The 288,358-nt window shown below is 37.4% G+C and overlaps 1 protein-coding gene across 1 annotated transcript; it reads right to left on the reverse strand.

Moving 5' to 3' along the window:
* Positions 1-17,961: 17,961 nt before the first annotated feature.
* On the reverse strand, positions 17,962-218,904 carry ANGPT1 (angiopoietin 1). Its single transcript, XM_032183404.1, has 9 exons — positions 218,215-218,904; positions 120,059-120,214; positions 116,164-116,285; positions 105,081-105,313; positions 86,174-86,301; positions 80,615-80,716; positions 64,355-64,521; positions 30,276-30,406; positions 17,962-18,355 (listed from the first exon to the last, which is right to left on the reverse strand). Exons 1-9 carry the CDS (start codon positions 218,509-218,511, stop codon positions 18,195-18,197), a joined length of 1,497 nt encoding a protein of 498 aa, XP_032039295.1. The 5' UTR covers positions 218,512-218,904; the 3' UTR covers positions 17,962-18,194.
* Positions 218,905-288,358: the final 69,454 nt, after the last annotated feature.

Raw genomic sequence — 288,358 nt, forward strand, 5'->3', positions numbered from 1 at the left:
AAAAGATTAAAATATGTACTAACAACCCTAGCAAAGATTATTAAGATGTCAAGGGATGATATTGTTGACAAGGCATCAGGCCAAGCAATATTTGTCCAAAGCCGATAAGGATAGAGGGGTTAGAAATTGGAGAAGCTTAAGCTGATATATTTTAGATTTTTGATTAGTACAAGCAAGATCTCCAAGGACTGGGCCATGGTTAGCACAACCCCATTATCAAAAAAGCAGGCCAGGGATTTACTTAGAAATTATATATCAGTGGATTTAGCCTCATACGGGACAAAACTGTTTCAACAGATCAAATAGAGATACCCTTGGAAAAATCGACAGCCTGAGAACAGCCACATGTTCTCAGGAAGTGGAGATCATGCCTTAGCTGTTTGGAATTCTTGGTGGATATTATTACTGCAGAGGTGCAGGGCGATTTGCTAGAGTAGAAAAAATAAATAAAGAATTTTCACTGTGGTTATTCAGGTATTTTGATCATATAAACATTTTGGATTTTTAAATCAATTTGGAAGACTTATTTTCTTCAAGAAAAGGCAAAACCACTAAATTAAATTAGAAGTGTTTCTTAGATTCTTAGGATTTCTAAATCACTACCAGGCTTAAGCCCTGCATTTAGGATTCATAGAATTGTGGAGGACTGAACACTGTGAAAAATAAATAAATAAATGAAATAAAAATAAATAAAATAAAATAAAAGTGAAGAAGATTGTGAAGAATTTTTTTTTTTTTTTTTTTTTTTTTTTTTTTTTTGCCTTGCAGTATTAAAACAAAGAACATTGCAAAAGTAACAGGAAGCAAAAAGAAAAAGTACTTTAAAACATTTTAGAGTTTCTCTAAACTGTGTCCTGTCACCTGCAAGATCAAGCAGAGCAGTAGGAGGATAGTACAGTTCAGCTGAGTAAATGGAGGAGCATTAGTTTGGTTAACTTATTTTGTGAACCTGAACAATGTTAAGTACAAGCTAAGAAATGCTTACCAATGCTTTTGGGTAAGTAGGTTGGACATTAGAATCACCTGGAGATTAATGGTTTTGTTTTGGTTTTAGCGCATCCCCTGCTGGGATCAAGTGATTTCTTGCTTCAAATCAAGCAAGATCAAATCACTGGGATCAAGTGATTTCTTACTTCCTTGTTAACTGCTGGTGGTGAAATATTCAGGTATTTTCTTGGAGAAGTGAGTTATTCTCATTACACAGGGAGGAGCTGTTGTAAGAGAGTAGTGAGGTTATGGCTTCAAGAATAACTTCTTCAGTAATAGTAAGCCTTGCAACTTGGATGATGGTTGAGATTTCATTATCACTACAAAATAGGTTAGACAGAAGAGTTAGCAAAGTGAAAAAATTTTATATGAAAACTTTTCAATAAAACTTAAGAGCTTTAACCATCTAATCAGATCAAATCATTTTATGAGTGACATAGCATCACAATAAATTGAAGTAATAACAGGATCCCCAAATGAACATATTCCAAATTACCCTAAAAAGTTCAAAAGGTCTTCAGGGAGGGAAAATGCTGGAGGTTATCATTCAAGGAGTGACAAATACATGTAACAGGAAGGTTTTAACCTGCAAATTCTGCTATTTCAGATATGAAATGGAAAAATTTAAAAAGCAATATTATCTTCTATATTTATGTTATACTTTCACAGTGAAGTGTTTACTTATGACAGAAAATTAGAGTGGATATTTTCAGTTAAAGAAAATGGAATCTCACTTTTCCTTTAAATATATATGTAAAATTGTGCTATAAAACACAAGAGAAGGGAAGATTTAAGAGGACAAATAATTTTACTTGTTTAACTGCAATAAGGAGATCTACTTCTTGATTAATCCCTTCCCTCTCTCCCAGTTTTTTTCAGGTTTCTTTGAATAAGTGTCTCTTACACATCTCTTGTCCAAATGGATACTGGTCAATCATGAAAAATCAAGGGACTGAGAGGTGAGGATCATTGAGGATCATTTCTTCTCTCTTCTTTATGGCACAGACTGTGTTCAGTGTATGCCAGTTATAGCAAACTTGAACAGCATGTTTTTGGCAAAGGCATTGGCTAAATGCAACAACTGTTGTTGAAGTTTTCCTGCTCAGCATTGTGTTTAATTTCCATCACTGTGAAATCTTAGCAAGGTCCACTGTCTCTAGAGAAGCCACAACATCTAGGGGTGCACTCATATGTTCAAGAGCTATTTTGCTAAGTTTTAGAGCTGAAATTATGACTGCTAATGATTCTTATTTTTGTGATTGAGTCATTGAAATGTTCCCCAGATTTTTGATTTAACACTAAACGTCTTTTTTTTGGCCTTGGATATATTGAAACAGTTAAGCTTGTGGATGTTAGTCCAGATGGAATTGAAACCAGATTTCTGAGGCAAGGAGTCTAAAGTAACAAATTATTGACATATTTAATTACTTCCACCACAGTCTAAAATATTGGACAAATAAGTAATATAAATTCACAGCTTAGATAGCTTTTGGAACAAAGGGAGGCCATGAATGCTTCATGGTCAAACATGATATCTAATCATTCAACTAACAGTACTTTGCTTAAAACTGCAGATGTAGTGGTTTTTTTTTTTTGTTTGTTTGTTTGTTTGTTTGTTAGATTAAATTTTATATTACAGTGTTAGTTGTTTTGTGTTTTGTTTTGTTTTGTTTTTAATATTATTTTTCTTTTGATGATCAAAATTTGGATGATTTCTTTTGTTATATGAATTATCTCTTATTACAGTCTGACATCTATTGTTATGGGGTGGAAATCTACAGAAAACTTGGCTTAAGTTATACTGCTGTAATGGCTTAATTGTTATTTAGAACAGAAAATGGCAATGTTGATAGATCAAAGTCTTCTCAAAACTAAAATGAATTCCTCGGATACTCCAGAGGTTTGTATCCACATTGGATCATATTATCTACAATTCTTACAATAATCATTTTATGTCTGTCTATAAACATAGAGCAGATGCAGGTTTCCCCTTTTCTTAATGCCCTTATGTATCCAACATCAGGAGGGGTTGGCTTAGTCAGTTTGCATAACTTTCTGCATCTAGCAGATAGCATACTGCTTTTTTTAACCCATTCAAGAGCTGGTCTTTTGTTTGGTGAAAGCTGGTGAGAAATTCAGTGCATTGTCCAGACAATACAGAACACCAGAACTTTGTTCTGCAGAGTGGTTCTCCTTTTTCCTTTGAATTAAGGGACAGTATGTTATGGCATAACTCTTTCCCTAGTTATAACAAATTTCATTTCCATGTGGGCTGCTCAATTAAAGGTGTGTTTGGAATCAGGTTTAGAGGCAACAGCCAAAGGGGATGTGCAGCGAGAAAGGCTTGTTGCACCAGCTAGAACTGGGAGAGGATTCCTGCTACTTTTTTTTTTTTTTTTTTTTAATTTTATTTTTTCCAGGCTATCTTCTTGAGTGCTGCAGGATGCAAAATAGGAAATTGACTGCATTTTTGTTGTAATTGCTCTCAAATCATGCATTATTTTTGAAGAGGCTCAAGGAAAACAGTGTTTCTCCTTTGTGTGTTAATGAAGAAGAAACACAACCAAAAACATTTTTACATAAAATTCTGTATTTGGCACTTGATCACAGTAAGGAATATTTCCTCTGCTTGGTTTATCACCTGTAGCTTTATGTGACTATGTCTCCAGCAGATTTGTCTCAGTTATGCATGAGCTACAGAGGTACAGAAATAAGAATGCACTTGAAAGTCTTTATCATGCCTTTATGTTAGTTAACCTATAGAGGGAAGAGGCAGGAAATGCAATTTTTCCCACATTTTTCTTCAGAAAGCCAATAATTATTGTCTCCCATTTGTATTTAATTGTTGATTTCCTTAGTGGAATTGGAGGTGGAAACTCAATAAAAAGAAGTTTTCAACCATAACACCAAAATATGTGAATCTTTTGTTGGAAACCCAAATACTTAATTCTGAGGTTTTAAGTGAAACCACAAATAGTTCTAAAAAGAAATCCCCCTGCCCTGAATATTTCTGCTTAATGGCAAATCTTCATTGGAAATCCTTGTTCAGTAGAAATAAAATAGCATTTAGTTTTTTTGGTTGTTCCGTTTTCTAGTTTATTTATTTATTTATTTATTTTGGTTGTTCCATTTTCTGAAGCAACTCTTTTAATCACATAATTTACTTTTTTCTTTTTTAAACAAACAAACAAACTTGGGAACTTTATGAACAAAATCTAGAATATGTGTCAGATATTTATACAAAATAATTTATATGGTAGTATGTTTAATGATATCATAGAAATTTCATAGGCAGTTGGTCAAACCCTGTGCAGTATGAAAATATATATTGCCGCAAAATAAATACTTTTTAGAAAGCTAATCAGTGAAATTTATTGACATTCCAAATATTAAACACCATTAAAACTAAACAAAAATTCAGGTACCATAACTCAGAATAAAGGATGAGAAGGAATATTCTTAAAAACTTGGTACAAAGCTACATTTGTACACACACACAAAAAAATCTGGGTTCTGCACCATACTCTTCTTCTTCACGTAAATTAATTACTACAGTGACAAATTACTAAAAATGGGAAAAAAAAAAAAAGGCATATAATAAAATACAGCCATAGAAAATGAAACAGAATTCTGCAGATACGAGTTCTGACACTCAGGAATCAAAAGAAACTAATTGTTTCATTTTATTTGAGAGATTTTATTTATTTATTTATTTATTAAGGATTCAAGACAAAAATTACATTTATTCAGCCAGGGGATGAACAGCTAGGGGAAGCTGTTAAAAATAATTGCAACTAGAATTATTTTGCACTGTCTCCTGAGAGATAGCTTAGATATACTGCCACATATATTTTCTGTACACAGAGACATGCATGGGAAATACGTTTGCATGTATGAGACTGCTGCCTGAATATGGTATTAGTTATTGTAGGCCACCCACTACAACACCACATTGAAGTAACTCTTCACCACCAGCAATGATTCAGTTAACCTTTGATTAAACATAGGAATTTAAACTATGAAAAGGTCTGAAACCTGACACAGTCCTTTGACACCATGGTGTCTGTCATTAAAGATAACCCTGCATTAGGTACTGATTTCTGAAAATAGAATTAAACTACCTTGGTTTTCAGTCTTAACCCTTCCATATTACCAATGTAACCCTGCTGTGTTAGGAGTCTTCCTGAATTACTGGTTCTCCTTTTAAACCTGTGTGGGAAGCACAGAGGCCAGTGAGCACAAACCGGGAAACCAGTCACCAGCAAATGAAATGACTGCCTGGGTCAAAGTGATCAGTGGACCACAGAAGAAGGAAAAATAATAACAAAAAAAAAAAAAAAAAAAAAAAAAAAGGACATCAAAATAGACAAGCAGACATTACTTTGCTTTTTTTTTTTTTTTTTTTTTTTTTCCTCCCTCATCAGATCATCACCAACAGACAGCACCACCTCTGCCTAATCTTCTCACTGTGCAGATTGTGTTCTGTCTTGTGTTCCTGGTAGGTAAGGCCTCTTTGTGAGCTGTGTTCTTGGGTATGTTTTTATTCCATTTTAACCACTACATCTTGTTCCCTTCTTTCTCTACGCTGTTTATCCAAGTTGCTAACAAAACCTCAGTGGGAGTCTCCTGATATTTCCTCAACCTGCTGTTCTTTTCCTCTGTGCTTTGTTTTAAACACTGGCAAGCAGTGACATGGTTTCATTTTGCAGTGGTTATATCTCACCTGGATATACAAAAGAAAATAAAGATGTCAGAGAAGCAAAACTCAGCAGCAGGTTTCCATTGGAAAGTAATGTGGGGGGGATCCAAAGTTCATTGCCTATGAAATAAGAGAAAGTCTTTGGATTTACACCATTTTTGAGAAATTGCCCATTATTTTTTTGAGTAGGTCATTTGCTACAACTGAGCTGGAATAAACTGGATCCTGGCTGGGAATAGCCCAGCGACTGAATGTGCTGCAGAGACAGCTTTCACACCCCTAATCACCAGCAACACCGTCGAGGAGCATCACCCCATGAGGAAACTGATTTTGGAAGTACAGTAATCATTTGGTCTGAGCAAAGCAAAAACTGGCCGATTGCAGATGAGTTCTCTAAGCATGAGAACCGACCAGACTCTACAGGGGACAACACCCTCCCAAGCTCTCTCCAAGTCATGCCTATGAACCTGGATGCTGGAATTCCCACCAGCCTTCCAGCCTTTCCAAGCCATTGGCAAATAGTTACTAACTTTTAGAAAGCAAGATCTTCTTTTACTCCAGCAGAAGGCCATTGTCAGCCTATACCTTTTTGACAGTGCACACAGGAGTTTCATATCCTTCAACTACTCATAATAAACAAAAAAAAAAAAATTTTTTTTTTTTTTTTTTTTTGTCTCCATGATGTATGGGCACAGGCCCCATAATAGACAGCTTGGTCTTTGAAAAGTCTTCAAGTGGCACCTACTTCACTTTGTTCCAAGTGGCTGTAATGCAGCTGCAGTTTCCTCAAACTAAAGCCCATCTTGCATGTCTCTCTCTAGCTGAATTTCTAGTTCTTCTTTGCAAGTATCGTGTGAAGAAACAGCCCAAAATTAGCAGAATGATTAGTTTCAATGGGACTGTTGAAAGTTTCTTTCTGAAGGGAGCTGTTTCTGGATCATGCCCACATTAGCTTTTACACATGCATTTACAATAGGAAAAAAAAGTAATAATAAATAAAAAAAAGACAATCTAAAGAAGCTTCAGTTTAAAGCTGAATGTAACAAGGAAAGACGGCAGGGGTTGACATGACTCCCTCAGGGATATGGCCTTTATGGAAGGAGGAAGGTGCAATCTTACCCTTGTCAGTGAAGCTTATTTCACAGGACTGAAAAGGGCATTGCATTTTGGCAGGGTCTTGCTGGCTGAGTATTAGTGATGTTTATTGTGTAATCATCGTTTCTGATAACAATGTGCAGAGCACTAAATGGAGATAAATACTTTGGGATGCATTGAGTAACCTGATATTTCCTTGTGGAATACCAAGTTTATCCCATCAATGACACTAATCTCATAATTCACTTACTGAGCACTAAAGATTTCTTTTACAAATTAGATCTGTTAGATAATCCACTCAACGTTTTGACATACTTAGTATGTTGTTGTTCATACTCCTTCCTGGATAGCGGTTTAATATGGTGATTTGTAGATGCCAGCAGGGGAGTCAGAAGGACAGATACTTGAACTGAGTTTTCCCATGTCAGTTGACGATGCAGGAACCTGGTGAACATCAAAAGCCTAGTTTTCCTTGCCTTGCAATTTTTTGTAAAACCCTCATTGAGTGTTATTTCTGACAAACAGAGTGCAGAAAGAAATAATACCAATTAGCCTTTCTTGACTATATTTTAGTGGAAAAAAAAAAAAAAAAACACATTTATTTTAATTACATTATGTTCTGGGTTAAAAACCCCAAATTCAGAATCCATTTTGACAGACACTGAACCTGAACCAAAGTGCTAGGAGCTAAGGACATCAAGAGACACAGTGTTAAAACCTGTGTTTTAAGCATATGGCCTTAGTATGGATAGGGTATGAATACTTTAGTCTCTGTTGAAGTAGCTTCTTGACTGTCAATGCAGCCACAAATGTTAGTTCCCTAAAACGGGTTTACATTGACTTCATTACCTAAATTCCCCTGTCCACGGTAGGAATTTAGACACTAATCCCACAATTATAGATCTCCAGCTAACTTCTGCCTGAACTGCACCCAAAGTTTTCATTCTGTGAATGGCCCAGAGAGTAGGCTTGTTGTACATTAGGCCATTCATCTTCTCTTATTCATTAGGTGTGACATGCACTGAAAGTGCTGGTTCCCAGATACACTCTTAAAAGGGTAGACAGCTGGCAAATATCCCATTTAAGAAATCTGTAGCAGTTTTGGTCTCTCTACACCAATGTAGTATTAGGATTTTTTATAAGGCAACAAACTGACACGTAGAACTATGTCCTCAAAACATTTCACTGTCTAACTTGTCTAAAGGGGAAATGTCTAAACAGACAAAAGCATGTAAAATCATTCTGCTGATTTGGACCCCTTTAGATATATATTAGTGATCCTGAAAACGTGAAAACTGTTGTTTGAGTTAGTGCGGGATGTGGAGGCTGAGCTCCTTCATGGCAAGAGATTCTTCTGACCAGAAGATGAAAAGTGGAAAGAAGGACAGTAGTCTCATTTTCACCCTGGGGCCCCAAGCTTCCAGATTGCATGCAGAGCTGACAAGAAGTCCCATGGCCCAGCTACTGGGAAAAATGGTTCTTCAGCCATAAAGCCTCCATTCAAAACAACACTCCTTTTGGCACATGCTTCATAAGCCTATTTTAGAGACAAGATGCTCAGACTGAAATCTGCACTGTGCATGTAACAGCACCGGGTCCTCCCTGCTGTACAGCAGGCACTGTGCAAACCTGGATGTGGAGCTGGAGCAGCTCCTGAGCAGCCATGAGCACATTGGTTTTCATACGTGATGCTTGTGGCCTGCTGATGAAGAAGTGGCTTCCAGTTTTGTTTCATCTGTGCTCTTTTTGTCCTTTCAGAGCTGCAAAATTCACGCTTTTGAAACTCAAAGTGGACAAAAGGGTGCAAACAACTGGATTTCTCCGGCTTTCTAACTATTAATTTACTTCTGGTTTCTGTAAAAAAATGACATGGAGTCCTAATATCTAAGGTTATCTGTGGCCTTCTGACCTGTGAATGGTAACCTCAGTGCGACTCTGGTTCGAACACGAGAAAGTGAAAGGTCAGAGAAACAAGATAGCTTATGTAGGGTAACAGGATTAGCAGTTTGGGCTGCTCTGGAGAAATTAATTTGAACCATCTTATGGCAAATATTACTCAGGTGCACTTAACAGAAAAAAAGGATTGTTGAACTCTTGAAAAGACAGTGGTCTTGTATCGCTAAGTATGATTCCAGAGTAAATAAAAGTACCAAATGAACTGATGATTTGGGGAGTTAAAATATAATATCATAAGGATATATTTTAATTTCCTGATGACTGCCCATCAAAAGTCAAAAGCCCTATTGCCATGTGATTTTTGTACCATACAATAAAACCAGTGTGCGAAAGAGTAATTAAAGACCTTAAGAGTAAAACATTATGCATAAGTTGGAAAAATTTAGGCTGGAAGAACAAACTGAATTCTTGCATTTAAAACTGCTTTTTGTCTTGAAGACCATTTTAATATGGTTATGAAATATTATTTAGTTCCATTCTTGAAGTATGGCTTTCATTTTCTTTTTCAGTTTCTTTAGGCTTCCTGATGTGTGCTCCATATACTTATATATGGTAGAGTCAGATTTTGGTAAACACAAGACTTTTTACAATGGTTTTGTATGATCCTCCTTTTTCCATCACCATTTTTGCTCTGTAAATATCACTACTTTCTTTAGGGAACTTTTGTGCTGCTACAAAAACAATGTACTTTTAACCCATTTGGGATAAACTGAAAGCAGTGGGAGTTCAGTACTTTTAAAACCAAAAGCATATACCTGAATATATACTTAACTTTAAACATCCATGCTGGATGTCCTAACCATTTTTGTTACTATTTTTTTTCTTTTTCAGATCTTTCATTACATGTTTACTTGATTCTAACAATGAAATGAACTTTGGAAAACCTTCCTTCTGAACCATAGATGGCAGCAGACAGCAGAAACTTCAGAAATAAGGGCTCCTCTGCATTTATGAGTAAACTGTGCTGGCAAGATAGCTTGCTTTGTTGTAGGATGGGTTCTCTATCACTCCCTCCCCACACTCCAAGGCTATTTTAAGTATATCTTTTAACATTTAGGTTATACTTCATTGTATTGAGAATAAAAGCTTTTATTTATTTTATTTTATTTTTTTTTTAATTTTCTTTGTGCTTACATGTGCAAAATATTAACCTGAATATGTTAGCATTTCCATATAACTCTCCTTTGATTTCCTGCCCTGACCATTGACTTGCAGCAGTATCATTTAATCTACTTTAGGCAGTTTTGCTGATCTGGGCTGTGGGCTGTGGGGATTCTCAAAGTATCCTGAAAGGAAATCTGGGAAATGCTGGTGTTGTGGATTTCCACAAGTCTCACAATGGAAAAGATACAATGACAAGCTCCTGACTAAGCTTCTGTTAATAAACCTATAGACCCAGTCACAGAGATAAATTTTCCATCTTTTCATTTGCAGGGGAAGCAGGCGATCAGGCCCAGTCAGCATGGCTTTATGAAAGGCAGGTCATGCCTGACGAACCTGATCTCCTTCTATGACAGAGTGACATGCTGGGTGGATGAGGGAAAGGCTGTGGATGTGGTCTACCTTAACTTCAGCAAGGCTTTTGACACCGTCTCCCACAGCATTCTCCTCAAGAAACTGGCTGCTCTTGGCTTGGACTGGCGCACGCTTCGTTGGGTTAGAAACTGGCTGGATAGCCGGGCCCAAAGAGTCGTGGTGAATGGAGCCAAGTCCAGTTGGAGGCCAGTCACTAGTGGCGTCCCCCAGGGCTCGGTGCTGGGGCCAATCCTCTTTAATATCTTCATCGATGATCTGGACGAGGGCATCGAGTGCACCCTCAGTAAGTTCGCAGATGACACCAAGTTAGGTGCGTGTGTCGATCTGCTTGAGGGTAGGAAGGCTCTGCAGGAGGATCTGGATAGGCTGCACCGATGGGCTGAGGTCAACTGCATGAAGTTCAACAAGGCCAAGTGCCGGGTCCTGCACCTGGGGCGCAATAACCCCAAGCAGAGCTACAGGCTGGGAGAGGAATGGTTGGAGAGCTGCCAGGCAGAGAAGGACCTGGGAGTGATGGTGGATAGTCGGCTGAATATGAGCCAGCAGTGTGCTCAGGTGGCCAAGAAGGCCAACGGCATCCTGGCTTGTATCAGGAACGGTGTGACCAGCAGGGCTAGGGAGGTGATCGTCCCCCGTACTCAGCTCTGGTGAGGCCGCACCTCGAGTACTGTGTTCAGTTTTGGGCCCCTCGCTACAAGAAGGACATCGAGGTGCTTGAGCGGGTGCAGAGAAGGGCGACAAAGCTGGTGAGGGGCCTGGAGAACAAGTCCTACGAGGAGCGGCTGAGGGAGCTGGGCTTGTTCAGCCTGGAGAAGAGGAGGCTCAGGGGCGACCTTATCACTCTTTATAGGTACCTCAAGGGAGGCTGTAGCGAGGTGGGGGTTGGCCTGTTCTCCCACGTGCCTGGTGACAGGACGAGGGGGAATGGGCTTAAGTTGAGCCAGGGGAGTTTTAGGTTAGATGTTAGGAAGAACTTCTTCACTGAAAGGGTTGTGAGGCACTGGAACAGGCTGCCCAGGGAAGTGGTGGAGTCACCATCCCTGGAGGTCTTTAAAAGACGTTTAGATGTAGAGCTTAGGGAAATGGTTTAGTGGGGACTGTTAGCGTTAGATCAGAGGTTGGACTCGATGACCTTGAGGTCTCTTCCAACCTAGAAAATTCTGTGATTCTGTGATTCTGTGATTTTATCCTGTTGGGAACTCAAAAATACTTGTACTTTCAAGGCTATTTTTACTACACAAAGTCCAACGTATTTGTTATTGTCTTTTCCCATGGCCTTTAAGACTTCAAACGAACTCCAGAGCTTTAGTAACACACTTCAAGCGAGTGAGCGTATTGGTCTTCTGCAAGTGAAACTAGACATCTACGTGCTTATGTGTCTATCTCCTCTTTTGGAAAATCCAGCATTTAGTGGAATAGCCTTTGGATAATCAGGCTGTACTTAAAAAATCGTGACATTTACCTTGTATCATCTTTGGCTTGTGACCTGGCAGTCTAAAAGGCAGCACCTCCACTCCACAGGGGCTGCTTTACTGCACAGCCTGGGGTTGTGCAGAGGCAGCACCTTGTGGAAAAGTGCTGCCACTGGGCCATACTCTTCTCCAGTCTTGGGACAGGAACCGTTTCTAGGTGAAGTGGGTAAGAGGAAAACTGAGGGGCTGGAGGACTCCCCACTGGAGATACAGATAGCTCTGATGTGCCTTCCAGACAGAAAAAATTGGGCAGCTGCTAGTCATTGGGCAGTGGTTGGAAAGGATTTACAGGACTAAGGATCTATGCCCAGATGGGTCCAAGGAGTTCATTGATATTGATATTGATATTTGTCTATGTCTATGTTTATTTATTTTTATTTTTATTTATCTATTTATTTTTCACTAGAGAGACAGATTCCCTGAAAGGACTGAAAGAAACCATTCAGAAAGGACAGCAAAGGTGACTTGCTGTGTGAAACTTGCTATGCATGAAGGCAGAGCAGAAGACTGGAGACAAGAACTACTGCATGAGTCCAGATGAAGAATTTTGTTCTTTTTTTTCAGAACAAAAGCATGAAATGAAACTTTCAAAGAGAGTTTAAGTAATCATATGTGGTGGATAAAAGATGAACTCTAAAGCAGAAGCTTTGAAATGAATAAACAAATAAATAAATAAATACAAATTAAAGGTTTGCTTCAAAAGAACAACAAGTAAAACATATATCCAGGAGTTCAGTTCCATTATTCAAAAGAAAATAAACCAGTGGTTTAACACTGTAGCTGAATGAGATCAGGTCTGAGTCTTAGTTTCCTTGAGAGCAGACAATGATTCTAAACATAAGCATGAGAGGGCTGCAAAAGGATGAAGATCCACATCTTTTAGTGGAAGAATAAATATTATCCAAACCTGATTTATCTACTGGTGGATTCTTGTCTCATGCTAAAAGCATGAGCTGTTTCTCAGACAGCATATTAGCAAAAATTCCTGCTAGAATGCATTGCTTTTTAAGTCTTGCTTTAGACTTTACCACATGTCAATATATCTCCATTGCACTGTAAATATTAAATAAAAACAATAAATTAAATTGCCACATTGTTCCTTTTAGGCTTTGGAAAATTAATTGGATATTAATTCTCCTCTAATAATTTATTTATTTATTCATTTATTTTTTTTTTTTCTAGCTCCCAGAGGCAGAGACACCCTATAGTTTTGTCAGGTGTCATATACATTGACATTATTATTCATGATTTTTCAACCAGAGAAAAATGCATGTGACAATGTTTGGGAAGTTATTCTGCATGAAAATACATTTTTTTGTCATCACATGTAGTACTATTTTTTAATGCTATTGTACTTTTACTATAATACTCATGATATAGGGTATGTCTGTTTTTCTTTTCTTTCCTGCTTTTTTTTTTTTTTTTTTTTTTTTTATCCTGCAGTACCTTTCCATCCTTTTTATTTTTTTTTTCCTTGAACTACCTAGAATAAAATATTACACTCATTAATTTATTTCATGTTTGCTTGACATTCATCTTCCTACAGATTCCCCTTTCTAATTTTACCTCATTTTCCTCCTTTTCCTGTGCATTCATCTTTGTTATTTCTCCATGTTCTTTCTGTCAAACTGACTTCCTTCTTTTGCTGGCCTTGCACTCAGCTTCCTAATTCCCTTTGTATTCTTTGCTGTATAACCACTTTAATAACCACTTTCTCACTCTTCAGTTCTTTCTTACCTGTCTTTGCACCAAGAGTCTCCAATTTCCTTTTTCTTGCTTCAGAGTGTCTTCCTTCCTTTTCCTACCAGGCTGAATGAAGCAGATGCCCATGAGTTATTTTCTCTTCTGGGAACTTATTTGGGCTTCTAGAGGTGTGACCTGGCAAAGCATCCACTTTCTGTTTCAGTAGAAAGAATCATAGAATCATAGAATCATAGTGTTCTCTCCCTGTCTGGGAGAGACCAAGGTGCACTTATATTAGTTTCCTCTGTTTTCATGTGTGTTTATTTTCCCCTCCACAGTCTTGCAGAGAAAATGAGTGTCAAGAAGAGCTTCTCTTCCATGGGTTTGGCAGGGACTGACCTTGTGAACCCCATAGTTCATGTTCTGGTTGTGACTCAGTGCATTCACAGGTCCTTTGTTTTTGGCTGAATGTGGCACTTCCATTCCTGTGACTAAAATGAGGCATAGGGACACTACCAAAACACAGGACTAGGTCTTCATGTGGCTTTTTTTTTTTTTTTTTTTTTGTCATATTTACAGTGCATATCCATTGAAGACACTGATTTGAAAAAAAAATCACAGGCTATTTTTATAGTAATAACATTGGTTCCTGACAGAAATTTTAGACAGTGGAAGAATAAAGGCTCTCATTTCACTAGAATTTAGACACAGGTGTTATTACCTTATCAGTCCTTAAAAGTCACACAAAAGAAAACAGTGTTTTTCTAAAGAAAACTTTCCACTTCTAAAGGATTTGCTATGGAGCTATCTTGACATAAACATAAGCAGCAAATAAAGCAGCATAACCCTCCCAAAGTTTCACATTGATTTGTTCCCTGTGCAAAAATGTAAAAAGCACACACAAACAAACAAACATACAAAACAAACAAACAAACAAACAAACAAAAATACAGCAAAGAATGCAGAAACAAATGAGACCCATAGATTCTGGTCTTTATGGGGAACCAGCAAAATCAGGTTTTGGATGCTCCAGAGGAGAAGGGACTCTTTACACTGTGTCACCAGTGTGGCAGGAGCCAGAGGAAATGCAGAGCTGCTATGTCCCATGGTTAATACCTTCCCTTCCAACTCTTCTTTGTATTTCCCCTCTGTTCAGAACAGTACCGTATCCCACTCTTTTTGGTTCTTACTCCCATATACTCCATGTGCTCTCTCTTTATCTCGCCTTACTCTCTTTATTTTGCCTATCTAGAACATTAAGCTATTGCTGTGATTGCTGCTTCAGGTTTGTTCTTCCCAAAGTAGAAGAGTGCTGTGGCAATCCCAAGTGAGGTTGTTGATGGCATGGTCAGAGGGTGGTTTGAGATACTGGTCTACAGAGAAATGATGCTGTTATAATAGCTGGAAGTTTTTTTTAAGGAACTGTGTCTTGTGAACCTTTTGTACAGATGACTATAAATGTGCACGATTTGCTTACTTAATAGGCAAGTACTGGATGCTAAGGAGCTTGGAAAACTGCATTTAAACTACATCTCCAGCCTTAGAGGATATTAAAAACTAAGGATCTATATATGATGGAAAACACACACTGATTTGTTAAAATTGTGTGTATTCCTTTTTTTTTAAAAAAAAGAAGAAATTTAACTGTGAAGGGTAAACAGTGAAATTAACTTTACTATTGGCTGTTGACTAATCTTTCAGTCTCTTCCAAGGCAAGTCCCATTTTATATGATGAAATTCAGAAAGACCTTTTTTTTTTTTTTTTTTTTAATGATTGTAACTCTTCAATTCATGCAGTTCATGCATGTTCAACTCAAGGAGCAAAATGTGTTTTAAGAAAGTATTTCCTCAGGTTTTCAGATAGGTTAGTCTGAATGAATGCAATAAACAAGTCCATTTATTAAAAAGTACCTGTGAAAATGGGGAAAAACTCACTACAAAGAGACATTAAAACTGAACCTCTGTAGTTTTAAAAGGCATACAAAAGGAGGAGGAAGTATTTGTAGTGAAGAAAACAATGGAAATTTGTCACTGTCATGCAACATGATTGAAAAGATGATGAAAGAATATGTCAAAAGGTAAGAGAAATAGGCATACAGTTCCATTTGTATCTTTGCTAATGGAATGCAAGAAACATTTTCTTTTATAGACTGTTGAATAGTTGTATGACATGCACTTAAGATGAGAAATACAGTCCCTTTATTTTAATCAAAGAATTTGAATAAAAAAGACTGAAATACATATTTGAAAGGTTAGAAATACTGATTTCTGCACAAACTCTAATATGACTCCCTCCTTAGGCCTTAACTATATTAATATCTCTTAGAGGGAGAGATAGTGGCTGGTAAAATGTTGTCATCCTTTTACAGAAAGGCATTCTCAGAGGAAATCAAATCACAGAGTCTGCAATTTTAAAAAATGTTTTATTATAAAGGACAGGAAACCAAATCCACATTTTTTTTTTTCCTTCAAACACAGATAAATAAACAGTAAATATGCTTTTGATTTTAAATGTGCGTTGCCTTTTGCAATAGGATTTGCAAAATGGCATTCCTAACTTGGAGACTTGCAAAAAATATAACTTTTGAGAACACAGTAGAAGACGGACCACAGTTTTTGCACATAAATGAAGAGCATTTCAAAAAAACTGCTGGAAAAGAAGACAAAACAGCTCTGTGAAGAAATTGCTGAGCAAGGAGTAGTTTGGTAACATATTCAGCAGAAAACAAAAAATTAACCCTTATGCAGGATTATTTCAAATATATATATAAATATGTACAAATACACACAGACACAAAAAAAAAAAACAAAGATCTTCCCAACAAACATCAAGTTGTAAAAAAACAGAGAGCCCTGTGGGCTTTGTGATTTTTAAGGAGGGATGCTTAAAAAATCCAAACAGTATTTTAAATCTATTTCTTAAAAATGAAAATTAAAAATAAAATAATAATAATAATAAAAAAAGGGACATAAAGCAGTTACTTTGTTAATCTGTTAAAATCTTCTTTTAAAAAAAGATTCAGATCTTCATCATGCCTTATTTCAGGAACAGTTTAATGAATAAAATAAACCAACAAGCAGATAAACAACAAAATTACTACATTCAGGTTTTACATGTGATCTTTGTCCCAGTTTTATCAATGACAATGTTACTTTTAATTTCAGTGGGAGCAGGGCAAGGCATTTCCTTTTATGTATTAGCAGAAGTAGAATGACAGCTAGATACTTTCCTTAATGTACTTTATTAATACGATTAATCATGAGGGACTATAATTGAAAAAGAGTTCTCTCTATAACTTCATTTCATGGGCCAACCAACTACTTTGTTGGTTGTTTTCATAGGAACTTTATCCTTACCAACAGCCGCATTGTGCATCTTGCTACACATTTCTGCAATATTTTAATATATCAGAATTATTTGTTATGACAGTGGAAACCTGTAAGCAGTCTTTTAAAGTTCCTTTAATATTTATACCCTTTTGTGGCTTAGAACCCTTTGAGTAGGGTCAGGGCTACACGTACAAATTAAAGAACCATTACAGGAAATATAAACATACTATTTACAGTTCACAATTCTTTATTGTCTATACAGTTCTGCTGAGTATTTTTAATAGTTGTAGCCTAAGCACTGTGTAGACCTGGCATGCTTCTGATATTCACAAAAATGTAATAACAGAGTGAAGAAACAAAAAATTAATAAAAAGTAAAATAATGAATGATAAATTGCGCACATGCAATGATACTGTAAAATGAATTAATTGATTTAAGCTATGCATTTATGTCATTTTTATATACCCTAACAGTTTGCCTTTCTGTGTTCTTTTGGTGGAAATATTCCATGCAAAATCCCATATTTTCTTTAGGATAATATTTCACATTCTTTAAACCTTCCATCAATTTTCTTATGTGACATTCAGACTGCCTTTAATGAAAAAAAGGAAAAAGCTCAAAACACATCTAAGTTTGTTATCACACTATAAATCCTAGCTCAGGGATTATGCCAATTACCTCATTTACTTCTACAGAGCAACTGAAGAATTTATGTTTTTTACACTCACCATTCTTCATAATTTGACTCAGTTTATTTTTGAGAAATATGTCCTTCCAATATTTAATAAAAATAATTATTAACACAAATTATTTGATTCTGGGATATAAAATCATCATAACATAAATCCATCTGCCCATTCAAATTCAGTTCATTTAAGAAAAACAGTAATTGGAGTGGTCATCTTCAGTGCTTTAAAATGAGTTTTAAAAAAGGTGTCTTTATAATCCTTTTTTAATGTGTATAATGATGGTATTTCACTGCTGAAAAACTTTTCCTCAATGTACCATGGATGATATGTTTCCTATATTGGAATTCTGATGGTGTTGTAGAATAACCTGGTATATTTTCTATTTTTTAATAAAACATAAAAAAAAAATAAAATAAAATAAAATAAAAAAAAAAAAAAAATAAAAAAAAAAAAAACAATAATCCACTGAGAAACACCAGATTTGGTCAGAATAACTGGATCCAGTTGTTCCTCTCTGGAAAATCATTGCAGCCACCTTCTTTGAAACCAAGCCTCTCCATGTCATCAAGACATGGGGTGACTGGTGGGGAGTTTTTGCAGGCTACGAAGTGATAATGAAGTGACTTTGCATCATCCCTACATGTTGTTTCCAAGAAGCCCTTCACCTTTTACCTTCAGACTGTGATACCAGTGCTGTCAAGAACAGTGGCATTCTGATTTTTTTCTTGGATCCACCACTGAATGCCTTTAAAAGTCCAAGGGTCGAATCATCATGGTGGTGGAACGCAAGGAGTAGCTGGGGCCTTTGAAGTAGTGCCACTTGATGCCATTGAGCTTTCCATGGTTTTGCCCAGCCGTATAGAACATCCCATTGAGATTGGAGGGGCCACAGGCATCAAACCACCAGCCTGAAACCATTAAGGATAAACAATTAAACTGCAAATGCACTTAACATTTTTATTTTGTTTTATAAGTTTAGCTGATTAGTAACTTCTGACATTCAGAAGCTCATAAACACTTCTGGAATGTGGTGATGATGAATATTGCTTTCCTATTTCTATTATTTATTTATTTATTATTCTGTATTCAGCTGTGCTGGAGAATACACTGATTATTGACAGATCTGGAAAAGTATTTAACTCCTTCAGTTTGTATACACTGCATGTGAAGCAAGAATAGGAACAATAAAGGCAAATAAACTGCTTTGTGTGCTTAGACAATATTATAGATCACCCAGTTCATGTAAACATATCATAATAAGACTATAACTCATAAGTAATTTGCATAATTTCTGCTTGTTTGGTTATTTAGAACAAAAGTATGATTTGATTTAATTTCATTTACCAGTATTTTTTCTGTTGCTTTAACTGTGACTGTTCTGCTGATCAGACAGTTTACTTTTGCTTTTAGGTTAGATATTCTTAGGAAGCATAAGCTGCAAGTACATTTGTGCTATGCTCTTACAGTAATTACAATATTACAGTAAAGCATCATCAGTATTCAGAGTGGTGTACAAGGAGATAGACTTTGTCTTTAAAACACAGATAAGACATTTTTAAGACTAAGATAAATTTTAAAACCAGACTCTGCAAATGAATGAAAGGACTAAATGCTGAAGACAAAGACAATACCATAGGACATCGATCTTCAGTCAGAATACCTATGCGCATGAGTAGATGGTTTAAATGTTTACATGAGTGTGTATGTATTTAGGTGACAGTATAGCCAACTTCAATCAAGGTAAATTCACTGCATGTACACTTTGGGTCAGAAAAGTCACACTCAATCCCAAATCTTCCTACCATCTTGAATGTGAAAACCTATATTCAATCTTGAGCTTCCTAAACCATATTTTGAAATGTGCTAAACAGAAACACTAAGAAAAAATATTACAAATATTATTGATTGGTGTTTTAGGTAAGCTTAGAAAGTGCTGTCTTTTCCAGACACCCTACTCTGCCTGTTTTTTTTCCCAGTCAGAGGTGCTTCCTACTCAATGACCCTTGATATCCAGGTTCAGCCTCGTATATTTTATTCTACTGCAAAGACAGGACTAGAAATATCTTCCCCAGATGCTTTTTCTTCTAGACTGTTGTTCCTTCAGCTGCACTGTGAGACTCTTCTGAAAAGTGAAATGATGCAGATTTAGGGAAAACAAACAAACAAACAAACTAACTAACTAACTAAAAACTTTATTTTTGAGGACAAACCATCAATCTGGTTTACAGAATGCCTCCATGAACTGTTGTGTTAGCATAACTGAAGGTGAGAAGCTTTATCCCAACTGAGGAGTTGGGATAAAAAAGAAATGCAACAGCACAGGAACTTTTAAATTGGAGATTTCTGTCAAAGAAAATGCATGTAGAACCATACTCTACCTATGTGAGTGCTCTATTAGCATAATATTGAAAATAATCCAGAAATCAAATACTTGTGAATATTACTAACAATTACAGAGGTTTTGCTACCATTTGTTATGACTGTATACAGTGAATTCAAACTTGCTATAAGCACACCTTTGGTGTACAGCTGTGGTTGCAAATTGTATGCAAAAAAAATCATCTTGGCTTTAGACTTCTATAGTAGATGTATTTATGTCTTTAACTCATGGAGAAAATGGAACCAGTGGTGAAAACAGTGTGATTCTTCATATCTATTTTAACTATTTGCTTTAAGATGAGATTAATCAGTAACCCTTCTTGATTACATCCCCAAGATCTCCAATAATAAAAATAAAAAAAATAAACTAGTTAACTGTGATGAAGACACTTACAGGTAGTGAGCAAATTCCACTCAAACCACTTGTGCACGTTAGAATAGAAGAGCCCTGGGCTCTGCTTGCAGCATCTTTGTAGTATGATTTTAATCTCAGGCCTCCAAGAGTTACAGAGGTTATCAAACACAACAAAACAAAAACAACAACAAAATAACATAAAAATAAGGCAACTTTTCTTTCAGTTTCTGTTTCTTTTTTGTTTGTTTGTTTGTTTTTTCTGTTTTGTTTTGGTTTTGCTTTCAGTATGAAAAGCTGAAACATTTTCATGTAAAGGTGAATTTTAGATTGTAATAGGAGTTTGAATATTAAGGAAAACCCCAATCAGTTTGAAACTTGGCAACATTGAGATTACAGAACACAATCTGACAAAGATAAACTAGGTGATGTGCTGACTCCATTGAAGTTAGTGGGAGTTTTGGTGTATATCTTGATGGGAAAAGAATTTTTCTCTTCCAGACCTTACAGGGTATCTATTTAATATAATGTAAAGATGCTTAGTTCAGATTGAGAGAGGCAGAATGAATCCCCAGACTGCAAAGAGCTAATATTCCCAATGACAAGAATATATTAACCTTGACGATGAGAAGCTCTATTTGTCAGAAAGATTTCTGCAGTTCTTTCTTTACAGTAAGACCTATAGTCTTTGTGAATCTTCAGCATAGGTCTTATGTATCCTTCCATGTAATACTGTTTTACCTTTTTATGCACAGCTGTACACCAAAGGTGTGCTTATAGCAAGTTTGAATTCACTGTATACAGTCATAAAAAGGTAAAACATTTGCCTTTATGTTTTAAGGCAAATAAGGTCATAAAGATTACATAGTGGCTGTTACTTTTAGTGGTTAAATGTTACTTTCTTTTAAAAAGTAATTACAGACTGCGTATCATAGCATTGTAATCTGTCCAGGACCCCCTTTTCAGGCACCACCAGTAAAGGCAAACAATGGCTGTCTAACAAGTGGCTACTAAACTCTGCAGGTGTCACTGTGGACTGAAATGTATAATTGTAATTTTCAGTGCAGTTCCCCCTCTAACTTTTGAAAATGGAATTAACATGTTAGAAGCTCCTTTTAGACAATGTGCATTGGCATAGTGAATCCTCCGATTTCCTCATATCCAGCCTTTTATCTATCTATAATGAAGACATTGTATTTTAAGCTATACCCCACTACTATTGATATGATATTGACAGTGATTAGCCTATAAATTCAGTGCTTTTACTCTGTCCTTTGCATTCAAATCCATGTAATTTATATTTCTAGCCTTGTAAAGTAATTTCTTAGATTTTGGATAATACTTTTTAAAGTATTAAATAAAATGTCTTCTTTTTTCAGAACTAACACTTCATAATGAAATCTTGAGGGAAGGATCTATGCCAGATATATTCTGGCAAACTTCTATTTTGATACAATTGACCTCTATTTGATTACATTGATATACCTAAGGGGGTAATAAGCAAAGAAAGAGAAAGCTGTACAGCTGATGTTTTACTGTAACCAGAGTACAATCTTGTAGAAACTTAAGACAAATTTAAACAGAGAAAATCTAATCCTTATTTTTCAAAGCTGGAACACAGATGCAGCTGGGTTCTGTTTATGATGCTGGGATGAAGACATGGCAAGCTGTGCTAGTTACCATTTCATTCATCTTAAAGGAATAGCAACAGACACATAAATGGACATTTAGGTAAAAGGTATCCAGTGGTGCCCTAAAAAATCTATGTTAAACAATGGAATGAGTTGAAGATGCACAATATTTAAAAATTGTTCTGTGAGGACCTACTCAAATCTCTTTTAAATAATTACTTTTTTTTTTTTTTTTTTCCAAAATATTTTTAATGAGCGTCTTTTTTTTTGGCCTACTATACTGTTCTTGTTAATGAGACTGTACAATTTTTAAAGAAGAAATTTCCTAATACTACTTTATGATGTTGGGTTTACTTTCTCCTATCTTTCAGCTTTTTCACATTTTTGTGTTAATTTTTTTTCTCTTACTTTTCTCTCTGGATAGCTGGGCCCAAAGAGTCATGGTGAATGGAGTCAAATCCAGTTGGAGGCCAGTCACTAGTGGCGTCCCCCAGGACTCGGTACTGGGGCCAATCCTCTTTAATATCTTTGTCGATGATCTGGATGAGGGCATCGAGTGCACCCTCAGTAAGTTTGCAGACGACACCAAGTTAGGTGCGTGTGTCAATCTGCTTGAGGGTAGGAAGGCTCTGCAGGAGGATCTGGATAGGCTGGACCAATGGGCTGAGGTCAACTGTATGAAGTTCAACAAGGCCAAGTGTCAGGTCCTGCACCTGGGGCACAACAACCCCTAGCAGTGTTACAGGATGGGAGGTGAGTGGTTAGAAAGCAGCCTGGCAGAGAACAACCTGGGAGTATTGGTTGATAGTCAGATGAATATAAGGCAGCAGTGTGCTCAGGTGACCAAGAAGGCCAACAGCATCCTGGCTTGTATAAGAAGCAGTGTGGCCAACAGGTCTAGGGAAGTGATTGTCCCCCTGTACTCAGCTCTGGTGAGGCCGCACCTTGAGTACTGTGTTCAGTTTTGGGCCCCTCACTACAAGAAGGACATGGAGGTGCTCAAGTGAGTCCACAGAAGGGCAACAAAGCTGGTGAGGGGTCTGGAGAACAAGTCCTACGAGGAGCAGCCAAGGGAGTTGGGATTGTTCAACCTGGAGGCTCAGGGGTGACCTTATCACTCTCTGTAGGTACATTAAAGGAGGCTGTAGCGAGGTGGGGATTGGTCTATTCTCCCACATGCCTGGTGACAGGATGAGGGGGAATGGGCTAAAGTTGCACCAGGGGAGGTTTAGGTTGGATATTAGGAAGAACTTTACTGAACGTGTTAGACATTGGAATCAGTTGCCCAGGGAAGTGGTTGAGTCACCATCCCTGGAGGTGTTTAAAAGATGTTTAGACGTTGAGCTTAGTGATATGGTTTAGTGAAGGACTTGCTAGTGCTAGGTCAGAAGTTGGGGTTGGTAATTTTGGAGGTGTCTTCCAACCTAGACAATTCCGTGATTCTGTGATACTTTGTGTGTTTGTGTGTGTGTGTGTGTGTCTGTAACCATATACATGTATATAGTTACTTTTCTCCTTCCTCTCATGTAGTGCTCTAAAAGCTATTCATTCCCCATGAGGCCTCAGATTATCATAAAACATCCTTGTCTCAAAACCAAATCAAAATGTTTGGATACATGTAAAGGAATTGTTTTTCCACAAGCATGACTTTCAGATATTTGTATGAATTAAAGGAAAGAGGAAAAGAACCAGCACCTTTCTTGGTAGCTATGATGTAACATAAAACTGAAGTACCTGAAAGAGATACCTGCAATATTGGACACTGTATAAAACACGAAACAAAGCAGTTCCAGGGCTGTAAGACAGTCTGACCCAAGGAACACTCTCAATAAGTAAATATTTTCTGAAGTTCAGGAGATTTCCTCCCATGAAAAATCTTGTTTATTTTTTTCACTATAAGGTAATGGCTTTCCCAAGTAGACATCAAGAACCCTCTGAATAGCAGTAAGATTTTAACCTCAGATATAACTTTTGGCAATAATTCCTGTGGGATCATGCATGTGAATCATGAAGGGTCGATATTGTGAGAAATATAGGAGAAAGTTTTTAAAGTGACTAATGCAGAGATAAAGAAGAGGCTTTCATGAAGTGATTAAGAGAGTTTGTACTCAGAAACACAGGTAGTTTCTTCAAGTCATCACCATCTGGCCTTCAGTTGCTTATTTGAACTGAGGAGAGCCTTACAGTCTTTTGAGGTTAGCCCACTTCTAATAATTTGTTTGTATAGTACAGGCAATGCTATCATCTCTGTTTGCAATAAAAATCCTTAGGTCATAAAATATATTGTCTAAACAGAAAGTAATTTAGATAATGCATTGCTTGTTTGAAAGTTCAGCTATACAAATAAACATGAATCACCCTTGTAGACAGTTGATCTTCTGGAACAGTTAAAACACACTGACACTTTGTGGAATCCTATGCTTTGCTCTTTAATTATAATTACTCTTGCTATTACCACTGAGAAGTTATTAAAATTCATGTCAGCTCTTTCCATTAAATAAATTTATTTTGAATAGTTCATTTTAAACAAGCTATCACCAGAGCAGCCTCACAGGCCTGCTGTTACTGTATCTTTGGTTGAATATGAAAGTATTGAGATCATTTCCACAAATTCTTGCAAAAAAAAAAAACCCTACCTAATAAATGTGCATTGCTCAAATGAGTGATGTTATTACTAGAAAAATATAATGGAAATCTTTTGGAAAGGTTTTATGAAGTTACAAATATAATCTTCACATGGCAGAATCTTCATTGTTGAAAGTACCAATGTAAAAAGGGTTTTAGTATGCCAATGCTAACAGCTTTTGGCTTTGGCTTGTTGTATAAATTGCAGTTAAACATGTATGCATGTAAAATTATTTTTTAGTAACCTAGTGCTCATCAGTCAAAAATGCACTGTAAATCTTGCTTGAATTGCAAGCTTACTAGTGATCACTTAGCTTTGATGACAGGATATTAGTTGTCTTTACATGTTAAAGGAATAGGTGACCAGTTGATGACAGACCCTTTCTTTACACATTGGTCTCTCCTCTCCCTCATGATTACAATGAATGTTTCCAAATACAGTAAGATCCAAACACAGTCTGTTCAATCATATCCAAAGTTTGAATTGTACATTTGTATGCCTTTATGGGACAAATGCATTCTAAGAAAAGCCAATATCTGTCTCTAGGCCTTTGGGTTTGTTCATAAAATTTAGTGCATTTGGCAATAAAGCTAATAAGAAATGCAAAAATATTTAATATTTAAAATAAATATTTAAAAATATTTAATATTTAAAAATATTTAATGCAAAAATATTTGAACGGTGTTCACTGATTGAAAGACAATTTATTTTATGAAAGTTTTCAATGTTTCTGAGCTTCTAATTCCTTTAGAGGAATTAGATGGTAATGCTTAGGCTATGTCTGAAAACTTCTTGGCTAGAAAATTGGGTCCTGTTTTATATGACACCTTAAGTTCTACATGGAGCAACTTGACCGGGATCAAAAGAGTGAATGTAAAAGTAAAGATTTAGGTTTGTTTAATCCAGAATACAAAAGACAGAAAGGAAATGCTAACAATCTCAAATCCATAAGAAGTCTGCTTGAAAAAAAAAAAAAAAAAAAAAAAAAAAAAAAAAAAAAAAGCATTTATTCTAAAGAATGAAAAGCTATGGTTTATTCTTTCCAGTAATGTAGGACAGGACAAGACCAAGACAGAACAAACTTAAGTTGTCACAGATTTAGTTAAGACATCAAGAAAAGCTTTTTTATACTAAGGGTAGACAAACTCAGTAACGTATTGCAAGAATGAATCTCTATCATTAGAAATAATGAGTAGAGTAGAGTAGAGTAGAATAGAATAGAATAGAATAGAATAGAATAGAATAGAATAGAATAGAATAGAATAGAATAGAATAGAATAGAATAGAATAGTTAATAATAGAATTAGAATAGAATAGCTAGAGAAGATTCTATCTCTTGGAGAGGAACTAAAAGAACTCTGGAGTTTTTTTCCGGGCCTGTTTTTTATTGTTTGATAGAGTTATTGTTTATTGTTTGATTGGTTAGCCTAAGATTTAGCAGCACGTAATCTCTGAGGATTAAATAAGATTTTAACTGTCAGGACATAGGATGTTAAGTCACTAGCTTTTCACATCACATAGACAATATAGTCCTTTTATAATTCTAATAAATCACAAGCTAAAAATAACATGAAACTTACAGACTGGTAAGCATGCTCTGATCTTCTAAATGTATAGACTAATATTTAAGTCAGTCACTGGTTTGTCATCTCCTTTATTACTATTGTCCATACTTAACCTTTATAAACAGCATAATACAGTGATGATTTTCTTAAAAGTGCTCAGTAGCATTTCATTATCTAATGAAATACATCTAACATTTTTAGCATAAATCAATCCAATTCCAGTCACTTATTATCTACATGGTGGCGATATTTTTCTATCTACAAACTGTTAGGTAATATAAATTATACTCTGTGAAAGTTGTTGGAACATCTTCATGAAAACAACAATATACAAAACCTAAAAATTGGTGCTTTTCTTTGTAAGTGGGCATGATTTCTGGGGTTCAGGTCAAAAACTTTCAAGTGTACTGAGGTACTACTTTCAAAGTTTTTGTTTCAAACAAAATGTAACAGAAATGGTGGGTTTTTCTGATTAGACTATATATGGATAGACTACTACATTTAGCCAAGAACTTCCCTACAAGACAGGAGAAGAATCCTCTATATTGCTCTTGACGGAGGTTCAAAAAATTTGCCACTTGGAGAAAAAAAATGCAGTGAAACAACAAGCAATAAATGCATCACTGTTTGGGACTTTCATTGAACATCGTTTTACCAAACAGAGGAGAAATCCACTGAGGATTGCTAAATACATGGGAAATGTGTCTGACTCAGGAAGCCTCTGATATGCAAAATGTTGAGACTGGGAAAATATTCAGGGGAAGTATCATCTATTTGTATTGTTCTTACGCCCATCCTGAGGCATCTGCTGTTGACTGCTGTCAGAGAAAGGAGACTGCAGACAAATGGACCTCTGTTCCCAGTCAATTCAAAAAAATAAATAAATAAATAAAAATCTTTCAGTCATTCTATGCTGTTTCAATCTTAGCTAGGCATCTAGAAAGTCTCCCCAGCACTTTGGCAAGCTATTTTATTTCAGGCATCATGAGTTTAGCAATGTTGTCACATAACCATCAAAAGCAATGTTAATGCCTGTGTAAATGTCTCTCAAATGCAAAACAAAGCAAATTGCATTAAGACTTTTACTATGGGCCAAGTTACTGTAAGTCATTTTGTGGTGCCTGTAGATGATAGCACAAACAATTTCTGGGACTCAGTTGACAGGTGGTATCCTGGCAGGATGCTCTGACATGGCCTGCTGCCCGCAGATCTTATCCAGAGATGCTAAGTGCTCTTCTATTGGCAATCTGTCTGAAGTACCTTGGACATCTAATCAGTGCTTCATTCTGATTAGAGTTTGTTACATTTTAACTGATGTATCTTGCAAAACGTAGTATGTATGCTCATTGGGGTACTCTTCTATTCATAACATTTGATATTATATGGAAATAAAAGCTTTTGTTCAGTTTACAGGCTTGAGATGTTACACCAGTCCCTGATGGTTATTTTCACAAAAGAAAAAGTGACACTATTTAACAAACTTTAGGTTTAAATGAAGAAATTATGTGAATAAATATGCCTTGTCTCCACTTAAATTAAACCGAGGTTGCTGAGTTGAAATTTTCCATGTTTTCCACAAAAACTAACTAAAATATTTAACTACCACAAAAAGGTCACAGGATATAAAAATCCAGCTCAGGCATATACATTTGGAAACTATTCCCTAAAATCAACATTAAGATAGAGTCAGCTAGCAGAATATGGTGCTCAAAAGGACAAGGAGCTCACACACAAAATTCTGTTGATGCTACTCTTCCACTATTTAATTTTTTATTCTGAGGGAGAGGAAGGAGGGAAAGGAGGAGTGAGAGAATATTTTTGATACAGAACAAATAAAACTGACAACTAGTAAGATCACAGAGAGAAATGTGTGTTTTCCTTACATTTTTATTTTCAGCCTTGACTATAACCATATCACAGTCTCGAGCTTCAGCTTATCTCAGCCTTTTTTCCTGACATAAATATATTCAGTTCACCTCATAGAGATAACGGGATCATCGGAACTGTCAAGATAGCAAGGAACCTGCCTTTAGATTTCATATCATTCATCATTCAAGTGCTGTCTGTGATGCTGCCAAAACTAACAGAGAGTCTGATATCTTCTGGAAAAAAAAAAAAAAAAAAGAGAGAGAAAAAAAAAGAGAGGTTTCCCAAAAACCTCTTTTGGATTGCTACTTTTCTTAATCAGTCTTTTTCTGTGGCACAAAACTGACATCTATTTGTTAAACAAATGTTTTGGTATTTAATTCAATTTCTGCTACTTCTCAAGGAATGAAAAGGTCTATTTCATGAAGCAATGCAAAAGGTGTTTTTGAGGAGAAATCTAGCAGGGAGATCAATTTACATTTTTTTATGGCAATTTGCATGATTGAGGTATTTCTCAAAGTACTACAACTTAGTGTAACACAGCTGCTTCAGTCACCTTTCTCTGAAGCCTAGCTGCATCTCCTTTTACAGATCAATGATGTGTTCTATTTGTGATTTCCTCACCCTTTGGTAATTCCCCCCCCTCCACCTTATTCCTTTCATTTGCTACCAGTACATTCCAATATGTGGTTTTCCTGTTGATTTACAGGACTACTGCAGCAAAATATATGTGAAACTTGTGAAATGGTTGTTTAACAGCTGACTGACCTTAGCAGGGCAATGACCTGCCACAGAAGTCAGGGTAAGAAAATAAACAAAACCCTCAGCTCCCAGAATTAGATGTCTGGGAGTGGAGGTGTTTCCAGGCAGCTCAGAAACATGAATGAGTCTGCACTTCACCACAGACACAACTCACATTTAGGAGATTTTCACTGGACTGTGACCCGCTCTGGAAGTGAAATACATTACTTTAGCATGATCTTTGAGGGGAAAGATCATCAGTTGTTAATTAAAATAAACTCTTAATTCCCATTATTTGCCCCAGAACTGGTCAGATACCTTTGTTATACAAATAGGAAGGTATCATCTGATCGCCTGTCTTCTAGAAAGTTTCCCACAGAAACTTTCATTAAATTGAAGTTTTCCATTTAATAAGATTTTAGTAGAGGAAGTTAGGAAAGTTTGAGAAGCAGGCTCCTTAAGGATTCTCCCAGCTGGGCAACTTCCAATTAGCAAAAGGAATGAGGAGGTAGGCTGTGTGTTTGATGCAAATTTCCACTGACAGAAACACATCTTCTGTCAGCAGATAATAGCCTTAAGAGGCTCATATATGCCTGAATGTGGCCTGAGCTGGATGCAGTCATAGTGCCAGTAACCACAAATAATATCAGTTTAAAAGTCTGATCCAAAACACTGAATAACTTTTATGCTATAGGGTTGTTTTTTTTTTTTTTTTTTTTTTCCCCAGGCATGTTAGAAATCACTGAGGGAGATTCTTAGAAGATCAGATGTGAAGATAAGGGCCTTTCTTGGTCATACATTCTAAAAACCAAAGAATCCTAATACAAGCTTTCTGCTCTAGTGTGACATGATAGAGATAAAAATGAGCTTGCCTCTTCATGGACTCAGAATAAGCAACATTTGCAAAAGTTCTCACTCTTGTGCAGACCTTTAGGTATCTGTCTGGGGAGATAATGGATATTCCCCCTCCACAATGGAGGGAAATGATATTAATCATATTCACTACACTTGCTTGAAGTTAGTTTGATTTTATACTTAAACCCATCCTAGTGTAACTTCTCTGTGCTGTTTTAAAAGTTCTAGAACAGCAAGGTGTCACAATTTAAACAGGGGGCTGTAGGTCTACTCTTTCACGGGTGAGTGAATTAGCCATTACATTAACTAATTAAATAGCTTGTATAAGACAAACAGAAAGCTTAATCACTGTAATTATTTAAATAATAGCATCACCCCCTAAGTGAACTTAGGGAACTTTTAAACTTTACCTTCTAATAACCTATTTACATGTCCTTTCTTCTTTTTCTGGGTGAGTCCTTTCCCAGTTCTCATAAGGATCTTCCCCTTTTCTTCATCTCTTAGTTTATTCTCTCTTACTTGACCTTTCTTGACTCAACAATAACACTAACCTTTCCCTCTTGAAATTGCTGCAACAGTTTCGGTGCAGAAGTATACTGACTGCATCTCTGAATAAACCCTTCCCTGCTGATAGGAACCTGGGGGTGTTGGCACTACCACAACATACATAAAGAAAAGAGTAGGAGTAATAATAATAAAAGGAATTTTCACACAGTACTTACACATCCATGAATTCAACTTCATCCATGATTGCTTAAGGAAAACAGAGCAGATTCCTAACAATATACCACATGTTTTCAGAGTTGTACTCACCTCCAGTTAACATGAGAGCACATTTACACATGCAGTTGTCATTGTCAGCATCTTTTGTACTGAATTCAGCACCATGTAGTATCAGGCTACTCTGTTTTCCAGCTGTTCCACTGTGACCTTTTAAATAAAGCCTGAAACAGCAAGAAAAAACAATCAGTGTCACCAAAAGGAACAATAAAAGATCGAGATCTCTTTCCACATGAGGTTTGCCTTGTATTAAGTACATTCAGAAACTTCAGAAATGTCTTGTGTTTTGGCTCAATCTCTTTGTTGTTTCAGGTGTAAAATGAGGAAATTTAGGGTTTTTCAATGCGTCTGTAGTAGGACATAGTCCCTGAGCTGGAGCAGAACTGAGTAATCCACACTGGAAAATGCAAGAAAGTGTAAGGAGTGAGAGACACAAAAGAGAATGAGAGGTGCCCAGAGATGTGGAACACATTGACATAATAATTGAGTATTTGAATAGCTGGTCCCTTTACTTTGTCACAAAACAGCACTTAACAGTTAATGGCAGCCACGTTATTAATCCCTGGTCTTGAAAGAGGATTTCATCACTTTCAGAATCTTTAATTCAACCAGTTACAGGACAAGCCAGCAACCCAGTTCTGCCAAAGCTGTCTCTGAGTGATGAATGGAGAATAACTTAGAGTCCAAGCCACAGAAGTCTTCATGATTTGCAATGCTAAATATTCCTTTCTGTAAGGGGTCTTGTCAACTAGCTGAAACCACAACCACGAGTTAGGAACCTAATCCCAGCTCCAGGAAGTAACAAGAGAATTTGTGTTGTTCAGTGCTTTTCAGTCCAAAGTCAAATGTGCCAGCTGCAGGGATGTTGAGTGGAGCACCTCTGTCTCACCAGAGGAACAATGGGGGACCTGGGCCTGTCTGACCTTAGTGCACAGTTGCAGGGACGTACACAAGGAAATGCTGAAGAGAGAAATACGAGGTTGCATACAGTGGTTTTCCATGCCTCTGCAAAACCATGTCTGGGAGTCAGACATCCCCAGGAGACTGACACTTGCAGCAAAAACTAATTTATGCACCTAGCTACCTAAATTAGACATCTGACCACTGTATTCCTATTTTTTCACAAAATAGTTCTGAAAGAGAAGGGCATTTTTTGTCATAATAGCTTCACATGCAGGAAGGAGGACACAGGATCTCAGTGTCTACTGGAGAAATAGGAAGCCATAATGCCTACATCCCAGGAACAAGCCCTAGTCATTGGGTCAAGAGAGGAGGGGAATAAGCATCCCACACCTATCTCACTGAAAATTTACAGGCAAGAATACGTCTGCCACAAGGGAAACTAAAAACATGATTTGATATCTAGTGGAATAGACCACTCCACTGAAAAGAAGGTGAGAAACATCTGTTCTGCTTCTTCTAGGGTTATGGAAGAGGTGTGAGTATATATCTTGAATATCTGATGTAAAATACAAAAGGATCCATGGGAGAATAAGTAGGGCTTAAGAATGTGAAATAGGAGAGATGCCTCTTTCTTTCTGGGATTTAGAACTGGGAGTGCTGTCCTATAAAATGCCTTCCCAGCTTCTCCATCAAACTCAGTGAAAAACAGTTGTGAGTCAGTGATTTTCGTGGCTGCCTCTTAGATTGTTCTTCAACTTAATCCAATGACTTTGGATGTATAAAAAAGAGCAAATATCTTTACCAGAGTGCCATTCTTCCATTTGTTTAGATGGAAGATAAATAATTTGCTGCAAAGTGGTCACATTGTCAACAGCAGAGGTAGGGAGCATCTCTAACCCACTCTCTTACACATGAGTAGTTAAGATAAGGGCAGCTTTCTGAGATGGGGAGGATAGTATGTTCCCTAGACTGATTTATATAAAACCCAGTCCTCCCACAGAACTTTGGGTATGGAGCGCTCCTTCTGAAAGAGAGGAGAAGGGGCATACAGCTACCATATGGAAGCATTCCTTAATCAAGTGCATAGATACTGATTTTGTTGTCTTGCACACATCTGCGGATGCTAGATACAAATACAGCCAATGTTATTAAACTTGCCATGGAGCCTTGTTACAGAAAAGCCTCTTCTCAGTACCTCAGTGATGTTGTGTAGGAGATAGATGCTGAGTTACTGATCCATTTCAAGATGTGAAAGTGCAGAACTAGTTTTTGGGGCTCTAGAAAGTCTAAAATTCACACTTTCAAACTGATTTAAACTTCATCTAATTTTCAATTAAATTCTTCCTATGAATCCTTCTCGATCTTTAAAAATAGAAACAATAGCAGCTCCACATGCTATTCATGAATATATTAAAATAAAAATGTATTAAGAGAACCATGAGAGCTATCCTTCCAAAGTAGTTATACCAGTTACCTCCATTTGATTTTAAATGGTACTTGTCACCTGATCTGAGCCTGATGATCACATAACTTTGGATTTAATCCTTAAAGTCAATTTTGTATGTAGATAAGTAAATACATGCATATACATATAAAAATCTTGGATTATATATAAAAGCTTTTGATAGCCAAATACTTTTGGATAGCACAGAAATGGATAAGGCAAGATGTAAGCCACAATAAAACATCATGAAGTCTGTCAGAAGCTTAACAAGGAACGACCAAGGAGCAGAAATCCAGCAAGATCATTGCATTATTCTATTGTCCAATCACAGTGTCAATTACCATAATTACCATGTTACTCTATCAAAGGATGCTTGCTTTAGACAAGATTACACTAAATCTGGCTCTGATCATTGTCCTTTCTTTGTTCCACACAAAGTAAAGGCTGGAATTAATCACTGGAGTTTTGCCTTGTTTTGCAAGCTGTGCCTAATTTTTTGCAGAACAAAAAAAACTTCCCTGAGGTTGTGTTGATAGAAAAATTACTTTGTCACATGATATCTACAATCTGATTTTGAACTGCCATACATCCTCACTATATCAGCAACACCAAAGCTCACAGAAGTGTCATAAAGTCAATACAGAAAGCAATAGCTGTTTACTTAAATCAGAAAGACAATGCTAGCCAGACCTTATTTTATTAACAATCAACACTATAAAACCCACTTAGTCTAATAAAAAATATTCTTATACTGTAAGAAAACAATAAAGAAATGAGCAATGTGTGATGGTGTGCAATGTTTTCCCCAAAGGGGTAGGGCATTAGGATTATTTACAAGCTCATACTCTTGCAACGATATTTTACAAACATTCCACTCAGCACAGATTTAGATCTTTCCAGTAATGTTTGACTTTCCCTCAACACCACTTGTCTGGTAGGTCTCCAGTGACTTTACAAGGATAGAGCTTAGGTTAGCTCTAAACCTGAAACAAGCAACTGTAGTAGGCTTACCATACTGCAGCAGTGAAGAAGTGAGCCATATTTTAAAGCAGGAATTCTCTTGCTAGGGCAGGTCTCCCTGAACAGGCATTGCCAAAAGTTAGGAAATAAATAAATAAATACTGTAAAGTTGGCACTACTTTGGGCCAAAATCAGGCCTGAAGTAAAAAATAAAACTGAGACTGAAGCAGTCAGTTCTTTTCTTTCTGAACTTCTATTTAAGCCAGATGGATCAGAACCAACCTGATGTGAGATATCAAGTCTGCACACCACTGTCCTGCACTACTGACTGATGAACCTTGTAGCTCTTGGCAGCAGTAGCTAACCTTAATATTTAGGCTTAGGTAAGTTTTTATTATTCTCAGAACAAAATTGGTAGGATTGGACCTTCAAAATAAACTCTGAATAAGGACAGAATTGCCCTGCCTTAGAAAAGACAGAAATTCATGGTGGAGTTCTTCTTGGTTGCTCCTGAAGAAATGGGAAAGGAAGTTAAAAACAAACAAACAAACAAAACAAAACAAAACAAACAAACAAACAAGAAAATAATTCCAGACAAAAGCCAAGGAGCTACATTTCCATCATTCCCACTTGCTAACAGCTGGGAAGTTCTGAGGATCTGGGACAGCAGTAGAAATGCTACTCAGATTTACAGTTTTGGTGGGAAAAACAAATTCATGCTCAAATAAACTCAAAGTCTACCTTATCTGTGTACAGTGGAATTGAAATGGCAACAAATAAGCATTAGCAAATAAATCATGAGTTAACAGAAGTAAGAGAAATATTGCATGTGTATATTAAGTTTTGAGGCCATCTGATGATGTCATTATGAAACGCTAAGATCACTATGAGGAACGCAGAAGCTAATAGCATTAATTTAGAGAACTTTCTTAGTTGATGTACTACAGGAAAGACAGCATATTAAAAAAAAAAAAAAAGGCAACTGTTACCTCTTATCTAACATGAGTGTTAGAAATTCCCTCTGCATTTTTTCCATGTGATTATTGTTGCAATGACAGCTAGGATCTATATAAACAGATGGTGAGGAAGAACTCTCAAGCATATTTTGCTTTTTGCTTTTCACCATTCCTACTGTGTGACACAACTCCACTATCTGTTAGTCCCTTAAAACCAAGGCAAAGTATATTGTGTGGAAAGAATAGTTCTAAAAATGTCACACAAAAATCTGTAGGGAAGCCTGAAAAGACAATTCAAATTTGCATTTTGAGTAAATTTCCCTTTTGATCACCTTGATAATCTGGAATTCTTCTTTCAAACATAACAAGCTTAGCTGTGTTCACACCATGTTTGATGAGTTTAACAGATGAACCTGGAATAAGTCCAAAAAAAGTTCAAAAACAGTTCTATATTTCTGGAACCTGCAATCATAAAGATTGCATCATAGATAACGAGACATTAGAAGAACTAAAAAACAAGTGCAATCAAAAAATCTTGTGAAAAATTAGTGTGCTAAATTTTAATTAAAAGTAAAGGAGATGGTTTCTTCTTTTGTATTGTATTTGCTTATAGAGCACCTAACATCAGATTTTTATTTATTTATTTTTTATTGGAACTAGTGAGAGCTTCCAGTCTAGGACTCCGAGAATTTAGGTATGATCTATTTCTTTCTGTAATGTCTGTGTCTTTAGATATCACTCAGTCCTTCATTTAAAGCAGTCTCTCAATGACGGAGTTAAGATGTCTGCAAGTCTCTTCCAGCTTTTTTGGTGATTAATGCATACTTTGGAAATCAACAAAAAATACATTAGCTCACTGCAAACATTAGTAGTCATCATTAGGAGATGCGGAATACCACCTCAACTACCCCAGTGTTCATGGTCATTTTTATGAGTTAACATAAGCTCCAAATTCATAACTGCCATTTCCATTGTCATAGCAATAAAGATTTGGGCACAAATCATTATTGCAGTTTACAAACACCAGTAATGGCCTATGTTTCTTAACATAGAAAAATAGAGAAAAACAAGATTCTCGAAGTAGGGTTTAAAAGATACAATATGATGAATGAGAAGGACATATCAAAAGCTTGCCTTTGGGAAATCTGCAGAGAGATGCCTCTGAATTCCCACAACCCTTTTGTCTCTCATTTAGCCTCAACAGGTTAAAATGTCTCTCTCTGTCACCTGCTCATTCCACATGACTGGCAGGAAGGAATCCTGAATAACAATCCCTCCTCAAGGGAGGTGTTGTTAATTTTGATGGTAAGTGTCTTTGAACAGAATGAATATATGGGGATTGGAATCCTAAACCCGTTTCCTGTTCTGAGCCTTCTCCTTACTGGATTTTTTTTTTTTCACCCAGTTTCAATAGGAGCAGAAGGTACCTAAATCTCAGCCCTGCCCATAAACTATTGGTTACTCCTGGAGTGTGGGAATATGTCTACACATGTTAATGTAAAAGTTCACATTGTCTGTACTCTGTATTAGCTGTGTGAAAGGCATGTTTGTTTTTACAACGCAAAAGACTATCATTATTTTGTCCTCTAGGTTTGAAGTGCCTGAGGCTGAAGCATTATTTTACTAATAACTAACTTGCATGTGATTCACACTTGCTTAGGTATAAAAATAAAGGTAATTAAGAAGCAAGATAGATGGCTTAAATCTGCATCCAGTAACAAGCTCATTTTGAGGTTCAACAACTCATTCTGTCAAGTAGTGGGCTTTGATATATAATTAATATAGAGCAAGATTATTTCCTAAAAATGCTTATTTTCTTACACTAGTTAACTAGTTTCTTACACTAGTTAACTTAGGCCAGAATGGTCAGTGTGAAGTAGACATCTAAAATTTAGATAGCTTCAGTCTGATGAAGTGAAACCCATTACTAAAGACCCTTACTTAGATTAGGTAGAGTTTTATGAATTGCTATATTAGTCAACTGAACTCCATTTGTGATATGTAGGCAATAAAGTCCCTTTATGAACCAAAGCCCATTGGCCTGCAAACATTTAGGAGGACCCATTAAGAGATTATTCTCAGGTCACTCTTTTATTTCTAGACGTTAACAGTAATAATATTAAGTAAAAATAAATAAATAAATAAATACATCAGAAACAGAGAGCAGCTTTCTTTTAAGTTCATATTTCTGCTCAAAAATGCTTTGATTATTAGGAATCATGTATAATTTATCTATTAAATAAAACATAACAACTACTAAAGTTATATTAATTATTGTTGGCTCTTCGTAAATTTTCTCAATAAGCCTTTTCCTGAATACGTTAGAAAACTGCATGAACCCTCAGTAACAGTTGCCCCTGAATAGGAAAAGTACCTTTATAATAAAGACGTATTCCAAATATTTAATGATAGATAATATACAGTAAAGAGGAGACAAAATCTAAATAATCATTCCAAAGAAAACCTGCTGTGGCTGAGAATCCTGTTAAAGATGAAGCTAAAACTAACATGTTAACTATCTGGGAGGCTTAATTCTGGTATTCAACTTTTTCAATATTGAATTCTCTCACTAAAGGATAAAGAGAAACATCCCTTTGCACACATTTCTCAATTCAGTGGAAACATGGGCTCCTTGTTGGAGATGGAGCATGAATCACTTGTGGTTATTGGGTAGTGTCCTGAGAGACTGAATTGGGTTGCAAAGTGCAAGGCATTATTGTCAGTGCTTCTGCCCTTCAGATTACAGTTAGATTGCCTGGGTACCTATATGAATGCTTATAAGGGAAGAAGAAAATAAACTTTATTCCTAAGTATAGCCTACATTTTCAGGGAAAAATATATATAACAAGTTTTGTTAGGGCAGTGACTACTCTCTTTATGAAAGCAAAACTAACACAAAACCTAATGTTTCATCATATATTTAAATTGTTTAACTATCAAGAACATAACAGCAGATGAGATCATTAGATGATCATTAGAATTAAATTAAAAGCCACTCTCAACAAAAGAAAATTACATTGGAGAAATTAAAACAACAAGATAGGGTTCATTCACCACTACTCTCACAATCTTTTGAGGTGTTTCTAACCCATTTATATGAGTTGATAACTTTATTGATGCCCATTCCAGAATGACTGATATAAAAGTATCAACAATATGAAGAACAGAAATGTCACAGCTGATGTCTGTCTGCAGAAAAACATCACTATTAACTGTAAAAGCACAGCAATTCTAAAGTCTTCCTACTCCTAAATTTAGACCAAACTGAGCAACAGTGCATGTAGTAAATTCATAATTTATTTAACTTTATTGCACTCCTAATAGAATTTGTAACTCTGCAAACAGTTGACACAGTGGTTCTGCAAACTGTCAAAAACCTGAATAATGGAGTAAGTAGCTCTGACAACTTGAACAGATTTTTAATTTGGCACTGAATATTCTTGCTGCCAGCACATGAAAATAATTTCCTCCCACAATTCCTTAAGAAAAGTGTAAAACAAGATGACCTCTGTATTCCTCCTCTGCTGCTCTGTAGCAATGACTCAATGTTTTAATTATTAAGTTTGACATTACTGCAACTCCTTGCCCATTCCCCTGTTGAGACAAGTGAAATGTGCCAGCCCTTCATAACATAAAAAATATTAATTCAATATATCCGGAGTAAGAACATATATCTTCCAGTTTTAAAGATAAAATGGTGAAATAAAATACAGAAGTAAATGTATTTGAACAGTTTTCCTTTATAATTGCCTCAGTATAGCCTATGGGACATCAAACACCATGTGGTAAGTAGACTCTTCTTGGGATGGCGCACTATTAACAGAAATCCTTGCTTTCTCTCTGAAGAGCTTGTGCTAATTTTAGGTTGTGTTTGAGCCACGCACACCTGACAGGTCAAAGGAGAAAAACCTGATAAAGAGGAGGCTTCTGATGATGCAGGCTGACATGTGTCAGCTAATAACTGAGCCATGAGAAAAACAGAGCTACACATTACACCAAACTAAGTTGGTGTAACATTACTAAGAGCCTAGTAACCTTCCGTGATGTACTGGATGTGAATTTATAGAAATAACATAACAAATTTGTCTTTCCTATATTAAATTTCTTTAGTAACTGACTCAAGTACTATATTCCCTGGGACCAGGTACAGTAAGCAGGGATAAAAAGATATCCAAAAAGATATCCAGACTTACTGCTAGACAATTTTTTCCTACCACAAGGCGAGCGGCCTGCCATACTGCTTTATGCAGACAAATGGTGCTTTGTCACAGCTTACAAAAAATGTCTAAAAATATGTTTATTCTGGATAGTGAACAAGCAAACATATGCTTCTACTACTTGAAATACTTGCTACAGAAGCCACAGAAACAGTCTCTGCAGCAGTGTGAGCTAAGTTTGCAGCTGATGTCAGTAACATGGTGGTGATGGAGAGGAAACATACGGCAACACTCATTTTTGCTGCTAACAGGGACAGAAACATATTTAAAGGCTACCATGACAATGATGTGTTGAACAGAACTAATTCCCTCTACTCTAATCTCTCACCAAACACAGTGCAGAGGAGAGACTTTAAAACAATACTACCATTTTCTGTTAAAACTGTTTTTCATCACAATACTTGTTAAAACAAAATCATCCACCATATTTCTTTTTTCCACAGAAATCTGAAACTAAACTTTCCAGTTATTAGATTTGTTACCTCCTTACTAATGAAAAGTTTAAATCTTGCTACTGTACCACCACCTAATTAAATGCTAAGATTTTCTGCTGCTACAGAAACTACCACTTTCATCACGATTCATCACTTTATAATGTATACTGTGTTCATGTAGAAAGTATAGGGACAATTTTCATTTTTAAACTTGAAGTAACTCAATGTGATCAATGTTTCAGACATACATGTAAACAGTAAACGTATTAGTATATGTTTACTATACTAATTTGTTATATATTACTATATATATATATTACTATACAATTTGTTATATATATATACAAATTGTTATGCTAGCATTATAGATAGATGAACTTCTTAAAAAATAAAATTCAAAGATAGAGGTTCTAACTGAACATTTGCCGAGGACTCAAGCATAGCCAAGTTTAGAGAAATTTGGTTAACTTAAAATGTAAAAATATTTTTCATCGAATTTAACTATACTCCCTGGGTTTGGCTGAAGCCAACAGCAAAAATGCCAAAACTGATTCTCAAGGGGATTTTTCAGCACAGAAATAAAGGGACCCTCCACAGAAACTCATATTTAAAAAGTTTTTAAGGTTTAGATAAGTAATCAGACATTCTGCTGCTTACCTTTACTGAATTGCTGAAACTTGCAATGTTTGTTTATTTTTATTTTAATATTTACCATCCATTGAAGCTTTGGGCTCATTGGAAATTGTAAAGCTTTGGTATAACTGAGCATTAGTTTGAAATTTTATTTAGCTCTGAACTGATTAATCCTGCTTGAAAATGCATTTACAAAGACCCACAAAACTCTAGGAAAATTTAAATTTAATAATTCCTCCAAAACATGCTTGGAGTTCTAAACATCTCCTAAATATAGTCTGTTGAAATTCATGTGGGTATTTAATAATAGTGGATTTCATAAATCTATGCTTTCCTTGTACTGAGGGTGATGTTAATTACCCAATGCCATCCACATGGGTTGTATATTATCCTAATTAGCTGTTTTAGATAAAATATAATGGAAAACTTCATGTATCAGCATGCTCTAAGTGCTAAATTTACTCTGATGACTACTGTAGAGATACTAGCATCTTGTTACCCTGAAGTGTCATTGAAAAATATCATTTACAGACCACAATAAAATACTTATCACATTGTTTACTTAATTGAAAAAAAAATTAATCATAAGTCACTACAAAAGTTACAAATTTCGTAGATAGACTTATCTCAAAGAATTAAATAAATCTTAATGAGATAGGTTGATGCTCAACAATTAATGTGTGCAAGTAGTATATAATAAATGCAGTTTTGTTTCTGTTGGCTGTTATTTGTTTTTTACTTTGTAAAGAGTGTGCTGAAAATTACAAAACTATGGTTTTGATATAAGAAGGTTAAGTACCACAAGTCCATCTCTACAACTGAATTATTCTAATTCAATCTTTTCTATGTTTCATGCCATTCATGCCAATTAGGACAGAAAAACTGTGTCAATGACATTTAAATGTGGCATTTTTTCTCCATTTACAGTGAAGCAAAAGAAAACATAGCTACGTACTTTCTTTTTCTCCTCAGTATTTGCCTGAAGCTACGATATCAGTAAAACCTATTTAAGAATGCTTGCTTATTAATTTATGAATTAATCTATTAATTCATAAATATCCTTTTACAAAATACAGTTTAAAGTCCTAAAGGCCTAACTGTTTAAAAGAAAAAAAAAAAAGAAAAAAGAAAAAAAAAAAAAAAAAGTCATTATAGCATTATCTGTGTACTCAGCAATTACACATTCTCTTTATATACTGGAATAACAACCTACTGTGCTTATTACAAGAAAACTCAGGCTTATTCAGATGAAAGCCTTTTGTGATTAGAAAGTCATTGTCACTGTATTAGATGAGTTTTATATAATGTCTAATTCTCAAGGTTCCAAAATTGTATATACATATTTATATGCATTTATGTATATATGCATATACTACTATATATAACATGTACAAACTAACAAAAAATAAAAGTAACTTCCTAAATGTAGACAGTTCTTTATTTTACTACACTCTCACTTTTTCTTTAACTGTGGAGGTTCAATCAAATGTTTGTACAGCTTTGCCTGCCTTAGTCTGCCTGAAACAAGTAACTGTCCTAAGGGTCTGGACTATTTTTCAGAACAGAAATTGATATTTTAAATAATAATGTCCCTTTTCTTAAATATTAGTCTATCTCTTTCAAGTTCCACATTTGTGATAACATCGCAGGTCACAAATCAAGCATTGAGATAACTAATTAACATTTATGTGGGCCTGCCCTGCAGGAGAAACAGAGATCAGGAGTAGTATACAGTATGAACTATTTTGTTTGCAATGAAAGCAAGTGGTAAGAATAAGATAGAAGAGAATAGAATATGAAAAATAAAAGAGAAAACAAAGACTAATACTGAGACAATGTATTCAGAATCCAGAGACTTTACATAAAACAAAATAGGTCAATATCCTTGAAATAACTTATGCTAAAAAATGCCATTGATTTGATCTATCTCCTATAAGGAGACCACCTCCTGTGATTCACCTCATGGAAACATTTACACTTTTACACAGTGAAAATAAAATGCTGTCACTCTGATCAAGAATCATGCCTGATATTCCTTCAAGTCGTGCATATGGGCTAAGGCTGCTGGCTAAAAAAACAATGAGAGGAACACTACCTCATATAATTACTGAGCTGAAATATCAAAACTGAAATTTTGTTTTTCTCAAAAAGTTTCTTTTTTTTTTTTTTTTTCATAAATTGTATGTTGAATAAGGTGTAATCTCTAATCACCTTAAGAAATTATTTAAATACTGAATAGGAAATATCATCTAGGTTGAATAAACTTTTTCCACACATTTCACAAAATCTCAGAATCACCTCGGTTGGAAGAGACCCCTAAGATCACCGAGTCCAACTTCTGACCTAACACTAACAACTAAACCGTATCACTAAGCTCTACATCTAAATGTCTTTTAAACACCTCCAGGGATGGTGACTCTACCACTTTCCTGGGCAGCCCATTCCAGTGCCTAACAACACTTTCAGTAAAGAAGTTCTTCCTAATATCCAACCTAAACCTCCCCTGGTGCAACTTTAGCCCATTCCCCCTCATCCTGTCACCAGGCATGTGGGAGAATAGACCAATCCCCACCTCGCTACAGCCTCCTTTAATGTACCTACAGAGAGTGATAAGGTCACCCCTGAGCCTCCAGGTTGAACAATCCCAACTCCCTTGGCTGCTCCTCGTAGGACTTGTTCTCCAGACCCCTCACCAGCTTTGTTGCCCTTCTGTGGACTCACTTGAGCACCTCCATGTCCTTCTTGTAGTGAGGGGCCCAAAACTGAACACAGTACTCAAGGTGCGGCCTCACCAGAGCTGAGTACAGGGGGACAATCACTTCCCTAGACCTGTTGGCCACACTGCTTCTTATACAAGCCAGGATGCTGTTGGCCTTCTTGGTCACCTGAGCACACTGCTGCCTTATATTCAGCCGACTATCAACCAATACTCCCAGGTTGTTCTCTGCCAGGCTGCTTTCTAACCACTCACCTCCCATCCTGTAACACTGCTAGGGGTTGTTGTGCCCCAGGTGCAGGACCTGACACTTGGCCTTGTTGAACTTCATACAGTTGACCTCAGCCCATTGGTCCAGCCTATCCAGATCCTCCTGCAGAGCCTTCCTACCCTCAAGCAGATCGACACACGCACCTAACTTGGTGTCGTCTGCAAACTTACTGAGGGTGCACTCGATGCCCTCATCCAGATCATCGACAAAGATATTAAAGAGGACTGGCCCCAGTACCGAGTCCTGGGGAACGCCACTAGTGACTGGCCTCCAACTGGATTTGACTCCATTTACCACGACTCTTTGGGCCTGGCTATCCAGCCAGTTTTTAACCCAACGAATCGTACACCAGTCAAAGCCATGAGCAGACAGTTTCTTCAGAAGAATGCTGTGGGAAATGGTGTCAAAAGCCTTACTGAAGTCAAGGTAGACCACAACCACAGCCTTTCCCTCATCCACCCAGCATGTCACTTTGTCATAGAAGGAGATCGGGTTTGTCAAGCAGGATCTGCCTTTCAAAAACCCATGCTGACTGGGCCTGATCGCCTGTTTGCCCTGCAAGTGCCACATGATGACACTCAAGATAATCTGCTCCATGAGCTTCCCTGGCACTGAGGTCAAACGAACAGGCTTATAGTTTCCCGGGTCTACCTTCTGGCCCTTCTTGAAGATGGGCGTCACGTTTGCTAGCCGCCAGCTGACTGGGACCTCCCCCGATAGCCAGAACTGCTGATAAATGATGGAAAGTGGCTTGGCCAGCTCTTCCACCAGTTCTCTCAGTACCCTTGGGTGGATCTCATTGACTTGCATACATCTAAGTGCTGTAGTAGGTCGCCAACCATTTCCTTGTGGATTGGGAGGGCCACATTCTGCTCCTTATCCCCTTCCACCAGATCAGGGTACATTACCACAGGCACAATAGCTAATTGAAATTGTGGGAGGCATCTTTAAAATACTTACACTATATTTTTTCTTTGTGAAGAGCTTTACTGTACAGAAAATAATCATTATTGACAGAAATGGTAATAGTCTACAATTAATTTTTCATCAATTTTGTTCGGATTATTTATACTTTGAAATTATTCTGTGCTAGCAGTGCAATCTTACATTTGTGCTCCTTTGGGCATTTACAGATTTTGTTTTTGAAATTTTTCCAGTGTTAATGACCCTCTCAAATCATACTGCAGCATTGCTATAATGTGTCTGGAAAGGAATGAGTTTGTAGCTGCCAACAGACTAAAATTTAAAGAAATAAGGAATAACACATTAAAATAAATATTTTGGGTTCTGCATGAGATTTTCAAGATTTATGATGGGATTCATGTCAAGGGATATGTCCTTCCCACTGGGTGAATCTCAGAGGAAAATACAAATCTGTTTTTCTGGAACGTTATGTTCAGATAAATTGTTCATTAAGATTTCTATTCACTTACCTATGTTTGTTCAGTCCTGATGGAGAAGCCAGTTGACAGTTTATGAATTTCTACTAATTAGATTAATGGGGTTAATTTGGTAGCTGAGGAAAATGACATTAGCAAATAGTAAAGGATACTGAAGAATTGCTTTGTGGAAATGACAGGAAATGTAATTATTTCCAAGTATGGAAATAATAAAAAGTTGTATTGAGGACAACATAATTGTCATGATCTCCTTCTTATCATAGTATATATTTTTATTTATTTATTTATTTTTGCATGCACACTAAAGAGTGTGCAACAGTAATGAAGCAAGAATGATTTGACCTTCAGTGACAAGTGACAGCTCTGGTGGCCCAGACTCAGCAAAGTACTTAGTATATGCTTAAAAAAAAAAAAAAAAGTGTTTAAGTGCATCGCTGAATCAGGGCCTCAGTCCACTTTGGAAAAAAAAAATAATAATAATAAAATAATAATAAAAAAGAGGAGGGAAAAGAGAAGAAAAAGGGCAAAGAGGAAGAAAGGCCTCCCTTACTCATATAGGGTTATTTACATTGCAAGTATGACACTAAGTTTTGTTGTTTGTTTGTTTGTTTTTTTAATTTAAAGATTATGACATTGAAAACAGGATGTAGAATGAAAATACATACAGAAACATGTCCCTCCCCCAGACTGAATAGTTTGCAACAGCTCTTGCTTGATCTGTTTACTCTTTATTGGCTCTGCCCTACAACATGCTATGCTCATTCTCTGGCTTTCTCCATTATCATACAAAGGTTGTACTTTCATTTTGATTGTAAGTACCTAAGAAAAGGTAACATTTTAAAAGTGACTGACACAGAGTGTCTCTGTGCAATGTTTATAGTTATTTGAAAAATAAATATTAGCTTCACTGTTTGCTTGGTTTTCTGAATGCAAAATTTAGTTTAAAAAATGCCAAAATGAGTTATGTGGCACTAAGACCTCTGTAGAAAAATATAAACAGACTGTTAAAACATATTTCAACTCCCTTGGCGTCATTTGTGGCTGATAAACAGTCATATATGAGTGAAAGGTTCACTGACTGTCACCCATTTATGATCCAAGTTTTTTGCTGGTGCCACACTGACCAGGCTAACAGTGATCAGCATGTCTTACATTTTTTTTTGTTGGTTTTGTTTTTTCCCTAAAAACACAGGTCATGACCTCCTAAGAGCTGAGATTCAGAATAATGTTTCTCTCATTCAGATGTCATTGAGGTAGGTACATAGGGTTTTACTTCAATGCAACCAAATTACAACACTTTTTTTTTTTTTTTTCCTAGTTAGACTTCCAATGTTATTGAGTACCTTTTTCCTTTGAGATTATGAAGAAAATTTATTTTAACTTTGCAGACCAATCAACCAACAACAACCACAACAAAAAAAGCACAGTGCTTCAGATACCAGAATAGTTCTGTACTCAGATGTTCAAATGTGATCTATTTGTAGGTTTATGTGAAGTTGTAGCTCTGTAGACATGGTGTATGCCTTCAGTTTTTGCTCTAACTCATCAACTGCACTGCTGCTGTGGAACAAATACTGTATAATAAAACTTTTTATTACTTTCACTTCAGAGGGAGACACAGCAAAATCAGCTATGATTTTATTCAGTAGGAAAAACAAAGTAAAACAAAACAACAAACTCTTTACGACTGTTTTAGCTACTGACTCCGGAAAAAGCTGGGATGATCCCGTTCTCTAATTCTCTTCAAGCCTCATAGATACACTCTGCTTTTTAACTCCTGAAAAAAACAAATTCACAGAAAATAACGCACTGTTTTGCTGGCACTATCCTGAAAATACAATAAATCAGGGCAGAAAGTTCACAGATTCAGGGTTGATAATGATAGTAAAAAAAAAAAAAAAAAAAAAAAAAAGAACCTAGAGTTGGTAGGCTGTGCAGTTGCTAACATACATTGGAGAATTTAACAATGAACATACTAGATTAAATAAGGGTCACTATAAGAATTCCTACATGTTTTTTTGCAGGCAGATGAAAGCTTAGTCTGTTGGGTCTCTGAGCAGACATGAGCTCATTCTGCCCACACTCCATCCTGGCTGGAAGCTCTAGTGTCGTAATAAGCACGACACTGAGCCCACTCAAGGGCAGGATATATTAGCTTGGGCTTGGTGCCACATAGACAGGTCTGTCCAGCTTCTGTTTAGCTCAGAGAGTGGGCAGAGAGAACCAACCTCTATGCAGGCACAGAAAATGAACATCACTCTGTTAGAATCTCTACAGAGATTTTCTCCAGTCCATGCCATTCTTTGCTTCCACATTGTGGAGATTTTAAGTTTGAACTTTCAGCTAATGAAAGGTGAAATTAATCTCATGCCTGTCAGGGTGGGGTCCCATTTAGTAAACCAGAAAAATGTGGATGTTTCAGAAAACTTTCTGAATTATTACTTTTTTTATCTGCAGATATTGTCAATAAAGCTAAATAAATTATTCATAATCTTGTCAACACTTCGGAGTCAAGTTCACTTTTATAGAAAACCTGGTCATCCACAGGAAGATACTTGTCTAACTGAAATCCTTTAAAGACACATCTCATTGGATGTATCCACATTCCTTTTTTTTTTTTTTTTTTTTTGGCCTAGCATTTGGAAAAGTCAGTTTCTTCAGGTTTAACTAGATTTACGACAAGAACAATGTACAGGTTAAATTGTTTGACCTGGACCTGTATCTGCATCTTGAAAATGCTTTCCATGCCATTATGTAATACTAGGAAGAGTGATACAGTCATGGAATCTGCATTAAAGAAACCTAAATTTTACTGAGATACTTTTCTCATCACAGAATATCAGAATCACAGAATCATCTAGGTTTGAAGAGACCTCCAAGATCACCAAGTCCAACTTCTGACCTAGCACTAGCAAGTCCTCCACTAAACCATATCACTAAGCTCTACATCTAAACGTCTTTTAAAGACCTTCAGGGATGGTGACTCAACCACTTCCCTGGGCAGCCTATTCCAATGCCTAACAACCCTTTCAGTAAAGAAGTTCTTCCAGATGTCATTTTACTTCTGAATTTTACTTCTTTTACAGTCATTTAATGTTTGTGCCCTTGAACTCAAAGATTCATTATGTTGTAATGTTAAATCATCAGTGTACCAGTGATTTGCAACCAGTAATGAAAAAGTCTAAATGCTAACAATGCTAACATGTCCTTCTTACACTTGGTGCACAAATTTTTACTATGGTAATCAACATTTTGATGGTTACTATAAATATTATAGAATTTTAACACTTCTGGCATTATACAAGACCTAAGTAAATTTACAGAAGGAAAAAGTGGCAACAAGAATTCTAAAGTGCTGATTAAGAAAACTATTGTAACATTTAAAATTTTTGTGCTATTTAATTTATTATTAGAAACAGAAACAATTGAAGACATTACTTATGTCCCTGTGATGGACAGCCTGAATTTAAATGCCATCTAATCTTGAAGATATCTGGATATCCTACACAGCCTACTTTTGATATAAAAAAATCCCTCATAGGAACAAATATAGTGACAAATATGCAGAAATATCTCAGCTTCATAAGGTTCTTTTATTCAGGAACTGTTTCACGTCAAAGCCCGACTGAGAAAAAGAAATTACTTTGACTTGATGTTTCTAGTTTCTACAATACGCTAAATTCTACTCTAATACAAATATTCATAGGTTGAAGATCTTTGTAAATGTTTCATCAGAAGAGGATTAAAGAAACACAGAGCCCCTTTTGCCATTGTTATTGGATAAGTGGGAGCTGTTACCTTGATGATAATGAAGTCCATTGGCACTAGGCTTTTATAAACATTGCTAAAATACTTGTTTTACACTCATGCTTAATACAAACATATATGGATGGCATAAAGAAACAGAGGCTTAGAAGGGAGAAACACTGTACAAAAAATAATTATTACTCATCAAGATAATCCTATCAAAATGACAATATTTTACATTGGAAAACAGAAAAAAAAAAAAAAGCCATTAGCTTATAAAAACCCATTCAGCTTTCTCCTCAGTGCCCCTCTTCATGCTTTGCCTGTCCCTGATAGCTGGTGAAATCCCCACTGAATTACAATATGTAAGTTGAACAAGTAAGATCACTACTGAGTTTACATATGTGTTTTTCTGCAAACATTTACATACATTAAAGACTTCTCACAGATTTGTGTGCATATGTGGCAGCCCTCAGTGTGGTTTCACTACAGTGTTCTTGCTTTCCATTATATTACTTTCACAAACAAGTCTAATATTTTTTTAATATATATATATATTTCTGTACAGATAAATACCAGTAGTAGAGCCACCAGTAGTCCTTCTGCTCAACCTTTCATATAACAATTTACTGTTCCAAGTTGATACTCCACACATAACAGTTGTGGTTTCTATTCACTCAGCAAGAGAAGGGTTTTAAACCACAAAGATTCCCTCACAACGGTGATGTAACCAGCAACGTGTCCTACTGCAAAAAAAAAAAAAAAATAAAATTGTTCAAGATTTGCTGAGTCTTGGAGTGCAAGTATAAGCAGAGTTGTTTATACAGTGTCCAGAGTTTAGGGATACTCCTCTCTGTTTAATACCATATTTGCATCATTTATCAAAGACTAGTAATTCAAAGTACAACTTAGCCTGTGTAGCAGGGAGCACAATCTTGTATTTCCCTTTCCCACCTCATTGACAAGTGGTATCTCACCAAGTACCTACCATCTGCTGAGCAGTGAATTCCTTCCTGTGTACTATCAGAGATTCAATGAAGAGCCTTTCCCCTTCAGTACGTATTGCTGCATTCTCTTAGGAAACAGTAACTGTGCTCTGGATTCTCTCTAGTGAATGAAGGGCTTAGCCCATTTTTTTTAATTATTATTATTATTTTTTTTTTTTTTTCTGAGTAAGACAGGACATTGTCTGCTACTTTCAGGCCATGGGCTGTGAATCATCAGTGGATATAAATGACTTTCATTTTTTCAGAATTTACTAATGGTTACTCTAGGCAGTTCTCTGCTCCACATGTTGCCTGATTTGGCTTTCAGTCTAAGGAGCTTATCTCTTCCTAGGCATGCAAAGAGAATTGAGTGTCCCAGTTAGGGTCCTGCAGTCTGTTTGTAGAGCCCAACAACTTTAATATTAGATATAGATATATAGATATTAGAAATAAAGATTTCATCTCATCCACCTGTAAGAAACCATGTCTCATTTGTGTATAAGTACTTAAATTCACTAAATCCAGGATGATGTTTAAGTCTAGTAAATTGTTACAAACTCTTTCTTTTTTTCTTGCCTTAAGTAATCAGTAGCTTGAATTGATGTGCTTATTTTATTGTAGATAAGCTTTTTGGGAAAATAAGATACTTTTGTTCTTACTCGTGTTATTTTCTTTTCTTTTCTTTAAAAAAAAAAAATGCGTGTAGGAGCCTGGAGGAAGAGATAATGACATTCCCACTATGTTCCACAGTGATAGCTCTGGTGGAACATATTGGAAAACAAGCTTCTGTCCAGCGATGAAGTTGAAATACCCTAAAACACCAAAGGGAAGAAACTTTTCTAAAAATATAAGAACACAATCAAATGTAATTATTGAAAACTTCTTATTAATAACCTACCCCCAAAAAAAAAGGAAAAAAAAAAAAAAAGAAAAAGGAAGATAGCTACAAGAAAATATAGATATATGAAAATATGTATGAATATATGAAGAAGAGTTAATTCACTTTTGGTGAAATAAGTATATCAATCTGAAGAAGATAATTGGAAATTAACCAGTTGAGAAAAACAAAACAAACAAACAAACAAAAAAACACAAAAAACAAGACTGACGACAGCAGCAATTTAGAGGCAGCTTGAAAGTTCTAATAATGAAAATTGACTAATAAATATTTATGTTCTGTTGATGGATAAGTGGATACACAGAAATGTTTTGGTCAGTTATGTTACATATACTCTGGGTAACTCACACTGAAGGCTTTAGTTTTGTCCGGAAAAGCAGGCTTGTTGTCAAAAAGTATATATCTTGTAAAACAAGTGAAATACTTTCCTAAAGTCTCAAGGAAAGAATTTCTCAGAGTTTATGGGATACCTTTTCTGTCTTTATGACATATCCTAGATATTGACACATTATAAAGTTCTAGAGCCATCTGTGACCAAAACAAGGCATGGAATGAAATATTAGGGGCTTTTAATGGTGTATTTTTACAGATACAGTCTGTAAAATACAAACTTGCATTTTCAGAATTGTATACAGAACTGTATATAATTGTATATATAATTTAATTTCTGTATGAAAATTGTACTATTTTCAGGCTGACCTTACATATATGAATGCTCGTTTGGTGTTCCTAAAAAAAAAAAAAGGAGTATTTTGCAATTTTCTGAAATGCAAAAAAAGAAAAAATATTGTGATTTATTGATTGATTTTGAAAGTTGAGGAAGTCTGTGCTCTTCAAATTATATTACTGTAACTGAGTGTACAGATACTCTTTATCAAAAGGGCCTGAAGACTAATACCAGCCTTCATTTGACTTGGGATTAGAATCATACAATCATTCAGGTTGGAAAAAAACTCTAAGATTATCTAGTCCAAGGCCCTGCTATAATTTTCCCAGAGAGTTGTGGTCAATGGCTCCATGTCCAGTTGGAGGCTGGTGATGAGTGATGTCCCTCAGGGGTCACTCTATCAGAGGAAATAACACATGTTCTGTGCATGAAAATTTTTTTTCCTATGATAACTATCATGTACCACATTCCTTAATACAAATTTAATTCAATTTTTTTTTTTTTTTTTAATTTCTCACTTTTCAGGATAACTAAGTTGTAGTTAGAGAAAAGTAAACATCACTGCCTTTCTGTCATGTGAAAATGAACTATGTTAGTACAATAATTAGTACAATTGGTAGTTCTGTAACAATTTGTAGTTCTTGGAAAATCAACTATTATACTTCATATAGACAGATACAGTTTGAATATCTGTTATCCCAGAATCATAGAATGGCTTGGGTTGGAAGGAACCTTGAAGATCATCCAGTTCTAACCCCCCTGTCATATGCAAGGATGCTACCCACTAGATCAGGTTGCCCAGGACCTTGTCCAACCTGGCCTTGAGCACCTCCAGGGATGGGGCATGCACAGGTTCTCTGGGCAACATGTTCCAATGCCTCGCCATCCTCTGAGTGCAGAATTTCCTCCTAACATCTATTCTAACTCTCCCATCTTTTAGTTTAAAACCATTCCCCCTGTCCTATCATTATCTGCCCATGTAAAAAGTTGCTCTCTATCATTTTTATGAGCTCCCTTTAAGTATTGAAAGACTGCAATGAGACTCCCCAGAGACTTGTCTTCTTCAGGCTGAACATGGCCCACTCTCTCAGCCTTTCTTCATAGGAGAGGTATTCGAGCCCTCTGATCATCTTCATGGCCCTTATCTGGACCTGTTCTAACAGCCACATCCTTCTGGTGCTGGAGGACCCAGACCTGGATGCAGCACTCCAGGTGAAGCCTAACAAGGGCAGAGTAGAGGAGGACAATCACTTCCCTCCACCTGCTGGCCACTCCTCATCACTGGGGATGTAGCCCTTTTGGGCTGCATGCATGCACTGATGGCTTGTGTCAAACTTTTTGTCCACCAGAACCCTCAAGTCCTTCTCTGCGGGGCTGCTCTCAGTGAATTCTCCCAGTCTGTCCTCATGTCTGGGATTGCCCCAACCCAGGTGCAGCACCTTGCATTTAGCCTTGTTGAACCTCATTAGGCTTACCTGAGCCCAATACTTAAGCTTGCCCAGGTCCCTTTGGATGGCATCCATTTCTTCTGTTGTATCAGCTGCACCACTCAGTGTCATCTGCAGACTTGCTGAGGGTGCACTCGATCCCACTGTCTTTGTCACTGTAAAGATACGAAACAGCACTGGTCCCAAGACAGACCCCTGAGGGATACCACTCATCATCGGCCTACACCTTAACATAGAAGCATTGACCACATCTCTCTGCCTTCAAGCCAATTATGGCAGGGTCATGGCTTCATGGCTGCAGCCCATGCTTTATCTTCTCTCAAACACAGCAGATAGGCACTAAATTGTGCAGATCTGCCTGTTACATAGTTTCAGGGTGATAATAAAGAACAATGCACCACTTCACAGAGGGCCTATTTTGCTAAAATGAATCTGTCTTCTTTGTTCTTGGAGAGAATACAGGGGGCAAAATTCTTTGGTGATGGCAAATGCCCCCTCCTCCCCACCTAGTAACCCACCAAAATGAGTGTGGGGCACGGGGGGAAGAAGTACACTACTGCCTTACCTACCATTCAACAGAGCCTTCTTCGCTTGCCCTCAGGAGCTTCATCCCCCTTCTTTATTTTCTTCATTCTTTCTTACTATTCAATTGCCCTTCACTATTCAATCATTCACTGTACATGCATTCTCACTATATTCCTCCTTAACACAGAAGACCTCTCTCCATTCCTGTCCCAGGATAGTCAGGGCTATGGCACAGTGAACTACAAATGAGCTTTATAAAGTTAGAGGTGGGAAATGATTGACTGTGGATAGATTGCATACATGGAGATTTATGAGGATGAAGTTACATTTTATTATTCACAAAATCCTCAAGAATATTTGCATCAACTTTCAGTTAGTCAAAGAAAATATATCCTTTCTGCTTACATTTGGAGATAGTGCATAGACTGTCAGTGAGTTTTAGTCACTGATATCATATAGCAATGATATGACACTGGCCTGTTTCCAGAAAGACTGATGGTTAATGGGCATCAGATTGAATCTCCACATTTGCAGTATTTCAACCTCACAGAATATCATTGGACTGAGAGTGTTCTTAAATAGAAAAAAGATATTTCAGCCAGATATTTATATATAGAGATATTAAATCTTTGTTCCATATTATCTATTTTATACCATGGCTTGGTGAAAAAAAATGTTAAATATATTTTAAAATTATGTAAAGTATGTATACCACAGATATCATTCTGACTGTTGATAGAATTTTTGCATGGGTATTTCCTCTGAAGCAAACTTGAAAATTGAATTTTAAGCTTCCAGAGAAGCATGAATTACTATGGGTTCAAATTTTTATACCATGTCTATTTTTTTGAGTAGATTTCTTATTTTCATATCAGGCTGGGGTCTGGGCACAGAATTTGTGTTTATTTTCTTGCTTTGCTACAGATTTCATGTGTCTTCCACTGTACTTTTTCTTCTCTAACTGAGAATGGGGCCTTTGAAGGTTTACTGTGATACTAGCAAAGAAGCTAAGAAGATGGCTCAGAAAAACTTCCAAGACAGGCTGATCCCCTGTTTTACTTAAATTACTAGAATTGCTTAAATTACAAAAGAAGAAAATTTTGCTTATGCTAAATGAATCACTGAAAAACACGGGTAATAGCAAAAAACAACAATATTTAAAAGTGAAGTTTTGTACACTGAGGAGAGTAACTCTAGCTTGTTAATATCCTGCTTGTGAGACAGCAATAGATTGCAGAATGTTTTTTAGAATAAATAAACATAAAACCAGGTGTTGCCATTAAAATTATGCTTTAAAAATAATATCTCCTTTTACCTATTGTAGCATTTTAATTGGTAGAATTTAAAAGGCTGTGCAAAAAAAAAAAATGTTTTTTTCTCCACTTTACTAAGAGAAAAGTGTGATATATATATATATTTTTGGTTCCAAGTTCCAGCATTTGTTCAAAAATGGTGATTAAATAAATCATTAAGTTCCATCTTAAACAAACAAACAAAATCAATATTCAAAAACTAACAATACATCAAGGCCTCTGGCTCCAGGCTACCTACCTAGGTTGCTTAAGAAATCAGACAGATGTTATACTATTGCTGAAACTAAGTATACAAACTCTTTAAAAAAGCAAGAGCTAAAAAGTCCACTAAAAACTCTCTGCTACCAGCTCCCATAAAGTTTAAAGATCACTAGTTTACATTGAACACCTGATCTGGTTTCCCAAATCAAAAACTGGAGAGAGACAGTATTTTGTGGAGTTTGGAAACTTTGCTACATAAATAAGTATGAAGCACAAGACCACATCAGTGGTTTGAAATGATTTGAAATCCAGTTTGCAACAAATTCTACCAACTGCTTGCCTCTGAGGACCCCGTAGATCTACATCTTCCCTACATAACTGATATTCCCGTCAACTTGTCTCTTGCTTATTATTGACACCTTAAGTCAATGGTCTCTGTTCATCCTGAGTTCTCACTCCTGTCTTTACCAATCTCAAAGTCCTGTCCACCTAGCAGCACTGACTTTTCATTTAATCATATTCCTCCACGAATAAGACCAGATGTAGTCAGTCTTTGCAGTGATGGAACCTTTTTTAAATAACAGAATAACTAAATACTAGAATACATTGTCATAGGGTATATTGGAAGGGTATATTTAATCTCTTTAAGGATTCTGAGGTACAAACAGTCTGGCCAATTTAATGTTTGAAGACTCCCAGTCTTCATACCATGCCTTGTTCCCCCATGCTGCTCCTGCAACATGAGTAGCAAAACCAGATGTGCCTGCAGCCTGATTTTCAGAATCACAGAATCACAGAACTGTAGGAGTTGTAAGGGACCTCGAAAGATCATCGGGTCCAACCCCCCTGCCAAAGCACGTTCCTCAGAGCAGGCTGCCCAGGTAGGTGTCCAGACAGGCCTTGAATATCTCCAGAGAAGGAGACTCCACGACCTCCCTAGGCAGCCTGTTCCAGTGCTCCGTCACCCTCACCGTGAAGAAGTTCTTTCACATGTCAGTGCTGAACTTCCTGTGCTTTAACTTGCAGCCATTGCCCCTTGTCCTATCCCCACAAACCACTGAGAAGAGGTTGGCTACATCCTTCTGTCCCCCACCCCTCAGATATTTATATACACTGAGGAGATCCCCTCTCAGTCTTCTCTTCTCCAGGCTGAACAGACCCAGGTTTCTCAGCCTTTCCTCATAAGGAAGATGCTCCAGGCCCCGTATCATCTTTGTGGCCCTCCGCTGGACTCCTTCCAGGAGATCCCTGTCTTTCTTGTACCGGGGAGCCCAGAACTGGACACAGTACTCCAGGTGAGGCCTGACCAGGGCAGAATAGAGGGGGAGGATCACCTCCTTTGACCTGCTGGCCACGCTCCTTTTAATGCACGCCAGGATCCCATTGGCCCTCTTGGCCACAAGGGCACAGTGGTGGCTCATGGTCAACCTGTCATCCACCAGGACCCCCAGGTCCTTCTCCTCAGAGCTCCTCTCCAGCAGGTCGTCCCCCAGCCTGTACTGATATTTTGGGTTGATCCTTCCCAGGTGCCGGATTCTACACTTGCTCTTATTAAATCTCATTTGGTTTCTTCCTGCCCACCTCTCCAGCCGGTCCAGGCCTCACTGAATGGCAGCACAGCCTTCTGGAAAGTCAGCCACTCCTCTCAGCTTTGTGTCATCGGCATACTTGCTGAGGGCAGACACTATTCCCTCATCAAGGTCATCGATGAAGATGTTGAACAAGACCGGAACCAGTACCGACCCCTGGGGAACACTGCTAGTCAGAGGCCTCCAGCCAATCACCACCCTCTGAGCTTGGCCAGTCAGCCAGTTCTCAACCTACCTTGCCGTCCACTCATCTATCCCACACTTTCTCAGCTTTGCTAGTAGGATCTCATGGGAGACAGTATCGAAAGCCTTGCTAAAGTCAAGGTAGATGAAATCCACCGCTCTCCCCCCATCTACCCAGCTGGTGATGCCATCATAGAAGGCAACGAGGTTGGTCGAGCACAACTTCCCCTTGGTGAATCCATGCTGACTACTCCTCATAACCTTCTCTTCCAATTGCTTGGTTATCGCATCCAGAAAAAGCTGCTTCAATACCTTTCCAGGGACAGAGGTGAGACTGACTGGCCTGTAGTTTCCCGGATCCTCCTTCCTGCCCTTCTTGAAGACCGGAGTGACATTGGCTATCCTCCAGTCTTCAGGCACCTCACCCGTTCTCCAGGACCTTTCAAAGATGATAGAGAGCAGTTCAGCAATCACATCTGCCAGCTCCCTTAGCACACGTGGATGCATCCCATCGGGACCCATGGATTTGTGTGCATTGAGCCCACTCAGACGCTCCCGAACCACTCTCACATCCACCGGGGGGAGCCCTCCATTTCCCAGACTCTTTGTCCTATTGCCAGGGGTGAGGAGTCCGGTGGGAGCATCCTTGAAGCAAGGACTGAAGCAAAGAAAGCATTCAGTATCTCTGTCTTCTCAGCATCTCCTGTGACCAGGACACCCCCCTCATTCAGCAAGGGACCCACATTATCCCTAGTCTTTTTCTTGCTGTTTATATACTAGAAAAAACCCTTCTTATTATCCTTTATCTCTTTTGCAAACCTCATCTCTAGGTGGGCTTTAGCCTTTCTCGTCGTTTCCCTGCAGGCCCTGACAACACATCTATACTCCTCCCAAGAGGACAGGCCCTTTTTCCACATTTCATAGACCTTCCTCTTCCTTTTGTTCTTATTGATGAGCTCCTTGCTCATCCACACGGGTTTCCTGCCCCCCTTCCCTGATTTCCTATTCTTTGGGATGCACCAATCCTGAGCATGGAAGAAGTGCTGCTTAAATGTAGCCCAGCTCTCACAAGTACCCTTGCCTTCTAGCAACCTATCCCATGAGATACTCCCAAGCAGGTCCCAGAAGAGGTCAAAGTTGGCTCTTCGAAAGTCCAGGGTAGCAATCCTGCTTTTAGCCTTACTTCCTTTGCCTAGTTCCATCTGAAATTCCACCATCTCATGGTCACTGCATCCCAAGATGCCCCCAACCTTCACATCTCTAACAAGGCCATCCCTGTTGGTAAGAATGAGGTCCAGGAGCACCCCCCGCCTCGTCAGCTCCTCCACCACCTACGTCAGAAAATTGTCCTCAACGCATTGTAGGAACCATTTGGACTGCTCGTGCCTGGCTGAGTTGCTTACCCAGCAGGGGTCTGAGTAATTGAAGTCCCCCATGAGGACCAGTGCTCTTGATCGTGAGGCTACTAGCAGCTGCTCGTAGAAGGCCTCATCGACTTCCTCCTCCTGATCTGGAGACTTATAGTAGGCCCCTACCACTGTGTCTCCCATACCAGCCCACCCCTTAATTCTTTCTTACCCACAAGCTCTCCACTTGTCCTTCACCCTCCCCCAGCTGGAGCTGGGTACACTCTAATTGCTCCCTCACATAAAGGGCAACCCCACCCCCTCGCTTCCCCAGCCTGTCTTTCCTAAAGAGGACATAGCCCTCCATGACTGCGTTCCAGTCATGCGAGCTGTCCTACCACATCTCAGTGATCACGAGATCGTGGCCCCGTGACTGAACACAGATCTTGAGCTCATCCTGTTTATTTCCCATGCTCTGTGCATTGGTGTACAGGCACTTTAGGGAAGCAGCAGGTGCAGTTACCCCTGGGGGAGTACAAGAAGAAGATACTGGACAGGGGATCGGGAATGCTACCTTCTCTGAGGAGCCCTCAGTCAATCCTATGGGAGAGCTCACAAGTTTTTCCCTGTCTTCAACAGTGACAGTAGTGATGACTTCCCACAGCCCTTCTCTGTCACCTTTAGTTCCCCTCCCTTCCCCCATCAAACCTAGTTTAAAGCCCTGGTAATCAGCCCCGAGAGCTTGCTCCCCAACACACTTGCGCCCCACTTGCTCAGCTGGGGTCTGTCCATAGCCCACATACCTGGCTGCTCAAAGGATGGCCCAAGATCAAAATACCCAAATCCCTGGTCCAGACACCACCCCCCTCAGCCAGTCATTTACCTGTCCTGTTCTGCTCCTTCTATCTGCATCCCACTCACCCAGCAGGAGGACAGAGGAGAACACTACCTGCACCCCAGTCCCCTCAACAACCTCCCCAGGGATGCAAAGTCCTTTTTAATATTCTTCATTTTTCTAATAGCAGCTTCCTGGGATCCAACCTGAATGACTACGAGAGGATAGTAGTCCTCCGGTTTAACGAGTCATGGCAGAGCCTTCCTAACATCTCTGACACGTGCCCCAGGAAGACAGCACTCTTCTCTGGATAGGTTATTTGGGTGGCAGATAGGAGCCTCAGTGCCCCTCAGTAAGGAGTCCCCAATCAACAGGACTCTCCGCTTTTTTTTTTTTTTTTTTTTTTTTTTTTTTTGTGGCACAGGTTACAATGCGGTGCTCCATCCGTTCCTGATCCTTATGTTTTGCACTTTCTCCAATCTTGACTCTCTTCTCGGGGTTGCTTCCCGGGTTCGGACTACTGTCCAGATCCTCAGCCTCCCTGAGAGCCTCAAATCTATTTCCCAGGGACACCATGGGGGTAGGTGGCACCGTAGGTGTCGGGGGCAGACGTCTCTTTCTGCTCTGAGTTGAGACAAGGGTCCAGCCCCTTGTCTCTTGCGGACAGTCTAGCCCTCTGTTCTGCATGTGTTCAATGGGGGCAGCCTCTACCACTAGTCGGGACATAGGAGAGGGCTGCCGAGCAACAGCAGGGGCAGGGAGAACCCTCCTATCTGTCACCCTCAGAGACTCCCTCAGGCTGCCGATTTCTCACTGCAGCCCAGCCACCTGCTCGAGGAGTCCCTGAAGCAGGGCACACCTGCACCCGTGACAGTGCTCTCTTCCCTCATGGCCCAGATGGGCCTCCGGATTCCAGAGTTTCCCGCAGTCATCTGTCTGGACTGCCACCTCCCCCCTCAGGGGATCCACCTGGGTGCCCACGTGAGCCCAGAGGGGCAGCATCTCCTCCGTTTAGGTTGCCACCTCGGACCGACCGCTGCAATGGGTGCCCACCATGGTGGGGTCTAGGTTCTCCTCCCTGTCCCACTTGAACTGCCCCGTGCAAACTGCCTGAACTAACTGCCAAGCCGGTCCTGTTAGCGTGTCCTGTTTGTGGCGCTACAAAACCCAACATCAAACATGCTGTTCAAAACCCAACATCAGCAAATCTTCTTTCATTGACTAATGTGTAGGATTATGAAGTGTGGTGCCCAAAATTCCAGCACATTCTTACTTTCCCTGGTTAATTTTGGAGCGTCTGAGGACACAGGTCAGCATATAGCTCCTAAAAGCAGCTAACAACATTGATAGAGTATCAAGAGTGCACAATTTAGGTTCTACATAGGAAAAGAGGAGAAGCTATGTGGATTCTGGAAATCTCTTCTAACTTAATTTTTTATAGTTCCATGAATACATCTTTTGACTTAAATTAAGAAACACTGTACTAAATGAGAGCTTGTAAGACTGGACTCATCTTACTCTATGGAGATTTTACCTGACACAGGACAAGACTTACAGAGATGTTCAGAGAGAGTTTTCACCTTGTTTACAGACTGCCCTGTAAATCTTTTTGTGTAAATAAGAAGCCTAAGGATGTTCTAAAGGAAATCAATCACTTTGATACTTCCAGGCTATTGAAGCTTTCATGTGAGGTGCAACATTGGTTTTCCTGTTTCAGTTATTTATCATCATGCATTTGCTATTCCAGTGTACACATTCTTATCTCAACTTTCTTCTTTGCAGTCATCATCTGGGATAAATAGGTTTTATTCTGCAATCCCAGAAACCCTTTTGGAGCTGTGTCATTTTGAAAAAGAAACAAGTATATTTTTAATATACATGTGTTCAGCATTACTTTTTTTAATCATAGATTCTTTAGGCTAATAAAAAGTAGTAAAGAGAATACAAACAGCCTGGAGAAAAAACAGAACCCTCTGAAATCACCAATTGGGAGTAATCCAGAATGAATCGAACTTTGCAAAACATTGGGATTGGATTTTGGAAAAACAGCATGAAAATAATTATTCATATTTTCTTAGACATCTTTTAGCAGTTTTTTTTTTTTTTTTTTTTTTTTTTCTTTCCCAATCATTTTCTAACTTACTCTATTCAGATGCTAGAACTAGAAACTTTATAATATTTTTTTGTGTCTTCCAAATGTATAGGTACTGCTATAGCATGCACAAAAGATGTTCAACTTTTTGAGCTTTTCCTTTCTTTTCAATAACTTTCCTCTGTTTCAGATTTCCTTGATCTACTGCCCAGACCAGATTGGAAATTTGTCTCTTTACTGGTTATTACTTCGTTACCTTGTATTATTTGAAACTAATATAGAGTGCAGCTGGTCTACAACTACTTACTTTTGCAAACAGTGTTGAAGAAGCAACATTTAATGTGGGTCACAAGCAGAAAATCCTAATAGCTTCCAAAATAAAAGAGCATCTAATTTGTTTGGAAGAATAATTCCGAATTATCAGTCAGTGAAGTTTTGAAAAGGTATGCTGTTCTGTGTTTGAGGTATTGAAAGCAAACATGGCAAACGCCTGACTACTGACAACTGTGAAAGAAAGGCACTGCATGCAGAAGGTTGTGAACTGTGCTTTACAACTTCAGAGGGATTATTTAAATTCATAATGGCAGCTCCTCTGATAAAGGGAAAACAGTATCCTCTGAAGAGTGGCCAGCTGTTGAGGGCTCAATAATCAGGCTTTTATTTGGCTTCCCTTCTGGAGTTGCTTTTATCAAAGATAGTGATGCTGGCAAACAAAATAAAGTGCTGTTATGTCATAGATACATTTTTGTAATAATTTCTGGAAGAGCCCAATTTAACTTTGTTTTGCAAAATGTCTGTTAGACGTATATCTGTCTGGGTATAGGTCCTAGTACATTTGTCAAGCATAAAAATTAATTTAGATTTGCATGTGTCTTCCAAATCTTTATTTCCAGAACTGTCAGCCTGTTTCTTGTTTGTTTTCTTCAAATATTCAGATATGTATGAGTAAAAAGTATCAATGATTTCATCTGAAACTGCAAGGGCCAACAGAGATGGACAGAGCCTTTTGACATCTTCATGTTTCCCTCTCTGTTTATTCCAGAATAACGTGAATGGAATTGATTCCCTGTTCCCTGGACTGAGGATCTTCATTACTACCTTAAGGAGGCCATGCAGCCAGCTTGAGCCAAGTACATTCTGGCCTTTAATTGGATTATGAAGCAGAACAGGAACCAGAACTGCAGTCACTGTTCTCAAGATAAATTCCTACTGAATTTTGTGTATATGTGACTTGAACAGGAGTAGCAGAATTCAGCCTTGTTTCCTAATCTTATATTTCGTTTGAGGCTTGCACACACATTCTGATTTAATTTCTGCACTTTTGAAATACACCCCTTTTGTTTTTTCTTGTTTAGGAAGAAGAAATTTTGTGGATCAGTTTTCACAATTGTTTCCACATTCAGAAAATACGGTTTATACTACCAAAAGATGTCCCTTTCTTCTAATGAAGGAGGGTTTACTTTCCTTTCTTGAATACCTCCCTGTTCCTATAGACATATTGGAGACCTACAGTTATTCAGGATGATTTTCCAGGGCTATGCTGATGTCCATCAACATGTTAAATCTAATCTATTTAAGAAATCTCCAAGAGTCTGTCTCAACAGCCATAATGGAGAAACAAATTCTATGCCCAAGTCCTTTAAGGGCCTTTTAGCCCTTAAGGTATAGATGACAAAGGACATATGAAGAAAGGACATATGAAGAACCTATTGGGCTAAGGCTTGCTATTTGGCCTTGAAATTAACTGGCTCACAATATCCTTGTCCGTATGGTTTGGCTTACCGAAAAACCTAACATGGACTTGCTCACAGTGTATATTGAGAAAGTCACTGCCCCCTGGGGTCCCCTAGTTGTGTTTAGTAATTGCCTGGATATGTACTGTTTAGATCAGGCTAAAACTATTCCAGGAAAAGGACAAGTGATTAAATATACATAGGCATATAAATATACATAGTACATCCTTTCTTAAGCCCATGTCCTGGTCCTGGTTTGTTGTTAGCACCTGAGGCAGACTCAGGTCACAGTACACAGCAGAGTTCCCAGGCTGTTGGAGGGAAAACAACACAGCTCCTCTCCAAAACTTCTTGCCTTTTCTTCTACTCGAGGCACTTCACATGTACTTATGATAGGCAGACATCCCTTAGGCATTTCCAAGTTGGTCTACTGTATTACCAGAAGTGCAGCACAGAATTTTAAAAGAAAAGAAATACATTGCCATGAATAAACCCAGATGAGTCATGAATAGAAGAAATACTCTCTTAACATATGTGTAAACATAAGTTAAATTTTCTATACCGTTCTGATCCCTAAATCATCCATGTAGGCCCTGTTTAGTCCAGAATAAATGTGAGAAAAAAATATGCTATTTTTTTAATGAATTCAACCATTTTAATTTACAGTCCTGGCAACTTCTCTGATTTTCACCATATTTTTTAAAGCTATGTGTAATTCTGTCCTTTGACACTTTTCCTTACTTGACAAGTGTTTCTCCCTCCTTTTCCTCTTATTTTTGAACATCTTCTTCAAACGTATAAGACACACATAATCCAGTTTTATACTGTTTACACTTCTTTATAGCCTTTGTTTTGAGAGATGTCCTATACTTGTTTTTACTCTTTGCTTAAGAGTATGTGAGAATGATTGTTCCTCCTCCACTTTCCTGAATCAGCAGAACCACTGAATCCTTCCTGAAACCTTAATCATTGCTACCAGCAGCCTGTGTGCCTTCAATACTGCAGAAGCTCTTCAGAGGTTCTTGGTGTTTGAAGAGAGTGTCTTCAGGGTTCACAGCGCACACCACTGCACAGAGTCAGCTCTGAGCACCCATGTTCTTTAAGTCAGGGGGTAAGCAGGGAGTTGACAGGATATGTCTTATTCCAAAGAACCCAAAAAACATCAAAAATGAGCCAGATAAATCGCATCCTTAAAGTTCCCATTTCTCACCATGGAATTCAAAATTCAAGATGACTAGATCAGATGCAATTTTGTTTAAATAGCTTTAGATGCATCTCTAACTGAACCTGTTGTCTCATATGCTTCACTTGAATAGATTTGAGGCTCAGAATTCCAGTTTGTCTCCAGTAGTGCTTCTGCTTGACACACACTACCCAGAATATTTACATTTGTACTCTCTCAGAAGCAAACTCATACCACTTCTCATATTTTCTTCTTAGAGTACCATACAGTTCATACAACCCTGAGCCATGTATTATGCAGTTCCAATTACAGAACAGTCCTTTGTGTGCCACGGGATAGCCTTTGCATTACATGGGAGCAAAGTTCATACAAGCTGCTTCTAAACATAGCCTATGCTCTTATACGCCATGCAGTAATATTGTATGACAAACTCAATAGGACAGAGATTCTATTTTGTGTCCCACCTGGGTAGATTCTTGTCAGCAGAAAGAGCCAATTGCTCTCACTTCCTTTTCCGGAGGCTGTGCAAGGAGTGTGCAATAAGCATTTCTGAGAATGTTACTTGAATTTAAAAATCTGAGTATCAACCCAATTTCACACGTTGTGACTTGAATGTTTAGTTTTACAACGTATAGGTTTCTCTCTTATTATAACTAAATGTGCTGCAATAATTTAAGATGGTTTCTTTTTGTGTTTCATTTTTCTTCTCCAAGGTCATATTTTTGTTCACAGGAAGTGGTGATAGAAAAAAATAACCACTTAGGCCATCCATATCAATTTTTTCACTGTGTTTTTTTTTTTTTTTTTTTTTTTTTTAATAATAATCAGACTCTGTTTCCTACTTTTTTCACCCTACTTTTCTTTTTCCTTAAAAAATGTTCTAAGAAAAAACGTATTATTAGAAGAAATTTTAACTTCATATGACATTTTCAAACTATAATAAATGTTATGCTGTTACTAAGTCAAGACATTTGGTTCTGTGTTTTGTCTCCTCTAAGTAAAATCCAGCATTCTGTTTTTATTTTTCTTTTGCACTAAATTTTGGGTTGGAAATATCAGATATTCTAACAGCATTTTTTGGTATGTTTTTTTCCTATCTCCATTGTTTCACTCAACATTTCTGAGACAGAAATCTTTCAAGTTGTAATGGAGAATCCTTTTTTTTTTTCTAGTTAGTAAGTTACCTGGTAATCTCAGAATGTTTTAAAAGTTATACATTTTTTCAGCAGTTCTTCCAGTTGGTGTAATTAATTGTTCTCAAATGTGCCAGTTTAGTCTAACCTTCCAGCTCTGAAAAATCAGATTTCAATTTTTTTTTTTTTTAGCATCTTTTCCACTTTAGATGAAAACTATATTATGATCCTTTTATCAGGCAAACAATGAACAAGATTTATCACTCAGTAGAGTCAAAAGAATTTCAGGAGATACTTACCTGTAATTCTGCTTTTCATTTCCTATGTGAAATCTGTCATACTGTGAATATGCCCGGTTTCCTTCCCAGTCCATTAATTCAATTCTTAGAGAATATTGCCTCTGACTCGTCATTGCAAAGATAAATTCATTCCCTAGCCAATGTTCACCTGATGGGCTACCAAAACCCTATAAAAAAATGGCAAAATAAATAGATATAATTAGTGCAATTGGTAGAATCTTTATATAATAATAAAATCATTATTGCATTTTTACCTTTGCGTTCTAATTACTGGTCACATAGCTTTCTGTGCTATGTGACCAGTAATTAGAACGCAAAGGTAAAATGCAATAACGCAGTCTGACAACCTCTAAAATGTGTCAGTAAATACTTACCACGTAGGAGAAGAGTTGTGTAATTCAACTGATATTTTTAAAGGCAGTTGAGATTTTTCAATTGAAAATTACAATTACAAGATATTAATAGTATGATGCAACATCCTTAAATGGTAATATTGAACAGTCAGCTTCTATAATACATTTCATATGATGTTAATATGACTAATTAGCATTAAGACAATTAAACCAAAACAGAATTCTGCTATACACTATAAAAGGTTTAAGAGACTAATCTAGATTATACCCTGAATTCAAATTAGCTGTGATGGACAACTCATGCTTTAATGTCTGAAAAATAAATTAGTGTACCTCTGCTATGACTGTCTGTCACAACTGAAGGAAGGAGGATTTTGATTTAAAATCCTTTTCTGTATATAAGACCTGTTGGACAGGATATGGCCTGTGAAATATCCCCTGTTATAATATGTATTTCTCTCATTCTTAATCTGTTAAGGGTTATATTGTCTAGGATTTTGTCTACTATAAAGCTTATTTTTCCTCATCCTGCTGAGGTGGCATAAGATATCTGTATGTGTTATTTCATGTTAAGATCTTTAACTTAAGGAATTAAGAATATTTGTATAGACTATCCCAAGCACAGGAAAGCATACTGTAACTTTATTTTCTAAGAATGAAAAATAAGCAGTAGTACAAAATTTAAGTTACTTAATTCTTCTCGCATTTCATATATTCAGATGGTCTTATTTCCAGTTAAGCAAGCTATCCACTTTTCAAACATGGAAAAATAAAGTGTGACCATTTTTCAAACTGCACTCTTAAACTGATATTTTTGTGCATCTTCCAGGTTTAAAAGTTGTATAAATTTTAATTAATATTTTACCATATTAAATTTAAAGTTTCCATTAATGTAATGAATTTCATTTACTATTTATATATATATTATATTTATATATTTAATATTTAATATGTAATACATGTATGTAATATTAAAATTACTGTTCTTTATAAACTATTACTTTAGTCATACCTGGGAACTGCCAGCTTCATTCTTTTGTCCTCAGTATATTAAAATTGCAATCTATTTCTGTGAAGATCTACTTCAACATGACTACTTCATGCTTATTCATATTTCTCAAGTTAGGAAAAAGGAGAACTGGAAACTTGCTGGTTTGCCTATACTGATATCCCAAGAATGTTTTTAGAAGACCCTTGTGAAAATTTCTTCATCATATGAAAAGAAAGATTGGATTATGTTCTTGTCTTTGATACAATTCACCCTCTGTAGCTAAGCTGTGACTTCCATATATACGAAAGAAACAACAGAAAAGAACAGTAAAACATTTCTACTTTTGGAGACTAGACTGAATCCAATCTCATGTATTTTCCTTCATCATTCACAATGGTACATTTCTCTCTGCAATAACAATTGACATTTTCTCCCAGTTTCAAATCACAAATTAAACCATGTGATCTGTCATTAATTGATTCATTGCAATTTTCAAGAACAAATGTGAACATTTTCAGAAAGCATTTATTTTTTAAATGAGGGCAATATGAAAAGACTTCTTTTGGACTATGTTGCAGGAAGCACGGCCGAAAGCACGACAGACACCGGTAGAGTCAGATCATGCTCTATTTTATTGCCCAAATAGCCTAACTTTTATAGTGAACTTAACAGGGGCGGACAGTGTTTCACACAAGATTATTGGTCAAAAGCACTCAGACAAACAACTGCAAGAAAACAACCCCACCTGCAAGAAAAAAAAACCCTTGTGATTAGCAGTCACATAGACCTTGTCCTTGAAGCCAGCTACTGGTAACAATATTTTCCTGAATTCCTCAATTGGGCAACGTGGGAACACTGTCATGGGAACTTCTCATAGTTGCCCTGGTAGCTTGGTTTGCTCAGCTACAGCAAGCCATGGGATTCTTGCTGTTTCAAAAATCCCTCAACAGGACTAGAAGTTAGGGAAATATGTCTGTAAGAAACGTTCAAAAGAAATCAACATCATGTAAGATGTTTTAATCACTCCTAATGTGAGATGGAAACACTGAAAATATGGTCCTCTCTCTTTTGCTGTCCTTTCTCTTTCACTGTCCAAGCTCCAGCCTCAGCTAGTTGGGGCATATGAGGATGAAATCCTGCCTTCCTGGTAGGTGTGTTGCCCCTGTTTGAAGGTGCATCATAGCTAAGACTTTAGTCAAGCAAAGCACAGGTATCCTAGCTGCAAACTTCTAAAGAAAATGAATTTGAAAACCTTGGACTGTGATGACTATCAGAGAAGACTCAAGCTGAAATATAGAATGATATTATTATTTGGCATTTCCTTTCCTGCACATTCTTTAATTATGTCCTTATTTCTAATTGATAATTTCCTATTTAAGCCACTGTAAAATTGATTGTAGCTAATCCTGTCAAAATCTTGCTCTGACCATATCAGTCTCTCAGTGTGAGCCCTGCTCTTCAAGCAGGGCTCCTCAAGCTCCCCTGCTCCATAATGCTGTGTCTGTATCTCTAACCTACTGCTTTGATTGCATTTGCATGCATATTTGACTTTGTAAATACTTCCCTAAAATACAAGGGCTCATTCCTCACCAGCATAAACTCTAAATGCAGCTAAATAGCTTTCAACATTTTATACTTGTTCCTTTTGTTCTTTTATAGAATCATAGAAAGGTTTGAGTTGGAAGGGACCTTAAGGATTATCTCATTCCAACCGTGCTGGAACACCTCCCACATTTCATCTCCTTGCCTTATCTCTCTGCCCGGTGGCTCACACACATGGTCATTCCTTTTCCAGAAACTTTGGCAGTGCCACACCAGAGCAGCCAGTGGTTGATCTCTGATCAACATCTTTTACCCGTGGCCACTGCCACTTGTCGCAGAGGAACATGCTTTGCCGTGACTACCATGGCAAGCATACACTTTCCCCCCCTAAAATCCAGAAGTCAGAAGTTGGTTTATCATTGGAGCATAGGTGTTTAAATACCAGCTAAAATATATTTCTTTAATATCTGTATGGTTTCTTATTCATAAAAGATATATTATTCCTATCAGCTCTATCCCTTTAAAAGAAGATTTTCAGGAAATCCTTTCTCCCATTTTCCCAGTGCTGTCAAGCAGAGGGATCTCCCCTTTGAACTGTGGCTTTATTGAACTATATGTGTCTTATCTTATTTAGATTACAGCCTATTCAGGATGTAATACATGTGGCTTTTTAACATTATGTGTTCCCATATGTGTTCTATATAAACTCCAGACACCGTATATAATTATTCTGAAATAAAAACAAAAATAATTTTTCTTATTCACATTTACACTTTCTTCTCCCTTTTCTCACATGTTATTACACTAAGATGAAAATCTATCACTAAGTGGTTTGCTCCCCTGACCAGAGGAAATGAAGTTGCAGCAAAAGAGAACAGAAGGAATATAAAAAGAAATATAAAAAAAAAATATGGGGAAAGTCACTACATAAGTTACGTTAGAAAGAGCTATATTATTGAAACTCAGTAGAAATTACTAGACTAAAAATATTCCTGTTTCATTTGCACTGTTGAATCCAATGAGTAATAGTTTTGCTTTACTGAAGACCTGCATTATTGAAACCAATTTTCATTAAAAACAAAAAACAACAAAAAAAAACCTGTATTTTATTTCTTTGTCACGAGCAACTTCTTTTTAATTAAACTCATTGCTGCTGCAAAACCAAGGAAGTAAGTGGAATAGAAAAAGTAACTCTGAAGGAAGGAACATTCCTAAGAATGGGCAGTATATTTTATTAAACACCTGATATGTCTGGAAAAGCAAACAAACAAACAGGTATTCCTATTTAGACCTATATATTAGGTCTAAATCAGACAGGATTAGTACATTTATGCAAAGCAAAGAGTTGAAAACAATAAAATCTCATTATGCCAAACTCAGCTGTTTACATCTTGTCTGCAATTTACTGCCCCTGTGTCAGATGTGCCAGAGACTTGTGTCCAAGACTTGCATGGTCGCTGTAGTTACCAGATATTTGGGCTTACTTCAAAACTACACCACTTTTCTATTTTATATCTTACTTAGACTGCCACTGGTAAAAGAACACTACTACTTTACCTACTTTTGTGTGCAGAGGAAAATGGCGTATTCTTCTCAAACAAACAAACAAAAAAAATGAAAAGCATGAATTAATTTTTAATTTCTATTCCCAACCCCAAGGGTGGCATAGAAAATGGTAGTAAAAAAAAGGTCATGCCAAACTCTTGATTTTTCTTCAGTGTCTTTAACCTTCAAATACATCAAATACAGCTCAGAATTTTATCTTCAAATACTTTTTTTTTTTTTTTTTTTTTTCTCTTCAGCCAGAAAACTTAAGGAAACAAGCTAATGAAATTGTGAAGCCCACCTGACTGCTATTCTTGCACAATGCCTTTTGAACACTTTTGAGAATGGGATAGACAAACAAACATTCACAAACATGAAGTTTAGCAAAGTTTCAGAACTGCTGCCTGGGACGAGTAGCCCCAGGGAGAAAGGCTACCAACTACCAGCTAGTTCCAACTACCTCTATCAGCAGACACAGACTCACCAGCCAAGCGCAGATGCTTAGCACATATTACCTCTGAGGGATCCTTAGACATCTGGGAGAAATTTGAGGGACATAAAAGGGGAACTCAAGCTATTGCCACAGAAAATCTTAGAAAGTAACAGATTAGGGAGATTATTAATAAAGTGAATGGCACTTCTATGCGGTACACAGAACAAAAAAATCCACAGAAAAGCAGACCTCATTAGTCTTACTGTTCATGATGCAATTCAGTAATCATTCAGTACTGAAAATCAAATAATGAAAGCCAAGCATTTTAGTTAACAGAACAGTTATGCCCATACTGTTGCTCAACTCCGTGGGGCGTCAAGTGATAAGATGACTTCAGCCTTGCCTAAAACCATGTTTGTTAATTTCTATAGACTAGAAGTTTCATTTTGAGAGTAGCTTTGGGCATAGTGTTTTATCTTAAAAGTTAAAATTAGAAGCTACATATTCCTGACCCAAACCAGTCACCTGTCATTAAACACATTTTTTTTTTTCCTATTAGATATCGACTCCGTCAACATACTTGTCTTTTTTTTCATTACTTTTTTTTTTTTTTTTTTTTTAATTTTTATTTATTCATATGGCTATAAGAGATACTTCATGTTAAAAGCTTTGCACTTAAACTCAAGGAAGCACATGAGGTGATCCAAGTTATCCTCAGCTATCAATCTACTAGGAGAAGGAACATCTGTATTTTGTGAATGTGTTTATAGTTAACTACATTTTACATCCCTTTAAAACCCAGAGGGCTTTAAGTACTGTTCCAAAACTGCATTCTAAGTGACTAAGAGACACTATTTTGTCATTAGCTTTCTATATTTCATCCATTAGATGTTTCCAAGTACAGGGATTTACTCCTTAAACTTTATATTTTATTCCAAAAAACTAATTTTGCTTTTCCATTAAAATCTGCAAAAGGTTTTGGGATGAATGGCAAACCAGACACTTTAAGTTCCCAAAAGAGTGGTTATCATAATAGGGAAAGGCCAGAAATTTCCAGAAGTTTTCAAAGCTGTCATACATTTTCCTCATTAATACTCTATGGAAGCTGGGAGACTGCTTGCATTCACTAATATGCTTTCTTAACGGCCCACCACTAGCCACAGGCAGGATACAGAAATATCTACAGTGTATCTATATACACTGACCTAGTATAAATTATTTTCTTGTTTCATTTCATTTTTCACAAACTGGAAACATTTATATTTTTGCTGCTGATGAAAAACTGCATTATGATTGTATTTTGGCCAAGTTTGATAAAAACAAGTTGTTAAAAAGATGTAAAAGATCACAATAAGTCAATGTTTTTGTTTGTTTGTTTGTTTAAAAAAAAAAAAAAAAGGAATAATCTGTTAATGCTTTGTACTACATTTAGAATAGATTGTTCTTGTAGACATGATAACACAACTTATTTTCAGACCAAAGAAAGCAGAAATTATACATATTATTATACATATATGTACTAGGATGAAGCAAAGGTTCTTTACACCTACAGCTATATAGTAAATTGTTAAATTGTGTATATTCAGACACAATGCCCAATTGTTATGATAAAAAAGTAAAAAGAAACAAAAATATTTTCCTGTTATATGTATTAATGCATTTAGCACCCAGAATCACAGAGAATAGTACCATATTTTATAATATTTACTCTAGATGACATCCGGGTTCAATATCAGCTCATTTCCAATTGCACAATCATTAACAGAGACAAAAGTACTAAAGCAGTCATGAGTACAAAGAGGCTGAATTCAGTACTGGTTTAAAAAATGACCTGAAGAATTTACAGAGTTGATACTTATTCAAAAATAATAAGTAGGGTGCAAAAGAGTTTTATTAGGCTTGGCAGAAGCTGTGGGGGTATTCTGCTTGAATCATGTTACTTCAAGTTCATTAAACAATTATCTCTCTTACTTTATTTATTTTGTCTGATAATGTTCATAGGAAGCTTTGACTTTTTATAGACAAAACAAAATTGAAACCAGACACAGTCAATATATTCTATGGGTTCATCTCCTGTCAGACAATTCACTGAATAAAGCAGATAATAATTCAGTGTTTTAAAGCAGCAGTGTCTTCCAGAAGACATAAAGTGTATTCAGCTCCTTTTGCCTCAGCTGAGAATGTGGAATGGATTTTGTTTAAGATAAATTCTAAATCATTCAGTTTACTTCTCCATTTCCATCATGTCAAATTATTCATTGTATATATATATTTAAATATAGAAATAACTTTAATTTTCCTCAAAGAATGAATGAGTTAAAGAATGTTAACTTTAAAAATTTAGTAAAATATTTATAATTATTTCTATGAAATACCCATAAATATTTGGTGGAAAGTTTTAAAAATATGTTTGGAAGCTAGAGGTACCTTCTGAGAAGACTAAAACAAAACTTAAGTTACTTTCAATTTAAATACAGAAACGAATGTCTCCACCAGTGTTCCAAGTTTGAAAAGTACCTCTCGCAATCTTGTTCATGTCCTGCAGCAGTTCAGGTTGCAGCACTTCATTCTAAACCAAATGTTTCAGTAGACATACAGAAGTTAAATTCACTTCTTCCTTTCTCTTTCCCAAACACACACAGTATCAGCAGTGTGTGTTTCCCATGAAACACGCTTCCCAGCCTTCCCCATGAAGAAGAATCCCAGCATCAGAGCTCAGGTTTGAAGTGCAAACAAATGGTACCTCTGGCTTGGCAATGTGCCCCAGACAACTAATTTTCCTCCACCGATCCACATCAAACACCCAATCTGGCCCAGCCAGATTGCACATCACTGAGGCACTAATAACTGAATGACACTAGAAAATGACTGACACCAGACTTAAATAATTATAGCGCTAATATGACATGAATCCCAAGGTGAAGGACTGCTCTGGTGAGTCCCAAATGGAACTGATAAGGCGGGATGCACCTCCCTGAAGAGAAAGCTGTGCCATGATGAAAGCACACAACTGTCATTTGGAGAACAGCAGAGCAGATACCTAATGATCTCTGCTAAAACTCTGCTGAATCTTCAAATCACTAATTAAAAGCAAACATGCAGACAAAAACCTCTCAAAATCTCACCTGGATGTTGTACAATAGCATGTCCATTTTTGGTAAGAAAATTTCTTTAATAAACTTTAATCTTAATGATGATATTCTAGGAAAGGTTGTTACCATGATTATGCTTAAGAATTAAGATAAATAGTTGTTTAATTAAGTTGAAACATTGCATACAATTTATTAAAAGTCTTACATGTAAGGAATAACCTGCATGGTTCTATTAACAGACTGGAAGACTACATGGGCCTTATCAACATACCCTGATGGTGTAAAAGCACTGAAGGCAGAGTAAGCAAAAGTGCCAACACCACTCTTGAAACTGGTATTAATATTTGGTAATATTTGCATAGTAAAGACTGCTCAGTGTAACACAGTTAAAACACAACTGTGCTACTGTTAAAATAACACTTTATTTATTTATTTATTTTAATTTTGCCATCCAAAAATATTCAAAAATGTAAAGATGAGACCTTCTTTGGTAACAGCTCCATTGCCCAGTCTAGTGATCCAAAACTCTCTGGAACAAATATGATTTCATTCTTGCTCCCTTAGATGTAGTAGAAATGCACGCTGTAGCTTAAGCCTTCATCAGAACCCGATTACTTTCATGAACATGTTTTCATAAAAGTGAATACTGTCTCTCATCATTTTGCTATCATGTCTGTCTCCACTGGACATGCTTTAGACTCAGCAAAGGCAGAGAACATGCTGGCTCTTTCTGTAACACTGATGAAAGTAACAATCATCTGAGTAACAGTTTAAGTCAGAAGTGACTTTTTAATAAAGTAGGGTGACATGTAACTCTTTATCAAAGAGTTGTGAGTCTCCATGAAAGGCGTTACTCACAGAATATCTTAATGCACATTCCAGTCACTAAAAATCATTTCCTTATATTCAAATTACTTTGTAAATATTTCAAAGAAACAAATGACTTCCATGCCATATATCCCAGTCTCTTGAAGTAAATGGCTTTTTCAGATGCAGAAAATTTGTAACTCATGACTTTGAAATGTACTATCGTAAGGCATGTACTTGTGCCTATGTCACAGTTATTCGTATCTGAAGTGTGCCTTTTTTATCCCCTTGCACTCCTAATTCTCATGAGCTTATCCATTTAACATAATAATTCTACTCCTCTCCCTCTCCCCCATGCCTCCCATCTTGTTTGTTTCCATTACAGAAGCAGCACGCCTTCTGTCTTTTCTAAGGACATGTTTTCCCGAGCTCTTGCCTTTCTCACAGGTCCATCCTTTCCTCCATTTTTCAGGAAGAACCATGCTGATATTGCAATGTATTTTATATAATTCTTTACACTACTTCCAGGGAAAAAAGTGAATTGGTTTCTGCAGAAAAAAATAAAGTAAAGTATAGGATGTGTCTCCAATACTACAGAGAGGCATATAGATAGACGGATGGATGGAGCACAGGTAGTGCTCTGAAGGCTCTCCTGCTTTCAGGAAACCTTTTATATTCTTTTCCTAATCCCATATCATCTTCAAAATGCCTCATGTTCTATGATCCAGCAATTCTTCTCTTCACACCTGTTTCACTCAGCCACAGAAGAAAAGAGAAACTGTTCTGATGCGTGCTCTGAAGTCCCTGCTGAAGCAACAAGTCCCTGCCTTTGCTGAGATGAAGAATAGAATAATTTGTACTTAGAGCAAAAATTTCTCGCCTCTGAAAACAAGGCAAACTTATGCAAACTGTCAGTTGAGAATGGCCCATTACTCCTAACTACTTGGGCATTATTTAGGGAATTAAGTTAGACCAAAACTCCAATAAAAAATTAACATTGTGGATTTTGTGTCAAAAGTCTGTGTTCACACTTAGGCTATAGCTCTGTTCAGTGTGCTAGCACAGATATGGTAAAGGAGTTGAAGAAGGAGAAACTGAATCAAATGCAAGTAGGACCACCATCCTCTTAATCCCTTCTGTGCAAAACAGGGAACCACAGGCCTTCTTGGCAGAAAGACATAAGATCTTATTATAACATCCTGTTAGCTAGTTATCAAGAGCAGCTGCATATCTTTGCCCTTGGTGTGATCCTTCATAGTCAGATGATTTTGGGGTAACAACAGTGGAGATGAAAATTTCTTCTAATATGAGAGCAGTCAAAGATCACACTTTTCAGGTAATGTACGCATGTTATGGTTTTGTTGCTTGGCTTATGCTTCTTTAAATTAATGTCTGTGACCAAAAAAAAAGAAAAAAAAAAAAAAAAGAAAAGGAAGATTGATTTGAATGTAGCTCAAGCCAAATCAGTGAAGATGTTTTACATCTTACTGTTGTAAAACCACAGGCACGTTGGTAGCTAGGAATCTCTAGCTATTACATGTATCATTACAGACAGGTGAAGTTAGTGTCAGTAGCCATTGCTGTACTTGACATCCTGTGAAGCCAGTGAGCTACATTATATGCTTGCTAAAGAACATACTATTTAGCTCACAGTAATTGCTTTTCTTTACCCTAAAGGGAAAACATTAGCATCAATGAAGATTCAAAAAATATGCTTTTGACAAAATCATCTAATATGGAATAGTCACAGACAGAGTATTGTAACCATCTCCAGAGCTGTTATTTGATAGTATGTGAGCTCTGTTTCAAAGAACATGGGAATACAGAAATGTGTCAGTAAAATTAGACTACTGTACAAGTGGTGTAAAGATTTTGTGGCCATATCAATGCATAACAGCTTAATTACTGATAACCCACAAGAAGATATATAATTAATTTAGAATAACTAGATTTAATGAAACTGAGGACTACAAAATATATTTTTTCCATAACATGAGCATTCAAATTTGTCTTTTTTTTTTTTTTTTGTCAAGAATATTCTACTCAGCCAGGCCATATGGTTTATGTATTTTTTGTTTTAAAAATAAACACATGTGCATCTGAAGTTGTTCTCCACAAAAATAATGGAACAAGAATCATAAAGCATGCACAAACAATTTAAAAATGTGCCTTGTGCATTGCTTTTTACGCAGTCTGTCTCACTTGAAAGAGAAAGTGATGAACATAATAATCTAATATGACAGGAAGGGGGCAGAGCTCTGTCTGTATTTTTTTTTTCACTGTTTCTTGTATTTGGGGAAAAAAGGAATCTGCATACTCTTTGTAAATGGACAAAATTGCAACAGAGAAATATTCATCATCAATTAATGTTCCAGAAGGGAACAGTACAACAGCTTGAGGTTTTGCCTCTTGGCTCAGGTCAAACACAATGTTAATTGTGGTGAGGACTTATTTTTAGAAAAAAAAAAAAATCAAGTTAATATTGCTACTGAGGCAATATGTAACAAAACAAAAGTCAGAATTTGGAGATAATTTGAAAGGTGGGCAGAAACAATTGTACCAAAAGTGAACATAGGAATAGCTGGAGACCACAAAAGGAGTTAGGAGACCACCTTCTAAAACAGGAGCTAGACACTTTGAAAATAAAAATTAAATGTAAGTGATGTCTGGAAGTTTTCAAAATGAACATGGCAGACAGAAGTAAAATCTTTGTTGGAGCAGTAGCTCTTGCTATGAATAGTTCAGGCAGACTCAGAAGCCTAAATACACAGCTTACAGTCAGACTTGCAAGGACTGGTGAATAACTTAACCATTAACTTGACGGCCGCAAGACAGACAGTCTCCAAGAAATTGGGAGAGACTTATCTTTGAGCAAGAACTTACTCACAGAAATGATGTGTAGTAGCCATACCAAAAAGGTTTTCATTTTCATCATGCCAAGAAGAAAATTAAAGATGTACTTACAATGTATAGAGGAGTACAGATGTCTTTTAGGTAAGCATAAGACATGGCTCACAAGACTTGCTACACCAGTTATAGTTCACTGAGGCTCTGACAAAAGTCAGATTATTCCAGATAACATAATCCAAATGCCCACTAAAGCTGCATTGAGAAATATTTCCTGAGAAAGTTCTGATAACCACCTCTATGGTCCAGCTCTCATTAGGCCATAAAAAAGTCAAAATTATCCTACTCTGGCATCTTACCACATAGGCACTATGGAGCTAAAGATCAATCTGACCCAGCATCTTTAAGAAGAAAAAAAAAATCCCAACACAAATGAAATGTAGATGTGCTTTTCAGGCATGCACAGATGCTAGTGATGACTTTTAAGATAAATTGGCAGCACATTTGTTTTAAGCACTGAACTGGTGTTGGACTCAGATACTAATCAGGAACATGAGGTTAAGGGGGTGTGAAATTTACTGCTGTAGTTCATGCTTGCCTCAAAAAAACAAAAGAAAACCAGCTGCTGGTCACGAAGATAGGGGGTAGTTACCATAAAGCTTAGAAATGCAGCTGTGGATCTAATATACACTTGTGATCCCAATCTAGATCATGACATTATGAACGATTAAGAAAGTGATAGCTTTTTTTCATTAGAGAAAGGAAATGGCAATACTGTAGCAATAAAGGCATGCAGTACAGTTAAATACTGACATGCATGGAGAAAAGAAAAAAAAAAAATGGCAAGGAAAAAGATTGCTGTGAGCTGGCCAAGGCATGCAATTTCAAATACCTACTGAGAGTCTTTACTCAATGACAGAAAGAAAGAAAATATTTTAAAGGTCTGAGGAAGACCCCAGTTGACTTGGCTCCCTAGAACCCCTCCAGGAAACTGATAGTGAATGTTTAGATATTGAGCATGGAATAATTTCTGTGAGATTCATGGAAATTTTTAAACTAGGCATGCTGAAAGGCTAGAGAATAGGGAATCCAATATCCATCACCCAATTTGGCAAAAATGGAGACAATGACTGGGAAAGGTATATTTATCCAAGAACTGAAAATCTGGAATTTGAGCAAGGAGTCTCAATAGCCAAGTTAGCACATGACCTAATACTTTGGATGTGATTATTGCTAATGACCGCCTAATAAAAGCCAGAAACTGCCTTAGAAATTCAGCCTGTAGAAACCCCCTTTATAAAAGTGGCTCAGGTAAGCAAATTTTTTTTTTTTTTTTTTTTTTTTTTTTAAGACATTCTCTTTCCAGAAGTCATAACTCTAATTCCCACTTCAAACAAGGAAGTATGAAAAATGGTAGAAACCTGCTTCAGGGTGATATTAGCTGCTGTTGTTAAAGGAATTACTTGATGCTCAACTTTAAATGTTTCTCATAAGAAACAAATAGTAACATGGAAAATCCACTGCAAATACTGGTAAGAAAAGGACAGGAGGAGGAACTCAAAGGATTTCCTCTGAATTTCTTCAAATTTGTATATCTGAATATTTAAAAGTGAAATTGTTGAAGAGAATTTGTAGTCAGAAATGAGTTCTTAGGAGTGAATGCAAGAATTATACTGCATGGCACATGACTGAGGCCAAAAATGAACGATACTGGTAAGCACTTTTGCCACTGAGAAAGAAGATGGCATCGCTAGTCTTGTATAGCAGAATAGAAGTGAATAAGAGAAATTTTATTCATCAGCTACTGTTTTAGGTACCAAAGAATGTTTGATTTTATTTTCCAGAGTAGAGATTGGACACCTGCAGCAATGGAGCCAAAAGAAAAAGAAGAAAATATTAATGCCACTATTATTGCAGTATCACTGACTTTCTGCTTATACAAGTATGGATTGAGCTGTGTATTTCCTAATTTTGAAATATTTATAGCTACTTTATCTCTCTATCAATGTGTTTCCTGTGTTGGTGTCTGGAAAATTGAACAGAAACTCAGGTAATTCTATATACACTGAAGGCACCAGCATGAAACTGAATAAAAGACAATGATCGTCTCAAAGACTGTCTGCAGGGTGAATTGGTGCTGGGTAATTCCTGTAACCCAGCAGTGCTGTCACTCACCTTTGCAGAGATTATGCCATGTTGCTGAGAGAAGCTGTGTATGCCCCATCCCCGGAGGTGTTCAAGACCAGGTTGGATGATGCCCTGGGTAACCTGATCTAGTGGGTGGCATCCCTGACCATGTCAGGGGGGTTGGAACTAGATGATCTTTAAGGTCCCTTCCAACTCAAGCCATTCTATGATTCATTCTATGATACACCCTTTCTGAGTTACCTGCTATAAGGACCTCAGTTTATAGTCAGAGAAAATGTGCGATGGCCTCCTAAAACCAGACAAGCCAGTAACTTCTAAGGGTACTTGCAGCACTGCAGTCTGGTGGCCTGAGTCCCAGCTCAAAAGCTGTCAGTCAGTAGCTGTTTGTAACTGAAAATTTCCCAGTTTTCAAGATTCTTTTCCAATAAGAACCAAATGCACTGAAAGTAAAAGAACCCCCAGAAACTTATTATTGTTGATATTATGTTGTTATGATATTGTTTATTTCAGTTAGATTAGAGGCCCTAGTGAACTACTAGCAAAACAAGAATGTTTTAGCAAATCTGGAAAGCAATGTCTGAACTTGTTTTAAGAAACATTGCATCTCCTACCATACTACCTCGCTTCCTTTGGAAGAAAGAGCAGGTAGATATGTCAAGAAGGAGCTATGATGTGATCTAATAAAACCTGGACACACTTTCTGAACAATGAGGAAATTATGACATCAGTGATGTTCTTGAAGCTCATAGTCCATCATATTTCAGTAATCTGCAGAGTTTCCACTGTCCTCCATCATCCAATATTTGTTCGTATAAAATATTCGCAGCTAGGAACCTCAATTAGTTACTTTAGTAGAACGGTTCAGAAAGCAGAGACAAACCTATGTCCCAACTTTTCTCATTACTCCTAGGATAATTATCAGTAAAAGTCCAAAACAGATCCTTTTTATTTGGTATAAAAAAAGTATCTCTTATAAGAAAGACTATGGTATCTGTAAGGAAAAGCAAAATGAATTCAGACTGCATGAACCAGACATAAACTTCATAACTGTTAACAGGTTCATACCATTGCAAAGGAAACTTTTAAATAGAAGAGCTGTTTTTTTTTAAGTGGTCTCAGAAAATTTTCAGGAGAAAATACCAGAGTAAATCTCAAATAACTAATGTAGTGTCTATAAGTTCAAACAAGAGATATGTAGAGAGTAAGTTTGTTTGCATATACAAATTCTAATTTCCTTGTAAGTAAAACTAAGATAATCTTAAAATTTCTGGTTCCCCAAATAAATTATGTTTTAAAATTTATTTGACTCCAAATCAAAATAGAGTAGAATAGTTTTCATATTTTCTGCTAACTTAAAACTCCAAACAGAATCTGATTTTTCATTCTGTACGAATTCTAAAAAATTGTGTTCAATTTTGAAAATAAATTCAAAAATATTTGTTATTTCAATATTATTTTTACTTCACATATATTATGAAATAGATTGCATCGTCTAACTTTCCATAGTAGGAGAGATCTGAATCCAAATGACTAATTCTATCCCTGTAGCTTATATTTTCCAGTGATATACAAATATTGAAAACAAAGGATCCATGGAATCCAAAAGGACATTTTGGTTGTTAAATAATTTGATTTTTTTTTTCTGAAATAATAAGTTCCATAAAAGAACTTTTTCCCATATAAATTGTTACTGATGTAAGATTGCTTTCTTATTAAAACATTCTAAATTCTATTTTCATATGGTGTTTTTTGAAAAACATTGGAAAAAAGATTTTCCTATTCCAAGCTGATTGCATAGTTCTGAAAATTTCATTGGGAATGTCACTGCAATATAAGCCAGTCCGTGGGGACTCAAAGAAAAGGAGAAGCTCCATCAAGAAGTGTGATCATGGAGCAAATGAAAAGTTCAGAAGTTGTTTAGACTGGAGTAAAATTTTTTTGAGTTTGCAATGGGAAAATAGCCAGATAAAGTCATGGCATCTGTAATTTGGTAAGTTATTTATTTTCTTTTAATCCTATCTGAAGTATCAACATTTCCAGTGCATTGGCTTGATTGGCAGAGGTGTTGTATGGCTTGGGATAGACCCCAGTAAAACTCTTCATTCCTATCTAAGATGCTCCAAGTTCTGAAGGAGCTCCCCTTAGCTGAAAACATCTATGGATTAGGAACATCATCACATCCTCATTACACCTTAACATCAAAGCAAGTCAAAACTTCAGAAGGGCAGACAATGATATTCTTTACTGCTTATGCCTGAGCATGACCTCATTTTAAACTTAGTAACTGATCTGACAGAAAGCCTACGTTATGGGAAATAATACCAAACTAATTGAGTAAAAATAGTATTATGACTTTAAAAAAGTAACAGACTTGAAAAAGGTAGCTCATAAAAGACTATATCAGACCATTATAGACAGACCTATCAGCATAAGACAGTACTAATTGACAGTACTATTTGAAATGTAACTAACTGTACAGCTATTCCATATTTTTCACCTTACCATTTTGTATTCTTTCCAGCCTTTTTGGAAATCCAAACTCCCGTCTTCTCTGTGCTGTATAACTGTCCATCCTCCTCCAGCTATTTCCATATTGCAAAAGACCTGTGCAGTAATAAAAAAAAGAAGAGATACTTGCTTTGGAATTCTGTCATTTTAGAGAGGCGAAAATGTGAATAATGGCATTAAGGAAGTCTGTTTTCCTATGGATTCATGCCTCATTCTCACAACCCTCATTAGAACATTCTGAGCTCTTATGTTCAGAGTAATTATCCCTGTAAAGTTTCCTATTCGTTCAGCATATTGCACAAGAATATTTCCCCATCACCTCCCTCAGCATCCTCAGTTTTCCTCTTCACATTCCTTTTATGTTCCTTCTGTATTTTCTCTGCAGTTCCCCTGAAACTTCTGCCTTCTTCCAAACAGAGGTGTGTTTTTCAGTGATAATAATGTTCCCTATAGTTATATCACATTCTAAGAAAGAAGCTTTAGGAATTCTTACAGGAAATACCAATTCAAGGGGTCCAAAATGTAGCAAAGATGAGATTATTCTGGTTTGACTTGCATTGTAATGTGTCAGTGTGTCAGGCAGTGTCTGAAAACACAGATAATTGATCTCAGTCTAGCCTGTTTTGTGGATGACAGAGAACATAGGAACAGACTCAAGTACAGAGGTCTTATCACACTAACACCTGTGCTGAACCTCTAAGATCATATCCTGCCATCATTGCACTGATAAAATTCTAACTTTGATATTGAAAGTCTGTGTATTAAGGGTAATTTAACAGTTTAACAATGTTGCTGAAGCTTAATGTTAGAATATTGTGTCAATTGAAATCTATTAACAATCTTAAATTTTAAAAATGGATATTATTTTTTTTATTATTTTTCCACTCATTACATTATCTTTTTTAAATCATACAAAATAAATTATGAAAAATTATGAACACTGCTTAGCTATTCACTTTTCTTGGTGTGTGGCAAATGATAGTACTCATTATTATAGGACACTTGATTTTAAGACCCAACTAAGTCTCCCAGTGCTACTCATTGAAGCAAATTTTAATTCCCAGGTATTCATCTATCACATAATGGCACTGCAGCTATCCTAAATTTCACTTGACTGTGCACTTGTATTGTTATATTCACCTTTTTAAGAAAGATGTTCATATGTAAGAAGGTCGAAGAAGTGTCATCTACCTGCTTAGCTTCTGGCATTCCCATCAACAAGGCAACACTGGACAGTAACTTAAAGCTTTAAGTTGCTTTGCCAAATTGAAGGTTAGTATCCAATACAGTTAAATAAAAAATCTTCCTTAGACAGCCATATTCCACCCTCAGGCAAAACAATTTGAAGTATTTCCTAGTCATAAGCATTGTCATAGTAATCCTGTGCAAGTGCTTTTGTTTTAAGTTGCTCTAGGCATGCCAAATGAATTCACAGTGTAGGTATAGGAAGGAAACAGAATATTGAACAGTGCAAGCATGTGAACTTGATTTAGAGAAACCACAAAAAAAAAAAAAAAAAAAAAAAAAAAAAAACACACTCATGACTGCTTGACAAACTTCTTGGCCCTATTCCTCATTCAGGGAAGACACTGTGAGTCAAAACATTTATCTACAGGATTTTTTTTTTTTTAGACTGATTTATAGTGAGAATTTCTAAATGATGGATTCACTTTCCTTATAAGTCACTTCAAGCTGCTATGAATCCTCTGCCAATTTTTAAAGCATTAAATCTTCATCTGTATTAAGACTACTTATTTTAAAGATAGGAAAAAAAAAAGTGTAAGTCTTTTTCTATTTAAAAATATAACAAAATACCTATTAGAATACTCCAGTACTTTTTAAATAATATAGCAGATTAAAAGAGAAAACTATAGTGAAAGAAAGATTTACAGCAGCACGTAATTCACTAGCTTTCATTGTGTGGTCTGGCACTTTACATGGTGGTAGACGCAAACACCTGCCATATTAGCAGGAGTGCCAAGCTCCTTATAGATGTTTGCTGCTTATAGTTCTAGCCAACAAGTGTCCTGGACTGGCTTCTGTCCCAGACAAGGTCAGAGCACTCAACCATTAAACAACTTTCTAACATGTTCTGATGTTTAATCCTCTACTAAAAAAGAAAAGGAGGAAGAAAACTGATTTAGAATTTTTATTCATCTGTAGATTCTGAGTTTATCATCAATTAAAGAACCCAATTTAGATTAAAAAGGTATCCAAAGCAGTGCACTACTGCCTTCCTTAAATGCATGGGTAAAAATACCCAAGCTATTGAAAGGCATATTAAAGCATATTAGATATGTGATTATTAGTACATATGGGATTATTAGTACATATTTACATATGTACATATAGTACATATTTAAACTCTATGGACTAAATTATTATAAACATTACAATAACCATTTAAAGATCAGAACAATTCTAAAGTAGACAAAAGGAGAGAGATTACCTTATACTGTACTGTAAGTGCTTGCACACTAGTCTACATTGTTGGCCTATAGCAAAAAGCTCAAGATCAGCCATTTGCGATTCAGGGAATGTCTTTACTATGCAGATACCAAGGATGTTGGCAAGCATGCCAGAATCACAGTCTCCACAGTGTATGTGGTCTGCATGTAGTCAACGGGCTAAAATTCTGGCAGATACACTCAGAGAAGTCATCAATGTGAAGCTGGTAGGCAGTCCACAGGCAGAAAGCAGGGCAGAAGGGTTTGAAGACTGAGTTCATGCCAACACAGAATTTTTGCAGAGTTGTAAGGACACAGCTATAAACACCCCACTACTAACATGACATTTTCAGTGCAGTTCACACAGAAGTTAGTAGAAGTCATCCTTTTGATAACTTTGGAGGATGTTAGAGCAAGTAGCAAGAAAGTCCAATACCATGGGAAAATGTTATCAGCACTCCTAGAGCTGTCCCCTTGGCTTCCTTCAGCTCCCTAAACAGTGACAGTTTCACCCTCACTGCCCCTCCACTTCTCATCAGCCACTGTTTCCCCAGTAGCTGACCTCAGCTTTACGGGACACTGAGAGGACTCTTATTGCCTTTGCTGTCACTATGACCCAAGGACAATCATCTGTCAAACACCATGAGGCATTGCACGCACACACACACAGACTCCAAAGTCAGCCATTCAATTAGCTTAGTACTTTAAAGCAATCTTTTTTTTTTTTTTTTTTTTTCCCCTTTTTCTCTTCCCTTCTAAATAATGATAATAATAATAATGGAATATTATTAAGGTCCTTTTTTAAAAAATGATTCACTTATTTTTGATGCAGGGTTTGAAGACACTTTAAGCTAATAAACTGTTGAAGCTGAAGACATGAAAGAAAAATTGCAAGTTACATTTTTATGCATATAAAAATGAGGGATATAAATGGTAAGGAAGGTAATAAAGAGCAAAAAAATAGAACTGACAGCAACATTTATATAGATGATGAAAGGATATTTTCTAGTGAATGTCAGGATGCTAGTAAGTATCCCTTAGGAAATATAAAATGAAGGTCTGTTTTTGTAACACGAAATATAAAATTACTATAAATGAGATAGTTAACAGTGGTTGTGAGTATTACAGAAGGCAACAATATATTAGTCCTCTTAAGACATGTCAGAACTGTGCATTGCATGCATTGTGATACTCCAGGTAACTAAGCCTGCTTTAAACATGTGAGTATGTCTCCACAGAATACCTATCGGGATATTAGTTTGGGTCCTGGAGTAATCTAACTGTGTCAGTATGGTGCTACCTCTGGGCTAATTAGTCCTGGCACAGTGCTGCACTGATGTGATTTTTAAGCTATCTCAGCTGGAATTAGTTCAGCTATCTCTGCACAGCACTAACTTGCAGAGTGCTAATACAACCTTAATGTCTGAAAAAACATCTGTTAAAGCAATCAGACTCCTCACTTGACTAACAGGAACATGCTCAGGATCAGCTCTTGCTGTGTTATCACTAGTGCAAGACAGAAACAGGTGCTAGCAGAAACCCCTCAGCATACTGACACACATTCCCACATTTTCTTGCTAAAAACGGGAAACCTCCAGGAAAAAAATAATTCAATGATACTAGCTGATTTGGGCTGCCTGTATTGATTGATAACAGTGTCTGCAAATGGTGATATAGCAGAAACACAGAATAGCTTCCATAGTGCCATTGTCTTTGTGTTACCAGTGGAGGATGTTTAGGGTAAATATACCAGGAGCATCGGTGTTGTAGTGCTTTCAGGTAACCGCTGTTTTTCCATGCAGTCCAACTTCTGGAGGTTGTCTATGAACTTTAATAAGGCTAAGAAAATCCAATACTAATCTGTATATACAATTCCAACTTTGATGTAACATCTTTGTTTTGAGTTGCACAGATTCTACAGAACTACTTTTATTCTTCTTGACCTGTTCAGTAATGTTTAAGAGTGTCTCCATATTTCATGTCATGTTAATTGTCTATTCATATTAATCAGAGCTGTATTGACCTTTGCTCATAGTAATCTCCCATCCTAATTAAACTCATGGTTTAATGAATCCTAATTCATTAGTAAACTATAATGACTTGACATTCACAGGCTTCCAAAGGCCTATAATAAAACCAAATTCAGTTTAGAAATACATTTTAAATATCTTAGTATAATTATAAAATGCCAATAGAGAGTTACATTGGTAATATTCGTTACTGCCTTGTTTTGTTTGCCGAGTTCCTTCCCTCCTGTCTGGCCCACTTGCAGGACACAACTGTATTTTTCTCTTGGAGGTAAAGAGCACATGGCCTTGTTGGTGGTTACTCCAAGTAGTGCTCTGACAGAAGGACAAGCTGGAATTTCTCCATGTGTAAATTAGGTTTAGGCTACTCTTCCAGCTTCCTAGCCTCAACTGGCTCATACACCTCAGTCCCAAAAGCATTCTTAAAAAAAAAAGTCTTCTTTCATTTTTATTTTTTTCAAATATTTTGTTTTCGTCAAAAAAAAAAATCCCAAGGATCTTTTAAGAGAAGGACAAGAAAACGTGTTTCATCATTTCAAACAGGGCTAATATTTAGTTTTTTTTTGTTCTCTGCAGCCAAATATCTATTCCCTACAAGAAAAGTACAATTTATATCTATATTTAAACCTACTCATTCTGCTATTTCTTTCTCTGCTACTAGATCATCTCCCTATAAGCTTCCTCATTACAGCATGTTGTAATAGAAGTTAATATCAAAGAAGAAAATAATAATTTTATGATAGAAGATGATAATCTTCTGTATGTTATTGCAGACTTATTTGTGGCCATAGTCTGAATCAACTAAACTTGCTGAGTGGGAGGAAGTGAGTCGGTTGTTGAGTGTATGTCAGAATTTAGGAAGGATTATCTGTCAGGGAGAAAGAAGAATGTCTGGAATACTACAGTTTATCCTCTGCTTTATTCTATTGTATTTTTTCAAGCTGGAATACAACACAGGTTATTTATATCAGTGCAATAGTTTGAAGAATGAGAACTTTTGTAAAGGTACCAAATGTTTTTTTAAGGCCAGGGCAACATGACATCAACAAATAAGAAAATAAAACAAGTATTTTCCTTACCTTTTTAGGATCTGACACATTGTTAATATAAATAGTGTAGACCCCACTTTTGTTAAAACCAGATTGGTATACATCTGCACAGTCTCTGAAAGGCTTTTCTTCCTCCTTTTTTGCATTCTTAAGTAAAACTGCAAAAGAGAAAAATATGATAACATAAGTTATCATATCATCATATTACGATAATATTTTATTATCATATTATCATAAGTTATCATAAGTTATCAGCAATCTTAAGCATTTCTGTATCAAAGAGACTCACTTTTGCACATTGCATTCCTTTTAAACTTGCACAGTAATAACTATACTGTGGTCCTTCCACAGTCAATGTATTTGTTAAATTCTGTTAAAGAACTACTATGAAACTTTCAGACAGATGGCAGAGGAGGCACCAGCAGAAGTCTGTCACAATGCAAATAGCTAAACAGAGCATCCTGTCTACAGAGAGATGAACACAGTGGATTCCTTCTGAGTGCAAAGGTCTGTGGAGCTGCAAGTGTTGTGCCTGACTAAAGCTTTATCTGGGAGTTAGCCAAAGAACGCCCCAGCAACAGCATGTGGAGGTGGACAAGCATGTTCAGTGCTGTGATCCGAGACAGACTTCACCTGAGACAGCAACACAGAACCCCAGAAGGAGAGAGCCTATGCTCTTTCTTCATGAAGTACTGCCTTTTGAGCAGCCCAGAGGCTGTGTTATTTGATTATCTGATTATCTTTTCTTTTCTTTTTTTTTTTTTTTCAGAGAATTATTTCATTATGTTGATGTCTGCAATATACAAATTGCTAGGTACAACTTATTGGGAAAAAAAAAATAAAAAATCAATGCTACTGAAGTCCATCACATTTAGTCTTTTTATGGCCCAGAGCAGGAAAACAATTAATATTAGAACACCAGTGCAGATCTTGATCCTGAATGTTGCAGACCACATATATAGTCTAGGCTGAGAAATCAAGAGGGCAAGTTGTTTGAGGATCCCGATCTTGAGCAGACAGGAGATACCCTGTAGAAAGAGTAACATCTGAGAGTGTTCCCTTCACTTTCACAAACAAAAGTAGCCTGACCCCACACGATACAGAAAGGATATGACTTCATTCCAACAACACATACTTTAAGCACATCAGTATTCCCATGGAAATCCATCAGTCTACTCAGATTCTTAAAGTTAAACATGTCCTTAAGTGTTGTGCAGGGCTCAGGCCAGCACTTCATTAATCCTACAATAAGGAAACAACATTTAAGTCCTACACACACCCTCATTGTCTGGTGAAAACTTTTTTTTTTTTTTTTTTGGCTTGAAAATGTGACTTATAGATACAAAAGGGACTACGCCTTATTCACTCTCAATGAAGTGGCCCATACTGAAAATTTGGCGCTTAATGATAATGGTGTGCAAAAGAGCAACAGCCTTGCACAGCATGTGGGACCATCTGGGCCATAAGCTGGTATGCAGCAATGCCAAAGCTTTGCAGCTTGATATACTATCTCACCTTTGAACACTTCAAAGCAAAATATTAGCATGGGAAATTACTGCAAGATGAAATGACATTAATAACATTACACAGATGGGGAAATTGAGGAAAAGGTTATATGTTTTGCTTCAGTGGTTTTGTGAAAAGGCAAAAATGGAAAAACAATGAGATCCATTCTTGAACTGTAAGATTACCCTGTTCTCCAGGTACAGAAAAACAAAAGGCTCTTACCATACATATGCTGTGTTTATTGTTTTTATCCAACACTGTCAATAAAAATAAAAACTGATTCACATACTAAAGTGAACTTTAATTAGAAAATCAACTTCTTTGAGACTTGGCTGTATTTGTAAAAGAAAGTTAGTGCTGGCTATGCAGTAGGTGACACTCTTCCCTGTGACATGGCATTGAATGAGGTCCTCAGCAAGGCAAACAACAACAGTGAACTCTCGAAGGTGCTATTTTTTAGATAAGACATAAAACTGAGGCCTTTATGATTTGTGTTAATTAAAGATTTCACAGTACTTTTCTGTAAGCAGATGGCATTAGCATTAGTGGCCAAAGTCCAGCTTGAATAATTACTTGGGGCTGGAGCCAAAGCCTTGAGGAGTTAAAGCAAAGCCTCTCACTAATTTCAGGGCGCTTTAAATTAAATCCATTCTTTCTAGCCTGAATTTCTCTAATACTGTTGTTTCAACTGCAGACATGAGTTTCTCTTGTCTAAAAATGTATTTAGTTGTGCAGGGGCAGAGTCTTCTTTTCCTTCAGTCTTAAAAGTACTTACATTTTAATATCTGTAATATACGTAAAAGACCAATTTATCTCTTTTTTACCTCATTTTACCATTACATACACATTGCAAAACAATTGGAAATAACTACTTAAGAGTCACTCAGGGATACTGAAATTTGATTTATTTTTTTTTTTTTAATTGAAAGTTAGACAAAAAAATCATGATTATCTCCCAAAGCTAGTATCATCTGACTTTTAAATCAGGTAAGATTTTAATTTCAGATGAATTAGAAGTAGATTTGAAAAATGATATTCTAAGGAGATTCATATCTAGCTAACATATTTAGAAATACAACTTTTTATTTTGCTTAGAGACTAGAAATAAATAAAAAAGTAAATAAATAAATAAATAAATAAGCTTGCTGTTGTAATCAGAGAGGAAAGTGACAAGGACAGATAAATGCCCTGTATATGCCCAGATCCTTCTGTCCTCCCAGTATCAGCCAGCTGAAATACCTGATGTATTTCACACAGCAGTTGTAGTAATTTCCCAATAACCTTCTTTTGCAGCAGTGGGTGAACCAGTGTAGCCAGGAGAAGATGACTTTCTATGGGTGCCTGTCTTCCCTACCACAAAAGTTGGTGACCTTACTGGAAGGAAAGCTCAGTCCCTTGTGAAGCTGCTGCTGCACTGTTACAGATTGTAGCACAGTATATTTAGCATGATCAGCATAAAGTTCAGTTTTCCTTAATATATCAGACTGTAATTTGCAAGAACAACCCAAAGTTATCAGAAAATTAATACCCAGGAATGTTACTGGTAATGTTCTCCATAGTAGAATATGTTTTTTCTAAGGTTTGATATTGTTTTTCTAACTTAATATTCCATACAGTTTCCAGTCAGTTTCTCAGTTTCCAAACCACTTTTCCCTATCATTCAGGACTACTTTTTTTTTTTTTTTGACATTATGACATTACATAGACCTTGAATTCATTATACATCAAGTGAAGTTCCTGAATGTTGCACTGGCTGACATACGGTAAATGTGTAAATAAACATTAAAGGAGTAGTAAGACTAAGTAAGTAGTAAGTAGGAAGCTGTTTTAAAACAAAACATGTAGCCATTAAATGTCTTTGTACTGCTTAAACATCTTAATTGACTTACCAGTTTTCTAATGTTAGTTTAGCTTTTTTTCAGATACAACGCTTACACCAAAGTTTTATGTATCTGAAGAAAAAAATAAGTCTATGTCAAGCACAATAATATCACCATTTTTTAAACCTGAATGCTTAGCCAAAATCTGGAGCCCTGGAGGACTTTTTTGTTTGCTTTTTCTGGATGAATAAACTGGAGATGAAGTAAGTCATGCTCCTTTAAAGCAATGATGCCTATATGTAGAAACCTGCTTTCCTGAACATAAGAAGAATTAACAAGAGAAATACATTTCTTCCCTTGCACATTCAAAAGACTTCTGCTTAATTTTTAGTCCAATAGTTTTCTTCCAGGCTACACTAACTATGTTTCCCTACCTGCTGAATTATTTATTTCAGTTATCAGTCCTTTGGTTACATTTGTTTTTCTCTAAGGCCCTGGATGATGAATCAAGCCCAGGCAATACAGCAGGTACCATCTGTAAATGCCCAGAGCTCTGCCAGATGACTGCTCCCATGTAGGTGCAACAGCCCTGGCAGCATGGCTGCTCTGTGGCATAACAGAAGAACAGGAACCCAAATTGATGAGGTTTGTGCTAACCCAGGAGCTGTGAACTGTCAGGGCCGAGCAGATTTTTTGCTACTTTTACTAAATGGGCATTAAAATTCAGTAGGAAGCTGGGGTTGGCACCTGAGGCTGGAGCCTCTTCATTTCTCTTGGAAAGGCTTACTGAAGCTTGCAAGTGAGAGAGAGAGCTGTGACACACAACCCCTTCTTCCCAAAATGATAGCCAGAGAAGTCCCACCACTGGTTGTTAGCTCTGATTTCATGCCTGATAAGAAGTCACCAACTAACTAGTAAGAGCAACTAGCTCCTGAATTATTTAGTAATCTAAAGTCATCCACTAGGAACACAAAACATTTTTTTTCTAGCTATATGAAAATTATCTAATCTGATCTCTACCAGAAAAAAGTATTTCAAAATTATTATTATTTTTTAAATTTCCGATTATTGTTAAGAAAATGAAGTTGTTATCTCACCACTTTCAAGTCTGTCAGATATTTAATGAAAGAACATTGTGGTTTGTCTGTAAGAAATAAGGAATATCACACTGCAGTTCATTATGTTGACTGAATCAATAAAAACATGCTCATATTACTAAATTGTTTAAAGACCGAACTGCCATATTTGTGAAATCAGTTGAGTCTTATGTCCTCTAGCAATACTGTCAGTAAATGAAAGGCAGCTGTTGTTGTTTTTTTTCATTATGGTGACTTAGAGAGATATGCAGAGATTTCTGTAGTGTCTTAGTTAATTATTATATGTTAATAATTTAAATGTTTTATTTACATAAATCTAATTTTCTTATAGGACTCAATAGTCACTATACATACCAAAAGACACTTAAAAAAAATAAAATTCTTGTGCTTTTGAAGCTTAGAAAGAGAAGTCTTTCTCCAACATCTTATTGGCAAGTATAACTAATCCAAATTCTAGCTGCTGTATCAGAAGTATCTGAGGTGAAAATTTCTGTCCCCAGATGAAGAGCTTCTAAAAATGAAAAAAGGTGTGTTTGTAAACTGATGTCTTTTTACCTACAGCTGCAGCATTCCAGATCAGGGTCATTCAAGGACTACAAAATGGCAGTTTCTGTCTGTAACCAGACTGCAGACCAAGTTTGCCTTAATCTTGTCATGGTTCTAGACATGTGGTGAGGAATGCTACACTTCTGTAAGATATCCCATATCTCTGACCTCTTTTCCAGCCATTTGGGTGCAGCTGCTGTGTACCACCACAGTTCCAGTTACAATGGCAAATAATGCCTGGCTTGCAAAGCATCAAATCAGGAGCAGTTTGCTAATGCTATCAGAAGGATGTCAGTCAAATATCCCCAGTGTGGAAGCCTGGAACATGGCCCACACATGTATATATGTTCCCAGAGTTAGCAGCAGGAGCCACAAACTGGGCTGACAGAGAAAGGGTGAAGATTATTTTTGTTTTGAGGAGGAAAAATATGGACAGTTAAAGTCACTCAGTTTGTGCTGATTTACAGCCAGAGGTATAGTGTAGTCTGTTGTTTCAGTGGCCTAGTCTATCATACACCATCCTCTGCTTGAGAACAAACATTAAACTGCAACCTAATCGCTGGTAGTGATGTCCAACTATCCTCTGAAACAGACAACCCTGTGATAATACAGCTTACAGTTCTGCAGTCTATTGCAAATGTTCCATGCACCAGAGGGAAATGCATGAAACTGGAGGTGCTTAAACTCAGATTTGCTCTTCAGGTGTTGCCTACAAATTAAAATGAGAGCATGCTTGTGTCCCTGTCAAAAAGGGTTTGAAAAGTGCGTTTTCTAGAGTCTAGTCTATTCAGATACATAACATATACTATGTTTTATTCTCCTAAAACTATTTTAAAGTTGCTGATGTTACCCTATCTGGACAATGTGAAAAAAAAAATAAAATAATATATATATATATATATTAGAAAACTTAGGTTCCTCTTCTCCGAAATTAAAAATACTGCAGTTATTTATATAGATAGAACATCAGGAGTTTATATTTCTTTTTATGCATTCAGCTAGCTAAGTAAAAGTTTAAAAGCAAATTTACATGTACAAAGTACCCAGTATAAATTATTATAGAGAAAGACATACTACAATCATCTGCTACAAAACTTACTCAAAGGTCTATATTGTACCATATTAACACAAGTCTGAGTATCATCATCATAAAAAAAAGAAAAATTAATTAATAAGTTTCTTCTGGTTGTCTGGGAGTCCAGCAGTCTTTTCCAACAAGTCATTTTGTGTGCATGCTTGTGTGCACACATCTGTTTATTGGGGAGTTGGGAGAAAGTTTAGGACTGGAGTTTGGATATATACGTTCCTTCCAGTGAAGTATTCATTCATTCACCAAAGTGCTTTTAAAAGTAATATTTCTTTGTGAGATTGCTCTGAATCTGGAAAAAGAGTTGGCCAAAGGAATATTGGAGAAAAAAAAAAAAAAAGTTCATGTTGACATACTGGAATAAAGTATTTCTGTTCTGGGAACTAGACTATACAGATTTTCATGACTAAGGGAAGAAAAAAATCACATTCCACTGCTTGAAGCTCTTTCTTTTTAATTTGCGTCTACCCTAAAGCTATTGCTACAAAATCAAGTTTATAGATTATAAATTTGTGGATTATATATTGTTTATAAAACTATTCTGTCCAGGCTCCTAATAACGTCAGATGAGTTATGAGAGTTGCTGTGCTAGCATTGCAGATCCAACCTACCCATTATCCTGTCTCCAGCAAGAGGCCCTAAAAGTCATGGAGCTTCCTCACCAGCCTGCCCCCAGGCCTGGCCAGCCCAGCCAGCTCTGTTTCTTTCAGCAGAAGAGAACTCAACAAGGGAGCCTTTGCGCATTGTTCCCATGTGCACAGAGGACATCACTGAGCTCCACCATCTCTTGGATTCTTCCAGGGATCTGTGGATTTTGTTGAGGTGACATCAATGGTGCCCCGTTCCAGTTCCTTCCCTGGACATTTTTGATCTTTTAAGCCTGTGGTCTTCTGTTTTCTTATTATAATTACCTTTTAATTACCTGCAATACCTATTACATACCCTTATAATTACCCATTTTCTCCTTATTTTCAATTTCCTTTAGGTCTTTCCCTCTCCAGGAAGGTCTTAAGGTTTTGCAAGGGCTAATCTAACACCTAGCCCCAAAAGGAGACTTCAGTAAGAATAGATGACTGGGGAGGAGAATAAAAGCAGGAAAGCATTTCCAGGAATTACAGCATAGGATCATCCTCTGGCAGATATAATATCCCTATATTTAATAAACTTCAGATGAATTTTCTTCCATGAATTTCAACACCTATCGTTTCTATATTTTCCTTCATTCTTCTTACTGCCTGAAGCAGCTCTAATATACTTATTGGACTCCATATCCTTCGTCATCTTTTTTTTTTTTCAGCTTTTTTTTTTTTTTTTTGAGACATAGGGTCCAACAGTTACACAGCATTTTATCACATTACGAAATATACAGTAGTACATTTTTTTTTTCTGATTTCCTTTCTGTTTCTTCTTAGTAACTTATACAATACTATTTTCATTTCAACCATTAACAGGCAAGAAGCACATCCTGTGTTTTTCATTCAAGATTTACTCGGGAGTTTACCTTGATCTTACATGGCTATTTAAGCCGGGAGAAAGCAGAACTCTAGAACTCCTTCCTCAGGCTCACACATCTGCTGAATAATTAGGTTGGGAAATGCTGGCCTTAGTGTAAGTTTTCAGAGTTTATGACAGTATAAGTAAACATCTTCTTTTATGTCTAAAGGAGATTATTACCCAGAATCAAAAAGCAGGATGTCATTTAAAGATGTGGTGTTGCTCTTCCTGTGCTGTTGGTTGTAGACTGTCTCCATAGCCATGGAGTGAATCAACTTAGACAAGATCTGGCAGAATGTTTGGTTTTTGTTTGTTTGTTTATTTGTTGTGGTGGCATCATGATTTCCAGAAAATCTGGGGGGGTTGTTTGATTGTGTTCACAGAATCATCTAAGTTGGAATAGACCTCCAAGACCACCTAGTATAACCTCTGACCTAACACTAACAAGTCCTCCACTAAACAATATCACTAAGCTTTACATCTAAATGTCTTTTAAAGACCTCCAGGGATGGTGACTCAACCACTTCCCTGGGCAGCCCATTCCAATGTCTAACAACCCTTTCGGTAAAGAGTGTTGTATTATTTTATTTTAATTTTATTTTATTATTTTATTTTATTTTTAAACAGGTGTATAATTCCATTGGAAAAGCTCAATTAATTTGACTTATCCTGTGAGCCTACAATCACTAAATTGGAAGGATAAGTGGAAGTATTTTGTTTCTGAGGAGCAACAACAAAAGTAAAAATAGCCTTCTTGCCACCAGTCCCTAGCCCTTCATACATACAACTTATTGCATGTGGGAGGCGCAAATGAATGCATGAAACTTTTTTAATACAACAGAGCAAAACTACCAGGCCATGCTGAAATGCATCAAGCATCTAAGTAGATTCAAGCATCAAGCATCTAATCTAAGTAGATTCTGCCAGCATAGGAACTAGTGCAGTCTCAAATTCATTAGGAATGCTAAGGTTTATTATATACTAGAATTTCAGATCCACTTCTTTGGGGGGAGGGGAAAAGAGAAAAGGTATAGTAAATTAGTTGCATCACATTAACATTAACAGAAAAGTTTTAGCAATGAATGGAATATTATATTTGTTTTTTCCCCCTCTAAGAGTCTGAAGTAAGAAAGGCAAATAATAGCAGAGCAAGAGCACTCAAGCTATCCAAGTACTTATTAAATAAATCACTTAAAGCAGAATTTCCCTCCTGTAGTGCTGCAGGAATTGACTAAGTCTTGGAAAATGATGTTAACATAGTGAGCTTTCACCCTCTCCTGGGCATAATTATTTACTACCTAATAAATTATCAACAGTTATCAAGTTTGTTTCCCAATAAATCCAGCCTTAGTGACTGGTAACAACAACGATTCACTGTGCATTTGAAGGGCATTGCTTAGGAATACCATAAAGTGGTCCTCATTAGTGAGCTGAAATAGAATGCCTTATGGCCCATTTACAAAGAGATAAAGACGCTTAATTATCCAGCTGCAATATAGTTCCTTAATAGTTTCTGCTTGAGACAGCAATTTTGTGAGTATCCAGCCATTCACTGAGAGATGAGAACTAAAGAAGTCTTTCACAAACTGCTACAAGAGAGATTAAACCACTGGCTTTGTTTAATATCTCTAGTGTCCATATTTCTTTAATTGATTTATATTTTTCCACACAGGCACCCTAATGTGCATTTAGTGTTTCCAGCTGAATCATGGTATTCTTAAAAAGAAATTTTTCATTAACAAGCCATTTGGTTGACACCAGCAGTGTTGTTGGCTGGTTCATATATGCTGATATCCCCTCTAGTATCTTTTGTGTAAGTGAGTAATACAATTTTCATGAAGACGAGTGAAGGGGGATTTAGGGACTGAGATATGCGGTAGGAATGAGAGTAGGTAAGTGATTTCAATATTAGCAATCAAAAACTGAAATGCAAAAACATATACACAAAGTGTTATTTTTTTTTCAGCAGTAATAAATACTGACTTCTTGCTGTCACCATCAGCAACCTAATAGGGATAAAATACAGGAATCCCAAATCTGTTTTGAAGAGTTCAAATATTTTCCCGCTGCCAGAAATTTTAAACGATGTACATTTAAATTAACTTATTTAAATATCGTATCTCTGTTAAACCACAGTCTGACTTGATTGTTACTTTGCCGTATTTTATTATATAGTGTAAATTGAAAATAAAGTTATGCTTGCCTGAACAAGATATAAAAAATAAAATAAAATTAAAATTAATAAATAAAATAAAATAAAACTAAAAATAATAAATAAAATAAAACATTATTATTTCGAATATGATTGTTTCTTTAGTTTTAGAAAACAGCAATTATAAAATTAATTTGTCCCGACGTAGACTTTGATTGTATACATAGCAGCACTACTCTTTTCACTCTTTAAAGGCAATAGAGAGAAAAAGGCACTTTGAGTTGCAATTCACCTCAACCTAAGACAATACATTTGAAAAAAAAGTCCTTTGCTGATTCTAGAGGAAGTCTAGACCAGATCTCTACATCTACACTGTTAATGTTAGGTGAGTCAGGCAAAACTGATTCCTTAAAACTATTAAGCTTTCTGGGCATCTGAAAAATGTGTATGAACATAGAAAGTCTCCAAGGGGAATGGGAAGTCTGTAGCACATGAAAAACAAAAACAACAAAAAAAAAAACACTGCTGATGTGTATGTTTAACTGAACACTTACACAACTGTACAAAGGCAACCCAGCATCCAGCTGCAGCACTGCAGTGCTTCTATCACGTGCTCAGCTAGATTCAGCTACAGCAAGGTTAAGGAGGACGCCTCTTCCATGCCACTAAGTGCAAAATTAAGACTCAGTATTTCTGCCCAGATTTCACAATACAGATTTCACAAATAGAGGCAATTCAAAAAGTGGCATGCATCTGTAATAGTGACAAGAGCTTTGTGAATTATGGGCAGAAATTTTTTCTTATAATAATCTTCTTCTATTTTCAGAGTAGAATAGAACAGTTCAGTTAGAAAGGATCTTCAGAGATCACGCAGTCCAACTGCCTGATCACTTCAGGGCTCACTAAAAGTTAAAGCATATCAACGAAGGCATCTCCAAAAGGCTCTTAAACACTGACAGGCACGAGCCACTCTAGGAAGCCTGTCCCATTGTTTGAGTACCCTCACAGTAAAAATATTTTTCTCTACTTCCAGTCTGAACCTCCCCTAGTGCAGCTTTGTGTTGTTCCATTGCGTCCTGTCGTTAATTACCAGGTCTGGCACCTTCCTCTCCACTTCCCCTCCTCAGGAAGTTGTAGAGGCTAAATGTATTTCTGCTATTGCTTTCAGATGTCTTTAAAACATACTATCACTTGCCCATAGAATCTCTAAAGCAGGAAGAAGTAGAGGGAAACTGAGCAGATGCATATTTCTGTATTCTTGGACAAACATATTGTCAATCTTAGCTGTAGCTATCTGTCTTGTCACCTTTGAGAAACAATGTAGGGCTTAATGACAAAATTAGGTAACTGTGTTCAGATTCAGGTGTGGCTGCTCCAACTTTGTCAAGCCTGTTTAACTGTGTTTTTAATTCATAAAGTCATAGAATCATAGAATGGTTTGGGTTGGAAGGGACCTTTAAGATCATCTAGTTCCAACCACCCTGCCGTGGGCAGGGACACTTCCCACAAGACCAGTTTGCTCAAAGCCCCATCCAACCTGGCCTTGAACTCTTCCAGGGATGGGACATTCACAACTCTTCACTGGCAACTTGTGCCTGTGTTTAGTTCTTTCCTATATCTAATCTAAATCTACCCTCTTTTCATTTAAAGCCATTCCCCTCGGCTTGCCATTCCAATCCCTGACAAAGAGTCCTTGACAAAGAGTCCTTGACAAAGAGTCCTTGACAAAGAGTGCAGGAAAGGCACTAGAAGGCCGTTATAAGGTCTCCCCAGAGCCTTCTCTTCTCCAGGCTGAATAATGCCAACAATCTCAGCCCATAGGAGGCTCCAGCCCCCTCATCAACCTTGTGGCCCTCCTCTGGACTCATTTTAATACTTCTGTGTCCTAGTGCTGGGGGCTACAGAGCTGAATGCAGGGCTCCAGGTGGGGTCTCACAAGAGCAGAGTAGAGAGGGAGAATTACCTCCCTCACCCTGCTTCTATTCATGCAGCCCAAGATATGATTGGCTTTCTGTGCTGCAAATACATTATTAATTAGTGTTAAGAAAAAATAAAATAAAATGATTCAAAATTCAGTGTCTTTTTTTTTTTTTTTTTTTTTTTTTATTGCATTGCAGTATGTTATAATACCCTGGTAATACAAAATTTAAACTATCTGAAGTGACTGATATGCCATATGCAAGGTTCCTGCCTGGTGAGTTATCATGCTGGAAAACAAAAACAAACAAACAAAACCAACAATGTTAAGGAAGAAGTACAAGAAGCAGACAAGTGCTTAAGGAATGAAAAGAGATTGCTAGAGAAATGGTTACCTCAGAATATATCTCAAATGAATACCAGTATTATTTTCTCTGTGCACATAAAACAAAGAACTTTACATGTAATTTTCTACACTATCATCTAATGTGTTAAATAGTCTAGTTACTGTACTCCAATATATAAATGAATGAGTATAATACAGAAAAATTGCTTTGCTGAACACAGTTCAAATATTAAGATTTAAAATATTCTTTCAGAACACCTGAATCTGTAATTCTATTTTGGAATTCTGACTAGGATTTTTTTTCCCTCTCTCTCTGTTTTTAAAATACTGGCTTGTATTATATAAAATGTCTTTGAAGTCTTGCTAATGAAGTAGACCAGCATCTCTGCTGGGGTAATTTTCCTAATGTCAATGGAGTTTCCCCTGTGTCTGTAACCTTCAGGTCATTCCTTTGATGTTCTCATTCTATTCTCACTCTGTTCATTTCAGCATAAATTTTAACATTATAACAACCATACTCTAAGAAATGGAATAGACTACTTACAGCATAATGTCTTGAGTAGATTAATTGCTATGTCTTTTTAAAGTATTCTATGTAAAGTATTCTATGTAATGTATTCTATGAATACATTTTTGAACATACTTCTATTCATATGTAGAATTTTCTAAAATATGAAAGCTACCCATAACCCAGGAGATTTGAACCTTTTTAGAAATGTCAGACTTACTAACAAAGTTATTTACTTCATGAACTCAACAGGCACTTCTGGGGAGGTAAATTCCTAGCATATATGTGTCTTATTTTGAGAACTAAGCTTAGCTTCTTGTTTGCATTCAGGAGGAAGCTAATGCTTCATTTCTCTCCTACTAGGAGGTCACAAAACCAGACATTCATGACAAAAATTTTTGTATTGTTCCATTACTCTGCTGAAGTATACAAGTTTAGACCAAATGTTTTAACAAGCTATGTTATTATGCAATCTGACAGACAATACAAAACAACCTGTGAGAAGGACAGTAAGTGTATGATTAAATATATTTCCCCACTGAAATTTTAAATTTCCTTATGCTGTGGGTAGGAGCACTGGGGCAACTCTTAAGTTATGCAAATGCATATTAACACAGTGGACATGCTATATCAAGTTTCTTCTACTGGCCAAAAAAAAAAAAAAAAAAAAGTATTTGAAAATAGATGTGACTTTAGCCTGAGCGCATTTTGTGACCCTTGGCTTTAAACATAATTTCCCACTGGACCAATTAAATTTCTGAATTACTTAGTTTGAACTTGTGTATGCTTCTTTGATGATCATGTTATCTGTTGCTTATAACAATTTGTAATGCATTCCTTGCAATTTTTTGAGTCATATTTTTATGACTGTCTAAGCAGCACTATATACACTTTTCACAAGTAATTTTTCTGATGTGGAAGCTTAGAAAGTCTGTCATGTACTATTTACTGTGTTAGAAGTTTATTATTTGATGATGACAGCAATGTGCCAAAGTCAATAGAAATTTTATTTTTCATATTTTGAAGTACTTCATGTAATACTAGTCATTAGTGAGGGAAACGTCAATTTGATTGGAGTTCTTAAAATTCTAGACCTTTATATGCAATCCCAAACAGTATTTTCATCCAGAGAACTGCACAATCTCAGAAGGAATAGAAACAAGGAGGCTATTGATGAGCAAATGTTTAGTTTACCCATTCATGTTTACAAGACCAAAATTGTTTATGCATTTTCAGACAAATAATCCTCAAAGCAGTATGAGGAAAGGACAGTTTTAAGAAAATAATCACAAAAATTTGGATGACTTTTGAATAGAATGTAGTCTCTGTACTACTCTTGTTATCTTCTATAGGTAAAGAACTTCTGCAACCTTGGAGGTCGACATTATCTCTGAGGTTATTAATTAAGCCTTCAACTCAACATTTCTATTTCTTTATTCTTCTGTTGGGGAGAAGTAAATATTTCAGGCATTTGTCTATATTTTAATTTGCAGATTGCTTAATTTCTAAAAAGTTTAATTTTCTAACATACCAAACAATTGTTTCAATGGGAAGGCTAGTGTCTGAAAACACATCTTTTTTTAAGAAATTCTATTTTAGAAATTTATTGACAGCCTGCCAAGATTGTTGTCCCTGCCTAAAAAGTACATAAACAATGTGACATATCTATTTAGCCATAGAAACATGGCTAAATGAAGACAAGTGAGTCCCCATAGTATGCTGAATATGTTTGACGCTCTGTAGGCTTTGTGACTTTTAATAGTTTCTATTTTTATGGATTGCATGCAACTGAAATCCTAGAATCACTCACAATAGAAGAGAGGTGGGTGATATTTTGGAAACTGAACTCACAAAAAATTCACGTTTGACAGGTGGCCCCCATCTCAAAATCATTCTGTTCCAAAACTGACACTGAAAGTAGGATCCGGATTTTGTCTTTTGGTCAATCTACATTTTTAAATTTTATCCTCTGTCTTTTAATTAGTTTTTTAATTATTATAATTATTTTTCTCTCTTCCTCATTTGCCTTTATGTACTTCAGAAATCCTCCTAACATTTTTCTAGCCATGGTTGATGTACCAAAGTAGATTATACTGTAGGGTTGTCATCCAGCAGTAGGGACTATGTTTCAGCTTCTCAGAGTTTAAAGCTAAACTAAAGGAGTTTCTGGTCAGCCTTGTATCTCCACACTGGTAAGCTAAATTCATCACAGACTTCTAGCAGGTAGAATTCTAAACGTGTTTCTACTTATTTAAATTAATATAAAAATAGATTTTATGATACAATGATGTCATTACTGGAATAAATTTATCTCACATTTTGTAATGAAAAAACAATGATTATCACCAGCTCAATTTCAAAAGTCATTCAGCTCTATCATTATTTAATAATAATAATTAAAAAGAAAATCAGTTCCATGTATTGGGAAAGTCTGAATACTATGACTTATGCAGAGGAAAACATAATTTTGTTGTCTGTGACATTTATTTAGGGTGAGATTTTTAGGTTTCTTGATACTAATAATGGTTTTTAAAGTATATACACATACAAGTAAAATATACAGACCTCCACTTTTATGGTTGAAAATCCAACAAAGGTACTTAAAGGCATTCATAAAATACTGCTGGGTTTAGCCACATTTTACAATTCCTCTCAGCTCCTGTTTTCATCCTTGGTAAGTTACTCATCTTTGACAGTCTGTCTTTTTAGACTTGATGCCTTGCTTAGGTCACAATTCCTTTCAAAGATGAGTGTCACCAGTTAAAAACCGGAAGTTTTTAAGCCTTTAACAAAAGCCCATCTTTCATGGGTTCTTCTGCTTTTTAATAATTCAAAAATGTTCATCAGTCACAATGATATCTAGCAACCAATAGTTTAAGTATTATCTTTTATCAATGGAAAATCTCAGTGTTATTGGCTGTCTCTCTTTTCTCTAGCATTAGTTATTTTGTATGTTTACATAACAGCATCCTACATACTTTCTTTCTCATCCAATAGTTCTGTTTTTTACGTCTCTCTCTCCTCATAAGGAAATCGTTCCAGGTCTCTAATTATTTCCATTATCCTATTCTTTTCTGGACAATTTCCATTTCTGCTATATCCCTTATGAAATTAAATGACCAATATTTAACACAATGTAAGACAGAAGTGGTGTCACTGATTTATGTATCACATTTTGCTATCCTCTGTCTCCCAATAAATATCGATTCTTACAGAATATTTGATGTGTTGAACATTAGTGCACATGTAAAGACTTGTGCAAGATTAAACTTCATATTTTTTCTGAGAATCCAGAGTAGCTTCAGTTGTATTTCCCACACAAATTCTTCCATTCTCAACATATACTTGCATATACTGAAGCTGGTAGTAAGTTTTATTACAATGCTTTATTATTTTGCCTTCATTGTCCTGTACTCCAAGATAATATTATTTGAACTTAGGCTGCCTGACTTCTTCTTCAGCTGTGGATGGGCTTGCCAAAAATATTGGTTAGCTTGACTTAGGTAGGAAGAGGAAACTTTTCTGCAATTATTTCTCTTTAAATTTTATCATAAAAGTATCCAAGGAAAATTCTGACCATGATAATTCACAAATTGTAATGGAGTCCAAAATCAAGAGTTAGAATTAGGCAAATAAAATTATATTTACGCATTTACCTGTGCTAAGTATTTTGACTTCCACTGTTCCTCAGAAATAAAAACACTAATGACAATTCAGGTTTTCAACCACCTGAATTTGGAGCCAGAAACACAGTTTTAAAACTTTAAAACTTCTGAAATCCTCATTCAAAATCTTTATAAGAAGTAGTTGAGGAAACTAATTTTAGGAAAAATGTTCATTTTTATTTTTTTATATATTTTTTTCATTTGAATCAAATTAAATATAATTGGAAAATCTTTTTCTAGCCCTAAAAAGAACTCGCAGTATATCTCTGTATGAAAATAATATATCTTTCATACTGATATTAATTTTAAAATACTCCTGAGCTCTATTAGAACACCCTGAACAGAACATTGCCAGGTTTCTTTGCCAAAAGACCGCAAAACATAATAAAGGGTTTGCATTGCATCACTATGTTTCTCTACTGATATGAGAACAGCCCTACTATGAAGGATTTTATTTACTTCAGAATGCTGGGGAACTGTATAATAGAATAAGCAGAAGGGAATATTTAGAATGGACATCAGGAGAAACATAGGAGGAAAAAAAAAAACGGAAAAAAAAAACACACAACAACATATTCTATCAACATGGGTCCATACATGAAACACTTCCAAAGGAAGGAGATGTAATCCCCGTCACTGGAACTCTTCAGATTTAAGCCACACAAGTTGCATGGGAATATACGGTAGAGAGCAAACCCACACTGACTTTAGCTGAATAGTGTGAATGATAAAATACGTCCTTATGTCTTTTAAAACAAATAATGAATAACAATGCAGGTGAAAAGTATTATTACTGCGCTGGTGCGGCCTCACCTCGAGTACTGTGTGCAGTTCTGGGCACCACAGTATAAAAAGGACATGAAACTGTTGGAAAGTGTCCAGAGGAGGGCTACGAAGATGGTGAAAGGCCTGGAGGGGAAGACGTACGAGGAACGGCTGAGGTCACTGGGCCTGTTCAGCCTGGAGAAGAGGAGGCTGAGGGGGGACCTCATCACAGTCTACAACTTCCTCGTAAGGGGTTGTCAAGAGGCAGGAGACCTTTTCTCCATTAACACTAGTGACAGGACCCGTGGGAACGGGGTTAAGCTGAGGCAGGGGAAATTTAGGCTGGACGTCAGGAGGGGGTTCTTCACAGAGAGGGTGGTTGCACACTGGAACAGGCTCCCCAGGGAAGTGGTCACTGCACCGAGCCTGTCTGAATTTAAGAAGAGATTGGACTGTGAACTTAGGCACATGGTCTGAACTTTTGGGTAGACCTGTGCGGTGTCAAAGAGTTGGACTTGATGATCCTTAAGGGTCCCTTCCAACTCAGGATATCCTATGATTCTATGATTATATTTTTAAAATTTTAAAATCATTAATAGCACTTAGAGCTCTAACATTACAATGAGCAAATGTGCTTCATGGAGTGCTTGGTACGGTTTTACATAGACCTCTGTCATCCACACTCCCAAAATGACTGGCAGAACTTATATGTTTATGGTTTCTCTCCATGTTTATTCTGTATCTTCTGTTAGAAGCGTTTTGATGGCCTCTTCCCAGATGTATCTCAGTTTTTTTCCTTGACTTTCTTCTCTATTTTTAACCCTCTACATGGCATATCAGGCACAGCATTTAATACCCTTTTAGCTGTTAATCTTAGCCTTTCCTCTTATATTCTCCCTTACACCTCTTCTTCTCTCTATTCTGTTTAACTTTGCCCTTTTTTTTTTTTTTTTTTTTGTAGGTATTGAATTGTTTTTTGTTTTCTGTTTGTTTGTTCAGTGTCCTGTTTCCATCCCTCACAGTAATCTCCATTCATCATTTATCCCTTTCTTCCATTTCCTTTAGTCCTGATGAACGGAATGTCTTTCCTGAGACAAATGAGAAAAGTCTTTTTCATTTGAAAACTAAAATCCTACCTGAATTTATTTCTCAGTGTCTATAAGAAATGTGTTTACTAACAAAAGGAGACTTGAGGAGAATTGTCCTAGACGACTCGTCAACCCATTCTTTCAAAAAGATGTTATTTCTAAAAACACATAAAAACATGTGTTTTTAGTGTGCCTTACATACTCAGAAACAAAACCAACAAAATCAAGCAAGGCAGAAGGAAGAAATATGATCCCTTATTTTAAATAAAAACTAATTCAATAGAACAAATTTATTTTTTGAATGGCTACAGCATCATATATGCCTGCATCCGAGTACACCAAGTTCAAAACACATATACATGTATAGAATTTTAGGTTACTTTCCTTCATTTAGCACCCTTTTCTCTCCAGTGACTGTAAAGGAAGTTTAGAGTAAATTAGATATAGAAACCTATGAATTTAACACCCACAGTTGGTCAGATTACTTCCAGCAGGAGGCAGATGCTCAGAGGAACAAATCAGTATTGCTAATGTGAAGCCAATGCAATTGTGGCTAACATCAGCTAAGGCCATGGTATAGTAACTCAATGATATTAAATTTAGAAAAACAAATATGAATGTTAGCAAAAGGGTTGGCCTCAGCACTGTCTGAATCTTATTTGATTTGTGGATTCTCGTCAGATTTGTGCATTCTCAGTTATAATCATAGAATCATAGAAGTATTTTGGTTGCAGAAGACCCATACAATGATCAAGGCTAGCCATCATATAACACTACCAAGCCCACCAATAAAAATGTGCCTAAGTGCCACAACCACATGTCTCTTAAGTACCTCCATGTTCTTTCCTTTTTGGAATAAGCTCATTTAGTTCTACCATTCCAAAAATATGGCCCTAGAGAAGACATTTTCTAGTACACCTAACGCTTTATAATTCAGCTTTCTTACCTCCTTCCTTGGAACAGAGGGTGATTAGCGTATGAACTGTATCCATCAATTCAATCTGCTGCTTCTGCAGGACACTGTTATTTGTTGTTGCCTTGTTCAACTGTTTCTCTAGTTCCTGGATTATGTAGCTTTGTCGAGTGACCAAATTTTGTAGATTCTCTTTTTCCTCCTTCAAAGTATCCAGCTCCTCTTTATGCCTTTCCTCCATTTCTAAAATTTTGTGCTCAAGTAAACTAAAATGAAATAAAACAAATTAGCTGATATTATTTCATGCCAACGTATTTATTAATACAGAAAACAATGATACTTTATTTTCACCATAGAATTCAGTACAAAAATTATTTATTCTAAAAATGTCACTTCTACTAATTCAGCCCATTGACTTTCTCCATCAAGCAGCCAAATATTACTGATCTCTAAGGGTCCAATTTAAGATGTTTGCATACACTAGTACTTAGAACAATGCACATGGAGTTATACTCATCCAAGTGCATGAGCATATGACCAGTAACACATTTGTATATAACAAGTTCATGTAGAAAAGCCAAAAGTGGGCAAAGGAAGGAGAAGAACAGGGCATTGAAGAAGACATTAATGGTATTATGGATGGGTCAATAACGTAAAAGATAAATAAAAACATAAACTAAGGAACAGTTTGTGAAGGGCCTTACAACTGAATGGAAGAAGGTAAGCGTTAGGAACTGTGGAATACCACCAAAGCATATGGAACCCACAATAAAATTACCATTTGATATGCTGTGTGAAACTGGGAAATTATGGTATACCATGTGAGTGGGATCTGTTTTCACATTTCGTAGATAAAATCTGTCAACTGTGAACAATAAGTTTTTTCAGGCCAATGCTTTGACATTGTTGTGGTGAATTGGGTTTACATGGCACGGTTTGGGTAGCCAGAGGACTGTAGGTGTGGCCTCTGTGGGCCGAGCCAGTGAGTGATGCTGGTCAGGCCTCTGGGAGAGTAAATTTAAGAAAAACTGCTGTGGAACATCAGCTGGGAGAGTGAGAAGCGAGAAGCAGCCCTGCAGCCCCCAAGGTCAGTGCAGCAGGAGGGCAGAAGGTGCTCCAGGCACGAAGCAGCAGTTCCCATGCAGCCTGTAGAGAGGCCCCTGGTGGAGCAGGCTGTCCCCCTGCAGCCCATGGGTCCCATATGGAGCAGATCTCCACGCTGCAGCCCACAGAGGAGCCCCCGGTGGAGCAGGTGGATGTGCCCTGGAGGAGGCTGAGGCCCATGGAGCAGGCCCCGGGCCAGAGCTGCAGCCCGTGGAGAGGAGTCCACGCAGGAGCAGGAGGTCTGGGGGGAGTTGCCACCCATGGGGGACCCGTGCTGGAGAAGTTTGCTCCTGGGCGATGGACCCCGTGGGACAGAGCCGTGTGGGAGCAGTGCTTGAAGAGCTGCTGCCTGTGGGCAGCCCCCGCAAGCTCAGCTCAGGAAGGACGGCATCCCGTGGGACAGACCCCACAGAATCACAGAATTTCTAGGTTGGAAGAGACCTCAAGATCATCGAGTCCAACCTCTGACCTAACACTAACAGTCCCCACTAAACCATATCCCTAAGCTCTACGTCTAAACGTCTTTTAAAGACTTCCGGGGATGGTGACTCCACCACTTCCCTGGGCAGCCTGTTCCAATGTCTAACAACCCTTTCGGTAAAGAAGTTCTTCCTAACATCCAACGTAAAACTCCCCTGGCACAACTTAAGCCCATTCCCCCTCATCCTGTCACCAGGCACGTGGGAGAATAGACCAACCCCCACCTCTCTACAGCCTCCTTTAAGGTACCTGTAAAGAGCAATAAGGTCACCCCTGAGCCTCCTTTTCTCCAGGCAAGCAGGGGCAGAGAGGGCCTGTGAAGGAGCAGCAGAGGCAAAGTGCTAGAGACTTACCTCATTCCCTGTTCCCCTGCTCAGGGGGAAGGAGATAGAATCGTGTGGATGAGGTGTTTTTAATTTGATTTTAGCTTCTCACTGCTCTACTCAGTTCTCAATAGGTAATAAGTTACATTAATCTCCCTTACACTGAGTCGGTTTTGCCCATGATGGTAACTCCTGAGTGATCTCTCTGTCCTTATCTCAACCCACAAACTTTTTTCATCCTATTTTCGCCTTCTGAGGAGGGGGAGTGAAAGAACGGCATGGTGGTGCTTAGCTGCCCATCAATATTAAACAACCACAGGTGGAAGCTTAGCAGAAAGATTTTAATAATATTAGGTAAAGAAATAAATTCATCCCCTCTGCTGCTTTCTTCTTTAAGTAATTCTACTGTATGTGCCAAAAGAGGTGTTTCTCATGCCTGTAAACCAACTGGTGATTACAAACTTCCCAACAAACCACTTCCTGTCCAAGTTAGTCTTAGATTTTATTTATTTGCACTCTCCCCCACCTTTTTTTTTTTTTTTTTTTTTTTTTTTTTTTTTTTTTACTTCTGGATAATAGATCAGTGGCAAAATGCCTGCATAATTTCAGGTCATTTAACCTAACTGAAGAATGTAATAAAATCCATATGGAGTTGTTTCTACTAGATATCACAAAGCCTTAATATGAGCTGTTACAAAAGATAACAATGCAAAGATTAAATTCAGGCCCTGGATTTGCTGTACAAGCTAGAGTAATATATATATATATATATATGTGTATATATATATATTTAATTAAGGAAACTAAGCAGCAAATCTCTCTCTGAAATGTTATAAATGTGGGACTTACATTACTTTCATAGATACTGAAGAAAACATACTTTGCAAGATCAACATACCTAGTTCTGTGAAAATCACAAGTATCTGAGAAAGAGGGAATTAAAAATGAAAGGATGGGAATGGGAAACACTTTTTCTTGTTGTCAGCTTCATTCCCAAATGCAAGGGGAATCATGATATTTCAATCAAAAAGGATCATTACATAGTAACAGAAACATAACAAGATTCAGTGGGCTAGAATTTGATGATAGAAGGTCCCAATATAAAACAAAGTCGAGATATTAAAAGCAAAGATAATAAATTACTTTAACACTTTATCAGACCTGTGGCTAATTTTTTCATCACTTGAACTCTAACACAATGCCTTTATACTCTGGATCTTTTGTGTGTGTGTGTGTGTGTGTGTGTGTGTAAGCCTTTGAGCTTTGTTAGACTAATTAGTGCAGTTAGTGGGAATGGATGAAAATGTTCTGATGGAATTGTTTTTAAGTCATAAAAAATTGTTCAACAAAATAAAAAGTTCAATGTGAATTTTATAATTTCAGCATTTTTATGCTGATATATTTTTTTTTTTTTTTTTTTTTTAGCATTTTCATGGCATTTTTTTTTTCCTGATACACTATAAGTTATACTAATCAACTTTGAATAGGAACAAGGTGGACCCTGGGCACAGTCTGTGATAGAATGGGTGCTAGATGTGGCCACAGCACAGTGTGACATCCTACTTACTTAATATCCTTTTATGACAATGTTATCCATCTAGTGGACAAAGGGAAAGCAGTGGATGTGAGTTTTTTGGACTTCAGTAAAGCTTTTGATACTGTCTCTCACAGTATCCTGGACAAAATCTCCAGCATACAGCTAGATATATACACAATATGATGGGTGAGCAACTGAATGGCAGGGCTCAAAGAGTTATAGTAAATGGGGTAATAGGGTAATAGTAAATCAGGCTGCTGGCCATGCACTAATGGTGTTCCCCAAGGCTCAATTTTAGGACCAGTTCTCTTCAAAGTTTTTATCAATGACCTGGACACAGGAGTTGAGTGTAAACTAAGTTTGTAAATTACACTAAATTAGGTGGAGCCATTGAGTCTCTTGAGGATAGATAAGCCTTACAGAGAGATCTTGATAGATTAGAGCACTAGACAACCACCAACCATATTAAACTTATTAAGAACAAGTGCTGGATTCTGCACCTGGGATGCTGTAATCTTGGATGTCTGTACAGACTGGAGGACAAGTCGCTGTGGTGGAATCTGAGAGTTTTGGCTGATGGTAGGCTCAATATGAGTCAACAATGTGCTCTGGTGTCTGAACGGGACAACAGTATTAAGTGCATCAAGCACAATATAGCTAACCAGTCAAAAGAAATGACTGCCCCACTACACTCAATGTTGGTTTAGCCTCACCTAAAATACTGTGTGCAGTGTGGAGCTCCACATTATAAGAATATAAAACTATTAGAATGTGTACAAAGGAGGTCACCAAAGACTGAAAGGTCTAGAAGGCATGATCAATTTGCTTGTCCAAATTGAAATTATTTCTATATCTGGATGATTTAATGTATAAAACTGTCTTTGACAGCCACAATATGCACGTTGTGTTATTTGTTTCCCACCATAGCCTTCTTAAGACCACAGTAAGTGAACCCATGGTGATGACAGTCTTATTTGTAGCAACACTGGCCATGTCAAGTAAGAAGGAAGAAGCTGACAATGTTTAGAGCTTCCCTGTTTGGCGTCTACAGAGACAGACAGCAAGCAGATGTTTTACAGCTTTAGCAATAATACATCCTAATATTTATGAGTGGTGTGTCAACAACATGTGGTGGAAAGATGGGAGTGTCACAGCACTTGGTTCCTTTACAGTTTTCTATGTAGATTAAAAGTCTTGTTATTATAAACTGCAAAACTAAGCTATTTTAAGGAATGCATATGCATTTGTGCAATGGTCTTTTCATATCCACAAATCTACAGCAGATAAGAGTAAGTCCTGAGGATAGGACCACTCCCTATATTCCTGGGAGAAATCTGTAACAACTGCATTTCATTTTGTTTTACTAAGAATCAGTGAGAAACCTTTGCTCAAAGCTCTAATGAACAAAAGCAAAAACTTCACATAGATTGGAGACGTTTGTACTGGCCTGTTCCAAAAGGAAGAAATCCTTAAACAGCATGAGAAAAGCTGTTCTTATAGCCTTTGACTATAATGTGGCCAGAATTCTTCATATGTATTATTGTTACATAAACACATATTGTAGCTCATTTAAATAATAAGAAGTTCTAGAAAACTAATTGATACATTTTTAACATGTTGAAATCAACTACAGAGATGTTTAGATTTTTTAAATGGTTGTCAGACTACTCTATTTTCTCTGTCTTCTTTCCACATTGAATAATTTCTAATAGCCAAATAACACAAAGAATTAACTTTGCTGATTGATTTTATCAAAATTTTAAAGAGGCATTATGAAGGCAGATTCAAAGTGAAAATATTTCTACTAGTTTTCATTAACGACTGTTGCTGACATAAAAAACTTACAGAAAGCCAAAAGAAGGCTATACCAATTAATCAATCTGTAAACACTGACTGAAATTGTTGTACAACATTCTTTGATAATACTTTCCAGTAAAATGGCATGGACAGTAGTGACTGTCTCTCTTTTACTGCAAATTTACTGCATAATTTTCCTATAGGTTTGAAAGCATTACAGATACAGACAGATGAAGCAGTCATGGGAACTACAATACAATACAAATAAATCACCATTTACTAGAAGAATCGTACACACACAGAAATACATGTACAGTATTATAATGCAGCCTTCAATTTGTGGGGGGCAAAATCAGGCATGTGGGGAACAGAATGAAGTTATGAAAAACAAATGTTGTTAATATGGCTAAATATTATATTATCCATTGGACAATGACTCCTTCCTTGGAGTTATTAACTAGAAGACATTTAAATACAATGAAACAACAACAAACCCCTTTAATTTTCCTCGAAAGTAACCACGTGCCACTAGCTTGTTTAGGCTGGGAATGTATTTTCAACAAGTGATATCATATAATCATTAAGGTTGGAAAAGACCTCCAAGATCATCTGGTCCAACCATCACCCTACCACCAATGTCATCCACTGAACCATGTCTCTAAGCACCATGTTCAACCTTTCCTTAAACACCCCCAGGGATGGTAACTCCGCCACCTCCCTGGGCAACCCATTCCAATGCCTGACTGCTCCTTCTGAGAAGAAATGTCTCCTAATTTCTAACCTACACTTCCCCTGGCATAATTTGAGGCTGTTCCCTCTAGTCCTATCACTAGTTACCTGTGAGAAGAGGCTGACCCCCAGCTCCTCACACCTTCCTTCCAGGCATTGTAGAGAGCAATAAGGTCTCCCCTGAGCCTCCTCTTCTCCACACTAAACAACCCCAGTTCCATCAGCCACTCCTCACAGGACTTGTGTTCCAGGCCCCTCAACAGCTTTGTAGCCTTTCTCTGGACACGCTCCAGGACCTCAATGTCCTTCTTTAGTGAGGGGCCCAAAATTAAACACAGTACTTGAGGTGTGGCCTCAGCAGAGCCGAGTACAGTAGGACAATCACCTCCTTGGTCCTGCTGGCTACACTATTCAGTATATCAGGATACAAGCCAGGATGCCTTTGGCCTTCTTGGCCACCTGGGCACACTGTCAGCTCATGTTTGGGTGAGCATCAATCAACACCCCCCAATCCTTTTCCTCTGCACAGCTTTCCAGCTGCTCTGCCCCAGGCCTGTAGGCCTGAGGTTGTTACCCTTATAAGGTTGTTACAACCCCCCATAGGGGTTATTACCCCTATGTTGCCTTTATTAGAATATAAGCCAGTGGGATGCTTTGGTACAACTATGCTGTGTCCACCTGATACAGATAAAGCCCTCTGATAACACTGAAGAAAACAGAAAGCTAGTACAGAAGTCAAAGAATAACTTCCAGTGAAAACTACTATCATTTTGAAAGGTGATGAAGTAGAGCATGTAGAAAGCAATCTCATAGCTCCCAGGGGAGGAAGGAAGTCTGGTTTAGACAATCTGCCTTATAAGGTACATAGTTTATTCACTAATCCATTCCAGACCATGGCAGTTTAAGATTTTTTTTTAAATCTTTGTTTTCAGAGACTTCAGTTTAGACATGTGGGAACAGGATATAGACCAGATCTTAGAGATGGACATCTTTTGCATTAAAATAATCTTTTAAGAAATCTGGACTTATTAGAAATACAGATAAAACCATTTACTTTGTTGAGCTCTTCAATAAATAAAGACAAGGAACGTCACATTAGAAAAATTTCTTTGGCTGTACATATATGTTTTTCTTGAATTAAGTATGTATGGGAAGATAAACAGGTAGAGAACTTAAACACTTACATTTGACTACAAGAATGATAATTTTCTCATTAGGATAGCTGCTTTGCAGTTGCTTTTATATGAGTGATTTTTTCCTTATACTGTTATTGACTTGGTACTTAAGTAGGTAGTCTTATTGGTTTAAGGACATTTGGAAAAAGAAAAAAAAAAAAGTATCCCCATATTTCTAAAGGCCAGTGAAATATTTGGTTACTGAGACTCACTTTTTGCGATTGAAGTCACAAAAGTGAAATGGAAAAAATTGATTTATCTTTTTCAGTATATGCAACATTTGCAAATAAAACTCATATCCTCATCTTTTACACAGTCAAATGGTAATTCATCATTCTTAAGTACACACCTTAGGATACAATTGTTCTTGTACTGACCGTTAGTCTAGTTTGATTTTCTGCAAATTCAAGTTAAAACTTATGTTTAAATTTCACTTCTACTTCTTATTGCTGGAAGATCCAGAATTCATTTGACTGAATAAAAAGGAGAAATATAATGTAACAGAAAAGTTTTCACACTTGCATATTGACATAAATGGCACACAGTAAGTTAAATGCAGCTGGGTACACTGGAAAAAAAAAAAAAAAAAAGACAAGCACTTAAGCAGAGAAATCTTTCAAGAAAAAAATAAAACAGCTTTTAAAAAGCTCTTGTGGGAGAAAAAATGGCAGTGTAAAACACCACCATTTATATTACAGTGGGTGGGAACCCACAAGAATAAATTATTTATGGCATGAGAGCATTCAACAGAAACAAGATACTGGGGCAAATGTTACTCATGCTATGAAATATCTTTCACTTCAGGGGGATAAAAAGAAAAAAATTCTCCACTCTTCCCAGCAGAGGCAGGAAGTAAAGCATTTAAGGCCAAGAATAAATATATTTCTAGACCCTAGAACATGCATTGGTCCCCTGTTGATAAGCAGTGCTCATTTTATTTCAGGATAATATACAAATTACTGTAGTATATCAACAATCAGTTATTATAATATCTTACATTTCTTTCATCCAAACTCCAGTTCTTTGAAAGTGATTAGGATCTTTATTTTATGTGGAGGGAATTTTAGCACAGAAATAGAAATGATCTGCCCAAAGTACACAATCTGTTTTGATTACTTTTTGGATTATAACAGTTCCTGCACTCATTCCCACCTACTGAAAAGAAAGGCTCTTTGCAAAACGTTTATAGTCCATATAGGCAACATGGATAAAAGGAGTTCTCTAATTTATTAATTTGAAAATGATGTTATACAGAGGGATTGTTATATATATATATATATATAAAATTTTGTATATCGATGTTATATATTTAAACTGCAGACAACTACTGAACACCACTATCAGGCAAACTTTAAACAATTTTTAAATTTAAGCAAGCTAAAATCATTGGCATATTCATTAACCTATTATCTCCTGTGATCTTAAAGATTTGTCCCACAGTGAAATTGACATATGCATAGTTGATTACAGGATCCTTACAAGACCAAGATTACACAGTTTTTTGTTAGGACTAGATAATGATACATTAAAATATGAATCATCAGCTGCTTTAATCATGACAATGTCCTCTCCCTAATTTTATCAGTCCCAAAGGCACAGATAGCAATGAAACCTGGAAGGTCTTTGCTAGTTTCTTCCTTCATTATAATGAAACACATATACCTATACTTATAAGAGAAACAACTGGATGTTGCTCTTTAACATACCCCCTCTCCTTTTCCTCTTAAATACCAAGCTAGACCATACTATCATGACACAGATCATTTCATCATAATGTCAGTCAAGTCAAAGGTCAATGTAAGTCAAACTTAGTTGTTTACTGACATGGCTTTACACCCTGACACATTGCTAAAATAAATAATTTCAGATTAAGTACACAAACCTTCACATAAATGACTCAGTCTCTTGATGAGTCAATAAAATTTTGATGCTAAATAGATTACAACATCTAAAAATACAGTCATTTACTTAAAAACAAATCTTCAGGTCAATTCAAAATTGAAATAAAAATAAAGAAAAAGAGAAACAAACAAACAAACAAACCACCCACAAACATTTAGGGGAATTATTTAATCTTACCCCTGTTTTATAAGCTGTAAACTGCCAGTTTTCATAACCAGTAGCACTAACTGTATATTATTTTCCCAGCTTTTCAGCTAAACACATTTCTTTATAATGACATATTCTATTTGTCATTACAATGTGGTTGCTTTTTTTTTTTTTTTTTTTTTTTTTTCCCCTCGGCAGCTTCATGGTACTGTTAGTCTGCTTCACATATAACCCAGGGCAAAGTCATTCCACCTCAGTTCTTGCTGATTCACGTTCAGCAACAGCATTTTTGGCAAACCATCTGATCTCAATTTAACAAATCCACTACACCCTGTGCATGTATAGGCTGCTTCAGTATCTACCTCACATATAAAGTCATTTGCTCTATTTCAGTGTCAATTATAGCATACACAGGAAATGGGAACCTTAGTTCTGGTCAGACTTACACCACAGTTACTCTTTCGAGAAGAGAGCCTCCCTGCTTAAACATGGCTGTTACAGAGACAGCAATAATGTCAGCAGGTTTCTAGACAGGCAGCCATGAAAGCAGATGGCTTTATGCCACTGTATTGGGTGTCTGTGTCCAAGATTTGGACATGGGGCTTGAGGGTAGAAGTCTGATGGAGCCTATGTAGGAAGAGGCCAGGACTGCCCTTGAGGCTGGGGCTATCCTACATGTATGCCAAATACAGCCAGCGGCAGCCATTTCCACAGCAGGGCACAGATGAGCCCAGCAGTGATGCTGGTGGTTCCTCTGTAACAACATATTAGAAAGGGCAAAACTACCATATGGCAGTGAGGAGAAAATGTGGAACAAACAACCTTGCAAAAAGCATGGTCAGTGAAGAAGGAGGGGAAGAGGTGCTCCAGGTGCCAGAGCAGAAGTTCCCCTGCAGCCTGCAGAGAGTGGTGGAGGGGGTTGTCCCCCTGCAGTCCATGGGACACCACACTTGAGCAATCTCATCCTGAAGGACAGCAGTCCAAGGGAAGGACCCCTGTGGGAGCCAGGGAAAAGCATCACGAGGAAGGAACATCAGAGAAATTCTGACAAACCATCTCCCTGTGCACACCCTGTTCTGAGATACCAGGCTGCAATTGCAAGGATTTCAGGCATTAATGGAGAGATGCCCAAACTTGGGCTTTATACTGGTTCAGCCACTCAGTTCCTTGTGGCACTACTTGTTTGGGTGGTTTGGGTGTGCTGTCAGTGCATCAGCTGCTATGCACCCCAGTTTAGGAGCTAAACTAAGCCTCTGTCAATGTATGAAGATAGCCTCACAAATGAATCCAGGGTCTTTGAGGGATTCATGAAAATACTTTAACACAGAAAGGGAAACTTCACAGCTTGGTAAGTTATGTGCTGCTGAAGAGTTGGTGTACTGTATTTTTTTTTTTCCTCTCTTTTCAATTTCAGCATAAATCCAAAATGTTTATTGTTCACTTATTTTTTAAATATAGTATGGCTCCAAGTATGTGATACAGAATGAAATGTTATTCTAAAGAGAGAGATTCCTCTTGGATCTTTGTGTTCATTAAATTTAGATTCTGAAGATTTTCAGTTTTGCATGGGTTTTCGAATTAGGTGGTGATCTCAAAATTTATTCTAGTCTGCTTAAAAACATGCATACAAGTTAACCTTATGTTTTTGAGTAGCAGAAGCTACAGTCATATGATTGCGTTGTCATGAAACAAATTGAGATATGAACTTACAGTGCAAACAAAAAAGCAGCAAAAGTCAACTTGCGTTTGTCATAAGAAGCTAGTGTAAGTTCACACCCTAGCTCTTTTAACCATTGCATAAACATTACCTCTACTTACCACATTTGCTTCTTCTATTCCATTGGTTGCTTGAAACAAAGTATGCACAGACCACTTTATGATGAAAAGAGAAAGAATTTAAGAGATCAGCTACTCATTCTTACCTGTTCTTCTCATGAATTTTCAGAATTTCATGCGTCTGTTGTAGCAGCTGTTTTTCTAGCTTGTATGTTGACAGTGAATTTTCTAGTAGCTGAATTTCAAGTCTGGATGTTTGATTTAGCACCTTAGGGATAAATTAGAAACATTAATGTTTATATTGTCTTGGTTGTGTTTCTATAGCAACATAAACATTAATGTAGTCATTTCACTCTGATTTGATGATTTGTCAGAAATGACCTTGATTTCTAAATCCTTTTTTAACATCAGCAGCTCAACTGGTGCAAATTAACTCAATCAAGCTACACTGATATGCAACAGCTGATAGTCTGGCACCCTGTTTGCTATAGAAAAATACTAGGCTAGCAGAAGAAGGAAAGGTGACTGCCAAATAAGCTTCATTTCACTGGGAAGAACAAGAGGCATGCTTCAAACATGCATTCCTATAAAGTATGCTTAAACCAGAAGACTGTAAGAGCACTTGGATTCAAGCCAAAGTGTTGAATCTGCTGTTTTATAGATGGAGTTCCTACTTTAACTTTCCCCTGAGATCTCTCTTGTGTAGTGTTGGCAGAAGTCTGGTGTCTGCTTATGTTATCACTACTTGCCCTCTTACACACATTTTTAAGAAAATGAAGGCTGTGATCTTAAACATTGCTTTATGCAATTGTCTTTCACCTTAGGGTTGGTCTGTATTAATAGTGCATGTTTTAGTAGGTACCTCAATCCAAAAGAAGATTTTCAACCAAATGAAAAGGAATAGATGCTATCTAAGTAGTTGAGAAGTGAAAAAAAAAAATAAAAAATAAAAAATCATTAATTAATGATGGTTGATTTTGTTGGTATATCATCTTTCATTATATAAAGTCTGGACAAGTATGTATAAATAGTTTTCATAGGTATGTGTACTAACAGCAGCTGATGTTCAGTTCCAGAAGTGATTACATGATTCCTCTTTAATGGAACCTATCAGACCTTTCTGGAAAGGCCAAGTATCAGTCTCATCATAGGATTATATAGTATATAGTAAGATTTTCTCATGCATGCCTAATAGGAATTTACATTACAGAACATGAAGAGAAAAAAAAAAAAAAAGAGTTCTCAATCTACATAGTGTCTTAATTTTGTCTGAAACTCTTGATGCTCACAGAGCAACTAGAATTGTCCTTTTTATAAAATACAGTGATTGAAAAAATTGGAATTGATCAGTATGCAGCTCTTTTGTTTGAGATGGATATATTTGGAAGTGCCAGGAGGCATCACCACAGTTTCAGAGGGACCTAGCAGGAATTGATGGTTTACTACAAAGGTTGGCAAGGGTTAAAGGTGACAGGAAGGCACCTATAGATTTCCTAAGAGTACACATCTGTGGAGCAGCCTACAAGATTTCAGTGCAGTTTCATGTGTAAAAGAAAGTCTAAGGGGAAACAGTGGGATTTTGGATAGATAAGGATTTGGGAGGGGTCAGTGAGATTTAAGGAGCAGTAGGCTCTGTATCTCAAGTCCATCAGTCTCCTTTTTCTGGTATGAGTATTGCATATTACAGGCAGTAATACTACAAGTATTACAAGTACTACAAGTGCTGCAAGTACTACATATTACAGGCAAGAAATCATGGCCTGTCTTTCTCAATCTTATATCCTGCAGACCTTCACATCTCTGCCAACATACTGTGTTTATGTAACAGCACAGGGGCTGCAGGGTTGGCTTCTGTGAAGAGTCCAGGAGCTAGCTGCTCCATGTTGAAAATAGCTAGTTCCATGTTATTCCAAAAGGGGCCCACCACTAGCCAGAACTGAGCCAATGAGTGAATGAGTGATGCTGGTTATGACTCTCTAATAACATATTTATGAAAGGTTAAAAATGTTGTACAAGAGTAGCTGGGAAAGTGGAGTGAAAGAACTAACCCTGAAGACACCAAGTTCAGTAAAGAAGGAAGGGGAGTAGGTGCTACAGGCACTGGAGCAGAGATTCTCTTGCAGTCCATGGAGAGTATAATGATAACACAGGTTGTTCCTCTGCAGCCCATGTAGGACTATGCTGGAGCAGTTATCCATGCTGTAGCCTCTGAAGGAGCCCATGCCACAACAGGTGAAAGCTGCAGGAAGCTGCAGCCAATGGACAGCCAACGCAGCAGCAGACTCCCAGTGAGAACTGCAGCCCATAGAGAGGAGCCCATGTTGGGGCAGGAGGTCTGGCAGGAACTGATGACTGTGGGGAACCTGTGCTAGAGCAGTCCACTCTTACTTTCTTCCCCTGTCCTGCTGAGGGAGAGGAGTGGCTTAGTGGTCCCTTGGCAACCAGTCAACATCATAACCCACCACAGCCATGCAACTGTCTACTTCCATCATTGCCAAAAGGAGCAATTCACCTTCTGGAGCCACCTTTACCACTCTTTTCTGATTGCTAGTAGAGCCAGGGACTACTAGGACTTTCTCATGCTGATGAGAAAGTCAAGGTAGGAGATGCTGTCATGGAGTTGGAAGTCAGAGCCAGGACTGCCCAAGGTGGATATCCACTGGTAACTTAAGCATCCTTTAAATTCTTCAGTTACAAGTATATATTATATATAGAGTATAGATACACACATAAGAAGGCGGAAGTTGCTAGCAGTGCCTCTACCATGAAGTTATTCCTCAATGGGAAAGTGAGACATTGACAATGCAAGTTACCTACTTGGATGAGGGAACAGCAAATGAGTACTCAACATGTATAACAATGTAGGTCTTTGGGAATATAAACAAAAGTTCCTACACCTCACTCACCTCACTTTTTTTTTTTTTTTCTTCTTTTCCTGTTGAATTTAGATGCATTTATTGTATTGATTTAGATACTCTGTTTAAATACTTTCCCTAACATTCTCATAAGTTAATAGGCCGTCTTTTCAAATTTGTGGTAATTAAAGCTTAACATGTTACTTTAGTTGGTCTACTAACCAAGATGAAGGAAAAAAAAGGAACTTGCATAAGGCAGTGTAGCAACAGCTTGTACCTATCATTCCTAGCTAGAGATAATTAAAGCATCTGTCTTTGATAATTGCTGAAGTTTTTCAGTGTGCTGTAATGCAGTTACATAATAACATGGTAATGATATTGTAAACGTGAGTAAAAACATTATTATCTCTCAAGAAGTACACATGCTACTGAAACAAACCAAATATATGCAATGCATTAATCACACCACATTTTAGGAAGATCAAGAGGAACTCTGCAAAAACTGGGAAAAAAAGTATGCATTTTAAACTGATAGTAGTAGTCAAAAAGCTGTACATATCATTGCAATAAGCCCAATATGAAATTGTACTCTGCAATATAGCAGTGATATGCTTGTCATTTGAACCAAATAAGTGATTTTGGTGCTAGGAATCATATGAAGATAGCTCTTTAAATTCATGTAATATTATACAATTTCAGAGTAATAATAAGTATAGAGTGCTTTATAAAGAACTTGTCCCTCTCCACAGTGTAAAAGCTACTAATTTACATTACATTTCAGCTGGAAACATCTTGTAGAAAGTAAAGAAACTTCATAATAATAATAGAGGCAAATAATAATGAAGAAGAAAGGCTCTATTTTAGCCTGAAGCTCATTATTTAACTTGACACTTGTATCATTCACAGTTGGTAACTGAAATAGTTATTTAAGTCAAATGATTTAGTTTCCTGGCCTGTCCAGCCTGCCTTACACACACAAAGCTAAATATGCCAACCAAATGAAATCAAAGACAGACACATAAAAAGTGTCAGTCATCACTGCTGTTTGTACCAATAAACAGAGAGTGTGTATGTTTCTTGGAGCCCTGTGTTGAAAAGTTTTGTTTGGTGATTTATTAGAAAAGAAGAAGGATGGTGAAAGTTCTCTGCAATTAACAGCTTTTAGGAAACTTCTTCGGGAACATACCTGGGTTTCAACATCCGTGAGTTTTCTTGTCTGCTCTGCTGTCTGGCTGAGGAGGCTGGTCCCTATCTCGAGCATAGTGGCAGTGTGGTTCTGCACAGCATTCTGCTGCAGCTGCACCATCTCCGATTTCATGTTTTCCACAATGTAGTTCTCAAGCTGTAAAAGAGAAAGGGTTGTAGCTGTGGTAATTTTACCTGTTCAGGCCTTCTGGTGACATAAAGATGCATAGCTGGCATTCTTGCCAAAGGCAAAAATTTCAACATTTTCAGGGGGAGTTCTGCTGACCCTGTGACCAGGACATGGACCTGACTATTTGGGTAGCCCCTTCCAGTCTCTGAGTCCTCATGTTTTCCCAAGTATCACAGCCTGCTGGCTTGAGCTGTACCAGATCCTGCCTGCCTCCATGTATGTCAAAATCGTAACAAGTATTTCTGTATTTCCTTACTAGAAGAGATCTTACCTACCTTTCCTCACAGTCATTCAGCAACATGATTTGTTACTGGGTTAGATTCTCACATACTGTTCCACAGGGAAAGCAGCTTAGTGTAGCTATGTCCTCAAAATTGTAAAGAAATAAAGACAGTGTCATGGGAATAAGAGAAGGAAGTTGTTGAGCAAAAGACATAGAAAGCTACTTTGTTCCTTTGCTTGTATTGTCTAAATACTGTTTGGCTTACTTTTACATTCAGTTGAAAAGAATCTGAATTAGGAATCTAAAAAAACTAAGCACCCCCAAGGAAGGGACAATTTTTGCTTATGTTTGCTTTAGTTAACATAGGCAGAGTAATTTCCTTCTAGATAGTTAGGCCCTGGCTCTGCCATAAAAGATTATAAATCCATGACTAGTCTACGTTATGATGAGATTGTTTCTTACACATATAAGCGTTGTTATGAACAACGAAATCTTGCTTGATGTGCTCAAAAAGTATTAACACAGAGAAAAGTGGCTTGGGACATTGGCTGCAATACATTCCACTGAAATCAGCAAAGTTCATCCAATTTACACCCAATGAAGATTTGGTCCTATGTTTCATTTTGTGGCTGATCATGTGTTTTTATTGTTAGCTGATTCCAGACTTAAGCAACCGCTTTTTACCTAATAATTTTAATCACATTGGACTTGCTTCTGCAGCAGTAAGCATGTTTTGTTATGAAAGGTAAGCTGCATGGCTAAATAGTAAGAACCAGATGGAGTTGATTTAAAGACTGAAGAAAGCAGGAGTCAGATATACAGTGTGTGATTAATAGGAAGGGCTACTTTCATCTTATCTATAAGCATTCCTGTGCTTATAGATAACTACTAGATAGGGTAACTACTGTAGATGTTCTGATGAGCCACATCAGCTGAGATTACGAGAGATTTCTTACAAATTTGATCATTACTGTGTACCTCTTATTAGTTTTAAAAACATTTTTACAGAAAAAGAGCACTGCTATACTGTAAGATATTTTCTGAATGACTAAATTATTTTTTGGTTTTGTTTGTTTCTTTGTGTGTATTGTTTTTTCTTTTTTTCTTTTTAGGCCCATTTTTGGAGAAGCACTTAATGAAGTGCTTAACACACATGATGGTGAAAAACAAAGTAGAAGTCCTACAGTATCAGACCACAAAAATGTTTGCTTGAATTCTCAGGTGACCACTCTGGGCTAGAAACCTGCAGAGTGTTTTAATTGGTGGGGACAAGTTCTTGTTGAATATCCTGATAAGTATTTAAATGAGAGTTAACAGCCAAAGAAAACTCTAGGTTCTGAAAAACAAAGTCTGCAGTGGATGTCTCCATTTTTCCACTGCCAGTGTAAGTTCACTGCTTTGTTGTAATTTATTACTGAGATGTTACAGAAATTCAGCTAGTTCAAGGGAGATATTACAAATCTATCATATATCTTTTATCTTCAGAAATATTCTGCCTATATCTCTCTTTTACATCAGATATTGTATTTTCTCAGATAGTGTATTTTCTTTGTTTCTTGGTGTTTTTATAACCAGTAACTTTATTTCTACATTATTGCTTGGTTGCAAATAATCCCCGTGGAAGAACCCCAGAAAACTGGATGGTTGCTCTTCTCCACACTCTGATTCAGATACTGGAACACCTGAACAAGAAGTTCAGATTTCTCTCACAGCATTCAGCTCCTGATAAAACATATGGCCTTCAAGTTCCGCCCATGATGAAATACCAACACATCATAAATTTCCTTATATCTGTTGTCTTTTTTTTTTTTTTTTTTTTTTTTTTTTTTTTTTTTTTCACATAGGACCATAGCACATAAGTGTTGTGGCTGTGCAGTGCATAATTTGTTAGTCTGTAGCTTTCTGAAACTGCCTCACTTACTGTATGTGGGCCGTGTGATGCATGTGTGATATGGATGTCTGGGAAAACCCGTGCAAAAATATAGTGGCTATAGTTATTAAACATCAGAAATCAGAAAATTTCACACATCAGTAAAAAGAAATGGGTAAATGGATTTAAATGTAAAAAGACAAAACATATTTATAATTCTAACTAAATACTTTGCTTGTTACTTTGCCAAAAATGCAGAAAGATTTACATTTGAAGTATATCACTGCATCTATGTGTAGCTGCAGCAAGTTTTGCCTAGCACAGGCAAAAATCTCTACACAGGCAGAGATTGAGGCATATTGTAGTCTAGCACATTCCCCATGGTTTCCAGTCTTGGGCAATTGCCCTTGGTTACTCACCCCTAAAACACCCTGTGGTTTAATCTGAAACTGTCTCATTATAACAACAAAACTGATTTTCCTGTTACATAATTACTCATTAAATGCTTTTGTAAATATTTGGTGTTCAGTAAACTGCCACAATAGTTTCTGTGAGCACATCTTAGGAGTACCAGGAGCTGTTCAGTCAGTCAGGGGAGAGTGGAAGGAAGACTAAAATAATGTAGAGGTTCTGTTACATTAATTCCCTTTCCTTTCTTTGACCAATTCTTTTAGTTTGCTTGGTAGTTTTATTCATTGCAATACTGGCCTTGCTAAAATCAATGGCAAAATTCCCAAAGATGCAAAGATTCCACCTATTATTTTTATTGCAGGAAACCAGCATTTACTAGGTTCATTATAGCAAAGCACACAGTTTTATCTGAGCCTTGCCTCATTCAGAGGCTTTGTATTGAGTTTACTGAACCTTAGACTGAGCTTTCTTTGTGATTAGTTAACAAGGATATCATCCATTTAACAGGTGATTAAAAGATCCTTGAATGCTGGCTTCACAGAAAGTAAGTCACACACAGAAAGCCATTCACAGGAGTAAATCTAAAATTGCTTAGGGTCTTAAGTCTTCTTGAAAATCTATTCATCCTAATAATTAAGTTAAATCAGTTTGTCCAGATATTCTGCATTAAATAGTAAATATATCTTTTCAGATTAATCTTTGTACATTTGGATTTTCTAATCCTTATACTACTCATACTTATTTCAGTTACTTTTTGCAAAAGTGAAACAGAATGCTTTTTCTGCATTCTTTACCCCCCATCTCAACCTTCCCACTGTATGGCTTTCTATTGTGCATTGATGTCCCTGTTATTAATTCGGCTGCATCTGCTTTCAGTAAGACTCATAACATTGTACAGGAGTTTTCAGTAATGAAGAATTACTGGTGGGATGCATAATAACGTTATAACATTCTCAGAAATAAAACTGTCAGAAGGTTCAGTGTTATTGTTTAATAAACATTCCAGAGGATTATGCATTAAAAGTATCTAGCTTTTTCTGGACAATGTTTATTGAATAATCTTCATAGAAACCACCCAAACACTAACAGAACTATTAAAATGGAAACTGTAAGTTAGTGCCTAAGTAAATGATAATGGTTTGTGGCAGATGGCTTATAAATAAAACAAGAGGTTTTTCTTTTACTTTGATCAAATACTGTTGGTCCCATGTAATTGTATCATAAGGTCTGCTATGATATCCAGATGACATTAGGCTTTCATACAATGCATTTGCACGAGAATGCAAGTTAAAGTAACAATAGACTGCTTTCCCTCTCTGACTATTAATCATATATAGCACAGCATTTGTAATAGTAGAAAGACAAGAGACCAGTGACTTTTTATAAGATGTTTTGTTGTCTTGCTTTCCATACCAGAAGATGTACAGTAATACTGTACTAGCAAACAATGAAAGCTCATTTCTTCTTTCTCAGTTTGTCTGTCTGAGGGGGGATCATACCTCATACCAACAAAGTGCCTCAGGGAGTCAGGTTTAAAACCAGCATTTGCAGTAATATCGATAATTGTATTTTATAAATACACAAACAGCCTTAGTGGGAATAAGCTGGAAAAAAATCAAATATATGGAATACCATAGAATTTCTTTGAATTTTGCAGCAGCCAAAGGGGTAGGAAGAAGTTTATCGCTGAGAAAAATAATCCTATTGTTGTGGCTTGACCACAGGACACCTATTTACCATAGGATAATTCAGTTGGAAGGGACCTACAATGACCATTTGGTCCCACTGCCTCACCTCTTCAGGGTTAGGCAAAAGTTGGAGCATATTAATCATGAAATGGTTTGGGTTGGAAAGGACCTTAAAGATCTTCTAGTTCCAACACCCCTTCCATGGGCCAACACACCTCCCACTAGGCCAAGTTGCTCAAAGCCCCACCCAACCTGGCCTTGAGCACTTCCAGGGATGGGGCATATACAGCTCGTTACTGGGCAACCTGTGCCAGTGCCTCACCACCCTCAGAACAAAGAATTTCTTCCTTATATCTAAACTATATCTACCCTCTTTTAGTTTAAATCTATCCCCCCTTGTCCTTTCACTACACTCCCTGACAAAGAGTCCCTCCTCACCTTTTCTGTAGTCTCCACCTTTTCTGGAGTCCCTTCCCCACCTTTCCCTTTAGGCAATGGAAGGCTGCTGTAAAGACTTCTCAGAGCCTTCTCTTCTCCAGGATGAATAACCCCAATTCCCTCTGCCTGTCTTTGTAGGAGAGGTGCTCCAGCCCTCTGATCATCCTCGTGGTTCACCTCTGGACTCACTCCAACAGGTCCACTTCCTTCTTCTGCTGAGGGTCCCAGAACTGAAATCAGTGCTCTAAGTGGAGTCTCATGAGAGCAAAGTAGAGAGGAAGAATTACCTCCCTCAGCCAGCTGGCCACGCTGCCTTTGAAGCAGCCCAGGATAGAGTTGGCTTTCTGGGCTGCAAGCGCATATTGCCAAGTCATGTTGTTTCTTCTGAACCAACACCCCCAGGTCCTTCTCATCACGGCTGCTTTCAATCAACAAATCGCCCAGCCTGTATTCATATTTGGGATTGCCCTGGCCCCCGTACAGGACTTTGCACTCGGCTTTGTTGAACCACATGTTATTCTCATTGGCCCATCTCTCAAACATGTCAAGCTCCTGCTGGATGGCATTCCTTCCTTCCAGCATGTCAGCCATGCTGTTCAGCTTGTTGTCATCCACAATCTTGCTGAGGGTGCACTTGATCCCATTCTTCACGTTGCTGACAAGGTGTTAAACAGCACCCATCCCAATACCAACCCCTGAGGAACACTACTCATTACTGATCTCCATTTGGACATTGAGCTGTTAACCACAACTCTTTGAAATGCAGCCATCCAGCCCATTCCTTAACCACTAAATGGTCTATGCATCAAATCCATGTCTCTCCAGTTGGAGACAAGGATGTCATGCTGGATAGTGTTAAATGCTTTGCACAAGTACAGGTAGATAACATCAGTTGCTCTGTACCTAGCCACCAAAGTCGTAACCTTTTGTAGAGGGCCACCAGATTTGTCAGGCATGATTTGCCCTTAGTGAAGCTATGTTGGCTTTCACCAGTCATTCATTTTCCATGTACCTTAGCATAGTTTCCAGGAGCATCTGCTCCATGATCCCTCCAGGCACAGAGGTGAGACTGACTAGCCTGTAGTTCCCCGGGTCTTCCTGTTTTTCCTTTTTAAATATGGGTGTGATGTTTCCCCTCTTCCAGTCAGTGGAAACTTCACTAGACTGCCACCACTTCTCACATATATTGGACAGGGGTTTTGGAACTTCATCCACAAGTTCCCTCAGAACCCACAGATGTATCTCATCAGGTCCCATGGACCTGTGCACCTTTGGGTTCCTTAGCTGGTCTCAGACTTAACCTTCTCCTACAGTGGGAGTTTCTTCATTCTCCTAGTCCCTGCTTTTGCCTTCTGGAGCCCAGGCTATGTGGCTAAAGTGCTTGCTGGTGAAGACTGAGGCAAAAAAGTCATGGACTACTTCAGCCTTCTCCACACCCTGGATGACCAGGTCCCCCATTTAATTCTGGAGAGGGCCCACAGAGCAAATGAACCATTGGTAAGCCAAAGTGAAAACTTCAGATGGCTGATATGCAAACTGGACTCACAGAAGAGACTGTTGTAGTATCTGGTATATGAAGCTTTCACAAAGAAATCATAGCTTATCAATTATACTTTAATATAATATACATGGCTTTCAATTCTAAAAGAAGCCCAAGGGGTAACCCAGCAACTCAAAATTAGCTGAACAAATATTTAAGAGGAGAATTGGCTGTAGAAAGTATGTTTAATCATTTTTTTTTAAATACAATATACTCAAACTTCTAGCCTTAAGGCAGAAAAAAAAAAAAAAGTTTTCATTTTTAAAACATTCCTTAATGACAGTAGTTTATTTGCATATTTATTCAATATTTTGTACTTGCATTTCTTAATTTCTTACTTTCTGTAACATTGTGACTCATAATTTTGATTTATTACTTAGATATTTTTTTATTTTAACCCTAAATCACAATGATTTATTTTTCTGAATTCTATTCTAGCAGAGAAACAATGACTTGCAGAGTATATATATACTCCAAACCTCTTCATGCTAAAATGAAAGTATGTGTTTCTGAAGGGAAATGTTCATACCATTATTTTTCCCAATCCTAGTCTTCTAAACACTTCAAAGATACTTTGCCTTTGTGAAGGCTGAACCATTGGCATTTCATGTTTACTATCTGGCTATAAAGCATAATTAATAGAGATTTACAATAAAACTGCCATCAGGAAAAATTAGTGTATGATAATGCATGTTTAATTTATAGCCTGCTTAAGATTTATATAGATAAACTGTGAATATATCTTCATATGTATGGCAGCACACCACTACAAATAACCACTACTTGTTTCTTTTAGTATGTGACCAGTGAAACCACAGCTGCATTCTTGGCACATAGAGGCCAAACAGTTCCATTCAGCTGAGTGATATGTCCTGTAATCCAGGTGACTTCCTCTATCCTGATACTTGTCCTCATGGTGGTTGAACTTGGTTTCACAGCAACCTTCACTTGCAACCTTTAGTTAAATAAAAGTTTATTATGAACGTAGAATAATCCTTCAGCTACGTAAATGTATACATACATAATGTTTTCCTTTCAGAAGAAACAAAAGGAGACCAGGACTGGACATTTTTGTCAGAAGAAATCAGGCATAACAAAAGTAAAAAATTATTTCAAAACACATGAAGTAACCTCTCTCCTGCATCCAGCATCAGTGAATTGTCGGCAGGAATTTTTTCTCTGGATCTGAATGTTGGATTTCAAGAGAGAGATATATTATCTTGGGATAGTCTTAGGAAGATGAAAAACATCTATAACTCCAGAAGAATGAAAGAATTAGGAATGTTTAGCTTAATAAAAAAACTAATAGGAAAGTAAATGACTACAAGGACATAAGGATGCAAAGAGAAAGAGAATCATCTGTTTTTCATATCCATGAAGCTGCAGTAAGTTAAGTGTATCTTTTGCAGTTAGGAGAAAACTTTTCTAAGAGTATAGGTGTAGTGGGTTTATGTGGCAAGGTTTTGGAAGCAGGGGGCCATAGGGGTGACTTCTGTGAGAAGAATCTAGAAGCTGCCCCATGGGCTGCACTAAGGGGGGGGGGGGGGGGGGGGGGGCAGTAAGGGCCCCACTGCTGACCAGAGCTGAGCCAATAAGTGATGTTGTTTTGCACCTCTGTGAGAGCATATTTAAGTCAGGGAAAAAAATGCTGCACCACACAGCAGCTGGGAGAGTGAGAGGGGTGAGGAACAGCCCTGCAGACGCCAAGGTCAGTGAAGAAGGAGGGGGAAAGGTGCTCCAGGTGCTGGGGCAGAAATCCCCTGCGGCCTGTGGTGAGGACCATGGTGAAGCAGGATGTCCCCCTGCAGCCCATGGAGTACCACGGTGGAGCAGGGTTCCACGCTGCAGCCCGTGGAGGACACCACGGTGGAGCAGGTGGACCTGCACTGGCGGAGACTGTGGCCTGTGGAAGACCCCTGCCGGAGCAGATTCCGGGCTGGACCTGTAGCCCGTGGAGAGGAGACCACACAGGAGCAGGTGACCTGGCAGGAGCTGCTGCCTGTGTGGGATCCAGGTTGGAGCAGTTTGCTCTTGAGGGATGGACCCCATGGTATGGACCCATATCTGGAGCAGTTCCTGAAGAGCTGCTGCCTGTGGAAAGCCCATGCCAGATCAGTTCATCAAGTACTGCATCTCGTGGGAGGGACCCCACAGCACAGGGGATGAGAGTGACTGAGAAGGAGCAGTGGAGAAGAAGTGCTATAGACTGACCATAACCCCTGTTCCCCCGTTCCCTGCACCACTTGGGGGGAGGAGGTGGAAGAGGGTGGATGTTGGGGAGGGGAGGAGGGGAAGGTTTCTATCTTCTCCCCTGTTCCCCCGTTCCCTGCACCACTTGGGGGGAGGAGGTGGAAGAGGGTGGATGTTGGGGAGGGGAGGAGGGGAAGGTTTCTATCTTCTGTTTCTTGCTTCTCTAGCTTGTTAGTAATAGACAATAAATCTTACTATCTTCTTATGCTGAGTCTGTTTTGCCCATCACAATAATTACTGCGTGATCTCCCTGTCCTTATCTCAAACCTTGAGCCCTTTTCATTCTATTTTCTCCCTGTTCGTCTTTGAGGAGAGGGAGTGAGAGAGTGGTTCTGGGGGAGGTTGGCCGCCCACCCGAGTAAAACCACCACAGTAGGTAATAAAATACTAATTGGAATTTTTCTGGAAAACCGTGGGAACTCCATCACTGGAGTTTTACTTTAAAAATAATGCTTTAGGTAAAGAATAGGCAGACTAAGTAGTATTTTATGGTTCTTCCTTATTTTTCATTCTTCTAATTATTATTATTATTATTATACTTCAGACCTATGCTTACAGACTTAATATATGGAAGCAAACACTATAATAAAATCTTAATTGGAATGGGAAGAAGTTTGGAAAACTCATCTCTTAAAACTTTTAGAAGGAAGTCAATAAAAAAGAGGATTAAAATTATTTATTAAAAACAACAAATTAAAAAATATACTAAAATAAAATTATCTAAATTAGAGGGACTGTTCTGTGCAGACCAAATCAACAAAATCAGAGAAGTCACTGAGGATGTTTTCTGAATGCATGTTTTCTGCACCTCAATAGGGATGCAGTCTGCAGACCCATCTGAGAAAATATTGTGTGAACCATACTTGAATGTGGATATTTGAATGTGGATACTTGAATGCTCCAGTGGTGGCTTGGCATCTCAGTACCATGTTCTGTTACACAGGAAAGTACATAAAATGTAATAGGTAGTAATAGGTAATGATGGTGGAAAAATGCTTTACATTGTATAGTATCCCACTGGAATCCTGGGAAACTGGAAGCAAAAGTATTTTTATTAAGCACTGTACTTAATATGAATAGAAATAGTTCTTGGTATAGCAGTCAAGACATACAGGGAACACAAAGTTCTTTGTTTCAGGGCACCAGAAGACTGCACTGGTTAGACTTACTTGGTAGTATAATATTTAATATATGGATAATTTATGGAAGCAAGAAGGTTGAGTTTCACTTCCTCATGAAGTATCTGGCATATAGAAGACAGTGTATTGATTTAGGCCAAGTATTGATTTTACTGGCCTGGTAATTCTATCTGAGCTTTGTACTAAGGTATCTTCAAGAAATCTTTCCAATTTTTTTCAGTTTTATTAAAAATAAAATAAAATAAAATTCTAAAAGCTTTCCTTCTTTCAAATAAAAAAACTAAAATCAATATAAATTGAACTTATTAGTCATTTCAAATGTGATTAATTTAAGTTATTACAAAAGCAAACACTTTTTCAATTTCAGTAACTTATATATGAATATTAGATTTCTCAGTTTTTTAATCTTAAAACTTAATAAGGCCAATAAGCAGCATAACTGCGAATCATATCAAATATTATTAAATGTGAAATTAAAAGGGAGCTACTTATAGCAAGCAAATTAGAACAGTATTTTTTTTTTTTTCCTACTGATTAATAATATTTCTGGTTCAAAGAATTATCCAGTTTAATGTTAACCTTTACAAATCTTATACAGGGTCAACCATATTTTTCTTTCCTGATCTAACTTTACAAGCCACTTAATTCTATAAACTAAATTCATTTATGATTATACAGTTGGCTGCAAACATGACCTATGCCCAATACACACTAGAGGGGAAGGTATAGTTGTAGAAAAAGTAATGTCTGCCTTCTTGCCCTAAACAAATAAATGAACCTCTGGGAGAAATTCTTAAAAAATATTTTTCTATCAAACTGTGAAACTAATTAATTTTCTTTGGCGAAGATACGTTTGGTTAGGAGTAATTTTCAGAATGACTAATTTTGTAACAAATTTTGTGTAGCAGAATGTTTAGACAATTTCTGTCTCATTCCTGTAGAAGGACATACGGCTTACAGTCAAAATTAGCTTCACCAAAGTATCTCCTTACTACATGATATAAGGTTCTTAAAAAATGTAGTCTCCAACTGCATAAATGGTTCTGGTTGCTATAATGCACTGCCAGCTTATAGCTAAACTTTCAGTGAACTTGCGAAGCTGTAGTATCATTTGGAGTCTATATATAAGTTTTTATTTGTGTTATAGGAGGTAGTATAATGTTTTAATATTATATTACTAATTTATTTTTAATTCTGCTTGGTTTCTTACACTCATCACTATGACATCTGAGCATATTGTTGGTATTCTGTGTATGAAACACTTTTCCAAGAATGGTTGTGAGATTAAGACTCAACTGCATAACGTTCTAGTCTGCACAAGTTTTTTACTTCTGTAGTGGCTGATATAACTGTCATAGAATGGGAACCTCTTTATTCATGAGAAGGCCTGCCGCTCATACATCCTCTCTGATGAAGAAATCACAAATCCATTTTATTCCATTTGTCTATCTTTCCTGCGTAGCTGTAGCTTCCTTGGAGATTACCCTTCTTCTGTCTTTCATCAGTGTGTGATATATGGTCACAAAGTCAGCTGAAACCCCTAGACATTGTAACATGATGATGCCAAAAATCTACAGACATAATTTTGTATCTTTATTGATTTTGAAAAAATGAATGGGAAGTTTAGATTCACTAAAACCACCTTGAAAGTACTGTAATTTCTGTTCATATGGGGCTACAAGAATGCAAGGACCATCAGACACCTTGCCTACTGTTCCAGGAAACTACTAAGATAGAAAGGTCCGTAAAATATGCACTCCCTGTGTCCCACCAGCCTTAAAGCTCTTGGAAAAACTCGTGATCTGTGTACTATGTACTCACGTCTCTGTGTATAATTCTACCAAAAATTATCTAGTGGTGAGGAAGAATGAAAGCAATCTCAGATCATTTGCTAATGACAGAGTTTCCAAAAGTTTCAGTATTACTGGAAAGGTAAAGCTTACTCTGGTAAGGTTTTGCCTTGTCCAAAAAGGCAGGAAGAGCAGGCCCACTGTTCCTTGTAGCCATGATTATTTTTGTGCAGCTAACTTTAGGTCAAAACACAGGGAAAACTGGAAGCAGAACACATCTACAGTCACAGTGTGGTTCATGGTTTGCTGTGGTCTGCTTGAGTGCAGTGTGCTGCCATCAATTTGCGACTCTCAGTGACACCTTTGATGAGCTAAGAGCAGCTGAGCACCCATGTTGTTTGTAAGCAGATGAGATTCCCCTTCTCAGCATTTATTAGTGTTTGTTTTTTGTTTTTTGTTTTTTGTTTTTTGAGTCCTATCCACACTACACAGAATGAGAACCTTTTAATCAAGAGCCCTGTTCTTTTCTGTTTCTTTCCCTTGCCTAATGTTGGCAAGTGTTAGTTTATATTGCTTTAAGTTTTGTGTTCAGCATTTGACTTCAATACTGTGATTCCATATTGAAGACTGATATTTTTGTCTAATGGTACATAATATAGAGCTAAGCCTATACTTGCTGTAAAATCTTTTCCCCCATAAACAAGATAGGTAGAAACCTTAATTCTGCTGAACTACATTAGCCTATCAGCAATTAATATCTAGGCAAGGGTTTATGTATTCTCACATGCAGTATTTATGTGCACAGATTTACATGAGTGTATACATAATAACTGCCTTAAATTATGGGTTATAAACATAGGTAGACAGCAATATTCATTTGTGTCCTATAAAGTTTGGCTATATTTATGGTATTTGACTTTTATTACTATAATCTGGACACAAGTGTTTTAATGATAGATGTTCTGGATACATGACAATGTTTACCTTAGTTTTACTACAGACATTAAAAATGATATTGATACATCTCTGCTGGAATCACTTTGTAATTTTAAGGCACAAATAAATGAAATCTCTAGAAATATTTATAGCAATAAACAAGAACTTCAGTTTCCCACGGCACTATAAAAAAAGTTAACCACTAGTACAAACTCTAACACCTTTTCTTTCCTTTCATGAAATTCTATATATACCCAGTAATCTCTAAGTGCCTCCAGACATACCTATAATTCTCAGTGTTATAATGAATGTATAACTAGGCTTAGTGGAGAGGTGGCCCTGCCAAAATCTTCTCAGCCCCAGAAAACTGGATTCCTTCCTGTGCTGATGGAACCGATTGCTTGCATATGTGGCAAACAGTGAGTTAACATAACTAAATAAACTTATTGCCAAATACTCCCTTCCAATTATTAGAATCAGAAACATGCATAAAAATCTTAGATCAAAACTGTCACATATTTAGTTTATCCGTGCATATATTTACATATATACACATAAATGTATGCATATATAAAATAAAGAAGAGTGCATTCCACTAAATAGATTATAAAATGCCTGTTTTAGAAGCATCAGTGGAAAGATCTGAACTTCACAAAAACATATAATGAAATGTCAGGTAGTCAAATTAGCTTGCAGAAAAGACTATGAAACTTAATAAGATAAAATTGCCTTGGTTTATCTGAATTGGCATAGTTCAAGAAAGGAGTTCTTGTATGGTTTTAATAATTGTATAGAAAGATAAGACCTTTCTTATAGGAAATAAGTGAGCAGCCAAAGCATATGTAACTATTTCTAGTCTGTCTCTTCATTAAATTCCTCTTGGGATTTTGAAAGGGAACAGTCACAGGTTTCCCTTAAGTGAGAGTGTTAATACAATCTCCTTCCCCAGCAGTTGTTGGAATAAGATTCAGGATATGATTATGGGGATCAATTCCTTGCCCTGCATTTAATTCATGAATGCTACAGTGCCTGAGTGGGAAATGCAAAACTTCAGGTTTCTCTAGAGAGTTCAAATAGCAGGAAAAAAGATTCCCATTAGCTGCGAACGGAATGTTCATATATGCAATGATAAGGAGTAGAATCAGTTTGTTCAGTACTTAGCACCAACCACAAACTCAGTAGTAGCTACAAGAAAACTAGGTTGACAATCTCGTATCTTATTGTAATTCTGTAGCATTAAAAACATACTTGAATTTAAGGAAAATATACATACTTGAATTTAAGGAAAATATACAAATTTAAATGTTTTGGAGACATTCCTGTTCCTGCACTTAAGTCACTGAAAGGGAGTGATGGAGAAATATTTCCTCTTAATGCCTGGCTTCAAGAGCAACATTCCCCTGCCCCACCCCCCCCCCCTTTTTTTTTTTTTTAATTTCCCCCCACCCCCACCCCAGGACTTAGCAATACTATGCCCTTCTACTTCAATTTATCAATTTATCATAATCACAGGTCTTCCTGGAAGTCAATGTTATTGAAAAGTCTTCCTCTGTAAGTCATGAAATCATGAACTGAAGTGGGGAAACTTTCAGCTTTTGGTTTCCTATCTGCTAATTGATTGTCTGTAGTTTCTCTGGCTGATGAACACTTCCCATTGCTGTTAGTTGACAAAGACAGGCAAATTAATTCATAGATAAACAATTAATTATGTATGTACATAAGCACACGTGCAGAACAACAGAGGTAGTAGACTACAGAGGAAGAGGGGCATGTATTAAAAATGGGTAGCTAGACAAAGGGAAGGACAATTTATATGCAGCAATATATCTGGTTTTACAAGGAAAGACAGAAGCCATCAGACGTTATTCTCAAATGTTATTCCAAATATAAACAAATTATAAACAATTAGACCCAAATGGCTTAGGATTCGTGCATGCTCAATACAGGTTCAAAGAAAGCTATATTAAAAGAGAAGTTTAATGTTTTTTAAAATGATATCCTGGCTATTTTCTCCTAGTAAGAAACTGTTTGGATGCCTGTGATGTATGCTTTAGAGATATGTATCAAATATGAATATTGTCCCAGTGATCAGGACTAAGCTCCCAGGCATACTGGCACCTGTCACTGCTCCTGCATTCCCAGCAAGGCGGCAAGGTTGGCTGTCAGACTTGTGCTTTCACTGATTAAGTTGCTACTTTTGCTAGTAAATTTCAACACAATGTCCGTGTGCCTGAAGTGATAATGATCACAGTCATTTCCTATTTGTAATCCAGGAACATGTACTGGCCCTTGCCCTGATGGAGCTTCACAGTTCACAAATGCAAAGTGACAGTCCTTTTGACATGATTAATGTACTGAAAACAGACCAGTGAGTCAAAGATGAGACACACCAGTTATTTTAAGTCCATCCTTCACTTAGATCTTGTATGAATTCTTAGCATTTATCATTAGTTTTGTTTTCTCAATCTATTTCTACAATGCTTTCAATTTTATAATAAATCCCAAGTAGACCTTGTGTAACAATAAGACTAATGTTTTCTTGCCAAGTAAAACCTCATTCAGAAGGATGGTTTTGTAATAACTCGGAACAATTTACAATATAATCAAAAATACATTGAGTAAACCAACATATCACAATAACGGGACTATTAAATAAAAGGAAAATATCTCAAGCCCTTGAAAAATGCTGTAACTTTTCAGAATCAGAGATGACCAGAGCTCAAAATCAAATACAGATATTCCTAAACTTTCAAGTATTTGGATTCAGGATTTTAGTTCAATCTCATTTTCATAATGACAACCATGTGGTACTGTTCTTCTCTCTCATGGGTATGGAAAAATATCTGTTGCACTGATTTTGTAGTTGCAGTATATAAATGCAAACATTTAGGTCATTAGCTTAACCACATGTGCAGAACATACAGGAATTAGGATAACATTTCTCATGACTACAGCTATTCGATCTAAAGAAGAATTGACAACAATAATGCTCATATCTATCACACTTTGTACTGTAATAGTAGAGAACAAAGTGCTCATGAATCCTGAGGAAAGTTTGGCAGCTGTTTTACTGAGCTGTAGGTCACAATCACACTAATAGCTACACATTCTGCCCATTAGCTGGCAATAACATTCATGCCCTGTAGTCAGAACATTATAGCATGTCAATTTCTTCAGTACTGAAAACAGAAGAAAAACCATGTCAAGCCCTAAAAGAATGCTGTGATTGTCGCTCTAATCATACTCATATCTGTTGCTCCCAGAGGACCCAAGAAAACTGTACCAGTTACTGCAAAGAGCATCAGACTACCCCCCAAACTGGAAGTCCTTGTGCCCAGGCCACAGAAAACTGAGGTACAAGCCACATAAAAATCAGGCTATGTTACAGGATAGAGGTTCTCTTTTGCAAAACATATTTTCTTTAATCCCTGGTATTGGTGCTGATTGAAACAGCATCAATCTAACTCTATGCCATGCCTCAGGGCCTGATTGTGTAGGGGCCCAGAGTACTGGAGCCAACAGATCTGTACAGGAGACCTGTGGGGTTAGAGGCCAGGAAATCCCTGATTCCCCCTTGCATCTCTGTATCATCTGGATATAATTCTCTCAGTTCAGGTAGCGCTGTGGTTTTATTTCCATGAGGTCAAGTAATGTGGGTTAGGACATGTGGATTTATCTCTGGAAAAAACAAATCAAAACAAAAACAAACAAACAAACAAACAAACAAACAACAAAAAAAAAACACATATGATCCTCTACTGGGATGAGACAGGAAGGTTAGATAAAGTCTGAAATCCTGACATATTAACGTCAATGGATGTTTTGCAGTTACCCTCAATTTGGCAAGGATTTCACCCCTGAGACTTCACTTTTCTTTTTGACTTTCAGCTCTATAACAGGTCAAAATATCTTTCCAAAGCCAATAAGAATGCTATTATTTTAACAGTAATTAGCTGTCTGCAATTCTAATCTGCTCTGAAACTAAACAACAGGATTTGTCATTTCACCATAAATCTATTAACATGCTATCCATGATTATTTTCTTGTGAAAAGAATGCTGTTAACATTCGTGTAAATGTGCACATAGGGATTATTAACCATTACTACATTTGGACTAAAGTACTAGCTTCTAGACATGAAAAGAAAGCTAAAACATAAGTGCTTCTGTTCTACTTGAAATAAATTACCATGCTACCACAAATTCCCAGCAGGGAAAGGGAAGGAAAGACATAAATTTCTGCACAAGGTGTAGAGTGTTTAATGTTTTTTTTGTGTGATAGCAGTGGGACAGTTCATTTTGTCAATGTGGTGACAAAGAAGCAGGAAAACAAGACTTTTCTCCTTTCTTTGCCAATGGGCTGCAAGGCCTATCAAAAATGCTATTCTTTAAAAGGCAGAATACAGGAAAGATTATGTAAAATGAGCAAAAGCTGTGGAGTTCCAGTTGAGAGCTGAACTTCCTGAAAGGTCGGGGTGTTTGGAGTTTGTTTGAAGCTTATCTTTTTGTCTCTCTGCAGTTCCAGCAAGGGTTCTTTCCCTGCTGGGCAGCGGCAGTAGCTCTGCTCTCACAGTGCCCCAAAGAAGGAACCATGCAAAGCAGACCACCATGACAGCAGGTCATGGCAAGAAAGCATCCTCTTTCTCATAATCCACAAACCTGTTGGAACTAGAGGCTCATCTAGAAAACTTCAGTAGCTTCACTGAACTGAACAGCTTCTTCCATGTAGGACTTCTACTTGCCAAAGAAAACAAGATAACTACAAAACTATACTCTAGTTGAAGGTTCCTTCTCCAAAATGACAGAGTGTTTAGAAAATGTGATTCTTCCTCCTTGCATTTGTGCTCTTACCAACATCTGTGTTAATAAAGGTTACTGTGAGGTTACCTTTTAATCTGCCATGGTTGCACAGCTTTGCACTGACAGCAGAGGAGCCATCTTGCTTTCATCAGTAAAAGCAGATTTTTGCAAGTAGAAATTCCTCTAGCTATTTTCCCTTTAGTTTTCCTTTTGGACATCACAAGACAGTAAAAGAAAAATAGTCAAGCTTTTTCCCTTGTCCCAGCTTCCAGAAACTCAATGCAGATGAGGGATGCACTCAGCTCTACTTGAATGCAATATATTCATAATCTTGCTTCTATTTTTGTAAGGTGAAAGGGATGTGGGTTCTGGATCACTGGTGGTTGGAGCTGATTATTCTTGAGACAGCTCAATACAAAAGTTCAGTCTATTCCCCACTTTCCTGATGGTGACAACGTACTAGCCTATCTGACAGCTGATTCTGTAATATTTAAGAAGTAGCTTCTGTTCCCATCCTGCCAGAAAAGATTGTGTTGAACAGCTGAGTCAATGAATTTATCAGGTGAAAAGGAAGCTAACACTGATAACTCATCTGCTGCTAAAATTAAGAGTGTGAGTCCCTGTTTAATAGTGGCAGCTATAAAACACGTTGAAATATAAGGAGCAGCTAAAGATCAAGTGACATTTGAACTTGTGACTTTCTGGTTTATGTTAACCTTCCTTGGAGGCTGTTAGATTGTCTGACAAAAAGTTTCTGATACACCTGTGAAATAAGAAACTGAAACATGGGCTGTCCTAGTAGCTTTCCTTCAGGTGGCAGCTGTAATTTCCTTTTGTAAATATAAGGGAAGTGCTAGCTTTCTGAAGGTAAGCTGTCTGAACTATCAAAATTGCAAAGCTGCAATTACAAGTCATGGAAGTGCTGATAGAAAAAGGTCCCTACCAATTGTTTCTTACTCCTGCCTATGCTGCTTTGTAAACAAATGTCCTCATAAACTGTCAAAATGCTAGCTATTGATCTTTGTGAGTCCCTTCCAACTCAGGATATTCTATATGATTCAAACATAAGACCATCCCTGTTTGCCCTTTCATTACTGAGATGCTTCAGTCAGACAGTGGCATTTAAAAGAATGAAGTGACCAGAGACAAATGTTTAAAACAGCTCAGTGTTTGTATGGACTTGCTTCATCTCTACGCTCAAGAAAGGTGGAAGGCTTGGTGCAGACTGTACTGTAGAAGCATCACAAAGAATGCTCAAATCTTTCACTGCCATGGGTCTTCATAATCCCCATTTTTTAACACATGCTTCATAGAGCCAGAGTAGTAAGAAGGATTTTTAATATAAACTGGCTTTCTGAATACTGAAATGTTAATCAGATTGGTATTTCATTTTACTTCTTTTATACTTAAAGCTTATTCTACTCTTCTGTGAAGTGTAAAGCTTTTATTGAAAAATGAATGAGATGAATGAAAATAAATAAATATGGTATATAATTAGCTTTAGTGGAGTTAAAAATTGCAGTTGCATACTATAGGATATCACCCTGAATTGTCAAGGATGATCAAGAATTGTCTAGATGATCAAACAGTTTTATTCAATCTGTAATTTCAAGGATACTGAGTATAACTGCCCTTTGGTACATCAGCAAAATGATTGCTTAGTTCTTTTTAAATATCAGATTAATATTTAAAATAATTTAATATAAAATTAATATAATATAATACGATATAAAATATAAATATAAATAAAATATTTAACATAAAAGGTTAGAATTAATAATTTTAATTAATTTTTATTATTTGATTAACAGATGATGGATTTGATTTAAAGGTGACCTTTAATTTTTGACCTTCCAGAATATCATTCCAGAATAATATTATATAAAATAAGATATAAACATAGAATGATACTTATTTACTGTCTCTTACTTGGATGATTTAAAAATAAAACATCATTGGTTCTGCACAGAAAATTGTGTGAGGGAGATACAATGAAAGTCAAAGTGCAGGTCAGTGTTTCTGATAGAAGCAATGTATCACAATTAAAAGTATAAGAACATCAGAATTGCTGAAAAAAAAAAAAAAAATCACAACAAATATACTTCAGCATATTTATATTAACTTACAAAATCAGATTAAATCAATTATTTAATCTGTTTCCCTAATTTTGTTTAATGCTGTGTTAACTTTTCAAATTTAGTGCACCTTTGATACCATTAAAGGACAAGTTAGTTAGCTCATTAAATTAAATTTCAATTCATATATTTTTTCCAAGAAAAAATAAATAATCCAAATATTTCAATCCAGACAAATCAAATGTGATTTTCAGTTAGGGAAACATAATGTTCTGTAAGAAGTTAAATACACAGAGTGACTTGGAATATTTTTAGAAGAAAATACCAATTTAAAGTCAACCTTATATTTGGTCCTTTCTTACTTACACTCTTTCCAAATAATACCAACAGCAATATGTAAATGAGTGATGGTAGAAAGTCCTTTCTCCCCTTTTCATGGTGTCATTTTGTGTCTGTTCAATGACCACTCACTTAACCATGCCAAGGAAGGGTTGTATATTAAGCCAGGAAGACAACAGCAGACTACCTGCAAACCTAACACTTGCCATATCCAGTTAACTTGTGTGTACAAATATATTAATATATAATTTATGATGGCTGTTCTTTGAAAAAAGAGGTGGGACTTCTCACTTCCAACCTTTGTAAGCGCGTATAAACTATGGAGTTTATAAAAAATTATGGAATGCAGGTATGTGTGTACTGCTGCAAGTGTGTGTGTGCATGGCTGAAACTGTCAGCATCTGTTACTATACGGTTCCTCCTGTGGAGATCCCAGTACAGAATCAGGTCATATGAACTGAACCAAAGGCAACAAATTATTTCATTAAACCTCCCTGAAATCTAGTAAAAAAAAAATCCTTCATCCATTATTGATGTAGGCTCACTGTGAGCTGTTCGTGATGGGATCTCCTTACCATTAATAATTTTCTGAGTCATGAAGCTAAATCGTAGACATCTTCTTTTTCCTTCTCAGTTAACTTCATAAAAGGTCATGATCTCATTAAAAACAATAGCAAAACTCTAACAATTTAATCAAGCAGGTGTTTTTTGTTGTTGTTGTTTGTTTTTTTTTTCCCCTGTTAGTGGTTGGTGATATCCCCTTTTGTAGTTAATAGATTTTTTTTTGACTGTAGGAATAGATGTCATCTACCTGTTATAGAGACCCTCAGCTTACTTAAAACCATCTCCTTGAAGACTTATACTTGAAAAATCTTAGCAGCTGTTTAAAACGAAACCCTATTTTAGCTAAATTTTCACAGCTGAATTTTACTGGACTTCTTCTGCCACTATAACTCAGTACTAACTATGTTATCTTCAGATGCAGAAATATTGTGTCACCATAGTACAAAGAATTAACTACACAGGAAATGGTACTGCAAAGGGCTTAATATTCAGCAAAGCCTGAGACCACCACAGGCCTTGTTTTAAACATGGAGTGTTTCCAAAATTGCTGGATTGATTCATGGGCACACACACATATGTACATAATCTAGTGGATGAGGAGCAGAGTGTTCCAAAGTCTGATGGATTCAACCTCTGGGCTTCATCCTACATGCCCCTTTCTTTTCAAAATTGTCTCCAGTGTGCTTAGTACTCTCTAGCTTTTCCCTTTTCACATCTTCAGTTTTTCCCCAGTTTCATTATCCACTCAGAAAACAGGAAGTTAAAGTTTAAAGCCTTACTTTGATCTGAGATCTCATAACATAAACAGATGCAAATACTTCTTTGGTGACCACAAATCTGTCTGTAAATCTCCTGGTGAATCAGAGCTAAAAATAATTATGATCTGTGTTATTTGGCGTAATTCATCTCTTCACTTTTATACCCTGGGAAAACAGAAAAATATTCCTAACTTCAAGGAATTTGTCATATTAAGATGTGTCATGGCTAGTTCATTATATACCTCAGTGCTATGGGGTAGCAAGGGGGATTCTAAACTCTGTTTTAAAGTATTTAGAAAGGGTAGAATTTTGTTCTCTTTGTTTGCTTTTGCTCAACAAGGAAAGAGTATGAGTCACTGTGATAAAGTTTGCCAGGATTAACCTACTCAATTCACCTCTTTTACAAGGATATTCCTTTAGGTTTCAGAGATGAGGGTACAGCTTAACTAATTTGTTTCACTATTTCCTTCATCCTGGGAGCTGTATCAATTCAACATTAATACTATCCTTTCACTAGTACATCCCAACGGGCAATGGCAGCAGGAGTTAATGTGATTAATGGTTTTAAAAATAATTGTTGAAATCCTAAACTACTATTAAAGTAGCCAGCCTAAAATAAGTATATATATACGTATATATTACTGTGCAGCAAGATACCTCATAAAATGTGTTGCCAATTGCACAGCTTTAACTGTGCCAAACTAAACTGTATACATAATGTTGACTATAGAACATAGACCTTGCCTTTCTATCACTTGTATTAGTCAAGTTCCAGAAGCTTCACCATCTTGTACATAAAAGATATTCCTCTACTGTATAAAAGCTCTTCAGTGTGCCACAAGATTGTATCTCTCATATAAATAAGAAAGTGTAGGAGCATTTTTTGAAATGATTTGTGACAAGAATCCCAGAAATGCTAAAGTTCGGATCTACAAGGAGAGATTTGGGCCAAAGTACCTAAATTCTTCATACACTGAAAATGGGTCATTATGGTCTTAAGAATGGAGTATGTTGTCAGAAACACAGTGAGCAGAAGTTCACTCAAGCCAGCTGGCAGGGACTCCTGTACTGTTGAAATCATGTGGCTCTCTGGGATTAGGCTCAAAATACACTGTTAGATATTTCCTCCTGGGTTAGCCATCAGTTACTTAGGTACAGCAAACTGATTATTTCTGGCTTTTATTTTCTTTAAAACTTTATCACATGAAAGAGTAGAAAAAGTGACTTCTCTTTCCTCCTCAGTCTAAGGCTTGTTAAGCCTCCAAATTCTCTTGCAGCAGAGAGTTTTCCCCACTAACTATAGACTAGAATGGTTCAAATGTGTTCTCTCCCCCTTGATGATGCAGAACCACCATGTCATGGCAATCTCAAGGTTCTTGACACTAAAAAGAAAATACCCACATAGGATTGTGGATGTCATGTCATAGTGATATGAAAGTCAAGTGTCCAAGGGTTCATTTCTTTCCCCAAAACTGTTCACAAACTTTGCAAAAATCATTGAATAAATATACAACTCAGCTTCTTCATCCATCAATTAAAAAGTTAAATTATAGAGAGGATGCCACTATGTTTCATGCTGAGTTCAAGATTACAGGTAAGAATTAGCTAATCTCTGGAGACGGTTTCGGAATATATTGCTGAAAATATGCTGGTCTGAAAGTTCTCAGTCTGGATGAACTTGTACCAGGTCTCTTACAGATTTCTGAAATGCTTGAATTTAAGTATCTCCATTCCACTGAAATTCTATTATAGACATCAGATTTCTTTGGATGTCTATTATAGACATCTGGATTTCTCTGGCTTAGGGCCATACTCTGTTTCTGTACCTAAAAGTGACAGATTTCTTATCTGAGCACAATTCAAAGTGTGAAGACATTCAGAAAAATACTTCACAAATTTTCAACATAAATAAATTTTTAGCTTGGAATGCTCTCATTCAAGGATTTCTCACACCCCACATATGCAATAATTGCAAAGCATCTCTGGCAAGCGTATCTTCCAAAGTAATCAAAATAGAAAGCTACACATACAAGCAGGACATCGCTCTTGATATATATATATATATATATATATAAATAAAATTTATTTATTTTTTAGAGACAAAGCTAGCTATCTTTACAAAAAAGAAAAGTTTAACAGGATTTTGACCTAGGTGGATTTCATTAAACTGTCTTCCTATTACAGAGATGTTCAGACATAACAACCTGAGACAGAAATGCTTACCAAAACCACTTAATATTAAGTCATGGACGTATTCAATGCTAGAAGTGATTCAGCACCCACTTTTATGAAAATACTTTATCTATATAAGAGAGGCAATGAAGGGAATAGCAAGACACAGCCAATACAAGCAGGTTTAAAATGAACTGTTTTTTATCAGTCATCATTTAAATGAAATAGATCTTCTTTGCTATTCTTTTTCCAAATAATGCAGTTTCTTATGTGGTGTCCACTTGAAAGTGGCATTATCAGCTTATCATTTCTTACATGGCTTATGACTGTGGAAACAAAACTGATATCAGAGTCTGGATTTCACATCAAAAACATTTAATTTTGTTTCAGAGAATACTTTTTTTTTTTCCAAATTTTGTTGGTCACTGTGTAAGAGGGCTATTGTTTCCTGTGATTCAGATAAAGAACATGGGAAATAAAAATATCAAGCTGTCAGATTTCAAGAATGCAATTAAAGATTTCACCTTCAGCAGTGACAGCAGGATTACTGTAGAACATGCTCATCTAAGCAGGTCTTTGAAGCATGGCTGATATGTTTTGGTGGTACAGGAACAAATCATCAAGCAACACATAAGAATCACTGAGCTCTCTGAATATTCTGTCAAGAATGAGGGACAGAATTGATAAACTGTGGAGGTGCAGATATCAAAAAGCTCCACCTCCTTCTAACAAATACATACTTTTCATAGATTAGTTTTGCTTAGCCTATAAGCAACTGCTGATTTTTACCTTCTAGAAGGCAACAAATACAGGTCCAAAAATCTATGAAGGATCAAATCAGTTTTGATAATTCACATTTTTCTTGTTCTTCTTTTTCTTCTTCTTTTTGTTGTTGTTGTTCTTCTTCTTATTTTTCTTCTTCTTCTTTTCTTCTTCTTCTTATTTTAGTATTTATATTTTTAATTATTATTATTTTTATTTCTGTGTAATTTATATATGACAGAGAATCACCAGTCATTAAATCAACTCTGGAAAATTCCATTCAATTTCCTCTACCTTTCCTTTTCTCCCTCCCCACTCCCCTTGCTTTTCTCACTCCCTTCTCCCTTTCCCCTTCCCTTCATAATATAAAACAGGCTAGATACTTCTCCTTTCTTTCCTTCCAGATGAAGATACTCCCAGGACTACCAACTTCATTCAGTTCATTCGTTCAGTCACGACACAGCTCACTACATCAGAAAATGATGTAAATGTATTGGTTGGTCTATTTTAGTACAAGTACAAAACAAAACAAAAGATTCAGACAAAATATTTGATAGGCTGTAGGGAAAAAAAAAAAAAAAAGTTGAAAATTCAGAGCTGGCATGTTCAAATCAGATCCCTCAATCTGACTCCAAATGTATAAATAAGAAATTGCAAATGTATCACTCATTACCCTATTCTTTACTGTCAGCATCTTTCATGTAAGAGTAAAATTATATACTAGCTTCTTAACCTGTTTTTCCTTGTGGACTTCAGAGTATTCATCTTACTCATTTATTCATTCCTTTATGAAGGAATATCAGAAATCCAGTACACTTCTGTCTTCTCTCACCAAAATTTCAGGTTGCCCAGGACTTTTAAATGATAAGGGATGCTATACAACACTGTTACTTGGCCTTTTAGGGATTTAGGGACATTTACAACCCTGTCCTCAGGCTACAAATACAAATAGACTTACTCATCACTTGGTGGTTTTATCTACAACAGATACCAGAGCAGCTCAGGCACTTCAGTGAATGTGGCTTTGGCAGAGTTTTGGTTTAAGTGTGATTCAGTGTATGACATTCAAGATATCTTCAACAATTTATTTGAAAGAGGGCAAAGGATTTGACAAGGTGATGTGGGGGTTGTTTTTCTTCTGCTCTTGGATGCCAAAAACTTACAATGATTGAATTTTCAAGATAAATACTGATGTAGAATTTGCACACAAAAAAGAGGTGTCCAAAATCTTTGATTCCTTAATTATTTTTCAGTCCCTTTGATGAAACTAATTCTACATAGCTTGTGTTATATACAGCATAGAATTTCTATTCCTGCCACATTTCCTTTATTTTCTTTCCTTATCATATTATATTTAAAGCTTTTATTTTCTCTGTAGCTAATTATATATCCTATGTCTATGTGTTTAAGGAAAAACAACTTAGTAATATCTTTCAGCACTACTTCATGTCTGTTTTGCATGGGGATCTCCTGTCTTAGCAAAAATACAGTTTATTTCTTTACAAAGCAGCTTAATTTAAAGCTGTGAAAACAAGAAGGAGATTGTATTTAATGGATGAATAAATTAAGTTGGGAAGCTTTTACTGAAATGAGTAGCCACAGAATATATTGTCATTACTGTATCTGCCTCCTGGAGATCATTTGGATTAGGTGTTTGCTATATAAATTAATTACTTTAAAAAATAACTATTTTCCCATCTGTGCATAGAGGGCTACAGTGCAAATAACATTACAAGCAATTGAAATGATATAGTTAGTACCATATGTCACGTAAATAATTCCTACTGAGGTTAGCAGAAACACTGTAGTTGTATGGAAAGAGGTTAATATATGAACCCTGAATTATGGGGTAAGGGAAAAAACAATTACAATGGAAGAATGAAACTACAAGCCTGATTCTGCTTCCTTTCAATCATTTGGATTTTTATGACTTCTAACTAGCTTATGTCCCTAAAATTTAAATTGGAAGAACTAGAGGGGCAGTTTAATTCAGAGGAATAAAACATGACCTTCAAAAGCATGCCACAGATGAATAAGAATCTTTTAAAACATCTTATTTCAGTGTTCAACCTTAGTTTCTAAACTTTTTTTTTTTTTTTTTTTTTTTTTTTTTGTGCAAATCAACGTTTTATTCTTCTAAACAACACTTATATTCAAATTCTGATTAAACATGCCTTGCAAGTTGCATGCTTGTTGCATAGGATTAGAGACTGGCTCAACAACATGTCTTCCATCATCTGCTCAAGTAAAAAGATCCAATGAGGAGACCTGAGGATAATTTTGTGAAACGAGTTGGCATTTCAGTAACATTTCCTATTGCTTCATTGCGTTGGGAAAAAAAAAAAAAAAAAAGTGATTGAAAGGAGAAGATAAATAAGAAAACATATGGTGAAACTTCAGCACTAGCAATAATTAAAATATTTTCTGAAGAAATTAAGAAAAGCAAGAACATAAAGACATAAAAGTTACATTTATGCCAAAGGTTTATCTTGTCCTAAATCTACATGTAAATGTCCTAAATTCTGACAATGGTCAGTAGTAGAAGCCCTATAAGATTGGAGTCTGTAAAAGTTCTCCAAGATATCCACAGCTTAGAACTTGAGGTAAGTTTATATGTAGAAAATTGTACTTTAGAGTTACCATTGGACCCAACCCACATGCATTTATCCTTAAAAACAAACAAAGAAACAAACAAACAACAACAAAACAAAACAAAACAAAAAAGCCACCCAATTTAAATGTTCAGCTTCCACAACATCCTGTGGCAATGAGTTCCATAATTTTACTATACATCATGAGAAAAACTACTTCCTTTTGTTTGATTGTCCCCAAGGGAAACAGGAGCAACTGAAAAGGAACTGTATTAAAGGCGCTGTATTTACTCATTAATTGTAAATTACACTAGAAGAGACACTTGCAGAGCTGCATAAACGTTATGGTTCTGACCACGACTTTGCAGCAAGGAGGGTGAGGGGGTTGTTATAGTACAACCCCTGTTATAGTCTGAAGACTGAGCTCAATTTTTGCAATGGAGGGAAAGCAGAGAAGTCTGTGCTTGTAACGTGTCTTATGGTTTCTCCTCTTGTCAATATCCTCTTTTCTTCTGGATATCTGTGTACCACAAACCAATGCCAGATGTTTATCCATATGTATTCAGTGAGAAATTTAAGTCACTGAAAAAAAAGATGTATCTCATGTACTTTCCACTGAAGAGCCCCAGCCTGATATTGAAATACATGAACAGGAAATTATATGGATACTAGACACAGACCAGAATACAGCCTGTGGTGTAGCAAGCAGCATGCTTTCATACACTGTGGTTTGTCCTTTTTGAAGTGGTCATGTAATGAGCTGAAAATACCCACAAGTTTAAATAGTAAACATGCATGTAAGACTGCTGGTAGTGAATTTCTTCTCTGAAGAGTGTGAGTTGCTAAATGGACAGCTACTGCCTGACACCCTTACACCTTCCCTTTCTAGAAACAAAACCCGAACAATAATGCTTCTCCTCAAACTTATTCCAACATTTCTATTTACCAAATACAAAACAAATGTGCTGTACTTACTTTTTCAATGCCTGAATGATTAAATCTTCACACTATAAAACTACTAACCACAGAATTTTAAAATTGGCATTACTTAATTAGTTAAGTGTTTTCAGACAGAAAACAGGTCTTCATAGCCAAAGTCGAAAGAATTCAGGCAGTGGCGGTACTTTGAAATGTAAACTATATTCTGTAAGCCTTGATTTTCTATAAAAATAATTGTCCTTCATCAAACTAGTGCCTTTATAGGGCAGATTTTCAAGGCTTTTCCTAGGCTTGGAAGGGAAGACTAGAGTACACTGTATCAGGTAGAAAATTCTGGTTTTACAGCTTTTGCCTGCCTGTAAAGATTATTTTAAGTAATAGATAAAATATGAGTACTGGAAGTAATTGATGGAGAAAGGGAGATAGAAATATTGCTCTGAGTTTCCAATCAATTGCTGTTGCTTAGACTCATTCTAGGAACCTGAGGGCCTGGAAAGCATAAAATAATAGGAAGTAATTGCAGTTGAAAATCTCTGGTGTTTAGGAATGCACATTAGGCAGTTTCACATTATCATTCTTTTATTTTTTTTTTTCATTAATTCATGTAGTTCAAATCAGCTCTTTATTCCAGTATCCTAGCTTCTGTAGAAACAAGTTTTACTAGAAAAACCTTCTAAATAACTGTCAGGGAGTAAATGAAGAGGAAGGAAAAGAAGACAGACTTGTTACATGGACTTGTTATCATATCTGTGTTTGTTTATTAGTAGTATTTGACAAACAGTGGTATAATAATGATAGCAACAATTTATGTAAACTACTTGTCAAATCACAGAAAAATTTTCCATAGTCTTGACAGTGGAAAGGAATCCACAGAAGATATTTGTAAGGAACTTAAATATAGTTCAGTATACTAGAACACCAAGAAGTAAGGGATGATAAAAGTTTCTCAACTGAAGTTTTTTGCTCCTAATTCTATAATTCTATACAGTCTTTCTACAAACTGTTATCATGCAATCTTTCTATGTACAAATATCCCCTCTTTGGGGATAATGCTTTGGGAATTAATTACTATACATGAAAGTAAACAAAACAAGCAAACAAACCAAATGTCTCCTACCAATTCAAAAAGATAATTCACTAATATGACTGACCTTAAGACAAGGTCTCATGAAAGATAATCTCACACCAAACATGACTATGGTTCTCAAATCTGAATAAAAAAATACAAGTTTGGTCCTTGCAGAGACAAGGAGGTATTTGCTACTTAGAAAAAACAAGTGATCATAGAATCATAGCATCATGAACTATCAAGTTGGAAAAGACCCATGAGGATCACCGAGTCCAACTCGTAACTCCATGCAGGGTAACCTAAGAGTTAAAGTATATTCCTAAGAGCATTGTCTAAATATGTATTAAACATAAAAAAAGAAGCCCCCAAGAAAGTGAAGGAAATCTTACTTCAGTTGAGAAAATTTGTAAGGCTAATTCTTGTATTTAAAAGCAGAGGAAATGATTTTGAAAGCAAAGGATAAAAGCCTGTACTTCATAGAAGACTTCAAGAGCACAGTGCTGCAAAGACTTGCATAACCAGTGCACAGTAAGTATTCAAAGGATAAGCTCCTGGAGGACCCCTGTAATGTAAAGTTCTCAGGGGTTTCCAGTGGAGGCCCCCTCTAGCTGGTATTGCTTCAGGTGGATAAAGACTTATTCCATGAATGACTTATACCATCTTTTTCAAAGCTGAGAGCAAGTCACACAGGCACATGGAGAAAGCCCCAACCTATACATCCTTAAAACACACAGATTAGTGTAACTTCTTTTCAACTCACTTACGTAAAAAACAAACCAAAACAAACAAACAAAAAAAAACACTCGTATGACTGTATTATCTGTTTTGAATACTGTGACCTTATTTATCTGTGACCTTAATCTGATTTAAAGTAATTTTAAAGTAATATTAAGGTAACTGTACAGCAGAAGTCTTTTTAGGAGGTGTGGAAAATTTACAAACTCGGGAAATGGGACACCTTCAAATGGGACACCTTCAACTGCCCTATCTCTATAGTATTTCCTCTGCAGTGTTCAAAAAAAATAATAGAAGACATCTAAGCTTCATAAGCCAGTGGCAAGTTCCCATTAGAGTTAAGAGCATGTATCTTAGATGTCTTAGCATGCAGCAAGATGTCGGGATATATGCTTGAACTCTAAAAAGAAAACACTTTGGTGGTCAAAAGAAACACTTAACAGGATCTGTGCAAAGAGCACAGATCTAGATACTGTTTAGACCATCTGTCCTATGCTGATGTCTGTAAAGGCAGTATAGCTGACCTACATTGTACTTCACAGACCCCTTCTCTGCACACTGTTTGTATGATGTTTCTGCACTCCTAATATATCCATCCATACAGCTCAAGTTCCTGGAGCTGGACAGTACACACGGTGCATTTGTTTCCCTTGGCCATTCTGGATGTCCTATCAAGTAATAACTGAGCTGGGGTGATTACAGTTGTTTTTGGCTTGCTTTCCTAACCCTTTTATCATTTTAAATAGATGTGATTTTAACTAGCTTCTAATTTAAGCTGTTTGAAAATATGGTCATGTGGTATTAAGTTTGACATGGGCTGCCTATGTCAATAGCAGTTACTGTGTGACAGTGTTTGGCACACTGATCCTTGAAAGGAAACTAGAAAATAGCTTTTGATTATCTGAAATAAGCAGGCATGATGGAAACAGTCATTTTATAGTGCCAAGCTGAATAGACACAGAACAAATTAGAAACTCCTGTGGTCTAAACCTTACCGTGCCACTGTCTCCATTTGGCATATCCATGCTCTAGTTTCCTTTAGGAGAATGGTATTATCTCATGTTTACATTTGAAGAAAATAAATCCTTGTCTCTAAGTGTTCCCAATAGGTCTTTTTTATTCAACTTACTTATTTGGGACTGGGAATAATTTTGTTAAAACCAGCAACAATTAAGTAAGTATCAAGTAGAACCATTAAAAAAAAAAATAATAATAATAATTATAGAAGACCAGCTCAATGTACTGAAGCTCTCCGAACTCAACAAATAAAGAAAACAAAAAATATTTTTAGATTAATTACGTCTTGGAAAAAAAAAAAAAAAAAAAAAAAAATCAAACCACAGCCTAGGGTATTTGGTCATTTGCAAAGATACATGTATTCTAAAACCAGTCATAGAGTGTGTTTCAACTTAAGGCAATTACATTTTTGTAACTACTGAAGGATGGCAAATAAAATCAACTTTTAGGCATATTTCTTATTCAGCTTGGTCTGTAGTTTGGTCCTTGTGTTTTACATAACATTTAAATTTAGTTTTTGTTGAAAATGCAAATTGGTAGTTGAAATGAATCAAAAGAGCTGTGTTTGTTGTTGTTTTTGTTTTGTTTTGTTTTGTCTTCTCTATACTCTCTAGTATAATTAAGTCAGAAAAAAAATAAAAGTTCTGCGTTTTTGCCAATTTATGAATAAATGCAGTAGGCTGCAGCTGGTATACTTTAGCTTAAACTCAATGCTATTGGTACGCACGAAGTACATTGCTGCAGTGTGTCCACATAAGTATGGAGATACTCGGTTCAACATACAGATAAATTTACCTGTACATATAAACTGAAACATTTGCCTTAACCACAGTTATCTGAGCAAAGGCAGTGACAGTCTTGAGGATCTATGTACATTTTAACCACCAAATACTGCTTTGTTCCGAGTACCGAAGTAGTCTGAGAATAGAAGGTTGAAGCATTCTGTAGTATCTACTTGGATTTAAGTGCTTAAACGCCACCTGGGTTGCACTCAAATTGTTTAAATCCTGTTATGGGTCTTGTACTGGGTCTGGCTGGAATGTTAACTTTCCCGGCAGCAGCCCATACAGTGCCGTACTCTGTACTTGTAGCTGGAACAGCAGTGTTATCACACCAGTGTTGTGTCTACTGCTGAGCAGCAGTGGCACAGCATTGGGCCTTTCTCTAACCCTCCTAGGGGGTGGGCAAAAAGTGAGGAGAGAAACATCACTAGGGCAGCTGACCTAAACCAATCAAAGGGATATTCCATACCATGTGGTGTCACACTCAGCAATAAAAGGTGGAAACAGGAAGAAGAGGGGAGGGGTGGGCTCTTGTTGAGAAGACGTTGGTCCTCCTCTCGAACACCAGCTGCGTGCGTTGAGGCCTTGCTTCAAGGACGTGGTCAATCATCGCTCATTTGTGGGAAGTAGAGAGTAATTTCTTTCCTCTGCACTTCCATATAGCTTTCATTTATTTTGTTTGTTTGTTTTCCTCCCTTTTTCCCCTTTCCCTTTTATTTCCCCTTAGTTAAATTGTTTAGTTCATGGTAGTCTTTATTTAATTATTATAATTATTTCCCTTTAATTAAATTATCCTTATCTCAACCTGTGAGTTGTTCTTTGCTTTACTTCTCCCCCTCCTCATCTAAAGGAGGGGGAGTGAGAGAGCGGTTGTGAGGTTTAGCTGCCCAGCACGGTAAAACCACCACAGGTCTGCCTGAAATATTTGAGAATTCCAGTCTAACTTTCTGTACAGGCAGCAATATTCATATTGCTACAGAGCACTACATTATAAGAAGCTAACATACATGTAAAGTAGATAGGGCATTATTTCTCTAGAATAAAGGTATTGTATTTTACTAATAATATACTTGAAATATGCAAACTGCTGTTTTTGTTTGTCTCTATCATCACATTACAAATAAATTTCCAAATATATTTCACTTCTATATATCAGAATATTTCATTATCCAGCTCAGCTAAGTGAAGCAACTTCAATATTCTCTAGAAAAGTATCTGTATTTGGAAAGCGCTGCCTAAAAGAACTTCTTATTTTAATAATCATTGGTAACTTTAAATAAGTTTTAAATCATTCAACTGCTACACTACAATTTCTTTGTAGATGCTTGTTTGACAGATGATTGCAAAATTTTGTGTAAACTAGCTAAAAACAAACTAACAAACAAACAACAAAAAAAAAAACAATCAAATAAACAAAACAACCAACCAACACCAACTACAACAGGTTGCTGGTTCCATTAAAAATTCATTTGCAAAATGTACAAAGCATGTAAAGCTACAGGTAGTAACTGAAGTCTGAAAATAACCACACCCAGCTTCATATTTTGTTAACAACATCAGGAATGCTGTTTACTTGCCTGTGCATTATATATGTTACACAGCATCAGCATTTGGAGGAAAGCAATTTAACACACAAGAGATATCACAAAATTCAAGAGATATTTACATACGCATATATTAATAACATCATGCAACAAGTATGCATCATTCTAAGCCTATTTTCCATTTTACATCATATATGGCAATGGCTGCAAGTTAGAGCATAGGAAGTTCTGCACTGACATGTGAAAGAACTTCTTCACGGTGAGGGTGACGAGACATCGGAACAAGCTGCCTAGGGAGGCTGTGGAGTCTCCTTCTCTGGAGACAATTCAAGGCCTGTCTGGACACCTACCTGGGCAGCCTGCTCTGAGGAACATGCTTTGGCAGGGGGGTTGGACTTGATGATCTTTCGAGGTCCCTTCCAACCCCAACAGTTCTGTGATTCTGTGATTCTGTGATATATCATTTACATATACATATAATATGTCCACATATACAATACTTTCTACAATTACTATGAGCAGTGACTTGTCACTTAGCTATTTGTTTTCTGAGGTTTTAAAGGAAACATATTAGTGTGCTTTCCTAGCAAAGTTGATAAAAATGCACTGAAATAAAAATGATTATACCACAATTCACAATTATACCACATTGTGAAGAATGTAGGGACATTGTCAGAGTATGTACGGATACAACAAGGAAGGCCAAGGACCATTTAGAATTAAATCTGGCAAGATATTTCAAGGACATTGTGCTGGGTCTGGCTGGAATGTTAACTTTCCCTGCAGTAGCCCATACAGTACTGTGCTCTGCACTTGTAGCTGGAACAGCAGTGTTATCACACCAGTGTTGTGTCTACTGCTGAGCAGCAGTGGCACAGCATTGGGACAGCATCGGGACTCTCTCTAACCCTCCTAGGGGGTGGGCACAAAGTGAGAAAGGAACATCACCAGGGCAGCTGACCTAAACCAACCAAAGGGATATTCCATACCATATGATGTCACACTCAGCAATAAAAGGTGGAAACAGGAAGAAGAGGGGAGAGGTGGGCTCTCGTTGTGAAAACATCGGTCCTCCTCTCGAACACTGGCTACCTGCGTTGAGGCCCTGCTTCAAGGACCTGGTCAATTATCGCTCATTGTGGGAAGCAGAGAGTAATTTCTTTCCTCTGCACTTCCACATAGCCTTCATTTGTTTTATTTGTTTGTTTTTCTCCCTTTTTTTCCTTTCCCCCTCCCTTTTCCCCTTTCTTTTTTTTTTTTCCCCTTTAATTCGATTGTTTAGTTCATAATAATCTTTCTTTAATTATTATTATTATTATCATTTCCCTTTAATTAAATTATCCTTATCTCAACCCGTGAGTTGTTCTTTGCTTTACTTCTTCCCCTCCTCATCTAAGGAGGGGGAATGAGAGAGCGGTTGAGGTGTTTAGCTGCCCAGCATGGTAAAACCACCACAGACATCAAGAAGGGCTTCTTCAAATACGTCAACAGCAAAAAGAAGACTAGGGAAAATGTGTGCCTGTTGCTCAATAGGGTGAGTGCCTTAGTGATGAAGGATACAGAGAAGGCACTTATTGAATTCTTTCTTTGCTTCAGTCTTCACTGCTAAGACCAGCAGTTGCAGACCCTAGAGACAAGAGGGGAAGTTTGGAGAAAGGACTTTCCCTTTGTTGAGGAGGATCATGTTAGAGATTGTATAGAAACCTGACACCCACAAATCCATGGGTTCTGATGAGATGTACCCACAAAAACTGAGGGAGATGGCCAATATAATTGCTATGCCACTCTTTGAAATATATGCCAATCTTTAAAAGGTCATAGAAATTAGGAGAGGTGCCTGAGAACTGAAAGCAAGCCAGTGTCACTCCAGTCTTCAAAAAGGGCAAGAAGGAGTACCGAGGAAACTACAGGCCAGTCAGCCTCTCCTCCATCCCTAGAAAGGTGATGGAACAGTTCATCCTCCCGTCTGGATGCCTACCTGGGCAGCCTGCTCTAAGGAACCTGCTTTGGCAGGGGGGTTGGACCCGATGATTTTTCGAGGTCCCTTCCAACCCTTTCAATTCTGTGATTCTGTGATTCTCTGATAAACATTTGAAGGGAGATTATCAAGAGGATGGGGCAAAACTCTTTTCAGTTGTTCCCAGTGACAGAGCAAGAGACAACGAGCACAAGCTGAAACACAGGAAGTTCCATTTGAATATGAGAAAATGTTTCTTTGCTGTGAGAGTAACAGCACTGGAACAGATTGCCCAGAGAGGCTGTAGAGGCTCCTTCTCTGGAGATAGTCAAAACCCACCTGGATGCCATCCTGTGCATCGTGCTGTAGGTGACACTACTTGAGAGAGGGTTTGGATTACCTCAACCATTCCATGATTATATCTTTATAAATCTAACCATCCCCAAATGTGTGTGGTGCATTTTTTGGAAAGTGGAAGCATATGATTTTATTTATTTATTTAACAAAATTTGCTTTCATATTACATTTATGAAACAGTTTCAGTCAAGCTATACTCTGTTATTTAAATAAAAGTGTATCAAAGCCTCCTTTTATTTGTTTAGACCCAAATGGATCTATCAGATCTACTCTTATGCCACCAGCTTAGCAACTTCAAACTATGACCCATTCTTTTCATATTTTAACTTCTTTATAATATATCTATATATGCAACACCTTTTGGCAGTAAGAAAATACTATTATTCTCATTTTGCAGAGGAGAAAAACAAATCCTTACACCTCTGGTTCATATAGTAAGTCAGTTAAATAGATGCACCCTACCTGGTAAATGGACCCTTTCTGGTTTATCATATGCAGCTAAGACAGGTCCATCCCTTCAGACCATAGAGATGACAGCAGTAAGTTAATGGTCCAGTATTGATGAGGGTACTAATGTGCCAATCTGAATATAATCCCTACATAGAAAGCAGGTAATATTAGCACAACAGCTGACAGAGAAGTCTGGCTGGTGCACTGGGTTGATGAAATATGTTCTTTCACCACTTGTCAGTTCTATAAAATCAATTCAATTAAAAAAAATAATCTGGATGCATTACATTGTTATACAAGTATAACTATAATAGGCTTAAACAACTGGACTCCAAACTCCCAAATGGCACTGACTTATCTCACATTTTTCTATAAGATTCAAACTATCTTGACAATTAAAAATAAATATTAAAATAATGCTGGAATTAAAATAGAAGAAAAAAACACAGAGACATAGGAAATGAGTATTTGAACGTGAGGGAGACTCATATCTTCATACTATAAATATGTTGCAGAGAGATGGACAGTCAGAAATAAAAGATAGGTTAACTAAAACAGACAACCCAAGACATTTCGAATCCCTACATGAATCCACAATGCTTGACTGAGTTTTGCTCCTAGTCTGCACAGTGTAATGCAGCTCCTGGAGTGTTGAAACTCCATGATATAAATAAAGAGTTCATAAACTTAACAAAGTCAATCTATTAAAGAAATGTTAAATGCATTTCTGTAACACTTTAAATGTTGTAACAAGCTAAACACTAAAAATTTTGGTAAACACTAAATCTTTTGGTATTAGATTCATGACAATTTACACACTTATGTTTGATAAATATGTATAGAAAATTACAGAAATGTCAGACCTATTTTTATCTATTTGATTGAGCTTAAATGGTAAGCACGGTAAGATTTATAACAACAACAACAAAAGTTGTTCTGGCCACTTAAAAAGACAAATACTAACCTCTGAGACTTAGAAAAACTCTGATTAACATAACAAATCATTAAAAGGTGGGATAACACAGAGTTGGTTTTAAAACATTTTCTGAAGCTCAGAAGATACAAATGCATATTAATGTATATATAAATTTTTATAAAATATATATATGAATAAAAATCACCAGCTACATGTATTTTTTAAATACCCTGAACACTTTAAATATGCACCAGTTTTACTCCTTCAGTATCTGAGGAAGACATATTGTTAACTTCTAATTTGTCTGACTGTATCAGCATTGGCAAGAACTGTTGCAGGTCAGCAGTTTTGGCATCAGAGCTCATTCATGGTTTGCTGAGCCTTTTAGCATTTGCTCAGACAAAATTCCCTGCTAGTGCTGATGCATCCGTGTCTGAAGGAGGTTTGGTACACAAACTTTGCGAAATGTAGAAATGTTAACTAAGAAAAACATGCCTGAAGATAAAGATACCTGTTTTCATTTGAACTGTCCTTTGAGGTGTGTGTGGGGGGGACTGCTGTAAAACCCTACTGGAGGAACAGGAGCTGTGGACCTCTAGGAGGTCCCCAGCATCCCGAGGAAGTGCATCTGTAGTGCGATGTGCTAGTGTGCAGCACACAATTCTCTCCAGTGACTTTCACTCTGAGTGAGAAGAAAAAGTTTGGGTCATGTTACTGACTCTCAACTGTAAATATAGTGTCCACATTGGAGGGCCACAGTGCTTCATTCGTGCTGCTGTGATAGGCAAAGGATGGGAAGGGGAATGCCTTCTGACCCCCGAACTGCATGCATATGCAGAAATTGCGAGGGTCAAATCCTTACAAAAATTCTGCTCTCACTGGAATGTAAATAAAAAATATCACACACTCTCTGCACTGCTCTTCCTGAATAACGTGTCTGGTCCCCTATGGACCATACACAGACAGCAAAACTATCATTAATTATTCAAACAAAGAAACAAAGAAACATAAAATGGATGTCTCAGGTAGTCCAGACAAGGAGTAAGACACCTGAAGAGCACCCTACAGAGTAGGATTATTGCAAGTGCACTTGCCAAAATGGGGAGCAGTCTGAGGCTGGGGGTGAGATTTACAATGAAAAACAAGAAATTGTACTCTGCAACTCCCCCAAAAAAGGGGAACTTGAGGTGAAACAGCAAGGTGTAGATAAAGATCCATGTATCATGAAAATTCCTCCCCTTCTGTGGAAGATATAAAATGCCATCCTGGCAGAGCTATCCTGGGGTTAGGGAACTGAGGTTTCCCAAATACATCTGTCTAACATCCAAGCCAGTTACTAAGGCCGGGCACTGAGCAGATGTTGGTTCCCTGTAGCACAATCCTTCATCCTTTGCTCAGCCAAGACACCCTTTTTACTTTCACTGGCAATTCTGCTAAGGTAAATATATAAGGTCAGTTCTGAAAGCAATAAATAGCCAGGCACTCTAGACACTCTGAATCACTATGGCATTCAATTTAGTGCATCCAGATGACATAGCAATGTTCCATAGGGTGGCCAAATGGTGACCATTTTTGGCTGAAATGCTAATAGCTATCTTAAAGTGACCTTTACTTGTTTCCATAGCAACATGCCACTGAAGAAAAGATGGGTTGACAAGTAGAAATATGCAAATTTTTTATTCAGTTCACTGATGCTGTTTTGCATATTCTTTCATTCAGTCCATTTAATGTTGCCTCTGTGCAGCCACTGGGGCATGTGGAAAGGTAAACATTAAAGTCTTTATTCTTCTGGTAGCTGACAGCTTCTCTCCTTGGGGAAAGAAAAAAAAGTCTTTTTTTTTTTTTTTTCCTCCTCTTGTCAAATAACAATACAGGTTGCATTAGTCACGGCAAGTATGGAAATCTGCCAGGAAAAGAAAGTAAGTAGTACCCCTGTAGAAACCTAATAAAAATGTCCATTAGGCTTTTGGAAAATGACCCTTAACTACCAGCAAAAGCTTAATGAAATTGGCAAAACAAGAAAAGCAAAGTCTTGCTTTGCTTTGCATCTTTCAAATGACCCACAAACCTCGTTAAAATGCAGTGGCAAATACAGACTCTGCCAAAGTTCTTTGGCAACATGTCACAAAAATCTGAGAGAGAACAGGTTTGCATAGAAGCAACAAGCTTGCTGGCTACCTGCTGTCAACATCTTTCACACTACAAACAGAAAAGTTCCCATTGACTTATTTCCTTAATGAGTTATCCTATTGACTTTATTTAATCCAGAGTCCATGGGATCAGAACCTGCAGTTCTTTATTTAGATTAAATACAGAAAAAAATTAATGGAGGGTGATGGCACCTGAGTAAGGAGAACAGAACTGGATTTTCTGCAGCAAGATTTGTATGATAATGACAAGGAAAAATATATTTTTTTTCTTGTTTGTTTGTTTGTTTTTATAAGAACACTGCTATATAGCACTTACTATTATATTGTGAGACTTAGTGTTCATAAACTATTATTAAGGGCAGATTTTACCCCAAATTAAACCAAACAAAAATACCAGAACTCAATTCTCCACTTCCTGCTAGCTCTTTATGTCTGAGAGATGACAGGATCAGGATTTCACCTTAAATTTTCTTCTAAAAATTGCAATCTAACTCAAGAAAATACAGTAAGCTGTGGGATTGTACAGGAATTATTTTTTATGGAGAAGTTCTGTCTGACTATTCTTCTCTGATCTTAACATCTATTCATTTTTGAAAACTTTAGGATTTTGCTGTCTGGATGCAAGCCAAAAAGAAAAAAAAAAAGTCCTATCCTACTTTTTATATTGTCCTCACATGCCATTATGCCATTTAATATTTAGAATATAAAAAAAATGAAAAGAAAAAAGGAAAAGGAAAAAAGACAAAGGAAAAGGAAAAAAGACAAAGGAAAAGGAAAAGGAAAAGGAAAAGGAAAAGGAAAAGGAAAAGGAAAAGGAAAAGGAAAAGGAAAAGAAAGAAAAAGAAAAAGAAAAAGAAAAAGAAAAAGAAAAAGTAAAAGAAAAAGAAAAAGAAAAAGAAAAAGAAAAAGAAAAAGAAAAAGAAAAAGAAAAAGAAAAAGAAAAAGAAAAAGAAAAAGAAAAAGAAAAAGAAAAAGAAAAAGAAAAAGAAAAGAAAAAGAATACACCTAGACATACTGAGGCAACAGGGTGAAGGAAGGGTGAATCAATGCATTTGTACTAGTGTAGGCTTTTAAAAGTCTGCAGAGCTGATTTTTCTTTAGATAATCTTTAGAACTCCATCATGCAATTAAAGTCAATCAGAATACTAGTGAGAGTATGTTTTTTAGGACTGAACTTTCAGGTTATACAAAGTAATCTGATTTTCCCTGGAACTCCATGTTTGTACAGGCTTTTATTCATTGTGTGTCCTGCTCTGTTTATGGACCATGACTACAGAATTTTAATGAGCCCCATGCAGAGCCCTTTTTAGAGCCAACTTCGCAAAGATTCTTGTCATACTGAGAAATTATTTGTGTGCCACTGCTTTACTGTTTTGTGCACAAGTTTAAGTCTATCTTGATTTCATTCCATACATTTCCTTGATCTTACTGTATACAGCTGATAAATTGCCCATCCCTGAAGAAGCCCATCTTGGTGGTTGTTCACTCTCAAGTGCCCTCCCTGTTTTCCTTCCCTGCCAAAATTTAAAATGACCTTCAAAATTTGCGAAACTATACAGTTCAAAGACAGCACTGGAGTTTGAACATTTCTGTCCAGGTTCAAGAGTGAAGTCCTAAACCACAAGAAAGATCTAGCTGTAAAATTCACAGAATCTCAGAATCACAGAATTTCTAGGTTGGAAGAGACCTCAAGATCATCGTGTCCAACCTCTGACCTAACACTAGTAGTCCCCACTAAACCATATCCCTAAGCTCTACATCTAAACGTCTTTTAAAGACTTCCAGGGATGGTGACTCCACCACTTCCCTGGGCAGCCTGTTCCAATGTCTAACTAACCCTTTCGGTAAAGAAGTTCTTCCTAACATCCAACGTAAAACTCCCCTGGCACAACTTAAGCCCATTCCCCCTCATCCTGTCACGAGGCACGTGGGAGAATAGACCAACCCCCACCTCTCTACAGACTCCTTTAAGGTATCTGTAGAGAGCAATAAGGTCACCCCTGAGCCTCCTTTTCTCCAGGCTGAACAAACCCAGCTCCCTCAGCCGCTCCTCGTAGGACTTGTTCTCCAGGCCCCTCACCAGCTTCATCGCCCTTCTCTGCACCCGCTCAAGCACCTCAATGTCCTTCTTGTAGCGAGGGGCCCAAAACTAAACACAGTACTCGAGTTGTGGACTCACCAGAGCCGAGTACAGGGGGACAATCACCTCCCCAACCCTGCTGGTCACACTGTTTCTTATACAAGCCAGGATGCTGTTGGCCTTCTTGGCCACCTGAGCACACTGTTGGCTCATATTCAGCCGACTATCCACCATCACTCCCAGGTCCTTCTCTGCCTGGCAGCTCTCCAACCACTCATTTCCCAGCCTGTAGCTCTGCTTGGGGTTATTGCACCCCAGGTGGAGGACCCGGCACTTGGCGTTGTTGAACTTCATGCAGTTGACCTCAGCCCATCGATGCAGCCTATCCAGATCCTCCTGCAGAGCCTTCCTACCCTCAAGCAGATCGACACACGCACCTAGTTTGGTGTCATCTGCAAACTTACTGAGGGTGCGCTCCATGCCCTCATCCAGATCATCGATGAAGATATTAAAGAGGATTGGCCCCAGCACCGAGTCCTGGTGAACGCCACTAGTGACTGGCCTCCAACTGGACTTGACTCCATTCACCACGACTCTTTGGGCCCGGCTATCCAGCCAGTTTCTAACCCAACGAAGCGTGCGCCAGTCCAAGTCAAGAGCAGCCAGTTTCTTGAGGAGAATGCTGTGGGAGACGGTGTCAAAAGCCTTGCTGAAGTCAAGGTAGACCACATCCACAGCCTTTCCCTCATCCACCCAGCACGTCACTTTGTCATAGAAGATCAGGTTCGTCAAGCAGGATCTGCCTTTCATAAAGCCATGCTGACTGGGCCTGATCACCTGCTTGCCCTGCAAGTGCCGCATGATGACTCTCAAGAGGATCTGCTCCATGAGCTTCCCTGGTACTGAGGTCAAACTGACAGGCCTGTAGTTTCCCGGGTCTGCCCTCCGGCCCTTCTTGTAGATGGCCATCACGTTTGCTAGCCACCAGTCAACTGGGACCTCCCCCGATCGCCAGGACTGCTGATAAATGATGGACAGTGGCTTGGCCAGCTCCTCTGCCAGTTCTCTCAGTACCCTTGGGTGGATCCCATCCGGCCCCATTGACTTGTGCACATCCAAGTGCCGTAACAGGTCACCAAACAGTTCTTCGTGGATAGTGAGGGCCACCTCCTGCTCCCCATCCCCTTCCACCAGCAAGGTTCCAATCTCAATCCAAGATCAGCCAGAAGCCATTGGAAATGTCTGAGTAAAGACTGAAAAATGGGGCCATTAGTCATTAACTACTTCAGAGACAAGTGAGAGGTGCTAAGTAGCTTAATAGCTTGACTGTTTATGTTTTCCTTTAGATAATATATGGTAATACATGGTTAAATATGGGGCAGTATGGTGCTAAAAATAATTGTTGAGTACAAAATGCCCTTCTTGCCTTTTCACTCTAGTGGTAAGTTTACTGCCCACTTAATCGTTTGACTCTGAAAGCTGCAGGGACAGAGGACATGAGACCATGGATGGACACAAAAGAACAGGAATATGACACAGCTCAATTAAGTGCTGTGACTTAGGTGTCTAATCTAGCACACTGGGGAGTTAGTTCAGTGACTGACCATGTCTCCCATGTCTTCTCAGGTGGTCCTCTCAGGGCACAATAAATCCACATGACATTTCTATGGTGTTCAGACCATAAAGCATAAAATATTAAGACTCCTGTTCTCATTACTGAGGCGTGCTTTGTGGAATCCTTAAGATATGACCAAAGCATCAGGATAAAATCATCTGCTGATAAACATTATACACCTAATTAAAAAAGAAGAAAGCATACACTTGATTTTGCTCCAGATTCAGCTTTAACTTTGTACAAATATTCTGGTATTTTTCTAACTTTCTTGTTCCCCGAACTTCCTGCTCAGACTTGAAATGGAAGTGCCAGACTGTTCTCCTCTTCCCAAGGGATTTTCAGAGCAGTTCTGAGGAAAAGAACAGTCATGTTTTCAAAGTTGGTGCTGATGTTCAGCTATAAATCATAGACCATCAGAGATTCTTAACAGTAAGCTGTACTGCCAAAATCCATAAGAACAATCATCAAAGGCAAAAAAACCCTTTGTAATCAACCGAGGGAAATAGGGTCATGATGCCTGCATAAGATTTGCATGAGAAATTCCATAAACTTCCATTACTTTCTTTGAACAAGAACATTTGTTAATTGGAATGGTATATTTTATCATTGGTAAATTGTGTCAAAATTTACACAGTATGGATGAATAAAGGGTAAAATTGTCTCCTACAAAGTAATTTTACAAAAGTATAAATTAATCTATTTTACTCTATTATTCTTTAAAAGTTTTAATGTTGTTTTATCTGTACTGAATATACTTTCAGTTCATAAATATTGGTGCTATTTCTAAAGTATATTCTGTCATTTATTTGATTCATAAATGGCTAAAAGTATCAAAGAAAATTAAGCTAGCTTCACATTGGTATAAAAAAGTCATCATCTGCTGGAAAGCACACTGTGGTTTGCAGATCTCTGAGGTTGATAATCCTCAGTTAGGTAAGCAAAAGAAAAGAGTGGATTTACAAATTCTTATTCAATTATATAGTTGCTCAGCTCAGCTTATTACCAGTTAATATTAAATATACATTACAGTCATTCTTTAGCTATTTGGAAAGCAGATGGCTCCTATCAACAGAGTTAAAAATAAAGACCGTCTTCAGAAACATCTGGTAGTGACAATTGTCAGAAACAGCGCCTAGCTACAAAATTCAAGTGCATCTGTGGACTTTGAGTGTTTCTGTCCACAAGTTTATGACCAAAAAGTACCAAGGGAAAGATCCAGCTATAAAATTTGATCATTTCATTCCAAATTCTTCTTTCAAGGTATTTGCCCATGTTGTGACCAAGCATTTTGTTTCTCTCAGCTTTCTCATTATCTATCACAGCTACATACCAAAGTAGAGATAAATCTGTCATTTCATGTTTTCTTTTGTTACTGCAATTAAAATGTGTAACTTGAGTTTTTTATCCTGTTACCTTTTAGCAGTTGAACTACATAAAAGCAGTTCGTCAGGCTCCTGAGATTGATCTCACTGAGTTTTTCAGCCATCTCCCTCACTGCAACTTCACTAAACTTTTCCGATGAGAAGGGAATACTATCATTTAGCTTGTTCACATGTTGATTCATCTCTAATTCTTTTTATGGTGAGGGGTACCATCAAAATGCTATCTAAGTATTTAAGAGTTTTAGCATTCTCCTACTTTAGAAATTTTTATTTCTAAAAGGACAGTCCAGTTTAACCGTAAAATATGTCAGTCTGACCACACATGAGTATAGTCATCTCTTCCCAAAGGGTATTTCCAGTTTAACTGCTGGAATTCCTGCTGAATCATAGTCTCACAGAATCACAGAATGAGTTGGATTGGAAGAGATGCATTTAGTCCAACCCCTCTGCTGAGCACGATCACCTATAACATGTTGTGCAAGATGGCATCCAGCTGGGTTTTGAATATCTCCAGAGAAAGAGCCTCTCTGAGCAAACTGTTCCAGTGCTCTGTTACCCTCACAGTAAAGAAATGCCCTGTCATATTCTGCTGGAACGCCCTGTGCATCAGTTTGTGCCTGTTGCCACTCGTCCTGTTGCTGGGCACAACTGAAAAGAGACCAGCTCCATCTTCTTGACACACTCCTCTCAGGTATTTATACACATTAATGAAGTCCCCCCTCAGTCTCTACTTTGGAAGTTTATTTTTCAAAGAAAATGAATGAAGGTGGGGGCTTGCTGACAGGGGTTGATCTGGAAATTTTCTTGCTTTAAAACATAGAATCACAGAATCAATTTTCTAGGTTGGAAGAGACCTCAAGGTCATCGAGTCCAACCTCCAACCTAACGCTAACAGCCCTCCACTAAACCATATCCCTAAGCTCTACATCTAAACGTCTTTTGAAGACTTCCAGGGATGGTGACTCCACCACTTCCCTGGGCAGCCTGTTCCAATGCCTCACAACCCTTTCAGTGAAGAAGTTCTTAGTCTTGAAAAAATGATTTCCAGCATAACGCTACAGGTCTTCCAGGAAAGTGGAGCGCTAATGAGGAGCTCTAGAGCAGAGATTTCCATTACAATTATGATTTTTCCTACAATTCACAGTAAGAGCATCATTTTTGTCTTGAAGATGCTATGGAAGAAAAAATTCTAGGGACACAGACATTTGAATCGCATTCATCACACTGTTGCTGCTGAGATTTTAGAGTGCTTCCCAATATGGAATTAGAAATTTTCATGTTTGTGATAAATCTATGCAGAAAACAAGACATGTCAGACATGTATAGGCTACATTAATACTATTTGGTAAACTCATCTGTTTATGGATTTAATTTACAGATATCATTGAAATATTATGAATTCTTATTTTAAAAGAATCCTGAGAGTTTAAGAGGTATGTTAATTTTCAGTGTTTGTTTTTATTTCTATATTTTTCTTCTTGTTCACCAGTAAATGCTGGTTGCATTTCCACACTTCTTTTCCTTTTTTTTTTTTTTTTTTTTTTTTTTTTTTTTTTTCCTGAAAATGTGATTAACTAGCCAGATAATTTTGTTTCTATGTGACAGAAAATAAATAAATAAATAAATAAAAATAAATCCATTATATAATCCAATTATATAATGTAAATCCAAGAAATGAATCTTTAGGAAAGAAAACAAACAAACAACAACAACGAAAAAGAAATTACAGCTAGACTAAAACAGATAACACTGGAAACTGCAGTCCTCTTTATCAAATTATTGTCCTTTAGTCATGAATCAATACTATGAAATAAAAGAACTCTCCTTTAAATTGGGGTTAGAATTTTCTAACATATGAATGAATAAGTTTACTTTTCATTTATCTGAAGTGTAGTGTCAATTGGATTTAAACCACTTGAATAATTTGCATCATTTATTCAAAAAAAAAAAAAAAAGAAGAACCTCTATGCTTATTTTAATCCTATCTGACTTTTATACTAACGATAACAATTAGCTGCTGTGATAATTATAAAAATGCATTAAATTTCACAGATTTTGGAGCAGAACAATAATTCCATAACTGGTCAACAGGAGAGTTAGAAAATGGACTAACCTTGCCCTGTGAGAGACCATCTGGATATCTCATTTCTATTTCTCATTTGTTCTCTATTAATTTTTTATCTTTTTGTCTCTCTCTTATCCAGTGTTACATGCATTAATTAAGGCAACCATCAGAACACAGTAGAACCCTCTGTCTGTTGTGCTAACCACTTCACACTTGCAAGCTATGCAGCCCATCCAAAAAAGTCTTTTAAGACATGCAGATTCTTTTCACTTTCCCTGTGAGTGTAAATGCAACCCTTGTTGTGTGTTTTTCAGTACAGTTTTTCCATATTCAGCAAATACACGAGGTCCCACTCAGCTCTGCTCTGGGGTAATTGTGGAAGGGACTGGAAGTCCTACCAGCTTCTGTTTTAGATGTTCAGATTGTTTTTTTGTTTTGTTTTGTTTTGTTTTGTTTTGTTTTTATTTTTTAATCTCAGCGGAGCGTGCCTCAGGTCTTAGCTCTGGTGGTCTTGTGGTTAATGCTGCTGTCTAGAGGTTCATGATATTTGAATTCCATTTTCTTTACCACAGATTTCCTGTGCCCTTGAGAATGTTACTTAATCTATTATTTCCTCAACACCACAAAAAAAATGATGATTTTTTTTTTTCTTCCTGAAAAAGGGTGTAGTAAGGATAGTTCTCCTCCCTTTCAGAGGAGAATTTACAGAACCATGTCATTTAGTACCATGGCATTAGTACTATTGTACAAAATTTTGTACCATTTTTTGGTACAAAATCATTGAAAAAGTTGGGATATTCATTGTAACAAAAAATCAACGGCAAGACAGGAAGGACAATTTTGTCTATTTATAAAGGAGGTGAAATGATTGACTGTATAAATTATTTTGATGTAGATATCCCATTTCATATTGCATTTTTGTGTAAGATTTTTAAAAAACTCTGAATATTTCCTTCACAATAGAATAAACTCCAAATAAAATTACAACACAATCGCAACTGTATGTATGCAATATCTGTGTAAAGTTAAAATAAATCTGTATATACCTTTCAGCCAAAGAATTCGATGACTTCAGTTGTGAAATGCTTAAGTCAACTTTACTGCACACCGCTTCATCAAAACCTGCCATGTTTTATACCTAAAAAACAACCTAGCACAGCGGAAGATCTCATTTTGTGACATGCAAATTATGACTAGATGGGTACATGCTGTGGGTACATTCTCCAGTCCATCTAGCCCCCCTAACTGGTAGACTGGTAGCAGTTTGACTTAGATGAAAATAAATTAAATATATTAAAAAAATTAATTAAATATTAAATAAATTAAAATAGTCAGAGCCTTGATCTTAAAGCATTAGATCTTTGGACAAACAAAAAATGCAACATTGAGTTCAGATTTTTGCTTCAATAAGAGATATCAGATTTTCATTAGGGACTGAACTGACCAAGCACTGGGTATTTGTGACCAAGAACTTTATCAGACTCAAAGGGGCTGCTTGAACAGAGCCAAACTACCAGTGGCTGGCTGAGGCTGGTGATGTGTCCCCAACCACTTCCTAAAGCTGAATATTTGTAAAACATGTATAACTCCTAACACTTGTTCATTTACATTAGGAGCATATTTTGATATTTAGGATTATTGACAGTATGCTTCAGAAGTTTACATACTAAAGAAGAAATGGAAAATAAAATAGATAGTATGAAGTTTGCAGAGTGGTGCAACAAGGCCTCACTCAGTTCAGGTGTCTTCTACCCTTCTCTGACCCCTACCTTATGCTTACCTCCCATGCCAGCATGGCTGCCCAAGGGGATGTGCGACAGTAATGGGTACCAAGTGCCTCAACTTAGCCTGGCCTCCCACAGCACTCTGGTAGCAGTACTAAACTCGAGAGGGCTGGACAGGTGGACTGAGGGGCAGGTGAAAAATTGGCTGGCCTACTTCTGCTAAAGTATAGCTGATGGATGTCTATAAGTGCTGCTCCTCTGGGGTCAGTGCTGGGGCCAATACTATTATAATTAACAAGTAGTAAATATGAACCAAATACATCCTTAAAACAATACTTGCAAGTTGCACCAAGCTGAAGGGGACAGCTGATGTGCGGGGGAAAGAGGGGGCAAAGCTACCTTTCAGAGGAGCATCAGCAGGTTGGAGAAATTGACTGATGGAAACCTAATAAAATTCAAGAGTGGGTGCATATGCACTCCAGTGGGACAGCTCAGTGTCTTACAAGAGGATGGGGGAGCACTGAGCACTCCATTCACTGTGGAGCATTTTTGCAGAGGCATACCTGGCGTTCCTGTTGGAGCAGAGCAGGATGAGAGGCTTCCTCCCTCTTTGGTGTATGCTTGTAAAAGGCCCTGAACTATCTGGCACTCACAAGACCATACTGGGAGCCCTGCATCCTTTCCTTGAGTCCCCAGTGAAGAAAGATACTGACAAACTGGAGTAGCAGTCTTCACACAGATCCATGGAACCAGAGAAAAGACTATGTATCCTATGATTTAGAGCCAAGTAATTCAACTCTTATATATTAGTACTTCTGAATTTATTTATTTTTTTTTTTCCAGAGTTTGGCCACATCCTCCAATATTTAGAAGCTAGTGTGCTATGATTTCTAATACACTTTTAGGTGCCTATTTAATGCATTGTGTATACCTATAGCATATGCTTACATATGCTCAAGGGAGATAAGAAAGGAGAAACAAAAGGAAAACAAAGCAAACTAGTAAAAAATACAGAGAAAAAGAAAGGAAGAAAAGAAGGAGAAAGAGAAATAACAGGATGGATCCATTTCCTGGTAAATATCCAGGCTAAGATATTATATGCTATCTTAATATGAATAGGTTTATCTTTCTTCTCCGAGGTAATTAGCTCTCTTAAACAAAACAAAACAAAACAAAACAAAACAAAACAAAAAATACTTTCAGTACATCCCCTTCAAAGAAGGATGATATTTCCTTCAAAAATTTATACTTATAGATCAGATATTCATTCTCATGTTCTTAAACCACAAATGGTATGTAATTAAATATGCTTTTCAATCTGTTATCAGAGTAAGTTGATTAACTCCACTGTTAAGTGATGCAAACCTGTTTGTTAAAGTTTCCATTCTCTGTAATGTTTTCATTTCTTCTATTGAGTGAATAACATGGCTGTGTTACTTATTTCTTGTTTGGGGGGCTCTATTGTCTTGAAACAAATGAACTGTATCATTGCACAGCTATGAAATAAAAACGTTTAACCCGTGGATTTTTAATTGAAGTAGTCAATTAAAAGGCTCTTGTTTTTTCTTAACAGCACAGTAATTCCTTTTGCTAATGCAACTGTAACAATTGTATAGAAATATTGTGGAAGGATTTTAATGAAGTGAATACACGCTCATAATATATGAAAACTTTTCCTGATACTGTTTTCAGTTTTTTAATTGTCATTGCTTGTTTAAGCAAAACTCAAAATTTGTATTTATTGTATGCTAAAGAACATTGACTAATATAGAAATCTGATTGTTTGGAATTCAAAACAAAAATGCTGTACTTTCCAATGCCTTGGTCAAATATGTCACAAACACAATCAGTAGGAATTCTTACAATAATCTATATTTTAAATAGATGATTTCTTATTCATCAGCACAAAGCTATCTTGTATTTTCAATTCTAGCGCAAAGCACGGGAACTTCACAGAATCACAGAATTTCTAGGTTGGAAGAGACCTCAAGATCATCGAGTCCAACCTCTGACCTAACACTAGCAGTCCCCACTAAACCATATCCCTAAGCTCTACATCTAAACGTCTTTTAAAGACTTCCAGGGATGGTGACTCCACCACTTCCCTGGGCAGCCTGTTCCAATGTCTAACCAACCCTTTCGGTAAAGAAGTTCTTCCTAACATCCAACGTAAAACTCCCCTGGCACAACTTAAGCCCATTCCCCCTCATCCTGTCACGAGGCACGTGGGAGAATAGACCAACCCCCACCTCTCTACAGACTCCTTTAAGGTATCTGTAGAGAGCAATAAGGTCACCCCTGAGCCTCCTTTTCTCCAGGCTGAACAAACCCAGCTCCCTCAGCCGCTCCTCGTAGGACTTGTTCTCCAGGCCCCTCACCAGCTTTGTCGCCCTTCTCTGGACCCGCTCAAGCACCTCAATGTCCTTCTTGTAGCGAGGGGCCCAAAACTAAACACAGTACTCGAGTTGTGGACTCACCAGAGCCGAGTACAGGGGGACAATCACCTCCCCAACCCTGCTGGTCACACTGTTTCTTATGCAAGCCAGGTTGCCGTTGGCCTTCTTGGCCACCTGAGCACGCTGCTGGCTCATATTCAGCCAACTGTCAACCATCACTCCCAGGTCCTTCTCTGCCTGGCAGCTCTCCAACCACTCATTTCCCAGCCTGTAGCTCTGCTTGGGGTTATTGCACCCCAGGTGGAGGACCCGGCACTTGGCCTTGTTAAACTTCATGCAGTTGACCTCAGCCCATCGGTGCAGCCTATCCAGATCCTCCTGCAGAGCCTTCCTACCCTCAAGCAGATCGACACACGCACCTAGTTTGGTGTCATCTGCAAACTTACTGAGGGTGCACTCAATGCCCTCATCCAGATCATCGATGAAGATATTAAAGAGGACCAGCCCCAGCACTGAGCCCTGGGGAACATAAAAACTTCTCAAATATGAAAAAGTAACACTGCACACAAAACCCCTAAACCATCTAATAATGTACATATAATATTTAAATTTTATAATTCTTTAGACACCTGAACATGCTCAAAATTTCATAGGCCCAAAGAAGTGGTGGAGGGAAAACAAGAAAAACATGGAAGGTAAAACAAACTACAGACAGAAAAAGTGGAAATTGGATTTAATATAAAGCTAAAGTCAGAAGGGACGCACTTCAGTTGTCTTTTCTTTCAAAATTATAGTTTTCTTTTCCTGACCACATTTTTCAGCAATTGGTGGAACAGAAAAACACTTACTCTAGGCAATGAGACTGAAAATGAAGTTTTCAACAGAAGGGAGAGTTGAAGGTTGACAGAAGGGAAAGTACTTGGGAATTTTTTTAAGGAAAAAAGAAAGATAGTGACAAATGGTATAATCCAGAGACAGGTAGCAATAGCCATTCCATTTATGTGTATTTCCAAAGGTAAATGTTTACCCCTAAACAAACTTGGAATTTTGGACCCAGTGTAACTTAACTAGATATACTAGACACATAAGATATAATCAAAAATTGTCAGATATACTCCCTGGAAAAGTTACATCATATGATCTGTAAACTATATTTCATGTCTACAGATGTAAGATTCACTATATTATCAGCAACATAGTTCCATTTATTTCATGCAGAGGCTCATGCAAAGTGTGTCCTTGCATATCTTGACTATTTAAGACTTTATTATCTGAAAACACTGAGTATCTCTGTTCAAAAACCCATTCTCTTCAACATGCCTGAATCAATCATATCAGCAGCTGATACAAACCAAACATTAATGGCTTTTCAAAGTCTTGGCCACCATGCGTTCTTACAGTCAACAGTCACCAAACAATGGTGTAAAGAAGTATCTGTAATTATTGACATTTCATACTTGATGTTTGTTGTTGTTGATTTTTTTTTTCTCTTTTGTATATCATATTGTAGAGATAAACCCAGTTACTAATCAGAAGGGCAGCACTAATTTTGGATTAAACAGAAACCCTTCAATTGATTCTGAACTCCTCCATGCCTGTGACACAAAGAAAAATATCTAAAAATATCTTACGTATCTAAGCAATCATGACTACAAACACCTTTACTTTAAATCAGATGTTGCTACTGTCAATTACATTATACCGAAGATTAACTACAATTACATTATACTGAAGATTAACTACATTCTAGACTCATGAGCAAATGCAGCCAAAGCAGATTATTTTTCTGAGAAACACAGAAAACTGAGCAGGAGTATATATATTTGCCGTGGTCTGCTGCCCGCCCGCTGGGTGTTGTGGGCTGGGGCAGCCTCTAAGGGTGAAGAATATAGGGAGTTGAAATGACATAGGGAACTCTGTAGCTCACTTTGTAGCTCTGGCTACAAAATGAGCTCTTTCCACTTGATGCTGAAAACTGAAATGTCAAGAATGATGATTGGCTCTTTGACAAGTTACAGGAAAACCACATTCAAGGTAACTAAAGAAAGGCTATGCAAAAGATGACATCTACATTTTGGCTTATTGGTCTTCTAATTCTATTGTTCAGTGCTGAAGAATGCATTATTTGTATTATCACTTGTCACCATTATATCCTATTTCCACATTATGTTTCAATGCTTATTATTAATTTCTCTTAATGATATTGTCTGTACTGGACTTGATACTGTTTTATCCTAAGGATTTCCCACATCATTTAATAGTGTAATAAATTTGGAATAAATTACATTTGTATAACTTTTACAGTTTATATACTTTTCCATTAACTTTTTTTTTTCTTTTTTCTAAATGACGTTGATTCTAATGCATAAGTTACCCTGCATAAAATTTTTTCTTTAATATTCCCATCTCCCAAGTAATAAGTGTAAAGCTTCTCAGTGATACATTTTTGACATACCCAAGACGCGTCAAAAGGTGACTTTTCTTGGGTGTAACAGGTATCTGTGACTCAACTATAAATTACATGTATATCTATCTTGAATTAAAATCAGAGATGAAAGGATAACTTTACAAGAAAGTTGTTAACACTTAGTGACAGCTGCATTGGAACCTTTCACTTGTCCTTGGAGTTTTATGTTATTGGCAGAAAGTACCACAACACTTGCATGGCTAGTTAGTTGACAAAGCCTAACCACTGCTCACATTCAGGTTCAGCTTCTTGGTTCTTTGAAAAAAATTTTGTATATAATATGAATTGGAAAATCAAGTATTTCAGAAATGTAAATATCCTGCAATACTTAAGCAGTTATAATTTCATGACAACTGCAGTAAGTACACAAAGCCTTCAAAGCCCTTTTTTTTTTTTTTTTTTTTTTTTTTTTTTTTATGGTTATGTTTAGGACATGGTAAAGTGCTAAATGTGCAAGCAATTATGAACTTGGCACAGTAGCAGTATTTATTTTAAGCTCTACTTGTTCTGCTTTGGTGGAGGATGTTTACTTAACCAGACTCTATTAAACATGCTGAAGACTTTGTACTCTAAAACATTTTTAATTGATGAAACACAGAAGCAATCAATCATCACAAATGGTAAAGAAAGTCAGACATGCTCAGGCAAACAGAATAAGACCTGTAGGTGTCTTTTTATCTTGCAAGGAGAAAAAAAAAAAAAAAAAAAAAACCCACACACAAAAAAAAAAAAAAAAAAAAAAAAAACCAACTTACGTTTGCTGCTGAATTAAGTGTTTGTGAATAGAGAAGACCTGATAGTGATGGAGACTGAAGTCTTCTATTTATTTACAAGTAGGGAATAGTGCTGGGAACTCTTGCATGCTTTCATGCTTTTCCTATTCAACCTCTGACCTACTGGACCTGATGAGCTTATCCTCTCTTGTGACAGGAAAAATCCATGCTGAGTATACAACCTGTGGGTATAACTTACCCAAATAGTACTGAACAGGGACGCTTTTCATGCACCATTTGTAAACATATGAAAGCCATTTCACTGCCTCAAATTCCTGCTCCAGGAAGCAAATTCAATATAACTCTGTGCACTAGTAGATGGGAAGCATATCTCCAGCCACCTTACTCTCAGACTGATTCTGTTTTGAGCTTCCAGATGTTAATTTCTATATTATTATTCTCATAAATGTGTAAGTTTAAAAGCAATAAATTAGCAGAATACAATGCTGAAGTTGTTTCAGAGCAAAGGAATTGCTTTGAAAAGGGGATTTATGACAGTTAGTTCTTAACAAAAAGCTTAAATTTAAAGCACTTGCTCAGATTAAACTTCTCATTTCAGTGTGAAATTTTCCTGAAGAAGAATGGCAAGGCTACATCCAAATGTATAAAAACATTAAATGCATTATTTAAATCATACAGATAACAGGGAAGCATTCCAAAGTAATATAGATATGTTTTACAATTGCAAAGTTAAAAGTATGTTATTAATTATGTGTTAATTTTATTGATATACATGTATATATATATAAATTTTATTTTATTTTTTTATATAGACTACAAACTGAAACATAGAAAGCATGCATATACTTTAACACTTGCACGAATGCATACATACATTCATATTAAATTCCACAAGAGCTTCCATTTGAACAAATATTATGTTTTTCACTATTTCTCTTATATATGATTCCAAATATTTATGTAAATTAAAATGTTCTTTTAATACCTTCCTAGAAAATTAGAATGCTCTCTGATGTTAAACTCTCCTAAATTCTTCTTAAATTATTGATATTTATTTAACAAAAGAGGTTTAATTTTTTGGCTTTTGTTCTGATGAGTGTGATTACAAATCTTGTTAAAGGTATATTTGATGGTTTTTATTTCTGTCTTTTGACAAAGTGAAAAAAAGAGTTCCTATTTTTGAGATCTTGATCTGTAAAAATAAAGGATAATAACATGTTTTGTCTCTACTTCAATTTAGAGTTTAAAGACTTTAGAAATGGATCACAGTTTCCTCAGTAGTTAATATACAGGATGGATGTATATTGTTTAGAAATATGTAGCTTCACTGAAGCTAGTTCAATTGAAATCATAATCTGAACAGTATTGCTTTCTTGTGCCTTGGTCAGAAACAATGCGCCAGAGAGTGAGGTAGTTAACTCGTTGGTATTGTTAACAAATTAATTTTTGAAATAAATGGACCTTATTCTCACAAACAAGGAGGGGGTGATGGGAAACATGGAGTTCAACGGCAGTTTTGGCTGCAGTGACTATGAAATGGTGGAGTTAAGATCTTTGGGGCAGCAAAGAGGGCACACAGCAAGCTTTCTATCCTGGACTTCAGGAGAGCAGACTGTGCGCTCCTCAGGGATCTGCTTGATAGAGTACTATGGGACAAAGCAGTGGTGGGAAGAGGGGCCCAAGAAAGATGGTAAATATCCAAGCCTCTGACCTCCTCCAAGCTCAGAAGCTCATCCCAACAGAGCAGTCAGGCAAAAATGCCAGGAGGCCTGCATGGATAAAGAAGATGCTCCTGGACAAACCCAAAACAATAAAAGGAAGCCTACAGAGAGTGGAAGCAAGGACAGGTTGCCTGGGAGGAAAATAGGGAAATCATTCAAGCAGCCAGGGATCGGGTTAAGAAAGGAAAAGCCCTGATTTAAATCTGGCCAGGGACATCAAGGATGGTCACACTCAAAGAGTTCTGGTCAACAGGTGGCATTCTGCAGGGGTCACTATTGACATGCTGGAAGGAAGGAATGCCATCCAGAGGGTCCTTGACATGTTTGAGAGGTGGGCCTGTGAGAACCACATGCGGTTCAACAAGAACAAGTGCAAAGTCCTGCACCTCGATCAGGGCAATCCCAAACATGATACGGACTGGGTGATTTGTGGATTGAAAGAAACCCTGATGAGAAGGACCTGGGGATGTCGGTGCAGGAGAAACTCAACATGCCTTGGCAATATGCACTTGCAGTCCAGAAAACCAACCATATCCCGGGCTGCTTCAAAAGCAGTGTGGCCAGCAGGTCCAGGGAGGCAATTCTTCCCCTCTACTCTGCTCTCATGAGACTCTACCTGGAGTTCTGCGTTGAGGTCTGGGGCCCCAGCACAAGAAGGATGTGGACCTGTTGGAGGGAGTCCAGGAGAGAGCCACGAAGTTGATCAGAGGGTTGGAGCACTTCTCCTATGAAGACAGGCTGAGGGAGTTGAGGTTGTTCATTCTGGAGAAGAGGAGACTCTGGGGAGACCTTATAGCAGCCTTTCAGTACCTAAAGAGGGCTTACAGGAAAGGTAGGAGGGTCTCTTTGTCAGGGAGTGTAGTGACAGGACAAGGGTGAATAGTTTTAAACCAGAAGAGGGTAGATATAGATTACATATAAGGAAGAAATTCTTTACTCAGAGGGTAGTGAAGCATTGCAACAGTTTGCAACAGAGAGATTGTGGATGCCCCATCCCTGGAAGTGTTGAAGGCCAGGTTTGATGGTGCTTTGAGCAGCCTGGTGTAGTGGGAGGTGTCCCTGCCTATGGCAGTGGTGCTAGAACTAAATGATCATTACATGTCCCTTCAAAGACAACCCATTTTATGATTCTGTAAACTAATACTATGTCTGTGTTCTCCAAATGTTAGCCTATATAAAATCTTGTGGCGTACCTCAGCTAAGAAGTAAACTTAACCCAGTACATTACTGATTATTTCATAACTAATACATAAGTATTAATCTTAAACTTTGGTGTTTATATTATTTTATAAATATAAAATTCTTTTTGGCCTGAAATCACTACCCAGACACAGCCCAGACCTGACTACATCATCTGGTACTTTAGTGGGTATGTGAGGAGACAGCACCAAGAATGAATCTGATCCTTCAACAAATGCACCCATGGTACACTGTCGTGGTTTAACCAGGCTGGCAGCTAAACACCACGCAGCCGTTCGCTCACCCTCCCCCCTCCCTCTCTGGGACGGGGGAGAGAAATGGAAAGTGAAGCCCGTGAGTTGAGATAAAGACAGTTTAATAAGACAGGAAAATAATAATAATAATAATAATAATAATGATGATACAATGGTGATAATACGAAAGTAATAATAGTATGTACAAACAAGTGATGCACAATGCAATTGCTCACCACCCGCTGACCGATGCCCAGCCTAACCCCGAGCAGTCCGGCCCCCTCCCCCCGGCTAGCCACCCCTATATATTGTTTAGCATGACGTCAGATGGTATGGAATACCCCTTTGGCTAGTTTGGGTCACCTGTCCTGGGTCTGTCCCCTCCCAGCTCTTACTGCACCCCCCAGCCTGCCCGTTGGCAGGACAGAGCAAAGGCTGAGATGTCCTTGGCTTAGTATAAGCACTGCTCTGCAACAATTAAAGCATCGGGGTGTTATCAGCACTCTTCTCATTCTAAGCCAAAACACAGCATTCCACCAGCTACTAGGAAGAAAATTAATTCTGTGCTAACTGAAACCAGGACATCTATCCACCCCTTATTCCATACCATTTATGTCATGCTCAGGTTACACTCTTTTCCATACATTCTAATTAGTCACCTATAGTAATCATGGTAGTGATAATATACAGTATAATATACTATTTAACATGGTGCAATTCAGTTCATGGGCTATTCTCACCCAGTATTAAATCTCCTTGAGGTACACACCGGACCTCTCCGTTCTTTTGCATTACCCACCAAGTATATCCAGGTCCCTGAGCGAAAACAATTCCACGAATAGGTTTGCCTTTTCCTGAGGCAGGAGTAGCCCAGACTGTTTTACCCAGCATATTTTTTACATGCACTACAGGAACTTTATCCCCATCTACAGTACGTAACAGGTTTGATTGGGCAGGTCCAGCTCGGTTGGTAGATCCCCTAGTATTGACTAACCAGGTGGCCTTTGCCAAATGCGTATCCCAGTTTTTGAACGTCCCAGCGCCCATTGCTTTCAAGGTAGTCTTTAACAGGCCATTGTATCGTTCAACTTTCCCGGAGGCTGGTGCATGATAGGGGATGTGATACACCCATTCAATACCATGTTCTTTGGCCCAAGTGTCTATAAGGTTGTTTCGGAAGTGAGTCCCATTGTCTGATTCTATTCTTTCTGGGGTGCCATGTCGCCATAGGACTTGCTTTTCAAGGCCCAGGATGGTGTTCCGGGCGGTAGCATGAGGCACAGGATATGTTTCCAGCCATCCGGTGGTTGCTTCCACCATTGTAAGTACGTGGCGCTTGCCATTGCGAGTTTGAGGGAGTGTGATGTAATCAATCTGCCAGGCCTCTCCATATTTATATTTCAGCCATCGTCCTCCATACCAAAGAGGCTTTGACCGTTTGGCTTGCTTGATTGCAGCACATGTTTCACAGTCATGAATAACCTGTGCTATAGCGTCCATGGTCAAGTCCACCCCTCGATCACGAGCCCATCTGTATGTTGCATCTCTACCTTGATGGCCTGAGGTGTCATGGGCCCATCGGGCTATAAATAATTCACCTTTATGCTGCCAATCCAGGTCCACCTGAGCTACTTCAATCTTAGCAGCCTGATCCACCTGCTGGTTGTTTTGATGTTCTTCAGTAGCCCGATTCTTGGGCACATGAGCATCTACGTGGCGTACTTTCACAGCCAGGTTCTCTACCCGAGCAGCAATATCTTGCCACAATGCAGCAGCCCAGATAGGTTTGCCCCTACGCTGCCAGTTGTTTTGCTTCCATTGCTGTAACCATCCCCACAGGGCATTTGCTACCATCCATGAATCGGTGTAGAGATAGAGAACTGGCCATTTTTCTCGTTCAGCAATGTCTAAAGCCAGCTGAATGGCTTTCACTTCTGCAAACTGACTCGATTCACCTTCTCCCTCAGCAGCTTCTGCAACTCGTCGCGTAGGACTCCATACAGCAGCCTTCCATCTCCGATGCTTCCCCACAATACGACAGGACCCATCAGTGAACAGGGCATATTTCTTTTCATTCTCTGGCAACTGGTTGTACAGTGGGGCTTCTTCAGCACGACCCACCTCCTCCTCTGATGATATCCCAAAGTATTTGCCTTCTGGCCAGTCCATGATCACTTCCAATATTCCTGGGCGACTGGGGTTTCCTATTCGAGCCCGCTGAGTAATCAGTGCAACCCACTTGCTCCATGTAGCATCAGTTGCATGATGCGTAGAGGGGACCCTTCCCTTGAACATCCAGCCTAGTACCGGTAATCGGGGTGCTAGGAGGAGCTGCGCTTCAGTACCGACCACCTCCGAAGCAGATCGAACTCCTTCATATGCTGCCAATATCTCCTTTTCAGTTGGAGTATAGCGGGCCTCAGATCCTCTGTATCCCCGACTCCAAAACCCCAGAGGCCGACCTCGAGTTTCCCCAGGTTCTTTCTGCCAGAGGCTCCAGGTGGGGCCGTTCTCCCCGGCTGCAGTGTAGAGCACATTCTTTACATCTGGTCCTGTTCGAACTGGCCCAAGGGCTACTGCATGGACTATTTCCTGCTTGATTTGTTCAAAGGCTTGTCGTTGTTCAGGGCCCCATTCAAACTCATTCTTCTTACGAGTTACTTGGTAGAGTGGGTTTACAATCAGACTGTAATTTGGGATGTGCATTCTCCAAAACCCCACAACACCTAGGAAAGTCTGTGTTTCTTTTTTGTTAGTTGGTGGAGACATAGCTGTTATTTTGTTGATCACATCCATTGGGATTTGACGACGTCCATCTTGCCATTTTATTCCTAAAAACTGGATCTCCCGTGCAGGTCCTTTGACTTTATTTTGTTTTATGGCAAAACCGGCTTTCAGAAGGATTTGGACTATTTTCTTCCCTTTCTCGAAAACTTCCTCTGCTGTGTCACCCCACACAATAATGTCATCGATGTACTGCAGGTGTTCAGGAGCTTCCCCCTGCTCTAGTGCAGACTGGATCAGCCCATGGCAAATGGTAGGGCTGTGTTTCCACCCCTGGGGCAGCCTATTCCAGGTATATTGGACTCCCCTCCAAGTGAAGGCAAATTGTGGCCTGCACTCTGCTGCTAGAGGGATGGAGAAAAATGCATTAGCGATATCAATTGTGGCGTACCACTTGGCTGCCTTCGATTCAAGTTCATACTGAAGTTCCAGCATGTCCGGCACTGCAGCACTCAGTGGTGGCGTGACTTCGTTCAGGCCGCGATAGTCCACTGTTAGTCTCCACTCGCCATTAGACTTTCGCACTGGCCATATGGGACTATTGAAAGGTGAATGAGTCTTGCTGATCACTCCTTGGCTCTCCAATTGACGAATTAGCTTATGGATGGGAATCAGGGAGTCTCGGTTGGTGCGATATTGCCGCCGGTGCACAGTTGTGGTAGCAATTGGCACTTGCTGTTCTTCGACCCTCAGCAACCCCACAACAGAAGGGTCCTCTGAGAGACCAGGCAAGGTAGATAATTGTTTAATGCCCTCTGTCTCTAAGGCAGCAATACCAAAAGCCCACCGGAACCCTTTTGGGTCCTTGCAGTATCCTCTTCTAAGATAGTCTATGCCAAGGATACATGGAGCATCCGGACCAGTCACAATGCGGTGCTTTTCCCACTCATTCCCAGTCAGACTCACTTCAGCCTCCAATACAGTCAACTGCTGAGATCCCCCTGTCACTCCACAAATATAGATGGGCTCTGGTCCTTTATAGCTCGATGGCATTATAGTACATTGTGCACCGGTGTCTACTAAAGCCTTATACTTCTGTGCGCGTGATGTGCCAGGCCATCGAATCCACACAGTCCAATAAACTCGATTGTCCCTTTCCTCCCCCTGGCTGGAGGCAGGGCCCCCCTAATCCTGGTCAGAATCTTCCTCGTTTCTGTGTTTGAAGGACTGTCTGCTGGAAGTTGGAGCAGCAAACTTTTCGGAGAATCCCTTTTTCCTGATTGTTTTCTTTTGCAACTCACGTACCCGTGCCTCTAGGGTCGCGGTAGATTTTCCATCCCACTTTCTCATGTCCTCTCCATGGTCTCGTAAGTAAAACCACAGGGTGGCACGGGGTGAGTACCCACCATATCGTCTTCCTTGTGTGGGTGAACGCCTACCCCTGACAGCTGAGACACTGCTTTGTACAGGTGCGAAGGAGAATAATCTCTCTTCAAGTTGGTGAACCTTTTCAGAAAGTTTCTCCCAAGTGTTCTCCTTTGGTCGGTGGGCACTGGTTGGTTCAGGTGGGGAGGACAATAGATTCTCTTCAAGTTGGTGAACCTTTTCAGAAAGTTTCTCCACAGCTGAGACGCAGGCCTGTAAGGAAGAGGAGAGACTTTCTTCGTACTGCCGGAGTTGTTTAGCCGCTTCACCCACTGTGGGTTCCTCATCCTCTTTCCAGGCCATTATTGCCAATGAGCTGGCATATGATGATGGTGCACTCCGTACAAACTTCCGCCACATGGGTCGTGTACACTTGACTTCATCTGGATCTGTGGATGTTTGTTTGAGGTCTGGATCCTCATAAATCACTTCCCGTACGGCTAATTCCCTCAGGTACTGGATTCCCTTCTCCATAGTGGTCCACTTGCCTGGTAGACATAAAATATCTTCCTTGAAGGGATACCTTTCCCTCACAGCTGAGAGGAGACGCCTCCAGAGGCTGGTGGGTCGTGCTCCATCTGCAATTGCTTTGTCAATGCCGGCGTCTCGAGCAAGGGATCCCAGCCGCTTGGCTTCCCTGCCGTCTAATTCCACACAATTGGCTCCAGAGTCCCAGCACCGGAGCAGCCAGGTGACAAGCTGCTCACCTATACAGCGACCAAAATCTTTTCGCACATCTCGTAGCTCGCGCTCGTTTAGGCTTCGGGTAGTTACTGTTGCTCTTTCGGCATCCTCATCTTCCTCCTCCTGAATCCTTGACGGCCCAGCGTCGTCATCATCTTCGTCATCTCTATACTTAGTTTTGGCAGAAGCCTTACCTGGATTGGCAGAAGACTCTCTGCGTTCTAAACGACTTGAATTTCTATACCATATTTTCACCTTCTCTACAGGGGCAGCTTGCACTGCTACTGCTCGTTTCTCTGACTTTGTTACAGGATCTGCCACAGGGGTTGGAATGCCCTCTGCAGGGTCAACTTGCACTGCTACAGCTCGTTTCTCTGACACGGCCACAGGAGCTGGAGCGGCTACAGGAGCTGGAGCAGTTGCAGGAACCGGAGCTGTAGCGGCTACAGGAGCTGGAGTTGGAGCTGGAGCAGTTGCAGGAGCTGGGACTGGAGCAGCAGTAGGAGCTGGAGCTGGAGCGGCTTCAGGAGCTGGAGCTGGAGCGACTTCAGGAGCTGGGACTGGAGCAGTTGCAGGAACTGGGACTGGAGTAGCGGCCGGAGCTGGAACTGGAGCGACTGCAGGAACTGGGACTGGAGCAGCTGCAGGAGCTGGAGCTGGAGCGGCTTCAGGAGCTGGAGCTGGAGCAGCTTCAGGAGCTGGGACTGGAGCAGTTGCAGGAACTGGGACTGGAGTAGCGGCCGGAGCTGGAACTGGAGCGACTGCAGGAACTGGGACTGGGGCGGCTTCAGGAGCTGGGACTGGGGCGGCTGCAGGAGCTGGGACTGGAGCGGCTGCAGGAGCTGGGACTGGAGCGGCTGCAGGAGCTGGGACTGGAGCGGCTGCAGGAGCTGGGACTGGAGCGGCTGCAGAGTCCACCGTAGGGGTCACAGTGGCCGTTGGATCTGTCACGGGACTTGGAGTGGCCGCAGGGTCTGTCACTAAGTTGATAGCAGTATCCATGGCAGCTCGATAGGCGTAAGCCAGGCCCCAGCATGTTACAATGATTTGTGTTACTTTGGAACTTCCCGAATCGCGGCACCTTTTATTCAAGCATTCTGCCAGTTTTTGAGGATTTTGCACTTGTTCAGGGGTGAATTTCCAAAACACTGGGGGTGCCAACTGGTCTAGATGCCTGCCCATATCCTCCCATACTCCCTGCCACCCACAACTATACTGCCTCCGGGCAGATCTCCGGATGAGCTTCCTAAGTAGTTGTTTAACTTTAAGCAGAACCTGAAGTGCATTCAGGAGGCAGAACAACAGGACTATGCTGGTCTGAGTATCCCAAGGATATTCAATATCTTGGAGAGCTATTGTAATAAACTCGGAGGATAAGAGGGTGGTGAAGGAGGAAGGGAGAGTGATCAAGGAGGGTACAGGGGTGGTGAAGGAGAAAGGGAGAGTGATCAAGTAAGAAAAATTATCTTCCCCTTTCCCCTCCACAGATTGACTCCCTAATGAAAAAAGGCAACAGATACAATTGCTAATAGTTTCCAAAATACAGTTTCCAAAGTATAGAATCGAAGATGTTACTGAGTACAAATACCAGGTTAGAGTCATGGCCAGATATTTCATCATCTCATAAGCCACTGATACAACACACAGTACCATAATGGTCTGAAACCAGGGCCCGGAGAGGATAAACAACATGACAGAGAGCACATACGGAAAATAACGTGCTATAATACTCAATTTGGAAAACAGGCGCAGCACAGTTGAGATTAAAGCAATCAGCATTATGACAAGTGACTATTAAGCAGGTCTAATACTTATACCAATTTTAGTTTAACACACTCTGGTCAGATCTGCCGTTATCTCAACCTTTCGTGCCCCACGTTGGGCGCCAAAAAGACTGTCGTGGTTTAACCCGGCTGGCAGCTAAACACCACGCAGCCGTTCGCTCACCCTCCCCCCTCCCTCTCTGGGACGGGGGAGAGAAATGGAAAGTGAAGCCCGTGAGTTGAGATAAAGACAGTTTAATAAGACAGGAAAATAATAATAATAATAATAATAATAATGATGATACAATGGTGATAATACGAAAGTAATAATAGTATGTACAAACAAGTGATGCACAATGCAATTGCTCACCACCCGCTGACCGATGCCCAGCCTAACCCCGAGCAGTCCGGCCCCCTCCCCCCGGCTAGCCACCCCTATATATTGTTTAGCATGACGTCAGATGGTATGGAATACCCCTTTGGCTAGTTTGGGTCACCTGTCCTGGGTCTGTCCCCTCCCAGCTCTTACTGCACCCCCCAGCCTGCCCGTTGGCAGGACAGAGCAAAGGCTGAGATGTCCTTGGCTTAGTATAAGCACTGCTCTGCAACAATTAAAGCATCGGGGTGTTATCAGCACTCTTCTCATTCTAAGCCAAAACACAGCATTCCACCAGCTACTAGGAAGAAAATTAATTCTGTGCTAACTGAAACCAGGACATCTATCCACCCCTTATTCCATACCATTTATGTCATGCTCAGGTTACACTCTTTTCCATACATTCTAATTAGTCACCTATAGTAATCATGGTAGTGATAATATACAGTATAATATACTATTTAACATGGTGCAATTCAGTTCATGGGCTATTCTCACCCAGTATTAAATCTCCTTGAGGTACACACCGGACCTCTCCGTTCTTTTGCATTACCCACCAAGTATATCCAGGTCCCTGAGCGAAAACAATTCCACGAATAGGTTTGCCTTTTCCTGAGGCAGGAGTAGCCCAGACTGTTTTACCCAGCATATTTTTTACATGCACTACAGGAACTTTATCCCCATCTACAGTACGTAACAGGTTTGATTGGGCAGGTCCAGCTCGGTTGGTAGATCCCCTAGTATTGACTAACCAGGTGGCCTTTGCCAAATGCGTATCCCAGTTTTTGAACGTCCCAGCGCCCATTGCTTTCAAGGTAGTCTTTAACAGGCCATTGTATCGTTCAACTTTCCCGGAGGCTGGTGCATGATAGGGGATGTGATACACCCATTCAATACCATGTTCTTTGGCCCAAGTGTCTATAAGGTTGTTTCGGAAGTGAGTCCCATTGTCTGATTCTATTCTTTCTGGGGTGCCATGTCGCCATAGGACTTGCTTTTCAAGGCCCAGGATGGTGTTCCGGGCGGTAGCATGAGGCACAGGATATGTTTCCAGCCATCCGGTGGTTGCTTCCACCATTGTAAGTACGTGGCGCTTGCCATTGCGAGTTTGAGGGAGTGTGATGTAATCAATCTGCCAGGCCTCTCCATATTTATATTTCAGCCATCGTCCTCCATACCAAAGAGGCTTTGACCGTTTGGCTTGCTTGATTGCAGCACATGTTTCACAGTCATGAATAACCTGTGCTATAGCGTCCATGGTCAAGTCCACCCCTCGATCACGAGCCCATCTGTATGTTGCATCTCTACCTTGATGGCCTGAGGTGTCATGGGCCCATCGGGCTATAAATAATTCACCTTTATGCTGCCAATCCAGGTCCACCTGAGCTACTTCAATCTTAGCAGCCTGATCCACCTGCTGGTTGTTTTGATGTTCTTCAGTAGCCCGATTCTTGGGCACATGAGCATCTACGTGGCGTACTTTCACAGCCAGGTTCTCTACCCGAGCAGCAATATCTTGCCACAATGCAGCAGCCCAGATAGGTTTGCCCCTACGCTGCCAGTTGTTTTGCTTCCATTGCTGTAACCATCCCCACAGGGCATTTGCTACCATCCATGAATCGGTGTAGAGATAGAGAACTGGCCATTTTTCTCGTTCAGCAATGTCTAAAGCCAGCTGAATGGCTTTCACTTCTGCAAACTAACTCGATTCACCTTCTCCCTCAGCAGCTTCTGCAACTCGTCGCGTAGGACTCCATACAGCAGCCTTCCATCTCCGATGCTTCCCCACAATACGACAGGACCCATCAGTGAACAGGGCATATTTCTTTTCATTCTCTGGCAACTGGTTGTACAGTGGGGCTTCTTCAGCACGACCCACCTCCTCCTCTGATGATATCCCAAAGTATTTGCCTTCTGGCCAGTCCATGATCACTTCCAATATTCCTGGGCGACTGGGGTTTCCTATTCGAGCCCGCTGAGTAATCAGTGCAACCCACTTGCTCCATGTAGCATCAGTTGCATGATGCGTAGAGGGGACCCTTCCCTTGAACATCCAGCCTAGTACCGGTAATCGGGGTGCTAGGAGGAGCTGCGCTTCAGTACCGACCACCTCCGAAGCAGATCGAACTCCTTCATATGCTGCCAATATCTCCTTTTCAGTTGGAGTATAGCGGGCCTCAGATCCTCTGTATCCCCGACTCCAAAACCCCAGAGGCCGACCTCGAGTTTCCCCAGGTTCTTTCTGCCAGAGGCTCCAGGTGGGGCCGTTCTCCCCGGCTGCAGTGTAGAGCACATTCTTTACATCTGGTCCTGTTCGAACTGGCCCAAGGGCTACTGCATGGACTATTTCCTGCTTGATTTGTTCAAAGGCTTGTCGTTGTTCAGGGCCCCATTCAAACTCATTCTTCTTACGAGTTACTTGGTAGAGTGGGTTTACAATCAGACTGTAATTTGGGATGTGCATTCTCCAAAACCCCACAACACCTAGGAAAGTCTGTGTTTCTTTTTTGTTAGTTGGTGGAGACATAGCTGTTATTTTGTTGATCACATCCATTGGGATTTGACGACGTCCATCTTGCCATTTTATTCCTAAAAACTGGATCTCCCGTGCAGGTCCTTTGACTTTATTTGTTTTATGGCAAAACCGGCTTTCAGAAGGATTTGGACTATTTTCTTCCCTTTCTCGAAAACTTCCTCTGCTGTGTCACCCCACACAATAATGTCATCGATGTACTGCAGGTGTTCAGGAGCTTCCCCCTGCTCTAGTGCAGACTGGATCAGCCCATGGCAAATGGTAGGGCTGTGTTTCCACCCCTGGGGCAGCCTATTCCAGGTATATTGGACTCCCCTCCAAGTGAAGGCAAATTGTGGCCTGCACTCTGCTGCTAGAGGGATGGAGAAAAATGCATTAGCGATATCAATTGTGGCGTACCACTTGGCTGCCTTCGATTCAAGTTCATACTGAAGTTCCAGCATGTCCGGCACTGCAGCACTCAGTGGTGGCGTGACTTCGTTCAGGCCGCGATAGTCCACTGTTAGTCTCCACTCGCCATTAGACTTTCGCACTGGCCATATGGGACTATTGAAAGGTGAATGAGTCTTGCTGATCACTCCTTGGCTCTCCAATTGACGAATTAGCTTATGGATGGGAATCAGGGAGTCTCGGTTGGTGCGATATTGCCGCCGGTGCACAGTTGTGGTAGCAATTGGCACTTGCTGTTCTTCGACCCTCAGCAACCCCACAACAGAAGGGTCCTCTGAGAGACCAGGCAAGGTAGATAATTGTTTAATGCCCTCTGTCTCTAAGGCAGCAATACCAAAAGCCCACCGGAACCCTTTTGGGTCCTTGCAGTATCCTCTTCTAAGATAGTCTATGCCAAGGATACATGGAGCATCCGGACCAGTCACAATGCGGTGCTTTTCCCACTCATTCCCAGTCAGACTCACTTCAGCCTCCAATACAGTCAACTGCTGAGATCCCCCTGTCACTCCACAAATATAGATGGGCTCTGGTCCTTTATAGCTCGATGGCATTATAGTACATTGTGCACCGGTGTCTACTAAAGCCTTATACTTCTGTGCGCGTGATGTGCCAGGCCATCGAATCCACACAGTCCAATAAACTCGATTGTCCCTTTCCTCCCCCTGGCTGGAGGCAGGGCCCCCCTAATCCTGGTCAGAATCTTCCTCGTTTCTGTGTTTGAAGGACTGTCTGCTGGAAGTTGGAGCAGCAAACTTTTCGGAGAATCCCTTTTTCCTGATTGTTTTCTTTTGCAACTCACGTACCCGTGCCTCTAGGGTCGCGGTAGATTTTCCATCCCACTTTCTCATGTCCTCTCCATGGTCTCGTAAGTAAAACCACAGGGTGGCACGGGGTGAGTACCCACCATATCGTCTTCCTTGTGTGGGTGAACGCCTACCCCTGACAGCTGAGACACTGCTTTGTACAGGTGCGAAGGAGAATAATCTCTCTTCAAGTTGGTGAACCTTTTCAGAAAGTTTCTCCCAAGTGTTCTCCTTTGGTCGGTGGGCACTGGTTGGTTCAGGTGGGGAGGACAATAGATTCTCTTCAAGTTGGTGAACCTTTTCAGAAAGTTTCTCCACAGCTGAGACGCAGGCCTGTAAGGAAGAGGAGAGACTTTCTTCGTACTGCCGGAGTTGTTTAGCCGCTTCACCCACTGTGGGTTCCTCATCCTCTTTCCAGGCCATTATTGCCAATGAGCTGGCATATGATGATGGTGCACTCCGTACAAACTTCCGCCACATGGGTCGTGTACACTTGACTTCATCTGGATCTGTGGATGTTTGTTTGAGGTCTGGATCCTCATAAATCACTTCCCGTACGGCTAATTCCCTCAGGTACTGGATTCCCTTCTCCATAGTGGTCCACTTGCCTGGTAGACATAAAATATCTTCCTTGAAGGGATACCTTTCCCTCACAGCTGAGAGGAGACGCCTCCAGAGGCTGGTGGGTCGTGCTCCATCTGCAATTGCTTTGTCAATGCCGGCGTCTCGAGCAAGGGATCCCAGCCGCTTGGCTTCCCTGCCGTCTAATTCCACACAATTGGCTCCAGAGTCCCAGCACCGGAGCAGCCAGGTGACAAGCTGCTCACCTATACAGCGACCAAAATCTTTTCGCACATCTCGTAGCTCGCGCTCGTTTAGGCTTCGGGTAGTTACTGTTGCTCTTTCGGCATCCTCATCTTCCTCCTCCTGAATCCTTGACGGCCCAGCGTCGTCATCATCTTCGTCATCTCTATACTTAGTTTTGGCAGAAGCCTTACCTGGATTGGCAGAAGACTCTCTGCGTTCTAAACGACTTGAATTTCTATACCATATTTTCACCTTCTCTACAGGGGCAGCTTGCACTGCTACTGCTCGTTTCTCTGACTTTGTTACAGGATCTGCCACAGGGGTTGGAATGCCCTCTGCAGGGTCAACTTGCACTGCTACAGCTCGTTTCTCTGACACGGCCACAGGAGCTGGAGCGGCTACAGGAGCTGGAGCAGTTGCAGGAACCGGAGCTGTAGCGGCTACAGGAGCTGGAGTTGGAGCTGGAGCAGTTGCAGGAGCTGGACTGGAGCAGCAGTAGGAGCTGGAGCTGGAGCGGCTTCAGGAGCTGGAGCTGGAGCGACTTCAGGAGCTGGGACTGGAGCAGTTGCAGGAACTGGGACTGGAGTAGCGGCCGGAGCTGGAACTGGAGCGACTGCAGGAACTGGGACTGGAGCAGCTGCAGGAGCTGGAGCTGGAGCGGCTTCAGGAGCTGGAGCTGGAGCAGCTTCAGGAGCTGGGACTGGAGCAGTTGCAGGAACTGGGACTGGAGTAGCGGCCGGAGCTGGAACTGGAGCGACTGCAGGAACTGGGACTGGGGCGGCTTCAGGAGCTGGGACTGGGGCGGCTGCAGGAGCTGGGACTGGAGCGGCTGCAGGAGCTGGGACTGGAGCGGCTGCAGGAGCTGGGACTGGAGCGGCTGCAGAGTCCACCGTAGGGGTCACAGTGGCCGTTGGATCTGTCACGGGACTTGGAGTGGCCGCAGGGTCTGTCACTAAGTTGATAGCAGTATCCATGGCAGCTCGATAGGCGTAAGCCAGGCCCCAGCATGTTACAATGATTTGTGTTACTTTGGAACTTCCCGAATCGCGGCACCTTTTATTCAAGCATTCTGCCAGTTTTTGAGGATTTTGCACTTGTTCAGGGGTGAATTTCCAAAACACTGGGGGTGCCAACTGGTCTAGATGCCTGCCCATATCCTCCCATACTCCCTGCCACCCACAACTATACTGCCTCCGGGCAGATCTCCGGATGAGCTTCCTAAGTAGTTGTTTAACTTTAAGCAGAACCTGAAGTGCATTCAGGAGGCAGAACAACAGGACTATGCTGGTCTGAGTATCCCAAGGATATTCAATATCTTGGAGAGCTATTGTAATAAACTCAGAGGATAAGAGGGTGGTGAAGGAGGAAGGGAGAGTGATCAAGGAGGGTACAGGGGTGGTGAAGGAGAAAGGGAGAGTGATCAAGTAAGAAAAATTATCTTCCCCTTTCCCCTCCACAGATTGACTCCCTAATGAAAAAAGGCAACAGATACAATTGCTAATAGTTTCCAAAATACAGTTTCCAAAGTATAGAATCGAAGATGTTACTGAGTACAAATACCAGGTTAGAGTCATGGCCAGATATTTCATCATCTCATAAGCCACTGATACAACACACAGTACCATAATGGTCTGAAACCAGGGCCCGGAGAGGATAAACAACATGACAGAGAGCACATACGGAAAATAACGTGCTATAATACTCAATTTGGAAAACAGGCGCAGCACAGTTGAGATTAAAGCAATCAGCATTATGACAAGTGACTATTAAGCAGGTCTAATACTTATACCAATTTTAGTTTAACACACTCTGGTCAGATCTGCCGTTATCTCAACCTTTCGTGCCCCACGTTGGGCGCCAAAAAGACTGTCGTGGTTTAACCCGGCTGGCAGCTAAACACCACGCAGCCGTTCGCTCACCCTCCCCCCTCCCTCTCTGGGACGGGGGAGAGAAATGGAAAGTGAAGCCCGTGAGTTGAGATAAAGACAGTTTAATAAGACAGGAAAATAATAATAATAATAATAATAATAATGATGATACAATGGTGATAATACGAAAGTAATAATAGTATGTACAAACAAGTGATGCACAATGCAATTGCTCACCACCCGCTGACCGATGCCCAGCCTAACCCCGAGCAGTCCGGCCCCCTCCCCCCGGCTAGCCACCCCTATATATTGTTTAGCATGACGTCAGATGGTATGGAATACCCCTTTGGCTAGTTTGGGTCACCTGTCCTGGGTCTGTCCCCTCCCAGCTCTTACTGCACCCCCCAGCCTGCCCGTTGGCAGGACAGAGCAAAGGCTGAGATGTCCTTGGCTTAGTATAAGCACTGCTCTGCAACAATTAAAGCATCGGGGTGTTATCAGCACTCTTCTCATTCTAAGCCAAAACACAGCATTCCACCAGCTACTAGGAAGAAAATTAATTCTGTGCTAACTGAAACCAGGACATACACGAACACACTTTGCACTGCAAGCTAGTTATAATTATTTGTGAATGTTACCTGAAATAAAACATATTTTTCAACAGCGTTCAGGACTCTCCATAAACATCTGCAATACACGTGGATTAGCTTATGAATGTCAAAAAAAAGGAAAAAGAAACTTCAAGGGAGGTTTATAATGGAAAATATTTTCACTCCTTAAGTGACAGGTCATGACTAATGCCCTATGAATTAATATGTGCCAATCTGTGTGACCTACAATGTTATATTCTCCCATTATGCCATTTTAAATATGTTTCGTGAGTTTAAATCCTGCAAGACCATTACAAAATAAATTATAAAAGGCAGTGGTTTTGTATAAGGACAAAATGTGTTTTTTGTTGTATTTGTTTGTTGTTGTTGTTTGTTTGTTTTTGTATAAATATAAGCCATTTAAGAAAAGGGATGTTCATTTAATATCTAAATTAAGAAAGATTCTGCTCTATTATTTACACTTAAACATGAAAACTTCAATTATCTTTTCAAGCAGGAAACATTCAGTCCCCAACTTTCTGTCCAATAACTTACCAACACACAAGACAGACTGAGTAAGATTCTTAAACAGGTCTTCTTAAAACACTGGAATAATTTAAGGAATGCATAGTTTTGAATAGTAAATTAAGAGAGATGTTATTACAGTTTAGAAATATGTTTTTATTATTATTAATTAGAAACACGTATTTCCCTAGTAAGGAGAAACACAGAACAATAAGAATATTTTTAAATTAAGAAAGATCTTAAGAGTGTCACTTGTTCTTTCATTTGATCCTAGACGCAATCCTGGATCCATGACAGTCACTAGCTTTAGCTGTTGTATTCTTTAAATACACTCTATATGTTAATCTATATTTTAAAATGCCCTAAAATCACATGAGGGATTTTAAAACTAAAAACTAATGTTTATAGGCACTTCTGTTTAAGAGATGCTTGTAATGAGTTTTAAGTGTATTCTGAACATTAAACTTTAATGCTTCTGGCACAAAATTGTGTAATAAACATGATACATTCTGATTTATCTGAAACATTTCATTTAGCTGTTAATAATATCCTTTCTTTTGTAAAAATTATTACTTCTATGTTTCCTTTTCTTATCCATCTTAGTAACTGCATACTGTGACATGCAATTGTGGAGGTTTCTATAGAACAGAAAGTACTTGAAAAAGGGAAACCAGACATGGACTGTGTTGCTTGCTTTGAAAGCCAGAAAATTTAGGATAGAAACTCAACAATGTCACAACTTTTCTTTTTCTCTTTTTTTTTTTTTTTTTTTTTTTTTTTTGATTGGTCATATAAAGTCTCTGAATTGGTTTCTGTGTCTCTCTGTGTAGTTTGTTTTCAGGCACAGTTTTAGCTGCTTCCCTTCTCACTGATGTTTAATCATATACTTGATAAAGTTAAATTTGAGGTCTAAACCTTTGTTTCAAAAAATGCATTTCTATTGCACTGTCAATACCAAATATTATTTCAGGTAACAAAAGTTAACTGACAATTAAGCAAATTGCTTAGCAGAGACCCAATCCTATTGCAGCGCATGCTTTGAACTCACAACCCCTCACTGGTCGCAGAGCTATCCCTACTTCACAGAGGATGGATTGAGCGACAGGCTGTGGCTTTTCTTTCAATTCTGGATTTGGAGAGAGAGCAGCAAAGTGGAATGATGACCAATTTTCTCCTAAATAATAGGTGGCAGGGCCAATTCTTTTTGGGAGGCCCCATGTGATGGGGCAGCAACAGGAAGTCAGGACATGTGGTTTTATACAAACAGCCGCTGCCTGACTCAAGAGAGAAGACTGGTAGTCTCAAGAGAGATTCTTGGAAGACTCAAAAGAGTCCAACAGAGTGGATTAAACAGGACAAAACTTATCCTATTTTGTTGTTGTTGTTGTTCTTATTAGATCATGCACTGGAAGGTTTGGAAAATTCGATACCTGATGAAACAGCAACAAGTTTCAGAGATAAAAAAGACTGTTTTCAGAAGCTCCTCAGGCAAGAAATATAGGAAATGTTGGGGGAAAAAAAAAAAAAAAAAAAAACACTTTTCCTATACCATTCTTAACCCAGATATTGCACAATAAAGAAACCAGTATAGTTCATACCCAAGAACATGAGCAACCACATGAGCAACCTGGTCTAGTGGAACGTGTCCCTTCCCATGGCAAGGAGGATGGAACTAGATGATCTTTGATCTTTAAGGTCCCTTCCAACCCAAACAATTCTATGATTCTATGATTCTGTGAAATATTAAGGTATGGTAAGCACTGGAATGTTTGGAAGCTATTTCATTGAACGTGAAAAGTGAACTTGAATCATGACATTATCACTAGTAGTGAATTTCTCACACATAAAATTCTGATAATCCAAAATGCAGAGGAAGGATAACATTCTACATATGTATCCAGAGACTAGAGATGTATTTTATTTCTTTACACAGAAAAAAAAAAATACTGGTAATAACAATAACCCAAACCAGTAAGTATCCACATTACTGGAACCCTAGCAACCTTGTCACTTTTGTTCTGGAACTCTTTTTCATTTTGGTTTATGTCTGTAAATTACACAAACCACATTCCAGATTTAAAAATCAGCAAGCCTCATAACCATTACAAAGAGACACATGTTCAACTTGCCAAAAATGTCTGTTTATTTCTGAATGAACATCTAATTTGTTTTAGCTGAAATCAGTTGCCAAGCTCCAGCTGATTTTTGGGGAAGTAGAATTATGATTGTTGCAGAATTCCAACATAAACACATACTCACATACTATACACGCATCTGCATATACCCTTATATGAAAATAACTTTGGGGTCATAAAAAATCAAGGAAGTGTCTTGATTTCTAGAGCAAATCTGGAACAAGAGCTGAAAACAAACTTCTGGAGCCATCACAAGATACCTCAAATGTTCTTCTTCCATATATCAGTGTTTCCAAGAGCATAACCTGCAGAAATTTGCAGTGGTCCCCCAGGTTAACACACACAACACTCCAAAACTGTTTCTCCTTAATTCCAAATTAGTGTTATAAGAATTGTTATAGGCGTGTTTCATGAATTGGGCTCAAATGCAAGGTGCAATGCAAACCTTATTTCCAGGAAACATTTGTCACTTCCATTTTCAGGCTCTGGTGTAGCTCAACACAAAGACATCCTTTACAGGCTCCTTGTTCTGCAAAGAGCAACTGAATGGATTCACAAGGACCTGTGACCCAGAAAGTCCTGAGACTGCCAGCTGCAAAGGTCTGGACTCCTAGGTCCTCCAAGGTTAGCAAGCTCTTGGCTCAAATTCAGCCTGGACAGACATGAAGCTAGGAGTTTTGAAGCTCGTGGGAGCCATAGCATCCAAGTTCCAAGGTTTCCGGGTCAGTTTTGACTCCTAGGCACTCCAGTTCCTCTGCACCCTGGGATCTCAGGGAATCCAAGACCTGAGGCACAAAGCCAGCTCAGACTGGCTTTCTCTGAGCCAGGACTGCATTTCCTTTCACAGACAATTACAAATAATAATTCCTGATCAAACTGAAACTATATTGGAATCTTCTTGAAACTACCTGAGCAACAGAATAAGAACTGGAAAGTCATCTATAACAGATGATCAAAGGAAAAGAAAATAGTTATAATAAATAAAAAAAGTACGAAGAAGAAAGAAACAAGTCAACTAGGTGATGACAAGGTAGAAAATTATAGATAATCTCAGGTAGATATTTAGGTATGGCCCTAAAACTGAATAATTTTTTGTTTCTGTTTTCCGTATAATTATTTCTATGGAAACTGAGGGGAGGGGGGGTGAAGTAGAGGGTGGGGGTGGGAAGGGCAGACGGTTATTTAACATGAGGTTATAGAAGAGGAATCTACCATCATTGAAAAATAATCTCCAAGCACTTTGACAAAGGCAAGATGTTCCAAAAATCCCCAATTAAAACTCTAATGCAATTTTTACATTACATTAAATTTAAGAAATATATATATATATACATTTATCAGTTTAGTAGAGTAGCCACAACATATTTTCATTCAAATTGGGACTGAACAAGTCCCCATTTCACCTCCTCAAACATGGAGGTGAAATCCAATATTTTACTTTTATGTTGAAACCAAAATCTGGCTTAAAGCATCCCTGAGATAGTTTTGATATCCCCATGGTTTTGAGTTCTCACACTCTTGATTAAAAAAATAAAATAAAAAAACATGATTTTTGTACTATTCTTTACACATCCTACTTGGAGATAGCATACTGAGCTGGACATAGCTTTGATTTGACTCCATACAGCTGCTGTCATATTTCTTATTGTTAAGAAGAGAAAATAAAAGAATAGAATAGTTCAGTTGGAAGGACCCTGCAAAGATCATCAAGTCCAACTGCCTGACCACTTCAGGGCTAACCAAAAGTTAAACCATGTTGATGAGGGCATTGTTCAAATGTCTCTTGAGCACTGACAGGCATGGGACATCAACCATATCTCTAGAAATTCTGTCCCAGTGTTTGACCACCCTCACAGTAGAATTTTTTTCCTCATGTCCAGTCTCGACCTCCCCTGGTGCAGCTTTGTGCCGTTCCCCCATATCCTGTCATCATTTACCAAGGACCTCTCATTTCCACAGGCACCTCTCTCTCCACTTCCCCTCCCCAAGAAGCTGAACAATGAGGTTGCCTCTTGGCCTCCTCTTACCAGACTAGACAAACCAGTCATCATCAGCCTCTCCCCATAGGACATCCCTTCCAGACCTTTTACCAGCTTTGTTTTCCCCCTCTGGATGCATTAAAGTACCTTAACTATCCTTTTTTTTTTTTTTTTTTTTTTGTGGAGCCCAGAACTTCACACAGTACTCATGGATAGACTGCACCAATACTAAACACAGTGGGATAATCACCTCTTTTGACTGGCTGGCTACATTGTATTTAATGCATACCAAAATGTGGTTTGTCCACTTGGCTGCCAGTGTATACTGCTGACTCATGTTGAGCTTTTTCTTATATGGAGGATCTGTGAAAGAAGAAAGATCGTCCAAATAGCTGTTTTACCTCAGTAGTACTTTTAGTTGGTAAACTATTAAAATTCTGAGATAATTGGAGAAGTATAAGAATGGTGAACAAAGAGAATGTGCTTTTTCATATATCCTACACAGCTGTCATTTTTTCCACATAGGTAATGCAATGAAAGTAATTCACCTTGAATTCCCTAACTCTGCAATATTTTAGTAGATAACAATGATAAAAATAATGATACCAGTACAATGTTAATGATTTGTTAAAGAAATGACAAAAGACACGAGGAACTTGGTTGAACTAAAAGGAAAATGTGAAGTGTTAATATTAGTTAAAGTTTTCTAGACAGATAAGATCATAGGGACAGGACTAATTAGTCTAATTCTGAACATCCGCGATCAGATTAATATCAGCAAGTACATAAAAGTGCTAACTAGAAACATGGAGGACTACACTGAAAGAGAATTTATTTTGTTTGTTTGTTTGTTTGCTAAGTATTTTCCTTGTTAAAAAATAAATAAATAAATAAAATAAAAGCATGTTTTTCTCTATAAAAAGATCCATGCTTCCTATCTTTAAACTCTTGTTTCCTGTTCACAATATATCTTCCAGTTGATCTTCCAGTTGTTCTGAATATTCAGCAGTGCTACTCTGCTCTGTGTGTGTTTATGTCTTACTGCTATATAACCTCCTGATAGATGAGGCCAACTGCTTCGTGGGCTGCGTCAACAGAGGCATGACCTGTTGAGGTCAAGGGACGTGATTGTCCCCCTCTACTCTGCCCTTGTGAGCACTTGGAGTGCTGCATCCAGGTCTGAAGCCCCCAGAACAAGAAAGTTGTGTATCTGTTAAGGCAGGTCCAGAGGAGGGCCAGGAAGATGCTCAGAGGGCTGAAGCACCTCTCCTATGAAGAAAGGCTGAGAGCTGGAGCTGTTCAGCCTACAGAAGAGAAGGCTCCATGGTGATCTCATTGTGGTCCTTCCGTACTTAAAGGGGACTTATAAAAAAGATGGTAAGCGACTCTTGCTCGGTCAGATAATGACAGCACAAGGGAGAAAGGTTTTAAACTAAAAGAGGAGAGATTTAGATTAGAGATTAGGAGGAAATTCTTCACTCAGAATGATGAGGCACTGGAACAGGTTGCCCAAAGAGGTTGTGGATGCCCCATCCCTGAAGGTGTTCAAGACCATGTTAGATGAGGCCCTGAGCAACCTGATCTAGTGGGTGGCATCCCTGCCTATGGGAGGGTGGTTGGAACTAGATGATCTTTAAGGTCCCTTCCAACACAAGCCATTGTATGATTCTATAATTCTGTGTGATGAATAGGAAAATCAAGATTTAAATGACTTTATTAATTTCTCCAAATCTGATAGATGAACAATAGCACTTAATCACAGGAGAAAACTACACTAAACTAAAATTGTGTTGCTAAGAGCTAGAACTTGTTCTCAAATAAATAGAGGTCAGTATTAGTATGATGGATAAAAATACCTGCATTACAAATAAAATTCTTAGTGCTTACAACAGAACTATTATATGGCTCAATTTTTACTATAACCAGGAAAAACAAAACCAAAACAAAAAATGATGACAACAACAACAAAAAACTACACATATTTTCTGAAAGAATTGTTTAACTGCAAAGACATCAATATTATTTCTAATGACTTTAACATTGTGCCATCTTTCAAACAGATTCGCCTGTGTTGGAGAGATTCCTTTTCACATTTGTAACACAACTAGTTATTTCTGAAGTCAGTATATTCATATTCCATGGCAGTAAATAGTAAACAAAATATGGTAAAATGATTCTTCCCAAATATATAGTCTTTTATTTGAAATTGCAAGTGTTTAGAGTCTCATTCAATATTCTTCTGCTTGAGCACTCATGAATTCCTGGATGCGACATAACCCTTTCTTCATTTGACTACCAAATGGTATGCACAATTAACACAGTGTAGGTATTTCTGGATCACAACTGGAACGTGAAAAGCTTTATATATATATGAAAAAATTTCTTATACTAAATGATGCTAAAGTATTCCTCATCCTCCTTGGTGTTGAAATAAGAGGAAACTATCACATTTTCAGACCCTGCCTAGCATGGTGAGTCTCTGAAAGAAAAGTTGGCCTCAACAGAATTTAGACTACCATCATACAAAAGCTCCTCTGTAGTAACTATCAAAATCTCCTGTGCGAGTAATGATTATTAGTTCAGACTGTATTCACAACCACAGACTCAATTGTCACCATAATCCCTAATACCAGGCAACATAAATATCTTTGAATGCCTTCATAAGGAATTTTCTAGCTGTCTTCATATAAGTCCTTATAGATATTGTCCAAAGAAAGAGCCATGCAGCTAGCTATGAATATCTTGAGCAACAAATGGAAAACATAAGTAGAAGCAAAATGGAAAGCAAACATGCATTGAAGTTGGTGGCAATTTAAATCAAGAATCTGCTTGAAGCCATATTTTTCAGACATTATAACATTGTTACTTGGAATTTTCTTATCTTTCCTTCTTCCTACAGAAATTTCAATGTGCTTCTTACTCAGCATTTGTATAGTGTCTGTTCTGCTGATGTTTCTTACATATTTACGAACTTATTGTTTGAGTTTAAGTGTTTTTAATAGTTAATTTCTTTACATGCTATGTGATAGAGATAGCAGCTTGACATAACAAGCTGGCTTTTCCAAACTAGAAGACACTGGGGAAAAACTGTAAATCAAACAAAAGTATGCTATTCTAAATATTTACATGAACATAGCTTTCAAAGACCTACAGTAGAAACCACATGGAAACATATGAAGAGACAACTAAAATTGTATACAGTATAGTATATGTGTTAAATTTGGAAATATGCATATAGTAGTTGTATAGCAAAGCTCAATCCTGTCCTTTATGTGTCTGAAAACTACATAATCTGTAGACAAATATGCAGCAACATCAGTTTTACTCATAAAATACCGATTAGATACCCATATTGTCATAGTTATTTGTTCTGCAGTGAATGATGTTTTGCTTGGGAACCAAAAGATAAAATCTCTATGAAGCAACACAAGAAGAACATTGAGGAATTTGGCCCAAAGCTCTGCCTAGAGATAAATCCCTTTTGAAAATATTAATATTTTGTAACCACTATACAACAATTTAATCTCTGCTATTATTCCACTACCTCTGCTAGAGCTCTGCTACCACAAACTTGATCCAAATTGGATCCTTTTGGTAACTTTAACAGTGAAAATTAATCTTACTCATCAGTTCAAGTTTTGCTTTCAGCTTGCCAGTGTAAAATGTGGAAGCAACTCTATTGATGTATACTGGAAGGAGGCAACTTCCCACCAAAGCCTGCAGCAGACCAGTGCCTGTCCTTCAACTCTGCTGCAGGTCTCCAGGACAGCCTGGGACATGCAAGTGCATGGCCTACTGCAGTCAAAGAAAATGTATCTCAAAAGTAAATAGACCAAGGTATTAGCAGAACATACACGTATGTATGAATTAACTTTACCTTAGGTACATACATGTATATGACAGATTCATTCACAAATTCCAGGCTAGTAGAGAGTTCAGAGGTCCTGATAAATGTCTGTTTTTGCCCTTATAAAGATTAGAAGACAAAAATAAATAAATAAATGAATAAATAAATAAAAAACAATGGAAAATTCCATAATTTACATGCTGGATAACAATGTGGAACTCTGTTGCCTTTCTTGACTTATCAATCTCAAGGCTACCCTACATGCCATCTTACAGGTCTAATCTTCAAAAGAAGATTAGATTGATTTTGAAGCTCCTAAGAGATGTGCATAGAAATTTGTGTGCTCTGATTGCTAGCCATGTTTGAAAATTTAACCTACATGCAGATTTTCAACAACACTAAACATCCACCTATCCTCCTGAAGCCAAGGCTAGCTTTTGATATCAGATTTTACATTTTCCACCTCACATACATGTTCGGAATGCACATGATGCTCTTAAAATAGTTCTAAATGTCAAAGACACGTATTAAAGGGAAAACAAATTATAAAGTGCTTCAAAACTACAGTAAAACTGTGTGATTTTCCTATTGGTGATTAAACAAAGAGATGTAATGTACACTCTTTATGTCAAATAATAATGTACATTCTTTATGTCAAATAATACTGGGTCTATACATTTCATCAATCATTCGGATAAGTTCTTAGTATGATTCATGTAAGGCAGCACATGTTCTATATTTTACCTGTCATCACATTTAACCCCAATGGGAGAGTGATATTGTTGCTAATAAATTATATAGGACATTTTAAGGCACTTTCAGCAATTTTCAGATTTTACTTTCCATGTTAAAAACTTAGGAGTTAATGCTGTTAGATAGGTTTTCATATCTTTTGGGAAGACTAATGGGAAATGGGAAGCAACGGACTGTAACACAGCATTTTATTTTTTTTTTTTTTTTCAGTTCAGGAAAGGTTTTTACTTGCTAAGATGAGGAAATGACGCTCTTCATTTGGCAGACAGAAATTGATGTAAAACGGTATGGCTTTTACATGGATGGTGCTGAGGATAAACTGCGCCACAGTGCTACCCCTTTGCATTTCAGGTCATAGAATCGTAGAATCTATCATAGACCTAGTGACAAGAGATTGTTTCTTAAGAAAGAAAAAAAAAAAAAAAAAAAAAAAAGAGAAAAGATAAAATAAAAAAAAATAAAGAAAAAAAAAAAATAAATAAAATGTATTTTTTAAAAATTAATGAGCAAATTAATTTGTGTGCGTGAACACAATAGTTCTGGCTGGCCTGGTTTTCATTCCAGTGAGGTGGGTGAATTTGTCAAAGCAGGTCATAGCAAACGAGGCATGAAAAACTAGGAGCCAGCTATACAGGAAGTCTTCCATATAACAGCAGTAGCTACCCACCAGCATTTTTATATTAGCATAATGGATAAGAAGTCTGAGGATATTATACCCTCAAATAATAAAAAATAAATAAAAAATAAGTTTGAGCACCCCAAAAATTTGTTTTGGTTTGCACAAGAGCTAACTAAACTCATGGTTTCACTGCTCAAAGCAGCACCTCTGGATGAAAAGCCTATTTTCTATGTTTATACAACTTGGTTTAAATTGTGGTTCAATGTGTTTAATGTGTTTTCTTTTTATTATTTGAAAAGCTGAAACTCTCAGCAATGTCACCTCTAGATTGGCATCCTGAGACACAGGTTTTGAAAAATAAATGGCCTTTTTTTTTTTTTTTTTTTTTTTTTTTTTTTTTTTTGAGAATGAGGTATTGGTGACCACGAGCATCCAGATGCCTTGCTGATTTATATCAAAGCCATTCTACTCACTTAGTTTTATTGTAGGCTATACTTGGATTTCTCAAGTATCAGAAATGCCTTTTGTGCATTTTGGATTTTCCAGTGGATAATGAAAACAAAATGAATGCCATCACCAAAACTTCTGCATGTTGTGAAGCTTTTTTTTTATTTTTCACTGATGTAAAACATGTTGAGTACAGGTTATAGAAGTATGAACATTTGTTGCCAGTATTTAAGAAATGAAAGCAAGACTTTAAAGAAAGCATTGAGTCTCTGTCAATAGTAAAGACAGTTATAACAGATATATGCACTGAACATATGTCATGAACACCACTTCTTTCATAATGCCAGAAAGGAAATCAGCAGTGTTTGAAATGAGGCTCTGACTGCACTGAAATTGCTTGAAGTTCTGTCTTTGACATTATTATAGCTCAAATTTCATTGTATATGCTTTATATATACATCAGAAAACATAAGTAAACTGTTGTTCATAATTTGAAACATAATCATTGTAACAATTTCTAATCAAGTTTGTCAGTAACGTGGTAAACTTTGTTCCAAGCAAAAAGTCCTTGAAATATTTATTGTAATTGCATTTCACCTGTGTTAACAACCTATGTGTTCCTGCTCCATTGCATGTTTTGTTTAATCCATATTATTCAGTTGTGATGAATAGTGAAGGACAAGTGTTTTATTTATTTTTTTTATTTGTTATATGAAATTAAAATAACTATCAAAAGCCTTCACTACTTGCTTAGAGATAGGAATACAACACAACTTTCAGATTTAAGGATTGGGCATACTCTTTTATTATGTATACAAAAGAAATCCCAGAGGAAGATGTTAACCGTCAAATTTTGTTTGTAATGTACATTTCTAATAAATCATTTTGCAAAAAAAGCACAATATGAAAGAATCACAGATATCTGCATTTCATCATTTGTTAGCAAAGATAATAGAAGCAGAAAAACATAAGAAATTTAAAAATTCAAGGAAGAAGAGAGTGAATTAATGGGGAGGAACACTCCACCACTCAAGTGGTTCTTCTCATTTTTAACAATTTATCTCATCACCTGCACAGTAAGCTTTTTTGTCATCAAGTTGCAGCACAGAAACACAAAAGTAAAATGTACTTGGGCTTGGTGACTGGCATACAGTATTAATAGGCATCATCATCAGAGGATGCCAGAAGGATGACAAATAAATCAGCCGAGACAAGCAGGCTCCACCGAGTTCAGAAGAAAAGAGCCCCTGGCTTTCTGATCATCTCTGCAATATCCAGATAGGTATTTCATGTATGTTACTACACATGAATCAATCCACTATTACCATACCTTCAATATGGATATACTTGTTTGTTCCACTACAGAATTATAGGAACTTTCTCTTAAGCATTTTTTTTTCTTTTTGTCCTTTAGCATGAGCTAAATTAGCCAGCTAAAATATTTGTCTTAATTAAACCAAAAACGAGGGCAGTAGAAGAAAAGTTACAAACAGTTCTCTTTGAACTCACATGTCTCTAGTTCAGTGGGAACAGTTTGCATAATCTTTTCTATATCAACAACATTCCACATGCATATTCTCTCTATCTTTTTCACACACACACACACACACACACAAAGGAACTGCAGAAGCAACTGTTCCCAGATAAACAGGATGACACCAATACAGTGTATCCCTTTTCTAACATTTTAGCTGTGCCTGGACATAGATATTACACTTAGCACTTAGGCTTCTCCTTCATACCCCAAGATAATACTGGAACTTGATTCTACTTTCACTTAAGTCTGTGTTAAAGCAGTCACTTTGTAGCAGTCTGCTGATACTCTATCAGAAGGAAAATATTTTCCAGTGACATTTCCTTCAGTTTACGAAAAAAGTCTCCTTTTTTTTTTTTTTTTTTTTTTTTTTAATAAAAAGAAGATTATATATAAATACATAGATAAAAACAAGTCAGATGACATTACTCGGTCAAGAATTCTAACCTTTTGTCTGAAAACTACAAAATTTTGATTTGGATTTATTGCCTAACACATTGCTACCTTTACGTGAAGTTTCAAGTCTTCTAATTAAAAGGTTTCTAGCTAGACTACCTCTGCCATCAAGCAATTCTGTCCCAGAAATATCTCAAAGAAATGCCTAAATAATCTGCTGAAAACTTCAACAATAAGGATTTCACTATTTTAAAACAAAATAAACTGATATATTTCCTGTCTGGCTTCAGCATAGGAAACCTTAAAAACTCAAATGGCCCCTGAAAATACAGGCCACATAGAAACCAAAACTAGGTTTAAATTCAAATACTCTTCCAGATCAGTTTCAGGCTTTCCTTTCCAACAGAAATCTTGCTTCTTTTTTAGTGTTTTGAGGGACTGGAAAGAGCAATGCAGAAAAAATCTTACAGGCAGAGTTGCAGTTGTATTCTTTTTGATATGAACAAAAATGGAAATGCCCAAAATATCATTATTAAATTGTTCTAATGGCATGTGCATCCCACTTTCAGGCCTGGGTAATGTTGAGAGAAGACTATGCACATAATAGAGCCTGTACACACAATCCTGTCCTCAAATGAGCAACAAAAAAAAAATTGTTTTTGAAGTTTGTCTGCTTCTCATGGGCTGGGCTTGAGCCTTCTTTCAGCTGCAGCAGATTGACATTGGCATTGTTCCACTGATACCATTGACACAATTTCTGATTTACGGTGTTGTTCCAGGTCTTTCTAAAAGTGGTCTTTTTGCGTTACAAAATGACACTGCATATGGCATTATCTGGTATCGTTCACTTCTAGGCATGTGAAGGGAAGAAGTGGCTAGGAATAGAGACTGTACTATCAACCCTGTCCTTGATGTGGTACCCCACAAATTTATGCTGACACAATGCAGGGATTGTAGAGCATATTGTGAGGCTCTACACCATCTGTTTTCTGCCTCTGCTCTACTATAAATAACAGATTTCAGTCTCCATGGGTGCCAGGCTAGCATTTTGCAACATACCCCTCCAGCCCTTTAAAATTCCTCCTGGCCCTCTGGGAATTTCCTGTTCTGCCAAGAAATTTTGTCTGGACAGAACTGAGGTTTGTCCCTTATCGTTAAGAAATCCCTTTACAAAAAGGCAGAGATGTGTTGAAGTACTTGGCTCCAGAGAGCTTGCACCAAGAAGTGGACCCAGAACCTCTGCTGCCCCTGGAAGCTCTGTGGGGAGGAAGGGGAAAGGAATTAGCTTCAGCTGGGTGGACCTGAGGTTGGGAAATGCCCTTTCCTGGACAGGAATTGAACTCACACTTTACCACTGATTCACTCTGAGCAGCATCAGGGCAAGCTACTCAGGAACTCATTAACATCACACTCTGGGTGAGAGTCAAGAGACCATTTTTTTGAAGTTTGTAGTCCTCTTGAGGCTATTTAATGATAATGGCTTGATTTTGTGGAATGTGTTGAAAACCTCCTTTGGGTTTATGTTCCCATAGGATATTGTTTTTTCTAGTCATATTTTTTGGTAAGGGGCTCATGGTAGCAACACCTGGAAAACACGTGATAGCAATACCAGACTAAACAAAATGGAAGAAAAAAAAACAAAATTAATATCTACTCTGTTAGAAAAATCACCAAGCAATTATGACTTAGGATGTGGAGCTGTCTCACAATATAAAGCTTGTATTGCATTATGAGTAATATTCTAAAAATAATCTTGCTGCAGCTTGCTTATAACCTTTCAGAATGATTTTACTATGGAAGTGAAAACATGACACCATTTAGAACCACACTAACCTAACTAACATTGAGGGCAGTCATCCTGAAAATTAAGAAGAATACAAATGGAAAATTTATCCTAAAACACATTTCCAGTGTTCCATCATAGTGAGTTACAGCCCATAGAAAAAGAACCAATGCTAATTCTAGTGTCAATGAACCAAAAAATGTCAATGGTAATTTCAGGAGATTTCTGTGATCTTGGTAGTGAAATAATGAATGAAAATATTGAAGTAGTCTTCAAAAATGCATGAAAAAGGAAGAGATGTAACGCTTTGGTTCATATTTGCATCAAGAGTCCATGGCATATCTTCATGCCCAAAATAGTGTGACAATTTCAGTCTTGCTCAATTCTGCTTCTAGGAAATACCTCATGGGGTCAGTGTCCAAATAACTAAATGTTTCCAAGATGTGTAGGAGTACTAAGTTTTTTTTGTTTGTTTGTTTGTTTGTTTTTGTTTTGTTTTGTTTTGTTTTGTTTTGTTTTTTAATACTGGTTCAAGAAGCATTTTTGTTGTTGTTTCTACAACTCATAGTTTTTTTGCAGGGAGCACTGTGAGGCGATATGGTATAAGGTAACAAATGGTGGGGTTTTTTTGGTTTGTTGGTTTAGCATTAAAGAAATATAATCAAGCATCCTAGCTCTAAGAACCCAAATTACAGACAAATCTTTGTTATTTCTGTCTGTGTTAAATTTTGTAATTCTTTTTAGTGTTGGTCCATCCATTGCACTTCAAAAGTCAATATGTAAATACATTGCACAAAAACTTGATTCTTATTAATATTAATATTAACAAAAAAATTTATTAATTCCCTGTATAAATAAAAAGTTTACTTTAATAATGTTTTTAAGACTTATCAGTGGCCTGTACAGCATGTGCTGTCATGTGCATGTCATCTTTCACTGACAAAAAAAGATATCTAAGGTCATACGATCCCCTATGTGAACTGTGCAGGAACTATAATTCCTCTTTTTGATGCATTGAATTATGGTGACATTGTTCGCTATAGGAAGGCTACTCTAGGAAGTCTCTGGAATTTCCATCTTCATCTACTTATTCAAAAGCATAAAACACGTGTGCTGGTGTAGAGTAACAGAGCAATTCCCATTCAGTTCTACCTTCTGTTGAAGTCCAGCATTACTGAAACATAACTAAATGTTTGTGATAATACTCCCCAACAGTGAAATTGTATAAATTTATTTAATGGGGTAAGAAACTTTTTGTGGAAAGAGTACCATCAACTCTAAACGTGCTTTCAGGATTGAGTCCTTAGATCTTGCCAAAATCTGTAGTTGACATGTCTGGGCAAATGTTTTTCTAGTATTTCTGGACTCTAGCTCATACAAACTCTCTGAGGTACTTGCTTGATGTTAGTAAATTGTTTTCTTCACCTAGTGGTCAAATACATGCATCAAATGCAAACCTCACCTCTGAAGCTGTCATTGATGGTAGTAAAAGAATTGTCATGAGAGTAACATGTTGGTGACCATACGCACTGCCACAAATGGCATTCTGCTTCTACTGAGCATTTCAGCCTGGGACAGTTAGCATTTCAGATATCTTAATAACCAGCAAAACTTGCAGACTTCATAGTTTCCTTGTTAAAAATTGCTGCTGAACCCTTGACATCTCTTTTTGTTCTTATATTCTTAAGTTTAAAAGGATATACTTTCTAGTATTAAAAAAAAAAAAAAAGTTTTATTTAAAATAGAATCTTCCACATATATAATGATTTATTTCTTAATCTAACTGTATTACTCCTGAAATATATAGTATCTGATATAATATTATTATATAGTATTAGTATTAGTATACTGTATTATGATCTTTATAAGGTCATGCAGCCAGTACATAGTTTACAGCTACATTGCTTCAGGGCATTTTACTAAACATGCTGTACACCAGGGCAATTTTTCAGACTTTTCCATCACTTCAGGACAAGTTATTCTATTGTGTATGTTTTATTGACATGTTTCTGTTTTGTTTTGTTTTGTTTTGTTTTTACCTTAGGCAGCACTGAAATTTATGGATTACAACAGCAACCTTAACTCTTTCTGTCAGTCTTCTAAAGAATCCTTCTATCAATTTTAAATGTGCAGGCTTCTTGTTCTAAGTGTCACCCCCAACTCCCATCTCTTCTATATCCCTCACAATCTTTTGGAGAGTTGACTCCTGCCATCTTTCTGTCACTGATACCAGATGGTCCAGGCACTTTACACTTTCCCTGGTATGATAGTCAATGCTTACAAGTTCATTTTCCATTCTTTGGGAGTCACCTGTGCCATAAATATGTTATGGAATTCAAAGCCACAAAAAAGCAATTGAAAAAACTGTTCGTATTTCATTTGCAGATTACCTGACCCACAAACTCATCACATATATTTTATGTGATTTATCCAAGCACTATATTTTGTCTTTAGAGAGGACTACATACATAGGCAATGAGATGGAAGCATTTTGCTAGTGAGAGGCAGAGATTTAACTAATGTACTGGCTTCGTACTGGTAGAGTGTGAAACAAAGCTAGCTTTCTCAGCAAGACTCAGTTTCTGAGGGTCTGAAATCAACATTCAACAGAATACCTCTTGGGTGCAAACAGAGTCACGTGATAGAGCTTTGTACAGTGAATGGCACAGTGCTTCATCAAGCAGATCAAACTATAAAAATTATCTTTTACCAATGATTATTGAATTTATTTTGCTGTAATCATCCTTCACCTTAAATACTAACAGTCTCATGCTTGGCAAAGCCATCTTGTGCTGTATTACTTCCTATATAAGAAGATAAATGATGCATAGAAGTCCTGTACCTGTAATTGCATAGAAGTTCTGTACCTATAACAGGTAAAAATAATTCTTAAGGAAATTACATGAAGACAGGGGCCAACATAGTTGAGTTATACTGATGTCATGGAGGTAAACGATGTCAGAGGAATATACAGAAGGACATTTAAGACATGAGCTGGAATTCTTGGAAAAGCCAAGAGATTGAACTGGGTCGTTCAAGAAAAATGTGAAGAAAAACAACCTTAATCATCACCTCTGAAGTTAACAGGCTAAAGTGATAAAGAATTGTGCAGTCTGTATCTCCTCCTTACAAAAATAGTAACACAAAACCTTTCTAACTGATCATTGGTGGCCTTTCCCATTAACAGGATAGAAGTGATGCAGGAAAGATAGGCGGCCCTTGACTGTTAATCTCTACTATTGTAAGTCACACACAGATTGAAGTATGAAGTCTTAGCCAAGGAACAAAGGGAAATAGTTCATTCAGGAAAAGATTAAGTCATTTCTTTGAGCAATTCTCGCTTTAAGCAGATCCTCAGCATTCCAGGCACAGCACCAAAGGCATCATGGTTTGGGGGCTGCCCATTACTGTGTTGACTTGCTGATGTGGCCTAGAAGGCCACAGGAATTTCCTGATGAATTAAGACTGTAGAGGGTAAATATTTAACTATGACGCATATAAATATACTCAGTACTTAATGGCAGTGATCCTAAATCCTCACTTTGGTTACTTTTATCTACATATGAATGGCCAATTTTCAAATGTTCTAGCAGTCTTCTTTTTTTTTTTTTTTTTGGTGTTGGAGGAGACTTCAGAGGATCAGGTGTTATATAAAATGTTTCAATGAGATTTCAGAACTATCAGACCATCCCTAAATAGATTTTCCATAGAAAATATTATTTTTTGAGAAGTAAGATAATTATCTGAAAGTCCTTGTCCTCCTGCAGACAAATACATGACTCAGAACAGAAAAAAGCATGTGAATAACCATATTACTCACTCTCTCTGTTACCCACGTACTGAGATGATAAGAGAATTTTTAAAAGGGGAGTCTATTTAATACTGTTCTCCTTCCTACAAAAGACTTTTGCATGAAAACTGAAACTCCCAGATGGTTATTGCTGAATCTGTTTGAAACTGAATGTAAGAAAGTGAAAATCAGCACATTTAAGTAGAGCTATAGGTGAAATCCATGCTGAAAATTCATTCAATACAATGCTCAGAAAAATTACAAGATCAACATTTAAAACATTATTTTCCCCTAAATCTGCATTGTGCAAGACCATATTTGCAGACAAGCTTCAGAAAGAAAAATAAACTTTTATAAACATCATCTGACAACTTTAAAACATCCATAAATAATATGAACCAAAGGGCAGGCAAGTCTATAATTACCACGCAGATAGATGTAAAATCTTCTTTGGAGGTTGTATTAGGGCTTATGCTTTGATTTGTGTGCATATTTAATATGTGTTCTGAGGATTTTGAATGTATAAAAGGTCAAATGTTAAACTATATCTCAAAATAGTAAATTTACACATTGAGAATTTATTTATTTATTTTTAACCCACAGTCAGGAAGTAAGAACAGAATTTTCAAGGCTGGAATTTTTTTTAAGAATGGCTGAAAGTTTGTTGTAACATTTAAAATAGGGGGCAGGTGCACCCAAATGATGCTAGTTCTTTTGTCTGTAAAACCTCCAGGAGGTGGAAACTAAAAGCCTGGCTTCCAAAATGATGTGATTCCTAAGGCAGAAGTTTCATAACATAGGTACTATCTTTCAAGAAATCCTCTTGCATACAGATAGCCTTTAAAGGAAATTTAGTTGTAAATGTAGGCAGGATCAGTCTGGTATTATTGTCCTGCAACAGAAATAGCTTTTAGATTCAAAAATGATTAGCACCAATTTGATCATTTGTGCTGAAGTGTGAAAGGAACTGTGTTGTCAAAAAGATAAATTACCTTTTAAGATCATCTGCTCCAACTCTTCAGTTCTCCCATACCTCTGTAGTCTTGCCTTCATTTCCTGGCAGGGATACTTAGAGTTTATCCTATCTTTAGGGTAATCTCTCAAGCCCATCCACCTCCTTGGTCTAGAGAGAGGGGAAAGCATGCCAGAACCCAAAGCCTTGGGAAGAAGGTTCTGCTAACTGGAACAAGTGAATCTTGGTTCAACTTGTTCTTCAGACTGGAACAAATGGATTTTGGTTGTCCCCACACATTCTTATTGCAGAAGGAAAGCCTGGTACATGATTTGCAACAAAACAACTAGACAAAACGTGCCAAATGGCAAGAAGCTATTCTGATAAATAAAAATTCCCAGAAGATGTGAGGAAAAATTAGAACTGTATAGTTATGTTCAAGGTCCTATTAAAGAAGTAAGATGCCATGCACCACTTTGATTTGTAAAGGCAAAAAGCACAACTAGGTTTGTCTTGCAGTGGACACGTAAAGACATAAACATATATGGGATGGGCAGTACTTGGATCCAATATTTTTTCCAGAATATGTGAAAATTCTTGCTTCATATGCAATCTCAAAAGGACAAGGTCAAATGCACACATAACTTACAAGCAGCATAGTATGAGGACTCATTCACACAGAATTAATTAATGAATAATACGCAAGGTTTTATCTTGCTATCAATCTTTCTATTATTTGTGTGTGTGTGATGTGTGTTTGTGTGTTGTTTTGTTTGCTTGTTTGTTTTGAACCTACAGGTCAATTCCAGGTGGTATCCGAAGTAGGTATTTAGCCCAAACTATAAATGTTCCCCACCATATAAAAAGTAATGTTTTCCTCTTTAAGACAAACAAATTATGGCTGTGAAGGTTGTTTTAAAACAAAACCTCCAACAGCAGATAAATGTGTATAAAATGTAGAAATGGATTTAAACCACGATACTTAGAAAAGCATTTTTGTGTACCTTGACACCACTCACTCCAAAAATCAAACGCATGCATATGTATATATGCATGTATGCACAGACTCAGGCACCAGGGAGAGGTGTCCAAGGCAAAGAACTTCTTCAGACTCTTACACAATTTGGGATCAGGACTTTTTACTGATAGAGCTTCAACCCAGATTTTCCAACTACAAGTAAAATTGCATCCACACTTTCAAGCTTATTTCTCTCGTTTGAGAAGGGAATAGTAACAGATCATATGACTGACTATGTGCTACAGTATGGCGGACCTTTAAAATATCTTACTAAAGACATATGTGTTCCACTATAAAACTATCATAGTTCTAATTGTTCCCCTCTTTTCTTAGTAGATTTTTCTCTTTTTTTTTTTCCTTTTTTTCCTTTCCTTTCCTTTCCTTTCCTTTCCTTTCCTTTCTTTTCCTTTCCTTGTCCTTTTCCTTTCCTTTCCTTTCCTTTCCTTTCCTTTCCTTTCCTTTCCTTTCCTTTCCTTTCCTTTCCTTTCCTTTCCTTTCCTTTACTTTACTTTACTTTACTTTTTTTTCCTTTCCTTCCCTTCCCTTCCCTTCCCTTCCCTTCCCTTCCCTTCCCTTCCCTTCCCTTCCCTTCCCTTCCCTTCCCTTCCCTTCCCTTCCCTTCCCTTCCCTTCCCTTCCTTCCCTTCCCTTCCCTTCCCTTCCCTTCCCTTTTCGCTGCTAGAAGCGAGTTAAGGAAATATAAGAAACTTTATTCATGTAGCTACAATGTCTAATAGAATGCTGATTTCCTATATGACTTCCTCAGAGGGATTGTAAAATTATTTCAACTCATTTTTCTTTGGTTTGATTTGTTTTAATCCCAAAAGAAAATAATTTTTTAAATGCATGGTAATGTAACTTGGGCATCTTTCCAGCTGACCCAATATCTGTCATGCTTTGACTGTCTATGCCCATATAGACAGTACAATATTTAGCAGAGCCCCACTATTAGGTCATATTTAGACAAGAAAGTTGTACTAGTTTAACTTGAATCAGTTTTAAAAAGGGTTAATTAAACTGGTGCAAGTCCCTGGGCAGGCTTCTTATCCCAATGTAGGAGTGACTTAAATTATTTGAGATTAACCTGATTCTCAACTAAGGTAATGAATAGCAAAGCTTGATCTTTCCGCACAAACTTTAATGAGAATGTAGTGTAGACGTGCAGCAATTTATGGCATTTCTAAGTTACCCTTCTGACTGAGTATTCACCACAGTAGTGTTTCATAACACTGTCTAAAATATGCACATGCGGTTACACAAGAATAACCCTGTGTTAAAGTACAGCTTGCTTCATAAGAAAAAGAACTCTTCCTATGAAATATGATACTATTTCAATTTCCTTTTCCTGATCAAACTTCAACACTTTAACGAGAGGAAATCCTTATGCTACTGGGAAGACTTTTACACCAGAACTGTTTATTCAAGACACTTGGGTTGCTGGTGCTGAAGGTGAGGTTCACAGCACAGCTAAAACCATGACAGTGGTTCTAGAAGGTCCTCATTTATTAGTTCTTCCTTGTTTGCAACTCACAGCAAAGAACTAATCTGCATTGTAAGTTGAAATGGATACAAACAGGTTGCCAATTATCTTCACCATTCAGGATTTGTCTGCAGTAAATCACACAGTCAAGCCCAGTTTTGATAATGACAAGTTTATTCAAAATTTCTGGTAGCAATAGGTCTGAAAAACTATCCGTTCCTCAGTAGTCTGCCTCAAAATCTGTGGCAAGACTGAGCTGAAGTCCTATATTCACCTTAAATGAAACAGGATGGAACTGTAGCTGCTAGAGTGTGTTTAAGAATACTGTAAGAATGAGAATCTTTCCCACAATTAGCAGAACATAGCTAATACAGAGTAAATATAGCTGTCCTCAGATATAAACCATTTACTCAACTGTAATTTGAAACATATACTCAATATTACACATATTCACTGCATTTGCCTACTTTTTAACTACTTTAGTTACACATTTTAAAATAGATTTCCTTTCAAAAGAGTTTCTGAATTCACATCACTTTCTCTAAACACATTTCACTAAATATTATTACCATACATAAACTGCTAATAGCACAAAATGTCTTCCACCAGAATGACTCCAAAAGCAACACAAAAATATATATATTAAGCCTCCCAGCAGCCTTGTGAAATTTAGTACTACAATATCTGTGTTAGAAAAGGGAAACAGAAATACTTAAAGTTTATGATTTCCTTGCAGCCACAAGGGAAGTCTATGCTACAGCTATGGACAGGGAGTAAGGCTTAAATCTATCCCACTTAACTGAGGTATTTAAATCAGGAAGTGAGCTGTTCAGGATTTCCCTGGAGTCCATGAAGAGAAGCAGGGACTTCCATGGGATGGTTCGGATGGCTGGCTCTTCCTCTGGGCCTGCTACTGTCTCTTGACGCAGAGCTGAGAGATTCCCTACTGCAAAGAAAAACCTATCTTGGTTATCTCTGGACTTTGGCCAGAAGTTTGGGTGGAATAATCCAGGCCTAGAATACCCAGCCCTACACTTTTCCCACATGGGCCTTTTTTCCAAGGCACCCAGCACTTTGAAGTAGAGACAGCTTCCAAACCACAGAAGAGAATGGGAACAATGAGTTCCTCAGCACCCTTGAAATGACACATCATTTACTTTTACATCAGCTTCATTTAGGAAAGCTCTCAGTGTTCCAAATGAGATCTCCCACTGGGCATGTTGGTTGCACAGTTCTGATGACTAATAAATGTAATATTTTATTGTTACCAGAAAGTTCCTAATTACAGCAGTCATCACTGAAAACAAACACAGTCAGGTTCTACTGCACATTATGATAAAACCTTCTGCCCAAGCATGGGAAATATTTTTTATGTCATTTGCTACCAAATGTGGCAACATATGCCATTGGCCTTCAGTATACTTCTCTGATTCTTCTACCTCTTAAAAAAAAATGTCAGTAAAGCGACACTTTCAGGCATTTCCATGTTTGATGTCTTGCCTCTTTCTCAGAACGTCCCAAGGACTTCAGCAGTTTCATGAAAAAGCTTTTGAAATGCGGGCATATTATCAGTCATGAGACCTTTTTGGAGGTAAACAGGCAATTTTATTTTTAGACAGATGTGAATTTTCTTAGAGCCAGATTGTTTCAATACATTTATACTTGCTCGTTAAGGTTAGTTTTGACATATACTTATTCATTAAGTAGTACATACTATTTAAGTATCCCATTTTTTGAACCCTCCATTTGCTCTACAGCTTGTCTGTGGGAAGTGACACTTTAAATTTCATTAGGATGAGGCTTTGCTTTGGATCTGAGAATTCATTGACTTCAAGGCAAAAAGGAGCACCTAGAACAATTAAGAGCCTCTGGGTCTAGACAAGAAATACAGATTCAAGCTGAACCCCGGGTAGGTTAGTGGCCAGTTTCAGATAATGATTTCTTAATGTTTCCTTTTAGTCATGGCCTACCTTGAAAAATTAAAGATTTAGTGGAAAGCTATTTCTTCTGTAGTCCTGTTAGTAATGTTTATACAAGATGAATAGCAGATTTCAAATCTAATGGTCTGATTTATTTGTGGAAATTAACAGGAGCTCATCATGGATCTCTTTTGATTACACTTAATATCCAAATATTATGTAGACGTCAAGGTCACATGTCAAGTTCACATTACAAAATGCCCGATTAAGCATATCCACTAATAAAATTGATTGTTTACTGTTTCTTGCTGTAGTTTAACTGGGAAATATTGTTTTGTTTTCTTTTGTTTTGTTTTCAACGTGACACAAATTTGCACGGCTCATTATCGCCACTTCCATATCTATATTAATTTAGATTATTCCCATATGTTGAGGAATTTTTGAAACAGCAAGGAGGCCATGACTTGCTGCAGCTGAGCAAACCAAGCTACCAAGACGACTACAAGGAGTTGCCATAACGATGTTCCCTTATCGCCCAATTGAGGAATTAAAAATATTGTTGCAAGCAGCTGGCACTTCCTTCAAGGACAAGATCTACGTGACTGCTAATCACAAGGGGGTTGTTTTCTTGCAGGTGGGGTTGTTTTCTTGCAGTTGTTTGTCTGAGTGCTTTCGACCAATAATCTTGTGTGAGACATTATCTGCCCCTGCTAAACTGCTATAAGAGTCAGGCTATTTGGGAAATAAAAGTGAAGCATGATCTAACTGTATTGGTGAGTGTCATGTCTTCGGCCAGTCTTCCAGCAACACCCATAGCTTATTATGACAGCTTTTTAGACCTTGGCCACTCTGGGCCAAGCTCTGCTCCAATTTATCACATCTTCACATCAAGAGTGTCTTATATGCAATCTTCCCAACTTCAGGAAAGCATATTAAATTCCAAAGCAAAATTCAGCCACTCCTCATACATGAGCCTGCTGTGCTGGGCTCTGCTGGCAAAGACAACAGAGGGCAGCAGACTCTCAATGGAGCCACAGAACACAGTGAGAGTACACCAATCTTTCCAGAAGCTGGTTTCTTCCATGCAGTGACTGGTACCCCTCAAAACCTAATTACCTTATAGGTATTTGAAACCCGAGTGAGTGTTATTTCTGAAAAATGTGAGTCAATAGAGAGCACTGAGGGTGCCATGGACAATAAACTTTAAAGTAGATTATGAGATAGATACAGGCAGCCCAGAAAAACTGCACGTCAATTCTTTCTTTAATGACAGAATCCAAATCTTCATTTTGTACTTCTTCCCTTATATCTGGAGACAGCACAGACACTTTAAGGGGCAAGAGAAGCTGAAGGATTCTTTAAAGCTGAAGATTCTTTGTTTTGATTAAGTATTGTAATGTCAGTAATATTTGCAGAGAGAATCAAAAAGAAATCTAAGTTTGGATACTGGTGTATCAGAATAATTGTGGTTTGCTTTCAACTCAAGGTTGTATGCCTGTGTTAGCTCCTTGTAGTATAAGATTAAGCATTCATTTGAAACATTTATGATATTCTGTTTAGGTAAGGATCAGAAAAAGGAATGAGTGGATCATGTAAAGCTCACTTTCTATGGCAATAGCAATTATTATTATTATTTTGACTAAGTATATGAAACACCCATCTATATAGCTATAGTACATGTATACTGAGTTCATCGATACCATAAGTTCACCAAGCTAAGAGAAAGTTCCAGAGCAAGACATGATGATAACATTTCGTGTAACTGCTCTTTGGCAATACTTAGACACTGCAATTAAATACCAAACAGTATCATGTGTGCCAGTCAGTTGCTGCAAGAAAGAAAATGTGATGAACTGTTTGTTTTGATCTATTAGTATAAACATATTGCAGAAATGAAACTCAAGCTTAAACAATGGGGAAAGTTATCCGGTATTAAAATAAACAGTTCTAGGAAAATCTCTAAAAATGTTTACCAAGTCATCTTCTTCCGAGCAGTTTCTGCACAGAGCATTTTGCTGTGTCCCTGGTTTGCCAGCCAATCCCGGTTACACTGACTGCAGATATGCAAATGCTAATGGACAAGGCTGGAACTTAATTGCCTATAATCAGCTCCCCAAGGAAGTGCACTTTTATCTAGAATCAAGCTAGTAGGTCATCAAAGAAGCACTTTTGGTTTTGAGGGTGAGAGTCTATTAAAATAAATAAATAAATAAATAAATAAATAATAATAATAATAATAAAAACTTATTAACTTATTTTGCTTCTATAAATCTGCTAGTTTGCTAGTTAGATGTACCAGAAAACCATTTAAAGTTAAAATGCTATTCAGTTTATTAAACAAATTATGCTTTCACATTTTTTTTAACTAAATACTGAAGGCTAGCATATGTGTAAAGAAAATAATTCACTCTGCCATACAATGCTTATATACAATTTTAATGAAAGTTGTATATATTATGTAGCATAATTATAGCATAATGCACATTGTTCTTTCATGTAAGTCAGAATATATCTCATATTCTGAAATACAAACACTGTTTCTTACTATAACTATTCACTTCCAGTCACAGACCTATAACTACTAACTAATCTTTATTTTGTTTACAGCAGGTACATTTTAGGGTACTACTTAGTGTAACACTAATTACATCTGATATTAAAAGTTTTTTGGGGGGCAGTAAATACAGACTATAAAAATGAGATGCAAGATAGCTACATAATGTATTCATTTACACTTAAGCATTATGCTTCTTTTGAAAGGAAGTGAGTTATGGCTGAGATGCTTTGTAATGGAAACAACAACAAAGCATATGCAGTATTCAGAGATGCTATAATGGAGCTGCATCAGACTCATTTGTTCAGAGTGAGCCATACTCCATCACACAGAGTAACAGGTCCTTTCATTCCAGGGCAAGCTGATGCATGGGGGTATATGCACAAGCCTAGCTTCACATAACACCCTGGGAGCAGAGGGCTGGGGGCTGGGAGGGAAGGAGGAGGGGTGGTTTTGCCCACAACCCGTTTTACAATCACTGAGAAAGAAAACAGTCCTCAAATACAAAACCATTTCATTGAGCTTCCTACCTGTTCAATCACTTCCCTCCAAAGTGTGAGAGGACTAACCCTAACTCAGGCATACACACTCCAGAGACTCATTTTTCTTCTCGTTCAGTTCAGAGTGAAACAGTGATCTTAGTTCAGTCTCTAGTGGACAAATACAGAATAAGTGAAGTCTCATAACCATGATTCAGCAGGCAATTTGTTCAAGCAAAATCATGTGCACACATAAACACAGATAACAATTTTCCTCTCTCGGTGCTTGCCTCAGCCTCCCAAGATACAGTAAAATAATTTCTTAAGAAATGCTTTCCTCTACGAAAGACATCCCCTCATTTCCAGATTTATATTCCCCAAAGCAGACCCAGATATTAAATAATGAGAAAAGTAGTCTGAAAAAAATAAATGCTTGGTTATATTTTGTTTTATAGTCACATGTTTACTGGATAAAGTCATTTCTTTCTAGAACCAGATATGCAAAGAGCACAATTAATTTACCAAGAGAACAGAAAATTCTCTTTAAAGATTTTAGTTGGCTTAGGGGGATGGAAAGGATCGTTTAAGTTTTTTAACATATTTCTATCTTGTATGCTGGACTTTTAATTGAGATAATTAACAATAAATATGCTAATATGAATTTTTAGCCAACCCAGTAGAATATTTATTAGCTTTTCATTGATGTTTGTTCTTAGTATGAACTTGTGTTACAGTTAAATCATATAACCATCAAATGGGTGCATAAAATAATTTTCTTGTGCCATCTTACATGACTAGTTGCATCACCAGTTGCTCAATATTCTAAGTTTTGCCAGGTCAAAATGTCAGAATAAGAATAGGAATATTACAAGTAATAAGACACAAAGGCTGTTTATATATTTATTTTTACTTGTCAACTATCCCAAGGCATTTCCATTACTAAGGCATAGACATGATCCTTCAGGGTATGTAATTTTACTCAAGTGAATAATCCTGTTAAGGTAAATGGAGTTGCTCACACAAGTAAAGCTATTTAAATATTTAAGTCTTTTCTGGCCCAAACTTCATTTCATATACAAAATACTGGAAAGTTTATTAGAAAATTAGCACAAATTCTTAAAAAGAATTGTTTCTGTTAACTTACTGCAACACCTTCCACACCATTTTTCCCTTTCTATGAAAGAATACACAAACAAATTAAAACAGGCTGTTTCAAGTCCAGTGTACTCTACACATTTTAAAAGTTTTACTTTGATGATTTAGAAGTGTGAATGCATATATGTTGTTTTACTTTTTTTTTTTTTATTGTTTATTTGTTTGTTTGTTTCTTTCCTTCCATCAATTAACTGGGTGAAATAATCACGAGGTTTACTTCTGGAGGAGCAGTGATATTCTTAACACAGATCCTATGAATGTTGATTTTTTTAAATGTACACTTTTGCTGTCAGAGTAGCAGGTACCCTGCATGACATCTGCTCTGAATCTGTGAACTGTAAGTAGAGTTTATAAGACTACTTAGTAAGTTTTGTCCTAAGAGTCTCTGGTATATTTTTGTATACACTGGCTCACAAAACATAGGTGGTCTCTGGAGATAAAGCTTTAAGAAATTGCATCTTTCAGTAATGTGAAGAAAATTCTGCTCCTGACAGCAATACCACTAGAAAGGTAAACTCTGGCTGTGAGATTTCTCCCCTACTCAGCCATGAATGAGTTAAATCCTTATTAAACTCCTTTCTTATAGAAACTCATGAAAACTATGAACAGCATAAGTATCACCACAAAAAATAATAATAATAATAATAATAATAAAATAAATATATATATCCATTCAGTTAGAACTGAAAAAAGAAACACTTACTTTTTGTAGCCACTGTGTGTAATTTTCCATCACATGTTCCAGATGCTGCAGTTTCTGGGAAGAGAAATCCTGTTCCACGTGAGGAGCATCTCTCTGAAGAGCATTTGTGTTGTACTGGTCTGTTGTGCTTTCACGACAGTTCCCGTCCTGTTCTGGCAGGATGAAAGTATAGGTGCACTGCCCATGCTGAATCCGGTTAAATCTTCTCCCACTGGCTTCTGGACCCCGACGCTGAGTATTACAGCCTATGTGAGCAAGAAGTGCTGCCAGGAAAGCAAAGGAAAGGAAAACTGACATGTTACTATTACTTTCCTTTCCTACTCTTAGAAAAACTTTTTCTTCCTTTCTTTATTTTTTTTTCTTAATTTCCTGTAAAGTTTCTGGAAAAAAGGAGTGGAGAAGCGCACTTAAATAATCAAGCTTGGATAAATAGTTGTTTCTTTTTTTCAAAAAAATCACTATGAGAATAATTTCCTTAGTTAAAATTGGGATTATTTATTGCATAGTAGTTAAGATTTATTGTTTCCTCTCTGTTACAGTCCAGCATGTAGCCTGCTTTAGTCAGCTGCATATGCATATCCCAGTCTCTTTCCCCTACACTATCTGCAGCAGAACTGCTATTTTCTCTCAGACTTCAGTGAGTTTTATTAAGGTTGCACATTCAAGCCAAGCTGGAAGCAAGCAGCCTTTCACAAGATGACTTGACAGGAATGCGTGTATGAGTGCGCCCCTATGCTAAGGATGGCTGATGGCTCAGTACAGAGGGATCGTCTTACAAACTGGCTGGATGCATGACCTCAATCATGCATGGCGTTCCAGCCCCTATTGCATACAACTGCTAAGGGCTTTTGACGAATTTACGTAAGTTTAATAAGTAAGGCAGTCCACCTTAATACACTTCATATGTTCACACTGACCTATTAAAATGTAGATAAAGTGTAGAAATTTGTTGTAATTCCTCTGTAAATATACAAAGCACTGAAATTAAAAATACTTTCAGTTCTGTGCTGCTCACTAGCCATTAAAGAATTCTAAGTCAGGAGAATGACACTTATGGGAAAAAAAGTTACTTTTAACCCTCACATGTTTTAGCTGCATTTTAAAGACAATTGTGTTTCTTTAGCAGAATTTACAGAGAGCATTTTACAAGATAGAATGAAATTAAGGCTGCCAAGTAGTAATGGGAAATGGCACTTCAGAAGGATTATTATTTTCTGTGTTTGGCTTCAAAAATAAAGTAAGTAAGTATTAAACATCGAGTTATGGAGGCTGAGCTATTCCAGGTTGTCTGCTGTACCCCTATGTAATTATCACATGCAACACACTTTTACTGACTTGAAAGTCTGAATAGGTTCTGCAGAGATCCCTCATTATACGTAGAAACTTAAAAAAGTTCTCAGGGGCAACTTCATCAAAAAAGAGTTTCTTAAACAGTTACCGCTATCTCATACAAAAATTATGTCCCTGGTGTTTTCTATAGCCAAATCCAGAATGCACAGACTAGAAAAAGAACCAGAATATTCCTAAACTTCAGAGACATTTTGATCTATTTTGAACATTTTGTTTTGTTCTAGTATTTGCTATTGCTATATAAATAGCCAACACCTATGCAGGACACTTTTCGTAATTTTTCTGATGAAAGTAGAATGTCTTATAAATAGAAAACACACATAAAAAAAAAAAAAAAAAAAATAAAAATTGATAGATAGATAGAGAAAATAAAAAAAAATTTAAAAAATAATATTAAGTTTAGTAAGTTGCCTGGAATATTTAACCAGGCATCTGTCCTGCTCCTGAGAAAGCAATTCCTACTCAAACCTGGGGGTGGAAGCTTTTCATCTCGTATCTGGAAAGAAAGCACTGCATTTGAACCACTAAGAAATATCTCCTATAATAATGTAGAGACATTAAAATGTTTTAGTTTGCCTTAAAATGTCTGTGAGACATTTAAATGTCTGTGAGACATATAAAGAGAGAGAAAAAAAAAATACAGAAAGAATAAAAAGCAAAGGTCAAAACACCAGTAGGTTTTCACATAATCAGAATATCCTTCCATCTTTGAACTGTTCAACCCACATTCATGCTTTTTCTGCCTCTGAAAACCAAATTTGCATACCTTGCTTTCTTGCTTTCACATAGCATTTCTCACATTTCTCCAGACTTAGTTCTGCTGTGGCTTATTACACTTTCTGTGCAATTATTTTGAAATGTAATTGCAAGATATTTGCTCACATAAGATCAGAGAGCTTTAGTCAGGCAGAAAAACTGTAGGATCATACATGAAGATGAAGAGTTAACATAAATACAGTTATTCCCTATAAGAAACAGCAAAAATACCGTACTACAAATGTGGTAACAACGCATGTATTTTTAAAAGTGAAAAGAGGACTTTATGGAAGGATCTCAAAGCAGATAAAAGGGAAAGAGCAAAGGTGGGTTTACAAAAGGCTTCCTAGATTTTAGTTCACATTTTAAAATGCTACTACTTACACAAGTGCCACATTCACTTTCTGCCAGGTATTTGGGAAACAGACTTATTCACATGAAAACATGGGAAAGTCAGATTGTAAATGTACACCTGCTCTTTTCCTGGTGAGAAAAGCTCTCAGAACAGCAGGAGCACTGCTCCAGGAGCAGTGCTACTGGATGGCCCCCACTGGGGGCCATCCCACTGGCTTGAGGCAATTTCTTCTTCCCAGTCTGTCTCTTCTCCTGAGGGCCAGCACCCACAAGGACTTTCAAGTACATATGTATAAAGCATGTCTAGCATTTTCTCTTTTGTCTCTTGATTAGTTTCCTGCCCCAGCACCTGCCTCTTATACCCAGATTCAGTCTCAGCCCCAAGCCCCACATTGATGGACCACAGGGGACATGAGGCAGAGCTATGCAGAAGCTGGAGACTCTGATCAATACACTGCACAAAAATACTCCTTAGAGAAAGACAAGACCCCTCACTAAATTCTGACCACATCTGTGTTGTGGAGTAGTGCATCTGAAACATCTTCTGACCAAAGGGGAGGCAGAGAATCGGACTCGTGAATCATGCCAGGATGCACATGAAACTTTGCAAGGACTCAGAGTGATGGCTGAAATGGCAGCATCTCTGTTGGCTACAGTGAAACTCTGCAAGCTCTGGGGCTGCTCCTGTTGGTACCAGAACTAGCCACTGGGGTCCCTAGATGCACAGATATAGAGGCTCCCAGTCCTGTGAAAAGGGGAGCACCATGGTCAGCTTGCTGCTCCATCAAAGATAGAAACATCAAATGACTTTTTGGGGAGGGACTTTTTATCAGGGAATGTAGTGATAGAACAAGGTAGAATAAGGATAAGAACAAGGTAGAACAAGGATAGAATAAGGTCTTTAAACTAAAAGTGGATAGGTTTAGAATAAATGTTAGGGAGAAATTATTTATTTTGAGGGTGGTGAAGCACCAGAACAGGCTGCCCGGAGAAGCTGTGGATGCCCCATCCCTGGAAGCATTGAAGGCTAGGTTGGATGGGGCTTTGAGCAACCTAATATAGAAGGCAGTGTCCCTGCCCATGGCATGGGCATTGGAATTAGATGATCTTTAAGGTGTCTTTCAACTCAAACCATCCTATGAATCTATGATTCTATGACTTTTTAGACAATAATATTGAATCAGCCAGGTGAAGATCGGTTTACACTCCTCCCTGACACATTCATGGTCATGCACAATAAAAATACAAGAGTAAAAGTTCAACAATATATACAGGAAAAAAAAAAATCTTATTTCCAGGTTTACAGACTCTTAATTCAACAGTGTAATTTTCTAAGGAACTCCATTTTACTTAAGGAAAATGGGGTTCAGAAATAAGAAGAGTTGTTACTTTCTGTTCTTTTCTGTTCTGTTCTATCCTATCCTATCCCGTTCTAATTAAATTCCTTATTCCTACTGAGGTATTTACTTTTTTCTTTCCAAAACCAAAACATAATATAAATAACAACAGTAATCTCTCTTGCTGCAAGAGTTTCAATGGTGTGTTGTCTTCTACCTCATGTGATAAGTAAAAAGTTTATTATCACAGTCCCACTTGATCTATGTGACCTGTCCCAGCTTTTTAAAAATGGAAAATTCCACGTTTTCCAATTCCAATGGAAAAATAATGTTCTCACAATTCAGTCAAAGTCACTGTAGATATTTCTTCATGATGTTGCATTACATAGTATAGATATAATACAAGTGGTTTGTCCAGAATTGCACAGAAAATCAGTGGCTCAGCCAGAAACAGTATAGGAACATGGATATGTTTAAAATACTTTATTTTCCTAAGACCACTTCCTCCAACACAATGACTAGCTTTGTATTCCCTGAACTCTTATTTTTGTATAAGAGGGAAGGGATGGATCCAGAGGCTTCCTTCCCAGGCCTTGCAAAGTCTCATACTCGTAGTTTATTTAGCAGCTATATAAACTTCTGTAGCTGACTACATAATCAATATTACAAGGCAAAAGAAATATAAATTCAACATCCAGATAAAGGTTACATTCACATGATATCAGTTCCTATCTATCTAATGTTAAAATAATTTTATTTATTTATTTATTTATTTTGTCACAAAATCATATGCACACTCAAAGTTCAGATACAAATTCCAGGAAACCAAAATCTATTTCTGTTTCTTTACATTTCTGCTGCAATACATGTTATTGCTGAAGATGAGTTGCAATAAAGTTGCATCATGGGCACTGTAACTGAAATTACTTCAACTCCACTTCCTCAGTGTATAAGAGAAGTCACTGCACAATGGCCTCTAAAAGGTATAAGTAGCAGGCTTTTATTTCTACATAAACCATGGCTATATTGTAGGACATATTTATGCGTATGTGTTTTTTAAACACAAGTGTTTATTTAAGCGTGTGTTTTTTGTTTGTTTGTTTGTTTTTTTCTTACTAGAGTGCATTCCAAAGAACCTCCTTCTACATATATAACTAGAATCTTAAGTCCCATACGTTTAACTGGTTACCTACTAATGTACCTCCAGTACCTTCAGTGGAGTTGGTCTCAAGTTACCATTGTGTTGAGACCAGAACAAGACATACAAGATTTGCTTCTCTTCTCTCATGCCTGTACAGAACTTTCATGGTATTGAGAGCAGCTGAAGGGGAAAGCCATGCAATCACACTTTCTCCTGCTACCTGTATGCTTTCTTTTCATACTCTCCTGGGAACAAGCTAGTAGTCATCTCAGATAAATTGATCCTCAGGACTAAAGTTTGTATATTTACATGTACATACTAAAGGTATGATCCCATATAGCGCAGCCTGCCAGAACCTTCCTTCAAAGCACTACAGTAATGGGTACTGAGTCACACTTCAGCCCAGAATTTTATTTCTCCTAGTATTTGATTTCACACCTGGACACAAGTAAACAGCTGGGAAGACTAACAACATGCCAAAAAACAGCAGCTCTTAAAAGAGCATGGTGGTTTACCACAGAAACATCTGGACTACTGGTTATGCCCTATGACCTGTCTGAATTTTGTCTCACATAGAGGGTGTGAGGCTTCTTAGGGCAAAAGCTTTATTGGACTCTTTCCAAATCTGATGGCAGTGAAGAGAGCTAGGTGTTTCCTGAAAACTTATTTTCATGCTGTTGGAAACATGGGAAAAACAAGTTGTTCATATATTTGTAACAAATCTTTGAGCTTACACATGTAAGCATGTAGACCAATTCAGATAAATTTGTTGTCACTCACTGAGGGGGTGAAGAAACACCCCCAGCATCCTCTAGTTATAGGTCTTGGATAAATTCAATCATTATTTTTTACATTTTCAGCATACTTAAGGCATTTTCAAAAATCATCTTCTAGCCCTATCAAGCAGGAGTGATTCACATTAACTGAAGACACTGGAGATGACCTTGCTGTTTGAAAAATAATAAAAACAGATGAAAATACATAAAACAACTGTGGAGAAGGTCAACACCAGTGACCTTCCACTATAAATCCTAGGGGAAAAATAATAATAATAAAAAATCAGCTTTAGATCAAAGATATTTCGTATGACTACAAGTCTTTTAGCCTTATCATATGTATTTGTGTTTTTACGCACATGTGCACGTTTGTGCCCACATAACAAGAGAGTAAATAAAGTGCTTGCACCACAGACAGGGAAAACAGGAGGTTCAGGCCTTAGTTTTCCCATACAGTTAAACACTGGGTAAAACATCCAAACAAAAACACTTCTGTTGCAAATTAAATTGAAAACACAATTATTTGGAAATGATTTACCAACAGTATTGTTTGGTTGAACACTTCTGCTATTCAGTGGACTATTCCCAGGTTTTATTCCTCACCAGGGAAAAGTTCAGGAGAGAAACAGCAACCCATTGGTGCATTACCTTCATTTTCTGAATTAATTTATTTTGTAGCCCCAAGTGCTGTGCAATGTGTGCATCTGTTCTTGAGGCCACAACAGCAGGAACCATGATTGCATGATTGCCTGGGAAAGGAAAAATTAGAACCCCACAGTCAAATGTAAATGCAGAAAGTCATCCTGAAAACTGACAAAAACAAGCAAATGCCTAGCAACAAACTGAAGTTTCTTCAGACTCTGTAGGGTAGCAACTTAAGATATCTCTTTAGGGGTTAAGTGCTGCAAAGCTACAGCCTTACTACCTAATGGAATCCAAAATCCAGATTCAGGTGCTCTAACAACCTCTTTATGATAAACATTGGATTGATAATGGTTAGAGACACAAAAATCAACTTGTTGATAGCAGAATCCTTTATGCAGTCCGTAGGGATAACATGAGATGTACAGATCATTCCTAAGTAACATGCTCCAGAGGGCTTGTTTTTTCTGTCCTCATCAGAAAGTATTTTCTTCATAGGCTCCTCTGTAGCTTAACTCTTAGCTTAACTCAGAATCTCATTTATTTTGATCAGATATATTCAAAGCAAAGCATGAATGATCCTTCTTATTTCTTCTGTTGGTTCAAACTTGTTAAGTATATTCTTCATCAACCTGAATGACACACTTAACATCCAACTGTGAAAGTCAATTTTAGCTTCTTTTTGAGCTAATTAAAATTTAGAATGTAAGATATTCCCTTTCATTTTCTCCACACAGGGAAGGACATGAATCCAGGCCAGTTCTCAACATTTATGGCTTTCAAGAACAAAAGTATCTAGCTAAATTATATGTAACGGGAATATAACTTTTATGAGGTGGCTGGTACAGTCCTATTTCCATAGAGGTAGGTATTTTTTTTCTAATTAAGACTGATTTTTTTAGCAAAGTGTGTTTTTTTGTTTGTTTGTTTGTTTGTTTTTTCATAGAGTAGATTTGGCTAAAATAATTATCATAAAATAAACTTTATCGGAAATAATGTGATAGAGACTAAGAATGTAATCTTTTCCTCTTGCGTTTCTATGGTGATCTAATCAACAATCTACCTTTTGAAAAATACATGTAAATCAAAAAGACTGGGAAAAATGGCCAGGAAAAGCTGTAATTTATACATCAACGTACGAGGAATAAAAAAGCTACATAGAATGTACTGATTCTCCATTTTACATGCTTTTGTAAGGAATCTGGCGTTATTGCTCTTCTACAGCAAACACAAAACACCTGCTTTCAGTCAAAAGGATGAAACCTATCCTTTAACTGTTACAAGTTAATAGTTATGTGGGGGAAATACCTAGCTTTTGATTTAACTCTAAATTGGTAAAATGTGGGATTAAGAATAGCTGCTTTTATTTGTGTTGACCATCAAAATCACAGTTTATTTGCTTTAAATGGCTGTTAAAAGGAAAATGTGACAAAGGCAAGAGTGTATTTGAAATGTATTTTATCCCAAATGAGAAATGAGAGCCCTAAGAAGGAGTAACTTCTATATTGCTGCTTTTTGGAATTCTCATCCTCTCTGTATTTTTCCTGAAAGGACTCCATGAATATTTTCAACATGCATTCAACTGAGCTTGACTCATTGGCCAGAGTTTGACTTTAAGAAGAGCAGAAGCAGGCATCATTAAATGCAGCAGTCCAGTCTTCTATCATTTGGGATCCTTCTCCTGGAACTTGTTCTGGATGGGTAAGATACAGTTATTTTTGACATTGACCAATACCAAGAGTTATAAGTAAGCAATATAGCCTGGAAGACACAGAATCCCCAGCTGAATGGAATCACTTTAACAAAATTCAGTATGTAGAACAAAACAAAACAAGAAAAACTGGCACAGTCTTCTGGGACATAGGGAAAGACAACACAAAATTATATTTTAATTCATTCTAAGGGAAAAATAAGCTTACCGTGAATGGGTGAATATATGAGAGGCCTGATGGTGGCCAGCTTTTGAAAAAAAAATAATAATAATAAAAAAAAAATTCTTATTTGTTTTCTCTGAAAGAGTGTCTGCTGAGTCATATGTTATAAATGTCTATGAACATATATAACTACATGTATTTTCAAGAATTAAGTTAAATACTAACTGTATACTTCAATATACTGGCATATTGGACTTCAGTGTACCTTAAATGTCACAGTCTCTGGAAAGGAGGCAGCTTCCATATACACAGTCTATTAATTCATTTCCAGAAGCTCACAGATATGTTTTGGGTTACAGATATAGTGGAGAGAAAGGTAGGAATCAGCCACCATGGATTTGAGGTATCAGAGGTAAGTAAACAGCAGTGTAGACATTGACAGGGAGAGGCACAGAGAGACAGTCTGGAATTGAGAATTACAACTATTTCTTATTTAAGAAGGTTGTTTATAAATAAAACATCTCTTATATTTTTATAGTGTATTTTGCACTCTGCACCTATTATTTATTTTTGAAAACAGCTTCTGGTTTCACATTCCATGGGTACAAAGGTTGGGTTTGACTTTCTGTGCTTCATTCTGTCAGTGTCCCCTAATATCACAATTTGTGGTTAACTAATTAGAAACCTCAACCAACTAGTCAAAAGTATTTTCAGCGGCCAATGAGATTCTTCCCAACAACACATGTCACATTTAATTAGGAAACAAAAAGTCAGACAACACAAATAAATAGCAGTGAGGAAAGAGGCTAGCTATGGTTCATGAGCAGAATTCCTTGGAATCTCAGCAGCAGGGCACACCAGCTGAGCCGCACAGAATAGCCTCGCTACACCCATGTGTCACCCTTCTCAGCTCAAGTACTGGATGCACTCACCCTATAATTAGACAGTAAGTTCTTATAATTTGTATAAGGAGAAACGTTTATCACCAGTTTGTCCTGATTAATTAGCCTGCTAGAAACAATCCATTAATAGTAGTCACAGATAGTATTTTTCAAGAGTTGAAAATAGAGTTAGGAGACTGCATCTTGGGGACAGCAGCACGCACACTGGCTGCAGCACTGGGATTTATATTCCATCCATAAATTCCCTCTGGCCTATTTGTACAACCTGTTCTGGCACCCTGAGAGAGGTGCCAAAAGGGGTTTGGAAATGTCACTTGAGTTGGGCTGCGGTCATTGGTAGATTGTGGTTCCCTGCAGAGAGCGGGCATAGGCACACTGTATGAGATACGTACCTATAGCAGGTGGCCAGAACATAGATCTCAAGCTTCTAGTCACACTGAAGATTTCAAAATGTCGAATCATCAAGCAGTAAAAGATGAGATAAGAAAACAAACATCTTTGTTTTCTTCTAATGTCAGTGGTATTGCAAATACTGCACTGACTGAATTCAAACAATGTTTATAAATGTAATGAGTTTTGCATCTGGTTCTTCAGCTTGGGCACACAGTACAGTGTAAGACCCGTGGCACCCCAGGAACACTTCTTGCAAGCATGATGCTGTATTCCATGGAGCATGACTACTGAAATATGAGCAACAGGGCCTGGACTGTGTCCTGAGGAGCACGTGTGCTCAAGCACTAGGTCACTGAAGAACTGGTAGCCTGAGGGCTTACTTTCCCAATGTAAATAGAACAGAAAACAGTCCAAAGTACAATGTTTAAAAATAAACATTTTCTTTTCTGTGTACTCTGGTTACTCCACATCTCACATACGTTAACCCAGGGTACTCAAATGACCCAGTGCCCCTAGTAGTGTGTAACTCAAAGACGAACTCCTAATTCACTTTAATCATCATAAACCCATCAGCACACTACTAGACATTTAACTACTGTATGCCAATAAAAATGTTGTTTGAACTGTTAACTGCCAGTTTAAAGCAGCAATTAATCCCTGGGATCAACACCTTCAAAACTAGTGCCATGGGGCATAGATAAATATTAACCTTGGCTCCTAGGGCAAGTGGGGGACTCATGACCTGGCAAGAGATCACAACCAATAGTTTTCAGTTTTATCTCTTCCTCTGCCATTGATACACTGTATAATTCATAGAAAAAAAAAAAATGTTAAAAGAAATGGGTCTGGCATTTTGAAAATTAAAGGCCAAGCATAAGAAAGCTTGAGCCTACATTTGATATGTGTTTAACATCCTGCTTTGCAGGACTCCATATGTCTTTGTAAGTTCTCAGTGCTTTTGGACAAAGTCGTATAATGGATGACAAATTTGCATACAAAAATTGAGTAATCTGCACTTTCTATAAAAAACTTACCCTGTCCTCTGTTTCTTGGCTGTCTGCTTTAACACCTAAAACTTCATAATTCTCAACACTGTTCTCACTAAGAAGTGAGCTGGCCACACATACATGTAGCTGAGAGTTGATCACCATTCTGTTTTTGGTATCCTCAGTGCAAAATCAGAAAGCAGAGATGCAAGTATTATCTAACTGCAACTCCCTCTGCATCTTCCCTGTGCAATAATTTATCCTCGTCTTTTGCATCAGGCAAGGGTAATCTTGGTGTAATGATGAAGTTTGGGAGGGACATGACCTGTGGAAATGCAGATACTAAAAGAATGAGTCCCTGTCCTGCCAGGGGACTGTGCTCAACAGACACCCCCCGAGCAGTTATCAGCCATGCTTGTCCAGTAGGACCCAGAGCAAGAGCTAAGCTTGTGGCACCAACTTTACTCAAGCTGTAAGCATCAGAACAGGGGAGCAGGAGACAGAAAAAACACAGTTTTAAACAGAAAGCAAGAGACTAGACAGGTCTGTATTCAAGTATCACTGTTAGTAAAGTACTTTACATATCTTGTATAAGGTTCAAAATAAAATTCATATGTTTGTACAGTGTCATGTATTCAGTCAGTGATTTGCAGTCACTTATAAAATACTGCTATTGTAATTTATAAAAAGTACCATCTGGCCAATAATATTTTTAATAGAAAAATGTTATTTTAAAACAAGTGGCAAATTGAGCACAACCTTAACTATCAAAATCCTAAATACAGCTTTGAAGATGAAATCCAGATCTAAGCAGGCCAAGCTCTGTGGAGTTTTGTTGTATGATATAATCTTGCTCCTTCAATTTAGCAGTGCATTGAAGGAATATCCTGTACTTGGCTTGTTTGTGTCCCCTAGCTGCACACACATCCACGTTCAAAGTACCATGAACTTAGGTTCCCTTCACCCACACAACACTACTTAAGTAAGTGAGTCCACACTACGTGACTGGAATATACATATATATATATTATTTACTTACTTATTTATTTATTATCAGGATTGGAAACCCCCCAAAAAAAAACAAACAGTAACATGACAAGACCAAACACAGATGACCCTTCAGGGAGGAAGTGCAGAGAGCAGTGACATCTGACATGTCCCTGATTTCTCCACCCCTAGTCAGTCTACTTCTACAAGTTCTCTATTGCTCATTTTGATAAATATGGAACCATCACTTTAAAAATGCAATAGACAATAAGCAGGCATAAACTCACAGTTCCTAAAACACGCAAATACAAATCAAGACTGTGCTTTGAAAGCACTCTCTCTTGCAGCCATCAGAGGGTGGCAGGCTTTGTAGAACACAGTAGAAGCAGGCAGAAAGGTCTGTAGGGACTGAGAAATGCTGGGGAATTTGTAACATCATTAATATGTTGCCATCATTTTGTTGTTCCTGTGCTTTTTGAACCAAATTACAAATATTGTTTATGTTTTATGGGGGCCTGTCAATGTGTGAAGTAAGAGGTACTGCTCGTTCCACGCCATGCTGTACATGAGAGGAAAAAGTACTAGATCAAAGCAAGACAGTAAATTAAAATTTCTGTAGCAGGCACTATCAACAATTTATCTATGAAATACACCATGTATCATGCTGTTTTCATGTGTTTTTTTTTCTTTGTTTTTTTTTTTTTTTCTTTCCCAAAGGCTTTTGAATGGGAACATGAGTAACACAGATCAGAAGTGAGATGGAAAGCTCCAAAACAAGGCAGTCACCATGTTAATAAAATGTGAAGTAAATAGACCATCAGAGTAGTTACAGTTTTCTTTAAATTCTTTCTTATGATTATCCCATTCTCTTTGCTTCCTCTCCACCTTTAATGTTAAAATTTGTTTTCCACAGCCTTTCTCAATGCATCTTTTTACCATATCACTCACCTTTAACCCCACCAGAATTGGGTCCCACAAAATTCATTACTGTTCAAAAGTTCAGAACCTTAGAACACAGGTGGATTTTCTTGTTCTCACCTGGGGTCATAATTGTGAAGATAGGAAGCTGAATTTGAGACATACTGATGGAAAACAAATCTTCAAATTGAGAAGCCCCTGCTCTAGAGACTTTGTATGCTCAAAGGGAAGATTTGTTTGGGGAATTTGTTTGTGTATTAGGAGAGAGCAGAATAGTAACAAGGATGAGTAACAGCATTAGAAGAACAAAGAAAAGTGGTTTCATTGTTCTTTTTAAGGTGTCACATGCCTGCAGGAAGCCAGGCAATCCATTCTGCTTATGCACTATTATGCCTTAATGAAAACCCTGGATTCTATGATTCTATGACTGAATAGTCATCTGTACACCATTATCGCTCACTGTCTCACTCATTCAAGTTCTCAACATCCTAACAATGTTAGTCCACCATGATTCTTGTTGATTCATGAAAAAATGACAAACAATGGCTATCATGGTATTACCAAAATTGACAGTGAATCATTCACAGAGAGCATCTCCTCTCCTTATCTTCCTCTAAGTACACCATTGATTGACTGACATGTTCAAGATCAACTTTGGCTACATCATTCTTTAACAACCAGTATCATAGGTTTTATCCCCAGTACGTCTTTAGAGAATCCAGACAAAGGGAAAACAACTAACCTAGCAAAAGGAGGTGACCTGTGAAATGAGGCTGGTTGGTAAGGTTATACCGATGAGAAAAGTCACCATTAGTACCATCAATCACTGAAAAGAATTTATACATTTCTTCTTATCCTCCTGGATTTCTCTTTTGCACTACACAGATGACCATGCAATTCTGATGTCTTGCTTGACAAGTGGCAGAAGTCTCTAACTTCAGTACATGGAACTAACATAATGTAAGTTGTTTTAGAGAAGAATGCATCCTGTAAGAAAAGACAGAAAATTACATCTCTACAGCTAGGTTTATTCTTTTGCAGACTCTTAAAGAGAAGTAATTCTTCCTCTAGTGTTTTTTATAATCTGCTTTCAATTACTACATGATTGATCTGATTGAGCTGGCAGGATCATAAAAAGACATCAGCTGGCATCACTGTTCCATCAGAGATTAGACAAAAAAAATGATCATCTGAACTCAGTAGGAAGACAGGTCAGTACTGATGGGAAGAGTTCAAATGTACAGTACGTTCTCCTTTATTGACATGTAAAAGACTTAATTCAGACTGTAATCCCCATAATTTACAGAAAGATGACCATATGGTATCCAGACATCTAGTCATCTGCTCTTAGTCATTTCTCAGCCAAACCACAGTGATACAAGGTACTTGAGCAGGAAGTTTGAAGCTCAGTCTATACAAAATGCTGCAGTATGCCTTAGCAACACAGGCAAGCAATCAACAAAATTTTCCTTTGCACACTGCCAGAACTTCATGCCAAGCTCAAGGTCTTGGTCCATGTGACCAGTGTGTTTCAAGAACTTTGCCCAAATATCTAACTGATCTAAATCTCGTGGCAGATAAATGTCCTCCAGCACAAGAGAGCTCAATGGAATAAAGGCCATCTTTTCAGAGGAAGATCTTTTTTGTTCGCTTGTTTTAGTTCTGTCACAGACTTTGGGTGTGAAGAACCTTCCAAGCTTATCATGCCAGATGGAAGACACATTTCTTTGCCAAATATTTAAGCAAGGTAAATGCATGCATGTGCTTTTGCTGTTATGTTTTTAAATCTACCCTTTTATCTAAAGCCTTCTAGAAACACTTCTTACACTTACAAAAAACAGGAGATAGGATTATTTTGATTCCTCAGTCTAAAGAGTACTCTAATGGCATTGTGATGAGCACTCCATTAGAAAGGAGAAATAAACAAATAAAAAAAAATAAAATAAAATCAGGCTAGAGTTTTACAAAAGGCTTGTTATGACCAGCAGTTATGACCAGCCAATCTGGTTTTATGTAGATATTCTGCAGCTCAAATGACTTGTACCACTTTAAAGATAGTCCCTGAAAAAGAAATCCCCAGGTAAGCTGCGAAGAACTGTGTTTGTGTGCATGTGAGTATAGTGTCAGAAAGGTGAAACTGGAGGTCAGGAAGCTAGTGGGAAGTTGGAAGAGATCAACTGCTAAATCTCCCACTAGTGGTAATACGGTGCATGTGTGCTATCAGTTTTGCACAAAGCAGATGAATCACATAAAGTAATTCCAATCAAAGGTGACTCGCTCCCACTCTTCTTTGACAAAAAGTTATCAAAACCTATTAATAACTTTCATATGGAAAGCAGAATCATTGTGGACTTGAATGATGAGAAAAGGAAGATGGGAGCTGAAGTAATAATATGAAGCCTATAGGTAGGTGGGCCTAGAAAAAAAAAGAATTTGTATGCTCTCTGTAACATACAGGTCTACTTTAGTACTTGCCTAAACAATAAAAAAAGAAGATTTGAGCTAAATTGATTATGATGGGAAAATCATTAACTGAATGTATATAAAAAGAGAAATCCACTAAAAACAAACAAACAAACACTGCAGTCTATTGTTTATCACTTATCTCCATGCTACTGCTCCACATTTAGGGACTGGTCTGATTTAACAACAGTGATTTTGCTGTGGTAGTAACAAAAGAAAGGGACAAGAATCATCTAAGACTATGTCTTTACACACTATACAGATCCTGCTGTTAATTAAAAAAATAATAAAGTAAAATAATAATAATAATAATAATAAAAAAAAAAACATTTAAATAAATACAAAATTAAGCAAGTTTCACTCTTTCACATTTGTGTAAGATTTCAGTTATGCAGTGGATGCACACTTATGCTTTTGTCTTGAACAAGTAGGTCAAAATTATCTCCACTTGAGAATATTCACACATGTAGGAGGGGGTACAGCAAATAAATAAATAAATAAATAGTTGGGACAGAATGAGTTCTCCTGCACTTATCAGTACAGGCCTTTTGAACATGTTTCAAAATTAAAGAAATCCCAGTCACAGCAATGCAACTAAGATCAAATTGTCAGAAGTAAGCCTGATCACGACACCAGTGTCATTAGGATCACCATTATCTTGTTGTTTTATCTGAAATGGGTTTCTCTGAAATGTAGGAAAATATATATATATATTCTGGATGTATCTTGTCCCCACAAAGTTTTTGTTGTTGTTGTTTGTTTGTTTTCTTATTTTCACTGAGAAAATCTTTAGAGATATTAGAAGTACAACAAGCAAAGCTTCATATTCTGCTTAGAATCTCTCCAGTCGGGTGGGCGGCTTCTACCGCCGATTAGCTGCCGAGACGCTGCTGGAGGCTGTTCTTCGCTCCCTGCTGTACTGCAGCTTCTGGGCCGGCGGCGTCGCTGCGCCCGGCGAGCCGTGACCTCCCTCTGCTGGCCCAGCCGCGGCACCGCGCCTCCGGAGAGGGAGAAAGAAAGGGAAGATACTATCTGCTCCTCCCTTCGCAAGAACTGGGCACACAGCTGGCTACAGCCCAAAAAATAGCTACAGGAGGAAAAAACAAAACAAAACAAAACAAAAAAAAAGTGGAAAAACTGCATCACTTGAGTGAAAAGAAAGACATATTTAAAACAAAAGTAGGCAATTAAAATGAATATTTTAATGTTATGTATAATCCATACTGCTCATAGTCGGGGTAACCATTTCCTCTGTAAACATTCAGAGCAACTGCTGGCATAGGGGTCAGATGGCAGAGATGTTGCCCAGTGACTATCCCTCCCTCCATAAAGTGCAATCCCACGTTCCATGAAGCAAGGATGTTCAGAACAGCATAAAGTTCTGAATATCAGCAGGTATCATGGGTAGCTCACTAGTAAAACTGTCTTTTTCTTTTTTTTAATCCTTTTCCTTTTGTTTTTTTGTTTTTTTTTTTTAATCTTTTTTTTTTTTTTTTTCCCCCCCACATCATTTCTCTAATTTTCTCTCCTTGCCTAAACACAGTTTAAAAGGGGATACAGATTTATATTCAGGCTCCCACTGTAATCAACATGTTGGCTGCCAGCTCATCAGCATTTCTACCCTGCTATATGTAGTTGCCATCTTAGAAATACCATTGCTTGAGCTTTTAATTATGAAATTCTATAACAGGAAAGTTTCCCACTTTGAGATTAGTTATTTTTATACTACTGCTTGTTTCATTATCAAAAGTATTTCAGTTAATGTTCTGTCCACAGAACAGTATGTTCATAGCAGAAAAATGTCTGAAAAATCAACATGATCATTATAACAGAATTTTATTTCACCATAATCTTCATAAATGAAAATAAAATTAAGCATTTCATGAAATCTAAGCAATGTCATATTTCTGGCACTAGTGCAGGCAGTTCTTTTAACAATGCCCTGTACAAATGTTATACAAACTTCACAGTAGGGGTGAAATCTTGGAATCATTAATATTAATGATGTTTTTGCCATAGAATCAAGCTTTTACCTCCAAATACTTACTCTAATTTTTCAGCAACTCTCTGGCTACAGAGGCTTGTAACACTCACCACTGCAGCCTTGGTAAGAGTATCTGGCTTGGACCCAAGCCTCAAGCTCTTATCAGACCAACTCAACTTCTTGTTTCAGGCAGCTGTAAACAATTGATACTATCACTGAAAACTGCAAGACCTCTGTTATAAATAATATTATCTGTCCTTGGAGAAATGCCGTTCTCCCTTTGACACATAGCATGGACCTATATATAATATCAACCTATATGTAAAGGGCATTAGTATTTTAGTGTACTCAAAACTCAGACCCAATATTACTGCTATGTGTAACAAATGCATTACTTTATCTCCTTAAAGAAAGGAAGATCTCAGGCTTTAGCTCTGCTTTGCTCTGTGCCTACAAAGGCCACGAGGAGAGAGAGTGGGTGTGGGATGTTTGAAATCAAGAAAAAATGCCCTAATTTTTTGAATGAACCCATTCCTTCAGACTGCCTTGAAGTGGTTGAACTACAAGAGAACTATTGGTGAGAATTATTAGTCTTCTGTAGATTTTAGAAATACAGCTTTTGTCAATATTTGTACAGGATTCAACTGTGACTTCTTCAGCCTTACAGCTTGCATAAATATGCAAAAATCCTTTAATTACAATGACTTTTATATCATGTGAGAAATGCAACAAAAATAGTCATTGAGAGCATAAGCAGAAATAGGATCAGCTACTTTAAAATACTTATAATTTAATATATGTATCATTATATTTTCTAAGTTCTCTGGCAGCTTAGAAACTTACTGAAATGCCGGAGTAAGCAACAGTGCTAGTGCCATTGTAAATTTGTACAGACAAAAACGTCAGACTCAAGACAAACTAGTAAGGAAGTGCTTGGCTGAAGGTTATGATTATGCATCAGTCCATAGCAATGTTTATTATGCAAAGCATTCCAAGTACCAAAATAGCTAATCTGCTATTAGTTTAGTGGATCAGGACCTATGACCCATGCTTATTATTTCTTACACTGAAGAAATATAATTACCAAAGATAATTTATTCATCATTTTTCAATCAGAAATTAAGCAATCCAACCTATATCTCAGTACTAGACAGTATAAGTCTGAAAAGGAAAAAAAAAAAAAAAAAAAAAGCTTACTACATTTGCCATTTATCTTATGTTCCATACATTCTCTATTTTAATTATATGCAATATTACTAACGAGCAATTGTAAATGCTTTCCCGTCCATTTTACTTCTGAAAACATTTACTATTTTCTCACCAATCACTTACCATCTCAGTACTATAGCAAAACCCAGAGTTTTTTCCTTTCCTAGTAAGAAAGAGAAGTATAAGGACTGCATCTTAGCTATAAAGTCAGACATAAGCGATTTCAAGGTTCTAGAAGTAATTTAGAAAAACAAGATGACAATTTTCTAGCAGAAAGGAAAGGCACTTCTCAGGAGGCTTAAATCCCTGTTCATCTCTTTTTAATCTCTTAGTTTAATATGCAAGTTTGGGGATCAGAGTTGTATCAACAACTAGAGGGTACGTACATTAGAAACACAATGCTTTGAAATATGTCAAACTATGCTAAGAAAACACTGGTTTACCATAATGAGAACAGACAGTTTAATGAGGTTTGAAACTTTAAAAATTGTACAGCAACTGCAATAAATGCAGAAAGAGTACAAAGTGTACTACTGAGAGTACTACACTGTTGGTAAGTGCTCTCCTGACACTTAGTTCTGTGCATTTACTCTACATTAGTGACCAAGTCACGCTATGCAGAAAATCTGAAAAGCTGGAAAAGGAGATAATTATCACTAAAGATTCTGTAGCGTGTTTCTGCATGAAAAATCTGTTTTAAAGGTTTAAAAAATAATAAAAGTTAAACAAAAAAACAAACTAAGAAACGAAAAAATAAAACTGAAAACAAGATAAGTAGTTATTAATAAAATGTTTTGTTTTCAGTTCTATATATATATTTAAATGGTGACTTGAATCCTCAACATTACTGCATTTGTATTATGTCAGATAACAGATATGTACTAATACAAAAATGGATTCACCTGGGACACTGTGTGTGCAGAATGCAGCTGTCCCAATAAGAGAAATTATAGAGAGTCTTTAAAAAGTCTCCATCTCATTAGCTGTAAGCCTTGCAAAGCATCAATACATAAATGTACCACTTGTATTTCACATTAAATCTTTGTATTTATATACTTTTGATAATGAGGTTATGTTAAACACTGACAATCTTTTTTAACATGTTAGCATACCTCAATAGTTAAATATAAAAGTATTTATCTGCTAGAAGAATAGAATTTATAGGAAAAAAAAAAAAAAAGAGTATTTCATGTCCATATAATTTTACATTTAAAAAGTTAAAAGTTAAATATTTTCTAATTTAAAAAAGTTAAATATATGAAATTCTAAAATGCAAAGTTTTCAAATACTTTTCTAACAGATGTAACATTCACATGAAACATTTTTTCAGATGTCACAGACAAAAACAAACAAACAAACAAAAAAACACTTCTTTGATATAGCTATAAATTTACAGACTAGTCCTGAGAACCTACTTGACCAAAAAAAAAAAAAAAAAAAAAAAAGTTCAGTGGTAATTTTAATTTAAATCTCACTGATATTAAAATGAGTTACATTTTATATAATGAATGATTTTGTCACTTGGGGAATATCTTTGACTATTTATATGTAAATGTAGGTGTTTTGTTTTTTGATTTCTCTATTAGGAGTGTAGAAATGAGCAACCCAATCAACACAGACTTCTTGATTTGAAAGGAAGGGAAATAAATACCACTTTTATTTTTGTAATATTCTTATAATAAGATCATCAAGGTTGGACTTGATGATCCTGAGATCTCTTCCAACCTAGAAATTCTGTGTGATTCTGTGTGTGATTATAAACAACCATCAAAATTATCTTCACTAATTACTTTCAAACTGAGAGAAGACAAATTACCACTACATTATATGTGTTTTTATATGTGTATGTGTATAAATAAATATTTTAATAGGCTAATATACATGCACAGAATAGTATAACACATCTGTATATAGACATAGATACTACTGTTTTGGCTTGGCATCTCCTAGAAGACATAGGTTATTGCTTGTGCTTTCTGTGATGTGCAACTCCTTATTGGCAACTTCAATCTAGAAGCAGGAGAAAGATTTCACATACATTTAAAAAGGAGACTTTAGTGAAGATTGAATCTAGGATGGATACTAGAAATGGAATGGAATGGAATCTACAGACCCTTTGCAACTCCCATCCTAGGTCCTATAGCAAGATATAGATAGCACATCCTAAATAATCTGCTAGCACCCAGTTCTAGGTGTGTGGTTTCTTCGTTTGAGAATCACTATCATGCACTGTCTTTCTCAGTGTAGTTCCATTAGAAGGCTACAGTTTATTTTTTTCTTGCTTTCTTCCTTTATTGGAAGTAAATTCCTACCCTTTATTGGGGTAAATGAAAGTCATTCTTGGTGTGGGAGTCACAGAACTAATACTTAATACCCAGAGGACAGAAATATTTGCTCCATATAACTAGCAATTTATTTTCTGTATTTGTTGAAATAGTTAAAGATATAGTGTATATATAGTCAAAGAAGGTATTTCTGACTTTCCATTACTAACAGAGCCAGTGGCAATGACATTTTAGTATATCATTTCACATACTTATAGCATCATTTACATTAAGCAAATTAAAAACTGAACTTTTCCCACTGGATTATCAATAGGTTCTTCTACTGAATGGGACAGAGTAACAGTTTTTTCTAAGAAGGTTGTTATCATGCATGTATATAGAATGTATATTTTAAATAACATAATTAGTGCTAAATACATTCTAGATTAATAAAAGCAACTATTTTACAACAAAATAAATAAAGAAATTGATGTGTGACATTTTTTAAGGTGTGAAAGGTACTAGTGAAAAATGCTTCCTCAAAGAGAGAGTTCTATAAGAGCTTTGAGTGACAAACACTTTGAGAGAGTTGCTGTTTTCCTACAACTACTTTGGGAATTAGAGGGAGGCTATAACTCTTAGCTAAGATATCTCCTGCAAATTTGTTAAGCAAACAGTGATTAAAAACTCTTTGAGGTCTACATGGGCTAAACATGAGTATTTCTCTTCTAAGTTACATAGCCACAGTATATGTGTGATAACCCTTTATCATGGAGATTTTCACTATAGTAAACCTAATGTACAGCTAATGTTAGACATAAAGCACAACAGCAACTTCAGCCAGAGGTAATATCTAAACACAAGTTCTCTCTTCACCTCAGCAAGCCACTATACTTTTCTTAAAGGCTTTTGATTTTGAAACGCAGATAGGTCACGATAAGTTTGAAGTAAAATAAACTGTTTCCTTTTTTTCTTCTTCCCCCTTTTTATCTATCTTTCTATCTATCTATCTATCTATCTATGCATAGAAAAGCACAGTTTCAATTTCTACCATTCTCAGGGAAGCTGCTGCTCTCATCTAGATAGAAGGACTTAGAAAGTTTGTGGCATTGAGTACAGCAATTTTCCAGTGCAGCTGTTCCAGGTTAGAACTACACAATTTCAGAGTAGGAGGTTTTAAGGACTAGAAGTACTGTATCAACATGCACAGAGAGAAGTCATATCGCATTCTTAGTGCCACAAGCAAATTAAAATCCAGAGTGGACTTACTATGATGAGAAGGCTTTCACTAGTTAAGGTCTCCAGAAACTTGTAAGCTAGGAAAGGTAATTATGGGTAGTGTCTGCTGTTTACATATTTATTTGGTTTCAATTGTATGTCAACAAAGATGCACAAAAAAACTCTACAGGGTGATACTTATCAAAGTGCACGTTACCCCTCTTTATATGCATGGTTTTATGTTCTGCTCTAAGGAGGTAGCTTACACTGAGGAATAAACCATCTTGAATCAGATCTCACATTTACAGAACAGAAGACATTCTGGTAAAACGTTGTTCCCATATTCTCTACCCCCATTGCAGGCATAGAAGTTCTGTCTACTTCTTCTTTTAGCCTCAACCACAGGTAAAGAGCATTTGAGCAGAAAGCACCATTGTCCACCCCATGCTGTAATTTTCCCCAACCTCTGAAGGTTAGGAGATCAGATGGACCCAGGATGGAACAGGCAGAGAACCAAGTCAGCAACACCTTACCATGACTTCTTTTTAGTCCTAAAATGGATATTTTTTCCTCTGGTCCAATTACAGATTGAATCCTGTCCAGTAGGTTGTTCCCCTATAAATTTAGTTCACAGACTCCCTCAGTGAGGATAAGTTCACTACCATAAGCATGAAGTTTACCACCTTACTCTCTGCTGCTTGTGGCTCTCCTTTCAGTGCTAATATTACAATTTTTGGCATAACACTGTCTTGCACAACTGTGTCCAACTTCAAATTTAGTTTTCCTTTTCTTTCAACTGACAGCCCATTCATCTCACCCTTAAGATTTCCTTTATATATATATAAATATATATTAATGTTAAAACTTATGTGGAGTGCAATATCTTTAGATTTTTTTATAATGCAGTGTTACAGCTATCTTCCTCTGCCTATGGCAGCCAAAAACCATCAAGTGCTTCAGAATAAAATGTTTGTTAGAACAAATTATTATTATCATTTATTTATTTTTCCTGAAATGTTGCAGAGTTTTCTCCACTCTGCTTTTGTACACCTTTGGATGCTTCATTTGGAAGAAATTTTGGTATGAGCTGAAGAGATCTTTTTTCTTAGACTGTTTATTGCAGTATCAATTACAGTTCAGTATATATTAAAAGACAAGGAAGTTAATATTTTTTTTACTTCAATCAGTGTTGGAATTTAAACTGATCAGTGACACACAGCAACTTCAAGTTTCCAACCTTACGGCTTGTTCTAGTCGTCTCACGTCAGAGACTCTTTGAGATTTCTTTATTCAGCCTTCCTAGCTCTTCCATTCAGGAAAGGAATTTACCAGCAAAGTCATTCTCATGCTTCTTCCTGCAGTGCCTTAAAGGAACTTAAAGAAAAAGTTCCTTTAAAAAGAAAAGTCATGGCAATCTGATTTCAGGGTATTCCAGAAATCCTACTTTTCTTCACTGGTCCCTTCACTCTATCATAAAGAGTGTCAGCCTTCCAAGGTTGCTTTTCTGGAGCTTTGGACCAATGCTAAATAATAAAATCTAACTTGCCTTTGGACTTATAGCTATCTTTCCTAGAAAAATTGAGATTTTTTTTTTTTTTTCTACCTAGATATCTTCTTCAGAAGAATGAACAAAGACATAACTTTCCCAGACCATTGAGTTATTTTCATGACAGATTTTACTTAGCTGTTTCCACCTAGATTTCAGAGTGAACCAATTGTGCTATGTGCTTCAAGTGCTCTAGCTTCTGTCATCTCTGTAAGGCTGAGTCTTCGCACCCCCCAGACTGTTTCCTATAGGGAACCTTAGATAGAAATTCAAACTCATTGTAACAAGTTTTCCTATTCAATCATCTGGAATTAGAGAGGGAGAAATGAGAGATCACCTTTTACTGAGAACATAGCCTGCCTGACCACAGCCTCCCCTCCCTTGCCCAAATATAGGCCAGGAAGCACAAAGCTGCACTACACAATTTGAGGAGGTCCTCTTCCTGATTTTCCCAACTGCAGCTACTACATGCAATACTAGAAGTGCGATTTTATGGATTTAGATCTCCAATAACTCAGATAAACCTGCAGGAATATTTGAATACAAAATTATTATCTTCCATTACTTGTATTGTGATAGTACAAAAAAATCTCAATCCTGCTTCAAACTCTGTTCTAATATACAGTATGGGATATATATACAGAATAGACCTATCTTAACAGAAAATATTATTTAATGCTTTCTTTCTGCAACAGATGTAGAGCGTTCCTTTCCACACAATCCCAGGAAATCTGTCAAGTACATAAAACAAGTATTTTCTTAACTCTGATACTAAGTACCATTTATTACTGTCCATCTCTGGAGCATGCTTTGCTAATAGCTTTCTCCATTTCTCTGTTTTACCAATGCACTGTCAGATGTGATAGGGTCTACATGTAGGCAATAGGATCCAAAAGAGGCTAGTTACAACTCTGTCATAGTGCCAGATGTAAATATAAATCTCTTTAATTATAATTGTTTGAAATATAGATAGATCAAATGGCTTTGTGGTGATTTAAATCTTAGAAATTGAAACTATTTAGAAATCTTTGTATAATGTTTGGCTTTGTGTTTTCATTTCTTTTAGTAGCAAATTGCAAAACAAAGAACAAATTTCCTGGTGGAAAAGTTGGTACTATGAAGTATTTAGAAAGAATTTATATTCCATTATTTTGAACAACATTGGGAAAACATACTAACTTAACAGTATTCCAGGAAATATAGATAGGTGGATAGATAGATAGATAGATAGATAGATAGATAGATATTTAAACATATAGCACTTTCTGCTGAAAGGATACACAGAGTTTTTATGGTGCCTGAGAATATAGTTATTGATTTCAGACAAATTCAAATAGAGAGAAATTAAATGCAGTGAACCATGATTTCATGTACACATTGTAATTATTTATATACAAAAGTACATGTATGTGTACATATATCTATCATTACCCTAACAGAGATATACCACCTGAATTCTGAAACTAAAGGGCCTGTCCTTCCACTATCTGGTCTCAGTTTACAGTAATTAATTCAAGTGAAATCAATGTGAGCCTTAAATTAATAAATTGGCAAGTCATTTTGAAATTTAAGTCTATTGACATGAATTGCTAATTGCTGAAATATTCCTTACAATACAAAATAAAAATTCTTAATTATTCTGTGGTAAAGCACACATTTAGGTAACACTTTTTTTTTTTTTTTTTTTTTTTTTTTTAATCTCAGAAGTATAGTCATGGTTTGACATCAACTAATAATCAGTAGGTCATTAAAAGATAGACACAAAGATAGACATTTCTCACAACTCAGTAAAGATGATTGTTTTAAAATAATATTATAGGTGGATTTTCAAGTCACCTACCTAGCTTGGTAACAGTACAGTACAGTGATATTTCAAAGCCTATCCCTGGGTGTCTTTATAAGGAGCATTTTCCAAGATCTTCTGTGTGGAATGTAGACAAAAAGAATATCCAATCTGAGATGTAGGCACTTGATAAGTCACAGGAAAGTGTGGAGGCATTCATTCAACCCTGGACACTGCGGGATTTGTTTTCCATGTTTTCTTACACCAAAGTTGATTAAGATGCCATTAACTTTACCTAGAGGCATCATTGAGTGTTCCACATGGTTCCACCGAACATTTACATGTGTTTCAAGACCCAAACAATAAATAGTTATCATACCATAGTAAGGTTTCTAGATTTGTTTGTTGTTTTGGGACAGTTGTGATGTTGACTAGAGGAGGAATTAGGAGTGCAGTTTAGCTTCTGTTTTGGTCATGAGTAGTGTTCAGGGGTGCATCAATCTTCCCAGTAAATACATTCTGGATTTTAAGTTGTTTGGTGGCAAGCAGATATTGTCATTCTTCCAAGTGTTAACAGTGATTAACAGTTAACAAGCCAATGCAGCTCAGCAAGCACGTCACTCCTGCTGCTGTCCTGCTGAAGCACCCTGGCCTCCATTTCATTGGCTTCTGTAGCTAGAAACTGAAAAAGGACTAAAAGACTGAAACCATATAGCTGCCGTCCACATATTATTTTAGGGGTCATGGTGCTTGTCACTTTTATTTGACACCATAAAGGTTAGACATAAGATAAATTGGGTCTGGTTTTATACTTGGGAAGGCAGACAGGTTAGATATGTTTGGGCCAGCCAATTTATGTCGACAAAGTCATTTGACTCTTGTGTCAATAAACATGTCAATAGCTCAATTAAATTTGGTACTGTTTGTGAGGCAAATTCATCAGGAAAACATCAGTGTACTCTAGAGGACTGACATCACAATCGAAAATAATTCTGAAAAGTTTAATCTATTAGCTCACAGAGTCCTGCAACAGCAGGTGATTTTTATAGCTGTTTCTATGACAGGAAAAAGTAAATATTATTTTTCAAGTGCCTAGTTCTCCTCATTACTATTTTATTTTCATGTGGCGAAATCTGAATCAAACTTCTCTAAAGAAGTTAATAACTCTTGATTCTCTTTCCTAATCTGAAACACTTTTGTCTTGAAATAATTATTAAAAAGCATTCTTCATAAGTTGCATTATACAAAAATGAAGCTTAACATGGATATTTTCACATGTAACAACATGAAACTAAACCATGCAAAATGATTGTTTGCAGGTCTATACTTAGCACATATAAGCCCCCTTAAAGAAAGTACAGGAAAACATACATTTCAACAAGTGTTTTTATTTATTTATTTTTATTATTATTATTAATTTGATTGTGTCTTCTTTTTTCTTTTTTTTTTCCACATACTCAGTAATCTATCTGGTATCCTACACATAGTGTAGGAATTATCTTAGTTATCAGTCATTCAAATATTTGCTCTTCTATAGCAGAAAGAATTCACAGGTTTTCAGGAATATAAGTTTTTCCTATGTCTGAGGAAAAGCAGTCTATCTGAAGACTTTTGCCAAATCTGTCAGTTGGTCTGGCAGTAGACATAATGTCTCTCTCCAAAGTTTTCCTTACTTATTTATCTCTTTAAATCATGACAATTATAATACTAATATCTAACATGTCTCTGTAAGTGTATCCCAAACACTATCATTTAGATAACATTATGTCCCGCAAAAATAAACAAGCAAACAACAACAACAACAACAAAAAAGCTACAACTACAATAAAAAACGTGTTGAATTAAATAATCTAAAAATTTAAATTAGTTACCATCTATCAAATGGATGTGATATCAGTGACATCAGTAATACACAGTCTACTCTATGACCAAACCTTAACTAATCTAGCCTGAATTTTCTGGCTAAATCCAGAAATTGCCACCTCACTGCAACTTTCAATTTTCAACATTTACTCAGTTGCTATTGATCCCTGCACATTGTATTACAGATTTTTACCCATTTCCATTATTCCAGCCCTTGAGGTTACATTTCTCTTCCTGTACATGTTGCATTCTCATCAACTTTCTACCATGTGCAAATTTTATGTTGTATTTTCTGTATTGTAATTGTAATATGCAGTATTATGCCATACACATACTCATTCTTAACTAATTCTACTAATTCATGTGTCACTGTTCTAGCAAGTGGCATTTCTAAACACATGGTCTCTCAAAAGTTAGATGAATACTAGACGCCCTTCCTGTAGTTGTCTTAAAACATCTGCTAAACAAAAACAGAACTGTTTCAATGCTTAGAAGCTGGTAACCTTCAGCATAGAACTGCATCATCTGCAACATGATCAAGTTTGAGACTACAGATAACAAATCCTTTGCAGTCAAGAATATTTCCCAAATAAATTTGATAAGTTCATTTTTTTCTGATGATCTCACCTTGTGACAGCAAAGCAACTCAGAGAGAAATTGTCTAAGAGATGAAGAGTAGTCAATATAAAAGGACTGTGGTGGTTATAATTTTCTATTTGTTCTTTCTTTATTGAAAAAGTGTAATATTATGTACTTTATCACTACCTCTTCATTTGTATTCATCTTACTTGAGTGCCAGTGGCAATCACCATGATTTCTAGTCCCAGTCAATACAGTAATTGCCAACATAAATTTACACAAATTAGATTTTTATGATATTTATTCTTTCTAAAACATATAAATTGATATAGGAGATCCAGAGTAAGACATTTCACATTGGAAAGTGATGTCAATGCATCTTCAACAGGGAAGTGGAGGTGCTCTATCCTGAAGGAAGTATGAACTGATATATTTTCCAGATGACCTTCAGTCTAGTAGCCAAAGAATATGCAATAATCCTCTGTTTAACAGACAAACACAGACAAACTATCTCATAAGTAAGAAAGGAAGAGGATGAAAAATTTGAGTCCCTCTAGGAATTCAAATGGAAGTTTGGCTGCAAGCGTTAATATACTCCAACCAGAAAAAAATGACAATGCAGGCTGAGATCTGAATCTTGCTGAAGATAAACCCTGCAAGGTATGCCTGAATTTGGGAGCTGATGGAAGTTTCTGTAGAGAAGATCTCATACAAGTAAATTCTCTTCTGGGAGCTCCTGACAAGATCTCTCTGAGTGATGAGTAACAGATATCCAAGGCCTGGAAGTTGCACCTTCTTAGAACAGTGAGTCAGCTTAATAAGGCAGAGAAAGATCATCATGATATAGTGTGAACAGAATAAGTTAGTTTTCTTTTAATTTCTTTGTCCACATCTTTTATAAACACTAGTAACTTTTCTGTCTATCATAGATGGTGTGAATATTAAGAATTTCTTTTCTATTTGTCTTTACCTGTTTTGACGTAAGTGTGGCCTAAAATATTCTAATAACAATAAAATATTACTTACCTAAAAGAGAGTGGATCTATAAACCAAAAAGCTGGGCATTGCTTCATGAACTTTTGTTCCCAAAATATCTTCGAGATGATTCAGAGGTCATCAGAGTAGGTCCACTGTTTAGTTGCATGGGCCTGGTAGTAAGAAAGAGAGAGTGAAGGAGAGTCTTCCAGTAAAACTAGCAACACTGAAGTTTTTCTGGACTGTCTGAAATTACTGGTGTGATATAAGAACATTAAGGATCGCAGGGAGCATGTTACAAGCCGATTCACTGTGTTTTCTGCTTGTCTTTCCTACTGTGAAGGCTGTATATTTCAATTTCCATTGAGCCATTTGCAAAACATTTGTCACAGCATGCTCTGCACTTGAAATCCATAGGAATTGTATATGCTGTGTATAACATCATACCTCTGTAATCAGTTGGTATTTTGGATACTTTTAATTTCTCTGTTCAGTGCTTACATTTGCCAGTTTGCCCCCCAATGCTGTAATGACCCCTTTTATTTCGAAATTTTTACCTCTAGTGCACTTATCCATTTTCTTGTTCAGTTACAGCTCTCTCTGGCTATGTCTATGGTTTGGCTGTAGATTAAATCCAGACTCCGCTGGAATAAGAACACTCCCACTACACGATGCAGAGTGCTGATAAACTTACACTTGAGCCAGTGAAGTAAGTTTATAGTACTCAAAAAAATGTTGATGAGCTAACATTGTGCCAGCTAACTTTATGCTAAGTCAGGACTGTCTGATCATGCCAGATCTCCCACAGCTAGTGAACCTCCTACAGATAGGCTGCAAGCCTTCTCACAGCCCCTTCTTGCTCTGTTTCTGCCTGCTTAACCACAGAATCATTGTCCTTGGAAGCAGCTTTGCATCCTTTATATGCAGGCACAAGGCCCTGTATTTCCCGTTATCTTTGGTTTCCATCTGTAGTCACGGACCTAGCTGTGGACCTGCCATGCATTGTGTCTCTACATTGGCCATTGCCACATAATTCAATATTAGCTACAACACCATGGTTATCATCAGTGAGACACGGACAGGATTTCAGCCAGATCAAGGCCATGTGTGCCTTATTTGCATTATCCCAGATCTCATGGTGTTTATCTCAAGCCAGAATGAAGGTGGGTAGATCTAAAACAGCTGCTAAGGCTCTAGAGGGAGACTCTTGTACAGGTCTCCTATTTCCAGCATGTGCAGAGGTTCTGTATGCTGCATTGTGGCTGTACATTAAGCTTCCTTTGTCTGTGCAGGACCATGGAATGGCCTTGAGCCCTGCCCTGCTGTTTAACTGTTAGCACTCTCCAGTTTTGGCCTGAGCCAGCTTAACCTTTCCCACAGGCTTGGAAAGTAGCATCGGCCAGGGACTGCTGCACAGGAACCCCAGATGAGGCAATCCTGTTTTTTCACTTGTAGAGGAGGGGAAATGTTAACCATTCAAACCCTGTGTGCTCAGGGCAGTGGGAGAGGCCCTAGTTTTGTTCTTTGTATTGGTATTGGTGCAACTAAAATAAACAGCTTTGCTTGATTAAGGTAAGGGCTCTAGAGAAATATTAATGTGGAATGGGGATAATAATGACAGAATAGACAGTGGGAAGACATCCTGCAAGTACTGTGAAGAACTTGTCAACTGCCTCTCTGAGATCTAGACAGATGCAGATGTCTGTGAGTTTGGGTTTCCTGTTTGTTGCCCTCTTTGAGGAAAAGAGGGAGCATTTGAGGACAAACTGGATCATTTTTGAAGGCCGTAGAGACCTGTTTTTATTTTCTTATCATTTTTTAAGCATACAGCCAGCTTCTAGGCATTTTGCCAATAAAATAGTCTAGTGTTACTGGCAATTCTGTCCCTACTATTCTGTCACAAACTGGGGACTGGCCATATGCTACCATATGCTTCCCCCTCTCCAAATAAGCTTTCTTGATCTAGAATCCCATGTCTCCCACATGTGGACGCTTTGATGTCTTCCTACACTTGTTTCATCCCAGGAAGTTGTGAATAACAACCCTATTCTTGTTTACTTACACATACAGAAAAGAAAACCTCACTGGCATATATAGCTGAAATTGCACAGTAGACCATATTATAGATAAATAGATAGACACGCATGAACAAGAAGAATAATGAATTCTCCTGCTCAAAAAGATTATACAGCTGCACTTCAGCTTGAGATAGGTAGAAAGTATACCAGATGTTTCTTGGGATTATAGGCTTCTCCATGGAGGTGAATTTCTTCTTCCCATACATTCAGCATTTCGGAACATTCTGTGTTGTATAGGGAGGGCATATGCTGCTGGAAAAATATTTCTATACCCCTGTAGTTGCATGGTTGACTCATAGCCATCATGAAGAGTGGATGCCGAAAGTAACTGTAGAGTCATCTGTGTCTGGTAGTGTCCATGATTTATCATGGATTTTTTGAAGTCCTTGTTCTCCATGGACTAGACTAGAGGAGTCAGCAGAGAGCCTGCTAGATCCAACATTTACAGGCTTTTCCCTCCTTCTTTCTCACTGGGGAATCAGCCAGGCACAGGATCCCACAGACAGAATCTACTGTTACCAGAGCTGATGTAGACAGGATGTATAAGCTGGGAGTCCATGACAGCCTAGAGCAAAGATGCTTATTTAGCTGGGGATCTACAATGTCCATTTTTATTTTCTGTTGAAGCAGTTTTGGCATCAGTAGTCAAAGCTAGCCAGCTGGGCACATGAGACTGGTCTTTAGCCAAGTGGGTGGGTAATATATGAAATTAGAAGTATGGGAAGAAGACTCAAACAAGCAAACATGGTCTGGCCCAGAGTCACTATAATGTTCTGTTGTCCTGGGCCAGAGCCAAATGACAGCTACAGCTGCACACAATTACTTGGGCATGAACTCTGAACAGGAGAAGAGCCAGAAGACAATGTAGGTAGGTAATGAGAGACCTAGCACAATGTGTAGGACGGTCTTTGCTGGCACCTATTTCTTACTCAAACACCCACATATCTCTTCAATATTTAAGACATCTACTTCATGAGCACAGTTTCCCCAGTCCATGTCTCATACACCTTCCTCAGCAAAAAGCCTGTTTCATTTCCATTAGCTCCCAGGGCAGAACAAAAGCCGTCTGCAAACAGTGTATACTGGGATCCAGTCCGGTTCAGCAATTCTGGGAACAAAATGTACTCTAAAACTTGTACGGTTTTTATTTTGCACTCTCTGCAACATCTGCTTTCCAAAATTATTTATTTTAAAGTCTTTGTGCTTTTTTTTTTCCCCCTTCACAGACTTCAAGCTCTATTTCTGTACTTAAAATCCCAGAACATTTGGTGTTAGAATAAGGAAGCTAACTTATTTGGGGAATTAAAAGACTGTACGAATTATACTACAAGAACCTGTAGGACAAAAGGGACTGGAGGGAAAAGTAACAACGATAAAAAATCTGTGAAAAAAAAAAAAAAAAAAGTTATATCATTGTATCTTACTGCTGCAACTCACAGCTGAGGTATTGTTTCTATGGAATGAAACTGAGCTGCTGCATAAAAGCATGTGGATATTTGAAAAACAAATCTTGTAAGGACAAGGCTGAAGGAGCACATAAGAAAGCAAACCTGATGCTGTATCTTTCATGCTGTCTGTAGAGATGGGTTTCTGAAGTGATTTTTTTCCCAGAGCCAAAACACAGAGCATCTAGTTTGTTCATCATAAAAGTCCACTCGAGAAAGAACTGGTGTTTACACATAATGGATGATTATGATCCATCCCATGGGATGTGCACCTGGAGGATCTAAGTCTGAATGACTAGGACCCAGGCATGAGCTCAGGAGTGAGATTTTTTTACAATTGTCAATAGATTGTCAAATACATGTGATTTATGGCTTAGAAGGTCCTACTCTTCTTGCACTCTTATCTGTGAACACTGTACAGACCAATCTAACACCAGGTTCTTTCATCTTCACCCTTCAGTTGGGCAAGACATTTAATATTATGGTGAGCAATAATCTCAGAATCAGTGAAAAATAATTGAAGAAGTAATGAGCATGAAAACAGAAAAGTGTTTTGATAACAGTGGATTATTACCCCAATTTTGAAGTGAAAATTAAGAAAAGAGTTTTGAATTTCTTGATGACCCTTTTCCATTGGTTGACACATCAGTTGAAATGCTACTTACAGGACAAGTTCAACATAAATCTCCATGAGAAATCTCCCCCATCTTGGAGTCCTCTCTCCATCATGGGTTCTTCCACATTTACAGAACATCCTTCTAGCACCAGCTCTCACTCTTCTCAAAGGCACTAAAAGAGGAACAGCACAGTGACAAATCTTAAGCCCTTCCCAACCTAAATGCATGTGTTTCTTGCTGCTGAATGATATTCACTGTGATGGCAAGTCAAAATAGTTAAATGCTTGAAATATCTTTTTTTATTTCTTAATGGTTCCATGCCAAAAATGTGAAAAGGGCTTTTAGGAAAAAAAAAAAAAAAAAAAAAAAAAAAAAAAAAAAAAAAAAAAGCAAGGTTTAATTGAAGAATTCACTAAAATGAAAGAAAATTGGCTACAATGAGCAACAATTACCTTTTCTGAAAAACAAGATTCACCGTAGGATGGAATAGAAATAAAAACCACTACAGTGCATTCTCATGGGTTCTTTTCTCTACATTTGCACTGAACATATGATTTTCAGTGATTCAGTGGGCCCCACAAATTCAACGAATCACAACACCGTTGAGGTTGGAAGCAAACTCTTAAAATCATCTTGTACTACCTGATCATCTTGTACTTCTCTGATCAAGAAGGGACACTTAGGGCAGGTCAACCAGGACCAGGTCCAGATGGCTTTTAAGTATCACCAACATGGGAGACCACCACCTCTCTGGGCAACCTGCACCAGTGCTCTGTCACCTCTACAGTAAAGAAGTGCTTCCTGGTGGAGCCTGCTGCGTTCCTGTTCGTGACCATTGCTTGTCCTGTCACTGGGCAGGCTGCCTCCATCTTCACTGCACCCTCCTTCCACATATTTACATACTTTGATAATATCCTTCCAGAACTTTCTCTTTAGAACAGTCCCAATTCTCTCAGCCTATCCTCATATGAGAGTCGTTCTAGCCCCTTGATGGCCCTTTGTTGGACTCTCTTTGCTATGTAAGTGTTTCACTTGCAACAAGAAGTCCAGAAGTGGACACAGTACTCCAGGTGTAGCCTCACCAGGGCTAAGTTAAGGAAAAGGATCACCTCCCTCAACTTGCTGGCAATGTTCTCCCAATGCAACCCAGGAAACCATTATCAAGGGCGCACTGCTGACTAATGTTCAACCTGATGTTCACCAAGACCCCCATATCCTTTTCTGCAAAGCTGCTTTCCAGTTGGTTTTCCCCTAGCATGTACTGGTGCCTGGGGTTGTTCCTCCACAGGTGTAGGACTTTGCAATTCTCCTTGTTGAACTTCATGAGGTTCCTCTCAACCTCATTAGAGTTTCCACCCAACTCTCCAGGCTGTTGAGGTTCTTCTGACTGGCAGCACAACCCCCTAGCTTATCAGCCACTGCCTCAGTTTTGTGTCACCTGCAAACTTGTTGAGGGTACATTCTGCCACATCATCCACATCACCTTCTAAGAACAAGACTAAGCCCAGTATTGACCCCTGGGATATACCACTAGCTACTGGCCTCCAGCTAGATTTTGTTTCCCTGATCACCACACTCCGGACCTGGCTGTTCAGTCAGTTTTCAATCCACCTGAATGTCTTCTCATCCCATCCATACATCAATATTTTGTCTATGAGTGTCTAACAGGTGACAATGTCAAAGACCCTACAGAAAAAAAAAAAAAAAAAAAAAGCAAACACCTATTGCTCTGATCTCATCTACTACTCCAGTCATTTCATCATAGAAATTTATCAAGTTGGTCAAGTGTGATTTCCCCTTAATGCAGTACACCACTTCTTCAGAAACTCTTCCTTTCCATTACTGAAATTTGTTCCCTGCTCTTCTCGCAGGTCATTCCCCTTTCCCAATTTTCCTAACTTGACTGCAAAAATAAAGGGCTACACTTGAAGAAGTGATCTCTCTTTCCAGACCACAACTGCAATGTCACAGCAAAAAGGTAGCCTTTCTGCTGCCCAACCACTCCATTTCTAATGGAAGATAACAGGAATAGTATACAGTAAGTGATACCTGTCATATATATGATTGAGGTTCTAGCTGCCAGTTCAGCAAGCACAGTAAATGCATATATATTTATCTACATAATCATGATATGCAGGAAACCTTTCTACTCTTTCTGTTGCTGCTACATCAGTTGCCCAAGCAGATGTCTACAATGGTGTGTATGTCTTACAAGGAAAGGTGCAGGCTGGTTCAGCAAGACCTTTTAGTAAGATCATCTCCAGAAATTGTGGCTGATTTTGGAAACAGAAGCTGAACTCAGGTTGGCAACCCACATCCAAATAGGCAAGTGGAGACAGTGCATGCTGCAATCTCCAGGCACTTAATCCTGATCTCTTGTCAGTACAGAATAGCAGTTTTGTGGTCTTACTAACTGAAAAGTGCATTTCTGTGCCTTTAACTGGATCACATCTGTGTAGGTCCAGCATCAATGCCTGCCTAATGTGTTCCGAAATATATTGCTGCACATGCAAACCACATGTTTTCATCCTCCATAACCTCTCTGAGTCAAATTCTCAGCTCTCATGTCACCTCACACATATCATGACAGTGTTTTCAACACTGAAATAAAAAGGTTATTTATTTGTTTGTTTGTTTTCCTACTATCTCTAAGATTTTAGGCTCCATTTAAATTCTTGATTTGCTGTCTTTTTAGTTTTGTCTCCTTTGCATCTTCCCTCATGTAGAAGATGTCTAGGGCAACACTCTTCCACTGGAAGTTATCCTTTACCTGCTGCTAGTTTTCTGCCTCTTCGGCTTCTGAAACTACTGCCTAGGTCAATCCTACCCTGCCACATAAGTTTGACAGCTAACAAACTGTTAACACTGTTGTCAGTGATCAAAAACAGAAAGGCTTTTTCACCCCTCAGCTGCAAGCCCTTTTTCCTACTCACAACAGACAGCCCCAAATAGATTTTGCAAACAAAAAATTACAGCCAAACCACAGATCTGACAAACAGCAATCAAACAAACCATTATTCAACAGATAGACAAACAAATTAATTTACTCCCAAAGAACCAGGACTTACTTATTCCATACCAACAGTCACACAGGCATGTGATGCCTCATACGCTCTGCACTCTGACTTTGCTGAGAAAGAGGAAATATGGATTAAAAAAGTCCTTCTTCAAACTATGAAGCCCTAAAGATATATGTGGCTTTTCTATCCCTACCCCGTTGAGGACTTAATTAAGCCTTGAAGGAGAAATAGCTTAATGTTCTTTTTCTGCTCACAAATTTCCTGAGCAATAACAAGTTAAAGTTTGGGAGGGTATGTGGTAAAAGATTCTTGTAATTCCTATCTGGCTGTCTACTTCCTACTTCTCTCAGCTGCTAATCCATATGGGACCAGTGTGCCTGTGTTGGTGCTAGATCCCAGCGGGACAGGAACAGCCCCTTCCCATCTGTTGTGCTTTAAACCTGCAGACATCTCAACACCACACAGCTGCTCATTTACCCTCCCCAGGTGGAATGGCAGAGAGAATTGAAAAGGTAAAAATACAGGAACTTATGGGCTGAGACAAAGGCAGTTTACTCAGTAAAGCAAAAGCTGGGTGTGCAATAAAACAAAACCAGGAATTCATTCTGAACTTCCCATCAGCAGGCAGGTGTTCAGGCACTTCCAGGAAAGCAGGGCTCATCACGCATAACGGTTTCTTGGGAAGACAAAAGCCATCACTCTGAATGTCCTCCCCCTTCTTCTTCTTTACCCTAGCTTTTATTGCTGAGCATGATGCCATATGGCATGGGACGTCCCTTTGGTCAGTCTGGGCTAGTTGTCCAGGCTGTGTCCCCTCCAGCTCCTGGTGTACCCCAGCCTTCTCACTGACAGGGCAGCATGAGGAATTGGAAAGTCCTTAGTTCTGTGTGAGTACTGCTCTGCAAAAACTAAAACATTAGTGTGTTGTCAGCACCTTTTTTTCATCAAAAAACTGCATTGTGTGAGACACTACAATGAAAATTAACTCTGTCCCAAGCCAAAAACATGACACTAGTGTAGCTGCTAGCTTTAGGGAAAAGATTCTTTTCCATGAAGCAGCGATGTGGCTTCAAATCATTTTAGGGAGCAGATGAACCTGTGGTCAAGTCTCCTGATGGCAGGTGAATGTTGTAACATGGGGCTATATAGAAATAGTCAGTTACAAACTCAACCCTTCCTCTTCTGACAGAAGTTGCTTTGACCCTAACTCATTCCTTAAATACAGGGTTTATCAGTTCAATTGACCATCAATCATATATAACACAAAATCTCTCCCTGTGGCAAAGGTAAATTGCTTAAATCTTGGCAAGGGATTACATGGAACATTTCCTGTTGGCTTGCCTAGGTTACTGTCTGGTCAGATTTCTGGCATTCGCCTCATTCCATATGTTGTATGGACAGCCAATATATCTAATATATTCATTGTGAACTCCCAAGAGAGTTCACAGACAGGAGCCTAGAAGCTGTACACTGCCATACCAGGGAACATAAACATTGCATGACACGCTGCAGTATGTTACAGATTATCAGAAACATGATAGCTGTGTTTCTGGGGTGCTCTATGCAGGCTAATCTGCCCAGTTCTGCAGAATTTGGATTGCTTGTGGTAGCCAAGATGCAATGTGCAATACAGATGTATCCTGATCACAAGGCTGAAGCATTTAGCCCAGATGTCTGTAATTTTCATTGAAGTGAAATATATGTTGGCAGTATCTCTGATAGTCAAGTCACATTAAAAATGTTTAAATATGGATTTAGACATGTATTATTTTAGCTTATCTTTAATAATAATAATAATAATAAATCCTCTGGTAAACTTATTATTAACTCAAAATTAAATAATCTGGATGAATCAGGAAACCAAAGTTTTCCACATCACCCTCTGCTTTATTACTTTTGTTTGACAGATAACATCAATTAGCAGACAAGCATAGACATGGTCCAACTTATTAATAATAACTGGACCAGATGAGTGTCCTACTTAAGAGACTGCAAAGGAGAAAATGAGACTTTGGCATAATTTTTGTGTCATAAACATCAGAGATGTGTTGGATAAAATATTAGCTATGGAACAGAAAGGGAGAGCACAAAGATTTATATTTCAAGTCTATATGTCAACAATAGATCATCATAATTTGTTCACATAGAAATCTGCAACTGAAAGGTTAAACTTTTCATCTCAACATTAAAAGAAAACTAATGGAAACTGAAAATAGAACTGAATGCTATAAAAGATGTGACACAGAGAAGATAACTGTGGTTTGTTTGTTTTCCATTACTAATATGTCTTTGAAGAGCTTCGAATTACCTTTTGTACATGTATAGACATCAATTCAAATTTTAGTAAGTAGATGCCTGTTTAGCTGTATCAAGATACATAAAACACCAACAATATAACAAGATATCTTACACTTTGATAATGAGATATCTGGAAATAAGGTTTCTCTCTATCATTGTATCTGTTGAAGTGCTAAGTATTCTCCATCACTTCAAAAAATTGATTAAAGCTGAACACTACTGAAGAAACTGTTGGGCTCAGTAAAAGAATTAAGACCTTTATTGTCCCTCCTGGTCTCAAAAATCACTTATTTGTACCACTTTTTAATCCAGAAACCAATTTTATTGTTTCTTCCGATATCATTCCTAGCTCTAAATAGTTTTTGGTAGTGCAGGAGAAATAATTCATAAATAAACATAAGTTCAATGCTTCAGGTAGTTAGCACTATGTAGCAAGCAATGACTATTCATTACTTAGGGCTTCTGATTTGTTTTCCCTACTTCTGTTCAGCCGGTCTTCAAAAATCTCTATTCTTAAAAATAGAAAATTTTCTGGCACCGTTCTTGGTGCTTTTTCTATTGTTTCTTTCCACATATCTCACATATCTGAAAAAGGAATTTTATGATGAATTAGTGTTTCTTTATGAAAGTTTTTATTTATTTATTTATTTATTTATTTATTTATTTATTTATTTATTTTTGTGGGCATAATCCTTAAATAAAGAGCCTACAAATTGGAGAGACAGGTGAGAAATAAAAAGGTAGAGAATGCATCTAAATTATTGTAGTTTCAGCATTGACTGCATGTAGTGATATGTTAAAATGTTGGGATGGGTGTTGGGATGGGTGTAATATGAAACAAGACCAAGCACAAATCTTGACTCTGCTTGAGTCTTAATCATGTTTTCTAAATGAGCACATGTTGATGGGTATGACAATTTAGTGTTGACGAATGCAACATAATGCACACTGAAGAAAAATACTTGAACTAAGTACAGATGACTGACTTAATTATGTCAACTCAGGAGATGAACGTAGATATTCAGGCAGCACCTTTGTCAATGTGGAGAAGAAACTAAACACAGAGCTGAGCTGACAAAATGTTAAAAAGGCAACATTGGAGAATGATAAAAAGTTACTCCAACTTTCAGAAGTTGGCTGTTTTACCTTGCTGATGAGGTGTACTGAACAAGTCACATCACCAACAAAAAGGTACTGCAAATACTGCAAAAGTTCACAGTTCTGAGAAAGACTGAGGGACATGAAAAATTTGTGCGAAGAGAGAGTGAAGAGCTTGGAGTTGTTGACTTTAGAAAGAAAGCATATAAAATGAGACATGATAAAAACATGAAATGGAATTTATGTAATATAGTCTCAGTCTCATAATATAAAAACAATTATATATCTGGAACAATGTCAGATTTTTGTCAAAACTCAAAGTTATTGGCTGAAGAAAGAAGTATTGGGGTTGGCAGAAAAGGTTTTGGTTTAGGAGTTTTGGCAAAAAAAAGATGGGTGTTATGAAAAGAGACTGAAAAGAAATACTCTCAGTAGGAAAAATTTTCTTAAAAAATTCAGTTTTCTGCTAAAATAATTTTGATAGAAAACATTTGATGATCCCTAATTTTGTTACAGAGGGTGTGATGCAGGTATTTGACACATCAGCTGATCAAGGTTAGAAATTTCACACAAGGTACAATGTATTTTGTTGGTGCTCAGGAAATATTTGTTTTAAGCATTTTTTCTGCAAAGATACTTCCTTTATTTTGACAGATTTTTTTCTGAATTGTAGTTAACTTGATTCTGTTGATCTGCAAGGAACACTGTGAAATCATATATTCAAGAACTCAATGTTCTTTAAAAAAAAAAAAAAAAAAAAAAAAAGAGTAAAAATTTTCAATCAATTCTTAATTTTACGAATGACTAAGAAGTTTAACCAGACAGATTTTTGTGTGTTCTGGTTTTTGTCAAAAAAGAGAGCTGCAGGAGGTCTCCTGTCTTGTCTTAAAGGGAAAAAAAATAATCTTTGTGATTGCAATTTAAGTACTGAAAATGAAGTTATGCAGCCATATCCATACTTGTTTCTAGTTTAGAAAATGTCAAAAATGCCTACAGCAAAGTATGGGTGCACTCATATTTATGTACACAAATTAAGTGATAACGAATTTGCTTTTAATGTAATTTGTAATGTTAAGTTTGCAGTCAGCCAAGGCAGCAATCTGTTTCTCTGCAAGATAAAGCATGCCAGTTCTCACATGATCTTTTTTTTTTTTTTTTTTTTTTAATGTGAAAATGCATATTTAGATAGCAAAATATGTTTTTTGCACTGTAGCTGCTGCATAATCTTTTTCAACAAGAAACAAATACTCCATCATTTTTTGCAGAATCTTGGCAGAGAGGAGGGTGTCTGCTACTAGTGCTTCCTTGTTTTCTTGGGCTTTGTGAAAAAGATCTTATAGTACAGCTTTGAATCCAGATGTTTCCTTTCCGTGATGAGTTGACATACCAAGCCAGAATCTCATCTTGCTTCTGAGTGTAAATCCGGAATGTTTCTGCAGCAGTCAAGGAAATAACTGAGTACAGTTTTTGTGTAGAAATGTGCCAAGACTCCTACTGAAACTTTGAACATCCACTAAGAGTTAAAATATTTTTTAAATGCTCTGATTATATATGACTGGCAAAAACAGACCACAGCAGACTTACTCAACTATTTAGAACAGCTTCAGTACCTGATAGGTCAACAAGTGGAGAACACTTGTTGAAATTATTGTTGAATTGTTGTATTCCTGAAAGTGGAGGACGGAATGAAAGGAAGAAGAAAAAGGAGTGAAGATCTGGTCAGTGTTATGAACGCTCCAGATCTTCGTTACTGGAGAATTCAACAAAGTGTGAAGTTTTTCTGCTTAATGTTGGGCACAGTTTTACTGTCTTAATAATACTGAATTGGGAAGAAAGAAGATAAAATGCCTGCCTCCCCTTTCTTTTATCATCATAAAGAATTTTGGCAGTAAAACAGTGGAGACACAGGTAGAGAGACTCATGTATTTATTTAGAGGTGCTGGGCCAGAATACTTGTTAATGAAAGTTAGCAGACTTGAGGTACAGTTTTCACAATCTAAAAGGAAAAATTCTGCTGTCAGTGGTTTCTCTTCTTTCTTTTTCTTGACTGATTTTGCTCTGAATCATACCCAGTTGTATCCAGCTCCACTTGAAAAAAATGTGCAAATAAAGATGAAAATCAACAAATCTAAAATTGTATTTTAATCTCATATCTCCCTGTAGTCTACATCCATATGAGGTCTGTTTCATGACACTTCTTCAGATGTAGTCCAAAGAATAATGTTTTTTGAAATTTGTTTTTTAAACTTAATATATCCTAAAGTTAAGCTTATTATATAACCTAATTTTAATTCATAATCTCATGAAGCTCTAGTGAAAATTACAATTCTAAGTAATACTTGCTGAGCAAAAGAGTTTATAAATGTTTAAGCTAACATAACAATATGAATAAAGAAGCATCCATTTAATTGCTGTCCAAACAATTTGAAATAATTGCACATTCCTGTCTTTGGTTGTATTGTTTTGTGATTTCTAGTCTCTCAAGTCTGTTTAAGAATTGGTGTTGATACCTTTAGGGTGTCACTTGCAGCCCACAGGGCAAATGCAGCTCACAGGGGTAACCAAGTGGCCACTCTTCTTCACAGGTAATATTTGGCAATATCAACTTTGCAAGCATAGATTCTGAGAAGCCAGTTCTTAGCCACCCAACTTAGACCTGTGCTTCAGGTCCCTGTCCCTCCAGCTTCTTCCCAAAAGCTCCTCCCTTGTTTCGTCAAGGGCTTGTACTCAGGAGGGGACTGTGTGCTCTGGATCATGAGTGGGAGTCTCTAGGCTGTAACGGAGGTTGGGAGCTCCTCTTGGGTACTTCCTATTGCTTAGCTTTAATATTTGCTCTTTGCAAGCTGAGCCCTGAACAGATGCTATGAATCTGGTATGTAAATTCACCCTAGACATGCTGTTACTTATTTATACTCATGCAGTCTGTAATACATCTTTACACCTCCTCTCAGTATTGCAGTATTTCAACCCCCCCCCCCCCCCAAAAAAAAAAAAAAAAAAAAAAAAAGCACACATAAGTAAACAAGACTATCAGCATTTCGGCATTTTAATACATGTAGCTATAATATATCTCACAAAACATAGTAACTGTGTAAATTTTTAATCTCTCAGGGGGTATTTTTTCTCATCATGACTGTGAAAGGGCTATATTCTTAACCATACTCCAAATATAGAAATGCTAAGGGATGATTTGATATGTCATATGCATTATGAGATCACAAGTGTACTGCTATGCAGTGAAATACACAAAGACATATATGTAAGGAAAACTTAGAAATAGTATTGCTTTTATCTGTGTTGCACGTTATCTCATCCGCTTCCATTCAGAAAGAACAATTTGAGTCTCAAGTTTGATTTGTTTATGGTCCACCCCACTCAGAGATACTAATAGGTCTGTTCTATGTAATGCTACATGGAACTTAACAGGCATGACAGACAGATGCTGTCTTGAGAAACTCATGCAAAATCTTCGTAAAGACAAGTATCAAATACACGTGTGCTTTTGGAAATATGTTTACGCGAAAAATTAACAGATTTGACCTCTCTATTTTCCTTTATAGAGGAATACTGAAAATTTCCGCCATTTTCAAACACTGACCGACCCATGCTGTTCATATCCTGTATCTACCTACCCTCTCATGATGAGTATTTCCGTTAACAGAACAGAGAAGAAACTTCAGTGCATTGTATAATTCTTATTTTTGCTTTTATAAGAGCTCACTTCTTAAATAGCCAGTGCAATTTTCCTGAGTGGTGTACAAGGTCAGCAACCAACCTTATGTCAGTCTTTTCTGACCATTTCCAGCTGATGAAAGGAAATATGTTTATCAAATATGTAAATCAAGTTTGGATTGGCTTGGTTGATGCTGTTTGTTCCTCTAAATTAAGAAAGATACTATTCTTCATCTTCATTTTTTTTTTCAATGAAAGCAAAAGGAACTAGTAAAATCTGCAATTTCTACATGATGTAACCTTCTGTTAAAACACAAGAGGATATTTTGAAGAAAGTACCACACATCCATGCATAGTCATTTTTAAACCCATCTTTTCTCTAAGAGTGTCAGAATACTGAATGTAAAGAGTACAGGAAAAAAGAGTACAGGAAAAAAAAAAAAAAAAAAGGGTTTAAATAATGAATTGCCCCCATTGTTCCCCAATGAAGTAGAAAGCCCATGTAGAGACAAACTACAGATAAATAAATAAATAAATAAATAAATTTCCCTGAACTGGAAGTAGCAAGAAGCTGGCAGAATTTTAAAGGGAAGTATTGATACTTTCATGTATCGTCTTTTTCCTTGATGTCCACTTATGGCCATTGCTAGAGGCACAGTACTGGGCTAGAGGGCGTTTTCATCAAAACTATTATGGTCATTCTACTGTTCTTATGCAGTTTGAAAATTTAGTGAAATGAAAGTGTAATTCCACCCCCAACAGATAATAGATTACCTTATATGTGTTTTTTTTTTGTTTGTTTGTTTTGTTTGTTTGTTTGTTTGTTTGTTTTAATAGAGAGGTTCTTTACAGGCTTAAAGACCACATGGAAGGCATGCTTGGTCTTCAAAACAAAATAAATATTTTTACTTAAAAGCAAAATTTAAAATAATAATAATAATATCTTTATCAATTATCTGGATGAGGGGTTTGAGTGCACCCTCAGTAAGTTTGCAGACAACACCAAGTTAGATGCGTGTGTCAATCTGCTCGAGGATCTGCAGGATCATGTGCAGGAGGATCTGGATAGGCTGGACCGATGGGCTGAGGCCAACTGTATGAAGTTCAACAAGGCTAAATGCCGGGTCCTGCACCTGGGGCACAAAAACCCCCAAGCAGAACTAAGGCTGGGAGATGAGTGGTTGGAAAGCTGCCTGGCAGAGAAGGGAGTACTGGCTGATAGTCAGCTGAATATGAGCCAGCAGTATGCTCAGGTGGCCAAGAAGGCCAACAGCATCCTGGCTTGTATAAGAAACAGTGTGGCCAGCAGGGCTAGGGAAGTGATTGTCCTCCCATACTTGTATCTGGTGAGGCCGCACCTCAAGTACTGTGTTCAGTATTGGGCCCCTCACTACAAGGAAGACATTGAGTGCTCGAGAGAGTCCAGAGAAGGACTTTTGTTTGTTTGCTTGTTTGTTTGTTTTAAAATATGACTTTTATAAACAATAAAGAAAACTTTTACAGTACTCTTCTAACACTGTTATGTATTTTATGTTTTATAACGGTATTTTTATGTGGATTTCCACAGAGTCTTCATGTGGAAATAGAGTTCCACAGAATCTATTACAGACTTTTCTTTCTTGTATTTTTTTAGTCACAGCTCTATTACTCTATGTTTTTAATTAGGGAAGTCATGTGTTTTACATTATTTGGCTTGTAAGACTAATAGTTGCTTCCATATTCCCATTAAGCCCTAAAAGATTATCTAACTAATTTATTTACAGCGTTATTTCTCTCTATGTCCCTCTAAAGAAGTAGGGCTGTTTATCTACTTCTTTTATAAAATTGACTTTTTTTTCCCATAGAAGGAAAACAAGAAGATATTTCAAGCTGAATATTTAAGATAGTTCTAATTATCTCTGCTTGTCACAGTGAAAAACATTACTGTTAAAATTTAACAATAACTATAGCTATAGTTATAGTTATAGTTATATAGTTTTATATAAAAACTATAAATGATCCCAACCAAATACAAAGTAATGTTTTCCTCTGTAAAACAAACAAATTATAGTTATGGAGATTGTTTTAAAATTATTCTGCTTGTCTTGCAGACATAGTGTTTGCAAGTATAACTTAGCACAGCACATTCTCTATTCTCTCCAACTGATGATTAGCTCTACCATGTACATAAAAGAAAGTCACTTTTAAGTTGTAAAAAAAAAAAAAAAAACAAACAGCATAATCCTGAAAGTTTGAATTGCTCTTTAGCATCAGAAGGAGGATATGTGATCTTACCGATGGCCAACACATGGCAAGGTATTGCAACCTTCCATCAAATTGGCAGTAACAAAAAATGGTTCAACCTTGAAAGTTCAGTCTGTCCATTATTCTCAAACATTACAAATACCAATATGTATTGGTATTTGTATACCCTACCAGTTCAGATGGCACAGGAGTATGGCCAGTGGGGCTAAGGTGCAGACGAGATGTGTCTAGGAGGAAGGCAAAAAATACCTTGTTGTTAATATTGCTAAAACCTGTGAGATAAGTGAAGTGTCCAAGTGTGTTATCAGTTGTGGATACTGGCATGCTTGGGAGGCATTGCAATGTGACAAAGCCCTTCGATATGGACACCAATGAGAGCTCTAGCTAAGGAAATATTTAGGGGGGAGACTTTCCCCTTTAAGGCTACTTTGGATAAAATGATTATAAATTATAATGTAAAGAAAATTAACTAAGACCCTGAGGCCATGTCAGATGCCAGAGCTTGCATTTCTACAGCTAAATTCTTTTGCCCTTCTGGGCAAAAACTGGCTGGTTACATCCAGTTTTTCCCTTGGAATAGTCTCTGACCTGTGTCAGGGGTCGATGTCAAGATTTCTGGGGGAGGGTGTTACTGGGCCCAGGACAAGGCCAGAAGTATAGCGGTTGCCAATTACCAACAGTTTCATAGTATAGTTAATCATATGCCTGTGCTTAGGTCAACACAGTAACCATTTTTATTTTACTAATAGAGAGTATTCTAGTGCAGGAGCATAGGAAAAATAACTTTTTGAAGGGAAATTGTCAAGATTTTGTAGTGCTTCTACAATACCACTAACTTGGCTGCTCGGATAGGAAGTGCTGCCATAAAAGACAGGATGCTGCACTGTGTCCTTGGAACCCCAGCTGTTCAATAGTTTGCAAGATTATTGCTCATATTGATTAGCACTCATTGCCATGTGGCCCCACAGCCAATGAAACTGACCCTATCTATTCTCTCTCCAACACATTTCCAGAGCCAATATCTGCATCCAATACCTTCAGCATTGCAATATCCCTTGGCAGCATTTCACAAATAAATGTACACAAATATTATAACAAAGAAGCTCTAACTACATCTTTGCAAAATTAGTAGAATATTTGGAAGCACCTTTTAAAGACTGGAACTTTACCAGAAAGAGAATTTAAATAAAATTTACCAGTTTCTCTGTAACTAAACCCTTTGTAGTGTAAGTCATAAAAGAGGTGTTCCTCTTCAATGAGAAATCAGATTTTTAAAATAGAATTTGGTCCACCAGATTTCTAATAAAAACTATAAAGTTGATCGTCATATTTAGGAATTCTAATTATTTTAGAATAATTTATCATTTTTGCATCCTTACAATGGGAATTGTATGCTTCTCTTTTCCGGAAACTGATCTTGTTAATTTGCGTTAGTTCCAAGACTACTGGGGCCATAACAAGGACACCTCTTATAGGACGGAAATATCAACTGTCCTAGAGAATTTTTCATTTCATTGAATGAAATTTCACTTAAAGGACTGAAACTACACAGACAGGTAATAAACAATAAGGAAAACCATATTGGAAATACTGAAATAGATGTCACCCTTGACCCTGACCTATGGATTGAAATCCCAAACTAGCCTCTGCCCACTCCTACCTCCATCCCCAGGGAGGTACATGGTGCCCAGGTCTGGTCCTGGATGGGGTGGTGGGATGGACTCTAGCTTACAGGCCCTGTCTAGCTGACCAGTCCATGGAGCTCCTGCAATCCCTGGCTTCTAGGATGTCCCCACTGCACCCTGACAGTTTAGCAGTCACGATGGGGTAATCCCACACATCAGTGCTGTTTGCAGTGATGCAAACTGTGGGCTGGTGGCTGGAAAACACCAGCACCTGAGCTGCCACCTTGCCTCCTGCCTACACACAGCACCTGACCTGGTTCCTCTATTACCACTATATCTGACAAAAAGCTTTTAAATAACACTCCTGATTTTGCATATCAAATCTGGGTGATGTGCCTGGAGTATGGCACTCAATAAATTTATCAAAAATAGACTTCAGAAAATTTAGTCAAAAAGCTAGTATGGAAAGTCAAGTCTTATTCTGTATCATTTTGTCTGTTTGTGTTTACCCACAGCCACACATCTTTTTCTTTCATCAATCACACTTTACCATAAATTGGTCCTCACAGACAGCACTTCACTGTTTTGTGACCCCTCACACACTTTTTTCTGATGATGTCCCAAAGTCTAACAGTGTTTTTAAGACAGGAGATACAGGTTTTGCAGTCTCTACGTGAATCTATTAGTTAGATTATTGGAGTCTCTATTAGGTTATACACAGCAGCTGAAATTCACAACTCTTTTAGTGTTTAGCTATATGTGTACATATATATACACACATATATATTACATCTATAAGCACATATATATGTGTAATGAACTGTTCAAATCACCATGATAGTCAGTGAAAAGAGATCATCTTCCACACTAACACACTTTTGTGCCATAAGCAAACCATGCACACATAGAGAAAATGTAGTGGGCACAGCCTCCTTCATATCACTACTGAAAAAAAAGAGCACAACGGTACGGCACATGGAGTGCAGTGGCGACAGTATGGCACATGGAGTGCAGTGGCGACAGGATAACTCACAGCATGGCACCCAAGGCTGCAGGAGTGGCATGGCACTGCTGGTGGAGCAGTGCAGACAAACACGAGTGCAGATTGGGCCTGGTACATGACGTGCAGCATGGATGTGGCGCTGCTGAAGGTCAGCATCGCTGCTGTCAGGGCATGCCACGTTAAAGACCCTAGTGCTGGAACCACTGAGGTCAGATTGCATTAGTGAATGGGCAGGGAGAAATTAACATTCTGCTTTAATTATTTTAACAGAAAAGTATTTGTCTACCTGCAAGAGGTGAAAGACTCTTGCTTTCAACCAAGTAGCTATTAAAGGTTTCTTTCATGATTTATGAGTAGCAGATGTTATTAAATGAAAACACTATAAGAAAAGCTAGAGAATTCTTAAAATATACCTGATCTCATTTCACTTTCATTTCAGTCACGGGTTCTTAATAGCTAACCACATCATATGCAGAGGTCTTGCTGTTCTGGGACATGATAAGAATAAAGTGATGTTGAAAGTAACAATTAAAGCATTATGAAAATCACTCACTTTCAAAAAATTATAGGAGAATTTTCATTTTTGACAAGTGTCATGAAGAATTCTACTACTCTTTCTGCATATCATCTCAGGATTAATCCCTTTCTGATTTCTCACATGCTTCTAAGAGACCTTCACATGCCAGTAACATGGGATGTCAGGAGGAGGAAGTAAGCTTGCCTTAGGTTGTGAAGCAAGTATTTCACAGCTTTTGGAGGAGGGATTAATAAAGTCAGGACACTTCAAACTTCAATCATTCTGCACATTATAGACTGCAGACTGGCCAGATTATTAATTACCAGGTGCTACTCATCTCCAGTCTTGGTTCTACTGTTATCAAATCTAGAGAGCAGGAGATACTTGCAGCTTACAAACTTAAAATAGCTCAAAAGTGTTGGTAAAGATATACTTGCTCTGAAGGTACATAAAGTGCTCTTTGTCAATTTTACTCCACAGTGTTAACTGACATACTGCATGCAGTGGTTGACAGTCCTGTTAAAACTTTGTTTAAAACTAAAAGACAGAGAATTTGGCTGCTTTTTATGTTGGTCACTTCAGCTTTCACAATAACAACAACAAAAGACAAGAATTCCCAATGTGCCAGATCAGACCTCCTCATTAAAGGATGCAAAGCTGACAAATGCATAGCTCCCATTTTAATTTTATAATCATTTACTCCCTTTACTGGTGACACATATGGAATGCTGAGGGCTGGAAGGACAAATAAGTTTGGACCAGAGCTGTGTCAATAAAGATGTTCATAGGGCAATCTCTGACCTGCTAATCCAATAGGAGCTGAAAGCACTGTAGAAAAGTCTGAAATATTTCATATTACATGGACTGAGAAAATATTTCCTTTTTCTACTGTTCTTTAGGGAATTGTTGGAAGCTGTTTCTTTAAAATCCATTTAAGATTTTCCATTGTCTTTAACAAAAATGTTGACCTGATAGATATATTTTGGTCTTTCACAGTAGTACCTAAGTACAGATTTTGTATGGAAATATCGAAAATTTTACCTCATTGATATCAGGGAAGAAATTTCATTGATCACAGTGAGGCCAGGATTTCACTTAGCTCAGTCTTTTTATTTTTTTTCTCTCCTTTTCTAGCTTCTTCAGCAATACTGGCTAATCTGAAGTTAACCAGTGGGACTTTATAGCTTTAATTTTCCCCTGAGATTTCACTCAGTGGGACTAAATCAGTCTGCACTACTATCAAAATACTATTTTTTATGAACATAAAATGCTATATCACAAAATGGATCATTTACTCATGGTTTCACTGAGTTTGTGGAAGAAACATAATTGGATCAATTCCTGGAAACTCAAATAATAAATAAAACAGTCAAACTGTCCCCATGGAGTATATCAATCTGGATTGTTCTCTATACCATTCTATAATATTTTACCAATCTTCATTCATGCTAAGATATACTTTAGAATGTGGCAAAATCTGGCAATGGATGAGCTGGTATGTACATCACAGATATGTAATTTATTATTAAAAACAACAACTGTTATGAGCAACAAATTTAGCATAAAACATGTGTTTCTGGTAAGTCATTTTATCTCATAATCAGTAGTGCTATCTTACACTGAAGATGAAAGCTCAAATTCCTGATTTATACATTTTTTTTTCTTTAGCTGTATTATTTCAGGTAACTTGTACTACATGATGCAACCTGACATGATATAATGAAACATTCCTGAACATGGGGAAAGCTGAATGTTATTTCAGCTGTCAGGCATATTTTTGGATAGTAAATCCTGTAGTCAGTCTTTGTGCAAGAACAAATAAACAACAGAGGAAAACTACTTATAAACTGTAAAATCTTACCAATTAAAGGAGTGGTTGTTGATACTTCTATTTTACTGTGATCTATGACAAACACAGAAACTACCTATATTATCTATTTTTGCCACCCCCAAAAAAATACAATTGAATCAAAATAAAATATCTTTACATTCAAAATAAAATAAAGACTATATAAGACTATATAAGACTATTTATAAGACTATATAATAAATAAAGACACTATAAGAAAACATTTAAAAGATCCCTATATGTATATCTTGGTAAAGTAATGCCTGAAGAAGGTGAGAAGAAGCAGACATCATCATCTGCATGAACTGAAAGAATGTAGGAGCCAAAGACGATGTGTTTGTTTTGTGCGGTCAAAGAGGTTACCTTTAAACTGAGTTCAGGGAGTATCTAGTGGCTATCTGGATATGTTTCCTAAAGCAAGGTCTGTTAAAATGTTATATACTCCTGAGGAAAGAGGGGGATGCCCCTTAATACTCAGGTCATTTAAAACTAGATTGTAAACTGCAGGGAACAATTCTAGACAGCCAGGGGAGAGTAACACGTGACCCAATACTCAGCTTTCCATCTCTGGTTACTCCAGCTCTGTGGCTGGGTGTTTCAGGGGATTCGAAACAAGATACCAGTCTCTCATATCAAGGGCACTGGAGGCACCTCAAGGGCACCTGTAGCTTGTTTACCATTGCTCTGGCAAAGGTGTTATTTCAGTAGAGGTACACTGACACTGTAGCCAGAGGTGAGTTGAGGTAAAAACACCACAAAAATATTATTAAAAAGTTGGCAGAAGGAAAAGACACATGCATCCACACACCCCAGAATTTGCTTTTAAATATTAGCTAAAGACTATAGCAAGGGATGGGGCTGGGGAATTCTGAAACTGATTACAAATTATGGCCTGCTTCCTGTTTCCATTGAAGTCATAGGCAAAACTCCCATCGATCTCATGGGAGCACATTATACTTTCCCACTCCATTGCTCTAATATTTTAAAGGGCTTAAACATTTTTTTTCTTAAAAAAAAATCACACTCATGCTGACAGTTTAGACACCAAATTTCTTGAAGCTTGATGTAATTTGAAATAACCCAGATGTGAAAACCCCTACAAACAAGATTTATAAAGGAAACAAAATCTTAACCTTAATGTTGACAACTCTTGCAATACCACTAATATCAATAAAGGCAAGAAAAGTTATTTTTTGCAGCTCCATGGGGACAAAGTCTTTCAGCTACTCCCATCTGAAAAATAACTCCCGCTAGGACTTCAAAAGATACTGGTCACAACCTCACATATATGAGGATTCATTAGTATTTCTCAGTAGTTCTCTCTAAGCTATTTTTACGCAAAGCTGTGAGTTCAGAGGTCACAACGTACATCACACACAGAAGTGTTGGAGAGCTTTCATAAGCATAGGTATAGTTGAAGAGTTTTCTCATGTTGCATGGTTATAACTGCAAGTAGGGAAAGCATTGCAAACCTTTTTATAAAGAAACCTTACAAAGGCCTGAGCCCTTTGGGTTTTTAGACATGTCTCACCCAAACCTCAGTTTTTCTTTCAAAGTTAATTTCATGAAATTCCAAGGCCAAGATAAACCTCTTTCTGGACAAGAAGAGCTGAATACAGCTCTTTCTTGCATTGAAGAAAGCCACTGAACTAACAAAATGCCAAAGTCAGTCTTGAACGGGCACCCTGTGATGACAGTCTAGTCTATTCTTTTCGTGCTCCTATTTCACGGGCCAAGTTAAAGTCTTTATCTCCATTTTTCATATGTTATTCTTTACTCTCCCTTGGACATTCAGAATTTCCATTTTGAAATGCCTAATGTTTTCAAGCATTGAATTTTGTTAACAGTGAAACAGCAGTTAAATTCAAGCGTGATATGTCTCTGCACTTCTTCCCAAGCAAAAACCTACCTCTGACAGAGTCATTTCCATACCTCCATGTTACCAATGTCAGCTTTTTTACTTTAAGTGAGGTTATTAGACTTCTGACAACAAGACAGTCCTAATAAAGCCTCAGCCTAGCCCCTCCAGAGCATTTGAGTGCATGGAGAGGTTAGGAGGGACCCCTTGCTTTCTGTTCCCACCTCTCTGAAATGGCATTTGTTTCCCCTAGTTTTTCTTCTAGATTCAGAAGGTCCTGGGTCAAGGTAAAGAACATTAAAGATGAGCATTGATCTTGGGACAAGAATGTTCATTTGGTTATTCTTTTCTATTTTGCTCCCCTTTTCCTCCTGTGATGTCAGCAGCCCTTGACTCAGAAAATCCAGATTTCTCTCATCTTTGTGATAAAGAAATTCTTCCCTTGAGACAATATCCCACAAATAGTTAATGGTTATGGAAATAATTATAATACATAAAAAGAAAGAATTGTAATCATGAGGGGGTAGGTGAAAATATAAGCACAGTTTAAAAACAAGCCTTTGTTAAGATAAGCATAGCTTTGCCTCCAGGAATCAGTTAATCATTTATGTGCATATTAATGCAATAATAGTATAATTAGTATGTTATATGCATAATGTAAGCATGTAGGCAAATAACAGGAAACAATCAGATGCAGACCTCACTAAAAAAAAAAATCATAAATAAATAAAAATGAATTAAATATACAATATTTTTAAAACTGCAGGAGTTAGATAATTAACACTCACTGCATTGTGGTGACATTTGAACAACTACTATTTTAGATCTCTTTAAAAATTGCACATAGCCATAGTAATAGAAGAGGAGGAAGAGACAATGATTAAAACTGAACAAATATTCTGAAATAAATTAAATTTTGTTGAAGCATATGTCTTCCAGAAATATATCTGTATCAAGAGCATTTTTTCAGATCCAAAACCTTCTGAGTTGTCCAACAAGCAAAGAGAAGAACGATCAAGATTCGTCCTCACATTTCATTGGTTCATATGACCAGATAACAGAAATGTATGTTCAAATTCTTAGTCTGACTCAGGCGATAAAATAGCCATCCCAGATTGCAAGAGAGAGAAACAAATATGAACACAGATAGGGAAGACAAAGACTCCTCTCAAATTAAACCATTTCTAGTTTTAAGCCAAAAGCTAATACTTCTTCATCCTTTTGTTTTGTTTATGTTTTCAGTAGGTTTAGGATCTGTCCCAAAATAGAACCAAAATTTCAAACCTTGAAACTTGCTGATAAACAGGGTTTGTCTTCCAGACTGTTTTTAATGCAGTATGCAACTACTATTTTTATGACTATGATGTTATTCATGTCACACCTTCTTTATCCCATGTAAAATTGTATTGTTTTGATTTTAGCACACAAATATACTTCTAGTCTAGAAGAAGAATGGAAACATGAAATAGTCAACACTGCAAATTTAAACTAATTCCTACAGGCATTCAGTAGGCAGAACTCTGTGTATTTAAAGGTATACAGAGAGTTGCAAGTGCTAAAATGACATTGTTTCCCATCTTTGTCTTTTCTCATGAAAGCACATGTTCCTCACACTGACTGTCTTGGAAGTGATGAATTGATTTTAGCTGACTGTGTTGACACCATTTGCTTACAGGCATTTACTCACTGTCCCTGCAGTCAGTGTAATACAGTTTTCTGTGGCAGCTCTAAGTGGTAGGAACTAGGTAAAGTCCCAGTCAATTCTTACCCCAGACCTGGTTTAGACAATTCTGTTAAAGAAGCACTTTCTTCAATATGTTCCATTCTCCTTGCTTTCGTATCCTTTTCTATGTTTCAGGGGTTGCTTTTTTTCTTGATTTTTTTTTAGGGAAGTTGTTTGTATGTTTTGTTGTACTCTGCTTTTTTGTAGTTTTGTTTTTGGTTGGTTTGTTTGTTTGCTTATTAAACACATCCATAAGTGAAGATAATGAAGTCTCGTCTTTTCAAAATGGCTAGTTCTGCTAAGTACATTAAAACCTTATCAGGTTATATTAATTATCTATCCTGATGATGGGAAAATGAAACTTCCCTGAAAATGGGAAGTTGATTCAGACACTGCAAAAATAAATATGTCTGAATACACTCTTGTGTCATACTATACTTTTTTGAGTGCTTGTCTCTCTTTCCTCACTTTTTTGTCTTCAGGTTGTTCTGAACCTTTGGAAACACCAGTAATGAAAACCACCACATTTTGGGCATACTGACCATGTAATTAATTGTGTTTCAAAGACTCTGAAACTAATAGAGAAAATGGCTGCTCTAAAAACAGAAGCAGTATAGCTGCTACAGGGTGTCACTCTGTTGTATCTCAAAGATCATTAACATTGGCTATAGTGCTCTGAAGATACAAATAGCATCTTCACATGGGTTGGATGCAGAAAATTGGATAACTTGTCTCATCACTGGGCATAGCCACTACCTCCTTCCCTTCCCACTCATTCTTCTAGTGTATCTTCTTTTAATAAAGTATTATTGAATATAAATATATATAAAAGTCATATAATTTTATAAGATGCACTTATGGCAGATTTGTTTTCTGTAGTACTGAAAGGCAGACAATAAACAAACCATTGAAGTACCAAGAATTCTATTTGTATGTGATATTGGAAACAAAGTAGGCCGCAAGTATACTGAGAAAAATAAGTGTATTGCTTTCAAAAATGAAAAGAGAAAAATTCTTATAAGCTAATAAATTGAAAGGGAGTAAAATAATGTGAAAACTAATGAGAGGAAAAAGAGAATGGGCTACAAATAGTCAGTTATGAAGAAAAAAAGTCTTGATAATTTGTTATTCATGTATTGAAAGATCACAGAATCATATGAATGTTATATGTTAGAACAGAATTTTAATAAACAATTTGATATTCTAGGTCAGAAAAGTTAGCTTGACATATTTATCCAAGCCATTTTACATTATTAAAGGTATAAATGTAGATTCAGAACTGGCAAAGAGAGCAAATAAAGGATTATAATAAAAAAGAAATATCATATTGGAAGAGACAGCTAGTTAGATTGGCAGTTGGCCTTACTGAATGTCTCCATGTGGAAGTTATAGTATAGCAAGCATGGATGAAATTCTGAGACAGCACAGAATTAGAAGAGGTGTTAGTACCAGCTGGAAAGTGAAGTGCTAAGGGAAGCAATTTTTTTTTTGAATAACTGTAATGTCATAAATCTTGAGGGGGATGGGGGGGGGAGAGAGAAGGAATGGAACTGAATTATATGTAGTACAGAAGAAGGAAGAAATCTAGGGATATTAATGTAGCATATAAGCTTTATCTCTCTCTCTCTCTCTCTATATATATATATAACAAAACAGACATAATCCTATAAAGTACTATGCAGTACAGAAGCTGAATGAAAGAACTAGCATACTTTGGCTTGTACCTAGGAAAGGTACCAAAGATGAGACGGGTCTTCTGTAGGCAGTTGGGCAGCAGTAAGTCTTCTAGAACATTATGGCAATTAGAGGTTGCTGAAAGAAGAATATTAAACATGACACATATATAAATTAATAATAGAGCCTAAATGTATTTATCTTGGAGAAAGAGCAAGGAGGGGTGAGGCATGGTAACACTCCACAGATAGTTGACAGTTAAGGGCATGAACAATGAAAAAAAGAACTGTTTAGGGAATCAGAAGATGGAGCTAAGAATAAAAGGTTTAAAAAAGCCTTCTCACAGTGAGGCATATTAGTCTGCAAAGGAGTCAAATATATATTGAACTGATGGCTTTAAACATGACTGAATAGAACTCTAAGATCAAGGCTTCAGAAAATGAATGTTCCAGGTTAGACCCCTGAACACATAATTAACTGATAAGCCACGTTTACAAATTTCTGTGTATTTTCTGCAAAAGGCTGCTTTGACATCAGTCCAAACCTTGGAAGCTCTCTATTTTTCCACTTATGGCTGCTCAAATCTCTATATCTCCCCAAATCTCTACCTATGAGAAAAGGACACTAGTATTTCCAGCTCAGAAAGTACTGTTACAGTCCTCTGGGCTACAACTGAATAGCTGCAACTTGCACAGCAGAATGTGAGTTTGGACAAAGCCCTTTGTACAAATTGTGCTCCACACAGTCAAGGCCACCATGACTCATGCACACATGATTGCAGCCTTCAGGATTTTCATAATCCTTAGTTTGTTTTTAATGTTGGAGTTTTCACTATTTTCATGACAGATCTTTGAAAGGCACTTTAGGCAGGTCATTTTACTCATCTGCATGTTTTTCCCATAGTAAGATCAACCAAATGATTTTATGAATTTTGAACAAGCTCGTCATTTTGGCATTGGATAGCCAAATTTCCTTTTTGGTTTGATGTTAAAGGATTTAAAAACTGAGCAAATACTGGTGTTCATTCTTCCCAATAACTTACTTTAGCATCACATTTACCATATCATTTTATATCACTTAGTATCATTGCCAATGCTTGCTCTGACTTAAACAATAAAAAGCAGCCAATATCTTGCTATAAAAAGTTCACATAGAGAATAGCTTTCCAGGTGACCTTTTATCTTGTACAAAAGTATTGTTTATTTATTTTTAAAATATTTGTATTTTTAATTTTGCTAAAATGTATATATGTATTCTTAAAATCAATACATCATGGATACTTGTTACTTAAAAATTCAGTGATTTTTGACTTATTATAGGCAAGTATAATCAATCACCCAAACCATGCATATTCACAAATGACTGTGGTTTGCAATGAGATCTTGGAAATCTTTACAATTTCTAAAATAATATTTATTTTTAATATCCTGGACAACATTGAGTTTAAGCAGTAGAAATAAAGTCTCTGTGATATATATAGTAAAAAGAGTTGAATTTCAGGCAAAGGTAGCTGGAACAGATGAATGAAAATAGCACAGTGGAATTAAATGCTGAAAGCTGCAGGAATATGATGCTTCAGACTTTTCTTTGTGTAGGCATATCTTGTGAAGTCTATAAAGCCCTTATTCTGAGGTATACAGCCTTCTTTTCAAGCCCATGCTCAAGCCCTTTTAGCCCCAGGAAGACATGCTGTCAGACCTAGTCTTCTTGGCACAAATGTGAACACACCACATGCACACACACATGCACACACACATACACGTACACCTGCAAACACACACAAAATGAAGAAACAGAAAGGCCTAAGATGAGAACAAAAAGTAATTGAAATGACTGATGGACCAGTGGACAAAGAATGTAAACAGATTTAGCTTAGTTTGTCTCACTAAAATAATTAATTAATTAATTAATTAATTAGGAGCACTTTCAAGGACCTATAAAGGAAAACAATAATAAAAAAATTATTTTCAGTTTACAAAAGTGTCATTTTTAGACAACTATCTCATTTTGTGGTGGAAACAAGGAAGGATCCTGCAGTCATGCTTCATCTGCTGATTATTCTGCTCCCTGCCAAGCCTGACCATGGATAGTCTGATGGATGGAGGGACTGTTCCATCCATTTGAACAACCTCTATTTTTCTGATGCACCTTCTGAAAATCGTTTTTACTGCTCACTGGGCAAGCTCTAATCCACCTTGAAAATGGCTTGTATCTTCAAATTGGCTCCTGTCATTTCAGTTTTCTTCTGAAACAAAAACTCAGCCTCTTGATGTTCACATTAGAGGAAGAGCAGTTATTTTGCCATCACATTCAGCCTCCTTTGTAGAAGTATTAAAATACAGCCATTGAGCAGATGGCTTCTCGAAATTCTGGTAAAAATCCAGAAATCCGTTTTTCATACATAATGCTAATAAAGAGGCTATATATTGAAAATTTCTCTGGTTCCAAGGCTCTAATTCTCCCCCATACAGATAAATTGCCTTGTGTATGTGAAGTTCCTTACTTTGGGAATAGCATTTACTTCACAGCTGAATAAATCTAGCAGTACTTCATAAATGTTAATATAATGTGAACCATAGAACATCCTGGCACAGAGGGTTCACCGTTGCTATTAAGTACTGGACAGCTGACTGTCGGCAAAATATACTCTTATGGTGGTAAACCTTTCCAGGCTGAAGAGTTTTAATGGTGGCATAATTATAAATGGAATGCCTCAATGCATGGGCAATAGCAAATGATCAAAGACCTGATCTCATAACAAACCATACATATTGCAAACCACACAAAACTTTGAAAGTACTGAATATGTTACATATTATCACTGTGGGGTGTACTTGTTAGCCTGATAAAGAGCTTGCATGCTCCTGCAACTCAGTGAGAAGAACATGGCTGTGAATTCGGCGAATTTGGCAGCTGTTTCTAAGCTGCTAGAAGGGACTGTGGCTAACATCTCCCACTATATTTTCCACAGGGCAGTGACATCAGGAAGAGCTGAGCTGAGACCACCTAGCACTGCATCATGGGAGGTTATGGTTTCAAGAACCCATTCACATGATAGACCCGCAGTCTTGGTGACACCTTGCAGTAATTAATTGTAAGTATGGCTGCTCTTCAGCAACTTTGATAAAATAATTTGTTACTAGAAACATCCCTTTCAACCTTAGAGAGAAATTAAGATTTGTTGTCTCACTTCGTCCTCTTCAAGCAATCCTACAGTTATGTTGTATGCCCCAGAACAGACCCTTGAGGGGTGCCACACCACTCATCACTGGTCTACATCTGGACATTGAGCCATTGACTGCAACTTTTTGTAGATGACCATCCAGCCAATTCATTAACCACCACATGGTCCATCCATCAAATCCATGGCTCTCCAATTTGGAGACAAGTATGTCATGCCAGAGTCAAAGGCTTTGCAGTAATCCAGGTAGATGACATCAGTTGTTCTTCCCTTATCCACTAATGCTGTAACCCAGTTTTAAAAGGCCACTAAAATTCTTAGGTATGATTTGTGTGATCTTAGGCATGATAAGTGAAGCTATGTTGGCTGTCACCAATTGCCTCTATGTCCACCATGTACCTTAGTACAGTTTCTGAAAGGTTCTGTTCCATGATCTTGCCAGGCACAGAGGTGACACTGACTGGCCTGTAGTTTCCTGAGCTTTTTTTTTTTTTTTTTTTTTTTTTTTAATGGGGGTTATGTTTCTCCTTTTCCAGTCAGTGGGAACTTCACTGGACATCCTGGACAGCCACCACTTTCTGGCTTAGCAACTTATGCCTATGTGGCCATGCCTTATAAAGATTGAGCTTCATCTTGGGGATAAGATATCACACATTTCTTCCTAAACCTTACATTTTATTACACAGTAAGCCTGCTAGGATGTCATGTGGTAGCCTGAGGTTAACAACCCATTTCTCCACTCTTTTTGCCTTGTTGCCTTCAGGGGGCAGTGGCGACCTGGTTCAGGAACGGCACGGTGACCAACCCCAGGCCTCTCGGTCCAGCAGCTCACAGACACCAATGTGGTGGATGGCAAATGGCATTTATTGTCGAGTCACATGGTGTTATATAGCCTAGGCCCACAACGTCACTTCCTCTTGCTTACGTCACAGACCACGTACTACTGCCCATTAAGGGAGGGGCTCTATCTTTCCGTACAGCACGACATCTTCTGGCCGCCAGACCCTAACTACCCACATTGCCTCTATAAGAGGTCGAAGACAAGTCTTTCTGGTTGTTTTTTGGAAAGTAGAAGTGGACAAGTATATACAAAAGAGCAATTCCTAGGATAAACATGTTGCACATGGATTAATAGGGTGTGAAATCACATTATATGCAGAAACTATCACCCACTGGTGGGCCTGAGTGATTTCAGCCTGTGGAGCTCATGTAAGGAGAAAAAGTATTATGCATAAGCACCTTAGCACACGGTTTTAGAGAAAATGGAAAAAAGTAGTTTTTTCACTTGAACAAAATTTAGTTAGCATTTGAATAACAGTAACTTTTTTCATTCCTGCAGTAGTCACAGACTGGAAGGACTTTAGTCTGAAATGCTGAGCACATATTCCAACACAGTATGAAGCATGAGATTCATGTTGAAAGAGAACGGAATTGTTTTCCCCCAGTAGACAGAGGACAGCTTAACACACTTTTTGACTCAGAGGCTTCAAATTTTGTCCACATAACAGAGTGTTCATCTCATATCACATGGTAAATAAATTGAAAGAAGTTTATTTTAAAGTTCTTTCTGTTTATTATTTATACCAAAATATTTTTTGTAACTGTGATTCATTGTTGTATGCTCTACAGTGACCAAGTGACTGGATAGAGAGCTCAGGAGCAAGTCTTCTGTAACAACAGATGCATGTCTTCAAATCCAGCCCTCAAAGTATGGAGTTCCTTAAAGCAATCTTTATGAATCTGCATAAAGAACTTCAGCCTGAAATCACAGAATCATTAGGGTTAGAAAACACCTCCAAGATCATCTGGTCCAACCATCACCCTACCACTAAAGTCACCCACTAAACCACGTCCCATGTCCCTAAGCACCAAGTCCAACCTTTGCTTAAACACCCCCAGGGATGGTAACTCCACCACCACCCTGTGCAACCTATTCCAATGCCTCGCTACTCTTTCTGAGAATAAATGTCTCCTAATTTCTAACTTAAATCTCCCCCGATGCAACTTGAGGACATTCCCTCTTGTCCTATCACTAGTTATCTGTGAGAAGAGGCAGACCCCCAGCTCACCACACCTTCCTTTCAGGTAGTTGTAGAGAGCAATAACATCTCCCCTGAGCCTCCTCTTCTCCAGACTAAACAACCCCAGTGCCCTCAGCCACTCCTCACAGGACTTGTGTTCCAGGCCTTTCACCAGCTTCATAGCCCTTTTCTCATCCTGAAAAAGTTTGAGATTTCATAAGTACCCAGGAAACTCGCAATAACACTGGAGTGAAAATCAAAAAGCTGTTGACTCCATTGTTCCTGGCATTCATCCGTGTCTGTGTGGTGTCTTCAGACAGAGGCTTCAAACCATGGTGGCTCAGAGTGGGGAGCCAGCTGGTCATGCTTGCAGGCGGCCATGCACGGGAAAATTCCAGCCTTGTCCCCTTCTGTCAGAGCTGATGTTCTTCTTCCCACAAAGTTCACTGGTATCTGCAAATCAAAGTTTTGCAGGGAAGTCTTTTACTTGAAATTCAGCTATACTCCCACTCCTTACTCTTTGTAAAGTAATCAGTATTGAGCAGTATAATCGCAGGGCTGCTAGGAGCACTAATCTGGGGACTGAGTGGAAGGGTCAGCAAGACAGTTCAGATGCAGCCCAGAACTCCATGGGACTTGGTGGATACATGAAAAAGAGGGAGTGCAGTAGTTTGTGTGCATCCTTGGACCCTTCAAAGCAAAAATAAAGCCCAGCTGCCTATTCTGGCTTATATCCATGGCAGACAGCACTTCAAAATTGTTTTGCAAGTTGTGTTTTTTCTTTTTTCTTTCTTCATTTTTCCCACACTGAAAGAAGAATAAAATAAATAAATAAATAAATAAATCTGAAAGACTTATTTCATTAAAAGGAACAACTAACAAACAGGCAAATAAAATATATGTTTCTATGTGTGCAAGTCAGTGTGAATGTGTGCACAGGAGAAACAAAACGGGTACTTGGCTCCCAGGGGTTCAAGCTAACAGGTAGAGTAGCTAATTTCCCATAGCCGGGCAGCAGCTAGAACCATTATTGTTTCATCTGCTTTCAAATCAAGTCCATAGAGAAAGAAAAACTATTTTTGTTTGCTTGTTTGTTTAACTTTTTGCCTTGTAAGAACTGCTGTATGGACAATGATTTATATAAACAAAAGATCCAGATTTTTCTAGATTTCTGAAGTTTCAGGTGGGGGATGCTTCCAGAAAATATAATATCCATATTCCTTGGTTTATCACAATTTAAAGAAGTAGTGGAGTTTGGACATCACTGCTGTGTTACATTTGTGACACAAAAATGAACATTCTCAGCGGGAATTCTTTCTTGTGAAACCTCAGTTATTGCTGGGGTTTTGATACATTTGGAGTTTTCAAAACTTAGTTTTCAGAATTCGATAATTATTTTATTTATTTATTTATTTGTACTGCCTCCTGTGACTGAAGAACATGAACCAGACTCAAAACAGAGTTTGAGTTCTATATCTTTCTCAATATATCTTCATGCATACTTCCTGACAGGCAGAAGAAAGTTACTACTGTGTCCCAGTCTCAGCAGTCACAAATAAAATGGGACCATAACATTAAGTTGTGTTAATCTATTTAAGATATTTTCTCATCCCTTTAGGGCAATTTAAATATTAGCTTACTTTTTCAAATTTCAGTTAGGAATAATATATCATATATATTATAGTATATATATTATTATATATGGTGTATATATATATATATATGATATAGTATATATATATATTATAAGCAAGCAAACAAACAGTTCTTCTTACGAAATTCTTGTTGCAAAATTCTACCTTGTGTTCCTTAATCATCATAATCTTTTCTTTTCCCGCTTATTTTAACATACTTTTGCTTTTAAAATAATACGACAATGGCATTCCTAGAAAAGTTTTCATGCTTCATGAACTTCTGGCTTTCTATAGTATAAATTCTTGTATTTTATTTTTCTTCATGAACTAGGATATAAAAGAGTACAGTGCACAAAATCAGAAAATACGGTCTTGAATCATAGCTGTTAAAACCTAAGCTCATGTAGTTCATACAATTATATTTATAGGTTAGCAACTACTTTAAAGTTTGGGTTCAAGTAAGAGAAGATAAAGGTTAACTTTGGAACTTGGAGAAGCTCTTCTGAGAGCAGACTTTTTGAAATGCAGATGACTCAGTTCTAATTCTATCTAAAAATAAGAATTTCTTGTGCACATGAGCCTTCTAAATGCATTTAAGTCTCAGAGCAGTGCATAAAATAATAATAATGACAATAAAAATAATAATAAAGACAGATGTCATCTGAAAAATTAAGATAATATTTGATTTATGGTTACATGCCTAGATTTAGCAAATACATTTTTCACAACTTTGGTTGGTTAATTTGGTTAATTTGTTGATGTTTTTAATTTAATTTAATTTATTGATAAATTTGGTTAATTTGGTTAATTTGTTGATGTAATCAGGGACACTCATCTTTCTTTGTAGAAGTAATACTACATTTGAGAGATTTATCTCTTTCAATCAAGTGTTCTGACCAGAACGAAGAAAGCTGCAATTTGAATAATTTGTATCAATCAAATCCAAGGATATCTGAAAATTCCTTAATATCTTAAAGATCAGACATTATCAGCCAAATGCACCATAACATTCTGACTTGTATAGTACACTTCAAAGAAATGGAGAACAGGTGGTATGCGACCGGTGTTATCTGACCAAGACGTCTGACCTGACACAGGTGGACTCTGTTCAGCGTTAAATGGGCTCGTCCAATTTACTGAACCCACTCAGGCTTAAGCTATTTTTTTTTTCTTTCTTTCAGCTGACCTAATGAAGTCTTTTCAGTTTCAACCAAAACCATTTTTGCATGTTTTGGGGACAGAAAACAATTTCATTAACTGAAAATAAACAAAACTGAATATTTTCCAGAAAGTTCTAGTCCTTACATCTTTTGTGCGTACATGCACTGGATAACTTGTTCAAGAAGGATTTTTTATTTTTTATTCTTAATCAACAGCCACATACATTTTATTTTATTTATTTATTTATTTATTTATTTTTAGCACTTGCCATCTGTTCTTAATTAACAAAACAAACAGTGATTGATAGATAGATGCTGTGTCTTGTAATAGTCACAAGCTGTCAGCTTGCAGGTGTGGTGAAAACTTAGAAAGAAGAAAACAGATTCCCTGGCTGGGAGAAAATTCTTTATAACCTAGTTACCTAGTTTAAGTGACTTAAGACCTCCACTGGATTTCTAGGTTTCTTTTTATTTATGAAGTTGAAAAACAGGATTCTTACTTCTCCCCTTATGCAAGTAAACAAACTGCTTCAAATGCAAAAGTAAAATAAAGCCCCTCAAATAAGATTAACACTGTTAAAAAAGAATGATGATTAAAGACAGAGAGCTCAGGAAAAGTGTATGGATGAAACACAGAGCAATGACAATGGAACAAATGAAGGTAATTTACCGAAAAAGTAGCCAGAACAACAAAACACCATAAAATTGAGCATTGTCTCAAAGATATAAAAAGCTATTAACTGCAACATACCTGTGAGCAGAGAAGAATATACGGAGACTGAAAATTTGTGCTGCTGCAGTTTACAAAGAAAAAAAAACAAACAAACAAAAAAACACAAACAAACAAACAAAAACACCTAACTGGCTAACCAGAACAAAAATTCAAATGTATATATATAAATATATATGTGTATATATATATAAAACTTCCTTGTTAGGCAGAATAAATAGAATTTCCATACCACTATAAATATAGTGCATACCGTATTATATAATTATACAAAAACTTACATTGGCTGCACCTTCAAGGGAGGCAGTAGAGAACAAATATCAGTGCTTTTCTGTAACAGACTGACTGCAGGTTCTGAACTGGACTCTTGACACTTATCAACCATTATTCTCCACAGATTAATGCAAATCTTCAATTTGTTTCTATACTGTTTATAAAATAATTAATGAGAAGTTAACAAATTCCAGCATTTTCAGGAAAGAGAACAGGAATATGGAAACTATCCTCTGTAGAAATCCATTAGGTAAGCTTTCCTTTATAGATCAACAAAATAAATTATAAATTTATTTTTATTAACTTTTGTTATAAATTTCAAGGCTTTGAAATATGTTTTTGCTTCGTATGTGTACAAAAACTAAGCCTTTCAGACACTGTTACACAACAAAGGACTTAATTTGCAACAAAGCATTTTACATCTTTTATCCTTCCAGAAAAGGAAGTCAGACCTAAACAACTACACCTGGTAAAACATTTTTAAACTAATACATTCTTGAATGTATTTAGGATTGAATACTGTAACTTTATTTAATACCAAAAAAAAACCCTTTTCCTACAGATTTTCTAACCAACTCATCCTTCTCAGGAACATCCCATTAACACTTTATCTAAAATAAAGAGGCACAGCCTTATCTCTGTGCAGTAGGTTTGGGGGGGATTTTTGTTCATTGGAACCAGACGTGATATTTTACTGTAAAATATTTCTGCTTTGCTGAACACTTTGTTTTTGCTGATGTGTCAGCAAAAGAGCTATTTTGAGAGGGGCAAGATAGCAAATCTTATTCTGTAAATTATATAAAAGTGTACCTTTAAGTAATTTGACTAACCCCATGATCTTCATCTGTAAGAAATAAATTCTGGTCTATTACATTGATTTAAAGCTTACATAAATCCAGCCTAAATAAATTAAAGAAAACATATAAGTGTAACCAAGAAGTTCTGTTATAAAGGTATTTTGTGTGGACAATTAAAAAATGTATATTCAACCTTTTAAAATATTTTTAAGTTAAAATCTAATTCCCTAATCCATAGTTATTCAGTAAGCCATTTTAGTTGGCTTTCTGTGTTAAAATGTCAAAAGTGTTTCCAAAAATTTTTGGATAATGTTATCCTCTGAAAATTGTCCAGATGATGAGTTTTTCAAATTTTCCATGAATATACCCAACCTCTGCAGAGCTTCAATATACATGTTTAACTTCAGAGAATGGGTGAAAAATCCGGCCTGAAAATACATCTGTTTTCCAGCTAGTACCACCCTTCTACAATTTTCTATTTCCTTATGCCATTAGACCACCATGATTATGACAAAATGCTTCCTGTTGTATGTTAGACTTGTGAAAAGCAGGTCAGGAGGATGAGATATGACAGTAAATTTCAGCACTTAGTTTGTAAAAAAACAGTGTTCCAGAGAGTAATGTTAAAAAATAAAAATAAAAATAAAAATAAAAATAAAAATAAAAATAAAAATAAAAATAAAAAAGTAAAAATAAAAATAAAAAAAATCTGAAGATATGCAATAGATGTAGATGGTGAAATACAATGCTCCTGAATTATGTGGGCAAATCTTGAGATGTCTGGGTAACACTGGCAAGAATTCAAGACACCTGTCACTTCACTTCTGGTTAACTACACATTTTTGCAGGCCTCATCATAGTTTGGATATGTTTTCTGCAGGCAAGCCAACCCCTCTGTGGCAGCTGTGCCCTCCATTTTGGCTGGGGAGCTTGGTGCAAAATCAAGTTATACATACGAAGTGGTAACATCAGACCTAGGGCTGGAGCTTGGTGGGTCTTGGACAATCATGACAAACTGATGATACATGTAATTCATGCTGGCACTCACCTAGCATGACGTTTGAGTATTCTCTACTTTTTGTATCTCAATAATTCTTGCAGGATAAAAGCTTGTGAAGGTTTAGTACTAAATCAACTGGTGAAATGAGAAGGAAAGTAGTTTTACCCAGACACAATTTTGCTCATTTGGCTGTCTTTATACCTCTCTCAAAAGCATCAGGAGCTGATGCTACCAGGATTCCTGCATCCTGGAGAAATTAGCTGAAACACTGCAACAATTCCCATTATAAATCCCCCAGACATTTCCTTACCCTTCAATATCCAGCTGTCCTGGCTTTAGCTGAGATAAGAGTAAATTTTCTTCATAGTGGCTGGTATGGTGCCACGTTTGGGATTTAAGAGAAAAATAATGCTGATTGCACACTAATGTTTTAGTTGTTGTTGAGCAGTGCTTAGGGTAAGACAAGAACTTTTCAGTTTTATGCTGTCCTATCAGTGAGGAGGCTGGGGGGTACACAAGAAGCTGTCAGAGGATAGAACCAGGACAGCTGACCCAGACTGGCCAAAGGGATATTCCATACCATACGGCATCATGCTGAACAATAAAACTGGGAGGTTCATCTGGGTGTTGTGTTTGCTCAGGGATGGGATGATCTATGGGTGATGATGGGATGATCCATGGGTGATGAACAATGGCATTGTGCATCACTTGCTTTGTATATTCTTTTATTATTATTATTATTATTATTATTATTATTATTATTATTATTATTATTATTATTATTATTATTATTATTATTATTATTATCTCTTCTTTTCCTGTCCTATTAAACTATTGTTATCTCAGCTCATTAGTTTTACCTTTTTTTGATTCTCTCACCCCCCTGTGGAGGAGTGAGTGAGAGGCTGTGTGCTTTTGAGCTGCTTGCTGGGTAAAACCACAATACCAACACCACAAGATCTGAAGATGAACATCCACTGACTAATTCAGTTACTGTATTTCACATACTTCTCCATTATATAACAGTAACAGTAAGAGCAGCAAAAAAATATATTATATACTTGGTCTAACTAAGAATCCCTTGAAGTAATGAAACCAAATCATCATGGTAAAATGACGTAGTAGACAGGTAGGTTAAAATAAGCTGTTCTTCAGTAAGCTCAAGTTCATTCAAAAACTATTATATTCAGTACAGTTCAAAGAAGTCTCTTCTGTCGACATCTATCTCAACATATTTCAACAATAGCATATTCCCTAAAATTGTCAATTACAAGGGAGAACAATGCAGTTTCATTTAAATCCTGAGACACTTTAATACAATTCATATGATGCCTGTGGATCATCATTGCAACTCGCCAGTTCAGAGTAAATCCCTCTCTTTGAACACCTTGTTGTGATGAGAGCTGCCTGCCAAGAAAGCTCTCAACAGATGGATTGAAGCTCTGAAGAATGTCTTTTTTGAGTCAGGTCTTAGAGCTGTCTTTGACACCACTTTCACAGTAAGACTTGTAAATCCTCCTGTAATTTTGGGGAGGGATAAGAGATGTGTCTGCAAATGCACCTGATCAAAATATAAGCCATACCAGAGGTATTTCCTAATCTCCCCTCCTCATTTCTCAAAAGATAATGAAAGTGTATTTCACTAATGCCTACTTTCTGCCTTAAAGGGTCAGCTATACAGCCTTCAAACATACAACATAGCAATGAAGTATCTGCATAAACAAGAGGTTATATCAGGTGTTGCCCAGACACATATGAAAGCAAATTAACAATGAGGCTTTTGTAATGACTGATTTTGTCTGTCTATCATATAACAGAAACTCTTAGCCCCTTTATGCCTTTTAGGTTCCCAGTTTGTTTGTTTGAGGGAGGGGGGATTACATTTTTGTTTTGCCTTTTTTTTTTTTTTTTTTTTTTAATTGGGTACTTTAGCTGTAAGATAGTGACAGATAGTGACTTTGTAGAGTAATGGTACAAATTTTATCATTAGAAATTATATTGAAACCTTTGAGCACTTTAACCAAATCTCTGTACAGAAGATAAGATTGCAGGAGTACAGCAATAACTGCTCATGTAACAGAAGTTTTCTCCTGAACTCTTAAGTGACCCAAGTCTGGTTCTGGACAAGCCTTAAAAGGTTTATCTAAGCAATGAGATCCCTCTTGGGCCTGCAGAATTGAGCTGGCAATCTTGAGAATCGACTATCTCACAATATTTCTAGTACTCCCTGTTCCAAGACTGATAAACCACAACAAGGACCTTCTTTGTAATGTAAGCTATTTATTTCTTTATCCGATTCTAATGGCAAATGGAAGAACAACACACATAGAACTGAAAAAACTTTTGGAAGGTTGTGATATTTCAAGACAATATTTTTAAACTGATATTTTTCACTAGCAGAGCTCGTGGCAGGACGTGAGAAAACATGTTTGCATTTAAATATGTAATTTTGTTAAAACTGAAATATTTTGTTAAAATGCATCACTTTAGACAGTATTTGACAGAAGATTTCTTGAATCGAGTGTACACATTTTTTTCTAGCCAGAATTAGAGAGAAAATAAAAAGCTTATTTCATGAAACAGTGCTTATTATGATTAAATTCGCCCCGCCCCCCCCTTTTTTTTTTACACAAACCACTGGTAGACAGACAAAATTAAGATTATAAACATCTGGGAGGAAAGCAAGATCCTGTCTTCAAATCCACTCCACTTATAAGCTTAATTCACATTTTGCATGGTGCCAAGAAAAAAATCCAGCAATCTGCTAATGGAGTGGATCTGAACTATAAAATTCATTGTGCAAGCCAATTAAAAACCTTAGTTTTCCACTATTAAAGGATTCCAAATAACTTAGTGAATCCCAACTAACATGTCACATTGCAAACATTCCTAATAGTTTAACAGAAGTGGACATAAAAGAGGAAATGATTCAGTTTGCTGGTTTAGCTCTTTTTTATTTTTTATTTATTTTTTAATGTTTTTCTCACTTCAGATTAATCAAATAAAACAATAAAGAAACTGCAACACTGGAATTTAGCTTGTTCCCTCATGGACAGTTAAAATGTTAAGACTTCCTTTTACTGCCATTATTCTGCAAATGGATTAATCGTGAAATGCCTGAATCTGTCTGAGGAAGATTTCATCCCATAGGTGAACAGAGATAATCTTTGATTCCACAGACTGGGCATATGTTATGCATTTTTTCCTTAATTCAGTTCTGCTTTTAATGTAACAAAATATGGATCTCAGGACACATTTACAGTCTATAAGGGAAAATCCTGAATATGACATTGTATTTAATCCTCTTGAGGTTACTTTTGTGCAACCTGTTGAGAAATAAGAATTGCCTAGCAGACATTTTTTGTTTGTGTTTTTGTTGTTGTTTTTGTGTTGTTTTTGTTTTTTCTTGTAAAATTGATATATTTTGATGCATAGAACTACTAAAACTATACTGTACTTTTGGCCACAATGTTGTAAGGACTTAAGAAATATTTTGGCACCCAACAAGTTATTGCATTGATTCAATGTGACTATGCAAAAATGCATAAACTTAGTCATGTGTTTAAACCTTTCCAGACTGGTGTCTGAGAGAGCTTTAACACAAAAGAATGAATCTTCCTCTGCAAAAACATATAAACATCGATTTAATGTAAATATCATATGTCTGGCACAAATGCAATAAAATATTGCCAAAAGATTCTATTTTCTCCTCTTCCAGAATGTAAAGCCCATATGGATAAGGCAGCTTTCTGACAGCCTCAAATATGAACTCAATTCACTCGGGTTCTGTCATCTACCAAAAACTGTATTCCATGATCTCTTGTACAGGTTATTCACAAGTGAAATGCCAAAAGTGTCCCAGAGGTTCATACAGGCAAAGAGCTTGTGTATGTAAGGCTCATCTGAATGCTGGCAATCCAGAAATATGCTTAAAACTCTGATGAGAGAAAGATGGCTTTTTCTTATGAGTATTCTAATACTTGCTCAGTTTTCATATAACCTCAGAACATTCAATCTTCTTACCTATACTAAGTCATCCTTATCTATATGTATACAAGGGGAAAGAGTGAAAGGAGACCCAGGTAAGTGTTTTGGAAGATAGTGCTATTTGTACCTGAAAAATAGAGGCAATTACAATTTTAAGTTCATGTTCAAATCTACAAGCTTATTTATTCACTCACACTCCCAACTCAGATGAAAAATAATGGTATTTCTCCTATAGGTGTTCAAAAATAGCATAGAGAATAATGACAATTATATTTACTAAAGGATAATCACTAAAAAAGAAATAATCCGGAACTATAGTATTTCTCCAAACAGTATATTT

The sequence above is a fragment of the Aythya fuligula genome, chromosome 2 (assembly GCF_009819795.1).
Source record: "Aythya fuligula isolate bAytFul2 chromosome 2, bAytFul2.pri, whole genome shotgun sequence".
Taxonomy (NCBI): Eukaryota; Metazoa; Chordata; class Aves; order Anseriformes; family Anatidae; genus Aythya; species Aythya fuligula.

What these genes read in the sequence shown, in the direction of transcription:
- ANGPT1 (XM_032183404.1), bottom strand. Translation starts at nt 218,511, where the DNA reads ATGTCAGTTTTCCTTTCCTTTGCTTTCCTGGCAGCACTTCTTGCTCAC. An exon ending in TCACGGATGTTGAAACCCAG is followed by an intron (nt 116,286 to 120,058) that starts GTATGTTCCCGA and finishes TTTATCCCTAAG; the next exon opens with GTGCTAAATCAAACATCCAG. An exon ending in AAAATTCATGAGAAGAACAG is followed by an intron (nt 105,314 to 116,163) that starts GTAAGAATGAGT and finishes ATTTCATTTTAG; the next exon opens with TTTACTTGAGCACAAAATTT.